Source organism: Cyrtonyx montezumae, unplaced genomic scaffold, assembly GCF_038088225.1.
Source record: "Cyrtonyx montezumae isolate F1298 unplaced genomic scaffold, pur_monq_1.0 scaffold_8, whole genome shotgun sequence".
Classification (NCBI taxonomy): domain Eukaryota; kingdom Metazoa; phylum Chordata; class Aves; order Galliformes; family Odontophoridae; genus Cyrtonyx; species Cyrtonyx montezumae.
In genome coordinates this window covers 31,841,107-32,054,066 of record NW_027072089.1, presented here as the reverse complement: position 1 = coordinate 32,054,066, position 212,960 = coordinate 31,841,107, and the positions used below count along the sequence as shown (strand labels likewise).

General features: G+C 39.8%; 6 protein-coding genes, 1 long non-coding RNA gene and 1 other non-coding gene across 11 annotated transcripts; 2 read left to right on the top strand and 6 right to left on the bottom strand.

The window, feature by feature from the left end:
• Positions 1-1,111: 1,111 nt before the first annotated feature.
• MCMDC2 (minichromosome maintenance domain containing 2) lies at positions 1,112-8,689 on the top strand. The gene is made up of 14 exons (XM_065751931.1): positions 1,112-1,579; positions 1,668-1,798; positions 1,894-1,953; positions 2,272-2,467; positions 2,981-3,103; positions 3,280-3,387; positions 3,982-4,110; positions 4,345-4,576; positions 5,640-5,845; positions 6,287-6,453; positions 6,784-6,960; positions 7,411-7,553; positions 7,962-8,071; positions 8,523-8,689. Exons 1-14 carry the CDS (start codon positions 1,480-1,482, stop codon positions 8,687-8,689), a joined length of 2,049 nt encoding a protein of 682 aa, XP_065608003.1. The 5' UTR covers positions 1,112-1,479.
• An 864-nt stretch (positions 8,690-9,553) lies between these two features.
• On the bottom strand, positions 9,554-11,494 carry LOC136058477 (uncharacterized). Its single transcript, XR_010623133.1, has 3 exons — positions 11,396-11,494; positions 10,232-10,320; positions 9,554-9,745 (listed from the first exon to the last, which is right to left on the bottom strand). It is a non-coding gene; the product is annotated as an uncharacterized LOC136058477 (long non-coding RNA).
• LOC136059544 (small nucleolar RNA SNORD87) lies at positions 10,391-10,472 on the bottom strand. Its single transcript, XR_010623241.1, has one exon. It is a non-coding gene; the product is annotated as a small nucleolar RNA SNORD87 (small nucleolar RNA).
• A 1,286-nt stretch (positions 11,495-12,780) lies between the features above and the next one.
• On the bottom strand, positions 12,781-18,825 carry TCF24 (transcription factor 24). 4 transcript variants are annotated; one of them, XM_065751843.1, is made up of 4 exons: positions 18,810-18,825; positions 18,060-18,145; positions 16,053-16,456; positions 12,781-13,283 (listed from the first exon to the last, which is right to left on the bottom strand). In XM_065751843.1, the coding sequence occupies exons 2-4, from the start codon at positions 18,070-18,072 to the stop codon at positions 13,170-13,172; spliced, it is 531 nt and encodes a 176-aa protein (XP_065607915.1). In that variant the 5' UTR covers positions 18,073-18,145; positions 18,810-18,825; the 3' UTR covers positions 12,781-13,169. The 4 variants fall into 4 exon arrangements, with proteins under 4 accessions (XP_065607915.1, XP_065607917.1, XP_065607916.1 ...); XM_065751845.1 differs by lacking the exon at positions 18,810-18,825 and adding an exon at positions 17,314-17,420 and having other exon boundaries at positions 18,060-18,226; XM_065751844.1 differs by lacking the exon at positions 18,810-18,825 and adding an exon at positions 17,314-17,399 and having other exon boundaries at positions 18,060-18,226.
• Positions 18,826-20,884: 2,059 nt separating this feature from the next.
• PPP1R42 (protein phosphatase 1 regulatory subunit 42) lies at positions 20,885-39,583 on the bottom strand. Its single transcript, XM_065752273.1, has 8 exons — positions 39,458-39,583; positions 37,172-37,338; positions 36,675-36,813; positions 35,196-35,312; positions 30,164-30,281; positions 29,334-29,462; positions 28,613-28,766; positions 20,885-21,743 (listed from the first exon to the last, which is right to left on the bottom strand). The coding sequence occupies exons 1-7, from the start codon at positions 39,581-39,583 to the stop codon at positions 28,630-28,632; spliced, it is 933 nt and encodes a 310-aa protein (XP_065608345.1). The 3' UTR covers positions 20,885-21,743; positions 28,613-28,629.
• Positions 39,584-46,113: 6,530 nt separating this feature from the next.
• COPS5 (COP9 signalosome subunit 5) lies at positions 46,114-59,079 on the bottom strand. The gene is made up of 8 exons (XM_065751921.1): positions 58,850-59,079; positions 58,511-58,745; positions 55,710-55,838; positions 54,497-54,562; positions 53,099-53,184; positions 49,531-49,642; positions 48,823-48,971; positions 46,114-46,514 (listed from the first exon to the last, which is right to left on the bottom strand). The coding sequence occupies exons 1-8, from the start codon at positions 59,002-59,004 to the stop codon at positions 46,430-46,432; spliced, it is 1,017 nt and encodes a 338-aa protein (XP_065607993.1). The 5' UTR covers positions 59,005-59,079; the 3' UTR covers positions 46,114-46,429.
• Positions 59,080-59,811: 732 nt separating this feature from the next.
• CSPP1 (centrosome and spindle pole associated protein 1) lies at positions 59,812-106,941 on the top strand. Its single transcript, XM_065751900.1, has 30 exons — positions 59,812-59,874; positions 66,877-66,980; positions 67,814-67,910; positions 69,778-69,878; positions 72,795-72,875; positions 74,708-74,809; positions 75,650-76,089; positions 77,842-77,943; positions 78,465-78,547; positions 79,999-80,092; positions 80,868-80,925; positions 83,051-83,223; positions 83,925-84,043; positions 85,075-85,153; positions 85,503-85,623; positions 86,833-86,980; positions 89,720-89,872; positions 92,940-93,052; positions 94,130-94,279; positions 95,403-95,564; positions 96,365-96,469; positions 97,056-97,122; positions 97,619-97,739; positions 98,394-98,539; positions 99,548-99,688; positions 102,007-102,047; positions 103,284-103,347; positions 104,092-104,201; positions 105,902-106,046; positions 106,707-106,941. Exons 2-30 carry the CDS (start codon positions 66,879-66,881, stop codon positions 106,931-106,933), a joined length of 3,645 nt encoding a protein of 1,214 aa, XP_065607972.1. The 5' UTR covers positions 59,812-59,874; positions 66,877-66,878; the 3' UTR covers positions 106,934-106,941.
• A 2,370-nt stretch (positions 106,942-109,311) lies between these two features.
• ARFGEF1 (ADP ribosylation factor guanine nucleotide exchange factor 1) lies at positions 109,312-194,415 on the bottom strand. Its single transcript, XM_065751899.1, has 39 exons — positions 193,710-194,415; positions 168,562-168,592; positions 162,839-162,995; positions 161,639-161,785; positions 156,261-156,440; positions 154,097-154,370; positions 153,458-153,571; positions 152,661-152,833; positions 149,098-149,231; positions 145,854-146,088; positions 143,039-143,138; positions 142,780-142,919; positions 142,559-142,667; positions 141,462-141,663; positions 140,185-140,296; positions 138,776-138,981; positions 138,592-138,676; positions 136,646-136,817; positions 135,307-135,458; positions 132,364-132,492; positions 129,172-129,330; positions 128,648-128,798; positions 125,492-125,582; positions 124,253-124,293; positions 123,976-124,145; positions 123,223-123,374; positions 122,898-123,070; positions 121,769-121,929; positions 120,987-121,117; positions 119,590-119,719; positions 118,564-118,699; positions 118,338-118,476; positions 115,567-115,636; positions 112,750-112,879; positions 111,924-112,063; positions 111,467-111,635; positions 110,743-110,881; positions 110,279-110,396; positions 109,312-109,544 (listed from the first exon to the last, which is right to left on the bottom strand). The coding sequence occupies exons 1-39, from the start codon at positions 193,831-193,833 to the stop codon at positions 109,380-109,382; spliced, it is 5,541 nt and encodes a 1,846-aa protein (XP_065607971.1). The 5' UTR covers positions 193,834-194,415; the 3' UTR covers positions 109,312-109,379.
• Between the last annotated feature and the right edge of the window lie 18,545 nt (positions 194,416-212,960).

Genomic DNA, 212,960 nt, shown 5'->3' with positions numbered 1-212,960 from the left:
TACTGTACCCCTTCATTTTTTGCCCTCTCTTTTGGAAATGTCTGTAACTGGCTTTCTGACTAGGTACGGGCTCTCCTATCTGTCCTTTCTCATCATTGTTGGGGTTTCTTTCTTTTGGCTTTTTGGTGTGAGTGTTGTTACTCTTTCACTTGAAGTACTCTGTTCTCTTTATTCCTTCTCTTCCATGAAGGATCTGGCAAAGTAACAGACTTCACACAACAAAGCCTCCCATACTTCAGCTCAGAGCACGCACACAGATCGGTGCTCTCGTTCAGAATCTCTTTGCGTTTCATGACAATCCTTCTCAGTGTAAAATGGTGAGGGAGTAACTGGGGCAGCCCCTTCACAAAACCCCGAGCTGAGAAGCAGAATCTCAAATGAAGGTCAATCCGAGGCAGGAGAGCCTCAGAGAGCCCGCACAGCGGTGGCATTCCCTCCCTGTGGCGGAGGTCACACCTGTGGCTGATGTAGAGGGACTGACGGCGAGGGGCCGCTTTCCCCTCACGGAGCGGCGGGAGCGGCGGACAGCGAAGGCGGCAAAGCTCTGTCGTGAGGCGAGGGGAAGCCATGGGGAGCGTTTTGGGCTGAGAGGAGGGGCAGTCGCCATGAAGAGGCATCTGGGAGCTGGGGAGCTGGTGCTGGGCGCGGTCGGGGGGGGGGCTGCGCCCGGCTCTGCGAAGCTCAGCGAGCGGCAGCGTGTGGGGAATGCCCGCGCTGCTGTGTGCTGTCCTGGACCACGTAGTGCCGTTTCATATTGGTTACCTACAGGAAAGGCAGACGGCAAGTTGTAAAAGGAAGTCTGCATGACAGTTAAAAGATCACAGAATCCTTGAGAGTTGGAAGGGACCTTTAAAGGTCACCTAGTCCAACTCCCCCCGCAATGAACAGAGGCATCGGATATATCTGTGCAAAATGCCACATTCTGGGCTTAGTGGTTCTCCCTATGGAGTCATCTCTTATGAGTGACGTTCTGAGATTCTACTCTGAAAATGCAGATATGCAATAAAAACAACACTGAAGAGTGTGGTCACCTTGCAGACCTACTCCATGGTCTTGAAAGTTTTATCTACAGGAATAAGAACTGATCATCTGCATCAATTGATGCAGCAAATATAGTTTGCAAGATCTTTGCCTTAAAATGGACGCTACAGGAGGTGACAGCAAGCTAGGAAAGTGTAATTTAAGAAAGAAATGATTCCTCAGTTTCGTGCTCTCAGCAGCTCTGTCAGCCTTCACAGCTACGCGTATATAGTCTTTAGCTCCAATGATTGGTACTGGGAGGGGGGGGGAAAGAGTGGGGGAGACTTTATGGTGCCTTTATTTTGATGGGTCACGTTTTGGGCATTGAAATAATTCAATAACAAGAATATTAGACCATTTTAGGAATGTATTATTATTGTAGAGTGGCCAATTCTGTCCTAATTCTTCACAGCTTATTCCAGAATTGTCATTCAGAGTTCAAAGGTCTTTTTTTGGAAGATGGCCAAGGAAATACAGAAAATGAAGGAAATTATCCTCGTTTACCTCGACAGAAGTGGTGGCCTTGAGAAATTTGTGCACGATTGCAAAAAGTACAATGGTATTACTCACTCAGTAGATATTTTGTTAACACTGGTAAGTACTGTTAGGTAAATATGTTATTTTTAAGACAATATTTGCTCCTGCAGACTCAAAACAAAGTTACGCCGTGTACCGTTTCATTATTTCAATAAACCCTTCTGATGTTGGTGAACTGGATGCAACCCTTGGAAACTACATTCTTCATAAACCCATGAAAGCTGCAGGGATTTTTCAGTCAGTAAGTTTATAGTTGTGATCAGGGCTGACAGAAACAAATCTTCCCTATTTTAACCTGATTTTCCTTTCTAAAATGAAGTTACTTTTCAATTACAGGTATGTTTCATAGCTATTAAGACATTATCATTAATTGAACAATTGCAGACGGAGGCCCAAGTGAGTCCACACTGTTTCCCCCAATTAGATCTTATAAGTCTGGTGAAGTATTAGCAAAGATGATTTTTGTATTACTTTTTCAGCCTTTATTACCCCTTTGGTTGTAGCATACTTCATACTTAAAAGACCTGCAATCCTCACCCCAACATATTGCAGGAATTCTGACATAACTGATTGAATTACTTTTACACTTGATATGTTTCTGATTTTTTTTTCCCTAAGAGCAATTTGTACATCATGTAAGAATGAATTTATAAAGAGCATTTTGAAATACAAATGTGTATTTTACAGTATTAATGTCATCGTGTCTCTTGTTAGATAAGCATACTGCTGAAGCCAACACATTTGCCGCCGTTACCGAGTTATGTTCTCAGCCTTTCTGCATTTCCATTTGATTACACATCTAAGAGATTTTATATGTCTGAAGGAATAGCGATTGTGATGGGAACTGTCACGAAATACACCCAAGGAGCAAGATTTCTTTGCACTGAGGAAACCTGTCCATTCTCTGAAGGTAGAAGAAATTAATGAATCACTAAGGTTGGAAAAGACCTCCAAGACCCAACCCTCCACCTAGCACCGTTATTTCCCCATTAAAACACGCTGCTCAGTGCCACATCTAAACACTTCCTGAATGCCTCCAGGGACGCTGACTTCACTGCCTTCTCGGGCAGCCCGTGCAGTGCTTCAAGTGCTCCTTAATGATGTAGTTAATTAACTACAAAAACTAGCTACGTAGCCCTTATGAGTGCACGTATGGTGTCTCCATGAGGGCGTGTGTAACGAATAAGTGTCTGGCGTCGTTTCCACGCCGCCCTGCGGTCGCGGTGGGGACTGTGCCATAGGACGTAGCGCCACCTGGCGGCCAACCTGTGCCACTGGCAGCGTGCTCATCTGGAGAGGCGCTCTTGTCAATCCGGAATTTCTCTTTCCAGTTTTGAATTACTTCTGTGAAACGTAGAATGAGGACCTTGTTCTCATTATAAATGCTTCCTAGCATCTTTTTTCTTTTTTCTTTTTTTTTCAGGATTTAGGTACATAAGAGTGCACGTGCCCGGAGCTACGGAATCTGCCACAGTGAGGAATGACTTTGTGTGCAGTTTGTGTTCTTCACCACTGCAGGAAGATATGAAATTCAGAGTACTTGGTGGTAGGAACTGCGTTGTTTTATTTCTAGGTCTGTTATTCCCCTACTTCTGTAAACAAAATGTCTGTGGGGCAAACAGCCCCGAAAGACAGCAGTCATCTTAGAGGGAAGCAAAAAGCAAAAAGCTTTGTACTTGGTTTTCAGGAGAACTAACCTTTTCCTTGCCTTTATTTTGAAAGATAAACAGATAGTTGAAATGATTGATGCGAGAGTTCTTAATGCTTTAAAAGGACGTTCCGACCATAAATCACACCTTAGGATTCAGACTTTTACAGTTTTCTTGAGAGGTACGCTGAGTTTCAATTCTAAGATTTGTTAACAATGATTTAGATGTGAATTGTAACAATCACTTGCATTTTCCTTACAGGTCCATTTCTTTGGATAACCTGATGAAAGTCATGATGATTTATATTGAGGTTATTTCTCTAATATAATTAGAGGGGGCATTAGGCAGGCACAAATGATTACAGAGAATTTAGAGCCAGACTGTGGTGTTTGCTTCTATGTCTTCATTTAAGCAGTTCCCCTAGCCAGCTCTGCTGCATTATATTCTACCCGAATAGGTTTTTCCTCCTTTCTGCTTCCTTTGGTCATAACTGTTCTGCACTCATTTCTGTGTTTTTGACATCTTTCCTCAATCCAGCTGTTTTCCAGATTCAGTCAGGATTTTTGCCTTCCTTACCTTTTGCACTAATTAATTTGAATTGTGTGCTTCATTTGATTCTACTCCACAATGGTAAAAATGGAATCCAACTGTTGTGTTCTGCAACTTAGTGTTAAAAATGAAACAGTTTGGAAAAGTTTTCTGACCGAGCTTTTAACATTTTTTATCAGCTTCAACATTTTCAGGTCTCCCCCCCCGTTTTGTTCTTCATTTCCAGATGAACTGGCCAATAGAATGACGATAGGAAACCAATACAGGATTATAGGAATCCCAGCTTGTGTACAAAATGGCCCACAAGCTACAGCGTGTATGGAAGCCAGTAGTGTACAGCTCTGTAAAACAAATGGTAAGGAAGTTCCAGTAAGAACTGACTTCAAATTCTGAAAAACCTTTGGGTTTTTTTTTTCCTTTTTTTTGGAGCAAAATCTATAGAACACGTGGCTCACATTCTGAATTTGTGTTTAATGCCTAGACATCTTAGTTCTTTGTAAGCTTTTGTATAGACCGGAGTGGCAATTTATTCTTGCATATCTGCACTGCTCTATGAAGTGCTTGCTGATCTCTCTTTTGCTTTAATTAGGTCCTTCTTTTATCGGTGAAAATTTTAAGTATCTACTTTCACTGACTTCAAGTTCATGCTGGAGGTTTACAGCCACGCTTGCCCATGTCTTTGCTTCTCAAGTTGTTCCACCAGGCACTTACAGTACTCTTAAACTGGCAGTACTACTGAGCCTAGTACAGACGTGTGAAATGGAAAGTGCAGATTACCTTGATCTATTGATTGTGACAAGTGATACTCTAATAATCGATAGGTAAAGAGATTCCTTTGTTCTTACATACATTATTATTATGTTTTTAAAGATAATAGGATAGAAAATAGAAAAGCAAGAGAGGAGGCTTAAAAGGAATTGACGGAGTTCTGACTTGGTTAAAAATGACAATGAAACATCTGTTTCAAATGATTTATATAGGATTACTGCTAGCAAATATCCCTAACAGTCTCACAATGATCTCAGTAAACTTTTAAGGCTAGCAGTTTAGCAGAGGTCAAACTAAACCTTTTTCTGAAACCAAAACTAAAGATAGCCCCGAAGGCTGGTGATGGTAAGAGCGAAGTTCTCTGCTTTTCAAATCTCGTGTCACTTTAAGCCTTTTCATCACTAGCTTCTTATCATTTTCAGTTATGCCCTGGTTTGCCTGGCCCACAGTTACTCCAGAGAAGCTTACACGGTGCTGTGCTATGCACGTGGTGCTCTATTACCTGTAACCTGTCGGAGCAGATGTTGCCTGCATATTATAGCCCCTTTACCAATTCTTGCTGTTTTAATCTACAATTATATCCCATTTCTTAATATGAGAAGAAGTTGTGCTTTAACATCTTAAAATCATAAGGAGCCTTTGACTGTGGAACCAGGGAATTTGTAACTTTGTGTGCCAGGGAATATGACGCACTCTCCTTTCCAAAAACAACTGGGGATGTAACTGAGGCAGCCAGAGCCTAGAAGTTACCAGCCTCTTCTTCTTTCCCCAGATGGACAGAAGTTACGAATCCTCTGCCTTCCTCTAGAACAGGAATAGCTGTTAATGATATGCAGTTAAATTAGGAGACTTCTTTGATTTCCTAGGTGTTACTTCTGTTACAAGCTATGATTTGCCTCACGTTAAAACCATCAGAAATACAGTCCTTCTGGAGAGAAAGCTTAGACTTCTGCATTTGTATTTAAGTGTACTTGAAACATTTAGTTTTAGTTAGTTGTTTCTAAGTAGATCTCAATATATCGAAATACCACTACAAAGCATTAAGAACAGTATTATGTTTAGAAAAGCTGAATGATGACTTGGCAATTTACAGCTGATGATTATTTAATCCTCTAGGCTTCTCACTTACAGCATCTGTCTCCTGCCTCGTGGCATCCGACACCCGGCTGCTAGTGAAATCTTTCCTTCTGTGTCCAAAGATATACATGGAACTGGAAGCGCGAGTATTCAGGCTTGCAGCGCTCTGCTGGCTCAGGGTGGTATCTGTTACATAGGAGACTTATCTTCGTATAAAAAGGATAAACTTGAACTTCTACAATCTGGTAATTTCACATCTGCTGACAAATGAGGGGACAGGATGCAATAATGTGTAAAACAAACCGTAGCTAGTTCTATTCCTCAGCTCGTGGCCCTCAGATGGTTGGAAAATACGAGCTACTTTTAACAAGTCCGAAAGAAACAAGGTCAAGAATGGCAAACTGCTGTGAGCTTGCATTTGCTACACAGGCTCCCACAGGGATCCATTTATTGGCAAAGGAAGAATTTCTAGATGGAGAGAGAACTGTATTCATCATTGTAGGATTTGTGATCCAGCCTCTGAAGGGTTCAGGCACTCAGTCCTCAAAACTGGTGTGGAAATGTCAAAATGTTAAGAGAAATTCAGTGCAATACAGTAAGGCCTGTTTTCAGCTAGCGTGTTCAGAACTGGAATTTGTAGTTGACCTGGATCAGTTTCCTAACTGACATCTTTTGTCCTGTCCTAGTGGTAGAGAGCAGGACAACAACGCTGTTCATTCCTGGGAAGAAGTATGGAGAAGAGGCTGACCAACAAGTGACCATTTCAGTTCAGACCAATTTTTGGTCTTACGTAGATGTGGGCTCTTCCCCAAAGAAGCATATAGCAAGGGACAGCTTTTTAATTGGGCAGATGGTAAAGCAATTGGCAGTTATTTCTGGTTATTGTTAGTTCAGCTTGTGAAATAACGCGAACAAGCCTGTGTTTCTCAGAAAGCTGCAACTTCAGTGACTTTAAATCAGGTATCTTCTAAAATGAGCTAGCTTCCCCAAAAGTAAATGCCATTTATTTTATTCACAATAGCTTCTGACAGCTCCAAGCTATGTTGTGGACAGTAGAGATAAATGCTTAGCTACTCTCACACCATTTAGCGCACAGATACTGAATATTACAAAAAATTGCCATGTTCATAATGGCCAAAATTCTAAAATAACTTATTTTCTTTCTCTGGGACCTTCTCTTTAGGACTTGAGCTTGATCCCACCAAATCTTTTGGACGTTTTTGGGCTGTTGATACACAATGAATCTCCTTCCTGTCAGCTGTCTTTTCCTGTGGTGCATCACGTCTTGCAGAAGGCCGTCCATCCCGAGGCCGTGCTGTACAGGGTCTCGCAGCAGTTCAGAACACAGGATTATGAAGAGGTAGTACATATGATGTTATCATTTAGCCATGCATTACGCTTGGAAATATACTGTTCCCAGAATCAGAGGGCTCTGTGCTGATGCTCCGACAGCTTGTTTTAAAACCTGTCAGCACTCACAACTCTGCCCCTCTCACTCTGGAGAAGCTGTCAGTATTTGTAGTGGGATTAACGTACTGTAGGGAACCTGCTTTAGTGGGGAGTGGGACTAGGTGACCTTCAGCCATCCCTTCTGATCCCTACTGCCCTGTGATGCTCCAGCAGGCAATTCAGCCCAGTATCTAAAAGCCCATCCTTGTGCACAGCTGAATGACAAGCTTTTGTATAAAAGCTGGTGGTGAAATACACTGCCCTACCTCTATTACTATGCTACTATGTTAAAACGTATGAAAAAAATGGAAATGACCTATTTTCCACAGTTAAATATTTGAAATGTGTACCTTCCCTCCAGTTCATTTTGTTTGCTAGGAATCTTCACGTGGAAGTGAGTTCCGAAGCAGAAAACCTCATTCAGGGTTACTACCTTGCAAGTCGCAGAGTGAGAAGAGATTCTGTGCGCGGATCAAAATTATCAGCATCTGCACTAAAAATTCTGTACGTCCCATGCTCACACATACAAACACATCTCAGTTCCAGTGCTCAGTGCCAACCCGCTCAGCTCGTGAGGGGAAAATCTAGACACCGTTTAAGTTTTGAAAAGTACAAGCACAAAGAATACCTTAACACCTACGAGTCCCATGTATATTACAGGATTGGAAAGAACTACATAAAGAACTTCTTTAGACGCAATAATTGCTTCTTCAGTCTTTAATTAAAGCAGTCTTAGGACAATAAAAATGGGGATTAAATTACTGTAGCTTTCTCTTAAATAAGTTTCTTTTAAAGCAAAAAACGCAGCATGAACTCCTGAATTACAGAAGTTCTTGCAACACAGCAATATGCAGTGCCTTCACTGCTGCAACTTTTTCATGCATTTCTGATGTGCTTACATTCATCCCCTAGGATCTCACTGTCTAAGGCTCATACTAAACTAAGTTTAAGAAAGGAAGTGCTTGAGGAAGATGCATTAATAGCCATCCTGTTGTTTGAATCATCTCTCACCCTAAAACACGGTAAGTCAGCCTTCAGTTTGGGGTATATTGGTTTCATGCTTTGTTGGTTTGACAGTCAGTGGCAGTAATAGAGGCATTTCAGTTCAAGCTGAGATCAGAGGAAAGTCTTCCAGTTGATTTCTAGTGGTGAGCCTCAGTGCTGTACATTAGGCCCCTGACAGCATCAAACCTCTGTCCTTAGGATATCACACTGGAGGCACTGCTCCTCTGCAGCTTTAACATCAGTCCAGCTTACACCATAGCCAGTGTTATTTCCCTGAAGAAAGAGATGGTGTTTTCTTTCTGTATTATGTCACGTTTGTTCACTCTAATTTGGCAGTGACAGAATCACAATGTGATACAGAAGTGCTAACTTCCACAACTGAATTACTAAATCTACACAACAGCTTTTTTTCCTCTCCCCCCTCCTTAAAAGTACTTCTAGGGTCTGAACTGATTCCTTCTTGCTTAGGTAAGTCTGCATTGTGCATAGAACCAAATGCAGTATTTCCATTTGACCTCAGTGATGAAAACACCCTGCACCAGAGAGACATTTACCTAATGCAGTGCCACCATCAACTGCTTCAGTTTATTGGTGCATACGGCCCAGGGACTTGTGTTAACACTAATGAAGAATGATATCTCCACTAAGTGAGTGTGAACTTCTACTTTAGCTCTCTGGGACTGCAGTTACAGAGAAGTAAACGAGTGTTTCCAGTGCTATTTTGCTAACCAAGATGCTGTATTTCATCTATGATCTGTGCTTTTTCCTGTTGCTTCTTTTTAAATGTGTTATCCAGCAAGGGATAGTTTAAATAACTACAAAAACTGTATTGATGTAAGACAAATTATTCCTGTACTATAAATTTTAAAATACAAGTATAATCACACTGCTTCATGCTTTATGCCTGTCCTTACATTACAGCACCATCTCATTAGCACAGGATGCAGGCATGCTCCTCCAATCTGAAATAAAACTAAGGACAGTGGAGACAGGAGAGCAAAACCATTATTAGTAGGCTGAACTGGGAGGCAGCTCAAGGAGTTCCAGTCCCAACTACCTCACTGCAAAAATGAGTGTAAAGACCAATACAGTAGATATGCTCCTCCAGCTAGAGGGACTTTCCTTTGTCTTCCTAACAATGATGTAGCTGTAAGGCATAACACTGGGCAACTTTTAAATCAGAGATCCACGCTAAACTCAGCAGAAAAGGGGGTAGACTTCTACTCAAATATGGACAAAATGAACAAATACTGAAGGCTTGCTGTGACTTCTGCACAAGCCATGCAGCAAGATCATGGTGCTACCATTCACACAGCCTTAACACAGCTCTACAGCCACTGGAAATACAAATCCAGGATTTTATTAAAAACACTGATTGAGGCAAGAAAACTGTGTTTTACTTCTTGAATCCAATTTTATTCAGCTGCATTTAAATATTCATACTAAGTTCTAGCAGTGTCTGAAAGGCTACTTCTCAGTCACACTCTCACCTGAGCTTCATTCAGGCATTATTCACAGATTTTCATTTAAACCCCCAACTCCATCTTACTCATTCTTTCTTCCAGCACAGCCTTAAGTCACAGAACTTCACCTGGAGCACATCTGAATCGAGCAGTACTCCTGGAAAGCAGGAAGGGCCACAAAAGCATTTCCAGGTGCATTAGAAATCCACATTTCACACTGTTCCCTATCTGGAAAAAAAAAAGCATTTCAAATTTAGCCAGTTTTCTGTACGTTTAATCTCATACAAAGTTACTACTGTACTGGCATTTCAGATTCAAAGATACACATCAACAACCAGTCAGATGGGTAAACGGCAAAGATATCATCATTATGCCAGGAAAATTAAGTAACAGACTTAGCAGAAATAATTCTGAAAACTATTTGAGACACAGTAAAAATAGATATTCTTAGGATAGCAACATCTTGCAGAAAGAGCACAACTTTTTATTCTTGCTTCTCTTCAGCTTCACCTATGTGGTGCTTTAAGGAAAAATGAATTCTTTTAACAGTATCACAAGAACATCGAAGTCAGGCAGCAGCCTAAAAGTGGCCTGTTACTCCAGGATGCATCCATGTGCTGGAAGCCAGCACAGCTGCATGCAGCAGCAAACACAGCCAGCACACAGCTTGCTGCAACCTCAGTACTGTAGCATCACAGCAGAAAAACAACTTACCTTCTTAAACACCCATACTTCTGGAAATGAGCAGTCTGCTGTTGACTATACACAGTTTGAAGTCAGCAGAGAAGGTCACCTGATAACACCTTTGAACGAATAGAATAAGTCAAATCAGGAACGAAGGGTTTTTCCACCTTGATTTGCCACTAACGATGAGCTGGCACATCAGATACAGTGTTACTCATCAAAAAAATCAGTTGGGTAAACGGCAAAGAGTCATCATCATCATCATGCCAGCAGACAGATTCCCACCCTCCCTAAGCCTTGCTACTTCTCCCAGCTATCAAATACAAGGGAATTTATTAAGTTGTCCCCCAGAGATGTGCTTCCTAGAAATCAAAGCAGAATGTATGTTTTCAACCATTAAGTACACAATGTATTTGGTAAAGCCAGAAACAAGAGAAAAGCTCTTTTAGAGGACAAAAACATGGGGCTTTGTTGATGCATTCAAGCCTTCTGTGCCAAGTGCTTTTCAGAGGTGAAGTTCACTGCCATAATTGTCTGTCTATTTTGACTGCATTCTGACAGGTTAAGTGCCAGCAGGGAGAGCTCTCTGAGTACACATTCTGTACTTCAGCCTTTCACTTCCAGCTAACATCTGTTAATCCTTCACAAAACTATCTATGCAGTTCAAACTAGATTATCCAGTGTTCTTACAAGTCTCTCATTTCTGATTCCTTCATGATTCTTAAAATAATACCATCACTTCACAGCAAAACAGTCATAAAGGCTTTATAACTGGCCTAACACCTTTCAGAATTTCAGCCTCAAAGCTCCCTTAGTTCTCTATTGTCACAGGGTTCAAGTTCAAAGGGAAAAAAGCTAGATTTTAAGGGTTATGGTTGTTAACTTAAAAATGGATGAAAACCTCACCTTACAGTATTCATGGCAGTGGTATGCAGTAATGCAAACTGGAGTCATTATACAAGTAACCAGAAGTTTAGTAGTCAGTCTGTAGTTCAAAATGTATTAACCACTGTGTGCTAACTGAGGAATACTGTCTAGGACCGCTTAAGACTTAACCCTTCAAGCAAATGCTCACATGCCCTGTCCCATCAGTAAGACAGTTCACAATTACCCAGCTCCTGAAATCTAGACCTAGATTTCTGGAGACAGCTTCAGATGCTTTCCTCAGCAGTAAGAAAAGTGAGAGACACTTACTTATGTTGGAATTCACGTGACATTTTTCTGCTTGCAAGATACAAACGGCATATAGCCCAGGCTGAAGACTCCTAAAGCCAAAAACCAACTCATCTCCTAATTGCTTTTGTTGCCTAAAACAGGAAGAAAAAAAGAGGTTTTATTCTCCAGCATGTTCTTTAGCACAATGCATCCCCCTGGGGACAGCAAGCCAGTCACACAATTATCATGAGTACTGCTGGCTTCACCATCACTCAGGGAGCAAAGGAGGGAGCACCAGCTGGAATTACGGTTAAGAACATCGCATTCCACCAACAGAAAAGATGCAGAACGAAGAATGACTGACTGTAGGGTTAGGCTGCTCCTAGTCAGCATTCACCACGGACGACACGAGCAGCCCGCAGGGATGCGGCTGGGCCCGCCCCGGCCCTCCCGACCCGTGCCCGCTGCACAAAGAGGGCACGCTCAGGGCCACAGCGTGGCACCAGCCAAACCCCTCTAAGAAAAACGCTAATGGGAAAAACACTCAGGCCTCACGGAACTGAGAGCAGCTCCTACCAGCGCAGCCGCTGAAGCACGACCGACCACAGCCCGTCTGTAGCACCCACCACGGCAAACACGCGCGGCGCCGCCTCAGGAAAGAACAAGATGGCGGCGCGCTACTCTTACATAGGGCGCGCGCCGCGGGGCGGGGCGGGAAATTCGCGCGGGCCCGGGGCGCTCCTGGCGGAGTCGCGCATGCGCAAAATGTGGCATCGCTGTGGGTGAGTTGGTCCCGAGGGGTGGGGCGGCCATGCGCAATGAGGAACTGAGGGAATGCGGCTCGACAAACGGCTATCGTCCGGTGAGTGATATTTAATGTTTACCTTGACAATAACAACATGTGAAACGTACAGTGTTTTACAGAACACACATATCAGGTGGTGGGGGTGCGTTGAGTTTCAATTTTTCTTGCCTCAATATAGGAAATGGTGTGGTGGATCATGTGCTACGGACAAGCCAGCTCTCAGGGCTCATTCATCTGTGAACCCATGGATGAGAGGAATGTATCTTGATGTCTTGAACAGGCAAGTAATAGTTCTGAGGTAACACTTAACAGACATGTCGCATGCAACACAAGTCTGTGGATCAATACGAGCAATACTTAATTAATGGAACTACATTTAATCTGTAAGAGCAGCCTGTGTTTGTTGTGGGTGTGTAGGATGGATTTCAGCGTGTTTTTACTTAAAGTGAACGGGCACTCCCACCTTCAAAGAGCTCCACGCATTTATGACTATCTGAAGGATGAAGGCATGACCTGACTGCTGTCTGTGGGGGGTTCTGCCATTGGCACCATGCGATGAGGACACTGCACACGCTATTTTGATAGCTGTTTTCAGAATTGTTTGCCATTTGCTTTTCTCCAGAGCTTGTATTGCACTGCACTTAGCCAATATGCATTTTCCTGTCTCCTTCTACTGTTGTGTACCTATCAGCTTCCTCTGCAGAGGTGGATGAGAACAGCTGTTGTTAGCAGTCTTGCTCCTGTTGCTGTGCTTATGTTGGTGCTGTTAGCAGCTGCCTTCTGTTCCTCCCCTGGTTCAGATACCAGCAGTATCCTCAGAGGTGGAAGCCAATGATAAGTTGCATTAAGTCAACGAAGCATTAGAGATTTTTAAGAACCAATTCCTTCTGATCCACAAACAGTATTTAAGGAATTAAGGCTTGTTGATGTTGTTGTTTGTTTGTTTGTTTTAATTTAAATATATATGTGGTGCAATAAATAACTTTTTTTTTTTAATGCAAAGGGAGACTAGTGTTGTGAATTTGTTGATGTTTCTCCTTGGCTTGTGCTTTCTCCTTGTGCTGAGTGATTCAAAAACTGTCCTGTAGCTCCAATGTATAACCTGGATCGCATCGGCCATTTCTGCAAGACAAGAACAAGCACAGTGCTGAAACACCTGGTGTCTGAATACAGCTCTGAGTGACAAAAGCAAAGCTTTATGTGCTGACAGAATTGTGATACAGGAAAACAGGAAACTTAGTAACACCAAAAAGGTTATACATTGTCACTTAGTGGAAAATTAGGATCTGTGCAGAGGAACTGCAGCGTGGATAGCTTCCTTGGAATGAATTGTGATGTATAGTTCCTAAAAATTCTCAAGACCCAACAAACAATTGTAAGTCACGCTGCTGAGGTGTCACACCAGAATTTGCACTGCAGCTGCTCTGCCACTAGAACAAAGCAGAGCATCCCCTTGTGGATGGGATGCTGCCACGGTGCCCCAGCATTGGCGCTGCTTGCAGCCCCTGGGTGCACACCCAGCCATGCCAGCCTGCCTGCTCTGCACAGGAGGGCTTGTTCTTGCAGCCATGCTGCGGGCATTACTTCAGCTGCATGTCTTGCTGTGGAAAGGGATGAGCTCAGCTTGAGATTGGGAAGCTGTGTTGTTTGTTAGAATCGGGTGCAACCTGCTGTCTTTTTCAGGCATCCCTGTGATGCAGAAATACCTGAAAAAGCCAGCCTGGTCTTTCAAGTAATAATCTTTTAAAATGAAGACGCTTGGGGGAGCAGGGTGACACCTGTCCTCTGAATGACAAAGGTAGCTCTAAAACTGGACGGGACTTGTCGAAGCATTAGCACTACAGTTAAATCTTAACCCTTCTACATAAAGACATAAAGAAGCTGAATGTTCTCTCTTGGAAAGACTCAAAGATCTCGTTCGGTATTTTCATTGTGAGCCTGATGTTATGAACTCATCTCTATTAAGGCATCTGAGACATTACCTAACTTGAAGTAATTAACCCTGCTTCCCATTCCGTGTACACACAACAGCACGTAAATGTTTTCGTTTCCATGTTATTTGTATTTACTGTGCTCGATACAGGAGTGTGGTGACAGCCCTGACCTCTGCTGCTTATATTTTTGAAGCATTTAACTGTGATTTCTCTGGGACACTTCTAGTTCAAACTAAAACATTAATTTACTACTCAAAATACCAGAAAGTTTGGTTAGACCGATAGGATCTTTGGCAAAACTGCAGGTAAATGGCACATAAATAGGATTATAAAAAATAATCGCTGAATGAATCAACTGTTGCTGTATTCCAGTAGCCTGGGAAATGTGCAGCTGGATATTTTAACTGCTTTAAAGGCAATTTTTTCTGCCAGCGGTAGTTGGCAGCTGTTGAAAAGTGCTGTGAGACCTGTGTCCCCTCACTCTGGCCAGGCGAGCTAACTGGAACTAGTGAGAGTTTATTTTGAAACACATGACAGTGTTTATTTTTTTTTCTTCAGTTATAGCCATTTTCTGATTTATGTGAAGGTTTCACTGCCCTAATGAGCCTGCTAATCATCTGAATGGGCTGGGAAGCCTACGTTCACATCACAGCTTTTACCACGACCAAGAGTGTGAACAAGGAGCCCTCTGTGACTTAGTCACTTCAGAGGAATTAGAGATTACTTCACGAATTAATCATAATTAAATCATTCTGAATTCATCAGCCTCTTACTAAAAGACCAGCAGTGCGCTAACTCACTCTGTTAGGCTGGAGCCAAAGAAAACACCTTGCAGCATTTCAGCATCACGTCAGTCACTGCATGGTGTATTTGGAAACAGCTCCCATCCCCAGGTACTCCCTAATAGTAGTTCCCCTTTCATGTCCTCTGCATTTCCAGGACTGTTTTGGATGAAGGCAAGAGAAATAGTGGCATATACCAACTACATGAAAGAAATGCATCAGAAAAGCACTTTCACAGGAGAAATTAACACATGGCCAGTAATTAATGTCTTATTTCATATCTTGGCTGCCTCATCAGGAGAAACACTGCAGGCCTGCACACACTGCTGCACTTTGCCATGGCTATGATGGCTGCTATGGAGCATCTCACATCTTAGTGGTCCCACAGGTTCTGTGGGTTTGGTGTGGCTCTGCCAGGCTTCCCATGGACACTGAGCAGATAGTGCCATTTCCCTTCCAAGGATCAAATCCCTAACGACATCTGATAGTTCTGTGAACAAAGTCCCTGAAGAAGGGGAAATGCCAGCAAGCTCCAGGCTACCTGGTATGAAAAAAGACTGTCTCTTCTGGAAAGAGTCCAGTGGAGGGCTACAAAGATTATAAAGGACATGGAACAGCTTCCTTATGAGGAAGGGCTGAGAGATCTGGGTGTGTTTGTTTAGCCTTGAGAAAAGAAGACTCAGAGGGGACCTGATCCATGTCTACAAATATCTAAGGAGCGGGAGGCAAAGGGACAAGGCTGGACTCTTCTCAGCAGTGTGTGGTGATAGGATGAGGGGAAATGTCCACAAACTGATGCACAGGAAGTTCCGCACAAATGTGTGTGGGAACTTCTTCCCAGTGCAGTGACGGAGCAGTGGCACAGCTGCACAGAGAGGTGGTGGAGTCTCCTTCTCTGGAGACGTTGCAGACCCGCCTGGACGCCTACCTGTGCAACCTGGGCTAGGGAGCTGCTTTGCAGGGGGTTGGACTCGATGATCTCTAGAGGTCCCTTCCAACCCCTACAGTTCTGTGATGCTGTGATTTCCACCAGGCCCAGAGCATGCAGGTGCATGGTTATATGCCTCTGGGGTACTCAGCTAAAGCAATCTTTCTGTGCATGCATTCTAGTGAGGTAAATCAGCCTGAAATCACTAGTTTCCTCTGAATATTGTAGCACCAGTTTGCTGTCCTACCTTGACGGGATGGAGGTACCCATCTCCTCGGAGGGCTCCCAGGGCCTCTCCTGGAGACTCCTCCTCATCCTGGAGGCTGCGCGTGAGGTGTGCGATGTAGGTGGTGGCCAGGAGGAGCACGTCCAGCTTGGAGAGCTTGGTGTCGGGTGGCACGGAGGGCAGTGTCTTCTGCAGCTCCAGGAAGGCATGGCGCAGGGTCTGTACCCGGCTGCGCTCCCGTGCAGCATTGGCGGCCGCGGGTCGCCCTGGGCCTGTTCCGGCCCGCTGCCCCACTGTGGAGGGTAGGCAGGGTGTGCTGCCAGCAGCTGGAGGTGGCGGCGACTTGGGTGCCGGGCTTAGGGTCTCCTTGCAGCCCTCAGGTAAATGCCTACAGTCCATGGGGGGCTTCTCCAGCAGGGAGGGGCCTGTAAAAGACAAGAGTGTCTGTGAAGCCAGCGGCAGTGGCTGTAGGCTCATGGTGGTGCATGAATCTCGGCGACAGGCCAGAGCTGCACAAGCTCCTCACCACCTCTCACCTCAGGCCCACTGCTCTCCCACTGCACTCACACTGCAGCGCTGGCAGCTCAGCTCCTGGGCCCGGTGCACTGCTAGGAGGAGACTGGAAGCCCCACAGCTAGGAGTCATTGTGGGACCAGGAGCATTGTGGGGTGCAAGCAGCACATGAGCTTTCAGCACAGCCCCTGCTGGGTACAAAGTTCCTGTCTGTAACCTCAGCTTGCAAATAAACACAGCTTGTGGGCATGCACCAAAAAAAAACTTACGAAGTGAACATAGTATTTTCCCCACCGAGAGAAAGAGATAAAGCACAGAGTCACATTATCTCCTGAGTGCTGAAACAGATGCCTTCCAGAAGCAACACCTACGGAACATTTGAGTGCTGCCAACTTTGAGCAAACCAAGGCTGCTACATGGAGGTGTGAGTGACCATGTTTTGAAAGGGGAAGTCTGGTTGCTCAAGAGATTGGGAACAGCGTCCGCCTGTCCTCGTACACCCGGCACCACTCAGCACTTTGGGAGCTTGTCCTATTTGTTTTCAAATTGGAGTCCTGTAAGCTGTATTTCAGCCATCGGGGGGCAAAAGAATCACGTGAAAACATTGGCAAAAACCTTCCTTGAGCAAAGCTGCAATAACTGCTGAACAGTCCTTCCCAGCTTCCAGAAAGCACTATGGCAAATTCCCATTCTTTCTGCTCATTCAGTTCCCCAGCAATCACTACTCTGTCGCTGTTCCCCAGAGTGCACTCCGCAGCGAGAGCAATACCTGAGGCAGTCGCTCTTACCCGAGCAAAGCTTCCCAACTTCCTGGGCAGCTCCCAGCTCCACTGCCTTGGAGAGCTTTGTGCTGTCCTGGGCCAGCAGCAAAGACACCTTGTTAAAGCAGTCAGACAGTGCCATTTTAAGCATCTCAATAAAAATCAGTACATGTGAATGAGTGAAGCACTACATTTACACAGGTCAGACCTTGGTGCTGCAAAGCGTTTCAGCCCCATGCTGACGTCCCCACAAGTGCCAGTGTATCCACAGCTGATGACAGCAGAAGAGCCTCAGCAATGAACCAAGCCAATGACTGTGACAATTATCATCTATGTAAAGTAAAACTCGTGGAAATCTACTTGAGTTTGTCCCGAACGACAGCAAAAACCAGTCCTTGAACTGTTCCCTTCCATTTAAGATGTGACTGAGTAATAGTGTATTCTTTCCTGGTGTTTTGGCTCTGCATGCCTGACAGTGACACTGCTGAGTCAGTATGATCACCAACAAAAGCAGAGCATGGTATTGCTCCCAGTTTCATCAGTGAGATTTCTTGTTTGCTGAAAGCCCGCTGAAATGAAAAAGTCTGACCCGATGCTGGAAAAGCCTGAGTGGCACAAGGATACAGACAAACTGGGTTAGCAGTACAGGTCCATGTGCTAAAATGTGCCTAGGGCAGGTTTACATGCGGCTCTGCAGTGTGTAAGCAAACAGTTACAGTGGTGTATATGAGAAACAGTATAGAAATGCAGGTACCTGAACACCTCATCTCCTCATGCGTCCCTCGGAAACTGGAGCGTACCTTGCAGGAGCTTCACATCCACAGGGATGAAATCGCGAGCCTGAGGAAAATAAGCAACAATTCACCTATGGAAATGAGAGGTTTCATTCACTCCCAACGTCAGCTCTGCGCTGTTGGCTTTCTATAGTGTGCGTGCATACAGCAGCAGCCCGGGGCAATCTGATGCCCCAAAAAGCCAGGATATCTGTGGGGATGCGTGTGTGCTCACATCCCAGCCGCCGTGGTTTGGTACCCCGGCTCCCGTGGTCCCCAACAGCTCATGATCCAAAGGCTGCCAAAAACTGAAGCTAACTAGTTCCCATGTCACCTGCTATCAGATTTTGCAAGCAAGAAGTTTGGGTTTTAAGACAATAAAGCATTCCCCTGAGCAGTGTGGCAGCACACACGGGCACAGGGCAGGCAGAGGGACCCAGAGCCGGCGGCGTGGCATCCCGGCTCTGCGGCACTTCCATCGCACTCCTGCCGGGTGCGGCACTTCGGAAGCAGGCAAGATGCACGCGTGCCTCGCATGAGATTACACAGGCAGCGTCGGATCGAAGTTCTGTTAGTTCACAAAAGAAAACAGCACAGTGCTTTTTTTCATTCCTACATGCTGCGTGAAAGAAGTGACAATGAAGGGAAGGAAAAAAGAAGAAGAAAAGAGAGAGATAGAGAGAGAGAGAGAGAGGGAGAGAAGCCCCGACGGCACTCCGACTCGCACTTACCGTCCCGGCTGCAGCAGCCGCCCGGCCCGGCCCGCCCCTTTATAAGCCGGCGGCGGCCGCAGTGCGGGGCTGGGCGCACCTGGCCCCGCCACCGCCCGCGGGCAGCGACCGCCCCTCGCCGGGGGGGACGGTCCATCACCGCGCTGCGGGCGGCCCGTGGGGGACGGGCAGCTGCGGTTGGGCTGCCCCGCGGCGGTCAAGCGGTCTTTGCGGTGAGCTTTCCCTCCCGTCCGTCGCCGGTTCTTTCTCCGGTTGTCCCGCGGCCGTGTGTCCGCCCGTCCGTCTGTCCCCGCCGCCTCGGACAGAGCGCCGTCCCTCGGCCCCGTGGGATCCGGGCTCCTCCGAGCCCCGGGTGGGCCGAGGTGCTTAGAGGGACGGTTTGGAACCGAGTGGGGTTGCTGCGGATCAGTGACGCTAATGAGGAGGGACGGGGCAAATAAACAGCGAGGGGATTGAGTTCTCCCAGAAAAACATTTTGAATGGAACCTGATTTCACGATAACGCAGGCACAATAAATCAAGTCATGGGTGCAGTAGGGAAACAGAGTCTGAGCAATTTGTCACTGCTTTTGCAGCCAAAAAAATTAAGAAGTTAATCGCTAGCCGTAAGCAGGAGCCCAGGAAGGGCGGTTTGGGGCAGGAGAGAGGGAGCCGGGTGTGTGCCTCCGGCCCCATCCTGGGGCTGCACGGCTCCTGCACTGCCCGGCTCCGCACGGTGCTGTGGGACAGGCAGGGCCACCCCACGGACGGCTCCTCCTGGGGGGTGACAGCTGTCCTCATCTGCTCCTCACACACCTTGTCCTCCAGACCATTCACCATATCTGTATCCCTCCTTTGGATGCTCTCTAATATTTGCGTCCTTCTTATGTTGTGTCACCCAAACCTGCACCCAGTGCTGGAGGTGAGGCCGCACTGCACAGAGCAGAGTGGGACAGTCCTTTCCCTCACACATCCAGCAGCTGGGCGCATCCATCAGCGTGCTGGTGCTTGGAAGAATGATGGCTGTGGCTCCTTGGAGGCTGATGGAGCACCCCCAGGAGCTTCTCTTTCCTTCCCTGATGATTACAAGTGTGCCAGATCATGCACACATGTCAGGGGATTGGTTCTGCCATACCCCAAGGTGGTGCCCTTGCCTGCCCAAGACATGTCCACTCAGAATGGACTGTTTGCATTGCAACAAGGAAAGCAGATCCAGTGATTTTTCCTTGCAACAGCTATTCGAGTGTAAAGATGTAACAGGCTGCTGCAGCTGCTGCTTCTCTCCCAGAGAAATGCCTGAGTTGCTCCCTTGTCTTACCTTCTGCAGTATATTTCAGATCTGAGAAATGCCCTGGTCACAGAAGAGCCAGATTTCAAGTGTGATTTAGGTAAGGAACAGCTCTGCTGGAAACTGAGATATTTTTCCAGGTATGCTTTGCTCCCTTCATGTCACATTACTCTCTGCTTTTTCAGCTCCAGTTCACCGTGAGCTTAAAGTGAAAGCCGAAAATACTCCGAGCCTATGAAAATTGTTGCACTCTGACTGCCTCACGCAGCAAAACCCACACTGAGAAGTACTACAAATCCATTACATGTTTTTAGATGGAGATGTGCAAGGGCAGAAAGACATCCCCACGTAACACCGCACTACAGACGCCAGAGAGTGGTTTTCAATGCCATGCATTGAATCCAGCAGCTGTCAGCGTTCAACATTCATCAAAATATTAACAGTCATCTCTGGGAATTGTCTTAATGAGAAGCAACTTCCACAGTTCTGTCTTCCTTGACCTGAATGTCATAGATGATGGCAGCAAAAAACCACAAGTACCATGCCAGGTCAGTACTAATTTCAGTAGTGGACTAATAGCAACGGTTACACATCAGAACTTTTTTCACTGTTTCATCATCTTCTGGTTGTTGACACCTCCAGGTTGAAACACCACCACCTTGGTTTTGGAAATCTATTTCTTTGCTACCAAAGAAAAGTACCTTGTAACTCAGGGAGAACACATACAAGAGTTGAATTTGTTTGAATTACATTTCTCTAAAGACAACAAAATACACGGACACTGCATGTAAAAGACAGATCCTGATCTTTGAATTCAGGGAGGATTCCTTCCTTGTTGCAGAGAGGGTCTCGAGGATGAGGCATTGCACTGACATTCATACAGAGAAACTCCAGGGAAAGGCTTCATTCCAGGGGCAATTTGCAGTCCATACTTTCCTTATCAGTACGCTTGGAGTTTTCCTGTATCTGAAGACTTGAGCACTCATCCAATTAGTCAAACCAGTGCGAAGCAGCCAAACTCAAGTCCCAGCTAGGTAAAGCAGGAGCTGAATTCAAATTAATGTGCAATATCCCCAATCCAAAAATTCATCAGTACAGATACCATCAATGTTGTTGAGCTTTCTTCTAAATATTCCACATCATTTACCAGAAACTAGAATAATCCAAATTGTGGAAATAACTTTTTAGGATTATGAATCATCTCGCCCATCATGTGCTGATAGCTCTCTTCTTCTTGCAGCACAGGACTATTAGCATGCCTCTGTGTTATTGTTAAGAGTGTCACACATGGAAGTAACCCAAGGCACTGGTTAAAGGCAGCTTGTTTTCCTGAGGAGGGTTAAGAAAAAGACAACTGGCTTGGTCCACTAAGTGCTAATATTTTTACGAGCTTACAATACAGAACATTGCTTCTAAATAAATTGGCAGTCACCTCACATTTCCAAGTGTTCTTGAAAGGCAGTGTTAAGTTCAACGTACTGAATTTTCTCTGGTTTTCAGATTATAAAGACACAGATAACGTATTCAAATAGATGTCAATAACTTTTTTTTTTTTTTTAGTTTTGAGAAAGAACGAAAAATACCCTATAATGGTCAACTGTGCATCCTCTAACTTCTGACTTTTAGCATTCGGTTTGGTTCTGCCATTACTTCAGACTCCTCCTCAGCCTGCATCAGAGAGATCAGAGAAGAGAGATCAGACCATTATGCCCATAACCACTCCAAAGCCATTACTGCTTCATCAACGCAGCTTGATAGTGATAGGACAAGGGGGAATGGGTTTAAACCAAGATGGGAGATTTAAGTTAGATGTTAGGAGGAAGTTTTTCACTCAGAGGGTGGTGACACACTGGAACAGGTTGCCCAGAGGTGGTGGATGCCCCATCCCTGGAGGCATTCCAGGCAAGGCTGGGTGTGGCACTGGGCAGCCTGGTCTGGTGATTGGTGACCCTGCCCACAGCAGGGGGGTTGAAACAGATCATCTCTGAGGTCCTTTTCAACCCAGGCCATTCTATGATTGTATGATTTATCAATGTGTCTCAGGACCACACATTTCTACAAAGTTTGTAATCAATGTCACCAGAAGCTGGAGGTGAAAAAAGAACCAAGTATGCTTGTTCTTTCCCCACTGTGAGGATATCCAGCTAGTTTGATGATATGGGATACGAAGGGGCCCTCAACACAGAACCGACCAGCTTTTTCCGTATATGCACAAAAATGGTGACAGCTGACAGTTTGGTCAGCCGTCAAGCTTGTATCAAATACTGTTAATTTTCAAGTTCCACAAGAAATAAAACCTTACTAATAGCCAAAGCAAATTCTCATATAAATGAAATCAGATAAGACTAAGTCATTTATTACAAAATATTTTACTACAAATGATGTGTAACTGATTACATCCAGCTTTACTGGACACACTATCAGTGATTAATATGACACTCTATTGTATTAACTCTTTAAGAAAGGAAGATCTTATTGTTCCAAATCTCTTTTTGGATTAAAATACTCGTCTGCTATGTGGGTCATGTCACAGCTGGCTCTGACCTCTATTGGTTTCGATGAAGCAATTAATTTTGCTCAGAATTAACAGAATAGAAATATGTCATTATTTCTGCAGTCTCTGGTTACAGTGTTACTTGAGATTGAGAGAGATTCAAATACGTCTTGTTTTAGCAGTGAGCTTTTACAATCCTTCAAGGTCAGGTGACTAACAAAATAAAAACACTTTCTAGCAAAGTATAATTATTGATTACAATCACTACCTATTACATTTGTTATTAGGGACTGTAAGGTATCTTTGAAATCTCATCAGTTTTTTATCTGAATTCACTATTCATATGTATGCAGTGATGACAAAGCAAAGTGTCCCTACGTATTCAAGAGAGCAGGAAGAGGTGTTCAAGCAGTTATGCCTTACTTTGTTTTCCTTCTAGCAGAACAACGCCCTCCAAAAGCACTGTGAGCTGCTCGGAAAGCATCGAGATCTTTATGGAAAGGCCTGGTCTCAGAACTCCCAGGTCTGTGGTCCCTGTGATGGTTTTTAGTGGGAACAAGCACCAAGAACAGTAGATGATAATTGAGCTGAAACCACTCAGGCAGATCTGACACATCCAACTCTTTGCGCCTGGATGGGATACAACTTGGGAGTGCTGAGGGAGCCAGCCAATGTTGCACAGACGTGGCTCTCGTGATAATTTAATGGTGGTGGCCAGCCAGAAGGCAGCAAAAGCAAATGTCAGCACATTTTGGTGTTGTATACCTCTGCCCATGGGAAGGCTATGGGACAGATCTTCCTGATAGGCAGTTTCAGGCACCTGGGGGGTAAAGAAGTGATTGAGAATAGACAAATAGCAAGGGAGGCTCCAGGGAAAGGCAAAAAGAGCTGTGAGGGCATTTGTGCAGTGCAATGGGCTGCCCACCCTCTGTGATATTGCTGTCTTTGAAAACTTTTAGAACTCCACAGCAATCCAATCTGACCTCAAAGGCTTTAAGTAGACAGTTATACCGAGAACAAAGGTAATATTTTACTGAAAGCTTGCAGTCATTTGTAATATATATGAATTCAATGGCCACTGCAACATATGTTCATAAAACCATGCAACTTCGAGTTGGCAAGGTTGGCATTTTTAGGAAGAAGTTGTGGAACCCAGTGACAAGTGCACACACTGAAATGCCCCAATCCCACTGTGCTCAGTGCTGACCTACGAAGTATCTGACAGGAGCTGTATCTGCTCAGCTCTGATTTTTTTGTTAGCTCACAATGGCCCTTAGAGCCTGGTTTAGCAGGAGGCGTCCCTGCCTACAGCAGGAGGTTGGAACTAGATGATCTTAAAGGTCCCTTCCAACACAAACCTTTGTTCAATTCTGTGAAGCCAAATGGTGAAGCAGTGTTTATATCACTGCAATAAATGAGTGTACGGAAACTAGCTTCAGCTGAACAGCTTCTGGAGTAATACTGCAGCTTTACAGGAGTTATTAAGACACAGCACTAGTTGTTTACATTGTTAATTGGATGCATGCTTTGTGCATAGAAGTGACTTCTATAATTTTGTAAATTACACAATAAAAACGTGCAGTGCTAAGGCAGCAGACTAAAATGCTACAGAGCTTTGAATGTTTATCACAGCAGGAGGCTGTTCAAGGACTGAAAACAGAGACCTAACAGTAGGAAGAGTACGATCTGAAAAAATATATATGTAAAGATCAGAATTTAATTTTTGTTTATTTTCCTATCCTATAGTACTTTATTCCACTTTAAAATCACTGAACAGTCCTCTGTATGAATCTCTGTTAAAAATGTTACTAGTACAATACTCATGTACATTATGCGGAAGGTTTCAAACAATCTGGGTTTCAGTGTTGGTGCGAGCATACAGCAAGTCTGCACATAACAGCCTCTGGACCCAGATGTGCCCTGCTAATTTTCTGACCTCCTGTTGTGTGCCAAGTTGCACGTGCCATTTGGTCTTCGAAGGTCAGGGAGATAACACGCATCTCCTGGAAGTGGAGGCACACTAATGCAGGCAGATGTGCCCCTGCCCCCCTGCCAACCAGCAGGCATACACCTCCTGATGAGAACGTGCCTGTAAGGAATATGCTCATCAGGATGTCAAGGGGGGGAAGTGTGGTCTGGCTGACAAAGCTCATCAGGAGATATGCACCCTCATTCAGCTCTTCGAAAAAGGATTTATTCTTTTCAAGGGTACAGCATGTCTTTCAGCCTGTGTTCTCTTACTGCATGCAGTGTTCCATACTGTATCTAAAGATCATTTCTCTTTCCCAGTTTTGGGCACAGACAGCAGCACTGAGAACTGGAACGAGGAGGAAAGAAAGAGTAATTTCCAAATCAGCAACTTCCAGGTAAATGGTGGAATTCATGGCTAAAAAGGGATGCCTTCTGTCACTGTCTTTGTGATGCTATTAGATACTTAGATAGTTGCAGTGTTAGATACTGCAAATTGGGCGTGATGGTATGAAAAGTACTTTTTTGGAATAACTACTACTGAAATTTAGTTTAGACAGAAGATAATTACAATATCTTACATGTTTTTATTGATACAGCCATCTTCTGCCTTCTAAAGATATTATGAATTATCACGTGGAGAATCATTCAGCACCATATTTAACAAAACTGTAAACATGGAGAAAGAAACTCTATTTTCTGAATTGCCCATTGTAACCTTACAGGGACCATGGTAACCAGAAACTGCTTATTCGTGATGCCCACCCCAATAGCTCTGCTTCAGTGATGCTATTTCAGAATTGCATCTCTTCATCCTTGTAAAGCATTCCACTGTCTCCTCCCATATCCCACATCATGGCTTTCGCATCCCATCAATGGCAAGAAAATTCCTCACGTGTCTCTTCCACAGCCTTCATAATTAATTGCCAATCGATTCTTTCTATCCTTCACTGAGAAGATGTTTACATTTTTCTTTCTACACCCACACCGAGTGTTGCAAAAGGCACTGCAGGCCCATTGAAGAAGTGATCTCAGCTCTGCCCAAGTATCTTAACTCTGTAGTTCCCCTTTCTTTCTGAAGACAATGCCGAGAACGCTCTTTATTTTTGAATGTGCAGAGGTGTGCTGAAATTGGTATTCAGTAAGAGAACGATATTTAAGGTTGCGTGGAGGTAATGCTCCTCTCCCTCCCCCAAATAAGAAAACTATATTCTCTAACATGACATAAGCATATGATTCCAAGCCATGTTTTGGGTACACAACTAATCCTCATGCGTACAAGTTCCTTCCTCCACAGCTAGACCTTGAACTACACAGGACCTATGTGACGGCTTGGAGATGGCTTATGATTAGTTGACACAATCCAGAGTAGGAACTATAAGTTGGGTGTATAATTTAAATGCATTACCATATTTCCAAACACGTAACATGCACTGGAGAGACGAAAGGTGACTTTCCCACCAAATTCTGAACTGCAAAACTACAACAATATTTACCTTAACGAGTAAGGAGACGTGGGCAGGAACGGCTGGTTACAGTTTAAGTTTACATCATCAAAATTTCAACAACTTCCCTGTTCAGGGAAAATTAATAACAGTGTTTCCCATTGGAAGGTATTGGGTATCTTTGAAATAATTATTTGTTTTCTTTTAATTAATTCCTGCCAATATCTCTAAATGTTCAAAACTAAGTTTAAAAATCCAATATGAAGTTGCTATTGTTTTTGTATTATCAGAAAAGAAAGATTAATGACACATTTCAGTAATTGAGTAATAAGTGGCTTTCTTCATTGTTCAGGCTATATGTAATCCTCAGTGGATCTTAGATGTAGGTTAAGAAGGTATTTAATGCCTGTTTTTCAGTTGCCAAGGGTCAAAAATCACCTAGCTTGTATAAAGAAAGAGGAAACATCTGTTGGAATAATTTATTTGGCTAACACAGAGGGTAGGATTAAAATTCACTGATTTCTTTGCTCTGATACTGAATTTCAATTAAACAATGGAAGTAATTGTTCAGTTTGACAAAATTTCCTTTGCTTCACACTTGGGCACACTTGTGCATATCACTAATTACCGAACCTGACTAGGGAATACTCTGATTTGTGACTACTTCACGTCTGCCTGCACTCCAAGAAAGAATACTATTTTGACTTGTTTTTCATCTTCCTAAACATTTTAAAGAATTCACAAACCATTTACTAATTCTCAAGACTCTTTGGTTGACATTCCACTAGAAACAAGAATACATTGTTAAGACATATAGATCCACCATTACACATGGAATCGTGATGTACAACAACCTCTGGCATCCAAGAGAAGTGTCCTACTTACAAAGCTTGTTTGAAAATGCTAAATGCAATTTATCTTTCTGTTGTTCACTATGACCTTTATGTGAATCAAATTAAAAACTTGTGTACATATATACACACATATATATTAAATACGTGTATATTGAATTAACATAAATCACATAATACATATATATACATATATGCGTGTGTGTGTATATATAAATAAAATATGGATTTATATAATACGGAGATAAATATATATTTTATATGGATTGTACTCCTTCATAATGCTGGGAAAACTTTTTCAAGTTTTAAAGAAGAACCTAACTAAGAACCTCAACAGCTGTAGAGCTTTTTGACATAATCAAGTAGAATCAGAATGTTTTGTTTAAAGGGAAATAGCAGAAGTTCTTTCACTGAAGAAAGTGACTTGGAGGTACTGCACACCCACGTTCCATTCTCTGTTAGCACTGAAGGGCATGGTAAATGAAAGCTTGAGTTTTATTCAGCACAGCTCAAAAGATGAAATGCTAATAAAGATGAATTGTAGGCCAACAGATTGCTGAGTATTAAGCTTGTTTCACAAATGAATGCCTGCAGTTCTTGTTTTTGGACTTCTCCATTGCTATGTGCCTTCTGCATCAGGAAAAAATATCAAGAATAGGCACATTTGTGAGTTAAGTTTCTTTTTAGGACAGAATATATCCAATGCCATATGGAGAGCAAAATTATACTTCAAAATTGATTTGTAATCCCTCTTCCCTTCTTAAGGGAAAGGTAGATACTTTTAGTGAGAACAAATAATTTGGAGGAACAAAAGCAAAGGAATGGGAAGTGATAAATAGTCAAGAATAAAACAGTGTTAAATGTCGCTCAATCAAAACTTCAAACACTAATAAATTCTGATTTGAATGTAAACTAAAATGCTACATTTAGTACTTTGGTTACAAAAGAATAGCTACGTCAGATGAATTTGTTTATCTTACATAGAAGATTGCTTAAACATTGTTTTTGTTGCTGTTGTCCAGTAGAGCTGATAAATAACAGAAGAGTTAAGTCACAGGTAATATTAAAAGACTGAAAGGAGTGGTGTTAGGCTCCAAATACAGAACTAAACAGAAACACTATTAACAGGTAACACTGAAAAAACTAAGGTCCCGAACTGCAAATTCCTATTAGATTTTATTCCCACAGTCATTTTAGAGTTGGCAAGGATGCCTTCGTGAACAAGGAAAACATGTGCTGAACTCCCAATTGTTTAAGCTCATCTAATGTCTGAATGTCTGTAAGGCACAGACATCAGATTTCCTTTCTTGATTATCTTGTTGGTCTTCAGCTGATGTTACAGGAAAACACTAGTTGTGTATATAGCACACTGAACATAATCCACTAGAAGTAAGCTATAATAATGAAAAGTTTCTCCTTCATGTAATACTGCATGCAAAGTATCGGTGTTCACCAGCACTGTTGACAGTAACTGCATTTCCAAGAATTAACATCTGTATTATTTTACCTTTGTTTAAGACAACAATCAAATTCTTATGACAAACCAGTAACACCGGAGAACAGCTCTTACTGTTACCTACTCTGCTGATTTGTAATCAGAAACCAGAATCTATTATCCTGTCTTGCAACAAAATAAAGACAACAAACATGACACCATTTAAAAAACTGAAACTGATCTGAGATGAAATTCTACTTCATGTACTTGTTTTGCACTGGCTCAGCCAGAACTGTAAAAGCAGTCCCCAAAAGCATTAAGAGGAACATGTCTGAGGAACATACCTGAATTTTCCTCTGATTTATTCTTTTTCCATGGCTCTTGGCAGAGGATTTCTTCTGTCTTTGTGCATCTCAGACAGAGCTAAAATATTTGTTTTTTCTTTCAGAGACGGACTATAGTTAAAAGGAAGAATAGGATGAGGTGTTCCAAAGCTGGCTGCAGAAAACAAAGAAAAAAAATTAATTCAATATTCCAAGTCAAATTGTATCCATTTTAATATTTAATATAGTTAATAATGAGTTGTGCGTTTCAAAATTAATCTGTTTTCCCACTTCAAGAACCCACTGCCTTTTCTTTTAAGTTTTTTTTTCTTCAAGACTAATTTTTTTCTATGTTTCAAACCTTACCTCTGCTGGTCATGTATTTTTTACAGGCCCTTCACAGGGCTGGCAGTATAAACAGTTCAGGTATAAAAGTCTTAATGTATGTCAGACATATTTATTGCAAAACACCCAACACTTTATTTTTATGACATGGAAAGCAATCATGGGTATTTACAAACATTCAAAACATACAAGCTACCGCATCCCACGATTCTGGGAGGCTGTGGTGGGGAAATCAGAAAAACCTGTGAGCTAGCTCTAAAATTAAATTTCATGTTGGAAAAGCTCCATTTCAACTCCTGTTTTGTTTTTTGTCTTACCACCGCTAAAAGTCTCATTTCTAATATATTCACTGTTAGCTGCTATTACAGCGCAGTCACAAAGTGATTTGTTTCCTTACAAAAATGTAGATAGTCTGCATGTTCATTTGTCATTCTTCCTTTGCTTTTTTTCCTGGCAGCTTTGGAGGCTTTCCAATTCATTAGGAACAGCCTTTCCATTTCTTTAATTTCTTTCCCATCGAGGTATTCTGTCAAAGAAAAGGAACATTTTCTGTGATATCAGAAGTGTACTTGGTCTCTTCAAATCTTTTTTGCTCTTTTTAGTATTTTGGTTAAAAAAAAAGCAGCTAAAATTAAAAATGCAACGATACATTCCAGCTTGATATTAATCTTTTAATTAGATGCAGTTATGAGTTGACGTATCTTAACTAAAAAAGAAAGCACCAACTATTTTATAATCTTCAAGATAAATATATGTATTTATATTCAGTTAAAATTCTGATTTCATGATTGAGGACAAGTGCTATACACCAGAAATTCAAACTAGTAAGGTAGGAATAACTGTCATCAAAGCATCCCAGCAACACCCCCACGCTGACAGAGGAACAGCCTGAACTTATCTTTTAAAACCAGTTTCACACAGGGAATGTGAACACAAAAAAGTCTTACTGTCTTATAACTATCTCACTAATCATCTATCACTAAAACTAATGGCTGCTACTACTAGTAGAGACTGCTAGGTAAAGAACTGTGCAGTTGATCAGCGGCGCAGTTTTAGCTATGTTGCTTGTACATAAAGTAAAAATATATCATTTGACATAACTATATAGGACAGTAAGTGGGTTTATATGCACTGTGTGATTCAAGAATGGTTAATGTGGCAGCTACTTTCTAAAACAGTAAGAGTTATGAGCAGGCTCTTCGGTTGGCTATTGGTTTTACTGCTTACCTAAGGTTTGTGACTGTACCACAACCCTGTCCCTGTACTTCGGTTTGTGGCAGATGGGGTTTCCTGTAAGATCCATGCTGCATAGCTTTGTCCATTTGTTTAGCACAACCTCCAAATCCTGCATTTAACACAAGAACAGAATACCGTGGTCATTTTCCCTTCCCATTGTAGAATACAATAACAATGAGTTTTGTTCAGCCAGGCCCTTATCCTGCACACAGAAATCACTTCAGTGAGATTCTTCATGTACTCTGAGAATGCGTATTCTCATAAAGTGGTGTATAGCATTCTGTCAGTGTATCACAGTTACGCAGCAGAAATAGTGAAGCAGTTGAAAAACTGTTTTTAAGGACACAGTAATGCCAACTATGGAAAATTACCACTACAATCCCTGCTATGGTCCCACCTATAAACTCCTACAGCAGAAGAATCGACAGATAAAAATATATATGCATCAAGTAAACTGTGCGTCCCCACACTCTCACAGAGCCCTTGGAGTACCACAATGTCTGAAGAGATTTCACAAAGACCCTAAAGAAAGCTACAAGGCCTGCAAAACACAGTAGATTGCTTCTCTATTTATAGGTACGTAAAACTCTTTTAAAGGAGGAACAGTAATCCCTACCCTTCAATAAGTGTGGGTGGTCAGTTATAGTATTGGCCCCAATAGCAAAATCTTTGAAATACACCTTTCTCCATCTGCATTTCTGTCTGGTTACCCAAGGGCAGTATGACCCAGAAAAAAAAAAACGAAAAAAAAAAAAACCTGCTGCTGCTGTCTTTTAAACACAATAAATTCAATTTAAAAGGATGCGAAGCTTAGCAGCCTGCTCCGTCCTCCTCAGATACTCTAACTTTCTGAAATCCCTTTCAAAATTCCACCAAACCATCATTATTGATATGCTTCCTTGTATGTCTGCAAAGCTTAAGCAAGCATTAAGAACAATGTATATGAATACAAAAGATTTGTTTAATGTTATACAGTTGTAGCAATTTAAAAAAACCCACAACAATTATGATCTGATAGATTCTAAATCACAAAGTCCACAGAATTGTGTACTGTGATGCCAACAATGAAATATCTAGCAATTAGACATCTCTTGCCTCCTTCAAATTTAGAAAATCACTCTGGGAATTCTGGATTTAGGTTAAGGTGATTAAAAATGAAATAGGATTTAGCAAGTTTATTTAGTTCTTTATTCTTTCCTGGGCATTCAAGCACTGCTATTGAAATTTGTAACGTGTTCTGGATTTCACTAGAGAAATTTTTTTCAGGTCATGGTTTTGGAACACTACATTGTCTACTACTGAAATAAAATGTATACAGTTTAACTTTGATGAATGCATACTAAGAGTCCTGTAGATTTTTGTTAGCTGTTACTTACTTGATAAATGACCCAGAACATGCTTACTCCAGTGTGTGTTTATCTAAGAGCACACTAATCCTGTGCTGAAATATGATTACCCTTTCGATACGCTCTAGTTGTTCATTGCCTTCCTGTCTCTAATAAAGTGCTTTCACTTCCCAGCCTTTCAATAAGCTGTACTAAAGGGACCAGACACTCTTTTGGGCAGTCTCCATTTGATAAATGATCATGTCATGCTATCACTTTGAGGTCTGCTACAAAATAGTGACGAGCAAATTATATTCCATCTATGGGGGAGAGGGGGAAGGGCAAGTGCCTTTGTAGGCAGCTGGAGTACTGGCAGTGACGTTCTTACCAATTAAAGATGGCCATTTAAGAGTCGGTATTTGACCAGTTTGCTCCAGTTTTTATTGGGAATGTCTAGTACAACTGCCCTAACTGCATCTACAGACAGCCATTTGTCACCGTTTTGACTACCTGTCATAATCAGTTCGAGAAAATCTATAATTTTTCTCTCTCTCCTGACTCAATTCTGAAGTGAATGAATTCATCTTTTGTGATATCCTCTTGTCATAATCAATACTGGGCAGAGGTTGAATAAATTAAAGACTTGGAAAATACTGACTTGTATATGTATTTCTAGCTGTACTTTTGCTATCTAGCCAAACACGTAAGTCATAATCTTCCCAAATCTAAAGTCTATTTTTTATTCACGTATATACATATATCTGTCTTGGTGTAATCAGGACTTCTAAAACTACAAGTAGCTTTGAAAAAAAATCCCCTTAGTATTCCTACCAAAATATACAGTAACCTAGAAGACCTTGTGAGCTTAACTGAAGAAGAAACTCAGTAGAATGAAATAGTAATGAGCAGTAGAAAGCAAAGAAAAGCCAAGTCCATTAAAATCGGTGATACTGTTGATAACTTGCATAACGTGCATTTTACATGTGGTAGCTAGTCTCACTAAATCATTTTGCATGTGTTGCGAATTACTTACTTTCTGTTTCATCTACTGTTCTGACCTCACCACATAAAATTCAGTCATGTGAAGCAAGGTCATACGCCTTATGTCTGTTAATGATGCTAACAATTCCCTGATTTAGCCAGAACATTATGTGCATTAATTCACTAGCCCTAATTTTCTACTATACTAAAATCAGCATGGCAGCTTTGAAAATTGAGGGGATACGGGTTTATATAAAAAATGTGAAAAAAGCTGAGATAAATCTCTAAACATAAAGTGATTATACTAATTGTAAAAAGTAAGGAAAGTTTACGTGAGAAGGCTGTCTTTCACGTATTTGTTATGTTTTCACATTTCCCTTTTTTTCAAGGTCCCATTTTATTCCCGCTGTCATCTACCTCTGCTACACAGCTTACAGCTATTGAGCAGGGCTGCTAAGATCTGGATGGTTCCTCCACAGCTTCTCTTCCCATTGGGTGAAGCAGAGATCCATTGCTCCTCACTCACTGAGGCACCACCATGATCTCTGATCAATCCAAAGAATTCCTGGGATGTTCTTGCTGGCGACAATGGGGTGGTAGGAATGAGAAAATGGGATTTAGAGCTGGATATCCAGCTGTGTTACCCCGTGTAATTTTACAGGTTTGAAAGAACAAGAACAGAAACACTCAACCTGCTCTATTCAAAACTTGGACGGTGCTTATTCAACACGCAGGACACCCACCTTCAAAAATGACCAGAGCTTGATCCGAGTTTAAATGACAGTGGGAGCAGCAGGTAAGTCAAATGGTAACAACGTATTTTTTCAACAGCTGTGATTATATCACATGGAAATCTGTATGCCTGATTTACTGGGATAAATACTAGTCCTTGTCTGCCTGATGATAAAATAATAAATTATAATAATGAACTAAAAAATATACACATAGTCACTGAATAATGTATTGTTTTCATTCATTCATTCTGTTTCAAAAGACACTGTTTTTTTCCTCTGAGTCACTGAAGATACTGCTTCTAAACTGGCATCCTCATTCTCACTATCTGGTTCACACAATCTTCCATTAAGATCATCACAACCGAAGGATTTTGTACTTACAAGAAGGAAAGAAACAATTAAAAAAATCATGCACTAAGCTTTCTTTTGAAATGGATTTTTTTCTGAGAGGAATCCTTTTAGAAAGACAGACCTATTGAAAAAACCTCAGTGTTATTTTGATCCAGCCAACACATTCAATATGGTTTTCATTAGCCAGCCTAAGCTTCAAGTATGTACTTCTATATGAATTCAATTAAAATTACCAGCTAGAAGCTGGTTTGAAATACAAGCCATTAATAATACTCTAGCTAAAAAATAATAAAATAAAATAAAAAATTATTCAACATTTTTAATATTAAATTATATTTAAAAAAGAAGAGTCTAAATAAAGTATATTGGCCTAGGTATTTCCTAGATTGTGCACACAATGTACAGGAATCTCCCTGTTAATAAACAGAACTGACAAATTAAACATAAAAGGCATTATGTATCCTAAGAATTAGTAGCCATATTTGTTTTAGTAATTACTAACTTGTAATAGCTAGCTTTTTGTAAGAAAATGGAATGTATATACATTTTCTAAGCAAACAGAATGTATATGCAAACCAGTAATAAGACAGTTTAATTTCATCAAGGTATTTTCTTGGTGAATTGGTTTATGACTGAAGCCAGTTCGTTTAAATATTTATTAATTAACAAAAGTCAAAAGAAAGCAAAACACTAATGCCTAAATTTTTTATGAAATCAGGAAGTGTTTATAAAGTTTGTTCTTTCATGCCTGTACCATCCAATGATAATGTTAACATGCTGCTCATTGTAAATTTAATACTCAGTAGCTTGTAACATCAAACTCAAATTATTTTTTTAAGTTCTATTTATGTCAAGAAATAGAAAATATCTTAACTTCTAAAATCATGAGATGACAAGGCCTATTCTTTTTTGAGAAGCTGGAAATTTTAAGTCCAGAGCATTCTGCTTAAATCATATCCACTAGTGCAAAAGGAAGAATAAAAATACTTCTATTGCACATGTTTTAGTTGTTACTGTAGGAGTTAGAGCTCTTGCTTATGAAGATATAACTTTCCTTAACAGAAACTTATGAAAGATTTAACATATTTTTCCATGACAAATACTTCTTATTCTATGCCAGCAACGATGGTCAAAAAGACATTTTAATATTAGAATGGCAAAAAGAACAGCTCCATGATCTGATATCCAAGAATTCCCTTTTATTTACATTTAAACTGAGAGTTAAAGACTACAGTATGGTAAAAAGCTGCAAGTTCATTACAAAACACTGGCCGTGGACTCTTTGCAAATTTACCAACTAACTGTCACTCAGATGGCCAACACATACATGCTTTCTCCATGTTTTACATGTTATACTATAGTTTTAACTTCGTGCATGTAGTATTCATTTTGTTGATAGATGCATGCACAGTTGCATCTTTGCATAGGATTAAAGGACATTTGGACATCCTAAATAAATGGTTCCCCAGTTTTAACTTCAACAAGATATCTGCCTGAGAAAACCATGCTTGGAAAGTCAGAGGTTCTGAAACTGTAGAAGGCTTTTTTTTTTTTTTAATTCATTTATTTTGTGATAAAGACGAATGTCACTTTTTTTTTAAATTGACATAGAAAAAATTCTGATTTTAATACCTTCATATGTTGAAGTTGATTGTCAGCTGCTCTAAGATGAGAAAGATTTTCCAGAACTGCCAGTTCTTCCAATTCATCGATGTTGTTATTGCTAATATTCAACACAGACAAAGATTTCTGGAGGAAAAAGGTAGAAAAAAAAAGTGATATTTTTCATGCTATGCATGACTCAGTTGGAAATTCTTGAAGAAAAGTATCTTAAGGAACAAGTGCGTGAAGCACAAATGTAAAAAATGCAAGCACTTCACACATGGTTTTTTGTTGGCTTTGCTCCCTGTCTTAAAGTGGTGTTTATTCTGGCTTTCCAGCATCAGTCTGATACACAGTGTAACAAGCTCCTCATGCGAATCATACAGGATACTGTCATCAGCAAAACGTGCTCATAGTACACCGAGAGCTACCCGGCCCCAGGTTTTGGCTCTTTCAGCTGACATCACTGAGAGCCAAAAATGGGAGCAAATGAGATAAGAAGAAAGCTTGTAAAAAGGGACAAAATGCTTGCTGTTTGAGGAGTAAAAATACAATGTTTTTACAGGTAGCTTCCAAAAAGGTCAAAGATGAAAAGTCTTTCTGGAAAGAAAACCAAACCAAAGCAACCTCCAGAAAACCTAAATAAAAGCTAGGAAGAACAATTTACTTGTGAATCTTTGCAGGGTGCTGCAAAACACTGAAATATATGAGCTATCATGCTGGGAAAATTGAAGCTGTATAATCCTCCTCTACTTTCATCATCTCTCCAGTACAGAGGGAAGAAAACAAAAGTGCTGTCACAGTAACGGCCCATTTATTCTAAAGAAAAATAGTAATGCATGTCTTGGATTACGACATCTCAAACCAGCAAGAATTAGAGCTAGGTGAAATGTTTATGATACACACATGAAAAGAAGTCACTTTTCAGAGAATGTTCTTTGTTCATCTTCACAGAAGAGATCATAAAGCCCTGACTTCATCAGGAGATACAGCAAGTGAATTCTACTGCAGTACAAAACTACAAACACTAGTAATTGAAGTTTTTATTAAAAACAAAACAAAACAAAAACAAAAACCAAAACTACTTCAACAATACATTTGATGTTTACTTGAGCAACTAACACCTCAAACAAAAATTTCCAAAGCTGAAATTTTTATATACTACAACATAGAAGAATGACACTAGTAGAACTGAATACTTCAGACCGCCTTCCTCTCAGTATTCCCACCAAAGTGTTGTTTGCCCCTTCTATTGGCCATTGCATTGTCTGGAGAAGTACAAGAGGCAGTAAATAAATTAATGTGATAATCAAATCAGGGAAATATCAACAAACTAGCCGTTTACGCCTTGCTTATGCAACAGTAGGGATAGGAATCCCTTGGCAGAAATCATCAATCTGCCACCAGTACTCAGAAAAAACGCACACAGTGATCGAGTCCTTCTAATCATTCATACTAAAACTACTGACCTATTGATTAACAGCCCGTTGACAATCTCAGTGTACTTACTGCCAAGGACCTAAGGGATCCTGGATCAAAGAGAAGCTTTTCGCCAAGAGGGAGGTGTTGACTTTCAATATGCAGCTCCCTTATTTCTTTTAATTGATCCAAACCCTCTACTACAGCAATAGAGTTGCCCCCCAGGTACCTGAAGAATAAAATACAAAGTTGGTTTAACATCCTATGAAAGTGTAAACAAAGTCTTCAAAATACTTAAAAAATAAAGTAATGTTGTGCAATGGTTGGAAATAGTTATAAAAATAGTAAGCCAGCTAACAGATCCAAGCCTTTTTTAGGAAATCTAAATGAGAAAAAAGGAATACACATTCAGATGTCACCACTTTACTCATCATAGAACACTTCATTGAAAAATCATAAGCAACTATTTATATCTGAAAAGCAAAACTTAACTGTTGAAGAGGCCTTAATGGCAACATCATTTTTTCATTTCTTAGTGTAACAATTATTCTTCTACTCATAACATAAATTCATGATTTTCAACTTACAGTTTTTCAAGGTTTTTCAGTGATGAGAGATTTTCAATGCACGAAATACGGTTGTTCTGTAGGTAAAGGTGTGTTAGATGTGAAGCAAAGCCCAAGTTCTGGATTCGACTGATTTGGTTATCATATAAATACAAAACTCTAAGGCTTCTGCACAAAGAGATGTCACCCTGAAAGAAACAACAACAAATTAATGCATTATTATTTTTACTTACTATCTGTTTTCGGAAGCTGTTGATTGTTTTAAATTTAAATTGATTAATTAAGTGCACTATTATTTACACATTTTTGTTTTTATTAAATACTTCTAACAATTCTTTTTCCTAGAAAAAAAAAATAAGTTGGAGTCAGTAATAATCTCCAACATAGATTTATGACAGAAATAGATGATTACTGTTCTTATGCCTGGAAGCTGAGGATTGCAGCCATCAGCAGCAGGCAGATCGCATCCTGTGTGACTTCATTCCCTCCCCTGCCTTCATCAGAAAGATTTCAGAGAAGCACAGTTGTTACTGAGTTGTCTCCATCAAATCTCAGTGATGTAATACAAAACAGTTCTTGGCAAAGGAATACCGATTTCTACAAAAACTTGCACGTCAACGTATTTTAATCTACTTCTGATACTACGATCCCACTCAAGTGTCAAGTTTCTTTCTAATCCTCTCAAAAATTAAATGGTAGCACTTTTATTTTTTAATTAGGGTTTCTCTAAACCTTCTCTATGGCATGTGAGGAACCAGTCCTAAGCAAATTAACAATTCACTGTGGCTGATCCAAGGAGTGTGACAACTGAAAAAACTTATTTGCTTTCATGGATCTACAAGGTACTTAAGACTTTTTGGCTGAAATTACGCTTTTGTTTTTAAAACAGAAATCCATTACGCACAACAATTCGGTTATTCAGGGTTCAGCCATTTTGAAATGCACTCAGTATCTTCAGGGGATTCAAATTAACTTGGGACTTACGAAACTGGTGTAAATTTCATACCACTGAGCTCAAAAGGAGGAGGGACTGGGTTAAGTGTGTAGGTTTAGTTTCTGAAAATTGAAAGGTCATGGATTATTTTTTAAATGAATAAGCTCCAGGGAGCAATTAAAAAAAATATATGTAGATTTTAACCTGTTTAATTTGAAAAAGCCACTACAGCAGTCCAATTCTGTTAACCTCACTTGGATCACATCCTGTTCCCAAACTCTCCTTTCCTTTCTCAGACTTCCTCTGAAATCTAAGGACTAAACCACAGATAGACTGCAAATATTTTGCTGTGAGTTAACAACCCTTCATGAAATTCCCAAAAATGGAAAAAAAATATGGCATTAGAAGGAATGAAATGAACATTGCACTTAACTGTTTGTAATATCATTACAATCTCCTTATAGAAAAGAATAAATCTGATTTGATTTCCTTATCTCTCCCTCTGTTCCACACTTCAGATTTTTTTACAAAGGTAACCATCAATACATACAATTTTTTAAATCAAAACCCGAGCTAGCTTGGACCTAAAATCTCCAGAACTGATATAGCTGGATGTCAGTATCTGAGCCCTGCACCTACTGGTTACATGGCAATGACCTGCCTGCAGTCTATAAGAAAAACATCATGTCTAAATGATTGATTTTAAATAATAATTTTATAGAAGTAAGTGGAGTTATAATTTTTATTCTGGTGACTTCCTAAAGGGTCATTTACAATATAGCAACTGTATGAAATAATACAAGCAGCAAATTGTGGTTTATTTTTGTTGATTTGTGTAACACTGCAGCACTGAAAGTGCTGAAATACTGCGAAAATATTCTGCTATTACACTTGAGTTCAATTACACGGATTCTTCTTAATGGCAAGAATTGGTTGATGTACTGATAATGCCTTTCTTGTCTGCCACAGTGATGTATATATTTCTACAGTTTCCCATGGGTGAGATACTTGAACAGGACTTCTGGTCCAGAAAGAGAAGCGCGTCAGGTCGATAGTAAGGGACCTGGCAGGCTGCTGGAGGCACTTGCTTTGCTGCTGCCTACAGAAAGTTCACTTACATATTTCAAATGCATTTGAAAACCTTTTGTATGGCAGCAGGTAAAAGCGATTTTCCACAGAGCAGCAGCACATTAAGCGGTGGATGTTGAAGCACGTTTCCTAACAGTTGTAGCTGCAGATGTAAACATCGAGGAGTAAGGCAGCTGCTACGTAACATAACCTTGAATATAACCTTTGCTTTGCCTGCTGGGCTCTCCCCTCAGAACAGTAACAACAGAACGCTTAAAAAAGGAAAGAAGAGGATCCGATCTTACGATTGCATCTAGATTTTTATCGGATAGATTCAGATGAGTCATTTTTCGCAGCTGCTGTCCCAAGTCCTCCGCGCGGTCCCTGCGGCCGAGGCACCTGGCGATGAGCTCGGGGGTCAGCCGCACCATGCCTTCAAAGGGAACAGCAAAGCGTCAGGCCGCTCGCTCCCCGAGCCGATTCCTTCCCAGAGCGAGCGGTAACAGCCGCCGCGACTCGCGGGCCCTGCCCGTTCCCAGCTGGAACGCCGTCCCGCCGCCGGGAGCCCCCGGCCCCGCTCACCTCCCCACCCCGCGGGCACTGAGGCCACCGCCGGCGGTTGCCGCGGCGACCGAACGCCAACAGCCCCGGGACAGGCGGGGCTGAGCTCTTCCGTGCTGAGCGGGTGATGGAGCGCTCACATCCCTGCCAGCCTCAATCAGCCTGTGATTCTGGGAATTAAGCGTATGAGTGGAACCGTAGAATCCTGAGAGTAGGAAGGGACCCTTGAAGGCCATCGAGTCCAACTGCCCTGCTGTCAACGAGGACACCACGGCGAGGTCAGGTTGCCCGGGGGCTGATCCACCCTCACCTTGGAAGTCTTAATATTCGGGGCATCAGCTACAGCACTAGGTAATCTGTTCCACTGCTTCACCACCCTCAATGTAAAAGATCTTTTCCTTCTATCTAACCTAAATCTGCCCTCTTTGAACTTGAAGCCATTTCCTTTGTTCTATCGCCACAGACCCTGCTAAAGAGTCTGTCTCCTCTCCCGAAGGACCCATTTAGACACTTGAAAAGCCACTATCAGCTCACCTCGCAGCCCTCTCCTCTCCAGGCTGAATGGCTCCCAGCTCCCTCAGCCCATCCTCACAGGAGAGGTGTCCCATCCCTTGGATCATTTTTGTGGACACACTCCAACAGCTCCGTGTCCCCCCTGTACTGAGGGCTCCACATCTGAACATCTGAGTAACACCACCTCTGAGTAACTCAGTTTAAGCCAATAAAATGCGTAAGTGCTACGTGCTTTTTCTGTTGGAATACAGAAGGGCATCAGTTGAAGTCAGTGACAAAACACACTACTTCCAGTGAAACCAAGATCAGGATTTTATTTCTTTGACAGGAAAAAATGACAGAATGTTGTAAAGAGCAAGTGGGTTCTACTTTGACCTTTGTTAGAAATGCAGACAAGGTATAAAGAGTCTCATACTTCCAACCTGGAATTTCCTATACCCTTCTCTCTGAGGATATAGATCATAAGATGTCTTTATTTCGGCCAAACCGAGCATGCCCTCGAACTGCTTGTTCTGAGAACTGTTTCTGTTAAAAAGTACTTTAATGTTAAGAAAGTTAATTTTGGATTTAGTCTGTTCTCCCTCATGGTTGTAGATTCTGCAGGTGTCCAGGGCTGTCTGTTGGTAATTTGATTTAAAAGCAGAAAAAATCTAGGAGAAGTTTCAGAGAGAATATTTATTCATTAAGATTTGAAGTAGGATTCTCATCTAGTGGCACAGAACATTAAACAATCATCTGTGTACTCTCCAGTGTGGCAGTAATTTGGCTGAGTACAAATAGCCTTTGTCTTCAAACCAGCTTTTGGAAATACCTGTACAAAAACATTGGTGGCTATATTTCTTACAGTTCTAGATTGGAACACTGAACGGACATATATTTCTAAGGACATGAAACACCTTAAGAGTCTCCTTTGCATAAATGCTAACTTGTATTCTGCATAGTGCTCTTTCTGTGTACATTAATTATGTGTGGGGGTGTGTCACACAATTATGGAGACTAACGATCTTAGAAAATATTTAATACTTCTAACTGTAAAAATTTACATTCAAGCCTAACTATTTCTGATAATTTTTCTTTTCCAGGGTCAGGTTTCAAACTTTTATTCAGTAACAGCTAAACCTTCTCCTGAGCATCTTACCATCCTCCTTTTGGAGTTAGCGCTTCATGAAATGCAATCAACACAGCTGCTTCAGTATAGCTGTTTTAACACATAGAATGTCTGAAACAATTCACTTTTTCCACTGAATTTAAATGTAAATTTTGTATTTTATATTTTCAGGGGTAACGAATATAAGGTCCTCAAAAACATAGGCTTTAATTTCAATAGACTTGTAGAGACCACTGTAATGAAATGTCTTTGAAAATAAAAGCCACCATCTGTTCAGTCTGACATTTTTTCAGCCTAGTTTCTTCAGGAAATGGTACTTACAGTCCTTGTTGTGTCTGCCTGTATACACTTACCTGTGACCTGGTAGCCAGAGGGACAGCAGGAGCAGTGCAGAGGGCGTTAGAGACGTGGAGAAAGACCTCCAGGAATGACCAACTACTTAGTTACAGTCAACAGGGAATAAGGTACTACAGATAAGGCATTTTTGCTGCTCACAAATAATAATTCTGGTAAATACATCATTTTCTCAGTAAAATAGCTCTGTCTGAAATAGGTGTACTCGGGTATAACGCGACATGCTCTTTTTTCTGTTCTGGAAGTGATTCAGTTCCGAAAGCTACCTGGAATTAATTACTTAGACAAAGCCATAACCCTGTGTATGGTGTTTCAAGTTCTTGGATTTGTTCTGTTGCACAATAACTGCTTGACAACACCTCCTGATTCCTGAATTCAGCAGGATCTCCTGCATGCATGAGTAAGAGATCACTCATTCAAAGCTAAGCTCATTTTTCTTCCCTGCACTGGCCACATTTGAGCAGCACTGGATTGGAGTTCGTTCCCTGCAGTGCCTTCTGCTAAGCATTCTTCCAGCAAGGCTTACATGATCTTCACAAGACAGTTTTCAGTGCTTGGCTTATTCCTTTTCATATATAATTTCTGTTTGCAATTTCATTAACTCTTTTGCTGATATTGACTGCTGATATCAATAGAACCGTGTGAGCCTAAGCAAAACCTAAGCTCACACAGGACATCACTAAATGAACTAGGTAACAGGCTTGATGTTACAGAAGTTTCCAAAATGATTTCTGCAATTAAAACAGACACAACACCAGACAAAGACTTGAGACCAATATGGATAATTATTACTACACAACTTTAAGGTCTGCTGCTGCTACAAAACTATTACCATTGATGGCTTTTCTGACCTTGACCTATGCAGTTCTGGTGTTATATGCTACTAATACTCAGCAGCCAGAAGGTGTACTGGTCTCAGCATTATTTTGTCAAACACTGTGTAGAGAGTGAACGTTGAGTATTCACGCAGTCAATCTTTGTTCTTAAATAGATGTAAGTATTATTTACCCATTGCTTGTCCCTGGCTTTTAGACAGGTACTTGTTAAACCATCTCCACCGCTTCAGAATTTTACCTAGTTGTCAAAAGATTTTTTTTAAAGGAAAGGTAAACATTCCACAGAAATAATTGGTTTAATGAGAAGCTAATTTTCAATTTGTAACACCACACAGAATACCTAAACCTTACTGAAGTTGGAACAATAGCTATGATTTCAGTACCTCCACGCTTCTCCAGTTATATCTCCAGTTTTGTGGAACTCAGACTGAAAATGTCTTTCTTAGGGACAGCTTAAAAGCACAAGCTTAACTCTAACCTCAAGTGATTGGGTAAGTGAATGCAACTTGTCTTCAGCTGGAGGAAAGAGTTCAGATGGTTGCCATTACTACAGACTGCTTGCCATTAGATGCAGGAACATAAATTAATTTCCGTTTTTAATAAAGTAATGCCACTGCAATTATACACGAGCCCTGAGGTAACTGTGTCTAAAAGAAACAGCAACATTCACACAGGAAATGATGGACAAATTACATAGGAGCTGAATGCATGTTTCAGATGGAAATTAAGAGTTCCGAAAACAATATCTTTATAATCCTCTCAAAGGGCTTAAGCACTTCCTATCCGAGATGACATAAGAGCTAAACTACACAAAAGAATAAACAATCATTGCTAACAGCATTGCTGAGAATTGCTAGTAGAGGTGGTTAATGTCTGACAAATTGAAGATGTAGCAATTGGTTTATAAAATGATAATGCTTATGTATCCTTTTCCATTTGTACTTTTTAAAAGCGAATGATCAATCTCACTATTTCAGAGAGGAAAAACGACACTTGCTCTGGCAAAAATGCTTTGCTCAAGTTTACATGCTCCTGGTTTATGAAAAGCCAGGAAGAAAACCCAATTCTCCTGAGATGGAGTCCTGTGACCTATCCACTGGACCATGCTACTTCCAGAACATTGTCGTTTTCAGAATGTCCTGGATGAAGCAATTTTTCATAATTAAAAACAAACCAAACGTCACAGCAAATATTTCCTGTGTTAGAAGTTTCATCTAAAGGTCAGAATTAATGTTCCTAAATTACATATTTCCTCATGGATGTTATTCCTACAGCTCATAAAAAAATACACCCTGAGGAACAATTTACTTCATTAATTCCTTAAAGGTTTAGGATAATTGTTTTTTAACTCTAGAAAAATTCTTCAACTAACTGGGGGTCCTGTGACATCTGTTCTTCGAGGCTTGACACCATCTGAAAAAAAATCCTCCATGCAAGCAATTAATCTTATATATTAGCACCCCATCTTTTAGTCATTTTCACCTCTTAAGTACTCGCCCTCTTAAAACAACGATAACTCAAACTCTACTGTTGGTATGAAAATCATGGCTGGCTTTGGATTTGGCCTGATATTTGCTTTTATCATTTTATCTTAACCTCATTTACGGTATGATACTAAAAAATCTCCTATCTGAGCATTTCAGTACTTCAAGTACTGTATATTAACATACTACATTCGTAGCATAATGAGCCCAGTTCTGACTTGGACTGTTGGGAGCACAGCAGTAAAAGAAATCACATAATACACTTAGCAAAAAGAGGGAAACAAACCAATATTATTTTGAACCTCTGACCCCCAAAAACCACTACCCTCATCCCATCACTAACATTTACCAAAGGGGAGAAAACAATCAGGTTAATTATGCCTAATTGTATTTAGGACACAAGGCAGGGTGATGTAAAAACAGACTGTCCAAAACCAAATGCGGCCCAAGTTTTATCAAGACACCAAGTGATAGAACTGTGGGATTATGCCTCATCTATCAAAGAGGGCATTAAAAAGGCTCGTTCTGTTTGATCTGAAATGGTGCATGCAAACTGCTACTGAAGGGCAAGAAAATGAGTGCTCCTTGTAAAAAGAGGGGAGTCACTGGAGTAAGGGGAGTTTCCCAGAACGCACTGCAGGCTGACACTGAGCAGAGGTGTTGTAGTTAGCATGCAACTGAGTGCTCCCACTTAAGTCTGATCCTTCAGGAAGGCTCAGCCTCCAGAAGCCATCTAAGAGATGTAGGGACAGCTATTATTTCGTATTTCAGGTAGATAGTGGATACTTCCAAAGCTTTTAGGCAAAGAGAATTCTACCAGGTGGGAACATAAGTAACTATAGAGAAATATAACCCATCTCACCAAAGCTGCATACATAGATGTGTATTGAATGTGAACATGGCTGTATGCTGTAATTTACCAACATCTGTGCAAGAGAGTAAGTAGGAAAAAATTTACTGAGTAGGTACATTGCTGCATCTTCCTTAAACTTAACAACTGCTATTGTGTGCTTTTGTATTATGCTTCCTCATACAGAAGGCTGCTCTTGCCATTTTCAGGAAAATGAACAGCGTTGAATGATAAAATGACACATTTTTTCCTGCCTCCCACCACCACTGCCATGCTAGAAGAAACATGGATTTTCCTCCCATCTAATCTTGACTAACTCTGATTAAACGTATTTTTCCCGAACTGTTGGATGCTGCTGCTTTAAAACTCTTGATGAATTTGTGCTTCAGGGTATCTGCGTTTCCTTGCTGAATGACGTTTCCATTGTGTACTTGCATCTTAGCTTCAAACACACTGGAATCCATGTGAATGAAAAGCCCCAAATGAGTAATAGCTATTACAATTTCCAGACCAAAACAAAAACAAAACCCACATCAAGGCACAGTTAAGCTTGAAAAGGAATATTAGTTACTTAAGGTATAAAGCACAATGGCATATTGTATGAAGCATGTAATAAATTATCCCAAAAGTAAACATTCCATAAAACCCAGGAAACTCGGGATTAAGGATAAAAACTTAAAAGAAATCCAAACATCTTGAATTATTGAAATGCAGTATGAAAGCCTCCAAAACAAACTTACATCAGCCACGCAGTGACACCATGTTATAAGGCAACAATTATGATTAATGCATTTCAGTATCTGTGGCCCTAAATGAGGCTAACTCATATTTCAGAGATATTGGATTTTTTTCATGAGGGTCCTTTGGAGGCAAGGAGTGACTGTGACAAGAGGGAGAAAAGTAGTACTGTATAAGCTTCATGTTAATTTCACAGTTTCACTGCTTTGACTACCTGGAAACATAAAAGGTTCATCTTAACTGTGAAGCTACCAGTGGAATACTGTCATCAGAGTGAGAAGAAACCATTTCAGATTGGACCAATACAACTAAACCAGGAATAGTCCCATTACATTTAATAACTTGTTGAAAGAGAAACAACTGGCATTAAAATGTTAAACACAGCAATGAAAATCTGAGATCCCAACTTCTTATATTGCACAGATCACCTATCTAAGTGGACTGAACATTTCTTTGGAATGATATGAAAAACAGGTAATAAACGTTTGCCAAAAAATTCAACCCCCAAAACACTTGCTCATTTTTAAAACTGTTTTATTACAATTAGATACTAGAGATAAATACTTCAGACCAAAATCCAGTAAGTCACATTTATTTTTCTTTTGGAGCAATTCTCAAAACTGGTTGTGTTTTATGGTAAAGAACAAAAAGTTACACTGCATTTCAGAACGTTTTGTTCTTTAAAGCTGGTCAGACAGGTGGGAAATATTAAAGTACTACAAATTAAATGAACAATTTTCCACTCCAGATCCCTTTCCCAAATTGAACAAGTCCAAGTGAAAGAAACCATAACTTTTTTTGCTTTGGAGATGCATATCAGCTAGCGACGCACTTCAAGCTATATTAATTTGATTAAAAAGTTTATCCTTAATAACCTGAGACATCAATCCATGAATAGCTTCTATGGTGGTCTTGCAGCTGAAAAACAAGCATAAATTCAATGTTGGCTACAGTATGAACTGAACTGTCATTTTATTTGAAGGTATTCAGCTGTTTTGGAAGTTCAGGGTGCCCATAACCCCATGAATCTTCACAACTGTCCAGAAAGGAAAAGTCAAACACAGCAATTTAGCCATTGTTGCCAATAGCTTTGAGTGCAAACTGATGAGCTCTGGACACAAAGACCGATCCCAGAGAACAGCAATTCAGGGCATCTTATGTTAACAACAGAAACTGTGGTCTTCTGAAAAACAACAAAAAATCCCCAAAAATCTCGGGGAAAGAGAGCTACCACCTTTTTTATCAGTGCTTGAAGGTTCTCACCCTACTCCAGCTTATCCCAACCTCAGGTCAGCGGTACGTGGTAACTGCAGCTCCTCTGAGAAACTTCACAGAAAAAGCTCAGGTGTTTTATACAGATACTCAGTTATCAGTCAAAACATGTAATGTGCATGTGCAAAAAGCCTCTAACCCCAAATAAAACCACAGCTGAGAGGATTCCTGCTGACCCAAGTTTCATTCAGCACCTGGCTTAGGAAAATGTACTGCCAAACTAACCTAAGTATCTCAAACCAGAATGTGTGAATGCAAAAGATCTAGGGACAAACAACTCCTACAGATCAAGCAATTCTAAGCAAAGAAGGCCAGCTTGGAGAACAGCTTGGCCACTTGGAAATCTCACTGATGTGTATGTACAGTAACAGAAGATTTTATGTAGCCAAGTGGAAGTATTTCTGTGGTAATGTCTTACAGTATTTTCTCCTTAAAACACGTACACCCAATCAGTGTAGTTATTCAACCTTCAGCAAACTTTACGGAGGGTAATGTGGAAATTTAGGTGTCACTGAACCAACTGCTCTAGTGTGTGCTCCAGTCTACTGCTGGCTTTTCTCTTTTCTTACTAAAGACTACTTTCTCTTTCCAGATGAAAAAATGTGCATCTGTAGAAGTACTATAATGAATCCTGGGAACTACAGTGTCCTCCTTACACTCCAAAGCAGTACTGATGACAACAACAATCTCTTCCAGACTTACAGTTTATAAACTAGCCACTAATGATAACAAAAAAAGAAAAGAAAAATGTCTACAAATGCTGCAAGAAATACTGCGATAGGATGATCAAGAAAGGAAAAAGACTTTCATTTTTCAGAATAAATGTAACTGGAAGAAAAAAATGCTGCTGACATTTGAGACAACAAACAGATCAAAATCAAAGAGAAAAAAAAACATCAGCAACTCTTTCCTTGTACTGTCTTTGTAGAGTTGCTATTGTAACTGTTTGACAGCAGGAACTGGAAAGTATGACTTAACATGAATTACCAACAGCCTTACCTCCACCACATGTGTATCCTACAGGTGAAGCTGTCTAGATGTTATTAACACAGACTTAAAACAAACCAAACCCACCTAACCCAATCATGTTTGTTTTGAAAACTTGTCAGAGCTGTTAACTTTCCTAACAAGGAAACCAAAACACACAATGCACCAGCATCTCTGATTCTGCTTAGTGATGAACATGTCACATTTGCAGTTACTCCCACACTGCTAATTGTGAAACAAAGGCTTGTTTTGACAGGTGTTTCCAACTTCTGCTCTTCCAGGCAAAGCCTGTGTTCAGCTGAGCTGTACTGCATGGCTTCTGTTGGATACTACTACCCTTTATTAATAAGATATAACTCAGAAAAAATGCTAACTAGGACTAAGTAGATATTTGAAGCACACATATCATTGAAATACTTATGTGGGGAGAAATGCACTTGTGAAAAGTGTTCTCTATTTCAAAACAAAAGCAAACAAAAGAGAGATAATTACCAACAAGTGTATAAGGAGGAATGCTGAGGGAAAACACTTCGACTTCTTTGAAATAATGCTCTGCACTCAATGACTTTCAGTTTGTTAACTGACAATAACAAGCTGATAATAGTACTTGCCATCAAGCAAGGTGGCAAAATATAAAGGCTACAACATCTGTAACTGGTTTATTAAAAAAACAAACAAACAAAACAAAAACCCACCCCCATATCTAAGGAAAAAAGCAATCTAGTAAGAAATATCAAAAAAAGGAGTTCTTAATTTTTAAATGAAAGCATTATACAAAGTTTAGGAAACTTCAAAAAATAACTGGTCATATCTGGAGCCTCTCATTCCTATCCATAGCCTTCCAGGATATGATTTTATTGGTTGGTTGCTACTAAGGACTTGATAATTAAAGTTTAAAACTGACAATTTTTTTTTCAGGGAAGTACACATGTACATCTTACACATGTAAGACAGTACACTGTCTTACCTGTCTCTTGTTGCTTTAGCAAGTTTGTCCTCTGATTTCTTGTCGTGAGTCTCTAAACCCAGCATAAAACTGCCCCGTCCAAGCTGAGCTTCTGACTGCTCTAATTTTTCAGACAAATCGAAGACTTGGCCAGTGGTGTAGTCAGCATTCTTAGGAGAAAGAAAGCAATTACCTTGTTGAATTCTAAGCTATACATTAAAATGTTTACACAGAAAAATAAATGAACAACATCTAAAAGAGTCCGTAGCACTGCACATTTTAACCTCTAACTGCAATTTATGTACTACAGAACATGATGGCTACATGAGTGGTGGCTGACAAAACAATCTCAACATCTGAGAAACACTCAATACTTAAAAACAGAAATGGGTGCTCATTTCTTATTTTCCAACCTCTCCTAAGTCACAAAACCAAGAAAGTACAAGTAAAACTGCTCGTTTTGGCTAAGGGAGAAGGTTTCAAAGTGGCTTCTACAGAAGGAAGGCTTTGATGCTGCTGCTGCTGTCCCCCTGAAGGCCTACTTTCAGTATATATTGCAACCTCATTTTAACAGCTCCGTCTGTTAGATATTCACAAATGAAAACAGCAGAAGAAATGTTTACTTATTCAATGCATTACTTTAAGGCATCCTATTCATTGCAGTGTTGTAAAGGGATATATGGGTAAAAGATGTGTAAGACAGATGTATGCACACATTATAGTACTTACAGTAAGCAAACTAGAAGAACTGAGAGTGTTCACCCAGTACTTGTTCCACAAAAGCTCAAGCAATTTACGATCCAAAGATGACTTGAAGTAAGAGACTTCTAATGCATAATACCTTTAAAAACAAATGTGCACACAATAAAATTCCATATAGATATATCTTGTTTGGCTCTAACACCCAAATGACATCCAAAAGTCTTCATTAGTGGCAAATGCCTTCAGCAACTAAAGGCACTAAACAATATAAAAGTTATTCCTACTTCCAATTCTAACTCTACAAGATCTTTCACAAGTATCTCATATATACCCTTAATATAGGTTTACACAATCCCTATGCATACTGCTATTTTATTAAGAGACCGCAAGTGTTTTCATTAATTTTGTAAAAGCTTCCTGTACAGTGCAACGATACACTGTACATTAAGGAGGACTGAGGGAACTACAGGCCTGTCAGCCTGACTTCAATGCTTGGAAAGGGTATGGAGCAGATCATCTTGAGGTAGATCACATGGCATGTGCAGGACAGCTGGGGGATCAGGCCTAGCCAGTATGGGTTCATGAAGTGCAGGTCTTGCTTTACTAACCTGATCTCCTATGATTGAGGACCCACCTGGTGGACGAGGGAAAGGCTGCTGGCGTAGTCTACCTAGACTTCAGCAAAGCCTTCTACACTGTTTCCCATAGTATTCTTGTGTAGAAGCTGGCAGCCCATGGCTTAGATACACTCTGCTGTGTACAGAACTGGCTGGAAGGCCAGGCCCAGAGAATGGTAGTGAATGGAGCTAAATCCAGCTGGCAACTGGTGGTGCACCCTAGGAGTTGGTCTTGGGGCTGCTCAATATCTTTACCGATGACCTGAATGAGGGCACTGACTGCACCCTCAGTAAGACTGCAGATGACACCAAGTTGGCAGGAAGTGTGAATCTGCCTGGGAGTAGGAAAGCCCTACAGAGGGATCTGGACAGGCTGAATTACTGGGCTGAGGCCAATGACTGTAAGACTGTGAGAGGAAACAGACCTGGGGCTATTGGTCAACACTTGGCTGAACATGAGCCAGCAGAGTGCCCAGGTGGCCAAGGTGGCCAATGGCATCCTGGCTTGTACCAGAAACAGTGTTGCCAGCAGGAGCAGGGAAGTTATCAACCCTCTGTACTCAGAACTGGTGAGGTCACATGTTGAGTACTGTATTCAGTTTCAGGCCCCACACTACAAGAAAGACACTGAAGCACTGGAGCGTGTTCAGAGAAGGGCAAAGCAGCTGGTGAGTGGTCTGGAGAATGAAACTTACGCAGAGTGGCTGTAGAAACTGGGATTGTTTAGTTTGGAGAAGAGGTGGCTAAGAGGAGTCCTTATCACTCTGTACAACTATCTGAAAGGAGGTTGTGGTCAGGTGTTGGTCAGCCTCTCCTACATAACTAGTGTCAGGACTAGAGGGAATGGCCTCAAGTTGTGCCAGGGAAGATTCAGGTTGGACATTAGGAAATATTTCTCCAGAAGAGTGGTCAGGCACTAGAACGGGCTGCCCAGGGAGGGGGTGGAGTCACTGAGCCTGGAGGTGTTCAAGAAATGTGAAGATGTTGTACTGAGTGACATGGTTCAGTGGGAGCTATGGGTGATAGGTGGATGATTGGACTAGATGATCTTGGAAGTCTTTTCCAACCTTGGTGTTTCTATGCCACTTCAATACTGCAATTTTTAAATATAGTTTTGCATATCTTGCACCTAATTCAATTAGGAACATTTGATAGCAGTAAATGTTACTAATGGACAGATGATTTTGTTATACCATACTTATTCTGAAAGTCAAACTTTACTGGTGCTATGCAATTCATAAAAGATGACAAAGTAGACAAATATGAGCTATGTGTAGATGAATTACAGCACTATTAAAGTCATGCTAGATGTTATTTTGATCTGTAAATTCTACAGCAGACACTCAATAAACCTATTCTTGCTTCAATTCTATGGAAAGTTACTGTTACTATAAAACAGCTAGTAGCAACTGGACTTCCAAACAGAGACGATCATAGTTCAAGTTGGTTACACTTTAAATTTGTAGTGAAACTACCCCTAGTATTAGAGGAAGCCATCACTCTAATCTTCTGTAATCAGTAGTTCAATAATGTGCCAAAATTCCAGTTTTAATTCCATCTTTTTCCCTAACTGCTATTTCTTTCTAGGGAAGACTGGAAAATATTTTCTTTGGATGGATAGCTTGTAAGATAAGCCAGCTTCCTGAGATGGATATTATGATGGTAACTATTAAGCAATGCCAACTTAAAAACAAAACAAAACAGCAAAACCCCACAGCAAAAATCCCAAATAAACAAATGAACTCTCCCAAACAGACCACTTCAAATAAAGGAAGGATTAAACACAGCTTCCTCTCATATGTAAATATGTTGGCTTATGGGCAATGCCCATACAAGGACTATTCTGAAATGACAAAGATTTCTGTGTAGGTACTGTTCAGGATTTTTCTCAGTTTGGATAGGAAAATCAATTCTTAATTGTATTAATTTCTCCATCTCTTCAGGGTCTGACTTTGCATGCAGCTATAAATGCACTAAGAATAGATAGATATCCATGCACCAAAATCATGGAAAAAAAAGAGGCAACAGCCTACAATGTATCCATGAGACTAGGTGGTGTCAATGAGATCTCAGAATCTGCATGCAGCTCCTGTAGGGCTTGTTAAACATCTGAAGGTGGAATCGAAACCAGCATGCAAGAAACAGTCCCATCGTTCTCTCACTGGTCCCTGGAGGTGTTCAAGGCCAGGCTGGATGGGGCCCCAGGGAGCCCGATCTAGTGGGTGGTAACCCTGCCTACTGCAGAGTGTTGGAACTGGATCATCCCTTCCAGCCCAAGCTATTCTGTGATTCTTCCTAAATGTTGCAACTCCATCATCTGCCTCTACTTCCCACTCCACCTTAGCTTAACCAGCAGGAACATAAGTACTGCTGCAAACTGGATCAGATCAGGGGACTGACCTGGCAAAACAAACATGTTTCCAAGTAAGTACATGTGTATACGAAGTGAGAAACATGTGAATGGGCAACAGGAGAATGGTTAAAATCAAACTGCCTTTAAAATCCATGGAAACTATACTAGCAGGAGAGAAAAAGCAATAATTCTTCCTGTTGCTGATGTTATCCTTAAAGCAGCTCCACTTCACCAAAGACAGAAAAAAAAACACCTCAGCATGATTGAAAACCTGCAGCCACATTTACAGTGACACAGGACAAAGGTATGCACCACAGCTGCCTTTACTCTGATGAGCAGCCCTGCTGCTAAATCTACATCTGACTGTCCTCCTTGCCCTAAAAAAGCACCACTCCTTATAAGTAAACCAACTGCTAGCTCTTTTAACCAGGTTAAAAGAAACTTCATCTTTAAAACAGTTCCCCTGTAGATCTTCTGATAAATGACACAGTTTTTCACAAAATTAACAATGCTAATGCAACAAAAGTCATGATTTGAAACACATAACGAAATGCAGTTTTTGGTGAATCACTAAATACTAAAACTGAGAACTCGTGCTGCAGTTAGTAATTTTTATGTTACTTACTGTTTACAGTGTACACCAAAGTCTTCTATTTTATTAAGTGGAATAGTTTGGTATTCGGAGGGGCCTTCATCCGGAGGTTTGTACCCCTAAAATTAAACAAGCAAAGGGCAAAGATGACACAGTACATTTGTGACTTTCCAAGACTGACTCAGCTCTTGGAAAGCACTTCACAAATACTTGAACTTATACAAAGAGAAACACTGCCTTAAGGAAGATGACATTTGCCCCAGTGGCCTGAAATTTGGAATCTTCTTGCACCTCAGGTTTATGCTTTGACAAGTCTGTCAAAAAGTGTTGGGAGCAAACAGGGCGGTGAGTCATGATTCGATCTTCTAATAGATCAAAGTAGTAAAGAGCTTCTAATGCAAGACTTTTCCTATTCTGGGAGGTGATTTTGGTCCTTTTTGGAGGAAAGACAGAAGGTAAGAGAAGTGGGAAGAAACATACTTGGCTGGCATATGCCTTAGGGATGCAGAAAACTTATTTAGCCAAAATGCTGCCCCTCATAGCTACTGACTAGGTAAGAGCTGCTTGTAAAACAAACCAAACACTCCCTAAAAAAACCCATCTAAAGTGCATTTTCTACACAGGATTTGCCTTCCAGGTGCAGAGTTCTTCTCCCTGCTCAAAATATGCCATTTATGAAGTGTTTTCACTGACAGAAGTGAACACTGTTCTGGAACACAAATTGTTCAAAGTTGAGCTTTTGTATATTTTTCAACATTATTTTAATGTTGAATGCAATTGGGATGTCTCATTAACATTCTTGGTAATTAGTTTTACTGAATGACAAGTCAATGATAATGGTAAATTAAACTTCCAATTATACTTTATTAGATTGAAATAAAATAGCATGACTGTATATGTCAGAAGTATAACTGTAAGACTGCATGTGGAGATGCAGCTCTTCAATATTTTGGTCACTTCTTAGTTTTTAGCCTAACCCTTCCATGTTAATTCACCTCTTCTATACTTTCATTATTATTATTATTATTTTAAGATTCATAATGTTTAGCTGAAAGAAGAAATTTCAAATGTTTTTCTGAAGTGAAAAGCAGATTACAACACATGGGATCAAATCTTACTAGTATGTTAGGTCTAAAAGAAGATAGAAAAAAATTAATGTAAATACATTAATGAATGACAGGAAAGCTTCCTTATCTACAGAGTCTCTTTGGTTTAAGACTGATGAAAATCTATGAAAAACATACCAGAAGTCAGCTTTTCTAAATGAAATCAATGTTCACACAATAACCAGCATATCATCACGTCTTTACGAATGCAAAGTGATACACTGAAGCAGTTTCAACTGTCAGATGATCAAACTGCACTAATCTTTAGAATCAATTACTTACAAAGAGGCTACTGATCACACTGCAGGCACTTTTATGTATTTACCTTAGGATATGTCCTAAATGCACCGAGATTTACTTTTCCTGCAGATATTGTTCTTGTTGGATCGATCTGAAAAAAGCACAGGTAATCCTTCTTATGTAACATTTAATGAATTATTACAATTAATAGTGATTATTTCAGAAACATAAATTCTCTTAGTTTAGTTTTAAGCAATATCTTTTCAGTTGCCACCCAGTGGCATGAGACTCAATACGTTAAAGATGGGAGTACCAATGGCTTTCTAAGGACTACTTTTTAAACACCTTTCACCATTTTCCTAAATACTTACAATGAAATTGCACTTAGAGCCAGCAACAAGCCATGATTTTAATCTTACAACACGTTACAATCTTCCAGACTTACTAGAGCTAAGAAAGAATACTGAGACTTTGGTGGAAGAGTTAAAAGACTTGCAAAGGAATCTCCTTGAGAACCAGCTTAGTAATGCTCTGCCTCATTTTAAAAGAAAAAAAAAAGGAATAAATGAAAACAGAAGGAAGTCCCAAAGGAAATGTTCTGAATCTATAAAATCGTCATAACACAGGGAAACTTGTGTGGTAGAAATAATTCTTCTTGGGGTGATTTATCCTTCTCTGACGGAATTCTAACATGAGCTATATTCCTTCTTTCTGACTAATTTCAGTCTTTTTTCCTTTATTTCCTTCAGCAATATTGCACAAGTCATACTTTTAATCAGGTTTATTTTGATTCAAAATGTGATCTGCAGCCTGAAAGGGCCCAAACGGTTTCTTCAGATTTTTTCTTCAAAGACTGCCTAGAATCTTAGACTACACCACTCACTTCAGCTAAAAGGCATTTTAGATTCAAAGCAACAAAACTGTGTGAACATACTTCACTCACTCCTTCAGAACAAGCAACAAAGAGAACAAAAACAGACTTCTGTTATATTGCAAGAGGTTGCATATGGATTGCTAATGCTTTTTTTTTTTGCAGAAGTATTAACTTCAAACCAAGAGCAGCACATAGATTTGTGCAATACTACATCCTCCTGAGCAGTGAAGCAAAAATGGCCTCAAAGAACAAGCCCACCAGTTGGACCAGCATGTGGCCAACGGCTCAAAAGGAGTGATAACAACCTAATGCTTCCATCCTGCAAAATACGCATTACTAGACTGCTAACAGACAAAATCTAGAAGTTGCTCCCCTCTCAACACAATTTGTTATGCAGTTCTATAAGCTATGAGGCACTACTTACCACCACTGCTACAAAGGGTTCTTGAAATTGCTGATTAAGCATCTGAGTGCTGACATCGATCCCAGAGAGCCAGCAGCCGTAGCCAGGGTGACTGTGGTACCAGCCGATTGCATTTTCTAGACGGCCAACCTAACAGCAGTTAAGGAAAACAAATCGAGTGATGATCCTCGTTCGTCAAGCACGGGCTGCCCTCTATTGGGCCTTCCAGCACACTACAACACAGCAAGAGGATAAAAGGAATATACGCACAGACTATACGCCAACTTTACATATTCAACATATGCCTTATTTTGCTTAACTGCCTTCCAGAAAGTTCAGTATGAGCTATCATAGCCACTACCTCAAAACAACTCCAAGGACCTAGTGACAACAACTTAAATGACAGCCGAAGTACAGAAGAGGTTTCACACGGAGAGATTAAGCCAGGACTCTTCAGCGTGGGATTTTTTTGGAGTGGAATTGATGCCAGTATGTACAAACTCATACAATGGATAGTGAGCCAGTAGAGAACAAACACTACTTAGCCAAGTAACACACTTCAGAGGCATACAGTGAGATCATTGGTAGGTTTAAAAGAATAGAATCTTAGACATTTTTGAAAACCAGAAGCATCAGAATTCATTGCCACAGTACACTGTGAAAGCCTAAAGATTAGTTTTTGAGATTTTTTTGCCTCAGAGAAACTCATAATAGAAGTTTTCAAATAATACTCTCTCTACAAGTACCCCAAACAAACAAAATGAATAAAAACCTCATGGTTCATCAAGGAGAATCAAGACCCACTGCACCTATTTTATTCTAACTGGTCAAGAACTGTGTACAGTCTGTTCAGTATTGAGTGAAACGATGTTAATACAGCTCCACATGGCAGTGTGTTCAGTGCATTTAGCTGCTTGGTTTTGCCAAATACTGAGCATGCCATGAAGGTTAAATCTGGGAACTATTATGATGAGACAGAACACACTGTCTACCGAACTGAATATCTACTTCATTTCTGAGTCAGTGAAAAATATTTATATCTTCTTTACCTCCTATTTAATAGAGAAAAAGAGAACAACAGAACACTAAAGAAGGTATGTTATTTTTCAAGGCCAAATAACTTCTTTTTAGCCATCAGATCCTGCCTAAGGAGGCGCAAGTAACTGCAGCATTAGCTTCTGCAAAGCACTTAGGCAGAGAGATATTATCAACATGTAATCTAATATTAAAAAGAGCTATTCCAGGACAAAGTGCTTGCCAACCTCAGCCAGCATGTGCACTGTCAGAGCTCTGGCAAAGCTGAATTCTTGTTTTGGTTTCTTTTCTGTATTATGACTACTCCCATATAAACCTGGGCTGTTTTAAATGTCAAATGAACAAACTGTTTGCATAAATACCAATTCTATGCTCTATATTTATATACATTATTTTTCTACCTAAGAACCGATTAATACAAACATATCTTTAGATAAAAACAGCCTTTCATATTCTACAATTTTCAGCAACAGTATTATTAATAATAAACTACATTAAATTGATCACTTTGATATTTTCTCATAGTGTGATACAATTATTAAAAAACAAACAAAAAACCAAATCACAGGCCTATGAACATACTTACCTGTATTTACTGACTTTCAATGTTATAATCCAGCCCAATTTATTTAAATATCTTTAAATGCTCAGAATGCTGTGACTACAAGCACCTGTTCAAAATAACCCAAATAGTTGTACCTTTATCTATGCTATTTAAGGATCCTCTAATTTCAGCTGATTTAAAATACTTCAAGGTTTAAAGGCAAATCAAAGGGTAAGCTGGGCCTCAAACTATTTGAGCTTGGACAGTTTGAGGTGCTTCAGTGCTTGTTTGCAGTGTAACATCACTCTGATTTGGCAGCAGCAGGCCAGAAAGTGCTCGTATGCCATGCTGACTTCTGCATCAGCCACACAGTAGATTAATATTACACAGCATCACGTGGTTGTAGGGATTGAAAGAAACTTCTGGGGATGGTCATTTAGCCAAATCCCTCTGCTATAAGCAGGTTCCCTACAGTAGGTCACACAGAAAAGCATCCAGAAGGGTTTTGAATATCTTCAGAGCAGATTCCACAACCCCTCTAGGCAACTCGTTCCAGGGCACCATCACCTTTACAGTGAAGTTCTTCCCCATGTTTGTATGGAACTTCCTGTGTTGCAGACTTTTTCTGTTGCTACATACCACTGAAAAGAGCCTGGCTTCAATCCACTTGACTTCTACACTTCAGATATTTATAAACAGTAATGAGATCCCTCAGTCTTGTCCAAGCTGAACAGTCTCTCAGCCTTTCCTAATACAGGAGACGCTTCAGGACCCTAATATCTTTGTGTCTCTCTGCAGGAGAGAAGACTCTATAGAAGCCTCCTGTCTTACTTGAACTGCGGAGCCCAGAACTGGACACAGTACTCCAGTTGTGGCCTCACTGGGGCAGAGTTGGGGGGGAGGATCAGCTCCCTCGACCTGCAGGCCGTGTTTTTTAATGCACCTCAGGACGCCATTGGCCTTTGTGGCCACCAGGGCACACTGCTGTCTCATGGCCAACCTGCTATTCAAGAGGACACCCAGGTCTTTCTCTGCGGAGCTCCTCTGCAGCAGGTCAGCCTCTAACCTGTACTGATGTGCGTGGTTATTCTTCGCCAGGTGCAGGACCCTACACTTGCCCTTGTTGAAGCTCGACAGTTACACTTCTGTAACCTTTCTGCAAGTGAGAAGTTTAATTTCACACTTAAGACTTCGGAAGGCAAAAAGGTAAGAGCAATGCCCACCCCCCCCCACCGCTGGGTACCTGCTTGGCGTTCTCGATGTAGGCGGCCATGTACTCGTAGGCGGCCGCTTGCGCGTTGACGCGGGTCTCGGTGCCCTCCACCGGCAGCGCGAAGCTGTCCATGATGATCATGGTCTCCCCGTCCACCTTGCCCAGCATCAGCCCCATTACCTCCAGGTTTCCCCCCGAGCGGGCGTGCATCACCATCTTCAGCAGGGCCAGCGCCGAGATCTTGCAGTACTTGAAGTAATGGTGGCTGCAGCGGGACAGAAGCCGCGGAAGCGCTCAGGGCCGAGCCGGGCCGGGCCGGGCCGGGCCTGGCCTCACCCCCCGCCCCCATCCCCCCGGCCCCGCTCTCACTCCTTGGTCCAGGGCTTGGCCGCCAGGATCTCCTGCTGCTGCTTGCGGTCGTACTTGTAGATCTCATCGATGCTCTGCGCCTCCTGCATGTTGTTGGCCAGCTCCCACGTCTTCTGCGCCATCCCGCTCCCAGACGCTCCGCTCGCCGCCGCCATCGCGCCCCGCGCCCGGCCCGGCCCGGCCCGCCTCACCGCTCCCGCAGCCGCTCCGGCTCGAGCCAGGCCGCGACCCTCCCGGCGGAACGGGAGGCGGAACGGTCCGCGCAGGCCCGGGGAGGGCGGCCCCGGCGAAGCAGCGGACCGAGTCCTCCGGAGCGGCGGGGGGCGCTAGAGGGTAAGCGCTCCGGGGCAACGCAGCGTCGGCAGCCGACTTCCGGGGAGGCGGCAACGCGCGCGGAAGGTGGACGGGGTTGTGGGTGCCGGCGCCGGTGAGCAGCGGTGTGCTTGAAACAGCGCTCGGTGACAGGATTTCGCCCTGTCCTGCCCCGTTCCCAGCCCCGCGGAGCAGAGGCCGAGTGCCGAGACAGCGCTCGGTGACAGGATTTCGCCCTGTCCTGCCCCGTTCCCAGCCCCGCGGAGCAGAGGCCGAGTGCCGAGACAGCGCTCGGTGACAGGATTTCGCCCTGTCCTGCCCCATTCCCTGCCCCGCGGAGCAGAGGCCGAGTGCCGGCTCCGGGCTTCGAGCGGAGCAGGCGACCCCGCTCTCCTCAGCGGGACGAGCGGGGGGAGCGGGATGGGCTCGGGAGAGGCGGCGCGGGGAGTGCGGAACGGGAGCGCGGGGTCTGGCCGGGGCTCGGCCTTCCCTGTAGGGGCGGTGGGATCCGCTTGTTGCGCGGCCGTTGCCTGACAACGGAACGGCGCTGCTATGAGGGGGCCGGGCCTGCCGCTCCGCCCCGCCCCGCCCCGCCATAGGAGGCAGAGGGGAGCTAGAGCCGCGAGAGGGCTTCAGTGTTGGAAAAATTAATCTGACCCTGAAGGCTTCCTGAAATCGACTTGTTTTTGGGCCGGAGAACGCGGTTTGGAAACGTAGGTGAACTCTTTGGGTGAGAGGAAATGAGTTACAGAGCTTGCTGGCTTGGTGCTTTGATGGATGGTTGCCTTCGCAGTTAGGAAAAATCATGTTTTAGTTAAGGTTTCTTAATTGTGAGTAGTGCCTGTAAGTGCAATTGCTGAATGTGACACGTAGGAGCTTCTCGAAGCACTTCATTCCTCTGCCACCCTTGCTGCTGTTTGTATGGAAGGGAACTGCCATCTGTCAGCTTTTCTGGATATTAAGAATTATGATAGCTCTGAATACAACGTCTGATTACACGTGCTGATTTTAGATCCTGTGTCCTGCTTCTTAGAAGAAATACAAGGGGAAGGGAAAGGGTAAAAGGGAATGCACCGAATGTTCCCTTAGGTAGCAGTGCTCAGATCAGTACACTGCTTCCAATATACCACATGTACAAACAGGTGGCTCAAGTGTCTTGGAAACAGAGGCATGCATTATTAACTGTGTTAGGGTGTAGACTCAGTGTCTGTATCTCTGGTGTTCAGGTGTGGCTTTTTCTCTTGAATGTATGCTTTCCATTGACTGCTATATATGTGACTAAGGGAAGTCTATCTGGCTTTGCAATTTTTCAGAGTTGCTTTTATGAAAAATTCCATGTTAAAAGTGATAGGTTATGAAAAAAAAAAAGCATTCTTGAAAGTTAAAATATATGAAATGTGCTTTTTTCCGACAGTGGCTGAACAAATAGTTTGGTTTCCATCTGAATGATACAGTGCCTTGGGCATGTAAATACAAGTTTTAAGATAGGGCTAAAGGAAGAACTGACAGGGATTTGCTGTCAAAGATATATGTGCTTCTAATAGTATTTACAAAATACTGTTTTCTGAATACGTGGCAGATCTGCTGTTTGCACCTTGTTATTTTGGAGACCTGTGACTTACTGTTAGATTTTCTAGCATTTACCACATGGTCTTCTTCTGCTCTGTGCATAGCTGCTTGCTGAGCAATGTCTCTAAGCTTGGTTTGGAACCTGCTGCTATCACTAGAGATGATTGCAAGGGTCTGGTAATTCACACCGTTCATTCTGACACATTGCTAAACCAACAGCGCTGTGTTTTGTTTAGGATTGAGATGTTTTATGGTGGCAGGTAAACTTGTGCAGATGTATATTATGCCATTTTCACTTGTCTCATAAGGCTTGCACCCCTCCATGCAGGAATTTTCCCTGCAGGTGGTGCCACACTGTACTGATGACACCAATTTTTAAGTTGTTTACTGTGACAGATTGTTTTATCCACTCAGAAAAGGCTTTTTGTTATTCTTACATAACTTAATAGGCTCAGTGAAACTCGTAGGTGCCTGGAACCTTGCTCTCTTATCTTTGATCTGTTATCACTGTGCAAAAGTAATGAGATTAAAGATTTAGGGCTGATCAGCTGGGGAATTTATTTTTGGAATTGACTGTCCTGTGCTATCACTAGGAGTTGCAAAGAGGACGTCCCAGTTCTGTCTCCTTTGTAACAATGCAGAGTTCATGTTTTGAATGCAAGAGGGCAGTAGTGTGAGACACGAAGGTTCCAGTAGAGATGTATTTTAAGTTCAAGTAATTGCACATTAACTTATTTACCTGCTGCAATTTTGACATTACTCCTCTTGATCTTAATTTTCATAGTAAGCATTAATCATATTCTCCCTGAACACTGTGTTACATTTTCCTATTCAATACCTTATTCTGCTGGGCTTTGTATATGTATGCATTATTCATGGTTCTTTTTTCTTTTATCTTTTGTTCTTCCTGAAATTACTTAATATATAACATATAATATTATATAATATAGTGGATTTATTGTTTACTTAATATAATCTGTAAAAAGATATTGAATTAGCCTTAATAAAACTGCTGTACAGTCTGTGCTTAGAATCTGGATATGATGGGATTGCTGAAAGCCTTCACAAGCAATCTCATTGCTGAAGTTACAGGGTTAGAATCTGAGAGGCTTAAGAATCTTGATTTCCTTCTTGCTTATAAGTTCATAAGTTCATAAGGTTGGAAAGGACCTATAAGATCATCTAGTCCAACCATCCTCCTATCACTATCTCTACCCAACTACTAAATCAAATCCCTTAGCACCTCATCTAAACGCTTCTTGAACAGCGCTAGGGACGGTGCCTCAACCACCTCCCTAGGCAGGCCATTACAGTGCCTCACCACTCTTTCAGAAAAAAAATGTTTCCTCAGGTCTAATCTAAATCTTCCCCGGCGCAACTTGTGGCCATTCCCTCTCGTCCTGTCGTAATTTATCAGGGAGAAGAGGCCCACCCCCTCCTCACCACAACCCCCCTTCAGGAAGTGGTAGAGTGCAATAAGGTCTCCTCTGAGCCTCCTCTTCTCCAGACTAAACAATCCCAGCTCCCTCAGCCGCTCCTCATAAGACTTGTGCTCCAGACCCCTCACCAGTTTTGTTGCCCTTCTCTGAACACGCTCCAGGGCCTCAATGTCCTTCTTGTAGTGAGGGGCCCAAAACTGAACACGGTACTCGAGGTGCGGCCGTACCAGAGCCGAGTACAGGGGGATGATCACCTCCCTGCTCCTGCTGGCTACACTATTTCTAATACAGGCCAGGATGCTGTTGGCCTTCTTGGCCACCTGGGCACACTGCTGGCTCATGTTGAGCCGAGCATCAACCAACACCCCCAGGTCCTTTTCCTCTCTACATTCTTCAAGCCATTCTGCCCCAAGCCTATAGCATTGCATGGGGTTATTGTGGCCAAAGTGCAGGACCCGGCACTTGGTCTTATTGAACCTCATCCCAATTGAGCTCAGCCCAGCTGTTCAGCCTATCCAAATCCCTCTGAAGGGCCTCCCTATCCTCAGGCAGTTTGACACATCCTCCCAACTTGGTGTCATCTGCAAACTTACTGAGGGTACACTCAATTCCCTCGTCTAGGTCATCCATAAAGATATTAAACAAGATGGGCCCCAAAACTGACACTTGAGGGACACCACTCGTAACAGGACGCCAGCTGGACTTAACTCCATTAACCACTACCCTCTGGGCACGGCCCTCCAGCCAGTTCTCCACCCAGAGAAGAGTGAACCTGTCCACACCACGGGCTGCCAGTTTCCTTAGGAGAATACTGTGGGAGACCGTGTCGAAGGCCTTGCTGAAGTCCAGGTAGACTACATCAACAGCCTTTCCCTCATCTACCTGTCTGGTCACCCAGTCATAGAAGGAGATGAGGTTGGACAAGCACGACCTGCCCCTGGTGAACCCGTGCTGGCTGGGTCTGATCCCTTTATTGCCATGCATGTGTCGTGTGATTTCCCTCAAGATCATCTGTTCCATAACTTTCTCTGATACCGAGGTCAGGCTGACAGGCCTGTAGTTCCCCGGGTCTTCCTTATGGCCTTTCTTGTAGATGGGAGTCACATCGGCAAGCCTCCAATCTTGTGGGACCTCTCCAGATAACCAGGAATTCTGATAGATGGCAGAAAGTGGCTCAGCAGTCACCTCTGCTAGCTCCCTCAGCACCCTTGGGTGGATCCCATCTGGCCCCATGGACTTGTGGCAGTTCAGATGGAGGAGTAGATCTCTGACCGTCTCTGCTTGGATCACGGGGGGTGCATTATGCGCTCCGTCCAGGACTTCCAGGTCAGGGCAAGTACCGTGTGGACAACTGTTCTGTCTATTAAAGACAGATGTGAAGAAGGCATTGAGAACCTCAGCCTTTTCCTTATAATCTGTGGTTACATTCCCTGCCTCGTTGAGTAAAGGAGGGAAATTTTCCTTAGTTTTTCCTCTTGCTGTTAATATATTTGTAAAAGGGTTTCCTGTTCTCCTTTACAGCAGTAGCCAGTCTAAGTTCAAGCTGGGCTTTAGCATTTCTAATTTTCTGCCTGCAGATCTTGGCCAGTTCTCTGTAGTCACCCCAAGTAGCCTGACCCATCTTCCAGAGGACATAGACTCTCTTTTTCTCTCGGAGTCTCAACAAAAGATCCCGGTTCATCCACACTGGTCTTTTTCTCCTTCGGCTTGACTTACGGGACTCCGGGACTGCCTGCTCCTGTGCCTTTAAGATTTCCATCTTGAGGAGCATCCAGGCTTCCTAGACCCCTTTACCCCTCAGGAGCAAGTCCCAAGGGACCCTTGCAACAAGTGTCCTGAACAGGTCAAAGTCTGCCCTCCGGAAGTCCAAGGTAATAGTTTTGCTAGTCACCCTCTTGACGTCACCCAGAATAGCAAACTCCACCATTTCATGGTCACTCTGGCCAAGACAATCTCCTACCTTCACATCCCCTACTAGTCCTTCCCTGTTAGTGAAAAGTAGGTCAAGCAAGGCATCTCCCCTGGTAGGCTCTTGCACCAGCTGTGTCAGGAAGCAATCATCCACACATTCTAGAAATCTCAAGGACTGCTTCCTCTGCGCAGTATTGTATTTCCAACATATATCAGGGAAGTTGAAGTCCCCCATGAGAACGAGTGCTGGCCATCGTGCAACATCTACGAGTTGTTTATAGAACACCTCGTCTATTTCTTCATCCTGACTAGGTGGTCTATAACAGACCCCCACCACGATGTCACTCCTAAAGACTATCCCCCTGATCCTTATCCATAGACACTCTACTTTGTCATTTCCAACCACTAGCTCTTCAACATCAAAACACTCTCTGATATAGAGAGCTATGCCACCACCCTTTCTTCCCTGTCTATCCCTTCTGAAGAGCTTGTAGCCATCAATCCCAGTATTCCAGTCATGGGAGAGGTCCCACCATGTTTCTGTAATAGCCACAAGGTCATAGTTAGCCTGCCTCACAATGGCTTCAAGCTCTTCTTGTTTATTGCCCATGCTGCGTGCATTGGTATAGATGCACTTCAGCTGAGATATCTGCCTCGTCCCTTTCTCCAGCACAGCCTCCTTAGGCTCTTTACTGGTGAGCCCTGTTTTATCCCCTTCCCCCGTCACAGCTAGTTTAAAGCTCTCTCAGTGAGTCCAGCTAGCTCCTGTGCTAGGATTCGTTTCCCCCTTTGGGATAGGTGCGTCCCATCAACAGATAACAGGCCAGGAGCCGAGTAAACTGTCCCATGGTCAAAAAACCCAAAGTGTCTATCCCTACACCAACCTCTCAGCCAGTTATTCATCACTTGTGTTTTCCTAGCCCATTCTGTGTCCTTCACCGCCCTAGAAGGTATGGAAGCAAACACCACTTGTGCTCCCACCCCTTGAACTAATTGCCCTAATCCCCTGAAATCTCTTTTCATAGTTCGCAGACTTCTCTGAGATATTTCATTGCAGTCTGCCTGAACTACGAGTAATGGGTAGTAGTCGGTGGGGCGTATCAAGTCCGGGAGTCTTCTAGTAATGTCCCTGATCCGAGCCCCAGGGAGACAGCACACTTCCCTGCGGTTTGGGTCTGGTCTGCAAATGGGGCCCTCAGTTCCCTTTAGAAGGGAGCCACCCACTACGATCACCTTCCTTTCTTTCTTAGTAGCAGCAGTCTCAATGCACGGAGGTGACTGCCTTGGCATTGGTGACCTCCTGCGGGAATCTTCCTGCACTTCACCCCTTATCACCTCTTCAACATCCAATGCTGCATATCTATTGCTTAGGGGTATCTGGGGACACTGGGGAGGCAGAGGGGGAGATTGCCCACGGTACCGAGCAGGGACTCTCTGCCAGCTCTCCCTATCCCTCAGATATCCCCCTTCTGCCCTACGGGGACAGGTCAGGGAGTCCACCACCAACTGCAGGGGAACTCCCTGGTGCCTTTCACTCTGGCACTCTAGGGAGTTACTCCACCAGTCAATCTCCCGCTCGCAGTCCCTGATGGCCCTCAGTCTCTCAACCTCCTCCTTCAATTCAACCACCATGTTAAGCAGATCTTCCACCTGCTCACACCTTGCACAGGAGAACTGCTTAGCACCCTCATCTAGTAGTAGCAGGCTCTGGCACTCCTTGCAACCAGAGACCTGTGTAGCCACGCTTCTAGGCAGACCTTCTGTCTGGGTCACCACAGCCTTCTTAAGGCAAGCCCTCTGTCTTGTAGAGACCATGGCACAAAAAAAAATAAAAACAAAGAAATGAAAAAAATTGAAAGTAAATAAATAAATAATAGTTTATAATAATATATATAGATAGATATGAATTGTAATGTGATACTTCGCTGCCCTCCCTGAGCCCTTCAGGGATATACCCCTTCAGCCCTATTCAGCTGAGGGGTGTGGGCGAGGGCGCTGAAACCCTGGCAACGCCTGTGCCTCGTTAACGCCTGTGCCTCGTTAACGCTTCGTTAACCTCTCGCGAGAACAGCCGTTGGGACTGCCTGCTCTCACTCGGTTCCCGAGAGACTGGAACCTCCCGAAAACCCGCCCTGTACCTCAATCAGCCACTGCAGCTCCGGCTGTGCCGACTTCAAAGCAGTTGATCACGAGGACTTGCTTCATTCTTCCTGTAGGAGTAGAATATAATATAGGGATTTTTTTAATCTGTAGGCATGGTTTCATGTGACTTTCTCCAGTGGAGTTGGTGGAAATGCTGAGATTAGAATGAGTGGGCTTGTATGCACTGACTTTTCCTTTCTTCCCTCCATGGTTATGCAGTATGCAGCTTTTCAGCATTTCTAGTTCTGGTAAGATTACTCAAACCAATTATGTGAAACCTGAGGATGTGCCCAACTTCTGTACCATTCCTTTGTCACTAATTTAATTCACCTTAATTTGTATTATGAAGTTATCTAGCAGGTGTACAATAAGTCACATCATTGTGGTGCTAACGTTCCAGCTCTGAAGGGCTCTCAGCTGCTTAGACAAGATGCACAGCTAATGGAGGAGGCAGCCTCCTGTTCCTGCATGTCTGGTTAAAAGGCAGTGCTGCTTGGTGTCCATGGTGGTTGACGTTCCTGTTCCTTCTGCCAATTTATTGATACAAAATGTAACAGGACACTGTCCAACTTGTATCGGTTTTATGGCACTTTGTTTTCTTTTTCTCTCTATTCTGACACAAATGTTTTTTTGGTTTTTTTTCCTACAACTTAGAAATGATGGCAGAAGATTTAGAAAAATTTATTGAAGATCAGAAGGCCAAGTTGGCACAAGATAAGGCAGAGCTTGAGAAAGATCCACCTTACATGGAGATAAGGGTAAGCTTAAAATAGCTTCTCTGAATTTAAACACGTTTCTGGGATCTCTCTTAACGCTTGCTTTTACTGTGCTCTTAACTGTGTATGTTGTTAAAGCACGTATATATATTAATGATTTATCTAGTCAAATCCATTTCTCTATAAATACTGTATGTAGGTAGATCTTTTTATAAATCTGGTTGCCACTAGGCATACACAGTAACATTTGTATTTTCCAATTAAGGAATGGCTCTCTGCCCACTCCAAGGCAGTGGGTGGTAGGATGAGGATGGAAGGGAAAAAAAAAACAACAACAACAAAAAAAAGTAGCCTCAACATTTCTGATAAGGAAACTACAAAATAGAAAAGGTCAATTACTCAGTCCCAAAGTTAGCTCTTATGGAGTTGTTGAGCTGTCTGCGTTTTTGCATCCTCTGCAACAAAACTAAGTTAAAGAGGAGGAGAGTGTTTCCAGCCTATAATAAAGTCTGTAGGTGTAAGGTGAAAGTGTAGTTACAGGGGTCAGGTATTTTCATCTTGCCCTGTAATACCTTGAAGTTCTTTTATGGTTTCAGGCAGAGCGCTGTGCATCAGTTCAGCTCCCACAGAAAACAGAGCTGATAGACATAAGCTATGAAACCATGTGGAAGTATAATTGGACTGGCTTATGACATGAAACTTACTGAACTAATTCCTGTGTTGTAGAGGAGAAGCTGTTTTTCTGATAATATCAGTGAAATTTGGAAGCTGTTTTCTGTTCTAAAACTTTACTTTCAGTGACATTAATGATGTTGTTGGGGTATTTCTTTCTGATGATGCAAAGTAATATTTTTTTTTGTTGTTTTTTTTTTCAGAATAAGGAATTGGAGAATATTTCTGAGACTAGCAAAAAGTTAATCTCCATGTCTAAAGAAAATATACCTCCAAACAGCCAACAGAACTGTCCCTTAGGTATAGTATATATTTTTGCATCTTCTGTGTTTAAGTAGTACTTGATTACCTTTGAGAATTTCTGGAAAGCAATTACCTTTTGGATTTTTAATTGAAAGATGACCATTATAATTGTTGTGCATCCCAATTCTTTATTCTTTCAAATATCTTGGTGCTGTGTGGATGTTTTTTGTAATTTTTTTTTTCTTCTGGGATTTGAGTAAGGAATATATGAAAGCCCCCCCTTTTTTTTTCCCAGAAGTAGCATTACTTAAAAAAAAAAAAAAAAAAGCAAGATGAATAATTGCTCCTTAGTCTTCAGTAAATGATCAATGTTTTCCTGTTATTTGAGGTGCATGGAGCAAAAGCTTTGGAGGTTCATCTTTTATCTGAACTGCCAGCTTGCTGCTGAAGGGCGTTTTCTCTGTGCTTTGTGCCAGGGAAGTAAGAATGCCTTTTCTTTTGGCCTCACAGCTTAAGTCGCTCACTCTGACCTGACTGAAACAAACACAATTAAAGTCATTCTTCTTGCAAATGCCAAGCATCTATTAAACTTCTAGGCATAAAGTACTAAATGGACTTTGCTGCTTTTATGATAAAAGATGTTATAATGCAGTCATACATTATACAGGAGAGAACAAGTACTTAGTTAAGAGTTCTTCCAAGACCAGAGAAATGGGTAGATTTGTGAATGTATTGTGACTGGCTTTTTTAATCACAGTTGTGTTATTTATTTTTTTCTTCCTATATATATCATTCCATTTTCTTTCTTTTTTCTCTGTGTCTTTTGTGATTTTGGATGTGTGATAGTGTTCTTTTCTCTGTTTTATTCTGTGCTGCACCACCCTTCTCTCCTTGTCATACCTTCTCCTTTCTGTAGGCACTGCTGCTTAGTTACAATTGTAGCTCAGATATGTCCTGACAACTTCAGAACTTTTTTCTGCCCCCTACTGGTTGGTAGGCAATCCTTTTCTTCCATGTGTAGACTCCTAGGTTTTGTACCTCATTTATTTCCATATTCTGGTTTAATTCTGCAGCATTCAGCTGTCCTTTTTATTTTAAAGAAGTGGAAACGCTTTCAGGGAAACAACAGGCAATTAAAAAAAAAGTTGCTATCTTTTTTGTGTGTGTTTTCAGGAATTCAATAGGTGTCTGTGGGAAGTGATGGAAATCTCAGTAGAGGTAGTCTCCTGGGGCAGAGCATATTTCTTACGAAATAGATAAAATGTATTCTGGGAACAACAACCAACTTGCACAGTGTTGTATTTTAAGAATGCAGTTGTTACAAGACTAGATAGTTATTCTAGAAATGAACTAAATATATGTTTTGAGTCTGTTAAATAAAAAAGTAGTATAGCACACTGAAGTGGAAAGAAAAAGGGAGTACGGATATCATAAGGTCTGACTCCTTCCAGATATATGTAAACCAACATGGACTTCATGTGTTTCGTGCTAAATGAGCAGTTTCCTGCTTTCTAGTTATTAAATATGTTTTATCTTATGTGGTTAGCAGTTCTTAAAATATCACTCATTTGTAGAGTAAGATGAAAGAAGAGAAATGTTTGTTAAAAGAAACAGTTCAAAACCTAGGTATTGTAGGTAGTTGGTACTCTCTTTTAATTAATTTGCTCTTTTATTCTGATGGGGAGAGAAAAACACCAGGACTAGAGGAAAACTGATATCCCCCAAACAATTTCTCTAGCATGCTTTCCATCCAACTAGTCACACAGAGAAAATGGTTTTTAATTTCAGTTCCTTTGTGCTTGCTGGTTGCATTGCCCGTTTTGTTTTGCCATCTGATTCAAATGGAGATGTATATTTTGCAGTATGTCCTTTGTGTTGATTCCAAATGGTAGAATAATAATATTTATCAGAGTTAAACTTTCAGGTGACTATGGCTGGAGTTTACCTCTTGGAGAAGAATATGAACGAAAAAAGCATAAATTAAAAGAGGAACTTCGACAAGATTATAGGCGGTATCTTTCTCAGGTAATTGTTCTTGTCTGCTTCTCTGAGTTTAATGAGTCTTTTACAGTGAGACAGTCTTTCTAATTCAATAAAATAGAATAAGATTTGTGGAAAGTTTGTGATAAGAAAGCATTTGTTATGAATGATGGCTGGTTTCAAAGACCTTTAAAATGAAAGTAATTTCAGAAAGTTGCCACTAGGAAGAGTTGTGTGTTTTAGAAGCCTGAAAAGCAATTTAGATGTTAGGTCTCGTTGCCATGAGACTCCGTGTCACATACTGTGTTTTGTTCTCAATTCCATTATTTGTCTCTTCTTTCTTATTACTTAAGAATTTAAAATATCACATGCTACTAAAATATCCTTAAGTACTTACGTATTCTACTCTCTGTAATTCCACTAACTAGTGTGACTCCATTTCCTGGTCTCTTTTTAGTTCAGAGAGAAAAGAAGTTCCATGGACTGCTTGGCAGGATTTATTATCTGCAACAGTAATAATTTTTAATAGAAACAGGATGTGTGAAATGTCATGATCTTGGTTATGTTCTGTATCCCTTCTTAACGTATCAGAACACTCTCTAACAAAAAAATCAGGAAGCAATTAATCTCCATTTGAAATGCCAATCAGTGCCTTTAGTTCTTAAAATGGAATAAAGGATTGGCTTTGAGAAAATAATCAGTTCTTGCAAAGTCAAATATTTTTGAATAAAAGGCATTTTTTGAATAGTATTTTTTCCCTGATTTTAGGGTATTTCGCAGGCAAAAAGAAAGGTAGGGTGCCTGCAATATCTTTATTTTTTTCCTTCTTCAATTAGTAGCTTTTTGCTTTGGTTGAAAGCTTCATGCTCTTTGGATTAGAAAAGAAATCATTACTTTTTTTGTGCTTTGTGTATTTGTTTGTGCTGTAGTGATTAGTTGTGATTAACTGCATTGCTTGTATTGTGCAGAATGATTGCTTAGTTATCCTTTTCCATTATTATGATTTATAAACATCTGCTGATTTCTCTTTTCCTTTGCATTTGCTATTGTTGCTGCCTAATGCTGACTGTACAGAAGTTTGGTTACTTTAGTAGACATTTGCTTCAAGGCACACATGAGATTGATGTTAAGCATGTATATCTGAACTCATAATAGAGATGGAATAAAATAGTGAGCTCTTAAATATTGTAAATGCTACAGGATTACAGTGAAATCTCATCAGTGGTACTTTAGAAAGCACTGGAGCCAGTTAGCAGCATGTGGTTCAGAATGCAAGAGTGAAGTATCTTGAGAAGCACATCTTTACAAGCTGCCTTCAGTTGGAGTAACTCTGTTATATATCATTATGCCACCATGCATATTAATTATTAACTTTCACATCTTTAATGTTGTGTATTCAGGTTTTTCAGATTAAGCAACTTCAGTAAAGGACCAGAAGGTAGCATGGTAGAAAATCAATGGCTGTTCTTTCCTGGATTATGGATAACTTGCATGTGAAACAAAGTAACTGTGTTAAGCATGCACAGGGTTTCCTGAATAACAACAGCAATAGCAGGATTAACATGCTTCTTAACCTCTACTTTGAAATGATGTGTATATAATTGCTTCTTGTTTAATCTGAAACTTCAGAAATGAGAATATTGTGTAAAAACTTAATCAGTTTTATAATTCCCACATAAGCACCTGAATAATAATACTAAAACTCAAATGTTCCCAACTGAATTACATTTTTTACAAAGTTAGATGTACAAGTTTTTTGAGCATGATATCTCTTCCTCTGGCTTTATGAATTTAATATAAAAAACTTTTTTTTTTCCTAGGAAAAATAGCTTCGTTCTCCATATTAATATAGTTGGCGTTTGAATATTTGCCTGCTGCTTAAATCTCTTAAATCTTTTATTGCGTAGTTGTGGAATGTAAGTCATAATGACATGGTTTTGTACTGGAGCTGACAGAGCTCTTATCTATTTACACTAAGCTTTTAAGCTAAATTATAAGACAGATAGTAGAAGGAAGCTTCCATTCTAATAAAATACTTTTATTTATAATAATAGTATTTTATATAATAGTATTTATAATAATAGTATTAATTCCCCTCATGAGCCCAAACCATGGAAATAGATGAACTTTTATAATAAGTGCATTCAGATTTGTAGCACATCATTTGATTGAGAATGGTCTGAAGATGCTTTTGGTAAAAAAAAAAAAAAAAAAAGTGATGTGTGAAGAGACTACTAGACCTTGAGACTCAAACTGTGTTCCAGTATTGCTTGGTGTTTGGCTGGAAGGGCTGATGTTTTGGCTAGCTCTACAGCCCAGTTCCCACACTATGACCCTGGAAGCTGGGCTCTAAACAATGCCATGGTGTTTTCAGCTGGAAGCTCATGGAGAAAGTGAGCGACTTTCCATAAGAAGTGACAAGACTTGGCAGTGGGCTGTTATCAGGAAATGTTGGTGATTGCTGTTGCAGGAAATAGTACTGATATGAAGAGTGGTGACTAGCATTAGCATGGATTTCATCTGTTAAAATAAGAGAGACCAACGTTTTCTCTAGTTGGAAAAATTAATTTTTAATTTGAAGTAGAGCAATGGCTTGGAAAAATTCTCTAGTGCTTATAATTTTGCAGATGTATTCAGTATTTTTTTATTTTTTCATGTCTATTTTACAATGTGCAGGGATTAAATAGTCCTTGAAATAGTGTAAGGAAAAGTGCAATGAGCACTTTCAAACATAAGCTTAAAGCTTGGAATTAACAAAGCCCTTCACTTTCCATACTCCTTGACTTCACCTCATCTGTTCTGAGAAAATCCTACATCTTCAGTGCGTGATGGCTATCATCAGTTTTTGTTTCATTAAACTGCTCAGATACATTTCAGTAACTACCAATTCCTAGCAGCTGTTTAGCAAGTAAGATTGGGTACTTAAATTATAGTGAATTGTTTTCTTTTTTGTTATTGTAGAAAAATTACCTGACTACAGGTGAAGTAGATCCATATACTCAGGGATTATCTCTTCCTATTGATGAGAGAAGGTCTGCCAAGGTGGGTGCCTGGAGGAAATGAAATGGTTATAACTTGAAAATGAACCCAGGTGTCTTAACTGTTATGCAGAAATTGTTTCTGTATACATCTGTAGAGCACTTGAGGTGTATAAAAGCTCTCCTGCTTGTGCTTTTTCTTGTCCAGCAGTGCGTACTGATCAAATAAAAGGCATTGTTTTTTCTTCTACTTGTGTGTGTTTTTCAATGTTTTTACTCTTCTTATTCCAGTCTGGGGATAAGATATTTTAAAATATTTGTTTGAAGTGGTTTCTATGGTGATATCACTTCTTATCTGAACAAAAAGTGTACTTTCTGCTGTACATGACTTGTTTTGATTTCTTTTGCTATACACTTTCCTCTCTGTACGCTGCCTGCTTCTTGTCATGATTATTATTACTATTTTAAACAGATAAATCCAAGAATCTAAAATAAAAGCTGATCTGATACTTCACTGATTGCCCACTGTCAGTACAGGAGTTTTCCCACTTTCTTTTTTTTTTTCTTTGAGGGAACATATAGAAGGTATTTGATGAAATACATTCTCCCTCTACATTTAACCCTTTTCAATCTCTGAGACTTCTTGTTTTGTTTTCATACGTTGGAGAAATGTATCAGGTCAGTCTCTGTTGTTGGATGTTGGTGGAGGTTGGACAGGGAGATGCAACACCTACATATGGATTTTATTAACCTCTGAGCCATTGTTCTGAGGCATGGTATCATTCTGTGAAAGCCTAAATCTCTCTTATAGGGGTCACTTGTCTCTTTCTGTCCTTGCTCAGTTTTATGCTTTATATTACCCCTTGCTTTCTTGTGCTTTCTTATAAATTGATCCATGACACTGAATTGGCAGAAATATTGCCATTTATTAAATATTTTTTGCTGACTCGGTGATCACTACTTATTTGTAAGGATCAGTGAAACCCTGCTCCACATGCAAGGGAAGAAGTTGGAGGATGACTAGGGTTGTGGCATTTTTAGCTCTGTAGATGCATAGTATTTAAACCTGTGTTGTTTTAGAATTGCATTCTTGCTCTGTGTTTGTTGCTATGCAGTCACTGTAATCTGGCACATGACTTCTATGGAATGTGTTGCTCCTCTCCTTGCTACGCTTATTCAGTCTTTCTGCCTTCTTTTGTCCTGACAGTAGTGTTTGGGCATATGAGGAGCCACATGAGACCTCAAACAAATGAAAACCATTATGAAAAAGCCCAAAATATCAAAATATATTAGTGGAAAAACAAAGGGAGGCAGTGAGAGTGAAATGCCTGGGGAAGGGGAAGTGTGTAATTGTGCCAGATTAAGTTAGCTTCAAGTTCTTGGGAACAGTGAAAGATATTTTTGATTAATTCTGTCAAAAATAAAGATATCTGAACTTGGGGCTTGTTTGTTTTTTGTTACAGCTGTTTGACATTCAGTTGAGATTTTGTATAGAAATGTGTTGTATTCTCTTTATCTGTTATGTACTGCTACTGTAGAAACTAAAAGCTACCATAAGGTGTCCTGCTGTGCCCTGCTAAATAGTCAGCCTCCAGGCAGATAATGCTTCGAGAGTAACTTTAACATTTTTGTTTTCTGTACTACAAAAAATGTGCAGTCACCCAGCATACTGATGTTTCTGCTGGGTGTTTTAGTAGCTTTTAACCTGTTAAGGATGATGTTAGTTTCTCAGCTGAGGAGAATACCCCTCTGGCCGCTTTCATAGCTGTCTGTAGTTTTTGTAGGCATTATGGTGCCTGCAAAAGCATCTACTATTTCTTGGATAAGGTGAAGAGATTAAGTTAAAAGCTACTGCTCAAAATGCAAAATTGATTCATTTCTCAATGTCTGTTTCAGGAGAAACTACGTCTTGAAAGAAACAGAGACTACAATCAGTATCTCAGGGATAAAGAAGAATGGAATGAAAAGCTAAGGAAATTAGCAAAGAAAAGCACAGAGGTAATTCACTTTTACCAAAGCTGATAGAAAAGAGAACATAAATGATCTCGTTTGTTATTCATCCTTGACTAAAGCATGTGAAGTAAGTCAAAAGAAGCAAAGAATGTTTTCTAATTAGGCCACATTTTCATGGATGTGTCTATTGACTCCTAATTTTGAGCCATTTGTCACAGTATACTTCTTGATTGTTACTTCTGTCATGTCTGTCTGGTAGGAGCATGCTTTCATTCTTCTGTGTCTCTGAAACGGGTCTCCACATCATTCTTGGTGGTAGAAGTGATGGCTAAAGAAGCTGTCTCATTGGACAAAATATTGAGCACCATGCAGTGCTCCTCTTCTTTTCCTCAGTCCATGTTCAGTCTAGGAGAAAGCAAGACAGGTGCTAGCTGTCCAGTATATGATGCTGTGCAATTGTGATCCAAATAATATCTTTACTCTCGAATATGGACTAAGCATGAATGTGATAGATCTTGGATTCTGAGCTGAAGCCTTTTTTTAATGTGTTGTTGTGTTTCAGTGCCAGTCTCGCTTTTAGAGGTTCTTAGGTAATGAATTTGCCACCTATTTAGCTATGAATTTGCCACCATTGCCTTATCCACCTGGCAATTTCAAACAGCTACCCAAATTTTCTTTGTGTGAACCCTGGAGAGAAAGGAATCAGACTTAATACATTTGTGTTCCCTGTTTCCCTCTTAATTACTCAAAAATCTCAGATGAAAGGCCTGTGAAGATATAGCTGTTCTTTTTCTCAGTCAGTGTTTGAATGAAATCTTGCTTTTGTATTCCTTGAATATGATTTGCTTATATTCAAATTTTTTAACATATTTTCCCATTAAACAGCATCAGATGGACAGGAATAAAAAACCTGTTAGCAGGCTGCAGCCTGAATTACATACAGAAGTAGTGTCGTACAGTACAGCTGCAGAACCTCCCAGGAAAGATGCCTTTACTTCCACAGAAGATTATGAAGAGCTGCTAAATAAGCGACGGCTGGAGGAAGACAGGTACCACAGGCTGGATGATGAAACTGATTTAAAAAGTCGACAATTAAATAAAAGACTTGGTGAAGATTTGGATGTTCCCAATAGAAGACATCGGGGATTTGCAAGCCAATCTCTAATTCCTGCTAGGAGGTATCACAGACTTGATGAGGATCGTGGCTTTAATCGAAGATACTACAGAACAGACTATGATCCTGAGATAAGTGAAGAATTAGACCCTAGATTTAGATGTGAAAGTGCTTATGAGAGAAGACTTCCCCGGGTTTATTATTCTGAAAGGTATCTCTAACTCTATTTTTCTACTTTATTTCTGTAGTGCTTGTTGACAGCTATGGTTTCCTCTCAATGGAAGCTATAAAAGATTCACATGTGAAAACAGAGTTGTTTTGGACTTATTTTAGAAAATAATTTTGTCATTGTTTTTCAAAAATGTTTCAAAATTGAATGGATACCTAATAAATTCATGTATTAGGTGGCATTTTATATACAAACCAAGGGTACTGGTGAAGTTAGACAAGAAGTAGTAGACAAGAACTTTGGTACATACCACTGCATATTAGAAATGATGAAAATATATTTGAAACAGTCCTTATTTTTATAGTATGTCCTGCTGAATCGTTAAGTCTTTAAACATACATATAGTTGAGTTAAATCCCAATTATAGTAGCAGGTGCAAATCTCAGTACAACCTGCACAATCTGAAAAACATAAGGCATTTAAGGACTGCCCAAGTCAAACAAAAAAGAGGATTTTAGGTAAATCTTACAGGAGGGGAGTGAACATTATATACTATTTATTAGTAAATAATCCTTCCCGTGTTAACTGATAAATTCGGTTCAGTTACTTCTGATATAAATTATTAATCTTTCTTCTCTAGCTCATTCATTTAAAAGATGAAAAAAAAAAAAGCAAGTAAGCCTTACCAGTCATACAGGGTCAACAGTCTGGCAGCATTCAATTACTCCATTGCAAGAAGAAGTTACTTTCAAAAGCAAGATTGTGGTTTGAAAAAGTGCAAAACTTGAAACAGGCAATTGTCAATTCCTCTTTTTTCCTCTCCTTTATGTGAAGCCTGTGGCCAGAATCATTTCACTGCTGTTTCTTCAGTAAAGAAAACATAACTGTTTCATTTATTGAGGGAAATAATCACTTTTCTCTCTTTTTCCTGGAATTAACACTTTTAGAAATAACAGAAGGCAAATTCTAGCACTCTCAGTGCTGTTAAGTACTGCAGTTGTGTTTTGTTTTTAGTTGCTCGTGCTCTGATTTAATAATCTTTAGAGACATTGTTTACAGGGATAATATTGTAGATAGTACTGCAAATGAGTCACGGGGACAAAACAGTCCCTAAGATGGTTTGTCATCAGGTGCAATAGTGAAGAATAGGTTGTAAAAGGCTATAGGCTGTAGCTACAGCTAAGGTTGTATAAAGCTGAAATGACTGTTTCACTAGATTTGCCCAACAGCAGTGGTCCAAGCTCTGTTCTAAGCTTAATCCCTTGGGGTTAAGGGCAAGATGAGTTTTGGTCAGTGCAGTCCAAATGCCCAAGTGTGTGATCTTGCATCGCACTTGGGATCTTGTCTACAGTTGACACCAATGGTAAGAATGTGGCCGTGTCAGTATAAACAACAAAAAGTAATAAAACTTGTCAGAGAAGCTGGCTCTGCAGTGAAGAATTGTTTTTGCAAGGAAAATTGAATTCTACGTGGGAAAGTCTAGCTAGCATACAGTCAACCAGATGTTCAAGTAAGAAGAGATTCTGTGGGAGATGTGGTATCCCTTCAACTTGAAGGTTGCATGAAAGCAGACGTGGGAATTTGAATTCCAGACAAAGAGTTGCTCTGACAATGCTAGCAAAGTGAATTGTTCCTAAAAAAAAAAAAAAATAAATAAAAAATTGAAAAACAGTATTTTGAGAACCAGTTCTGTTATCCCACATGCAGTCAGGCTGAGGATCCATCTGCTGGACCTTCCATTTCAGACTGAATGTTTTTAGGCCCGCATGGCTGAGTATTTTCTATTTCTTTAAGGCCTGATCTGGATGGAATAGCAAGAGATCTACCTGCAGATTATGAAGATGAATTAAAGGAGAGATCTCATATGCAGCGGATCTCAAGAACTGGAAATTTTAGGTCTGGTATAAAATGTGTTTTGTGCTACAAAATCATGGTGAAAGGATATGCTTGTTTAAAATCCCTAATATGCTATCCAAAATGAGTGATACTTTTCTTGTCACTGACATATAGTAGGACAAGAACAATGCATTTTCTTTGAAAATAGCTTGCATGCCAGTTTTCTTTTTGAAACAACAGGTCACCTGCTCTCCAACTGAGGCTGAAGTTTTAATTTAATGATTAGAAAAATGCAGAATTGTTTTTTGATACTAGTTTAAAATTTTTGTTTTAGTTTTCTGGACTTGCAAAAGCAAGATGTGATCCAGGTGGATGAAGCAAAAGGAAAACTTGTAAAGACCTTCTTTAAACTCTTGACTGGCACCACTTTGTCAGTGCTGCTGAAGTGCTCAACTGAGTCAGTGTTTCTGTGATATTTGAAATTTGAATTCACCTAATGATGTAAATGCATCTGTCTTGTTTTACACAGACTGTAACTAAATTCTCAAGTCTGATCTTTCTGTCTTGTTTTTTTTTGCCAGAAATCAGGCACAGGTTAGTTCTTTAGCTAATGAACCTGCCAAGTCTGCTCCTGAAATGACATATGCTACAGGCCTTGTTCTTGGTATGTATAGAAACTTTAATGACATTATTAGCTTTTCTGTGCTTATCTCACTTCATAATTATTTTCCCTCGTACTGGTGTTTTTTTACATAGAGAAAACAAGAGTAGTAAAAAATAGTCCTTTTCTCACTTAACCTTGTAGAGCTTTCTAATTAATTTTGAGGGGGCCAGGTTTCTTCTTAGTTGTTATTGGGGTAAAGCCCAGATACATTCTTACATTTTTTTTCTTTAATGATATAGAGTACTGGAGAAACATTAACCTGTACATTTTCAAAGACACTTACAACCTGATACTCCAAAATGAATCCCAGAATTATGGGATCAGTGGTGTTCACAACTGCTGGCAAGAGCAGATGATTCTGATTATCTCTTGCTGCTGAAATGTAGGCATTATATTTATCAATTAACATTTTTATTGAGCTTTTTGGAGAGAAGTACTGCTGAAGAAATAGAAAATAAGGCAGGAGCCAGGAAATTGGTTCTTCAGATGCAAGCCTTTAAAGGCAGGCTATATTTGAGTTGGTGGCAAGATTGGATAATTTGTTGTTGCATATTTTGTCAGTGTTATTTTCTGTTTATTTTTATGTTTGAACATACCTGATCTTCAGTGCTGTGTGTGGCTGGGTAATTTTCTCAATGGTTTGAAAGCAGAGTTAAAATCATGCTGTCACTGTCAGCCTCTTCAGTCTGTTGGCAAGCAGTACTCACTGTACTCACCTGAGTGCATAAACATATGAGTTTATCTTCCTTGCAGAAGATTGTAACTAGATTGTATAAAAGTTGAAATGTTTGGAAATGGGAAGTGATTTCAGTCAGAAGTCACAAGCCATGAGGTTCTCCTTCATACTTTGGCCACTTTGCACTGGCAGCATGGTAATTGGAAGAAACTTCAGGCAGTCATGAATCATGTGGATATTTGTTTTCCTTCTTTCTTTCTCCTTTGCAGAACACTTCACTGGTCAGGTCTAGATCAGTGGTGATCTGGAGTTATGTTTTTTATTGTCATTTGTTTTGTATTTTATCATTAGTAGAAAGCTTCACACATGCATTGGAGAAATTAAATTTTTGAGATTCTTAAAATCCACGTGAGGTGTAATCACTGTTTTCCTTTTACATGCCTGCCAAGACTTCTCTAATTCCTAGTGGTCATAGAAACCATCTTATAAGTAAACCAGTATGGTTTTTTTTTCCCTGTGGGTTTGACTGTTTTTCATTTTAACTTTTGTTTTTATCTGGAGTGATGCTTCATAATTTAGGCCTGCCATAATGCATCTTCCTTAGTGGAGGAGTGTAAGAGGAAAAGAATAAAAAAGAATGTAAAATTGAAGTGACACTTCCTCAGTCGCTGTGCCACTGTTTCATGTTTTTGACTTGACTGGAATGCAGTGCATTTGCTCCATATGTCTGTGTATTTTGTGAAGGATTTACATACTGTGTGACCATTGCCATTAGGTGATCGGGACCTAGAACTTCTCCAAAGGAAAAAAGAGAAATACAGGCAAGAATTGATTGAGCAGATGGCTGAACAACAGCGAAACAAGAGACGGTAATGGGAAGTTACTTTCTTTTTAAAAGAGAACATCTGAATCTTAAAGGAATTTCATTAATTGAATTTGATAATTTTCTAGCTAGCTAAGTTAATTACATCTAATTAAGCTAGTGGGCATGAGAACTTTAGTTTTTAATAAATTCACCAACTTTCAGTGAAACTATAGAAAATTATTATTTAAAGAAAAAGATTTTTAGTTTCTTCAGGATAAGGAAGGTCTTGTTGGGGATTTATTTTTTGGTGGTAGAAGAGTGAGTTATTAACTTTGAAAAGTTGAAAATGAATATTAATTTCCCTCCAGTTTGGGAAAGTAACCTTTTACTTTCAAAGTTCTTGACTGTATGACATATGCAGGGGAATATAATACCAATTTCTTGCTTATGCATTAGTAGCTGCTTGCTGAGTAATAATAGAGATACACACAAACACACCATTAGGTCAAGGAAAGGATAATGAATTAAAAAGTTTCCTTTGACAGCTACACTGTGATTGAAAGTTACATATGCTGAACAAACGTGAGACTTGAAATTGCAATATCTTATTTATTAGTGTACTTCTGAATAACTTATTTGAATATGTTTATTAAGAACTTTTCCTGACTCCAGAAGAAATCAGGTAGAAGGATGTTACGGTGTAACAACTCTGTATTTTCAGAGCTATAGCAATTACAGAGTTGTGATGTCTGTGCTTTGAAAAAATTGAGTGTATTTGTTACTGCTTTCTGACTTGATTTTTTTCTTTCTTCTTTTTCTTTGTGTTAAAACAAAAACAGTGAGAAGGAACTTGAGCTCTCAGTTGCTGCTTCTGGAGCTCTAGACCCAGAAAAGAAGGTGAGGAATTTTTTTTTCTTCCCTACTTATGTGAACATTTTCCCCTTCTAATGTTATGTTTGGGAGCAAAAGCATTTTTATGTGGTTTCATAAAAACCAAGGTGTTTAATGTTGCTTTACTTGTAAGGCTTAATGCAGAGATGCTACTGCCTCTGGTTCCTTATTGAGGTAATTCTAGTAAGAATTTTGATTTTGTATTTGAGGCAGGAGACTGAAAATGCAACTGCATAAACAGCTAAGCAGAACCAAAATTCTTGCTTCTAAATGGGGGAGGTAAGGCACAGTCAAGTGTTCCAGCTGCATGTTCCTGGCCTCTGCTGAAAGCATCTGTGGCGTCAGTTACAGCTCTTCCCATGAACTGATTCAGTTTGCTTAGCTGGCAAAAAGTGGCTTTAGTTGGCTTAGAGCTAACCAGGGATTCAGGTAATGAAAAGGAGAGGGGTGGAGAATGTGGCTGGGAACAGTACAGGAAAAGAGGACAAACTGAGCAGAGGATGCTGCTGCTTTTGGCTGCAGCAAGCATTTCTGATCAAACCTGAGCAGCACACCATGGGAAGCACTCTGTATTCTGTGTGCATCTCAGTTAGAGACTGAGAAGTACTTGTATGAGCAAAATTACATCCAGAGTAAGTTCTGAACTTGTATAATGTTTTAAGACCATTAGTTTGGCTGAAAGCCTTCAGTTAAGTAGAGCTGCTGTATTCATTAAGCAACGCTCACTGTTAACTTAGAATTGCATCTTCAGAGATTCTAATGAGGTGGTTTTCATGATTATTTCCAGGTTGGTTAAATAGCAATGCCTGATAAGAGTAGTCTGTTGTGTTTACTGCTTGTTTAAAAAGAAAACAATCCTCAGGATAAACTGACTCTTTAATTAGCCCCAGAGCTGAAATCTGGGGGATGCTGGGAACGCTTGATGCTGTGCTTGTTAGTGAGAAAGTATGTTTCAAATCTGGTTCTCATGATCCAGATACCAGATTTGAAAAAAAATAAGTTAAAAGAAATGTGTCTTTAGATGGCTTTATAATTTTAAATCGCTGTTATCTGTATTCACAACTTGAAATTTGAAGTTAAATGTTAAATAAAAAAAAAATTAATGTATAGGAGATTTTGTGAATTCTAATCTTAATGCTGTAGTCCATGATTGGTGAGTACTAACTGCTTTGTGTATACTGTCTTGCAGCTAAGTGATGAGGAGGTAAACATTTAATATTTTGCTGAAATACCTTCCTGTTGTAGGACATTGTTTGCTGTTAGATACTTAATCTTTAGCTGGTGCTAATATTACTGTCTCTGCATGCATGGTAGCTGAAGCACCACAATGTTAGGACTGGTAAATTCAGAAACAATCTGCTTTTAGTTGTTCAGTGTATGGTGGGTTATTTGGTCTTCTATTATACTGATTTATTTAAACAAACGCTAAAATATTTATGCATAGCAGCTGGTGTAGGGGCTCTGTGGGTACAGTAGGATAGTTCTGAGACTAATCAACTTGCATGCCTTTGTTCTATTTGCACGTTGCCTTTGACTATTTTCTGAGGCTGCCAGTTGTCAATAAACATTTGATACTTTTGTTTTAAGAAGTAATATTTTGAAAAAATGTAGTTGTCCTGCTTGAAAAAAAATTGAATCTAAGGAACCTCAAAAACAATGACATTGCAAAGAAATGTTTATTGGAAAAAGTCTCTGTGTGTGTTTGGTTTGTCTTTATTCTTATAGATTATGAACTCTTAATTTTAGGGGGGGGGTTGGATTTTGTGAACTTTTCCCTTGGGTAATGTGAGAGTGCTGTCAGTGTAGGAATCTGGCAGCTGTAGTTAAGCTGTCCAACAGATTAGTAAGTAAATACTTTTTCCTGCATAATGACCAGGGTGATATAATTCCTGAAACCTGCTGTGGAGATTATTTCTTGAGTCTTTGATAAACATGTTAGATCTCCTTGTAGTGGTGGTAGATTTCCAGTAGCTCCCCAAGAAGGTTAAAAAAAATACAGTTACAGGAAATCTAAACTGGTAATTAGGAACTGGTGGAGTATTTAACACAACCTAAATGGAGGTTCAGAATATTCCATGTTGATAACATGTTAAATACCTTTCTTCTTCTACATTTTTTTTGTCTCCGTTAGCCAAATAGATTGAAGCAGTTTGGTTTGACAGCAAGAGCTTCTGAAGAGAAAGTACCACCTGAAAAGCCCAGGGTTGCTTTCCAAACTCCTGTGTCCATGCCTTCTGTCTCTCCAGGGAATGAAGACTGTCACAAAGGGCTAGCCAGTACTCTTGGGGAAATGGCAGCTCCCAGGTGCTTGCTTGTCATCTAGATTTTGCATGTTAAATAAGCTCAGTGTTCAGCATGTTACTGCTGCTTAGAAAGGCAGAGCTCAGCGGTGTTGTCAGTCCTTCTCCAAAGAACTAATGAAGATAGAAGTAATATTTTACAATTAACAAAAAAAAAGCTTAAAAGTAACTTTGTACTGGCATAACATTGTCATACGTAAGTTTTTCTTACAGTGGGTTATCCTAGAGTCACAGAATGGCTTGGATTGGAAGGGACCTCAAAGTCCATGTAGTTCCAGCCCCCAGGCTGTGGGCAGGATTGTAGTGCATCCAGGGGCCCATCCAATCTGGCCTTGAACACCTCTGGGGATGAGACATCCACAGCTGTGCTGTGCTGCTTGCTTTTTGGTCAGAGACCATTGCATGGCTTGTTTTATTTACTGTTGCTGAAATAACCTGCAAATTTCAGCAACTGAACCAGTTACAGAAGGTGAGCTTCCTTTAGGTTCCTTAGATTTCTGGAATAGTGTGGTTCACATACTACTCCCTAAAGGAAGGTTGACTCCTTATTTAGATTTATTGTATCTTGTCGTGGCACTAATGAGAGTTCTTGGACTGAGCTAAGTTTTCCCACAGTGAATTTCCTCTCTTTTTTTAAATTTTTTCTTTTAAGTGATCTCTTTTCAGTTGTGAAACAAAACAGAAATGGTTCCTGTTTTCTTTAAGGCTTGCCCCTATGCCACCACCTCCACCACCAGTTTTGACAGACAACTATAAAACACCTCATGATGATGCATATTACTTTTATGGAGTTAGGAATCCTTTGGATCCCAATCTTGCATACCGTAAGTTGGTGATTTCAGATGTGTTGGATGTAAGTGATTCGGATAACTGTCTTTAATCTAGTTAACTGATGCATAATTTAACTAGTAACAATTGCTTATACCCAGTTCTTAGTTGTGTGCTGAATGTGAGAATGAAAAGTAGATTTTTTTTTTACAGTATTGGTTTTGAATGATGCAAAAGAAACTGTGGCTTCCAGAAATTTCAGTGCTTCAACAGGATCAGTTGCTTAGCCATTACTCCACCCGTATAATTTTCTTTATAGCTTGACAATTACCAAAATGATTTTATAGTTAATTAGATGTCCTGGTTATGTTTTGGTTTCAGATATAAGTATTTTTGAAGGAAGTGCATTAGATAAATCGATGTTCTATTTTTATTTTTAATTTACCCTTTGCTTATGATGGTCTAGTGAGTGAAATAAGTGTAATGTAGGGAAGGTTTGGTATGGTTTTTGAGGGCGGGAGGGAGGGGATAAGGATAGGAACCTGAAATACTTCTAAAAAATTGTTGTGGTACCTCAAGAGAAAATTTAAAATACGGAACAAAGAAAACTTTCAATGATATTTTTTTATGGAATTGGTGTCAGTTGGGAGTTTTGTATGTGTTAGATATTTAAAAGCAGAAGTTCTTAGTCTTCCCCCCCAGTGCACATTTCTCCTGTCTAGAACAGTAGTAGCTTATGGCTTGATAGATCTTTGAAGTTACAAGGAAAAAGTAAGATAGGAATCTGTAATCTTGATCTCTCAGGAGTTTGCTTTTAGCTTTGTTATCAATGGTATACTGTTTAGAGTATAAAACAAATGAATACCTAACATTCACCTGCAGGGTTAAGATTGTTGTCACAAAGTAGAATATAGCGGATGAAATCTGAAAGCATGGTGTTGTTTTGGAGTTGCATCTCTTCCTGACTCAAACTTAAGCAATAGTATGTGTAGAGATTTCAAGCCTTGCTGTGGCACAGTACTGCCTTTCCTGTTTCAGTATGAATACTGATGTCAAATACAGTGTTTTTGGTTGTTTTACTGTGCAGATGGTACAGGTGTGATGGGAATGCAACCCACACCTTGTCTGGATCCTCCTTTAGCCCAAGCCCCAGTAGAGCAATCTGTGTAAGTATTATGTTTAGTCTTTGTTGTAGAATTTATAGTATTTATATATGTATAGTATTTATTCTTTGCAAGTATTATATCTTTGTACGTATTTATCTGTATTGATGTGCTTTTCATGTTGGGAGTAGTTTGCTAACAAGATACATTGAATTAAAGCGTGTTAAAAACAGCTCTTCAAAATTCCATTTAACAGTATCTAAACAATAATTCAGTGAACTTCTCTGTTTTGTATAGATAAATGAACTAGGCTGTAATGTATTTTGGACAGGGCTTTTTTTGTTGTAATTTTTTCCCCTCCCTTTTGAACCTGTGATGTTTTCCATTTTATATGTGTGGATTTCTGATTCAGAAGTAACGTTGGACAGAGGAATACGGGTGACAGACAAAGAAGCATAGGAATATTTTCTGAAGAAAAGTCAAAGCCTTCCAAGGAGGCAGCATTAACTTATCAACAAGAGTTGCAGCAGCAGGTACTGAGTTACAAAGCTTCTGGCATTTTCTTCTTTTTCTTGTTAACATATAATGGTTATAACTGTAGTATTCTTTCAGAAATATTTATTCCATTTGCAGGTAAAAACGCTTTCTTAGCCCTCCCCTCCCTTCACCATTTCCTTTCTTTTGGTCCTCTCACCTTTCTTTGGCTTGTTTTATCTCTTTAGGTGATCAGCAAGCTCTTCAAGGTTACTGCCATGTGACAGACTGCACCATTTGCCATAAAGATTTAATAATCCTGACAAGACAATTTTTCAAAGCTATTATTCTGCTTATCACTAAAAGAGAGCAGAATATAATGTTACATTCTTTTTTTTTTCCTCACTGTAAGAAAACTTATTTTTTGAAGCAGTCCATGGATGGGTTATGTCTTTGTTTTTACTCATTATATCTCATAAAAAATTGTCTGATTACCTGAGCTAGTGGGTCACAGCCCTGTCTGTGGCAGGGATCTGGAAGGAGATAATCTTTAAGGTCCTTTCTAATTCAAGCCATTCTCTGATAAAGGGAAACATTTATTTGATGGACAAAATGAACAAACAACATATTAACATAATGTAGCAACAGAAATAGCGTGTGTTTCAGGAGTTTTGAATAGAAGTTAGATTGTTTTTTAACTGCTGTTCTCTTTATAAAAGCTACATGAGGAGATTGTTGCATGTATTTAATATAATCTCAAAGAAAAAACACTTGAGCAGTTATGCATTATTTGCATATATCGTTGTCTTACTGCAGAAAGCTATTCTGTGACTAGTTTCACAATTGCTCCACGTTCTCTTAGTGTTTATGGGTAAAAGTCTTTATCTCATCTCTGAGTTTAGGCTAAACAAAATATATCAGGTTGAGAGAAGCAAATGCTGTAACACTGCAGAACTTTGCCTGTTTAAATTTCAGGCAGTACAACCTTCTGTATCACAAGATCCAAGGATAAGGGGCTTTTGATCTTCTGTAGGTGTCAGACATGAATATTAGGAAGACTTCCAAAGTGTTCCTCTGTAATTATACACAACTGTACACACGTGCTGTGACTGTAGCATGTGGTGCTGCATTATAGGCAGTGAAATGCAGTGTACTAGAACTAGATACAGTAGGCTAATGATAGCACTCAGCTTTCTCCTTTACCTTTTTAGTCAAATTCTACTTCGTGTGGTATTTTTAAGCAACTAACTTTGGATTGTTTCTTTTAGATAAAGGAGAGAGAGGAAAGACGCAGACAAGAGAGGGAAGAGAGAGAACGCTACGAAGCCAAGATAGAAGCAGAAATGAGGAATTATAATCCCTGGGGAAAAGGTGGTGGTGGAGCTCCTCTCAGAGATGCAAAAGGAAATCTGATAAGTACGTTTGCCACAATTATGGGCTGTCTTTTGAAGGTTCTCTTGCTCCTGTAAGGGCTCTATTCAGATACGTTATTCCATGTTTTGTAGCACTGATAATGCTGTATTGACAAACAGAAGTACTTGTTTCAAGCAGATGTACTCTGGGAATATTTAAGTAATTGCTTTTATTTTAGTAGAATGATTCAAAGGGTACAGTTTAAAAGAAAAAAGAGAGAGGAATATAGGAGATGTCAGCTTTAAATGAGGAACAAATGCAACAGTAAAGGGCGAGGGAGAAAAAAAAAGCTGCAGTAGTAATAGGCTGAAGTCTGTTCTGGGGATTTTTATGTTGACAATTTCCAGGAATAGGTTTTTAGAAAGCCTTACTTGTGATGTGGAAAAATGTTAGAATAAATATCTAAGCCTGAAATGTTTAAATCTCCCCAAGTAGCACTGCTGGCAAATAGCTATATAAATGGCAATTTGTCAGCAGTAATGTTTTAAAATTTTATTTCTTTTTAAATGCTGCTTTATACGAGATGGGAGCAGCAGGCTAGGAGATAGCTATAATCTGGGCAAGTTTATCTGCCTGTCCTGCTAAACAGAGGTAGATGTAAAACTCCAATTTGTGATTCTGGATCCTGGATGTAGTCCCTGCATTAAGCAAAACATTCTCTATTGGAAGGAGTGCAGTTTCTTAGCTATAGTGGACTGTACAGCAAAATTTTCTGCAGAAATAAAATAGTTCTCAATAAGCACAGATTTTTCAGAAGTTAATAAGCACAGATTTTTCAGAAGTTAAGAGTTTCAAAATAAATCCATTAACATTAAATTAAGTGCCACAGAGGCTGCCTCTTTTGTTAGATGTTATTGTAACAGTTTTGGAGATCCCCTGAATCATTTCAGCTGTGAGGGATGTTTGCATGCTCACATTTGATCCTGTGACTTGACTAATGTCACATATCAGTAGCCAAGCATTTATCTCTTGTTGGCCTGTTTTAGTTTGTTTCTTGCCTTCAGCAGCTTGACTTGAAGACTGCTCTACTGGCTCTTTAGCAGCGACTGGGAGATGGATTTGTTTGAGACTTGTGATATATGGAACCTAGAGTGGGTTTTCCATGAGTGCATTTTAGTGCCATGTTCATTCTATATCAGATCCAACCTGATTTCAGTGTTACAGGTTCAGCTTCCTTTTTGATTCCAATGTTTATTCGAGAGGTAGTAATTGTTAGAACACACTGAAACTGTAAGTCAGATGGACTTGACATTTTTATTCCTCCTCCCGCCTGCAAGTATTTAAATGCTTGCAGTTATTGTGGAAAAGAAAAAGAATACCTAACAAATTACCCAGAGGAAGTCAAATGCAGTCTCTGAGACAAGCATTTCTCATCCCCATTCAGAGATATGATACCAGTTGTTTTTGATTTGTGGAAAGCTGAATACACTAGTGGAAGCAGTAGTGATAATGGTCCAAAACAAATAAAAGCAATAAGTCTCAGGATGGATGAGACTTAAAGCTGTATAACTGTTGATTTTTGGTGTGAAGCAAATTGATTTTCATGCCATTGGAATGTGATGCTGCCTTCCCATTAGGTTTTCAAATTATGTCCTCTGGTAATAAAATATGAGAATTTTGAAAGCTTACTAACTCTAAGAGCAGCATTTGAGTGCTTGGTTTCTTGCTCCAGGCTGTATGATAGTGTGAGTAACCTATGCTAGAGGAAAAGATGAATTGCTTATATTAGCCTGAAGTGTGTATATAACTCCTGAGAAATGTATCTTTGTGAGTAAGGAACCAAGAGAAAGAAGTTTGTTAGGCAGTTTTCCTGATTTACATGTGTAAAGTTACTTTTCCTGCTGTACTTTAGCAACTTGAAGGATAAGGTTGGAATCAAACATCATCCAACATAATATGCTGTTTCTGCGTATTCTGTCCCTCTTTTGTGCAGTGTGAGTTTTGTCTTCTTGAAGATGCCTTTAAACAGGTTTTGAAACTCTGATGCAAAAGGTGCTTTACAGAGAGGGGTGTAATTTCAAGTCTTCAAAGTCTCTGTGTTTAAATACAGTAATTCCCATTTATCAGAATCACTATTTAAAAAGATAATTTGAAAACTGTAGTAGGATTGGTTTTCTTTGGTGTTTATTATGATAATGAGCCTTTTAAGAGTAGTATAGCGAATGCTTCAAGATGAGCTGAAATTAACATCTTTGATAAGAATTTTTATGGTAACAAATAGGCAGCATGTAAATTTTGATGGAAATATGCTTTAAAAAATGTTGGATGACACTATTTTGCACAAACATCTACAGTTGGACTATTATGAAGACATGAAGACCAAAATATACCTTAATAGCTTATTGTGGTTATTATCTGTAAGAGAAATCAAATACACTATGGATTTAGTACTTAAAATAGCAATGCTAAATTGAAGAGTATTGTACAGCTTTAAGGAAACAGGAGTTTGTCATCACAGGTGTCAGTGTGTTTTGTCTTGGAGCTCTTTGTCTTTCCATTTCACAGTTTTTGTTGGTGCAGATGTTTGCTGTGAGGAATCATTCCTGGCAAAAGAATCCCTTATAACTAATATTTCACCATAGCATATATATTCTTATATTTGCTTAATTTTTTTGTTCCTGTAGTGTCTGTATCCAGAAACGATGAAGTCTGCTAAAAAGCCCTGTGTATTTGAGAATCTATGGTAAACATGCCTTTTGTGAGAACAAAACACTGTAAACAGTTATTTCCCCTTTCCTTCAGCTGACTTGAATAAGATGCACAAGCAAAATGAAGATGCGTATCATAATCCAGAGGCGAGATTGCATGAAGATAAAAGGGCTGTTGTATCTGTTGACCTAAGTTTGGCATCACCAAGACCTGAGAACGCAGGAGCATCTACAAATAAAATAGCAGGTTTTTAAGAACACTATTATAGCTCTAATTATAGGTCTTAGTGATGAAAATCTTCCAGTGTCTTTACTTCCTTTCTTATAGTCCTTTGTAAGTAGTAGTGCCTTCCACCACTGAAGTCAGTATAAAATGATTCTTTTGCAAACTTCTCCATTGCTGTGTTTTGTGCACAATGAAAATATGTCCTTACCATCAATAGTGGTAAATAATAACTGTTGATAGTCAGGATCAGTTCATAAATTTTCCAGGTTCAAAGTTACGTAATCAAATCTTGATGCGTATTGATTTTACTTCTAAATGGTGCAGTGAAATAGCACTGGAGAAAAATGCCATAAAAGTGGGGAAGAAGAGCTGCAGGTAGATGATGGGTTAAGATGAAACAGGCACAGTTAATAAGTTCCAAGAGGTTATGGTTAAACCAGGTACATGTGTAGCCCTGCACACTGCCTCCGAGTTTTAGGGATGTTACTGTTTTCTTATTTAAAGAATGAGTGCATCTTTCTTTCATGTTTCCTGAGACATCTAAATTCAAGCATTGTGGTACTCCATATCTGTCCCCATGATCCATTCTGGTCTCCTCAGGTCGGCTTATGCTGCCTTTCCCATTCACACTGTTGCATTTATGTGTAAAGAATTAGATGTTAATTGGAACGTGGATCTGTTTCCCAAGATTAATGTTCAGTGTCATGACCATTGACTGTTGAATGTTATTTTTCTTTCTCTCTGTGCTCTGTCTTACTATTCCTACCTGATACACTGTGTATTTAACCATTTAGTAAGAAGTGAAACAGGCAAGGCCATTAAAGCAAAGTGTCACCTGGTTAGATCACTGACACTGAGAACAGGAGGTGATGTGGACAAGAGTTGTGACCATGTGACCATGATAGCCTTGTGCCTCCCATTTAAATAGTCAGACATTCAAGTGACCTTGTTTATTTCTGTTTTATTTCATTTTCCACCCCACTGTTAAACAGGAACTTGCAGGGCAGTAGCTTTACACAGTAAGTTAATTCCTGAATGCATTCCATAGTAACTCATCTGTCTTGTGTCCATGCATCTTAAGTGAAGTGTAAACCTTCTTGTGAATTTCTGCCTGGAATGGATTCTATGCGAAGTAAATCCATCCTGAAAGAACCACATATAAATTTTTTGGAAGGATTCAAACAGTGATTCAATGTAAGGAAAATTAGTATTAACCTAGGAAAATTAGATTCTGTAATTAGGTCTATGTTGTAGAAGTAAGCCTGTCTGTTTCTAGGGGAATAAATGTATATATTATTTCTGCTTTCATCTGGCTTGGGTGTTAAGCCATTCCACAGGGGAAAGTGAGGGGGAGGTGGTATGAAGACAGCCTATAGCTTGTTCATCTCAGCTTAGCAGAACTGTGGTGTTTGCACACCCCTGAGGCACCATATTCTTTGGAGTAGACATGGTAAGAATGAGGACCATGCTGTATCAGTTGAAAAGTGAACAGAATATATGCTTCTTTACTTTCTTTCTCTTCTACTTCCTGTAGAGATCCTCTGATCAGAATCATAGAATGGCCTGAGTTGAAAAAGACCTCAAAGATTTTTCGACCCCTCTGCCACGGGCAGGGTCACCAACCACACTAGACCGGGCTGCCCAGAGCCACATCCAGTCTTGCATTGAATGCCTTCAGGGATGGGGCATCCACCACCTCTGGGTAACCTGTTCTAGTGTGTCACCACGCTCTGAGTGAAAAACTTCCTCCTAACGTCTAACCTAAATCTCCTGTCTTAGTTTAAACCCATTCCCCCTTGTCCTATCACTGTCAACCTGTGTAAACAATCATTCCCCCTCCTGTTTCAAGTACCTTCACATCTTCAAGACCCTTCAAGTACTGGAAGGCCACAATGAGGTCTCCTCAGAGTCTTCTCTTCTCCAAGCTAAACAAGCCCAGTTTCATCAACCTTTGCTCCAGCCCTCTGATCATTTTAGTGGCCCTCCTCTGGACCCATACTGAGACCTCTCTTTCTTGTGCTGGGGGCCCCAAGCCTGGATTCAGTACTCCAGATGAGGCCTCACAAGAGCTGAATAGAGGGGGACAATCACCTCCCTCTCACTGCTGGCCACCCCTTTTTTTTAAAGCAGCCCAGGATACAGTTGGCCCTCTGGGCTGCCAGCACACACTGTTGGCTTTTGTCCAGCTTCTTTTTTGTCCACCAGGACCCCCAAGTCCTTCTTCGCAGGGCTGCTCTCCAGGAGTTCTTCCCCCATCTGTATAAATACTTGGGATTGCCCCAGCCCAAGTGCAGCACTGCTCAGTTTCACGTCATCTGCAAACTCGCTGAGGGTGCACTTGATTTGACCCTGTTCTGCAGAGGCTGTTCTGCTATCTGAGTTGATCCTCTTTTCCAGAGCTATTGGGACTGTATGGTTATGACACATTCTTAACTCAGGGAGAGTAATTTGTCGACCTGTCCCCAGTCATGTTGTTTCCAGTACAAAGGAAGATGCTGAGCCTGAAGAGACCTGCCACTTCAACCTTCATAGAATAGAAGATGCCTTACAGTGGCAGAATTCAGTTTTCTGAGGTCTTAGAATTTTATCTGCCAGTTTTTAGCTTTGTTGTTTGTAGTATCCATATCCATTACTATTTTAACTAATTCTCTGTTTTTAAATATTGAGTGAACTTGAGGAACAGAGCTATGTGTGTTAAGTCAGAGTAAATGGCAAGCAATACAGTTATGAAATGTAAGATCTTTGCTGTTCTAAGTAATTTAAAGGTGATATTTTTAGAGCTTAAACTGTAGTTTGCAAGTTAAAGTATGTGACTTGTTTCATGATATCCTAATATCTTCTGTAGGTGTCATTTTGTAACAAGACATCTAACTCAGACCTTGTTAATTGAGCAGTAAAAAAATTCCAGACAGGTGATGTGCAAACTTTTAGTTGCAGCTGTTGGTTTCAGCTGTAGCCTTGAGTTAGGGCTGTCTTAACTTACCTTGTGGAAGGTGTTTCTCAGATTCCCGCTTCTTCACTCTGGCTTGCTCCCTTAAATTTGCTTTGATTTTTATCTGTTGTTTTTTTTTTTTTGTCTCCCCCTTAGATTTTGCATGTGCACAGACTTCTCCTTTTGCTCGGGGCAATGTGTTTGGTGAGCCACCATCTCCACAACAACTTAAGCAACAAGAGTCATACAAGAACTTCCTTCGTCTACAGGTGAATGCTTGCCCCAGCTGTCATGTTAAATAATGATTTTGTTTTTTAAAGAGTGGTTACAGGCAAAGTAAATCATCAGATACCGTTGACCAAAGGCTTTATTGTGTCACAGCCAATTCTGCAAGCGGGGTGTGTGCCGAGAGCTGTATGCTCTTGAATCTCTTTGATTTTTGCCCTTTATGACAAATAGCTATGAGAACAGTGCTATTAATCGTTGGCTTCATTCACTTAGAGTATGTCTTTTTTCCTAAATGTGACTCCATAAAAGCAGTTTGGAGTTCTCAGACAGTACATACATTACAAGTTTAAATACATAAAGAAAGGCAAAAAAATTGCCATTGGAAATCAACATGTTACAAAAGCAGGTTCATCAGAATGAAATGATCATTGAGGCAGTAATAATGTGGTGATTTGTTGATGGCTATACGAAGTGTGTCTGCTGTTCTATCAGTTACTGTCTTCTGTCCATAAAACTTTGTGTATAATTTCACTCTATGTGAATTAAATACCAATGTAATTACAGCATCAAGGAAATAGTGAATAATTCAGGAGTAGAAATGTCTTACAGTACTTTGATGTGCATCTCTTAATAAATGAAAAGCTTGAGTCCTCTATGTACAGTGCTGCCAAAAGGAGTGAAGAATGGGCTTCAGTAAGTCAACACTGAGACTATAAATATAATTGTGGAAAGGAAGAAGATAATCACTGTGTCTTTCTTCTTTGCTTTCCCATCTTCCATTATTTATTTGGTGAATTAAAGTGTTATTCCTAATGACTAAGGACTAATGTAAGTGTAAGGGAATATTCAGATTTTATTACTAGCATGTATAAATAGTGCTTATACTGAGAGATGGTTCAGTAAATAGCAACCAAAAAGAAACAGTAAAGTACTGGCTCATTTTAAAGGAATCCTGAAGCTGAAACGTAAGGCTGGCCTTTGTGGGCTTTTAGTTGTTGTGTACAATCTTTGGTTGCACGGGCAGAGATTCAAAATTCTGTAGAAGCTTGTGATGGTAAATGTTTATCACATTACTGCTGTCTGTTGGCAGCTGAATACTTCTTTGCCTTCTTTTCTAGATTGATGAAAAGAGGCGTAGGGAAGAAGCAGAACGAGCAAAACTTAGACTGGAAGAAGAAAAAGAAGAGAAACGACTAGCAGAACAGAGGAGGAAAATTCAAAAAGCATATGAAGATGAACAAGAAGAGAAAAGAAGGAAAGAGGAGGAGGTGTAATATTTTGATCCCTTGGCTTTTTTCACCCTTTGAAATATTTGTCCTCTGGATCGAGAGAGTAAACTTAGAAGTGTATTGGGAAATTGCCTTTGTCATTAAACTGGCTTACATTACAGAGGAGAGAAAAAATTGTAGGAAATGATCATTTTTAATTAGCACATTCTGCTTGCTTTTGTAGTGTGCTGCCAACTTGAAATACCATTAATTCTTTTCAGAAAAATAGTTTTATATTTGTCAGAGGCTCTCTCATTTTTAAAGAAAATTGTTAGTGAGGCCACTACAAGAAGCTTTATCAAATCAGTCAATTAAAAAAACCCACACATTTATTTTCATTAGTCTCTTACGTCTAGCTCTCATGCAATTTTCTGTTCAAAATTCTGAGTGCAACCCATTTCAGAAAGCATGTCTTACTGCTTGGCCTGAATATATCTTAGAGATAACAATACTACTTGTTTTGAAAGAATCCCAAGTAAGTCTAATAAGTATTTGTTGTGGAGGTGAGCTTGTGATTTAATTCAAACTCCAGCTTTATTGATCAGGTTTGGAAAATTAAACCAGTTTGCATGATTCAGGATCTCATAAATAGCTCTGAAACAAGAGCTGGAAAAATCCTTCAGTACCCGTTGTGCTTAGGAAGCATTACATGGGAGGATGTAGTTTGGGATCTCTAAAGCTTTGTTTATATTCTAGATTCTCTTCTATGCACAATTTAGTTGGATAGATTTTCTGGATAAGAGAGTAGGGCCTGGGTAGCGTAGGAAGCTAACTGGTGTCATGGATTTTCAAGGGAAGATTAAAACTGTAACCTTTCTCTGAGGCACCACTACTGTGTAGTGTTTCTCCTAGAAACGATGGCCTGCAATTTCACTGATTGACATGAATCTGGGGACAAAAACTGGTGTTTATTGAAGTTACTAGAAATTCTGCTGTGAATGTTCATAGAGCCAGGACTGCAGGCCATTAATATTTTCATGGCACTGTTTTTAGTTTGAATATTTTGGAATGTGCTTTTATATTTCATACTAACAACTTAATTTAGTTCTGACTTCTCAAAAAAAATGTTGAACTTTAAAACTGTTAAATCTTTTTTAATGTACTAGCAATGTTTTTCTTACAGAGGAGGTTGAAAAATAAAGAAATCATTCGATTAGGTGAAGAAAGACAAAAAGAGGCAGAAAAAAGAAGGAAAGAAAAGGAGGAAAAGCAAGATGAACAGCTTAGACAGTATTCTGAGAAGGAAAAAGTTGAGAAGGAAAAAGTGGAAGAGGAAAAGAAAACGGTATGCTTCAGTTACTTTCTAAGATAGCAAATACTTCTAATTTATAAAAACAATTGCTTTGAAGAGGGAGTATGATTTCTTAGACCTCTACCAGTATTGTTCCCTTCTTGGGCTCCTCAGCTACAGTGTACTTAACAGCTGTACTGTGGGTCTGCTTGGAAAATGTCAGACATAGTGTGGTGGGAATTAAAAATGAATTAAATAATGAATTGAAAATACAGTGAAGCAATCTCCATATGAGTAAGCTGCACTCTTTTTTTTATTTTTAAATATGCTCTGCAGATCTTTAGCCTGCTTTTGCAGAGGACCAAGAAGAAGTTAGATATTTTAGGGACTGAAGGACAGCTTATCCTCAGCAATAAGGCTATTTATAATTTGTTTTCCTTTGACCTGCACGAGAAGTCCATTATAGAATTCTAATAAGACAGTATAAATAACAGAACTGTTTCTCTTCTGTATTTCTACAAAGCATTTCCCTATAAACAAATACAGCGGAGGTGGCTAAAGTTTAAAAAAAAGTTAAAAACCATAACTAAACAAGATATGCATCGCAGAAACACATTCAAGTTCTTATAAGTAGTAAATAAAATCACATGTAGTTATTTTTGCTATCATTTTATGGGGTTAAGAGTTAAAGGAAATATAAAAATGTTTCAATTTGCAGATAAGTGAAGCATTTTACTGTCAAGTGAAGCATATTAACAAAATTCTTCACGTATATTTTATAAATATATGTGTATATATATATATTTTTTGGAACCTTTAGGAATGTAGTTTTGATCTTACTTTACTCCTTGCAGTTCTCGAGGAAACCTTCTCCTGTCATTCCTGCTCTTCAGAACAAAACAATAAGAAAAGAAGAGAGGCTTCCATCTGCTGAGAGCCATATCTCTTGCTATTCACAAGTAGGATTTTTCTAGTCATCTTGGGCTCGATGATTCTTGGGGGTTCCTTCCAACTCAGGATTTTTTTTTTGTCATACTACTTACCTATTTAAGTCAGTCCTACTAGGATTTCCCTCTTAGCCAGTTTGTTCACTGGAACACTATGAATAACTAGAGGCAGTCTTAAATTAAATTGTTATTTAATTTTACAGCTGTAAAGTGCAATGTCAAAGTTCATTTGCCAGAAAATGATAACTTGGCAAAATATAGTGCAGCTCCAGAAAACGTTTGAAGACTTTAAACCTTGTCTAAAACTTCAAGTTGGTTTATCATTATTTGTCCTTCCAGCACTTAGCCTAACTGTCTGGATCTCTGATTGAGTGTGTTGTAGTTATCATTATAACTTGCATTATAACTAATTCATGCACTTAGAGATCAGATTTAAAACAACAACAACCCTACACATTAATGGCTTGTAAGGTTACTGTTCTTTTTTCTTGTAATAGTGGTAGTTAATATGTTAGAAATGAGTAAGGAAATAAAATGCAGTTATATCTGCTGTAGTTGCTCTGACATGTTAACGTGTCATGTTCATTTTGATGATTAGGATCCTCCACAACCCAGGGCTCCTTCTCCACCTGTCCCAGCTAGAAGAAATCAATTGCGTGCACTTGGTATGTATTGCCTTTACTGCAAGCTCAACTTCTATTCATTTTGTATCAGTTTTGCTACTGTTTTACAACTATAACAGAAAAAAACACATGAAACAAATTTATATCCTTCTTTGGAACTGTCCAGAGGGATTCAGGAAACAGAAATGGGTTTTATGTGCTGATACCACCTCAGTTCCTGTCTTCTACCTCTCAGGACTGTGTGGATTTGCTAATTGCAAAACAAGGCTGTTTACTGTCAGCTCCAGTTGCTTCATAGCTTTTCCTTTTTCTAAAAACACATCAAAACATTTCTATTGAAGTTTGAAAGCGTTTTGCTGTTCTGGTGAGCTCATCCTTCTGCTGCCTCTAAATACGAGTTCTGCCCTGGTTTCTAAAGTATGAAATGCTTGTGTATATCTGATCACTTTAATTAATGAGGCATTGTCGTCTTTGTCACCTTGCGTTTATGAGGCAGGAAAAAAAGTGTCTCTAACACTTTGTTGGTGTTAAATTACAGAAGACAGAAAGAATGTGATAAATGAATTATCAGAGATGAGGAAACAGCTTCATAGTGAAGAGAGACGACTGCAGGAACAGCTGCTAAATGTGGCTAGTGATGATGATGGTCTGATGACACGGTACGAATTTCATCTTCTGTTTTAAGAAGTTAGCTTTTGTACAGGCACTTGAAGCAACCTGAAGATTCAACTTGTGTATTTATATATTTTTTCATTTTTCTAATGCATGTAGTTGACTGGTTGTTTTCTCTAGGAATCTTCTAAATTTTAGTGTAAGAATGGGTGTGTTGATAATGTTGGAAGTTAGAATATTTGGTCTATTGGTCCAAAACTGATATAAGTTTTATCTCAGTACCTCTCTCCCAAGGCTGTGAGTTGTGCTGGGACACTGCAGTATCTCATAAACAGCATAGTGCTTTGGGAGTGCTTTCTTCCTTACAGACAGTCGTGCCCTGTTTATTTAAAACTTTATGGTTGGCTTCCAAAATGCAGTAGGTAACTGTACCAACTATTGGCAAAGAATCATCTGATCAAGAGTCTTAGTTCTGTTCCTTAAAGTAACAGGTTTTTGTTTTTTTGATTTTTAATTCAAGTAGATTCTCTTCTCAATGCATAATATGCAGTGTCATTATTTTCAAGATTATTAATAGCTTTAAATAAACAATTGCTCAGTGTATGAGATGTGAGCTTTGCTAGTATTAAAATATGCTTTCATGTAACTTGTGAATATTGCAGTTTAAAATGATATTTTGTTTGTTTTACACTCTTCTCAAGTGGGAGGAGAGAGAAGAATCCAAAGGACATATTTGAGATGGCCAGGCATCGTCTGCAGGCTCCGGTGAGGCGACCTTCCTCAAGGGATGTGCAAGATCCTGTCAATATACAAAACATCTGGGATTTTAATGAACTTAAATACAAAGGTAGATCTTGTTACAGACTTTCTTCCTCAGCAACATCTGTTCTTCTCCTCCATCATCCATTTACTCAGGATTTAAAGACAAAAAAAAAACATTGGCCTCTTCACAGCTACTGCTTATACACAACACTGTCCGTGGACAGCATTTCCCACGCATGTATGTCACTTAGTGTGAGTGTTTCTACACGTGTCTGCAGTTTGCTGCTATGTAGATACTGCACCACTGTCACAATCAGTGTGTGACTTCCTGGCACGTACCTTGTTGGGAACCTTGCCAAATCTTATTGCTAGCATTTGCAGGCATGCATTATGTGGGTCTTTTAAAGGATGCATGTAATTTTGATGGAGAAATGTATTTTCCAAATAATTACCAACTGTTGAATATGGATTCAAAGAATACCTTGAAAGATTTTAATTTGATAAATTGTCTGAAATTTCTAATTAGATTTATAGACATCTCCTAAATGCCTTCTAGATTTTGGAGGAGGAAAGCATTGCTCTTCTCTGTAATGGCCTTCTAGCTAGAGATCTCATCCGGAAGCTGAACAGGAGTGCAAGCCCTTTAAAGTGAAGTCTGCATCTCTTACACCTGTCATAGAAGAATGTTCTACATAAGAACCTGGGAAAGAGCATGCTGTCCTTCATTAGTTCTGCTGCTGGAGTTGGGCCACTTTCCTGCAGCATTCTTGGTCAAAAAAGAGATGTCATGCAGATTTGTCAGTCAGAATATGCATATAACCTCCTTCCTTCTTCAATTTCTTATGTATTTGATACTATAATGTCACTGAAAGCAGAAAGAATGTGAATTGTACTCCAACATCCTGCCTCCTATTTCCCAAAAGAAACAGATATTTGTTGTTTTACTACAATAGAATGTCGCTGCCAAGGTGCCTCGTCTCATTGGTCATTGTCACCGTTATTTTTAATGTTTCTTATGACTGTGAATGTGTAGTTGCTTTAGAATTTCTTTTTCAGAAACATTAAAGTAAAATTTTAATTTCCTTTGTTCTAGATTCTGAAACACGGGCAGGCTTAAGACAAATGTATCCCGATCCTCCAAAGGATGACCAGACTCTAGAGATCCAACAGCAGGCTCTGTTGAGAGAGCAGCAGAAGAAACTTGACAAAATGAGGATGAGGAGAGAAACAGAAGGTAAGGAATGAGTGGACAGAGATAATTTCAATTATTTTGTTTATTGCTTGTGTTGTTGATGAAGGTTTTTAAAAATGGCAGCTCTGACTTTACCTTGAAGTTCTCTGTCAGCACTGCAGTACAGAAGCATAAAGCACCCGAATGCTGAAATTCTATCACAGTATAAAGCATAGAAGTATTGACTAACTTTTTTTTTAATTAACATGACTGTTTTTCCTTGTTTCCCTGAAAGTAATTTAATTGCTGCTTCGTGCTTGCTTCAGAACAACACAAGAGGAAGTTGAGTTGGTCACTATTTGTTAATTACAGAGCAGTAAAAATCTTCAGGTGATACATGGTGGAGGTGTTAGGTTGTGTTCCTGCTTTTGGTTTTCTTGCCATTGGTGTATTACTAAACAGGCAGGCTGAGGCGGCTCTGATTTCATGTTGTCTCAAGAGAAACCTCCAGTAGCTAGAAAGCAAACTCACCTTTTTTCATTAGTCTTGAGGCTGAGCAGTCATTTTAGATGTAAGCTAACGCTAAATGGATGATGCAAGCTTGTGTGGGGGCACACTGAGCAACAGGCATTTCCTGCTGGAACACAAGGAGCTGATTTCTAAACTAGCTTTCCACTGATGCTTACGGAGGATCCTCAAGCAGCCTTCCCTCTCTCTCAATCCCTCTTACTGCTTTACAACATCATTTATAGCCTGTCACTGTGTACTGAGCTGGATAATTAGTTACCACGGTATCTCTGTATTTCCAGTTCATTTTCCTCAGAGACAAGTTCATCATCTTCCCCTCAGTGAAAATAGATGAGCAGTTTTATTGTCTGATGTGAGGCAGAAAGGAAGATTAAAGAAACATGTATTTTTGTACTGTGGATAGGAGGCCATGTTATAGGCTCTTGTGGCAAAAGCCTGTTCTCCCATACCATATGGAAGTGTGCATTAACTTACCTGCTTTATATGCACTTTATATTTATCTCTTTTCTTTTCCTCTTGACCTGAAAGAAATATATGGAGAGAAGGCTGTGAGGAGACCTCACTGCAACCTTCCAGTATTTAAAAGGGGATTATAAACAGGAGGGGAATCAACTTTTTACAAGGCTAGACTGCAGTAGGTTGAGGTGGAATGGTTTTAAGCTCAAAGAGATGAGGTTTAGATCGGATGTCAGGGGAAGTTCTGTTCTTCTGACCCCTGTTCTTCCATGTTGGTGGCCCTGCTGTGACAGGGATGTTGGAGCTTGAGGATCCCTGGGCCCCCTTCCTACACAAGCCATTCTGTGCTTCTGTGACTGTCAGTGGCACTGCTAGCAGCTACTGCTGGGGTGATAAGTAATGTCACTTACACTCCATCTTTTTTAAAATTTACAAATGTATTCAATAAAAGAAAAATGAATGAAAAGTACAAAATATAATCTGTAGAGGTGAGGTTGAGAAAAGCAAAATACTTCTGCTAGGACAGACAGTATAATGTTATAGTGGGATGACCATACATTTTTGAGTTCTTGTGTATAACTTGGAAAAGTTAGCTTCTTTTTAAATGCTGTCTCATCTGCAGTTATTAAAGCCGGTGTGTTTTCTCATTACCATGATCTCATTTCACTAAGATTCAGCAGTGTGCAGAACACGTCACAAAACAAAAATGTCTTCCCAGTTGTACACCTAGATATCTTTTCAGATGCAGTAATTCAGATAATATATAATGATCTTAAGGTCTCAAAGGGTGAAAAAGGAGAGGGTAAAAGAGAAAAAAGAGAAACCCAGATATTCAAGCAGCAGCCTTTGGTGCCCTCATGGGTTGCTTTGATGCTTTAATCTACATGTATCCAACCTGCTAGTTTTGTTGCCCTCTTTTTTAAAAAATCTTTAAATAAAATAATACGTTTTAAAAATATTTGTTCCTTACATACCTTAACTATATTATATATTTTAAACGTGGCCCATGGCAGTTCCTCTATACTCAGTGCAGCTCAGGCAGGCCAAGAAGCTGGACACCCGTGGTAAACCATACTGTCATCTCACAAACTGATGCCTTTCTGATATATCTAGCCCTTAAGAAGGATGTGCTCTTACCCAGTGTTCTCAGAAACAGTGTGCTACTGAATTCTGTTGCATGTTTCTGATAATATCTAAATCAGCACCGACATCGCATTCAGATGTGTTGATGAAGCTCAGTAAAATGTATGTAATTCTAAAGAAAGTTATACTACTTGGTGGTGGTTTTCCTTTTCCATGTAGTAGCAGGAGTTTTGTCAGCACATGGTGTGTTGGTGGTATCTCTCATGACAATGTTATTATTTTGTCCCTTCTCTATGTGGCTCTCACTGATGAAGATGATTCTACTTCTGACTACAGCCCGCGTACCACGGGACTGGTAAGAACAAAAGAGATTAAAAAGAAGTATTACTTTGCCTTTTTCAAGTATTACTTGCTAAATTTTGTGGCTTGTACAGAATTTGGAGGAAAGAATTACACTCAAGTGGCCAGACAGCAAGCTTCTCTAATGCTCTTGCTTGTTAATAGAATGATTAACAGGTTCTTAAACTTGACATGAAAGTTGTTTATCTTTGCATACAGGGATGGTTTGATCCTTAGCTTCCTTTCTTAATATTCATGCATACTGACTTTACATTCACACGATGTTAGATCGCTGCTGGGAGTGTGAATTAGAAGAAGCAGCCGAGCCAGCAGCAGGAGCTCTGCATTCACATGACTTGAGTGATGCTCACTTTCCCAAAGGAGAGGTTTATTCTCTGATGTGGTGAAAAGAACAAAATGAGATGCTATCCAGAAGGAATTGTGGGCTTTTTTCACTAGCCCAAGTGCAGAACAGCAGGCTTCAGTGATGTTCTATGGGAGCGGGGGCCCATATAAGGTGGCAGACTGCAGGGAACAGCCATTAGCCTCAAGGTTAACACTACATGCAGAAATGAAACATTACTGAACAAATGGATAACATAAATCACCTCAATACATGTTAGAGTTATAAATTAATACCTGAAATTCTACTCCAGAGCAATGGTTTGCAGTACAAATTTTGTTTTCTCCTGTTTGTTTCTTCAGAGAGTTTCCATTACTTTGATTTTTGTAGTGACTTTCAAGTTGAATTTCTGCAGCAAATGTTTGCAGCTCTGCAGTGAAATGCAAACAATAATCTTAATGCTTTTTATTATTTGGTGCTTTAATACCAAAGATTGCACGTGGTTGGGTAAGCGAAACACGAGAAGTCTTCCTTCGTTTAATCAGAGCTTTGGAAAAGCCCTGGGGGCAGTCCTGGTGCTGGGTTTGTCCTCTGTTGTAAAGCTCAGGCAGTGACTGGGATGCACCCCTAGATGGCTTACACAGATCCCCACAACCATTGCCACGTGCAGACTGTTTCAGCAAATGGTGTTGCAACAGAAAAGTCCAAAAACTGATGCTTAAGGAGAACGTGAGCTATTTGAAAATACATACTTTTATTTAGAGCTATAAAGTATAGAACAGCAGACAACACTGCACAGCTGCTATTTCCTTTGCACAACTTCAAATGTCAAATTGCCATGATTTGTAGTTAGGTAATAGATATGGAGGGGGTCTAACTTTGCATGTTTCTTCTGTTTCTCCCTTGCAGTTCAGGAATGACTCTCATGAATTCTTCAAAAATTCACTGTTGGAATCCGATAGTGCCTTTATTGGTGGGTTTCTCATTATCCATGTGATGAGTGCACAAGTATACCATTTCTGTCCTATACAAATATACCATAGCTATGTTTTTCTGAAAAGATTATTACTGTTTGTTATTAAAAGTTGCCATGGGTATAGCAATTATGATTTCTTTTGTTTCACATGATAAAGAAAATTATGCCATCAGTACAGATGCAGATGTTTGTGGGATTGTACTGCAGTAAACACGTGTGGGTCACACCTAAGAGTGTGAGATGAGGAGGCATCTTTCTGTGCAGTGCTTTCTCTGGGACGTTGCCTTCTTGGGGAACTTTATTCATTTATTTCTATGTCAGATAACACCAAGAAGTGTTATTAACATGCAGGGCCTGGAGAAGCTGACTCATAAGAGGGGCAAGGCTTTCAGCCTTTTTCATTGCATCTGGTGTTCTCTGTAGTCAGAATCTTCAGATTAGGAAATCCTATTTATTATTTACTGCTCAGATGATGAAAAGAAAGATGCTCAGACGATGTGAGTGCATCAGTCTAGAATTTGGCCAAATAGCCTGCTTGTAATATTGGCTGGGATGGGTGTCTGTGGAGACCTGTGAAGAGGAAGGCAGCTGTGCTGCAGCCCTGCAGGTGCTTTTCAGCCCCCAGTGACACAGAGCTGTGAGGCTACCTGAGCCAGATGCTGATTGTTGAACTTAATAAACCTTGATAAGCGGAGGCTTCAGCAGGCTGTCCTCTGTGAACTGGTATCCCCTCTTTTGCAGGTGCTAATGGAGAAATGTTTTCTGCCTTAGAAGAAGTTGACCTGTCATCACAGCTTCCACCTTCTGCAAGGGAGAGGAGACGAATAAAGAAGAAAGCACTGGAGTGCACTGTAAGTATGGTAACCACATTGACTTAAACGCAAAGGTAGGCCACAAACCTACCATTGCTGGACAGTTCTTGTGGTTCCTTAGTGGCTGGATGGTATGGATACCAAGGGTGTACATGTATGGCTAGTTGCCCTTTCTAAAAGTAATGCTGTTGTGGTTTAACCTGGCAAGCAGCTGAGCCTGATAGAGCAGTTTGCTCACTCCCACCAGGTGGGTTAGGGGTGAGAACTGAAAAAGTGCAAGAACTCCTGGGTTGAGATAAGGGCAGCTTAGTAAGAAACAGTGAAGAAAAGTACAAAAAAACCACCCCACAAACTCAAACCAACAGAAGAACAGTGATGCACTACAGAATTGTTTACTGCTGGCCAACTGAAGCCCAGCCACTCCCTGAGGAATGGCAGCCCTCTGGCCAACTCCCCCAGTTTTATTGTTCAGCATGACACCACACGGTATGGGATTCCTGGTTGGTTTGTCTGGGTCAGTTGTGGTGTTTCTCTCCCCTCCCAGCTCCCTGCCTAATCCCAGCTGGGGTGGGCAGCATGAAAAGCAGAGGAGTGTTTGATCAGTGCAAGCACTGCTCAGTAATAACTATCACCTCAGTGTGCTGTCAGCGTTTTCCTTCTAAATCCAAAGCATAGCCCCATAATAGCTAAAATGAAAATTAATTCTATTCCAGCTAAAACCTGCACTATATCAATCCCTTGTTCCATGCCATCTCTACTGTGCTCAGGTCTTACTCTTTCCAGTGCATCCTCATCCATTGCCACTCTTTGTTACATGCGTACAGATACCACTGCTCTTTGTTTGTGAATTATCTCTTTAAAATGTCCATTGAGCTCATTTAGTCCATGACTTTGGGCTCCATCTGTAGTAACAGTCCTTGAGGCTGTAAGAGATGGTGTGTGGTATTGAACTGTTGCATGCTGAAGGCAGTCCAGGTTCCATCATCCTATCTCTATGCACCACTGAGAAGAGCCTGGCCTCATCCATTTGCCTCCCACCTCCCTTTAGATATTTAAAGGCATTTACCAGATCCCCCTTCAGTCTTCTTTTCCCCAGGCTGAGCAGTCCCAGGTTACTCAGCGTTTCCCCATATGGGAGATGCTCCCAGCCCTGTATCTTTTCTTGTGGCCTTCTGCTGGACTCTTCCTAGGAGATCCTTGTCTTCTTTGAGCCGTGGAGCTCAGAACTGGACACAGATTATTGGCTGATCTCACCGGACATCAGATCACCTTGAGCTACACAACGGACTTACCCATCTCTCTGCATTACCTCCCAAGTGCACCCAGGTCCTTGAGTAAAAGCAGCCCCACGGATGTTTGCCTTTGAAGGAGGCGGGAATAACCCAGACTGTGTTGCCCTGTGCAGGGCACTGCAAGGACTGCAGTGCTTTGCACCTCTTTGGAACTGCCACGGTGATGGTGTAGCTTTTCCAATCATCGCATCACTTTTTCAGTGCTCTGCACTTGCTCGGGGTGAAGTTCCAATGCTCTGTGGGTGCTCCCTGCTCTGGGTGCCTGCCCGTGCCCTCCCCGCCGTCCCTCTGTGGGGCAGAGCTCTGGGTGGTGCTCTGCAACAACTAAAACATCGGTGTGCTATCAGCATTATTTCCCTCCTGAATCTGAAACATCAGCAGCTGTGAAGGAAAGGAGCTGTGCCAGCCAAACCGGGACAGCTGTGTAAGTGTTGGTGTTCCCTGCAGGAGGACGCGCCCCCGGCACAGCCGCTGCAGCCTGACGGCGTTTCTTCGCACTCCGACTCCAGCCTGGGTGTTGATCACGTGAAAGGCAAAAACGAAGAGCGCGTGCGCAGGCTGACCCCGCTCCAGCACGGATGCGCTGGCTCAGGTACGCCCGTGTCTCATCGGTACGGCGTCACCTCTCCGCAGCGCGGTAGTTAAAGGAGCAAGTGCCACTGCAGCGCCTGTAGCCGAACGGAGAGCGGCTGCGCCCCAACCGGAGTTACTGACTGAGGTTGGCAGCTGTTGCAAGGGGCTTCCAGCGAGCTTCAGCAGGGCAGATGAAGCTGAGAAGAGTGCAGTGGGATTAATTTGGCCTTTAATTGTTCAGGTGTTGCGTTTTGTGCCTATGTGTTCTCTCATATAAGACAGGAATCTCTTTTGCAGTCAGGCTGTGCAAGAGGTAAATAAGAACAGGGGCTGCATCTGCCCACATTTAAGTACTACTATCTTCCAGATAGAAACAATAAAAGCAAGGTGATTTATCTGCTTAGAAACAAAGGAATCGTGGGCTTAAATGCTCACGCTGAGTGAGAAAGGAGCACAGAGAGAACTCAGTGTCTTTAGGTTGTTTTCTCTGCTGCACGCTGCTGTTAACTGTACTACGGCTGAAACTGCTGCAAATCCAAAGAGGACAGCGTTGAGGAGTGCTAGGTGTCTTTTTCGTGCTCGTGTCTCTTTCCACTTGCTGCAGACAAAGCAAGGTTTTCTGCGTAGGGATGATGTTACGGTCTCCTTCAGCACCCCCGTGTTGCTCCTGTCCCCCCAGGTGAGGACGCAGCCCTAGGAGAAAAAGACGACCCGCTGAAGCCCCCCCCCTCCAAAGACAGCCGCCCGCCCAGCTCCGTCGACTCCATCGCTACGGAGCCCTGGCTGCGCCCGGGATCGGCAGCCAGGCCGCGCAGGCTGCTGGCGGAGCAGCCCAGCCGTGCAAAGCCGCGCCCCGAGGGCGTGCTGCCGCTGGGCTGGCACGGCCTCTCCACCGCTCACGGCTGAGCGCGGCCCCTGCGAGCACAGCAGCAAGGGAAGGGGCCGTCCTGTTCGGCACCGCTGTCGATGGTGAATAGCGTGGAGCTCCTGCGTATTTCAAGTAGCAATAATGAAGAAACAAGCTGCCGCGCGATGGGGACCTTCAGTGCAGTGGGACAGTAAGTGCTCGGGCAGCTTTTGCACTTTTTGTACTCGTTACTCTCAGCCTCGGCGGTGGATTTAGCGGGAACACAGCGTGTGCGCGCATTTGATATTAAATCAGAGTTCAGTCTGAGCTTTCCTTACAGCAAAACTCGGAGTGTGTTTGTTTGGAAACACGGATGCAACAGTCTGAGCTTTTACCCAAAGAGGGAGTAAGGAGGGGGCACGTCCCTTTCTCCGTGCTGAATGAGTGCTGTGGTGCCTGCAGCAGGCACACGGAGCGGCTGCCGTTAGCACCGTGTCTTACCTTCCTAACTTGTTTGTGGTGGAGATAAAGTGTGGTATAGATTTAATTTATGTTTCTGATTTAAGAGGTAATAATAAATTATTTTGTTACTGAAACTCTGACAGAAGACTGAAGTTGCTTTAATTTCGCAGTTGCTGTAGCTCCCCTTCTCAGGAAGGAAGCGGTGCTGAGGCTCTCTGCAAAGCAGGAAAACCCACGGAGCCGTGGCTGAGCAGCAGCTCTGCTCTTCAGCTCTGCCCCATGCTCCCAGCCCTTCAAAAAAGATCCTCCACGTCTTTCCTTCAGCCTTTTCTGCATACCCAACGTTCCACTTTGTTTTTTAAATGAATTATTATTTTTTATTTTAAAATCCTGCCTGCCTGCTCTGCCAAGTAAATGCAGATGTAACCCTGAGCTCCAGCTCTGCTCCAGTGAAGCAGCTTTCCCTCCCTGCAGCTGCTGCTAACAGCCACAGCACGGCACGAGCTGGAGGGCAGCGGAAGGGAAACAGCAGTGCAGGAGGGCTGCTTCCTGCGAACCAACGCTGAACCGGGACTTGGCCTTTTCCACTCGAGCAGCAAAGTGAGGAAGGGAGCACAGGTGTGGGGACAGAGCGCAGGCAGATACCTGTGCTAACAGGGAAGTAGGCAGCCCCTCCGTGGCTTTTCCCTACCTCCTGCATTGAATGCTTTTGCAGTGACTGCCAGGGCCTGCTCTGCCACCCGCTCTGCTGCTCTCCCTCAGTTCCAAGCAGCCAAGGAAGGTACAAAACAAGGGCTGTGCCTTAGGCTGGTTTTGATTGCACTGATGAAAGAGTTCAAAAACTTTATTGACCTATAACCCGATTAGAGTATGCCAGATGAGAACCAAATATTGTACAGAAAGTTGTACAGAATTTTTTTTACATAGAAAACTTTACATATCTGTACCATATACATTTTGTCCATCTGAAAAAAAATTTCTACATCCATTGTAATAGAGAATGCTTGACAATCTTGTCTTTAACCATCAGAGCACAATTCACAGTATGAATACATTTCCAATAAATTTAACCGTCCCCAAACCATGCCTGATTCGTAACTCGAATATATTCAACATGAAATTCTGTACAGCAGAGTGAAATCTACATCAAACAAAAAAAAAACATGTGACAGCAGACACAACCTAGACGTGTTTGCAGTGATTCGAGTTCCAGTCCTGGAAGGATCATTGTTTGGATGGCTCGTTATGCTGAAAGCCCTCAGACGTGGGCGGCAGCTCCGCCACGCGTGACTCCTGTACCTCTGCTCTCCACCCAAGGCAGCAGCGCTACCGGCCGCGCTGCCATGGACGCAGAAGGGCGAACCACCACCCCCAGAAAGAAACCCCAACTTCGAGTGCATTTGGTAAAGTGTTATGGGTTCTCAACAAATTGAAACGTACAGAAATCAAACAATGGGGGAAGAACTGTATAGTGTTAAAGAGTTTATATTACAGACCTGCATCTCTGTACATTTTCACAGAAGGATGATTACCGATGTCTCAGTCAGCCTGAGTGTGCAAATAATCTTAGAATATCAGACATAGTTGCTAAATAACTCTTACCACGAACAATAATCTCCTTTTTCTTTTCACTATAAACATTAGATCCTTCAAAATACAGCTCTCCTGAGTTGTACTTCTTGCAGAAGCTCAAACCTTTTACATACAGAGTTCTTTGGGTACGCTTTCCTTTCTCACCCGCCGCAAACACGTGCTGCTGTACCGCTGTCCAGGGCAGTAAGGGATGTGGCGGCCCAGGCTGCTGAGAGGGCTGTGCTAAGAAGCAGCCCTGTGCTCAGCACCGGCCGGCGCAGAGAAACCGACAGACAATCCATCAGGAAATGAAGGGACTGGAGTGCTGCAAGCCTTAATTACAGGTGTAAGCATCCGTACCGCTCAGCCTTACATCTGCTGCCATACAAAGAAACCGCGGCCCAGCTAACCTGCTCCTTTTCTTTAGCTGAGGGCTTCCAACTTAACGGAGCGACCCCGGCTCACCGCCTGCTACTGCTTGCTCACTGCACCCTCTTGCTCTGTTGGTTGGGATATCTGAAAGACCACGCCGATCCGCAGGAAAAACCTTCGCAGAACCGCTCGAAGTTCAGGGATAAGGTCAAACTGCATGATCTCACACAGGAGAGGGTAGTAGAAAGAGGCGTGAGCCTTGAACTGGGGAGAAAACAGACACAGCAGGTTATTCCACAGCACACCCGTACAGCTCGGAACGTCTGCCAGTGAAGAGCTTTAAACACTCTCTTGAGTCGAGGTGAAGACTCCACAAAGTGACAACCCAAAGCAGCACTGGAACGGAAGCTTGCAGTGCTGGGGTAAGGCTAAGGCAGCTGTCCAACCTTTTGACAGATGCTCACCAGCTACACACCCATCTCTGCTATGTTTTATTCCTCAGCTGGAAGAATTTTGCCCTTATCTGTTACATGTGTGGTTGCAGTTGGCCTCCTTCACTTAATACTTCAGCCAAGTTCTGCTAGAAATGGAAGGAGATCTAAATACAGATTTATTTAATCGAGAACCGCTTTGGAAAAGGCCAAAGTAATTCACATGCAACCCTGGAAGCAAAACCAGGAGTTATTTCCAGGTACTCAGAAAGCAGTACCAGCCACTAACCCTTCTCTTCAGCAGGAGAGCCATAAAAGCAACTTAAAAACGCATTTCTGAACGATTTTACCAGCTTTAAAACACTCTCAGATGGTTCAGCAGTCACTGCATCCCCATTCTGCACTGCAGTCATCAGTCACCATCAAGACAGCCGCAACACAGACTGCCACAACACACACCCCTACATGGCAGAGGAACCTCTGAAGCAAAATGTGTGGCTGTGTGCAAAGAACTGATGGTTTGGAATGGTATTTAATGCAGCATCTCAAGTAGTTTGGTTTACCTACCCTTTCATCACTTATCTTCAGGACTTTAGTCAAAAATAAGAGCAGGAGATTAGTCCAGGCCTCCCGATGACTTTCCGATGTGAGAGTAAGAAAGTAGCTCAGAGCCTCACTGCAGACACTGGAGAGAAAAGACACAAGCCAGTAACTCACAGTGTAGTTTGAGCTCTACTGCCAGGTGAGCTATGGCTTTGTAACCAGCCGCAGCAGCCCAGGGACCTGGCACAGAACCACGTCACTTTGGGAAAGCTTCTGTAAGTCCCACTAATAAAAAGCAGTGGCTTTGCTCAAATGAAAACTAAAGTCCTAGGACCTCAGTGTTGAGCAGGATGATGAACTGCAATAGCAGTGTTCCCTCAAGTAAGTTTACTGTAAAAAAAAACCAAAACCAACAAAACAAACGAATACCACAACCAGCCTGTTGTTGAACAGAGGTAACACGAACAGGTCCTGCTCACAGCCCTTACTTCAGTAGCCTTTGCTGGACTTCCTCCCACGCACTGGTCCGGCTTTCATCCATGTACATGCGGAACAGAATGCGTAACCCACAGGCGAGACTGCTCGTCTCCTGTTTCAGAAGATTTGGCTTGGATTTGCCTTTAAAACCTAGAGAAATTCCAAGCATCCATTTCAGGTTTTGTTTGCTTCACTTACATTTCTCATACCTCTCCCGAGCGGGTCCTGCATACGGACAGTTAGAAGAACCGGACAATATGCAAGACATACAAGCAGAAATAACAGATACATCTGTATAAACATATAAGTATTTTATTGAATATCTATTATGTATTTAATGATGAAACTTGCTGATTTTACTGCTGTGGTAAAGAGATTCCATTTGCAACCCGTTCTGGAAAACAGCACACATTTCAAGAGCAAACTCGTGAGCCCACAACCCTCCAAACGCTGCTTCCAAACACAGGTCTCACACCTACAGCCAGTGACCCACTTGGCCGCCGTGCACACCCACAGGCAGCAGCCCATTACATCTTTGGAAATTCAAAAGGCATTTGCATCCATATAGATGGGCTGTCTTCCACTTCCAGGTGTCTAAGGTTATCAAATTACGGCCTCATGTTAAAAATGAAATTTTAGCAGCACCGCATTATTAGATGTTTTTTCTTCCCATCAGTTCAAAGCACAGTAGCATGTTCCTCAACTGTGTTTCTCCACAGGAACGGAGTGACTCACCTGCTTTCCACAGAGCAGTTCTTTGTTCATTGTTGGAATTGAAGGCCTTAGCAAACCTGTGAGATTCCAGCAGACAATCGAGGAGTTTGAAAAGCTGCTGTGATGTTAGAAAACGATACATCCCTTGATCTTGTGTATCCACGTGGACGTCAAAATCTACTGCATCTCTCTATTTGGGGATAAAAAAAGAAAGGATTTCAGGTCAGAATTGTCAGCTGCCTTCAGGTAGCTCCCGTGATACCTCAAATCCTACTCTGTTTTCAACTGTGCCTGTACTAAAAGCAGTATGAAAAGTTGCATTCACATCCCACGTTGGAGGGAGAAGCGTTCTCATCTCCACTGTACCTCAGAAGCACAGCAAACCCAATTTTACACAACAGATCCCCAAACTCAGTGTTGCAGGAGTTTATGGAAAAAGCTGTTAAAAAGAGATACAGCTGTTACATTTTTTACTTACTTGTGCTGCTGCTAGATTCTCTGCATCCTCCTTTTTGCTAGTTGCAGGGAAGAACACGATGTTGTCAATAGTCTGAATGAGTTCCAGTTGTACAACGCACTTGATCAGAAGAGCAGCAAATAACTTCTGTTCTGGAAATTCTTTGAAAAGAAAAGGAATTGTTTCTTAGCTTAAAACACTACAGTGTTACCTTACTACTTTAAAGCTGTTCTTCCATTTACTCATAAAAGAGCTCAACTTCAAGAGCGTAACCAACTCTGGAATCCCCTCCATCTAAATTATTCCTCTAAAAAGTGATGACCGTGTTAACAAGGAAGGCTTTTAAAAATTATTTCTTAACCCTTCCTACATCACCTGCCACATAGTGGATGAATATTCAGCATTACAGAAAAATGACCAAGATTAGCAACCTTGTTTCTAGCAACAGTGCAATGGCCAGAAGCAGCAGCTGTGAGACTGCCCACAGGCAGGGGAGGCAAAAGGTAAGAGCAGTAACCCAGCCACAGCTTGTACTTGGGGCAGTCATACCACCAGGCAAGAGCATTTTGGGCAACATCACAAAACTTTATCTGAAGGGTTTGACACACTCCCTTCAAATCTGTCTACAGAAGCCAGCAGCTTCTCTCTCTACTTCTAATGCACAGCTCAAGAATGCGGATCCCACAATATTCCAGAGGAATTCTGTCTTAAGGCATGGAGACAAAAACATAATCCATGCAATATTTTTCCATGTGATGCTTCTTAAATTACAGTTGGAGCTACAGCTAAAGACATTGGACGCCTGCTATGTACTGCACAGGACACCAAACCACTGAGAAGCACGCACTTGCTGTTGATCTGGCTTTGCTCACTTCTTCACCTCCTGTAGGCACCGCACTGGGTTGATGTGGACGTCCATCTGAAGACCTTGGCTGAACAGTATCATGAATATCTACAGACTTCTGTGAGATTGTATCCTATAAAGAAACACCAAAAAATTATTTACAGAGAACTCCTTTGGGCTAATCATTGATAGTGGCGTGCTTCTTACACAGCAACGTACAGTCAGTAGGATTCTAGGTATTTCTTTTTGTATGTCAGTCAAAGGTGGTAATCACAGAACCGTGGACTGGCTTGGGTTGGAAGGGACCCCAGGGATCCTCAAGTTCTAATATCCCTGCCACAGCAGGGCCACCAACCTCCAGATCTGGTACTAGACCAGGTTGCCCAGGGCCCCATCCAACCCGGACTTGAACACCTCCAGGGATGGAGCATCCACAGCCTCTCTGGGCAGCCTGTTCCAGTACTTCACCACTCTGTGAAGAACTTCCCCTGACATCCAATCTAAACCTTCTCTCCTTAAGCTTGAAACCATTCCCCCTTGTCCTAAAATTATCTACCTGAGTACCAGACAAAGCACATCAGGTTTGATGTAAGGTTCTGACACTTGGAAATGCCCTATCTTTACTGAGAACAAAAATTTCTCATGCCTTCTGTGAGAGCTATATTCCTTTCTAAGAGGTGAAAACAAACACTCATGACACCCCCAAACAACACAAGGTATCATCAATTTTGCCTTTATTCCTTTCAACATTCTTAATTACAAGCTCCTAATAATCTTGCATTCAAGGAATTTGCCATAGTAAAATGTAGAGGGAGGAGGATGCTGAGTGACTCTGAAAGATAACTATCAGTTTCTTTTTGCTTTTGTTTCAATAAATGCCTTTATTCTAGCCTAACTGAATAGGAAGTATTAAAATCAACTACAATATTCATTGCTTTCAGGTAAGAAAGCATTTATTGAAAGAGAAGAAACGGCATAACTAATTAATCAAGTATGTTCATTAACTGTGATTTGTTACTGATCCTTTCGATAACTCGGCATTTCTACTGGCATTTGTTCCCTTGATTTCACTGTTGTGTTGTTAGCAAGATTTACATCCAGTCTCGCACACTTCCTATGAAGCACATACCACATCCCAATAAATAACCAAGGCTTTTACCTTCATTAAGTATAAATATACTTTCAAGAGATATTATAGATAGATAGTTCAAATATACAAAAAGTGCTGTTGGAATCAGAAGAAAAATTAAATGGAAACATTTGACGTCTTCAAAAATTGTCTTACCAAAAGAAAGCATCCAACATCTATATCTTCTAACACTATTATACGAGTTTTGGTACTTTTGAAGTAAAGTGCCTTTTTACACTGAAGACAGAGGATGTTTTAAAAGTATTTTTAAAAAAGTATTAATGTTAAACTATTTAAAAGAGAGAAGATCTTTCAGTTTATTACAATTAAGAATGGCTGCAAGTTACTGTATTTGATATAAAGGGATCAAAAACGTAGTCAGTACTTAGAGCAAATGTTATATATGTGAAACCACCAAAAATAAGTGAGTTGCAACAGCAGTGACTGACAGAAAACACACATGCAATGAAGGATTAAGCCATCACTAACATGTCCTGAAGATAAATGGAGGGAGTCAGACTCTTCTAGCAGAACTTGTGGCGACCTTATCCCTGAACAACTTATTAGCGAGCGTTCTATTTATCTGTCCAGAACATTCAGGCAGCAATGGTGGGAGAATACCCCAAAGCTCTGCAATTTCTCACCAGCAGTAGCTGATGCAGCTACAGGGCTACACCTCACAGGCAAATCCAACCTTTCTATCTGTTTATTCAGTCAGTCCCAAGAAATCGGATGGTTCTGTATGTCTGCTGTTTTAAACACTCATGGTCTGAGTTCTTACTATCAGATAAAATTTGAAGAAAAAAGATCCATCTGGTTTTGGGAATCTATCCACTTCTGGCATTCTATCACCATGACAATATATCAAAGGGAATTATTTAATACAACAAATCAGAAACAGTCCCCACACTGGAAAACAATCCACACCCTAAACATGGTATCACCTCTGATAAAGCTGCACCAGACAAAGGACATCACCCCAAACATATACAGCTGATGACCTGCAGCCAACCTTTTGGACCCTCTTTGAACACTGTAACAAACACAGACTTTTCTTTCTCAACTCCTTGCTGATTTTAATTATCAAGCAGTACTTTACCTGGAAAAACCTTTCCATTTAACTGAAAACTAAAAGTTGAGTTTAAACAAAGTATGTTTTCTGCTTCTCTACATCACATAGAATGACGGAATGGTTTGTGTTGGAAGGCACCTTTACAATCATCCAGTTCTAACCTCCTGCTATATGCCCTATATAACTTCCCACTAGACCAGGTTGCTCACAGCCCCCTCCAGCCTGGCCTTGAGTGCTTCCAGGGAAGGGGCATCCACAACCTCACTGGGCAACCTGTGCCAGTGTCTCCACCCTCACAGTAAAGATTTTCTTCCTAATATCAAGACTAAACCTACACTCTCCCAGTTACAAACCTTTTCCCCTTGTCCTGTTGCCACCTGCCCTTCTGAAAAGTCCCTCCCCAGCTTTCCTGTAGGCCCCTTTCAGGTATTAGAAGGCCCCTAAGAGGTCCCCCCCTGGACCTTTTTCCCTTCTGCAGGCCAAAGAGCCCCAGTTCTCTCAGCCCGTCCTCAGAAGGGAGGTGCTCCAGCCCTGCAATCATCTTTGTGGCCCTGCTCTGGACCTGATCTATTTGTACCAAACTCTCTCAAGCTTTTCAAGTATTTATTTCACAGCTTACCAGTTTCTCTTTTGCATCAGAGGGCGATACAGAGCCAAAACCCCCACTGACTGGCTTCCAAGTCAGCAGCCTTGAAAACACAAAACCAGTAACAAATACATACATTAGTAAGCATAAAATAATACTCAGAACCAATACTCTTAGCAGGCAGACCACTCTAATACGGTGGCTGGTTTGTTTCTAAAGTTAAGTTGAAGGAAGCAAAACGTAAGAAGCGGCCATAGACAACTCCGTAAATTAATAAACTAATTTCACTTTTAAGGAGTAAAACATATACTTTTTCTTCTTTCGTATGTATTCAGTGTTGGTTCTAGGCAGAATATCAGTACTGTAGTGTCATTAGCCAGCCTCGTTCTCTCATACTGCCTTAAGCTTTCCTCAGAACATGGACTGAATTTACCTACCCCGGGCCAAGTCAGCATGCTGTGGAGACCCTCTGCCATTCTCTAGCTGGGGTACATCCAGCATTATGGTTCTATTTAATCTTAAAAGTAATTCAGCATGTCCACTTTAGCTCATTGCTGTTAGGAGGCAACAGGACACTGACAGTATTTCTGATCTCCCTGCTGCTGTTCTCCTATAGCATGCTGCTGTCTCAAGGCTCTGTGCCCTAAGCACTTAAAGTTTCATTAACTGTAGTTTATGGAGGCTGTCTGTGCCTGACAAGAACTGAAGGAGATCAGGTCAAATAACCTAAGTGGGCACATCGTTGCTTGCTCTGCTGCATGTATTGCTAGAAAGTAAATTCAAGCTACTGGTCGCTGTTAGCATCTCAAACTATTTAGCAGGCATCTGTGGAATAAGGCCTCCATCTGCATAAGGCAATCCTTGATGAACATTCTGACCACATTTCATTAGTGAGATCTTTCCAAAAGTGTTAAGGATCCCAACTTGACACATCACTAATCTCCATACAGCTAAAATATGACACAAAACAGAAAATGAAAAGATAAAACCTAAAGGCATCTAAGTGAGGCAACAAAGCAGAGCAAATAATGGGTTCTTGAAAGCTACCAGGACACAAGCTGCAGATTATTCTGGATCACAGGCTAAATCTTGACAGCCAAAAATAAATCAGACTAGACTCAAAATTCCATCTGCTAAGGGGGGCACAGCCAGGTCATCACGAATTGTGCTAGGAATCTGTTCACCAGAACAAGAGGGCATTCAGTCTGGCTTTCTTACTCCCAGCAAGCCAAGACTTGCCTCAGACAGAAAAAGAAAAGAAGCTAGTACAAAGTTTCCATTAAAAGTATGAATAAATACTGGTATATAATTATCTTCTTTCTTTCTTTCTTCCCCCCTCCTTCCTCCCCCCATGTGAAAACTTTAGTTTTATAATGGCTTCAGCTGTAATAAAACACGTAAAGGCAAGGGACTATTTTTAAGTAGCTCTGTGCCACCCAGGAAGTGCTCAGAAAGAAACAAGCCATGGCAAAGAAGACTGATTACATCTGCTCAAGGGAATACGTGCGTGTGAAACCCAAGTGTGATTGACTTAACCCTACAGTAGTTAGGAAGCTCCCAGCAACAGAAGAAGGGATAACAAAATGGAAGTTCCCAAAGAAGGCTCAGAAAGACTTTAAGAGATGGGAAATAAAAGAATGGAAATTTGTGGAAAGAAATAACACGTATTTTTCATCATACAGCTATAGGCAATAGGAGCATTTTGGGTATGTCTAAACATTAGGATATCCCATATGCCACTCTGAAACAGTTTCTAGTATACAACTGCAACACTACCCAGAAGCGTAAGCTTTCATCTTATGTGGAAACCAAAGCTAATGCTCTGCTAGAACATGGCCTGCTTTCCGACTGTGGGACATAGCAAGTTAGGGCTAATTAAATCAGACTTTTATTTCCAGAGATATTGTTTCCATTTTTCATTTTGGCAGTTACCAAAACGCACACAAACTGCTGGCTCCCTGATGTTACAGCTTGATTTCAGTAATTTCTTAAATCATTCATACTGACTCATGTAGAAAAGTAGGTGGGCTAGTTATATGCAGATTAAGTTAGGTTTCTTCAGATCAGAACTTGGCAAATGCTAAGAACTAGCTCACAGACATAGAACAAGCACTAGCAGCAATCCAACATCATCAGGCCAAAATAAGTAGTGCTGCATCTCAGCGATGGTGGAGCAAGAAGCAAAAAAGAAACCCTAATCTCTGGTAATGCTGGAAGTGGTTTTCTGTTGCTCTGCTCTATTCTGTGTACGTGTAACATGTTAACTCAGAACATCCTCATTCTTAAAAAAAATTCCCACAGAGCAATAACACCAAGGGAAAGGGCATTATGAAGCATGCATGTTCATCTTCTCAAGAAGATTAGGGTTCACATAAACAAAAAAAACCCAATAGGATTGGTAGTTAGCTTCCACCATAGAGATCTAAATCTGCAAGGTAATAGCAGCATTGTAATGAGTATTTTTTGAAGAAAAATAGACTGTGTGAAAAAAATATACACGTAGTGACAAATGGCAAAACCTGCCCATCGGCTGCACTCTGCTATTACAACAAAAAAAAGACCAAAAAAGCAGACAGCACTTCTCAAAAGAACTGCTCTTCTGAGATTGAATAAAGCCCAAGATACAGATACTGTATCTCCTATATGGTATTTCTAGTTTTTAACAGTTTATTTACAGTGCAGAAAAAGTAAATCCAGCACATAACAGCTTTCTGTTCACCTCGCCCATTAGACATCTAACGGTCTGAAACCACTGCCATCCAGCTGAACTACTTTACAAAGTGAAGTATTAACAGTGCTCTTACGCGTGAGGAATTGTAGTTTTGAAGATGTCCAGCATGCAAGTGCAAGTTTTATCCCAGATTTCTAGGGTAAACTTCTCGCCATTTAGGATGACAACATTCTCCAAACAGTTCGTACCAGACCGTGCTAGTTGTTCATTGTCTGGAAAAGAAAAACGGGGCATTTGTTTAATTGCTTTCAACGCAGAAAGATGTCAGCATTGTTTAACACAATTTGGTACAGTCCTACCTTGCTGCACACACCAATAGAGCTGTGCAAATATGTCATCCAAGAGAACATCGCTCAGTACTTCCAGGTACTGTGTAAATACATCACATATTGCATAAAGTGCATGGTTGCAAGTAGTTGTCATCCATTCGGCTTTCTAGGAAGGTTAAAAGGAAAAAGAAGCTACAGCTCGGTTTAAGATGAAGCTTTTAGGATACATCTCCCACCAGGTATATAAGCATATATTTATGCAATTTAATTGCTTTACAGTGGCATGCCATTCTTTTCTACCTCAGACTCCTCAAACTTAAAGCCCTCAACTTCTGCTTTGCTAATTAGCAGGTTTAAAACAAACTAGGGGAACTGACAGCTACTCTTAGAGACCAAAGTGCAGGACTTACAAATGTATCCTCACTGAGACTGAAAGCAAACTTAGTGTGTACCCTAGCTCAATAGTTTAACATCAAGCTAAGCTTTCTGTGTCTCAAATATTCTCTAGACAATAAAAAAAACAGAGAGTTTGCTTCTATAAACTGTCAGATGAAGCTTCCTGAACAGTTGTCACTGCTAAGACAAGTAATTTAATTGTAATTTACCCATGTCAGTTTCACTTGTCTGGATAGTATCTGCCTGTAGGGTCAAAAAGTTACAGTGAAAGCGGTGCTGTCTTTTATTTTCCAGTCATCAGAAAGTTTGGAACAAGCAGAACTATTTCTCCTAATTGTAACTTATCGTGATCACAGGCTTGCTGCCATGAAACGACGTGCATCAGATCTGCCATCATGCATAAGGTTCTTACAAACACTAAATATATTGCATTTTATACTATTCTCCCACTGCCTGTAACGTAAACTACTACTCCTTTTAAATGTATTGGTTAAAAACATGGGAAGGATGACAGTAAATCCAACAGCACGCCAATAAAACAAAGTAAAGACCCTAGCAACACAGGCCACCAGTGCAATTTTGAAGGGATGCCTCCCATGACGTGGTAAGCTATGCTACCGAACATGTTTTCTATGTAAGTCCTCCCATTTCCTTTTTCACCTCAGTCTGCTGTTCTGGCAGTTTCATGTTGTCAAATATCCTGAAGACAATACGAAACAAATCTTGCCACCAGTGTTTTTCGTATGTATGGCCATAAGTCTTCATTATCTCAAACATTACTGTTAAGCCCCTAAAATGACAAGAACAACAATATTAAGAGCTATAAAAAGACAAGCAATAGCCAAGCACGACTGGACAGCACCAGCTAACTCAAATATTATGAAGAACATTGCATGTTGACCTGGTAAATGTGTACATCAGTCTCATCAATACACTACAATTAACTTTAAAAGCAGTTTGAAATGTACTTTACGGTCAAAGGTAATAGCAAAACAGTAGCGGCCATTTCAAATAGGATTACAACTTATACAGAAGGCCAGAAAACAAAAGGAACAAACATTTATAGGTAAGGAACTCTACCAGAACGTAAGGGGAAAAAAACATATTCAAGGAAAAGAAGAAGGCATTACATGAGATCAGAGTCCAACTTTGCTTTTTTAACTGTTTCTGCAACCCTCAACCAATTAATACATCTTTGTGTGAGAAGAGTTTATGATACACAAGACACGTGAGGGCAGGCACAATTGGAGTCACAATATCAAAAACAAAGAAAGATTCCAGCAGAATTTAGCTGTTGAGTTCCACTACCACAAAATCTAGTCACTGTGTGGAACATTTTACATTTCTTTAATCAAAGTAACACTGGAAACATGATACAAGATTGACCCAGCTCAACTATGACAAATAATAAAGCAGAATGTGTAACGAGTATGTATCACAGAATCTAACATCCTACCTTCACATTTATTAAAGAAAAAAAACCAGAGGATCAGTACTGCTGTTAGAGAAACATAGATTTGGGTATTAATCCAACCTAATACCCCATGTTAAAGAAAAAAGAGGTCTACTGATAATTTACAGTTGACCTTCCCCATCAAAATAATGCTTGACTGTGATATATTAGCAAAGTTAAATTTGAGTCTTACATACTACTATGTTCTATGCATAAACTGTCTCCATATCATCTAACGGTAAATGTTGAGCTGGGCTGTTTTAAATAATTTACGAGTTCAGTGATAAATCAACTGTTATGTATATATATATATATAATTATGTATGTATGTATATAAAATCTTCAAGATTTCATGGTAACTCATCCTTAACAAGCACTGAAGATGTGCTTGAATATTTAGAAGGTAAACATTTCACACACGAAGACAGAATTTCTACATTTCAGCATCTACTTAAAAGGTGTTCTTAACAAGTCTACTCTTCCCATAGTGATATCACATACAAGAGTCATTTTACTCTGGTTACATTTATTAAAGAGAGCTGTTTCTATTTTTAAAGTGTAAAGTAAGCCTTCTAGAATGTGAATTACAAATACTGATTGTTACCTGGTTCTTACATCTAATTTGCATCTATTGATGATACAGGATAACTCAAACAGAATCGGGAACCATCCTCTCACCCACACTCTGTCTTCGGGAGCTACATTCATATCATCACTTGTATACTCCTTGAATGCCTTCAGAAGCAAACACAGCGTTATATGGAACCATAGCAATTCTTCACAAACAAAACACAAGTTGGACTAGAAATAACAACTTCTACTGTACTAATGCCATACTTATACTGCTGTCCTAGTATTACAGCCGGATACCTCACGTGAGCCACCAATCCCTATAATAATTCTGAGAAGGTGAACTGTTTTTTGAAGTAATGCTTAGTATATTAAGAAAACTCAAAAATAAAGTCAACGATGGATTCAAATGTTAGGCTTTGCTTGCTGTTTGCTATGAGTCTCTTACTTTCTTCTGAATAGACAGCACTGAAAGAAAGGATCTACCATAACGTAAGGAGATCAAGCATTTTTGCTTATGTCATTATACAGTAACACTTCTTAGTATAAAACAGATCCTGAAATACGTTCACCTCCAGCAGTGCTCAGAAAACCCAACAGATGAACTATGAAGATGGGAGGCAAGATGGAGAGAAAAGAAATTTGCTGATAACTTCAAAACAAATAGCATTTTATAATCCCGTTCCTTCTGAATCAGGTATTTTTTTATCACTAATCTCTTAAACGTGAAGCGAAGCCACTAAGATTAGCACAAGAGAATTTTTCCTTTATTACAACCATTGTTCATTAAGAAAGTCAATTTAATACAGACTGTACCTGAGGTCTATCTGATACGTATTTTGCACAGTGGCGAATGAGGCGGATGGCTTCCATACTGGTATCTGGAAATGCTGCATTGCAGGCAAATTCAGACAAGCACTTTACTGCATCCTGGAAAGAGTCTATGGTTGCTGGGAAGTGTTTTTCAAACACAATTGCTGGGGGGAAAAAAAAATGTGTGAACAGAAGAAAAAAAAATAATGCTTCCAAAATCTACTAATTCTAATATAAACTAATAATAAAAACTTGTAATAGAAGTCATGAGATGATAGTTCATTGACTGGTGTCGTGAACAGCTTGGTTACTGATCAAAACTAAAACACCAATGCTCAACAAAAATAAGCACTTTGAAAGCATTACATTTTGATAGTAAATGTCCAAAATAAATCAAGGTAGCACCCAGCCTACAGGAGTTTACAAGTGGACAAGAGCACAATAGGTGTATTGTTTAACACTAGGTCTGTGATTGGAGCTTCAGAGGGCCATGTACAACAATGGGATTCATTTTCCCTCAGCAGTACAGTCCTCTGGCCTTGATTTTTAAATAGAAGGAATTCTGAAGGAACAGAACATTCAGAATAAAATTCTAAAAATGTTTCAGGAACTTGCAAAAGAGAGCACAATTGGTGACAGGGGGACGGTTGGACTGGATCGACTTGTAGGTCTTCTCCAACCTTGGAGATTCTATGAAAAGCTGAGACAGAAGAAGAGATCCCTTTTTCATTTCAAGTCTGAGCTCTAGACTGAATGAAAAAAAGAACTGTACTTCCACCTATCTCAGCAGAGCTGTACTCAAACACAATTCAGAAACGAAGGGACAGATAAGCAAACGTGACAGTAAAACGGCTACGCAGTTTGCTGTTGTGTCTTTTTTCTTCTGGAAAAAAATACAGAATTGCTACAGAAGACTGTAAGCAGTCAAATGTTTCAAAAGACATAATAGAAGACAGATGACAACGACCTTCCTGAATTACACCAGTGTTTTACCTGAGGACTGTTTGTAAAATATACAGCGTTGTTGCCTAAGCATTTACTATGCAGGCTGTAGAGCCAATGGAGAAACAAAGCTCCTCAGCCTCCAGAGTCACCAACACCTTCACCATGTTTGATCATCAGCAGTACTCACTGACAATGTGTCCTGTAGTCTGGAATGCAAGTTCCACTATACTTTCATCCTGATCTGAGGCAGCCAAATGAAAAACTGAAAAAATATTCTTCCAACCAGAACGGATGTTAGCAGCTTGGGAATTCACCATCTGCGCAATGCACCGTACCACCATGTCTCGAATGGTAGGAGACCTGAATGAAGATGATAAATGATAATTGTTTAAACTAAATTAATCCAATAGCATATTATCAGGTCTTCAGCAAACTGATTTTTACAGGAGAAACTGATTTTACTGCAAAAGTTGGTGCTTACGATCCCAAGTGAGTTAACTGTACGTTATTACCTGTTTCTCTTCATTATATGTTCGAACGGTCTTAAGAAGTCCTTCTGAAATCGGAAATTAGCAAGTTCTCCTTTTTCTAAGAACTTCATCGATAGCTGTCTTAACGAGTCTACTGCAAAAATAGCTACATCTTCATTGGGATTGCAGCCAACCTGACAACATAGGATAGTAATTAAAGTAAGTTGGGATTCCTATGAATTCCTATGATTCAGCCCAAGTTCCCTTTACATCTAATCATGGTAAAACTGAGCAGTACTGGTAAACAAACAAAATTAAATAGCAGCCAACTCCGTAAACTATAACTGTTACTGTATTTGTTCATTCAATTCCAACCATCTTCTACATTATACATCCTAGCACTTAAAACTTTCTCAAGACAAACAAGCTGAGTGTGAAGACTTCTACAAGCTGTATTCCAAACGTGTAAATCTTAAAAACAGATTTGAGCAGAAAACAGCCTCTAACCTGTCCCAAGCTTCATAAAACACCCACGCACATAGAACACATAACTAAAAGCAGCTAGTTCAAGACTCACATCACAATAAATAACTTAATGTGTGATCCTACTTTTGCATTTATTATCCTGAGCACCTCTGCCTTACAAATTTTTCAAGCTTTTCATTTTTTTGTTGTTTTAAACTACTTACAGAGAAAGACAGAAAATCAGTGCAATTCAGATGAGAATATGTTTCCAGCAAATCTCTAAATAAAATTTGTATCAATAAATCAAGTGGCATAATGATTAATAGATACCTTATTAAAATGATCTCCAATAACTTCCCAGATTCTAGACCACTGTAGCCTTATCCGACCCATGTTGTAGTAAGAGATCTCTACTATCTTTTGCAGGCTGAACATTCGAGGGTGAGTAGCGGACAGCAGTTCATCCATAGATACAGCACAAAGCCAGCGAACGAAATCCACTGTTAAATGACCACAAGTATTAAAATATAGCATTGTTCCAAGGTTTATCACACAGATGGTTTGTAGTTGGCAGGGAAATAAATAAAAAAATAAATATATAACCTACCAATAGCATTTCCATCCAGTCTTGTAGATCCTGTAAATATTCTGTAAAGTAAAGTTTAAGATGTTATTACAGTGTCTTAAAAAATATCTATTAACCATGTGTTCAAGCCTTTATAACCCGCCTCATGTCATTTCTTCAATATTAAAAACTGTGCAAAAAGACTGAGCTGGGAAAATAAAAGCAGAAATATTTCAATTACTTCTAATGCTTAAAAATGACTCCACACAACACACAGAGACAGGGGAGCGACTGTTTCTAATTCTATCTGCTCGTTGACAGTGACAGATGAATAACATCAATAGCTTTATAAACTATGCAGGCCTGCTTCAAATGGAGAAGGCAGCCTTCTCCAGAGTGCATGATTCCTACTTGCTATGACAAATAGATACTTGAAACACTTTTCATTATGAAGTGTAGAGAAACACTGCAAACCTAAAGAGCTATTATGTGTTTGACATTAAGCCCCTCTGGGTTGTTCAATGTGGTTTTACTGCAAGGCAACTTTCACTGAACTGACATCGATCTTGTTGCTATACAGAATCAATCACAGAAAGCCTGTAAGCCTTCAGAACAGTGCTTTGTTCTGGGATTGTCAATTTTGACAACCACTTAGAAAATGATACTTTCTGATTTCTTACACACTGAGATGGATAGATCCATTAAGACCTCAGTCAGATCGGTACTGTCAGATATAAACAGTACACATCATCAATGTTCCTTAAGTTTTATCAAAACAGTTAATATGATTCACAGAAAGGAACACTAAAAAAAACAGTGTTAATAATAACAGACAACACCTACATATCCTGGAAAAGAGCAAGAAATTGGTAACCACTTTTAAGAGGGAAGGGAGGTTTTGGAGTCTATCAATAATGCTCCCTGTACTAAGGCAAAACAAGATCTGCTATTTGTTACTATATATAGCAAATCAAAGTTCACCAGACAGTACAGCTGTCTCCACTCTGCAAATCCCCTGTAATAATTTTACATCAGTAAAAAAGACTTTTTACCTGATCTTTATTCCTTCTTGCAAAAAAAAAAAAAAAAACCCTAAAAAACCTAAAAAACCCTCTTCTAAAGAAAAATCCACAAAATCCCGAAGTGCCTTTATATGCTAGTATCTATGTAGTGCCTTTCATGGTAAATTAACTGCCTCCTAATACTGGACTATTGAATTCAAATATTATTAAAAAAAAAAAAAGGAACCCTGAGATGGGAAGAAAAAATTTCATACAGTACCTGTCAACAGCAACGACAACACTCTGGGAGCTGGTTTCACCAATGGACTCCTGAATACTTGCTATCTGCTTCCAATCCACGTTTCCACCCACTACAGTAAACAGAATGTGGAAGTGAATGACAGACAACACAGAAAGGGCAGGGAAGGAAGAGGAAGAGAAGTGGTGTCACTACAGTGTTGTTATTTTTAATTCACAACCAGTATATTATTACTTTCCCCACGCAAGAGTGGGCATCGCAGTGCACTGCTGTGTAATGTTCCTAAGGTTCTCTACCCACATGTAAGCTCACATCAAATAGTCCACATTTTGAATTTTTAGATGAACAAAAAGAAAAAACATCAAAAGCACAAGAACCACCTTTTTCTTTCCATCTTTAAATGGACCCTTGGTTAGTTTGCTACTGAAAAGATACAACATAGGACAGAATAGTGTGCAAAGGTGAACTTTTCACACTCTATTAGCAAGTAAGTAAATCCATCCCAACAGGTTTCTTATTAATCATTCATAGAGAACTCCTCCCATTAAAACTTCATCTCACAGGTATATCTCAAGTACAGCAAAATTATCACCTAACAACAGTGAGGAAAAAAGAAACAACTCTGAAAGCCAGAAACAGTAAACAACACCAGGAAAAGCTCACATTAAAATGCTAACCTCAGCCCTAAGTTTCTGAAGTTTCCTGTGACTTCTAAGATCCCCAACATCAGGAAAAATAACACAATCTTGCAATCAAGCTGAGTAATTCTACCTACTCTATACACACACTTTTTCTCTTAAGTAACCTATCAGAAAGATAAGGGAGAACAGATCTGAGGAGCAGCGATTCTATTTTCACCTTTGCAGGAACAGGAAAGTTTTACACTTCAGACTGCCTCCCGAAAGCCTGCCATTGAGCCTTGCTGTGCTCCACAGCTGGAGAAGGCTTCTGGTGGTGGTCATCAGATCCAGCTACATAGGGCCACGTGAAGAATTTTGCTACGACTTTTTTGGAGTAACTTTTATAGGCACACACCTTATGCTAGTATTTCAGCAACTTGTAATACCGTTGGATTTGATCTGAACTTTTATTTTAATCATACAGACCTATTGCCAAGATCAGTCGGCTTGAATATAGGCAACATGTCAGCTAAGAAACACATTGCTCTGTGTGAGGTGAACTGGGAGAGGTATTTTGAATTCAAACACTCCTAAGCAACTCTGGCAGTTTACATGAAAACTTGTTATTACTGAAGGATTTATGATCAATGCTGTAAAGCCTCCACAGGCAGCTGAATTTTTTTTTTTAATATGTATTTCTATTCCAACGTTTATGAGATCTTTTACAAGGAAACATACAGTCACTTATATGATTTTGCTTTATGAAAAATTAATTCCTTAGATTCACATTGGCCAAGGAGGATTTTCAGTTACCTAAAAGCCACACTTGGGCTACAACTCAATCACTTCAGTCTTACAACTTTGCAAATAGAAATTAGAGATGAAGAAAGCTGAACTTTCCAGTTAAATCTCCAAGTTTTAACTCCATTCCTTTCAAGGAAACAAAACAATAAATGACTTTTCCTTTACTTTTAAGCGCTAATGCTTGTGATGCCATTTTTCAAGTAAAACAGAGAAGGTTCATAACAGAAAGAGTGATGAAGGCACTGACAAGTAGGTGCTGCAAGATTACACAGCTGAATGGCTCTTCACGTGGTAAATGTGCCTTTTGTTTTGCTTTTAATTACACACCTCTACTTCAGCACTAAGAGTGAAAGCTGATGCATATGTACACCAGATTTTGCAACTAGGCTTGAAAGATCAGGCTTACATGACATCAGGCTGCAGCTTCACTAATTAGGTAATTACTTGCCTATAAAATGTACAGCTACATACATGAGCATATACACTATGGGTTCCTCACAAGAATACAGTTTTATGGATAGATGGCTGGAAAGCTGTATTTCCAAGTCACCACAGAAAGAAAAGTATCTCCTAAAGAGTTTGTGAAGAAGAGTGAAAAAAAATTGAGAGCATTCAAGAGAGGGGCCCTGTCAAGAACACAGTCACTTAGCATATGAAAACTAAATTCCAATGAGTTGAACATCTTCCAATGAGAGTAAAATTAAAGATTAAAATTATATTATTAAGAGAAAATAGTTCAACTTCCTTATGTGCATAGTAGCAAGCATTTCAGAAATTCAATTTGTTTTTATGCATTTGGGCACAGGTTATGTTCCTTAGAAATCTAGTTGACAGAAGGCAAAAAAATATTTACGAGCTGGAACTACACCAATGACTGGCAAGTATGATTTAGACACATGAGTACAGTTTACATTCTTCAGCTATTAGGACTTAAAATTTTTAAGGGCCTGTCACTTGAATGTAGAAGTACTCTCAGTACTTGGAAAAAGTAAAGCTGGATATGTCATTGGGGAACACTGAAGTGCAGGATGCATATGATGAGGGCAAAGAGAAGCACAGTACATGAGATGTTGGCAAAGGCAGTGATTTCCAGGGATAAGGTTTCCCTTCAGAAAATCTTGGCAAGGTGAGGCAGGCCAAGGCAGAGCATGATGGAAAGAAAAGTACTGACTGCAGAGTAAGAACTGCAGGAGGAAAACACAAAGCCTGATAATGAAGTGAGCTGAGGGCTAAAGTCAGGGTAACTAGTAAAACAATCACTACTACTCCGAAAGAGCACTGCATAAACGATAAAGCCTGAGGGAGTGCAAAGATTTTGCAGGACTGCAGATAAAATCACTCACAAAGCAGGAGATACATAGCAGTCTTGTGAAACTGAAAATTTATAACAGTCTAATGGGAGTTATACTGTCTCAGTGTTTCCATACCCTACATCTTTACCCACACGTGGTACAATATTTAGACCACTAATTATTATTAAATCTGCTCATACTATCAGCAATACATTCTTACTTGATCAGCTGTATTTTAAAAGAAATAAAGTATAATTTCCTTACGCTTCCCACTTTCTCATCCCAGTGATAATAGTTCACACAGCAAAATGAACATTCCAGAGATGCCTACTCAAATCACAAGATATACATGTAGATGCCATTTCAGAAGGATCTCTGAACTTGACATTCACCAACAAAGCAAGCAAGGTGCAAACTAATAAGTGCCTGCACACAAAATATTTAGTATCTATATTACTTACCCAGCCCTAGCCCCGCAAATTCGTCAGGTGCCTGATCTTTTGTCCCTGTAAAAGAACCTTCCCTGCCACGTACTGTCCCTGAGATGTAACGAGGTTTTACTCCAGTTCCTATTAGCTGTGCCAGCTCAAGTTGACTGATGCATTTCAGAATCTAGTACAGAGAGTAAAGAACTTGTTTAGCAACAAAATTACTTTAAAACAGTAAAAACATAAACCTGAAGGCAGATGTTTATAAATTAACCTTTCCACCCCCCCCAAGTGTTCAAGGTCAGGCAAGTATTCTTGCTCTTCAGTGTAAAATGAGAAGTAATTGGAATATTACAGCATTAGTCTCTTTTTTCTGAGTTTGACACATTTTGCTAATTTCAGTTGGCTGCAGAATAAGCAATTCTATGTAATGTATGTGTGAAAGTATATATGTGACACTTTCCTATAGAACACTGTATTCATGCACAATTGAGCACACAGGTACATTCAAATTCAGTAAGCATTCTTACAGCTCAAGAACAAATTAACTTCGGTACCTCATGCCAGGAATTTCCTAAATAGTTTCCATCTGTATGAGCCACTGTGATGAGAGTTTTAATTGTGTCAATATTCTTCTGCTTCATTTCAGTAATACCAGAACTCACTGTAAGTAAAGTAAATCTTGCTAGTGCTTGGACGTAGGCATCTCTTTCAAGCTACAAAGGAGAAAAAAAAGACTGGTTTTGTATTTTCTGTTTCCTGATTTTAGTACAATGTGTAAATTTAGCAACTATACCGTTTACCTTTCTCTTCTTCAAACTGAATTTCTGATGCATTTTACAGAACAAAAATCTCTCAAATTCTTCTGTAGCAAGCTATTGGATAAAGTCTTTACTCGGGAGCATGAAGTATAATGTGTGACAGCACAGAACGCATAGGGCACAAAGGTCACTAGATTTTTAAGTTTGTTTGTTACAGGGACTATTTTTTCCCCCAGAAACAGGATGCTGTTTCAGAAGAAACACAGCTTCTTAGCTAAGCTTTTAGTATTCTTTTGCTGCACCTGGACTTTCTCTCTTTTCTGCTGCCTTAGCAGATTCTCCCAACTTTCACAATTTTTTTTTTTTTTTTTGCAACAGAGTCTAAATAACATATCTATAAAGCATCTTTTTGCCAATTCCACAGAATTGCTTAAAAAATATTTCATTTAACCTGCACACTTCAGACACTTCAAAAGCTGAGACTATAGTCTATGCAGATGAAATCCTTCAACAAGGCACAGAAGTGAGCATTCTACGCACAGGTATCTCATTTTTAAGACTAGGGTGCTATGAACACCAAAGGAAAGACCTCACGTCTTGTATGAACTTATCACAAACCTAGAAAGGGGATTATAGCTGAGCTCACAAGCAGATTTAGCTCTCCTGTCATGCAAGATTCCAAAGCTGACAAAGTGAAACGGCTGCAAATCAATGAAACAAATGACAGCTATGAAAGATATTTAACTGTTTGAATGCTTAAGAGTGCTTTGAAATATAAAAACAACATTCAGCACAAAATAATATCAAACAAAATATAAACAAAAATCAATCCCAGAGCATGTTTTATAGAGGGAACAGGAATATCACAACAGAAGGACATAATACAAGAGCTTAATTCTCAGAGTCATACAGCTGTTCTGTACAGCCCCAACTACTCTAACAGAGCATGCTGGTGAAGGCACAGCAAATGACACACCAGCATGAAAGTGGAAGCTGTGTAGTAGCAAGTGAGCAAGTTTTGGAGTCTACAAACTATATATCTTCTGAAAAACGAATGCGTTTTTATTTCTACCTTCCCTCTCTGTTCCATACATGTATCCCTTCCCTTCCCAATCCTTCTTCTAAGCTATCAAATTAAAGGAGAAAAACTAAGCCATGCATCTACCAAACAGAAATTAAAAAAGATGAGGTAAGCAAACAGCATGTATCCTTTATATGCACGTCTTGTCCCAGCTGCTTGAGGAAAAAACCCAGAATGTGACAGGTTGAGGTTAGCAGCATAAGTAATGAAAACAGAACCTCTAGAGAGGCTTTACCGTGGTCAGAGGTGAGAAAGCACAGCTTAAACTCTATCATACACTTACACAATTAAAACTAAGCCTCTGGCTCCCTTCACTGACTCTCTGGGCATCTAAAGTAATGGCTAACTGTTGTGGGACTCTGATCTAAGCTTCCACATGTTTATTCACCAGCAGCAATCAAGGGCACAAGAAAAATCTGCTTCCAACATTAAGGATTAAGTTAGCAGAAGCACAGATCTGCCAGACTCCTTCAAACCACCACAGCTTTCTTGCACCTGAAGTCAGACAATGCTTTCACCTCATCAGGACCCTGTGTAATGGAATCACGTCCTGTACTGTACTGAAGCCAACAACAAACCAGCACTTACAACAGTAACGACAAAACAGAATTCCCACAGAAAAATAAAACACTTCCAGTTCACTGAAGTTTGTACCAAACCAATGGAAAGTTGCAACTGATTCTGCTGCGTTCTTGGAACATTGGGAACTTAAAGCAAACGTGGCCTCACCCTCCCCAATAAGGACAGACCATTGCAGGACATGGAGTGAACCTTCTCAGCTGCTGAAACCGGAATCTGCACCAGTTCCACATTTGCAATTTAGAAACAATAAGAACAGGAAAGTCAATTTCACTGCACAGCTGTAAACTCCGAGGAAGGCTTTGTTAATGAAATGTATGTCTGTTCAGTTCAGGATGAAAAAGAAAAAAATGAAGTGAAAAGACAGGAAACCTTGTATCATCTCAAACTGTTTTTTTAATTAGCTGTATGAAAACTCCCAATGTGCCTTACCACATTAGTTCTCAAATTTGCTGAAAGAACAGAGGTAAGAGAAGTGTTCATTACCTTACTGCATTCCAGCAGTTTGTATTTAAGTTAGTCTTACACATTCCTTTTTTTCTTTTTGGAGGCAGTGTTGAAGGGGGCTTTTGTTTTAGTTATTTATTATAAACAAGAAATAATACATGAATTTAGATTACTCCTGTCTTCATTTATCCCTACAGAGGGCTTATGGCACACTAGTCCTTCATTTATTATGTTTACTATCTATGATTTCAAAATGAAAAGCAAAAACCATAACCAACCCAACAAAAACAAACCTTGCATTTAATCAGAATTATTATCCTCTAGAGACAAAAATTCTGGAACTCCTGGCACTGCACTTAATGCAAAATACATTTTAATGCATTATGTCAGGAAAAACACTACTATTGTCATTAGGGTTAAAATAACATCCAATTATAAAAGTTTCAATTTAATATTATGTCTCTGTGTTTGAAATTCTGCTCTCAAACACAGCTCACAGAAATATTATTTTACTTATGAAACAGTCTAGAAAGCTGTACTTTACATAATATCACTTACACTAAAAAAAACTGAAAAAGAAGTACTTTGATGGAAAAAGTGCTTCTGGAGAAACAAAAACTCAGTATATCAGCATGACAGCATTTACCACAAAACAACAGGAAATATGTTATTTAAAACACTCTCGGTCAAATATAGTAAAGATTTCTGTTGGAAGGAACCCTTACAGATCAGCTGGTATAAGACTGTAGTAAATGCAGAAGCAAGCAGCCTCTAGGAACTAGAGTAATGGCTTCAGCAGCAAAAGCTTTTAGGACAATACTAACACTGTGCTGGCACTTGAAGTATCATCTCAACCTTAACTTTAATGTTTATTATTTTACCTGTATGTTGAAAATGCAAGCAATCCTGATAGCACATCGTATACCCTCCAAACAAAGAGATGCAACTTCTGTATCATCACAGTCCTGTAGACCCACGCTGAATGCAGCTAGGAAAGGCGTCCATGCCAACTGGAACATGCACAATAAAAATTACATTAACAACTGCTTGTAGAAAATAAACGTTACATTTTCAACACTTTGCTGAAGCTTAAATTCAGTCAACTCATAATTAACACTGAAGTTGCCTTCTGCAAAAAAGGAAGAAGTTACAAGAGCCAACAGACTGAAAATAGAAGTGACAGAGACAAGCATTCCCACTCCGATACAGCAAAAAGTCAGCTTCAGATAGCTAAAAAAATCCTGTTCTCAAAGTTACACCATTTAAATGTCTATTGCAGTTTTGGGATTCCCCAGATAACCTATCAGTTCCACATGAATACTTCACTAAACAGGGAATAAAAGTAGAGCCAGTAATTATGGAAAGAGCAGATACATTCAATTCTGCAGCAATACAATGTGTTTCAATGCAAAGAAAGCTATGTACCTCAGTAAGTCATGTTTGTCCTGGTTTAAAAAAAAAAAGATTAATAAAAAGTTGCACATAAGGCAAGGTATTTTATTTATTCAGCTAAAATTACTTTAAGACAGTAAAAGGCTGTATAAAATCCCACTGTTTCCTCATGCCTCCTGTGGAACTGCAACTATGCTCAGCTAGAAGTTATGGCAGGAGAATCTACATGGTCTTGTCCTTGTGGCTAAAGATCCCTCTCCAACATGCAGAAAAAGGAATCAGAAGTCGCAAAAAATTTTGCTATGCCATCATATGGTTAAGAAAAGGAAACCACAGGGTATCAAGGATAATTTTAGCAATAATTACCTCAAGACACCTCAGATCCAAGACAGAATCAATGGCCACAGCAGGCAGCAACAGACTTCACAGAATTTCAAGTGGAAACGATTCATCACAGAGTTTTGGATTCATTTAGACTAGTAATTTCAAAAGCACTACCTTGGTAAACTGCTTAAAACCTGCACACATCAAAACACACCCCTGGGAGACTGTTAAAAAATTCAGATGAACTCCTTGATCCAGGACTTAATTGCCTACTGCACGCTGCAGAAGTGCAGTATTACTTTTTATTTTATTTTTTTCTTCACTTCCTTCTATTTGAATTTTCATTCTTAATGCAACCAAAACCAATGTGAAATACTGCAAAACTGAAATACTTTCCTCCATTAAGAACAGTCTAGAGGTCATTATGTTACACTTTATAACTAAATTTATGCTGTTACTCAAGAGACTTTTGTCATAATGGGAAAATCCATCACTTAAAATATACACCAAATTAGGAGTGCTTGAGTGGTTGCATAAAGTGTACTTTTGTTTTGGTTTAACCATTTGGCAAATCTACCTATACAGTAAAGCTTATCACATCTGCATTATCAATAAGTGAAGGAGATGCCTAGAAATCTATAGCATCTGATGAAATCTAAATTATAAAGTCTAAATAAACCACAGGAGATTAAGCATTCACAACTTCAAAATCTCTGATGTTTGGCAAGACAGTTCTCTCTCCAACATACATGCAGCACTGTCAACAGTTCTTTAATTAGCTTACAACAACAAGAAAATCTCTCTTATTAACTTCACAGGAGATGTTCAGGGTGTTTCCCAGATTGTTTACATTTTGCTCTTGGAAAAGAACAGGGATTTTACAAATGAACTCCTCAGATACTAGGGCTATCAAGGCTAGGGATGTCAGATCACTAGGGTTGATAATACAAATGAGAAACAAAATTTATGATTTTTTACATGCCTGTATGCAAGTTATTTCATTTCAGCCTTTAAGAAGAGAGTAGAGAAAAATGATGTACAGTACACCCCTACTAAGTGATCTCTGAAACTATATCTTAAGCAAGGGCTTCTCTCTGCATTATTCTGTATGGAATAATGACCTGCTTACCAATTATTAATACTGGTGATAAACAGCTTAGAATTTTGCCCCACAGACAGCAATTTCACAGCTACATCCTCATTCCCTCTCTAGCTAGGGCCGAAAGCTCAATTTGACCTCATAGCACACTGCATCAGGCAACTGCTTCTTTTCAGGGTAGTCTTCTGAGAATTTAACACCCTGGGGCAGTTCACAAAGGAGTCATATGAGCACCTGGCTCAAGGGCAGCAAATGAGAGTGCATGGAAGAAGCACAACAATCTCTTTCAGTGTCAGTTTACCAAAATGAATTAATGGCCAAAGATTATATCCACTAGCACTCTCAGACACAGTAAGCTATTGAGCATATTTTATAGCTACAAAACTGGGTCACTGGTATGGGAAAAGGCATTTGGGTTGCAGATAAGTCTGCACCTACACAATGGTAAGGACAGCTGTTTAGAATAATATTAAGTTTTAAAAGCAAACAAATAAAAACCATTCAAGTTTAACGCAGGTCTAGCTACCTGCCCCCAAACTAGACAACCACCCAAGTCTCCCTGGAATATTCATTTGAAACAGAGAACATCAGGCAGAAGTTCACTCTGATAACCACTCCCCCAAAACATGAAATAATCACCCTTCAGAGCAGCAGGAGGGACTCAAACAATGGACTGAAATTAGCCTGAGATTGGACTACATCTCCAAACATGAAATAAAAATTCAATTATTTCAAGTTTTTAACTACTCCTCACACTTCTGTTTCTCTCATACTTCTAATTTCTCCATTGTATTGAGGCATACAAACGCCTCAAATCTGCAGTGAAACTTCAGTAGAAGAGAGCTCAAAGCCATTCTTCCCTGTTACATGTTAAATAACTTACAAAATAATCAAAACAGAGCAGATACAAACGTTTAGCAATTTCAGAAAATCCCGTCTGTCAGCTTTTAGTGTAAAGAAGATACACGTGATGTGATATTTGCAGTATGTATCTATAAACGTAGCTCACCTTAAACATGGGTCTCACATGCTCCAGGTGTGTTGCACTGGTAAATGGTGCCTGAACATGGCTCACTGCCTCCATTAGAGCTTTAGCTGTCTTAGCCATTTGTTCCATCTCCAGATTATACAGTAGCCTTCTCTGCTTTTCACTGGCAACACCTGTAACACATTTTTTTCCGTTTTTTTTTACATCCATCCATCTACAGCAGAGGCATCTTCAGGAGTAACAGAACTTCAGAAAATTTCCATCAAGTTCCATACTTGAATTAGGGTGTGGTTGGTTTTTTTTTGTATTCTCATTATTTTCTGAGGTTAATGTATCAGCAAGGAAGAATGTTGAATTAATTTAACTTAAGACAAGTTTATGTGTGAAATGTAACCTCATTTTAATCCAATAAGAAAGCTTAGAGATTTGCACAAAAAATTACTTCAACTGACAACATAAAAATTGTATCCACTAAGCTAACTTCAAATCAAATGGAAGCTGCATAGCAAGCCATCACCACAGCAAACAACAGAAGTACAGGGACATCCATTTTCTCAGAGATCTACTTTTTCATCTTTTCATTTCAGTAGTGGAATGTCCATCTTATCAAGAAAAACAAACTGGAGCCTAATATAAGAAGCCTTTTAAAGATTACAATAGAAAAAAATAACTGAGTGATTATTGAAAATAGAATGGGTGATTTTTCCAGATACAATTTCCAGCAAGCAATCTTTTCAAAAGACTAACCTAGGACTTCTGCTTTAAAGTATACAAATTTGGCTACACTAGGAATAAACAAGAGTCTCTCCTAACAGTCTTTGTCTAACAACCAGAATGAGTAATTTCTCAATTTTCTCACTGTGCAAAAGTCTATCTGTTAACAGGGAGAGGAAAAGAAAACCAGAAAAGCATACTCACTGGGGCCCTGTAAATGTAAAACAATGAAAGATTTTTGAAAAAGTCTGCTTATTTGCAGAAAAAAGAAACAATCACACACCACAATGCTTATCCCAAAAGCAGAAGGTAGTACTACTGTGTTTGTTCTGCACCATGCCTATTGACAATACTCCTACTTTATGAAGTCCTCATATGCATCTCCCTCTGTTGCTGGTCAGCAGCAAAACCCATACCCAGCACACTCAGTGGACTAAAAACAAGAAATTCAGTAAGTAAAAATAAACAGTTGAATTTAACACACATTTGAGGGTAGCAACATGCATTTATGTGAAGTAAAATGACATGAGTTATCTAAGTCTATTCCCAAGTTATGTAGATCATGCTGGTTTCATTTATCCCTCATTTTAAATAGGGGATGTAGTTACATGACACCGAAGAGCCAGTGCTAACTGCAATTACTTACTTTGCTTACTGGATTTTGTAGGTATTGTTAATTCTTTTGTTTCTTTCATTGAAATCTTCTTTCCAGCTATTTCATTATAGATAGCAGACAAATATTCCTCAGGAAGGTCTTTACTGTCATTGATACCTCTATTCATTTTAATATATTGTTCTTTTGTCATTTTATTCTTTACCTGAAAACCAGAAACAACCTTTTAATATGAACAAGAAGCACGTTAATATTAGTCAAAATGCTGTCTAAAAGCAGCTGGGCAGATAAGAAGTTACCATGAATCTGCTGATTCAAAAGAAATTGTTAAGTATCCAACATATGCAAGACTTTATCAAATCTACATCATCATCCACAGACAAGTGGGCATTAACTGATAAACACTCAAGTAGATATATTAGATATATATGCAGATATATTAGCCATATGTTACAAAAAAATACACTTAAAAAATATAAACCAGACTATTTGTTCTAAATGTAATCCCAAAATTCAATACTTTTTGCTGATTTTTTTTTTTTTAATAATGATGGTCAATTACTAAAGTTTTTAGTATCACGCACTGGAGAAGTGAGCTGTACTTACTGAAATGTAACATAGGCTCTATCATAATTGATATATAAGGCTGTATCATGTGGTAGGTTACTACTTTCAGCATTATACCCAACACAAGGTAAGGAAACGACACCTCAAAGGAAGGGCTAACCAAAACAACTTCATCTTATCATGGAAAAGATTAGTGTTAATTAAAAAGTGCACAAACTTTAGCTACCGTATGTTTTACATCCATTCTAGCATCTTTATCTCAAAATAGGAGAGATATGAAGGGTAGACTTCGGTGGATAAGGAATTGGATGGAAGGTTGTAATCAGAAGGTTAATGGTCAATGGCCCAGTGTCCAAGAAGAGGCTGGTAATGAGTAGTGTCCCCAAGAGGTCCATCTTAGCTGCTGTACATTTTAACATCGTTAGCAAAGACACAGATGATGGGATTGAGTGCAACCTCAGCAAGTGTGCTGATGACACTAAGCTGAGTGGGGTAGTTGATACATCAGAAGAAACTGATGCCATCCAAAGGAACCTTGATAAATTAAAAAGGTGGGCCCTTGTGAACCTCATGAGCTTCAACGACACAAAGTGCAAGCTTTTGCACTTGGGTCAAGGTAGTCCCAGGTAAGTATACAAGCTGCAAGAAGAACTCCTTGAGAGAAGCCCTGCTGAGAAAGTTTTAGGGGCCCTGGCTGATGAAAAACTTAACGTGAGCAAGCAGCATGTACTTGTAGCCTGGAAGGCCAATGATATCCGTGAGTGACCAGCAGGACAAGGGTTGGAGTGTTCCCCTCTATTTTGTCCTTGTGAGACTCCAGCTGGAATACTGCATTCAATTCTGAGCCCCCAACACAGGAAAGATGGAGGAGGGTCCAGAGGAAGGCCATGAAGAGCTGAAGCACCTCTCCTATAAAGACAAGCTGGAGGACCTGGGTTTGTTCAGTCTGGAAAAGAGAAGGCTGTGGGGAAACCTCATTATGGTCTTCCCATATTTAAAGGGAGATTATGAACAGGAGGGAAATTAACACGGGTAGATAGTGATAGGACAAGGGGGGATATTTTTAAACTAAAAGGAGGGAGATTAAATTATATGTCAGGGAAGTTTTTCATTGAGAGTGGAGAGGTGCTGGAACAGGTTTCCCAGAGAGGTCATGGATGCCCCGTGCCTGGAGGTGTTTAAGGCCAGGTTAGATGGGGCCCTGGGCAATCTGATCTAGTATTTGATCTAGTGGCTGGCAACCTTGCTTGTGGCAGGGGGGTCAGAACTTGACCATCTTTGAGGTTCCTTCCAACCCAAGCCTTTCTATGACTCTGTGATTAAACTAAACATTAAGCTTTTATAGCTACACTGTCAAAAAAGCTGAAAGTTAGATATCTACAGATGATAGAAATATTTCCCTAGCAACATACCTGTGGACTATGAAGATCTGTTGTCAACATGATAATCGAGTAAGCTAAGACATATGCGGTGTCTGCACTAGCAAAAAGAGTTTGCCTGCATTGAGAAAGAAGAAAAATACATAAAGTTTAACATATCAGAAACTTTTACTTATTATTCAGTATTCCAAAGTGCAGGAGATAAAGAATGACTTACCCTTGGTTACATTCTAAGTATCTAGCAGCAAATTTCTCCATTAGCCGATCAATTTTTTGAGCCTCTCCAGGAAGACGAAATCCCTCCAGAAACAGACGCAGAGCTGAAACAAAATCCTTTCCTGAGAAGTCGTGTTGGTCTACGTATGCATACATGACTTCTTTGTTGAATTTATCATTATCTCCCAGGAACTCCCCAACCTGAGTCTAAAATAGGAACAGAAAAATACAAACTAGCACATTTACATTGTGGTTGAGGGGAGAGAATTAAGCAGAATAAGAAGATTCATAGTGCCTATTTGTTACACAAAAAGAAAAGCTTGAATGTAGCTCAAACACATACTGCTGCTTCTCCTTTACTCTCTAAAGCAAAGCATTTTCCCTAGATATTCCAGTGCTCTCTTACATGCTCTATACGCCTGATTTTCTGCTTCTCTGATTTAACTCATGTACCATTTTGTTCTACTAGACAAAGACCACATGTCCAAAAGACAGTATCTGTTCCTTTTTCTGTTCTTTATAGCTAGGGAACTTATAGGAATGAAAAGTTTACTAACATAAACTTGATTCCCACTACAGTATAGACCTCAAATGCCTGAGAGCCGTGCCCAAATATACTTTGGCCATGCTCAAATACATCCCCCTGATTACTGTCAGTATCACTATCAGTGCAACTTTTGATTCAGAGAAACCTGTCTTTTAAAAATGCTTTGCATTCAGATAATGATGTCTGTGTATGTAAACAGAGATTAATGATTTTTTATGGCTGATTCTAAATTCCAGTACTGAAATTTGTCACTGAAGTCAGAGCTACAATTATAGGTATATCCACACCTTTCCTTAGGAAACAACTGAGCGGCTACTAAGCACAATGGTGCTGAACTGCAGTTTAAGAAAACTGTGTCTTTCATGACAATACCAATGTAAGATATTCCCATCCTCTTCTGCCAGATACTGCAGGACAATCCCAAATTCAGCAACAGCTCCTAGCAGTAAATCAAATCAAACACAGTATCTCAATTAAATAACTTTCCACTGGGAGGCAGCAAATGTGTTTTTCACGTTGGCAGTGCCACACTATTTTTAAGCTGTCTATAAAGAGCAGTTAATTTTGGCAGTCCCCTTCTGGACTCAATAAATACAGTTAACTAAAATACAGTTCAAGGAACACTAGCAAGTCATGAGTCAGCTCAAGCAGGTCAGCCTTTTTCCACCCCGCTGAACTGCAGGATGCTTATAGGGTACAACTCTCCTCCACAGTGCATTACTAATTCCATGACTTCCCAAATTTTTTAAGACAGAAGTTTCCTCTTCCATTCCACAGTCACGTTATATACTTTAAAACACTCATGGGACTGGCAATTAATATCAAAACATCAGTATAAGAAAGAAGGAAAACAGTTCTCTTACTGAATCTAATCTCTCCTCTTGATGCAAGAACTGAGCAATATCTTCTGGGGTAGTGCCAAGCATTCCTTGCTCTTGCAGATACTGAATCCCCCTCTTTGGCTTCTTATTGAACCTGTACAATCAAGATCAGGATGGAATGATGGTTAACTCTCCTAACTATGCACCGAACCATACCTGCTTCAACAAAGAAGATCAAATCATTGTGGATGAGACATCAAAAATCTGTATGTAAGTATTTTCCCTTTATCAAACTATGTATCAGAAAGGAATAAGTTACTCCTGATTATTCCCTTCATCACCTGTTAATCCTGTGAATGGCCACCTCTTCCTCCTTCTTAAGAAAATGCCCTCATGGCATCCAAGCAGGTCCCAATAAACTAAGAACTATTCTTTATTCTGATTTTCTGTTCTGCTGTTCACTGATCTAACAAAAAACAAACTAGAATTCCATGTCTGTTGCACATTCCAGAACTGTATGTGTGTATACATACAAATACATACATACATATAAATGTAAATAAAATGCACATTTTGAAGTGTTATCTCCAGGAACAAAAACATACACTCCACAAAATCAACAAATTCTTGATCTGGAAAGGAATAATTATTCTTTGTTGCTCTTCCTTTTTGTCTCTGTGAACCACTCTAGATATCCATGAGTTGCCTAGAAGAAATGCACTAGACAAGGAACCAAGCGACAGAAACTGAAACACTGAAGGACTACGGCATGTTTTTTCAGGTTCTGAATACTAGGCTACAGAAAACTTGGAGGTTTGTTTAAAGTGACCTCAACGAGGAGGTGAGGTGACAAGTCTGAAATCACTTGGAAGATTCATGTCAGAATCCACTGAGCAACATTACTATCCTGCAGTTCAAATTATGAAAAAAAAAATTAATGAATTAGGAGGAAACTAATTGCACTTCCGCCAGTAATGTGTACAGCAAATTAGGTACTATTTAACTGATCACATGAGTTCAAAGTTATTTAAATCCAAATTCAAAATCTTATTTTTAGACAAGCAGGTCTGGAAAAAAAAAAAAAGAAACATTCAGAGTACTCATCTTCTAGCTGTGAGGAATTAGGTTAACACAAAACACTGTTGACAGGCTCCAAAGGGGACACCATTCAGCACTCTTTCACCAGAGGAAGTGCTGTTACATCCAGAGTTTTTTTCCTAACACAAGATGAATATCTATGAGGAGAAGGAAGAAAAACCCAGGAATCTTCATAGTTCCAAAAGAATCCACCCTCCCACGGGTGATAAAAGGGCACTCACAAGTCAATTCCTTGTTCTATTATTTCCTTTTGTTGCTTTAGGACCTCAAACTGCTCAGGGTTGTCAGTGCCAGACATCTGTGTGCTGTAGCTGCCAATTCCTGATGAAGCAGTAGAATCCAAGGAATTTAAGCTTCCATATCTGTTAATTGTCTCAGGGTGTTTGGTTTCATTGCTGTCCTGCTCTGTAGGTTTTTCTTGGCCTATAAATTGAAAGGATAAGATATATAGAAAATACAGACAATACATTCAAGTGAATAGAAACTGAAATCAAGTCAAAATTATTCTCTCAAATCCTCTCTAAAGGCTTCTAAAAGAGTTATCATCAATGATCTATTTATTTTTCTTAAAATATTCCGATTTTATTTTCATTGGGAAATAACCTAAACATCACTACAGTCCATCAAGTAGGATTCTTTCAGTGTATCATGTATTTAAGAACAACATAGGAACCTAAGTACAGATCCTTTTATTCTCGTGGTGGAAGTTACCCTCTGACACGAAGCAACTCACACTAAAAGTCTCTGAAACAGAGAGCCTAAAAATGTTTATGATCACACATGCCAAGTAGCTGCTGCTCTCACTCAGAACAACAACAGTAGTACTAACCACCTCTACGTTTCAGCTTCTACTTTATTACTTCAACTACCAAATTTAAGCCCTTAAAAATTCTGGTACAATCTTAACAGGCTTCATTTCAGATCTGATTGAAACAAGAATAAAGCAAGTAATAATTTAGTTACTTCACTATTTACAACAACGGAAAATCAATAGCTATATATTAAAAAATGAAAAATTGCTCCCATGCAGGTTTCTTGAATGGTAATTTAATCAATATGCAACTAAAGACATTTCAAACTACATTTTATAGTCTCTTTTAAAGTTAAAAATATGTGAAATAACAGGATTTAGTAATTTTCAGTGTGGCAGCATTATAGAATTAATACAATTATGACAGGCAAATCATACAAATGACACCAATCCATACATGAAGTTGTACCAATCTGGAAACTAGAAATATCAAAATACTGGAGAAATGTGCTAAATTCCAGTGTTACCTTTTTACTAAAGCCAAAAGAAAGACGTCTCATGTCTTACCGAGTGTTGTCTGAGAATTGGGATTTACATACTGATCCTTACTCCACTCCACCATACATTTCAAGATTGATACTAAGCACTCCAATCCTTTCTTTCTCAAACTTAATTCCTAGAAAAAAAATCAAAATAAATATGTTAGTGGAAGAAAAAGCTTAGTCTTAACTTATCATTTCAAGAAACATGAAATTTCATAAGGGTTGGCAGATTTACTTATTTATTACCTGAACATTGGACATGCCAAGTTCTTGGCTACCTCTTCCTTGAGCAATCTTTGATAAGTCATTAACCAGCCTTTCGAATATATTTGCTGCATTTAAATCACAATCATAGTTCACGTAGATGTCCACTACGCTCTGGGCATCTATAAAGAAAGCAACATTGTCAAAACTGGAACAAAGAGTACATCCTTCAATGAAAGGCAAGTACAGTTATGGCTTCATGCATAAAAGGTATAAAGTAGAACCAAGTAGACCTCAGTACCTGCACATATCCGTGTCAGCGTTTGTATAACCATCCACTTATGATCAAACGAGCTAGTAGAAGTTTCCAAGATATACAGGAAAATTTCTTTGAAGAAGACCTAACATTTCAGGAAGAGGAAAAAAATCCATTACATGCACTGTAATTAAATTTGATGGCCAATATTCCAATACATAACCAAAAGAATGTAGATATTAGGAAAGAAGCATTCTAGAAAAATAGGAGAAAGTAAAATAAAGAGAAGAGGAAAGGTAGAAATACAACTTTTGTTTCTTACATTCAAATCAGGACTTCAAATTAGTACTTACACAGTTCTGGACAGCAAAAAACTTGTTTTATATTCTAATCACTCAAAATCAGAAGAACCAAGAATGTTGTGAAATACCTCAGTCAATTTAGCCTAAATCTAAGACACTTCTGAGTTCAAAATCATTTAAGATTTGGAAGAGATATTACCCACCACAAACGATTTTCTCTACAAGATGATGATATGGCATAAAGACTGGCAAACTATGTAAATTTAAAATATCAGTATCTTTAGTAGGGAAATATCATGATACAGAAGGATCACCCTACAGCAACATCAAAGTAGGACTGGTCAGATGGCAAAAAAAAAAAAAAAAAAATGCAGCATGTCCATTAACAGGAAGTTCATCTTCTTAAACCAGTATTAATTTCCCCTGAAATTACTTCAGCGCCGATGCTTTTGTTCACAACTGTGACTATTTATTCCCCTCTCAATTGGGTTCTTATCACATGCATTAGTATTGTAACCTGAATATTTCAATTGCATATGCTTAGAAGGTACAGCAGGCTTTTCTCACTTCTTTTTTTTTTTTTTTTTTTTTTTTTAAACAGAGATTCCATGCTAGTCATCAGCTAGAGACAAGTACAAAGCTAACTTCACTTTAACTCACATGCTTCAGGAAACACAACAACAACAAAACTAAACACTGAATTCCAAGTAACTCTGATGGTATTTCCACAAGCAAAACGCACACACAAAAAATCCATTTTGTTGGCCTCTTTAGATTAAAACATACACACAGCACAACCTCAGTTACACCCTTGCTAAGGGTTTCTATGAAATATAAGAGGTTCAACATGTAACAGACCAAAGACTAAGTGGAACATAATTTTAAGCATTAAAAAACACTCAGAGTAATGTGGTTTTATTAACAACTTTATGGAATTCAAACAGATGAAGACAGTTTTAACATTCATCCTGCTATGAGCAATTCTTAGTTCCAGGGAGGAGGGGAGGTTTTTAACAACAACAAAAAAATCACTGATGATAAACATCTCAAGTATAAAAACATTTCAAGCTATAAGAGAAATTAGCTGCACAGTCTGCATACTCTGAAGACACACTTCAGATCTCTGTGCTTTTTATGTGGACTTTTTGCTTCTAATATCAGCTTTGGCTAAGTATATTGCATGTTCAAGTTCTCAAAGTTGTACTAATTACATAGCTGTGAATAGTTAAAAATAGTACCAAATACTATGTCACTTACAGTAAATCATGTTATAGAGCTGAGTCTTTACCTCTAGCATATCAAAAAATTAAACTGGAAAAGAGCAATTTGTTTTCATTTGGTCAACTGATAATAAAAACGTGCTAGCTTACTCACAGTTGCCAAAAGACAGTGATAATTAAGCATAGCCAAGTGACAATTGAAAACTAAGACTGGATTTCAATGAAAACTGCAAAGCAAAAAGAATAGGGGGAAGGGAAAGTATGCCAGAATTAGCCATACATTACTGCAAATACATCCAGTGATCCATTTAGAAATACAGTTAAAACAGAATTCAGATAAGACCTAGCATTTAACTGTCAGAGGACAGAGTTAGTGGAAAATTTAAGACCAAAGGAGGGTCACTTTCAAGAGAATCTGAAATCACTTTCTAAAATAGGCCAAAAATATCTTGAACAGATGATGAACATTGCCTCAATTCCAAAATCTATAGATTTTACATACTGTAAATCAGAGCATATGGCTCTTCTTACAGCTCCAAGACAAAAATTGAATGTGAAGATATCTACTTGTCTACCCACATCTTTTGAATAACCTTTAGGATCAGTAGCTGCACGAAAATTCTTTACTCATAACCAGGGAAAAGAATGCACTTCTTGAAACTGTACTTTATAATAGATAAGTATTTAGCAGTATCAAGCGTAGGAAAACTAGGTTCTTCCTCCAAAGCTATCATGAGACATGAACTCAAACAATGACATTCACAGGTGAAGAAAATCCTGAATTCAAGATCTTTGTAACTTATCTACATTTCTCAGCATCTTTTCACAAACTTGACTTCCACACCTATGAGGCAATCTGTAAATTTTACTGTGCAAAACATGCCTGGATTTATTAGTTTATGTAAATGTCTACTTTTAAGTGATGAAACAGCCTACTTCTTTTTTTAGATTTCATTTTACGTTCAAGTTAAATTACGATGGTGATTTTTTTAAATCGCCCTCCTTAGAAAAGCATTCCCATCATTTTATACTTGATCCATCACCTAGATGCCACCTTAAGTGTCACTTTTGATGTTATAAAGCAAATCTTACAGAATCTTTAAGTATTTCAAAGTAAATGCTGCTATTTTACTCAAATGGAGTTTCAAAGATATTTCACCAATTGCCATGGGCTGAGAAAGAGCTTCTGTGCATGGACAGATCTGAAAAGTGTTGCACAAAAGCTGGAATTCAGGAAGAAAGACGGATTTCTCTATGCAACACCAAGCTACTTATAAATATAGACAGCAGCGAACTTAGCCCACCACACCTTTTGAATTAGGAAATCACGTAGCATACCTCTATTTGCATTTTCAGATGAGTCTTGAAGTTTGAGAGAAGGGTAAGAAATATGGAAAGTGAAAGTTCAAAAACTTCTGGAACTGATGAGACACCATTTTTTGACAGTGCAACACAAAGGTACTGCTTAATAGCATTAATGAACATCTCATTTGTCCTGAAGACAGGTCCTGCATTTTGTAGAATGGACAGAAGCAACTGCAATGAAAGAATCTTTGATCGCAGTTCATGAGATCTGGAAAACGACAAAACAGTAGATCAGCTCAGTAACATACGTGAAACAAACACAAATTTGAAACCATTTGTTTCCTTCCACTACTACTGAGCCACTCTCTCTTCTGTAGTACTGCACATCTACTAACAGTGACAACAGCAGGCAATGCTCTATCCTTTCTTACTCAAGAGGATGAAGTACTTCTTTTTCTGCTTTTAATGGTGCTTCAAAGATCTCATCTAAAAAGATCCATTCCATCTACAGAATCCTGACTACCACAAGTGACTTCAGGAATTTGTTCTCCTTCTCTACTTCCACCAGCATGGAAAGAAAGGTAAAGACCATAAAGAAAACTGCTTAACCTACTGTTTCCCAGTGCATCTGTCTCCACTGAATATGTTATTTCACACTATTTATCAGTCACTAACCCCATCCCACTCCAAGTGCAGCTCAAATACATAATTTGCCTATTTTAAGTGTGGCATTAGCAAAATCGAGCAACTGTAGCATTGTCAAGAGTTCCACAGTAACAACTTGCTTCATATAGACTGAAATAAGCTAGAGTTCATGTCGGAAGAGAGATACTACTAATGCTGAACTAAAAAAAAAAAAAAAAAGTGGAAAGGAAGGAAACCTGCATGTACAAAAATATAACGCAATTTAAAGGGCATTCAGGCTGAAAATGTTATTTTGTCAGACTCCTTCCCACTTCTGACAAACTCAAAAAGACTACAGTTCTTCTGAAGAATGAGTACAGGCAAATGGTTTTCCCCAGAAGATAAATCCAAATCCACAGCCCTTGTTGAATGACTACCCACCAATAGTTATGAAACATGAGGCATAATAATTTTTTCTTACAATACAACCCAGATAGAGTGAAGACCTCTTTCAGCCAACATGTCACATACTTGCTGTGTTATGCAGAAATACCAGCTTTAATGAGATTTGTCTAGCTCAAACTGTTAACAAAAATGTTACAAGTAAACTCAACTGGCAAACAAAGGGTGCTTGAAAAACAATCCCTTTGTTAACACTCAAAATTTCTAAGATACAATCCCAGTAAGCTCAGTCTTCTTGGATGATGACACTTTTGAGAAGCAGAACAGAGTCTGTTAAAATAAACGAGGAACCTGGTTCTCTTGTTCCTTCTAACAGCCTTAGAGTCAAAGTAAAAGCCCCAGAAGAGTTCAAGAAACTGCCTCGCTCCTGGCACTGCACAACTGCATAGAACCTAATATAACACTCTTCTGTAATGCATAGAGCTTTCTTTTTACATGACATCAAGAGTACAGTTGGCACATGACCACACTGCACTTCGCAGTGAATCGTAAAAATTTAACTATAAAGGGAATTCCAGATGTAAATTAAGTACTACGTATTGCCTACTTCCAGGAAGCGTGAACTCGTAATCCAAGTCCTCATCTGTGAGCCTTCCTAATTCTGTGAGAATGTGTAAGCTCACTTAATTTAAAATAAGTTTAAGGACTGAAATCTAATAAATAAGCCCGCTGGACATTTATCTCCCATCTTATTTTACTCTAGGGGAAAAGGAGACAGTAAATTACAAAGAACACAATCTTGCTATCAACTTGTGACTTCAAGCTAGAACTCCATGCCCCGTTAGCCAAAATTCTAAAATATTTTCATTAACACTTCACAGTTAATTTCCCTGGAAAGTAATTTTTAGAGAGGAGGATATATTTATTTATTAAATGCCACATATATTTCCTCTTACAGTTACAGCATGTCTGTACTAATTCAAAAAGCCATCAATGCCTCAGAACCACAGATAAATTCTAGGTGCTTTTCCGAAGTCAGAACATCTCTGACTGTCTTTGCAGATCACTGCTGTTTTTCTAAATGCCAGTTTGTTCCAGACAAAGAGCCTATTCAGTTGTACACTGAACAATAAGAATTTCATTCTGATAAGATGTGCTAAGTACCTTAATAGCTACTGCTGCCCTTCTAGAGTGAGTTAATCCTTAAAACCTTTGGTTACTTGAGATCTGGAGTACCAGCTAGAACAAGAAGACATTCATGGCATTTCCTGGAAGACCAATTCTCACAAAAAGTGAGAAAAAAATCTGACCATCCACTCTTCACCATGAACATCCTGACTTTCAATAGTGCTACAGAAGGCAACAGTTTGAAAAAGGTTCTAGACTAACCCTTCAAAATCCTTTGCACTACATGGTAATTTTCAGGTTATTAAACCCACCACACTACTATAAGTGATTTAACTACACTGTCTTAAATTCAACTAATTCAAATGTTAGATCTTGGAACAGTAAAGCTGATTTTAAAGAATACTGAACCTGTGACTTTCAACAGTGCTCATTCTATAGCTTTAGTATTTTGGAAGTAAAAACTGATCCTTAAAATTATCACAAGCTGTTCCTAACACACCAAGACAGAGGCACACAGATTCCATAAGAGATCAGAAAAGCCAACTTCTTTGCCAGCCAACACAATGATACTGTCACTCAGCCACGAAAGGGAATATTTTTTATTTGTTTTGCAACAATTTGCTAAGCCAAACTGAAAACAGGATATCTTCCGTCAAAGGGTAAGATTTTCAAAATATTTGTGTTTTAGTGCAGAAAAAGCTGTCAGAAGTGATCAACCTCAGCAAGAAAACAAAATTTGTGACACTCGGTACTGGTTCAGCACAAAGCATTCAGTACACATATGGGCTATCCAACGTGTATAGAGAAGTACAGTGGGGCACAAGCTTCAGGCCTTTACAAACCCTGCTGAAAAGCATTATACAGAGGAGCTAGGAAGAACATGAAGTACTTACAGGAAATGAGGCACAGTATTTCAAGAACAAACATTATTAAGAAACTTCTACAGAGCAGATGAGTAATAGCAGATGCCTTCATTCAACATATAAAATGCACTGAAAACAAAATGTACCTTCTCAAAAGTACAAAAACCCTTTTAGTAACTGAGATTTGTCAAAAATATTTAAATAACTTTTTTTTAAAATAAAAAAATAGATTCAATATGAGATTTCTCAATTACACTTACTTTGGATCTGGTGGTCCATCTGATAGGGGCTTCATGGAGAGTTTACACAGTGACCTGAATACAAGGAAGGCATCCTTTTGTAAAATGTGGGAAAACTTAGCACCAGGTGTAGGTCCTGAAGAATTTCCAGATTCCTAAAGAAGTTAACATATTTCAGTATTCCATTTTGCATTAGCAGGTTGTGTAGGGAAATCCCCACCTCCTAGCAACAAGAAGATATTATACCAATATAACCAGTTCACTACAGCTTTATGGTGTCAAAACTAAATTAAAATAAACAAAAAAGGATTCTGTAGTACAGTTAAAATGAACAAACTGTAATAAAATATGCTATCTCAACAAAATACCAGAATTACATTAAAGGTTGTTCCTGACATTATAGGACTAGTGGGAGATGTGGATGTCAGGAGCTGTCTTGGGCAGAGCGACCACAAAAGAGTTCGCTACTCTTGGTAAAGCCAGGAGAACTTCCAGAGGGACCTATTCAGGACACCAGTATGGAAGGTCTGTCCTGAAGGGTAAAGAGAGCCAGAAAGGCTGGTTACTCCTCAAGAAGGAAGTTTGAAAGGCACAAGAAAAGGCTGTCTCCCTGCACTGTTGAAAAGTGATAGTGAAGATGTATGGGAACTGCTGAATCACGGCCTGAACCACTGATTGATCACCTGAGGCAAGCACTGAGTCAGCCACAGAAGCACAGGTGAAGGCAATTCATCTGTGTGACCAGAAGGGGTGTAGTCTGGCTCCACTTCTCCCAGACCCCATTTCAGGGCTAACCACCACTAGGGAAGGATCTCTTGTCGGAGATTCCTCTTGTTTGGAGTTCCACGTGAGTCTCAACCTTTGGTGACAGGTGAGCCCTTCCTGATTTATTTGGTGTCATTATATCATCTAGATAATCCATCCAAAAATATACTGTCTATCTTTGTCATATTATGTGGATACTATTCATTCAGGGTATTCACCCTACAGAGGAGAAGACTACTGTAGATAAACAGATTTTATTTATTTTTTTTCCTGAGGCTCCATGAGAAAAAGAGAGTCTACATCCTGTAAAAGAAGGGACAGGCAACTGGGGGAGTGCACACAAGTTCTTAGGCTACGTAGGGAAAAAATTAAAAAAGCAAAAGCCCAGCTTGAACTCAACTTGGCCACTGGAGTAAAAGAGAACAAAAAACTTTTTACAAATATATTAATAGTAAGAAAGGGCTAAGGAGTATTTCCATCCTTTACTGGGTGTGATGCAGAATGTGACTACTGAGGTTAAGGCAAAGGCTGAGGTTCTCAATGTCTTCTTTTTATGTGTCTTTAAAAGTCAGACCAGTTACCATCAGGGTATTCTATTGCCTGATCTGGAACTCTGGGATGTGGAGAATAAACTTGCACAAAGCAGGTGGAAACAGTTAACTACGCAAGTCCATGAAGCCAAATGGGGCCTATTCAAAAGTGCTGAGGAATCTGGCAGTGGGGACTGACAAACCACTTTCCATCATCTTATCAGAATTCCTGGTAAACTGGGGAGGTCAAAATCAATTGGAGGCTCACCAACATGGATCCTATCTACAAGAAGGATTGTAAGGAGGATCTAGGGAACTAGAGGCCTGTCAGTCTGACCTCAGAGCCAGGGAAAGTAAAGGAGCAGATCATCTTGAATGAGAACATACGGCATATGTGGGATGACAACGGGGCAAGAAAGGCTGGTTCTGCTTGACCAACCCAACCTCCTTTTATGATTGAGGGACCCACCTGGTGGATGAGGGATAAGCTGCTGATGTAGTCTATCTAGACTCCAGCAAAGCAACCTACACTGTCTCCCCAGTGTTCTCCTAAAGAAGCTGGTAGCCTATGGCTAGGACAGGTATACTCCTTGTTGTGTTAAGACCTGGCTGGAGGACCAGGCCCAGGGAATGGTGTCAAACTGACTTAAATCCAACCGGTGATCAGTCACAAATGGTGTTCCCCAGGGATTGGTACTGTTCTGTTTAATATCTATGCTGATGACCTGGATGAGGGGGTTGAATGCACTCTCAATAAGTTTGCAGGTGACAACAAGACCAAGTGCCAAGTCCTGCACTTTGGCCACAACAACCCCAGGCAATGCTACAGGCTTGGGGCAGGGTGCCTGCAATGCTGCAAAAGTGACCTGGGGGTGTTGGCTGATGCTCGGCTGAACATGAACCAGTAGTGTGGCCAAGTAACCAAGAAGGCTAACGGCATCCTGACTTGTATTGAAAATACTGCTGCCAGCGGTAGCAGGGAAGTGATCGTCCCATTGTTTTCATCTTTGGTGAGGTCACACCTCCAGTACTGTGCTTAGTTTTGGGCCACTCATTAGAAGAAAGACACTGAGGCCCTGTAGTGTGTTCAGAAAAGGGTAACAAGTCTCATGAGGAGTGGCTGAGAGAACTGGGACTGTTTAGCCTGGAGGAGACTAGGGACACATTATAGCTCTCTACAACTGCCTGAAAGGAGCTTGTGGGGAGCTGGAGGCTGACCTCTCCTCCCATATAACTAGTGATAGGATGTGAGGGAATGGCTTTAAGATGCACCAAGGGTGGTTCAGGTTGGAGATTAGGAAAAGTATCTTCTCCAAAAGAGCTAGAATGGGCTGCCCAGGAGGGTGATTGAATCACCATCCCTGAAGAAGAAACATTTACAGGACATGGTTTTGTGGAGGATTATTGGTGGTAGGTAGACAGCTGGACTGGATGATCTTGGAGGTCTTCACCAACCTTGGTGATTCTATGATTCTCTAAGGGTTGGGTTTAAACATGACACCTTGCAAATAAACTCTTTAATTAGTTTCCATAGATAACTCCAGTCAAAGTAAAAATGTTTGACATCTTGAAAGAATGCAAGTGTGAGGCAAGATACACTAGTAAAAATCCTGTTCTATGCTATCCAGTCCCAAATTCTTGCAGTTCTCTATTTTCCCTGGTATAGACAAAATGATAATATTCCACTTGTATGGCATATGTGACTGTAGCATTTTTAGCTTACAATCTATTCTCCTCAGATATGATTATTCAGTACACTTTAGAACCAGAAACCCTCTATCAATAGGTACCGCACGCACGGTAGCATGATACAAAACTGGGAATGCATTTTCTGATCATTTTTGTTAATGAAAATCAAATCCCAAAGCTTTTGTAGCCTAAATCCACGCAGAAATGGCATGCTATGAACTTTGAGTTCATACTTATTATGTGAAAAAAAAAACCCATGAAAATTACATAATTATGTCTGTAATGGGTATATGTGTATTTGAGTGCTAGTTTTGTTTCTCAGGTGCACTGTGGAGAAAAAAGGGAAGAGTTCTCTCATCTTGAAATGCTGTGTTCCATACTGCAGCTAAAAATATGGTAGTTACCAGATAAAAATAGGCATAGAGTATAAATATTTCAAAAAAAGTGCATTAAAATAACATTTAGAACATGAGTTAGTACTTAAAATATCTTACTCAGATAAGTTTTATGGAATTATATCAAATATTTTCTGCATAAGCACTAGGCAATACTTAGTGTTCTCCTTATTTTCAGTATTTCCTAATTTATACCTGCCTGTACCTGAGTATCATTGGAAGAGACGGATAATCTGTCATCCGGTAAAGATGGTGTGTAAGCAACAGAAATTGGGGTCCCTGGAATTCCATTTGCCTGGATGTTTTCACTGTCACTGCCATCCTCTAATGTTACAATTGTGCCATCACCACTTGCACTTTCAGCAGACCCTTCTATATCTAGCAGAAAAGAAAAGATGTAAAAACTAAAACAAATGTTAAGTCAGAATGCTAAACAGAAACAGCATAAATCAAGTGCTTAAACACTAAAAGCACAAGAAGCAAAAGTATTTTAAGAAAAATATTACAGTAGAATTCATATGACACCATATAAGTAAGAAACATCCAAATATTTTTTTCTAATGAAAATTACAGTCAATAACAACTTAAAATTTGCCACTGCAGGTTTACCATTCTGCTAATTTTCCAGCAAGTACTGGGGAAAAAAAGTCACAGACTTTATACATGCTTTTCCACAAACTGCAAAACTTAGTGTTTCACTGCTATTTCAGAGATGGCCCACTTATGAAGAGATTATTTGGGAACAAAACTAAAATAAAATAAGTTTTTTTTTCCTTGAATATCATTAGTATTCAACAGAAAAAGCATAAATTTATGCATGGAAAGTTGCCCATTTTATAGCTAAATAACACAGCTAACTCAAATGACTGGAATGGCTTTTCTTCAGCTTATATTATTAAACAGTAATGAATTTTATTTAAATATTTAGGAGGGTTAAAATAATTCTTGAATTCAGTCTGAGTCTTGACATTACTAGTAACTAGACAGAAATTAATATAGTACCTCCAACTACTATGTTCACCATTTCCCGCACAATACTTTCTACTATTTCTTGTGCCTTCTCTTCACATTCATTGCTTTCATCATCATATGTTTCTCCATCAGCTTTAGAAAGATCTTAAAAAAAAAATCATAAGAATATTACTGACAAATTTGTAAATTAAGGAAATACTTGTAATTCAATTACAAAGCTATTAATAGGAGAGTATACACTGGAAAAGTGAAACCTTGTTTGAATGTTTTGAAAACAGTATTTGCACAGCATAAACATTCCAGTGTTTAACTAATAAACATTTAATATACAGGCTTTATGCTAGCAGAAGACAAACACATCAATCCTGCATTTCCATGCATGTTAAACACTGAGCTGGTTTTGAGATGTTGTTCTCAAAACCTTTTGTAACATCACACAGGTGCAAAGAGTATCTTTGCAAAAGAAACTATGAGAGTGTGTAAGAAAAAAGGATATTTGTGATAAAATTTAGCAGCGATAACAAGGACTACAGTCAATTATTACAAAGTATCTATAAGCCTGACTCCAAGTCTGGGAGACAAAGAGGAGAAAAAAAAAAGACAGTTCTCATCCTTTATTTTTACAGACCTTATCCCTCCCTCCATGAAACAGAAATACACACTGATTACTTTCTGCTGCTGTGGCTTGGTCAGCTTCTGTCTGCTCATTTTCAGCACTAGAAATATCTGATCCATTTTCTGTCTCCAGATCTTCTTGAAGGTTCTTGTCCACATCATTTGTGCTGTGGTCAAGCTCTCTCTCATGTTCTTTGGACAGCTGATCAGTCTGTGTTGGAATATGTCTCAACCGAGGTGACTCAGGCTCATGCTGGCTTACTGGAGACTGCTGTAAATGGTGTTGCTGTCTGTGTCTTTCTTTTTCCATCTGTTTGGCTTCCTGAAGCTAGAAGTACATTGTAATTTTATCATCAAAACAATGGACTGTAGACACACTGAGTATGTTATTGTAGAAAAATAAAATTTCTATAGGCTCTGCTTACACATTGCTGTCATGAACTTGTAATAGTTTAAGAAAACGTACTACTTCCATTATTACAAAAATATCACAGAATAAACATCTGCAAGTGCTGCTTCCCAAATATGTAGATTACGCTTACTGTATCTTCACTATGAAAGAAGGATGAGTAAAGTACACTCAGTACATGAGCAAGACTTGTCTGCCTTCCCAAGAAGGAAGTTCAGTCAGGAGGCATGACAATATACAAGGACTGCATGAAGAAACATTAATACTAATTAAAAAAAAAAGCCTTAAGTTCTCATTAAGGGAGACACAGAGAAGAATTTCAGATTAATTAAAGAAGAGATTAAAAAAACCTAAAACCAGCAAATTGACTGAATATCCATGAAAAAACAAAAAACTAATAACAAAACAAACAAAAAAAAACAGCATACGACTAAGAAGTGAAAAGAACTGCATTTCCACAACAGTGCAGAAGACAGATCCTCAGGAAGAAGTTATCATGCCAAATTAAAACTGAAAGACAAAGACTCTTCTAAGTTTCAAAGCTCCTCAGACTGGCACCCCCTGGAAAGAGAAGAGTATCTGTAATTTGTCCAGCAAACTAGGACAACGTTCACTGAAGTTAAGACCAAAGCAGAGTGTCCTCTGAGGTGATGCTCTTAAGGACTGGCTTTCTATCTCCTCTGAAGTTTATGTTCACTAAGAGTTTTACGCTGTTATTTTAGCTAGTAGGATCATAGTCCTTTACTCTTTATGCTTAAGGCTTTCTATGCTGCATCTTTTGCCAGAAATCCCTGAGTATTCCCCTTAGAACTTCCAGCTTAAGTAACTCCTCCCTTAAAAAAGTTGCACCAAGTGCTCCAGACAGGCAAAATTGCTTATCAGTTTGGAAAACATGAGACTTATGGTTTGACAAACCCAGTGACTTCCCATTTAGCATAATACCAATCCCCTTTTTAAATAAGTTGCTTAAAAACTGAGTAACAGTACAGATTTCTCAAAGCATCCCATGTACTGGATGACTCTTGCTCTTTCTTGTAAATACAATATACCAAATCTCTGACTGCATTGGTATCATGTACCAACATGCAGCTGCTTCTGAGGGAAGTACAAAATCCAATCCAGTACATATTTTCCAAGAAAAATGTGTTTTTACAGCAGAACTCCTTGTAAAATTAGCTAGGAATTCAAGCAGTTCCTAGGTATGAGCATCTACTTGTTTGTTACTGTTTTCCATGTGAATCAGGACAATTACTCTGCCTTATTAACCATTATTTCAGCAAGAGAAGCCACACGGTATATGCCAGTGTCCTAGTTGAGCACTTACAGTAATTACAGTGACATAAAAGTATCTGTTAGTGATCATTTCAAGTTAAAAAGTAAAAATAAATAAAATGTAATTACATTATTGGAAGGACATTCTGGGTTTTGTTTGTTTGTTTTTTGTTTTAATTCATGGATTATTTCTTCAGTGCATGCCAACACAAGACATTTGAGCACTTCGCTACCACTATATTATTCTGTATGTACTCTAATGCAGGTAGAGTGCCATCCCTTGATAGTCTGAGAATAGAAACTGGAGTCAAACACATTCATTACACAAACAGGTCCACTGTAAGAATTTTAAACCCTATACAACACTCTTCCCTCCAAAATACATTTAACATCTTTTTCAGAGAACAAAATACAAAAAGAAAAATATAAGACACCAGATTCTTTATCAAACATACATAAGTTAGCAAAGTCCAAAGGCTTTAATGACAAAACAGATCTTTCAAGCTGGTTTCCACATAAAAACACTGAGATACTCACTGCTTGGTTTTCCATACGTGCAAATATGACATTCAGCATCTGTGTTAGGGTTGCCTTGGCTGTGGTTTGATTTATGAGATTTTTGCTTGCTAGGTAGATATTGTAGCATGTTCTTACAGCCTGCAGCACCGTTCCTTCGTGGATTTCTATGTGTTGAGATGTTACTGCAGTAAGTAAAGCCTGAACAAACAAACATACGTATTTTCCAGTCAGAATTTTTCAATGAAATAGTTTGCAAATTAATAAAAATCAGTTTTGGATTATTTGTTAAATAAATACATTCTTAAATTGTAGTTTATTATGTTTTCCAGAGAATTTTGTAGCTGCACCAGAATATCACACATACCAGTTATGTTGAATTTAATATTTTAATCAATTTATCTAGGAAATTTAAGCTCTTAACAGCAAGTATCCAATGGAGTTATCAAGTTGTTAATAAAAACCTAAAATTGCAACTGAGGAGTAAGTGCAAAGACACTACCAGAAATGCGTGCTGGAAAAGAGAAGGAAAGTGGAAAAGCCTTGTCCAGAATCAAATAATCACGTGTACAATGATGACTGTATTCCAATAGAAGGTGACAGAAAACAGGGAAGAGTTTTATGCATAGAAGACTTTGTCAGAATTAATGATTAAATGGAACATTTAGGGAAAGGAAGAGAGAACATGAAGCCCTGGAAAGCTCGTACAATGGAAAGCTTCTCTGCAATAGTTAAAAAAATAGGAAGTACTTCAAGTGCTGTGTAATTTGCTCAAGCTAAGCCTAATTTCTCTTACAGAATTTCTTACAGCCTTGTCAGTATCAGAAAGTGGACAAATGTGTGTTTCACACTCAAACACTAAAAACCATGGTACAGTCTAACAGGAAACAAACAAACAAACAGAAAAAAAACAAAGAGAGATGTATCTCTCTGCACCACAACTCATGAGACCTGAGTTCTACTTCTGGGTATGCAGTTGCTTGAGGTCCCTTCTTTTTCTACCTGTGGTACCTCTGTTTTCTCATAGGTAAAGGCACATGCACAGACAACAGTACTTCCAGTCTTCACTGGACAGAATACATTGCATGACCAAGAAATAGCATCTGTGTTATAATCTACAAATTAGTAGTTCCTAAATAAGAGCCTTCTAGTGGGCTTTTAAGAAGAAAGATGATTAAAAACAATCTCTATAAGGCTAGCTAAAGAAAAGAAGTGACAGAGGTAAATAAAACATAGACAACAGCTTCATTAAATACAGGTACTTCTTTTCCCACTCAAAATTCCTTCTACATTTCACTAGCCTTCTGAAAACTAGGAAGTGATAAACTTGAAACTCATACGACCACCTTTAATTTTCACCCTCTCTCTGTTTACCAATTGAGTTTCTGCACAGAAGTTACCAAAACTCAGCTCCTGCTAATAGAAAGGATCATATGGAGAAGATGACTAACGAAAGCTGCAACAAAATTAAGTTCCACCAAAATAAAGCCTGTCACCAAAACCTATTTATATATTAAACCACCTGTCACTTCCCCTCTTCCTCCTAGTTAAACATCTTCTTATACTGGCCTAATTCTATCTATTTTATTTTCCCTTGTCTTTCATAAAGCTTTGTACTGTACTCACCCTCACTTCTAGGAGTTCCTAGGGGCTTTGAGAGAATTGTGAGTATTGAGTTAAAACATACTGAATCCCATAGTAAAATCTGCACACCTCTCCTAAGTACACGTACATTCATGTAGCATACCTACACATTCTTTAGCATAGTCACACTCCAAAAGTTATCCCCAAAGCTGTTCTTAGCCACAGTTCTGCTTTCTCCAGCTCCTCCTTACACATTCGAGGAGCAAACAATCTATTTGGGAAGACAGGCCACACAAGTGGAGCCCAGCCATAAACAGAAAACTTGTTTCTTCTTTTTTCAAGCACTATTACAATATGCCACAAACAGCCCATTATAGCTATCCTTGTTAAATTCAAGTAGTTAATAATTTGATTTCTTTTTAAGTTTAATTTTCACTGCAATTCAAAGCCTTATGCTTTTTCATCTTCTAATACTAAGAGAGAATGCTTTTTAGTAGAAGTTTGACAAGGCTACAGACAGATCATGCACACTTTTGTTTTCGTTAGATTAACAGCCTCGATTTCCTAAATTCCTTCTGTCCAGGTTATGACTATTAGAGCTTGGTTCCTTTCACACCACTCCATAAGGAGATCACGAGGCAAGAAACATGTACATATACACACACTCCTCCCTACAGTCCAATGTAATACCACAAACTCACTGAACAACTCAATCTTCTGTCCAGACCGGTACGTACTACTCACAGCTACCAAACTCTTAAAGAGTTTGATACAGCTACAAAGGTTCCTCTGGGTTTCTTTCTTTCTCAGGCACTGGAGAAAATCAACTCTGACTACCATATGTATTTGTAAACTGGTATTTATTTTTAACTCGGATAATTGTTAATATGCAATTTAGACCCATCTCAGTCATGATTACACCTCAATGCTATTTCTTCTACTTCAGTATCATCACCTAGCAGAAATACTTCCAGTAAACATGAGATAACAGTATTTTGCAGTGTTTCACTGGCAACATCCTTCTCTCTTGACAGTTTTCATTAAAGGTTCAATCTGATGGTGTGACCTCTCCTCATTCTGTATCATAGGTGAGTACAGCCTTACCACAACTGATGTGACAACTAACCCTGAGAAACAAAAGGCTGAGACACTGCAGATGATCTTGTAGGTCTTTTCCAAACTTGGTGATTCTATGATTCTATAAGGAATATGGGCCTGGTAGAGAGCAGAGTTGGGACTCCTGACTTCAGGAGTGAACTTCCCCCTGTTTAAAGAATTACTTGGGGTGCCCTGGGAAACTGTCCTTAGGGACACAGGAATGGATCACACCTAGCAGCTCCTTAATGATACCTTTCTGAGAAAAAAGGGCATTTCATACCCCAGCACATGAAATCAAGCAGAAGCAGCAGCAGAAAACCAGTATGGCTGAGCAAGGACCTGCTGGTCAAACTGAGGGAAAAGAAGAAGACGTACAGACAACAGAAGTAGGGATATGAGCCCTGGGAAGAATACAGAGATGCTGTCTGGACATGCAGAGATGGGATCAGGAAAGCCAAGGCACTGGAACAGGTGGCCCAGAGAAGCTGTGGGGCACTCAGCTGCCTGATCTACAGTGTGGTAACCCTGTCTTATGGTATGGGGGCTGGAACTACATGATCAACTCTATCAACCTAAGCCACTCAGTGATTCCGTGGAAAGCCATCTAAAACTAGCAAATAGCACTGAGTGTGAACTGTCCCCCAACTCTGGCTCACAGACACTGGAAGAATAGCTGGCAGCATACTAAGGGCCATTCTTCCAGCAGGCAGAACCAAAATAACCCTTCAGGGAGGAAAGTGCTGGACTGAGCGGGATTCTTAGATTTACAATGACACTGGTTACAAAGCTCTCTCAAAGGAACACTGCTTATATTTGGGAGTGCAAGCACAAAAAGGTAGAGATCCAAGTCCTATAACTTCTGTCTCTTGTTGCTCGTCAGAGAGCATTACTAATTGCCACAGAACATTCTGAGAAGGTATGAGATCCATCCTTTCATCATACTGGAATCATACTTCATGATACTAAATCATACTGGAGAAAATATGTCCACAGACTTCAGATATGAAGCCTAATAGAATATGACTGACTATTAAGTTTTATTATTGCTCCTGGAAGAAGCCATAAGTTGTGGTCTTCGCTAACATGATTTCTAATTTTGATGTATTTTTGTAGTGTACATCCACTGGATACACACACAGTCAAAGATACCCACTGTCAGCCTGGAAGTTCATTCTGTTAGCATCTTGGCACAGGTAATGGGTGAACAGTTGAATAAGTTGAATAAGGGAAGAGTAAGAAAGCATTTGGACAGATAAAACAATTTCAGACACTGAAAATAAAAATGAAAACTTTCCTTTGCAAGATGAAAAACGTCTTGAATGAAAAACAGAAATGTAGATGTCAGAAACATAAAAACATTTTTAACGACTATCTGCTGGAGAAACTGAGTGTCAAGAAAAAGGACAATTGGAGCTATGAAAAGAAAAATGTGCCTATTTGCACTAAAACAAGGAAACACATTCTACAAGCACGACATCATCTCAGGATACCTATACTCAAGAATTCAGGCCAATGAACACTCCACTCTTTTTACCTTTTTTACTGTATTCTTCACTACCTCTCTGTCCATGGTTTATGGGCTGGTTTGGCCCAGTTCTGTGACAAATGGGGTGGGAGGACCCACACCCCAGGAAAGGGAAAAAGGGAAAAGGTAGGGAGATGGACCTAAAAACAAGACAGCAGCAATGATCTGAGGAGGAAAGCTAATTTACTAAATAAGATATCAGAATGCAAAATAACACAGTATCATATAGTACAATAGGAATTAAAGCTAACAAATCAATATGAGAGAGTATCTGAAAACCGAAGGCCTTACTCGAATGCTGAAAGCAAGGCAGCTATGGAGCACATACACAGCTGGGATGATCTGAAAGGGAAAGAGGGGATCTCCTGACTTAACAGTTTTATCTTTCCCTCTGAACGGAAAATGGAATAATGCAAAGTAATGCAAAGTCCTCTGGGGTACGTAGTTCTTCTCTTCTGAGACAGGTATATCCGGAATCATCAATGATCCATGGAACTGGAGCATTAACTCTTTAACTCCCAATGCACCACATGATGTTATGATGTGGAATACCGATGACAAAATATAAAACCACAACACTCTCACATCAAACACATTCAAAGAGTACTGATAAGTAATAGAGAATGATATTTCTATTAACAAATTGATTATTTAGCAGTTATTTCCCAAAGTAAGTTTCCATAATTTAATGGGTATAATCTGAAAACAGCTAGGGTCCACCAGAAACAACTGTACAAACTCCATGTGCATTGTTTACACAAGCTATGGAAAGAAGGACTAAACCTCTTTCAAGCATAAGCTTATGATTGATATCATGGTAACAACTGACTGCCACATCTATTTCCATTTCATAAGATAATTTCAAAGTAGATTTAAAAAGATCTTAATGTTCCTTAATTATCATCTTCCCTTCTTGGAGTACAGGATGTTTTTTTTATTGCAGTTTGTCACAATTAGGGAGGTCCACTGATGTGCCATGAATGAAACTTCACCCACTGGTCTATGCAAGAGACTTCCAGCCACAACAATGAATTCACTCAAAATGCAGTCAAAGAGAGAAGGAAAAGGAAAGTAGGATAGACAGATTCCACTACATTTACAATATAAACATTTCTACTTTTGAATTCCGAGGCCGCAAATGACTTCCTGTTGTCACCGTTACAAATAGGGAAGCAGTGGTTAATTGTAGTACCTTTATTATTTGTAGCTGAACTCCTTCATCTGTTTGAGGGCCTTGAAAACAGCCACATATTGTCTCAATAATCCTATCAATTAATTTTTTGCCTGGAGCTGTACTGTCTGGAGCATTCCCTGTCAGATGACCATATGCAATAAGTTTCTGGAGGAGAGAAAAACATACAGAAGAGCTTAAAGGATTAGTTTTCCATTAAAATAAATAAATTCACTTGATAGCCCTCCTTTGCACTCTTAAAATTATACAATTCACACCAAATCTCACTGAACAGAAAGGATCCTTTCTCATAACGTCCTCCAGGTTTATTCAATTTTCTATCAGCAACTGTAACACAAAATTTGTCAAGAAGCTTAACACTAAAGCTTTCTGTTTAGTAATAAAAGTTTTTTAGAATTCCATTAGAAAAAAAAACAATCTCATATCATGTCAGTTTTCATCTGTAGTCAGCAAACAGATGTTTTCAGTACCAGATGAACCACATACAATTGTTTTTTTTCTTATGCTACTAGCAAGCTAGTCTTCTTTTTTCAAGTGTTCTGTTATCTCTCTCCTACCTGTAGGTTTTCAACACTTTGAAAAGCAACATATTAACAAAATGAACAATATCCTGGTCCTATCAATTCGTGCATGAGAGCATCTATACATTTCCATACCTACCTACAAGCAAGGCACCACTATCAGACAGCATGCCAAGAATGCAAGTGCCTGTGAATGCAAATGAACCAAGTCCACTGATGTCAGGCCACTCAGGAGAAAAGAATGGCTAAATGCTATGTTGCAGACATAATTCTGAAAACACTGTATTTCAAGAGACTAGACACCTCATATTTAAAATATTTTACAACAATTACAAAAACCATAAAATGAATTAGATAACTATATTCCCACAGTTAGTGAAATCTCAATCTTTCATTAATGTTATTGATAGCAATTCAGTTTACGTACATGTAAGTAAAACAGATAGCTGTACATTAACATAACAAAATTGATCATAACACACAACTACTGGTGGTAAAGTATGTATAAAAATGAATATATATGCATTGTAGAGTAATTAGGATATATTCACCTATTGTCACATACACAGTCAACTTCGTTCTTTGTACACAGTTAACATATGTAACAAATAATGCTTTTATAACTGCTTCAAAACAACACAATTTGTATTTGACAGCTGAAACTCAACCTCATACAGACCTGTAAACAATCTAGAGATGTACTGACAATCCTGGGGCATTTTGACTGGCATGCCAATTCAAATGGTAGGAAGTACTTGTCTGCTTCAATAAAGCTCGTCTTTGATTTCACAGGTGGAAGAGTGCTTGAACCAGGTTTTGCTTCTCCATGAGGGGGACTAAACAGAATGATTTCATTAGAATGCTGGAAGTGATCACACAAATAGTTCTCATGACTGCCACGTTTATTAAATAAATATGAAGAAAATTAACATTGGGAAAGAATAACATCTACAAAGTTAACACAAAAGTAATATAAATATTCTTAACAGTTTTTATACTACCTTTGTGTCATCTATGAACAGTAAATTGACTTATTTGCAGAATAAGTAGGTATCCAGTATTCCCTGCTTGTTTGAAGGTATTAAAGATTATTCCTTCTGAAAACAGAAAAAGCCTTTCCTTAACAGTAGATAAAGGGTTTTTTTTTGGGGGGGAGGGGTGGGAGGTGGGGCATGAAGATAAGGGAACAAGAATTCCATTCAATATGACTTCTCAAGGAATTAACACTAAATGCAGAAGTCTAGTAAAAAGTTATACTACTGGAACAGATAAAATGCTTGTTCAGATGATGCTGGAAGCTAGAAGTTACAGCTAGTGTATTACAACACAAGTTTGGTTCAGTACTTCAGAGAGAGTACATCTATTTTTGAGATTAAATTGTAATCTTCAATTAAACCTCAATTCCGGATATGAATTGAGGGAAAATAAACCCTCAAAACTTAGTTTAAACCATACTTCAGATGACACAACAAAATTTCACGGTTCATTGTTTACCAACATATCTCATAATCTGAAACAACTGTAACTTCACAGTATCTGAGAAGGTTACCATTTAATTGCTTACAGCACCTCTAATATATAAATCCCTCTATGCATCTTTACCTACAGAGTAAACTACATTATCTTACACAGCTTCGACAAACTGTTCAAAGAAAAAAAGATCATAACCTTGTATTTTGTAGCAAAGGATTACAGAATTACTGCAGCGATATTTAAATAAATAATTTATAGAATAACTGATTTCAAATCAAGGCCCTCCACGTTTGTGTCAACTGAAAGGACTTGCTTCAAGGAAGTTCTTCATAGATAGGATGATAGAAAATAAACGTTTTTCAAGCTGCTGAAATACACAAATGAACTGCTTATTGTATCTCCAGGGAACAGATGCACTCCTAAGCCTCACAGTGAAAGCTTTAAACTAAGCAACTCAATAAAATATTAGAATTTCAGCTCTTTAAGGAACAAGTTGAAATTTTCATACCTTTGACAAAATATCTGGTGTCACATTTAAACATCAATCCTTGTTCAGGTGCTTTAAAGGGGTATCTAAATTCCAAGTCTTAATAATGAATAGTGTTAGGACTCTACTTTTCTATTACATAACTCCTCTTCTGAAGATTTAAGGATTTATCCTTATATATATATATATATGGGTTGTTTTTTTTTTTGCCTTGAAGAAAAATAGAGCTTTGTCTGTAGTCAGATATGTAACATAACTTCTACTTATTGCTCAATATTGTTTTGTTGTAGATAGAGCCTTTTTTAGACACAAATCAGGTAAGATGATGAACACTACTCTTCTATGCTCTGAAATTCCTATGAAAGCTTGTCTGTGGGGAATGGAAGGATGGCATCTCTTGTTATGGTCTTAAAACAGACTGCTTTTCATCTACTGATAACATTAAAATTAGGTTAGAATAGCACTCCGTAAATAAAACTGTAGTTTTTCAGAAATAAGGAACAAGCTATGATGAGACTCAGAAAATGAAGAGCCTGCTACAGAAAGCTACTGCAGAAATATGAAGCTTCTTAGATATGGGCTGGAAAGATAACTTAGGAAGTTCATCACCTTGCTGATGACAAAAAGGAACATACAGTAGGGAACAGAGAGAAGTGAGACCCAAACGTCAGCTTAATGTCATCCAAGAAATTACTTAGACTGGCTGTTTTTTATTGGTTTTCCCCTCTTTCAACTCCCCACCCTCAGATCATGTAACTGGAAACTGTCCCTAACAAAACCTCCTTCCACCAAGAGCTCAATCAAGTATTAGGAATATAAAAATAAGCTAATATTCACATAAGTGATTCTGTGAACCCCAAGGAGGAGATCCCACACCCCTCTGAGCCTTGTGCCAGCACTCTGGCTCCACCAAGCACAGCAATGATTGCCTGGTGGCCTGTGGGGGTTGTGCCTCTAGGCCTGGCCTTGGTCACCACTGCAAAGAGAACCACAGAACTTGTTTTCTCCTGTACGTTTGCATCTTTGTTACTTTTCTGTGCTGACAGGAGAATACTGAGAGGTCTTAAGAGAGGATGCAAGTAAAATTTGAAGGCACATGTCCTGCTCTGACAAATACTACCTATACTTTTTAGGTTATTCTATGTGGAGCTAGGAGTTGGACTCAATGATCTTTATGGGTCCCTTCCAACTTGGGATTTTCTATGATCCAAATCAGTCATATTAATAAGCTAATCTATATATCAAACAATGCATTTTTAAAATGATTTTGGCAGCATCTGCTGTATAATGATTACATAAATCAGCCTGTCCTTTTCCATTCCCCTCTGTCACACTGCCAAATGCCTGTCTTGATTAAACATAAAACAAACCAAAATAAAGAGGTTGTTTTCTATGCAAAATTCTGGGGAAATACAAATAATTTATTTTTCAACACATTCCAGGTGAGAGGTGAGAGCCTTTTGCTATAGCAGGAACTAAAAAAAAAAAAATCAACCAATTATCACTCTAAGATCTTTAATAATATACTCAAATCTCAATTACAGCAATCAGAAACTGAGTATTTTATAAACTAAGGAGTTTCCCTATTTGGAGACCTAGAAAACCTCATGCATGCAAAAACAAGCAAACAAACAAACAAACAAAAAAACTTTAGACTGTCATCAATCCAATCACAGTTCAAGTCCAGTAATGCCTTCAGAGCAAAAGGTTACTGTCAGAATAAAGAGCGCTAAAGAAATCTAAATCTATTTATCAAGCATGCACAGGCAAGATCTACACTTCATACCACAAAATCACAACCTGAAATATTCATTGGACAGAATTTAAGCACTTGAAAGTTCAGAATAGCTGCTCTGAAAGTAATGCCTCCTACGTTATGTTGGCCCACAACCTCAGAAGCAGATGATGGTGATCTGGCAGTAAAGGTTGAATCCTCCCACCTACATTCCGTACATTTTGTTGCAGTGTGACAGGTGGCAGCAGAGGAACTGTCTGATAAAATGGTGTCTGACATGGAAGTGTTGATGAAGCAAAGGTGTGTCACTGAATTCCTCCATGCAGAAAAAAGCTGCACCCACATCGATGCTTGCTGAACATTTATGGACACTGAACAGCGGATGTGAGCACAGGAAGCAGTGGGTGTGCATTACAGCTGTGGTGACAGTGGGTCACCTCCACTGGTGTGCACTGTTACAAGTGTCACATGAGGGCTCTTGTTCATCACTGGCAAAAATGCAGTGATTGCGCTGAAAAACAGTGTTTTGTAACTGGGAATTTGCTCAATCAAACAGTGCTACTGTGCTCTTTGTATCTATTGTGATCTGCATGGAAAAAAACAGAAGGCATTACTTTCAGAGCAACCTAGGTACATATAATTACAGTTCAGCTCTACCATTACTTTTTTTATGGTATTTATCTAAAGTACAAGATATTAACTTATCCTTATAATTATCTACCTGCTGGAGAGGAGCTCTGTAGAGAGGGACCTGGGTGTCCTGGTGGATGACAGGTTGACCATGAGCCAGCAGTGTGCTCTTGTGGCCAAGAGGGCCAATGGCATTCTGGGACGCATTAAAAAGAGCATGGCCAGCAGGTCAAGGGAGGTGATCCTCCCCCTCTACTCTGCCCTGGTGAGGCCTCATCTGGAGTACTGTGTCCAGTTCTGGGCTCCCCAGTATAAAAAAGTCAGGGATCTCTTGGAAAGAGTCCAGTGCAGGGCCACAAAGATGGTGAAGGGCCTGGAGGATCTCCCCTATGAAGAAAGGCTGAGTGAACTAGGTCTCTTTAGCCTTGAGAAAAGAAGACTGAGAGGGGACCTGATCCAGGTCTATAAATATCTGAGGTGTGGGGGACAAAGTGTCGAGGCCAGACTCTTTTCAGCAGTGTGTGGAGACAGGACAAGGGGGAATGGACAGAAACTGCAGCACAGGAGGTTCCGCACGAATGTGCGCAAGAACTTCTTTACGGTGGGGGTGACAGAGCACTGGCACAGGATGCACAGGGAGGCTGTGGGGTCTCCTTCTCTGGAGATATCTGGACGCCTACCTGTGCGACCTGGTGTAGGGAACCTGCTTTGGCAGGGGGGTTGGACTCGATGATCTCTTGAGGTCCCTTCCAACCCCTATGATTCTATGATTATTCAGTGCTCAGAATAAATACCACTCACTGAATACTTGATGTTATGCAATTTTATTTTTTCTTTAAATTCTTCATAATGTGGACTTCTTTCTACTGTCAACAAAGCTTTTTATAGCAACACAACATTACTATCTGACTTAGACTGTGGTGGTCAGTGCAACGTTATCTGAACACTGCACAAATATTAGATTTGTTTTTACAACGTAAGAGCTGACAGTACTGATTTTACTTTACTAGACAGAACTGAAGCACAGTGACTTAACGAGATGCATCCATTAATTTTTGTATGCCCAGTTTGAAATGTCATGAGAATAAACAGTTCAGTGTATTCAATATTAAATAATTCCTGATATCTGAAATAAAGTTTTCACTTGCTTCTATTCCAGCTAGAAGTGTTTATATCTCACAAACCAAATCTGTTGCTCTTGAGTGCCCAAAGGATAAAGCAGAAATCATTAGCAGCCAGTTCTGACAACTGTGGTCTAGATTATTTGCCTAAAAGAGAAATGAATTTCCAGCACACAGAAACAGGTCCCCAAGTAGCATTCAAATGCTTATGCCATAAGGACAATTCATCAGTTTCATCCACTAATCTGGTTCTTTAAGCAAGCAGTAAGAACACTCATAGTACTGCCCTGACTCATGGTTAATGATGTACACTGAAGGATAAAGAAGATCCTGTGGAACACATAATTAAGTACTAATAATATATTCATAGTTTATGAATACTTAACACGTTACCTACTGATAGTGGAAGGGACCTGAATACCAGTTCTGCCTTCTGCATTCACTTCCTCTCTAGAGGAACTATCTACAGAAAATCTAGACTTATTTACCAACAAGATCCTTTCCTGACACTACCTACCACTCTACTTATTCTCACTTCCCCCCTCCAGCCTCTCTCTCCTTGCGTGCTCACAGTTAAAGTCTTTTATGTGCATTCCAGGCCTTTGCCCTCCTCTGAACTCACATAAAATCCTTTTAAGCTCATGTCCCTCCACTGCTTTTTTTTTCTCTTTATTACCTAGAAAGTAATTTTCTAACCTATTCCTACCCTCACCAGCCATTTTCAATCTGCCCCCCTCTAAGCTGTCTCTTGCCTCTACTCCCAGGTCTTGTACCTTGTAACTTAAGAGCTGGTAACATAAGCAGCACTTCCAGCGCTGTTTTCTGGATACCACCAACCTTATAAAATAACCTGAGAATGCTTTTCAGAGTGAGCCCATATTCACAATTCAGAATAAGCATGGCACACGTTGTAAGAAGATAAACCACATTGGTCAATATGAGGAAATACCACATACCTTTGCTTTTCTGTTTCAGTCTTTATTTCCTCTGTAAAATGAAAGAAAGGCACCGTTATGGAAACTGAATCATAACCACAAATACAAAATCAAATGTTAAATTAAATTTCTAGAAAACAAAACTATTTAGGCAAGCATTTAAACTAGAAATTTAAAACAGCAAATAAATGGTTTTAATCAGTTTTGTTAAGTTTCTACTATTCCATTGCTTTGGTTGTGAACTATATCAAAATTACTTTACAAATCTGCGCGACAAACTTAGCACTTAAGCTTGCATCCAGTCATGCCAACTGAATACCATAAGCCCAAAACGTTTCTGCAGAAACATAGCCTTCTATAACTCACACCTCTCTTTCACAGTTTGAATATATAGAAATAATGAGGAAAACTCAAATACTAAAACTGTTCATCTATTCATAAGCAATATGCTGCTCATTAAATGTGGATTTTTACAGATAACAACAAAAAACACCACTGAGAGATTCGGGCTTGTTAAGCTTGGAGAACAGCCTCTGGAGAGAGCTCACTACAGCCTGCAAGTACTTGAAGGAAGCTTACAGACATGAAGGGGACCAATTTCTTGCACGGCCTGATAGCGATAGGGCAAAGGTGAACAGCTTTGAACTAAAAGAGGGTAGATTCAGGTTAGATGTCAGGTGGAAAATTCTTTACTCGAAGGGTTGTGAGGCACTGATATGGGCTGCCCAGAGAAGCTGTGGATGCCACAACCCTGGAGGTGCTCAAGACCAGGTTGGATGGCCCTGGGCAGCCTGAGTTGGTGGGTGGCTTCACCTGGAGTGCTGTGTCCCATACTGGGCTCACTAGTTAGAGAGATGTGACCACAGTGGGAAGAGTCTAATGAAAGGCAACAAAGACACTGAAGGAACATTGAAGACATTGAGGTTCAATAAGACCAAGTGCCGGGTCCTGCACTTTGGCCATAATAACCCCATGCAATGCTATAGGCTTGGGGCAGAATGGCTTGAAGAATGTAGAGAGGAAAAGGACCTGGGGGTGTTGGTTGATGCTCGGCTCAACATGAGCCGGCAGTGTGCCCAGGTGGCCAAGAAGGCCAACAGCATCCTGGCCTGTATTAGAAATAGTGTAGCCAGCAGGAGCAGGGAGGTGATCATCCCCCTGTACTCAGCTCTGGTACGGCTGCACCTCGAGTACTGTGTTCAGTTTTGGGCCCCTCACTACAAGAAGGACATTGAGGCCCTGGAGCGTGTTCAGAGAAGGGCAACAAAACTGGTGAGGGGCCTGGAGCACAAGTCTTATGAGGAGCGGCTGAGGGAGCTGGGATTGTTTAGTCTGGAGAAGAGGAGGCTCAGAGGAGACCTTATTGCACTCTACCACTTCCTGAAGGGGGGTTGTGGTGAGGAGGGGGTGGGCCTCTTCTCCCTGATAAATAATGACAGGACGAGAGGGAATGGCCACAAGTTGCGCCGGGGAAGATTTAGATTAGACCTGAGGAAGCATTTCTTTTCTGAAAGAATGGTCAGGCACTGGAATGGCCTGCCTAGGGAGGTGGTTGAGGCACCATCCCTAGTGCTGTTCAAGAAGCATTTAGATGAGGTGCTAAGGGATTTGATTTAGTAGTTGGGTAGGGATAGTGATAGGAGGATGGTTGGACTAGATGATCTTGTAAGTCCTTTCCAACCTTATGAACCTATGAACCTATGAACTGGAGAACATCATTTAAGAGAGCTGGGACTGCTCAACCTGACGAAAAGGAGGCTCAGGGAATATCTTATTGATGTCTGTAAAAGGGAAGGTACAAAGAGGATGGAATCAAGCTCCTTTCAGTGGTTTCCAGTGCAAGAACAAGAGGCAATGGGCACAAACTGCAACACAGGAGGTTCCCTCTGAACATCATGCAGCACTTCTGTGCTGTGTGGGTGACACAGTAATGGCCCGGGTTGTCCAGAGAAACTGGAGTCTCCTCCCCAGAGATCTTCAACAGCCACCTGGACATGGGCCTGGGCCTCCTGCTCTGGAGACCTTGCTTGAGCCAGAGCTGGGTCAGATGAGGCTGAGAGGAAGAGGACCCTGCCAACCTCAGCTGCTTTCTGACCTTATCCCAGTTTGTTCATATCCAGAAATAATATAGCAGGCATTAGGGAGATGCTGGAGTTCAATATAATACTATTTAAGCCAGAAGACATTGGTCTATTTGCTTCAGAAATCTTGAATTCTGTATCTTGAAACAGAGTCCATTAGACAAAATGGAGTAATGACTTTTCTTCAGCTGTTAGCTCTTCTCTCTCAGAAAGAGAGAAAAAAAAGCACCTGTGTCAACAGTGATAACACAAATTCATTTAACATTCAGACTACTAAAATTCAAGAAAAATGTACATATACAATAGTTAATTTAACAATTTTACTTGACATCATTCAGGTACAGGACTCAAGTACTCTATACTGATGATACAAATATTTATTTTAAGTCACTTTATACTTTGCTTATGGAAAACAACAATAAGGAGGCTGAAGATGGAAAACTATCAGAATTTGTCTTTGGGGTGTCAAATGGGAACAGTAAAATCCTTCTTAAAGAAAGAAAAAGCTCTGTGAGCTTCTCTAGAACTCTAGTTTGGGAAATCTCTTTTCAGAAGGGAAATAAAGAGGAAAAAAGAGAAAAATGGAAAAACAAAATCTGACTTGTTTTAGAAAGATAAACCAAAAAAGCATCACACAAACACAAAAAAAGTGCTCTTTCCACAAATACTGAAGTACAAAGATCCACCTCAACATCAGCTATGGTTGCCTTTCTCAATCTGCACCACACTGCTGGAATGCTAAATCCCTTAAAGCTTGCCTTGAGGGGCAGATTATAACGGAAGTTTGACGTTACTGAGAATTGAAAGAATTATGATTATTGAATAAGAGACCTACTTAAGGAAGTACAAGCCAGCTCTTCAGCTATATTTTTGTGTCTTCACCCTCTCCATTCTCCCATGCAGAACAGCATCTCTATTAGAAGCACATCCTAAACTCAAATATTCTTCCTGCACTATTAAAAGCAGATGTGACAACAGGTGAATGTTCAGCTGCTCTCAGCAGTTTTACAATACAGAAAACATGGGTTCAACCATATGCTTAAACACATTTCTTCACCTGGAAGCACTGCATGGACAGACACAGTCCCCCACAGAGAAACATAAAATAAGTCGTAAAAATGAATATTATTATTAGTGGTACCGCTGTGCTCTCTTTATTCCTGAAATAATATAGTACCAAGATTGTAGAGTTTGATACATGAGTTAATCTGAATTTATTCTCTGATTTATAAACTGTAAGAGTTCCTGAAAGAAAAAAAAAATCCAGTGTGACCCGATTAGAGCTCTCCTTATCCCGTTTAAGAGGTTGTCTTTGGAATAGGTCACAACAATTCATAAGAAAAAACAGAAATCTCTGCAACTGAAGGAAGTATACTGCAATTACAAGGGAAGATCTTTTGGAAGCATTAATCATTAAATACTGCTACTATTTCAAGCAGCAACATGCAACTCTGTTAGTGTAATGTACAGGTTTCATAACCTTAAATGAAAAAAAACAACAACCATCTTTAAAGCAGCCAATACCAGTTATTTTATGAGATTAAAACACTTTAAGTAGAAAATAAATAAGCATGTGCTGTGACACCATTGCTCTGGGTAAGACAGACATCACACTTAAACTTTACTTTTACCCTTGAGGAAAAAGAACATCTAATTTTCTGTCACTGATTGCTCCCTCTCCTCTCCACACCAAAACACAATTCAATCACAGTACAATTACATGATCACATAGTAACTACATCCAGTAGGAAGCATAAAGAAATCTGAGAAGCATTATCAGCAGGAAAATAACCAAAACAATCATAATCAAGAAAAGTGACAATTCTTACACTGGCTAAATAATCCCTTAAGGGTAGATGAACCAAAAGACTTATACATTATTTTTCAATGGGAAGTACTCCCTGATGAAAACAGTGATTGTTTAGACAAAGGAGATGAAGCCAGGCATGAAAGACCTGGGTTGCTTCCTTGTTTTGTTCTTCTCTCCAGAACACACACCCAAAACCACAAACGTAAGAGTCAAGGGCTGGAAAAGCTTATCATCCAAGCATGACCATTCATGTTGAGAAGGAAGTGTAAGGGAAGACTTAAGATGCTAGAATAGAGAAGAAAGCTCTACAAAAGGACTACAGTTTCCAAAGTCATTCTGTGTTATCAATAAATTACCAAAAAAGAACTACTGTGGTAAATAACTCCCATTAGTCTATGACATCAGAATGTCTATGCGTACAATAATGTAATTTATTGGGGATGAAGTGAAACAAATAAAAAATAAATAAATTCCCTTGAACACTCACATTCATACACAACTCCAGAAGACCTGATAATAGAGCTATATCACAGAATTAAAAGAAATGTGGCTTCAGCACTATTATTATTTACTGTAAAATAGGAAAGTACTTCACAAGTTCTTTACACAGTGTGACAGCAAGAAAATAACACTCATTTAAACAGATTCCTCACACATTTTTCCACTCTCATACAGAACTGCATTCAAAAAACAAGAGAACATACTACCATACCCTATTCCAAACAAGTGACTATGCCTACCAGAGAAGCACACATTAGGTCAATTCTACAAGGACTCACACATCAGAAGACTAATATACAGAGTAAACGGAATTGAAGCTTACAAATCTTAATGAAAGTTTACTGGAACAGAAAACATCCAGTATTTTCACTAGAGGAAAACAAGTTACCTCATAAATGTTACACCTCGGGTTTATATACCTGTATGTAAACATGATGCATCCACACAGACAGAGGTTCACAAATAGAGCTGTGTCCAGCACAAGCACAGCCCAAGAGGTCCTTAGACCTCCAGTGCATCCTCTGCTCTGTCAGGGCCTCTGCCCACCCACTGCTATTGTTCCAAGGTGCTTTCCTGTGCTGACGATCACTAGGACTCTAAACTACCATAAAAATAATTCAGCAGTTTGGCACAACACTGTTATTCTCAATGATCACACCAGGTTGACCTCCTGTAAGTCAATATTAGAGAACACAAATGCACTACAGGAAGGTTGTACTGAACCGATCAGCGTTTTAGCCTTTAGAAGAAACCATTCACTATGGAAGGTGAAGTTCTTCCTCAGGTGGAATTCACAAGATATGCATAACAATGTGTTCTCCTCTAAGCCCTATAAACAGCCTTCCCCACGACAACTTCTCAAACGCAGACATCTCCTGCCTTGCCCAAATCTGTGTGAACTGTTACTATGAGATGGCTCAAAAAAGAAAAAAAAGGAGAAAAAAAGTCCTACATGTGGGACTCCAGGAAGTCTGACAGAGCAACATAGTTCTGTTTTAATCCAGAAAGCCAACCTTAATCTAATGACAAAGGAGTATAAAGAACAGAAAAACAGATACACACAGTTGTAGTTTATCTATCCACCTGCTCTTCTGACTGTACTGTTAGTTGCTGGAGACCCTCGAGCTTTCATCTGTCTCCTCTATCTGCAAGAACACAGCTCTCACACAGCTGTGTGCAGGCTCTGTGCAGATCACTGCATCACTGCAGATCACTGTGCAATTCACTGCTGTGGTCTACATTCAGCTAAGGCCATAACAGCAAAACATTCTAATATGGATGCACAAAATAGAATTAATATAGTTAAACGCTTCTACCCGTTTTCCACTCCAACATTTATTGCACTGTTCCAACTTCACATTTACAGGCACTGAGGGAATAACTAAGCAAGCAGTAATTAATCACATAATTAAAGAAATGTTCCACGCAAACACCAATTATATTTCAAGTCTGACAACTCTTGCTGAAATCGCATGGAGCTCCTCCTTGCCCTACTCCTCAAAAACCTGAAACCTCAAACAACTGGAATACTATGGCACATTTCAATAGCTTCAAAAAACAGGGAATTACATCCTTTGAAGCATGCAGAGAACTAATTTTATGTACATACACATGCATACATATAAAAAGGAAAACTGCACAAATTAGGTGCTTCAACTTTAGAAGGCATTTATAATATTCCTTTCTTATATTCTCTCTTGCTGTAGAGGAGTATGTAATTTATTATACTTTATCCTCTGATCTGTGAGAGGTTGTGGCAAACCTGTTGAAAAAAAATGAAATATCATTATTTTTATATCTGCTACTCAAAACACAGCAAGAGTGCCTGATGGTCCATATTGTGCTTTTCATCTGTGAAATAAACTCACTTTTCTTTGTAGTCATTCATATGATCAAGAGCTACAACTCCCTTCCCTTGCTCACAGCAGAATTCATCTGGGAATACCCAACTCTGGTGTAAATTCAAAAACTTGAATGCATAACCTGACTTGACTCAGCCAACTACAACACCTACTCCTCTCTGGGTCTTTAGATATGATGTTTTCCAAGAGAGAATCATTAGCAAACCTATTCAGAAACTATTCAAACTGATGGCTGCCTTCTTAAAATTAATTCAGAATAGTTCAATGCAGGGGTGTTTTATGACTAGAATTGCTGTAATAATCTTTCTACCTGCAAAGACAAATGAAGAATACTGTCAAGTCACTTCACTCATCTTCACAGGGAAGAAGGGGGTCGGACACAGATGTAGGTCACACACTGCCAAGAATAACTGAATTGCTCTCAGTTGCATTTACATTCTAACATGTGGCTGAAAAGCTCTTTTTCTGTAGCAATAAATCCCTCTGCTTCCCTCCAGTATTTTACAAGTCTCCATCTTTCCTTAAATCTACAGATAAATCCCAGAAGCATCCAAACTTCTGTTGTCAAACCTCAAAGAAATTTCTTACTTAGATCAAAATCTAAGAATGGAGATAGACTGTTTACATCTTTAAATAGTTAAAAGGTCAGCTACATATCTTTATCAAACAGCACGCACCTTTAAACCATCTTACTCTGACATTTTTGATACCTTCTCCCACTATTCCCAGGCATTACTTTTATTCACAACTCACTGTACAAGCTGCTGAGAATATGCACTAATACGCCAGCAATTCTGTTTCTTACTAAACACAGTCACCTGCACAGGTTAAAGAAAAGATGTTGCTGAGAGGTACAATTTCCCAAAATGCTCTGCCCAATCTAATAGGGAGTGAGCACTGGGAAAGGTGGTTCCTCCTGACCTATTCTACATACTTCTTCATGCTTAACTGCACACTCCTTACATAATCAGTGCCAAGGCACAAAGTTTAAGCAGTTGGATAAATTAAGATTTCATTTGGATCACTGAGCTATTTCATCTCACTGTAAAGCTGCATGGGCAGTAGTTGTCAGACCTTGTGCACATCACACATCTCAGGAATCAAAAGCTAGAACAACTGCTCACTGCAGCCCACTGGAATAAATACACTGCAAGATCACATGAAATTCACCCACTTTCTTTCATCAGCATCAGTATTTTTTTGTAATGAATCAAGCTTAACAAGGCCAACAATGTTTCTTTATTGGAAAAGAGTAAAGAAGCCCATAGCTAGATCTTCCTCTTCATATTTCCAACATGTGGAGTGTTTTCTAACCATTCCGCCCCCCCCCCCTCTTTCCCTTGTTAAAATTCTTTGAGGTGTGTAAGTCTGATTCCAGTGGCTTCCATCCTTGGCACACTGCAACAGCTACCAAAAAAAAACAAAACAAAAAAACCCACCCCAAAACAACAAGAAGCTGGCAGCACAGTGTTTTGAAAACTGAAAAGTTTCCTCAGTATCTTGATCATTTTTGTTGTTATTTTTTACTTAAAGTAAGCAGCATATGTGTGCTATGCACACCAGTAAATCAAACGTTACTCAGGACAAAGAAGCCTTTCTCAGAAAGAGAAATTGAAGAATGTTTTTCTTCGAGTTGAAAGGCACAAACCTTCTTGCTGTTTTGAGTAACATGCAGCTTCCCTCATCCTGGCATCCTCTGTAGTATGACAGTGCAATGGCTGTGCACGCCTGCACAGGGACTTCGCCAGATGAAACGTAACACAGTTACACTGGATTTAAGAAAATAAAAATTTGGAGCTTTTAACTGAAAGTTTAATTTTTACTTGATTTTGAAATCATGAATCAATTCCTTCATCTGGATTTACCATGTGGGAGAGGGTAAAATACAGAAAAAAAAACACTTCAGTCACAGTTACTGCTGTTGCTGGGGAAATATGGGGTGTTAATTGTAACAGACTGGAATCACAGAAAGAACAGAAAATTAAATTCAGGGAGTAAACATGTTCTGAAAAAGGCCATTTATTGCTTTACTAAAGAATCAAAGAGAACAAAACTCTGCAGAGAAACAACCAAATTAAAACTGATCACCTAGAGAAGTTTGATCAAAGGATACACTACAGATATTTAGATTGGAGTAACGTAATTTACAGAAAATATCATTTTACTGAATGCAGCAGCATATGGTATCCTGATCAGTATACAAGAAATTGTTAGAGTCTCCCCTCATACCTCGTAACAGCATGCCAGACTATGAAAACCACTGCAAGTCTTACGAGACAAATTAGCAGCTTTTCTGCCTTACTACCTAATTGATTTGACTTTTCAAATACTCATCCCAAGAACTGTAAGTACCATCTAACTAACCCAAAACAAGGAAAAAGACAATAGTAATTATAAATCAGCAATTAAGACTTACAAATAAATGAAATTTATGACGGATTTTCTATTCACATTCTGTCATGCAGTGTAAAATTATAAAGGACTCTGTCTGCATGAAGTTCATAGAAATATTTGGTACTCCACAAAAAAGACTTCAGAATTTACTCACTGAATTACATTTCAAACTTAAGAAGAAGAAAAAAAAGCCTAAGGAATGGTAGATTTTAATACAGTTTAAAGTACTGCATTACCCTTCCATGTTTCTCAAGAGCTGATCATACAAGTTAATAGGAGTATTTTCCCAACAGTCCCTATTGATGTAACTGATGAGACACAGTACCTTCTCAACATCTTTATCAAAGAAAAAAACAGAAATGACTCAAAATATTCCTTCCTATTCTCTAATTTCCCAGCAATTCATCTGAGTAAATATTTTCTTTCAGACTGCAAAATTCTAGCTTGGGTCACATGTATGAGAAGGCCCACAGAGTGTAATTGGTTTATGTTTCCTCCAAACCACCAGGAAATCAGTATTTCCATTATTTTAGATTATAAAACATGTTTGTCTAGTTCTAGAGAAGGTGAATCACTGGTAACTCTTAATATGCCACAACAGCATGATACGTTACCCTCTGAAGTTAAAGGAGTTAAAAGGATGCCCATCCCTGGAGACACTCAAGGTGAGGTTGCACAAGGCTTTGAGCACGTGTTCAAAGATGTTCCTGTTCACTGCAGGGAAGCAGGACTAGATTATCTTTAAAGGCCTTTTCCAATACAAGTGATTCTATGAAAAGCCTTGTTATTTCTGATGCATTTTTAAAGAACAAATTTGGATCTAAGTCTGTATTTTTCCCTTTGTGCACTGAATATAAATATAGTTATTTTGGGTTAATAGAGAGAAGAAAATTCAGGCTACATCTCTCTCCAAAACAGTGTGTGTATACATACACACATCTACACATACACAGCTCCATATCTGTGATTTTTGCTCCTTATATCAGCTTGGGGAGGACATTTTAATTCAGGACAAACTGCAAACATTTACCTAACAGTATGAGTCAGAAGATACATCAGGAGTGAAATTATAGTTGGAAAACTTAATAATTTCTAGCCTCCCCAACTGTTTATCGGGCATGCTGATAAGCTTTTTATGAAAAATATGCCTTACCGACTCAAAAATAATGTGGAGCTTTTTTTCGTTTGAGAAGTTAAAACAAACTCATAAAAACTGTCAGGCAGATAAAAAAACTGATTATGTATATTTCCAGTGAAAGCTATAGTACAGTATCTTACACAGAATGAAAGCTTGCAGTAACAAAAATTGTTCCATTTCATGTTAAGTTTTCCCCCCTCCCCATTAATACAATAGGTTAGCTTCTCTCAGTTTTAAAATCCAAAACTCACAGAATTGTGTCAACCCAACTCTCATACTCTGCTTGGAAAAACATGAGTTCCTGCCAAAATACAAAGATGAAAGAAGCAGAAACACATTTTGCAGCAGAAGGTAAATTACATCTGAAATAGGGAAAGCATCTTTCAATCCAATCATTTCTCTCTGTCTGAAAAACACATCTAAAATTAAGTATATATAGAACAAAATCCTGTGAATCTATCCCTTGTCTGAAAGGACACAATGAGCTTCTTTCTGAAGATCATCTTTAAATATGACCTTTAAGTTCAAAGCAGGCAAAAGTGGGCAGCCCAATTAAAAAACAACAACAACAAAAAAAAAAAAACCAAAAAAAAAAAAAAGGAAGACTTGATAGTAAGAAAATTACCTCACTGCTCTGTAATATAGTGACTGGATTCTTCCACCACACACATCCTAGCGAGAGACATTTCTGCACAATCTGATGGGCCAGTGTCATCCCTTTTGCGCTAGGCTGCCCAGAGAAGTGCTGGCCTGCTGCTGGAGAGAGGCCTCCAGCTGGTCCAAGGCCCTGCCTCCAACAGCAGCCTTAGTCCCCCCTTCAATCTGTGTTTCTGACTCGACTCATTCATTTTCAAAGTATTTGTTACACAAGAACATCACCTCAATATTCGCTTGCACTCTAAGAGTGAGATAAACAAATGGCAACAGAAACAATTTTCCAGTGTGTATGATAACTTTTAAAATGCAATCAATTTTAATATTGTTGTTCATACTGAAAACTGAAAAAGCACCACAAACAGAAGCGATACACAAAATACCTGACTCCTCAAGGTAGGATTCAGTCTGTTATTTCAGCATTGCCATGCGCAGGTTTTCACGCACGCTGTCTGCTCAAGTTCTTGTACAGTGGGGCTGCCACAGCAGCTGAGATGGCTGAGCAGCAACGCGGGGTTGGCGTGCTTAGGGCTTGCTGAACCCTTCTGCAAAGCCAGCCAAGAGCCAAGCAGGACTGCCAGGGGCATACTGACCTGGTGCACGTGAAGACTCCTAGGCTAAGTATCTTACTTTTCAACTGAGACTTGTTTCAAAAGCTCATGCTCCCGAAACAAGATCAACAATATAGGAACAGCAGAGCAAATGACAGGTAATATGACATAACAAAGCCAGTGGCTCATTTTTTCCTTAGCACCAACACCAGCAGAAACTCAAAGAAAAAAATATTATGACCGCTCCACATAAGTAGCTGGCTTATTTACAAATAAGTTTTTAAGGCCTAGCAAAATACTAATTAGAAAGTTAAGCTGTATCACATTCTGCATCAGTTCAGCTTCCCTGGTGTTATACAAGCATTCTGTTCTTCCTGCGTCAGACACAGTACAGCTTTTTACACCAACATGAAAATTTTAATTCCAGAATTAGTTTACCTTCAGTTCATTATGTCATCCTCAGAAAACCAGCATTTTCATTATAATTGCATGTCCTAAGACAGCATTTGCAAGAAGTAGCTTGGGTCCATTTGAAGGAAACAGAATGTAGCTATGGACAAGCAGGCTTTTTATTGAGTAAAATTAAAGAATGGCAAAAAAAAGAATGTCAAAGACAGTTTAGCAATAATATTTTTGAACTTTTGCACTAGCCAGCTCAAAACTATTTCACCATAGACTGCGGATGTGATGGGACTAAGTGAAATTAAACTTCAAATGAGAGACACAAAAGCCAGCTATTAAACTCTCCAGCCAATGAACATCTGATGAAATACATAAGCAGACCAGTGTCCAAAACTGCAAACACAACCAGGGCAACCGTTTTTTAAAGGATGTTCATGAAAATTTTGAGAACTGGGAGAGCAAACCTAGAAGTCAGAAATAAAACTAGTAAAAAAACACACACAAAAAAAAAATCCCATCCAATTCCTAACGTCCCCAACATCTAACTTACTTTTTGCTGCCATTATTGTGCTTAAGTAAACTATAAAAGCAAGGTAAGATTGTCAACACTGTCCCCTCCTACCAGCACTTACCCATCTGCAGCTTATGTTCTCATGTACAATGACTATTCCTTCAAGTTAGGCAACTCTTGCTAAAGTTTCATGTAATTACTGAAGGTACTTAAACTTTTGGGATTCATGTAATTACAAGCTGTAGGATACAGTATTTTTCATTTCATTTGAATTAAGCTGCGTTCTTTACTGGTTTTCTATATCTGCATAATAAGAAATTACAAGTAGTGATTCTCCCTTCATGTACAACCTTATAGACTTCCTTCACATCCATTTTTCTTGCTTATCACAACCAAGGAGCAAGAGGAATAGTCAACTTGATCTTCTTTTGGAAGAATAATTCTGATCACCCTTGTTGACCTCCTGTGCATTATTTTCTCACTCCACTATCTCTGTGGGAGACAAGTGGAGAGCAAAACTCTTATGTGGAAAACATGGTATTTTTATAAAGAGATTTAACAGTTTTATTTACTTCTTTTTGTTTTCCAATTTGTCTTTCTGACAAAGAAATCAATTATTTTCATGAAATCACTCACAACAACTTCAATCCTGTTTCCACTGATGCAAAGCCTTACTGAGAGCCTATGGCTGCACACACGCATGCACACAACTGAGACCAGTTCTCTCCTCCTACACATACATATTAGTTTGCATTGAACAACCCCTCTTGCAAATTTCTCTACAACTGGACCAGTGTAACACAACTACAGGCTTCAACAGGTGGATTTTGCTCTTTTATATATTTACTTCCGTCAACCTTTGTCACCTCATAATTCACTCTGAAACAGCATACACCTTTATAAAATTGTAATACCTGCTGGGAACACAGAGCTCTCATAAACAACAACAAGGCAAACAACAGATTCTGGTCTCCCTTAAATATTGTTACATTCCTCAAATGATTCTATTACCTCATTATCACCTATAGGCCAGATAGCCACAGCTCTGTTTTCATCTTGCTATTTATTCATAGTAACATTAGCTCTACACCTTTTGTTAGCTTCAAAATGCCCTCATTTCTGTGGTTACTCTTTCTTGAAATAAGAAGACATGTTTTAAGGTGTCTTTTTCTTGACCATGAAGCTCAATATGAGCACATTTTAGCCTTTGCTTGGGCATGTCATCTTGAGACAGTTACAGCCCAAGTCTTTGGTAGTTGCAACTTGAAGCAATTCCTGCTGGAGCATTTGACAGGGATACAAGAGCTACTGGATACATCTTGCACAATGTCACCTGTAAATGCAGCTCATTTATTTACCTAGTATGATGAGGCTTTCTGAAAAGTATAGCCAATTAAATGTTGACACCTACATAATAAACTCTCTGTAATTAAGATTTTCCATAAGTTACCCTCTCCACATTCCTGTTAAGACACCACTTCATTTTAAAACATATTCAGATTTTAAGTTACCATTTTTAAAGACATCTGGTATTGATTTTGCCAGAATGCAGATTTGTTTTTGACACATATCTATTTATGAATTCTTCAAGACTTCTCTGTTATTTTCTACTATGTATTATTTGTGCATTTGCTTGGTTTGTCACAAATGAAGACTAAAATAAATGTTTTAGTAATGCTTTGTATTTATTCTGGTAAGGACTGGCTGTTGCTAAAGAATTACAAGACCACGATTACGTCTCTCAGTCTTGCTTCTGGACCACTTGGCAGTGTGCACAAAAGCTAGATGTCCACTTCTCAGAGTTCACCTCTTCATTAGTACTTTGCCAGGTAACACGATCCTCCAAATAACCTTGTTTTTGTTTGTTTTTTTTTAAGGTTTTTCAGGACTAAGTACATGTGTGAACCAATGATGATCCACTCTTACAACATAATTTTAAAAACCAGCTAGTACAAACTACTAGGACATACACTGAGGATCCTCAAGTTTCACACACTAGCCAAGATACAAAAAGCAGTGACATCTCTGCTGTTACATGCATGAACACAAGCACACTAAATAGATTTGATAAGCATTCAGTACAGATTCACGGAATGAAACAAATCCTAGCATGTAACATCTATTACTCTAAGCCAGGCATGTGAGCATAGCTGTCTCAGAAGTTGGTGTTTATCTTGACAGGTTTATTTTGAACCCTTTGATTTGTTAAAAAAAATTAAAAAATCCAGAGTTAAAACTGATGGTATTGAATATGCAGTAATCAACTACCTGATGACAAGGCAGTCCTTTACTATAAATGTTGAATGATGAATGACGTGAGGCTACACATAACTTTCTGTTAAGTAAGCAATAGTGTGAATTGTCAAAGACTGGCCACAAACTGGGACAATTCATTCTTGCACAGTGTTAAATCATAGGAACATCTAGAATCAAGTTCTCTGTAATACGAGAAGATCTACGTTTCATTTCTAATTTCCATTCCTGCGGTAGAGATTTGATTGCTATTATTTTTTTGTTCTTTTAAACTACCTTTTAACTATCAATTTCCAAAGTCACAGCATTCCTAATCTTTATTTCAAATTTACATCCAAGACCCTTACAAATTCCATGATCCCCTCAGAAACAGCCAAAATATATGTAACTCCCATTACGTGGCTCACTCACTGTAGTAAACTTCAAGAGTGATCTGCAAGTAGAGATTAAAAATCAAGACGCAAAACAAATGACACTGCAAGACTTCTTCTCATTTCAAACACTAAAACTTTAAAGGTCATACAAAAATTTGTATCAGACTTATGCTGATAAAAACCTAACTGGAAAGTATTGAGACACCTCTCCTTTGCTACAGCTCTGAATGCTACAAAAATCGTGATAGCCTATTTTCAAGATACAAGAAGACAGCAAGAGTTTAATGATTATCTGTGAGCTTTGTCAAACTACACTTAAGACAGAAAAAAAAATCTACAGAATAACAAAGAAGTGTGGACTTAAGTTTATTTTTATCTCTATGAAATGCCTCAAAAAAGGCTACAACCATGCCAGCTTTGTAATGTGCACCTTGAGAAAAAATTCCTATTCCTAATCAGAAGTTCAAGCTTTATCAAAAGCTGTAAAGTGTGGTCTTTCAAATGAAGCTTCCAAAGTGATCACACTATTGTTAACAACCTGATATCTCCATTAGTTTATAATACAGGAAGCAGCTCACACTAACATGAATGAACAAGTGGGAAGAATATGAGTATCACAGTAGGATGAAAGCCCCAGTGTCACCTGCAAATGCACATACGCATTAGGTGATTAATACAATTAAACCTTTTCACATTACTTCATATTATCTAGCTCTGAAGGTAGGTTTTCTCATATGTTATCTTTTCACTCAAGTTACAATTAGAAGACAAGTAGAAGATACTTAATGGCTGCCACCACACAGTACCATTACATCCATCCATGTTGCATGCTATGTTACACGATGATACTTCTTTTACCCCTGCTTACCAAAGCTGTGAAGAACACAACCATTAAGAAGTTCAATAAACTATTAATTGGATCCGCCAGTTTGTAACAAATTGCTATGAAAAAGTGTACTTAGATTGACTAGCACAGCTTATTTCTTTCTATGTAGAGAATTTGTTTAACAGCTATTATTTGCACTTTCGTGGAACTTTAAGAGCGCTGTTGGATGTAAGATAAAAACAATAAACCACAACAGTTAAAGAACTTCCAAAATAAAACCTTCTCTGTTGCACAAGGAAACTATCTATCTGTAGAAGTTTCTTTGCATTTCAGAAGCCAGTGCACAACTCTGGCTATTTCTAGGCCATCTATTTGCAGCCATCTTCCACCAGCAGCTAGTGCTGATAATCACAATGGCATCTACTAGGTTACATATAATCTGGGCTATTCATAGCTTTTTTCTCCCTGTCTTTAAAAATATATATGTGCATATATATATATTTATACACACACACACACACACACACTGCTAATAGCCTCATTCTTTTTTGTTTGTTTGTTTAAAGCCTTACACTTTCCTTGTTCTTCCATAAAGAAATAAAAATCCTTCATTTCATTGTGAGGATATTCCACCTTGACACAGACTTTCAGAGAGGGGTTCCGGGCAGGGGGAAGGTTTTTGCTTTGAAGGGGTTGTTATTCAAGTGGAATCCTGCATAAAAGCATAAAATACACCTAGGGGCAGAGGTAGGAAGTATTATGATGACATGTTACCTGCCTGAAATTCAATACCAAAAGGACTGCAGAGCAAACAGACAACAGCTTCTGCTTCCATGTGAAAGCTTGTGGATGAAGGACCCAATGTTCCAAATGCTGTTTCTCCTTCTTTATAGGAGAGCATTAAGAATCCAAACACAGATTTTTGTCTAGAGCTTGAAAATACAACTTAAGACTCAGGCAGGCAAGTCAAACTTAATCCTTCTTCCCTTCTGCCTCTCAGACACAAAGCTAAGGATCCTCCAAACCACTAACCATTTTCTGCCCAGTCATGGCAAAGAAGAGAGGCAATTTCAAAGAAGAAAACTATTTCTCCTTACAGTAAAATCTCTAAGTATTCTACATCTATTTTTATGCATAAGTATGAGCACACAATCACACAAAACAGTGTCATGGCTTAAATTACAAGTGGAAAATACCTAAGAGTCTCATTTCACCGCAGGTATAGAAAACATTAATCACATTTCTTAGGCACTTAAGCAGTCCTCATCCAGCTTTCAAAATGTTACGCAAATGCAGCTGCCCTACTCTGGCTGTTATAAGGCTCTGTTTCCATTTCAGAATAATGAAAACAGAGGTTAATTAATTCCTATCCACTTTCCTATACAATGTACAAGATGCAATACAGTGTTCTTGCTGATGTCATGGTCCATTAGCCAAACAAAGCAAGCCAGGGTAAGACTCTGGATTTTCTAGCTTTCCTGAGTTTCAGGTACACTAAGAATTTTTTATAAGATGCTAGTCCAAGCAACAGTACTGTCCAGACTTTTACACACAACTTATTAACTGCATTAGAAGTACTACTTTCTCATGGTATCACCTATGTTTACCTCAGCTGTACCTGTACAGCTGAGTCCTGTAAAATACTTAACATCTTAGCAGTACAGCACAACCCCTTCACTACGATTTCCAAGCAGAAATATTTGTTCTCTGCAGTAGCCCCCTCACTGCAAAGCAGCACTGCAACACAGAAGCATGCTGGTCATTCAGACATTCCTGGCAACTAAATTCCTGTGAAAACTGACACTTAGCATTCCCACATTCACATCAAATGAAAGCATAAAGCACTGGAATATCTCTGTGCCCAATGTCACTCAAAATCTCTACACATTAACTACTTATACACCTAGTCATACTTTTGTTGGTATGTGAAATGAAGGAATAACATTCCAAAAACTGCTAAAATTGTCAAAAACATAAAAGTGCTAAGGGCAATGAATGCAGTGTTTGTATGATCAGTAAAACATTTTTTGTACTCATCTCCCTCTAGGTTCGAGAACAGAAGCAAAACAGGGACCAAAAAAATATATATTTAAATTAAAATATATAGCATATTCAATTCTCTTAAGAACACCTGGGTGTTTTTCTTGATCCAAGAAATACACAAAATGAAAAAAAAAAAAGATTGAGGAGCAGTAGACTACAGATATTTGAACATTACCCAACTAAGTAACCTAACATCAGCAACCATGTAATCTCTTAACAGGTAACATACACAATGCACAGAGTACAAGACAAGTTGGGGGTAATAAAAATAATGCATTCCATACAGAATTTGTCAACTGAAGGGAAAAGAAAAGCTCACAGCAATTATAGCCAAAGGTGTCCTAGCAGGAGAATCTCTCGGTTTTGGTGAGATTGAGTTGTTTAGGTGTGTATGTAATTCCACAATCAAAAGCTACAACAGGAGACACAAATGCAATATGTAAGGCAAATATAACAAAAACAAACAAACAAACAAACAAAAAAAGCCCTATTTATATAATGCAATTAGAATGAGCTCTGTTTAGCTGAAAAATTAAATAACACAAGAACAGTATACTTGCAGAAATATGAATCTGGGCAAATGAAACAAGAGGCCACATGAAATTATCTAATTAGACAGGGGCTACTGGCCATTGCTTTGGTAAAGTGTGTATCTGCTTTACAGTTTTTTCTTAAACAGCACTACTGCAACACAAGAAATACACGTTTCTTGGTACAGTGTTTAAAAACTTAAATGCCCATGAAATCAAATGCCAATTCTTTATTAATTTCCAAAAATCTTTTTTTTTTTTTTAAACAGGAAGCACCTTGTGGGACATTTTATAAACACCTGAAAAGTAGAGCCAGAAGCAAACCATCTCTGAAACAACTTTTCCTTGAATTAAAACACATTTTTGAGAGAATAAACCAAAACACAAATGTGATACTAATAAAACCAGCCTGCTGTTCTCCTATCCACGTCTAAACAGAAACAACAGACCTAGGAATCCAAGCTTTTGTGTTTTTTTTTCATATGCTTTTTCAAGCATGTCTCAGATAATAAAATCCATCCAAAATCCAGTAACAACATTAGTCTAAAAGCTGTTTCAGGTACAGAGTTAGCAAAACCCTCACATTTCCTATGCAGGATTAGAAGCTACTCAACTATAGCATCTTGCTATGAGCCCATGTTTCTCAAGATTTCCTTTATGATCTGTTGTTTCCAACCAAAATCTCATTATCTACTAATATGCCTGCACTGACTACAAAGAATGTAAAACTTCAAACGTAAACAACAACAACAAAAGCAGCAGTATAAAGAAAACCAAACCCAGAAGCCCAAAACGAAACACAAGCAAAATCCTCAGCACCAAAAGGGGTACCTAGAAGCTTACAGAAAAGAAGTAACATGAAAGTGGGAGAACAGCATAAACAAACTAACAAACAAGTCAATATTTATATACAAACACATATATTTAAGTATCAGTTTGGCAGTTGTTACTTCCAATAGCATAAAGAACTGAACAATACAGGAGTCACCAAAACCTACATTGGTAGAGGGTGCTTTCTGGGGGGGAGGGGATGAGGTGGGGGCAGATGTTAAACCATCCTGAAATTCTTGCCAATTGACATTTTCATTCTCACTGTGTGTCAGATACTCCTCTACTTTGCTGGCACCAACATTTGGCCATTATGACACTAATTACCGAGGTCACCCTATTCATTCTTTTAACAGAGTTGGCATAATAGTAGATTTCTTCCAGTCCTTTGGAATTTTCTCAGTGTCCTAAGACTTACTGGAAATCAATAAGGGAGTTCTTCCAGGTATTTCAAAATCTAGAGAATTGACAGGCCTAATTTTAGAAAGCTCCTTCACATTTACACTCAAAATGGGAAGTACAACATAAGAAATATCATCCACCTTGTCCTCAAAACAGTTATTTCTATCTGACACGCTCCTGCATTCATTACGACATCCATAAAGCACATATGCCAGGGTTTCTGTTTGTTGGTATCAGTGAGGTTTAAGTTCGGGCACTAGGTCTTTTTCATAGAAACTAAGCACACCAGCTACCTACCATTTGTTCAAGTGTCCTTGTACAGTATCCTCTTCCTATAAAACCCTATGGAAGTGTTTTCTGTGTTCACTGGTTGTTCAGAGTGTTTCTGGATGTACTTTACATTGAGGCTTGGTTTGCCTAAAAATAGCCTAGTTTCTCCTACTATTTGCTCAAGGAAAGGGCATGGTAGCAGCTGTCAGCTATGCACAGAGCACTTTATGGTGCACACCTGCCTGACTAGCACAGTCAGACCATGTATTTTGCACTTGCAGACATGTGCGGTGCAGTTCTGTCTCCTCTAACAGATTAAAGCTTCTTCCTCAATTCTGTTTCCTTGACACCTCTCTCTTTCCACCTCTCCACCTGCAGTTGTGCTTCCCATCACTTCAGTAACAATACTCCTCTGTCCTTCCTAGATGAATGTCTTGTCACATGTCACTCTGATGCTCAGCAGTCTTTCCCAGAACAAAATACACAGACGAAATCCACGGCTTAATACTGGAAACGTGAAAGATTCTTCCCCTATTTTAAAGTCAATCACACATTTATGGCTGCCCTTCCTGGACCTGCATGAGTGCCATGCACAATCTCACTGCTCTAGCTTCCCAGGCTCCTGGCAGCCTCTGTTAACTTTAAAGCAACGGAGACTTAAAAATAATCAACACCAGTGGACAGACAGGTTGCCCCCTAAAAAGACAAGACTTCTGCACCTTGGCCTTCGTGAGCCCTTCATGACATTCAGGGGGGTCCGCGAAAACAAGAAAGGAAGCCAAAAAGAATGTGGCTGATGTCACCCATGTGACAATCTTCCACTACAGATAAACAATGTGATGCATTTAACAATGTAGCTATAAAATGCTAGTCCAACCCTCATTCCTCAATGAAAGCCTTCAGAATAGGTCTTGAAAAAAAAAAAATAGCTTCATCCATTGACATCGAATGTACATTCAATTCTGTATGACAAAGACCCACAGGAACAGATGCTGCTGTCATGCTGAAGAAAAAACGAATAAATGCAACAATGGTTAACTAGAGATGGGAAAGAAATATGGATGAAAACCAAAGGAAGAGAGAAAATGTGTTGACCGTGACCGGAATAACACACCGTAAAAGGATATGCAAACAGATCAACTAGGAAAGAAACTACAAAACAGGACAGACATCCAATTGTAGAAACGAGACACACATGTTGTTGACATAATGACAATTTCTCTTTCTAAGCTTTAACATTCCAATTGCTGCTCTAAAGTAAGCAGAACAAATACATTTTAAAAGCTGTCTTGTGTTACAAAGATGTATTAGTCTTCCAAGATCAAGATTTTAAAATAGATCAAAAATCAATATTAGAACTTTCAAAATATCAAAAGGTTTTCAATCACAATGTATTTCAGAATGAAATGAAGAGCTCTACTTGAAAAAACACCTGTATTTTTTCTAAGACAAAAAGCAATTATTTGATACTCATGTCCCACTAACAGTTTTCTGACTCAAATACAATCTACCTTGTTTTCTACAAAAATATTTTTATGTGCACCCTGCCAACCATTCCCTTTCTCAAGGGAGATTAAAGCTTGTCAGCACTGCCATTCTGCACAGCCAACAACTGATTATATTCACAATTCCCACTATACACTGCTTCACTTAAATTAGCCCCATAAATCAGACAAACAGCACTTTACACCTCAAATGCAAAAGGAAGCCTGAAAAGCAGCTCACAGGGACAACCAAACCCTACTGCTACCAAGCTACATTTGAAATCTTTGCAAAAGTATGCGAGAACTCCATCACATAGAGAAACCTGCTAAAACCCAAGCACAGCAAGCAAGAAGGGAGGATTTTTATATATTTTTAATATATCATGATTTGCAATAGCAAAAAATCTCTATTCATCCCTCTTGTTTACTCTCCAGTGTGTTTCAGAAGAACAATTGCAACCAGAAAATAAACTCTGCATGGACAATGGTGACTTGTATACTGTGAAAATAAATGCCTATAGCACATGCAAACAACAGACAATGGTACAATACCATGTCAATCTCCATCGAAAAGATTGCTGAAAATTCTGGGTTTGCTTCTAAAATGGACAACTGTTTTTGATAAATGATGAAAAGCAGTCTATCGAAAAGAGCATTATCCCAACCACGAACAGAAATTTTGCTCATCCAACACTCCTCCAGCCAAATTCAATCTGGAACACAGCAACCGTCTTCAAAAGGCATTCTGAACTGTTCATACAAGCTCAGGAAAGTCTTCCAATGCACACAGCATTTGCAACATGTAGAGCCTATCAGTATGGACTGCTAACCTTGCATATTAGGTTATGTATACATGCACAAGACATGAGAAAATGACAGCAGGAAGTGCAAAAAAGAAAAAGACAAAAATGATGCTGGTGAGGCAGCCCCAAGCCATTTAGAATTCTGTGCAGGTCAATCTTCCCACCCCTATTTCTATTCCAACCATTACTGGTCTTCAGAAAAAAAACTAAGATTCAACACTTACTTAGCTCCCACAAATGCCTGTAATGGCAGCACAAACTGAACAGAGGATTTACCTCCACACTGCACAAAGAACCTGCATCCTGCAACAGCAAGATGTTTGCCTGAAAGACTGCAATCCAGGAAGCATTTGAAGAACCTTTTAAAGCTGCATTTCAGCTCTTGTCAGTTAACACTTTCAGAATTCCAAGCAGTGCATGCACACTTCTCTCTAAAGTGCACATGAATATAAAATGTTACACGTAAGTAACTGTTTTCAGTTTGGAGATTTGAAGAGAACTGCCCGGGTCTCAGTTTGCGTATGAACAACAGCTCTTTATACACGCAGGGAATTTCTGTTTTCTCAGCTTGGTCCTGCTATTAGCTGCCCTTCGAAGCAGACAAACCCACAGTCTGGATTCTGACACAACACACTGACAACTTTTGTTCCTTCTATTAAAATTTTTATATCCAACTGAGAAGGGATTTTTTTCCCCATGACCTTTTATGGACTGCACACAATGCAGTATGTTTACTGTAAACTCTCCTAGACTGTAACATAGAAACAGAAGCACAGCCCTTGTGCAGGGACCTCTCAACCTAATCCCATCAGCTAGCTGCCTGATGCTGTGCAAATGGACAATTTTAAAGAAACTCACTTATATAGCTTGAAAGTAAGCTGCTATGCAAAAACACAACACAAAGTTCCTAATTACTTGTACTTCATTAGGTGACTAGAGAAAGAAATCTAATATTACTCACATAGAGAGAATGTTTTTCAGAAAGAACAAACTTACACGAAAAAATACACAAAACCTAGAGCTGATTATTCTGTATTAGCCCAGACAAAACCTGGTGAATAGAAAGGCACAGGATGAGAGTTACCAGGCTTAATTTCCTCCCTGTGTCACCATGTCAAAATATCCAGCATTAAAAGAAGAAAAAAACAACAAACACCTCTGGATTAGTAACAACTGATAATAGTTATCATATTTGAAATAATAAACAACGTCTTACTACTACACTCACACAGCTGGAAAAAAAATCCTAATAATGGAAGAGTTTAGTTTCAGGGAAGACCAATCAACTGAATGCTGACTGCAAAACATGACGTTGGCTTGAGAATGTGCAATTACTGCCATGATTTTTAAGAGCTACCTTTTATTCGAGGAGCATTTTGGAAAGCAAAAAAAATCAAGAAAATTCAAAGTTTGACTTTCTCACAGTTAACTCTAAATCCACCTTAACTCTGAAGTACTTTTTTATTGAATTTTTATAATTCATCTGACTGGTCTCTATAATCAAAACATTACACAGGAATAAAAAACATTTACTCCTTGCTTAAGGTGACCAGGAAGTGTCTCACCAGAGAGTACTTCTCAGGGCATCTAGTTCCTCAGAGGAAAAGTGAAACTCATGCATTCTACTTCCATTTCTGCTACAAGCAACACAGCCCAGCCTTAAACCTATCCAGACTACATGTACAATAGGGAGGATATTTACATTTTCTCTGAGAAGCTTTTCACTGTTATATGTGAGCACTACCATTTGGGAGTTACATATTGCCGGTTTGGAATTAGGTCTCCACAACACACAAAAAAAGACAGAGTATGTTCACAAACAAATCACCAACTGTACCTCACTGTGCCATAATCTGACTTCCTGATATGTCTGTATGGTAATTAACATCATTTCTGACATCTCTCAAGTCGATGATGCCTTTCCATGCACATTAGCTAATATACACAATCTTGCATTTCTTCTGCCTCTGCTTTGCTGTCCTTTATAATCGCACATCATACCACTTCCCTTATTTAAGGCCCAATTGGGGCAATCAGATCAACATGACAAGGTTTCACTGAGGCTGCAGCACGGCAATCAATGAGGAGACGTGTGCTGGGGGTCTCCTTGCACAGATCAGTGCACAAGAGGCAGGCTACACAACCCAGAGGCTTTGCTTTGTCAGGTGCTTAACAATGGACTGCGCTTGGGAGGGATCTGGTTACATTTAAGGCAGATCTCCCTGCTGAAAAAACAAAGTACAGCAGAAACTCAAGGTTAACACCAGCATGTGATTCTATAGATGACATACAGGCTGAACACAAACTCAGCTTAACAACAGAATATTATTCTGCTTTATCTCTAACTTGATCACGCAGTATAAGGTCAACGGAAAAGCCAAAGGGATCTGTCAAATCTGCAAGATTATTATTAAAAAATTATGGTGATGAATGAGTGATGTAAGAACTCTTTCCAATCTACCTGAATTATCAAGAAATAAATGGCTGAACTACTGCCATTTCTCCCCCCTGCATTTGTCAGACAAAGCCAGAAAGCAAACAACAAAAGCATTTTTCTTTTTTAAATAAAAAATACTTTAAAAGAAAAACGAAAAGAACAGAGAGCCTGCAATTACTTATACTTCATTTTTTAAAGCGAGCAAGTTTCAGTATCTTCAAGCAAGTCTATTTGATCAGACCTTTCCACAGCACAAAATCAAGAATTCATGAAATAATAATCCCCAAACCCAGAAGCCATTAAAAACGAATGGGAGGGATATAACCCATTTACGCGTTATTTCAATGAAGCAGGCACCTCTCCAGAAGTGTTACAGTAAATATGCTTTTTTTTTTTTATTATTTGCTGATTTTTTCCCTCTGCCAGGAAGCTTCGAACCCCACCTGCACTCACCACCGGCCCAAATTCCCCTATCAGGTTTCCGGTCGCTGGGTGCGCGTGTGCTTTGCACCAGCGTTTCCATCACGCTTCCGTCGGGTGCTGTCACAGCGCAGACCCCACACAAGCACCGCGCTGCGGCACGCCGACCCCTTCCCGACAGCCGCCTCTCCCCCGGCTGGGACGCGGTTAAGCTCTCCTCGCACACCTCCTCCCCGCAGGCCCGGCCGCGGCCCTGTGTCATTGTCTATCGCTCGCCACCACACGCCGGTGTCACCCGCTCTCTCCCTGTGTGCTTCCAGTTCAGCGCCCGTCTCTGCCTATTCATCCTGCGAGCGGGAGGAGGAGAAGGGCGCAACGCAGCGCTCAGCCCCGCTGACAGCCGGGCAGTGACGCGGCCAGGCCTCGGCCTCCCACCCCGAGCCAAACGCGCAGCGCAACGAAGCAGCTCCCTCCCGAGCCCCGCGCCTTCTCCCCTCAGCCTTCCCTACCCCCAAGCCCCACCGGCCCCGCTCCCCGCAGCGCCGGGCTTTGGAGGCAGGGGTCCCGGCCCCGCCCGCGCCGTGCCGCGGCTCACCGAGGGCCACCTCGCAGGCTTTGCGCAGCTGGGAGTGATGCGCCTTCTTCACCTCCTTGTCAGCCAGAATCTTCTCCAGGGCCCGGGTCAAGAACATGTTTTTCGTCTTCTTCCCTTCATACATGAGCGCGATCGAGCCGGAGGAGGGCAGGGCCGGGGAGGGCAGGGGGAACGGAGCGCCGGCCGCTCCCGCCGGCGGAGGGCCGAGAGGGGCCGAGGATGGGCTCCCCGCGGGGAGGGCCGCGGCGTCCCGACGCCCGCTCGGTGGGGAGGGAGGCTCGGCTGGGCCCGGGCAGCGGCCAACCCCCGCGGCGGAGGGAGAACGAAGCCTGCTCCTCGCCGCCCGCTCCGTCACCCCCGCCCCGTCGCGCTGCGCGCTCAATCCCCGCGCCGCCCCCGGCCCGCGCCCGCCTCCATCAGCAGCGACGGCAGCGGCGGCGGCAACGGCTGCAGCAACAACCTGCCCTCGCCATGTTGGAAGGAAGCGACGTCAGGGCCGCGGCCACACGGCTGCCGAGCGGGAGGAAGCGACGGCGCTGCCCCGGCCCCGGGGGCAGGCGGGTGTCGCGGGGGGGAGGGGGGGACGCTCCGCTTCTGCCCGCCCCGCGGGCGCGCTACAGGTGGAGAGGAGCCGGAGGAGGCAGAGAGGAACGGGCGGAGATGGCCGCTACCACCTGGGAGCCGGCTGAGGAGGAGGAGGAGGGGCAGCGCTTCCCTTCCGGGCCACCGGCGCGGGGAGGGACGAAGGCTCGCCGGGAAGTGCCACCTGCCCCGGCGGAGCAGCGGTCCCCGCCCCGCTGAGGAGAACCCCCCACCAGGGCCGTCCTTCATGGAAGAGCGGCTGTGACAGGGCTCCCGCGCACGAGGCGTCTCGCCCTTGTCCTCGCTGCGTGCTTCTTGGGTGCCTTTGCGCTGTGCCTTTCGAGCGCGGTGTCTTCTATATCTTCGTGCCTAAGCTATTACAAACGTTTGTAAAATTATTTTTGTTTGTTTGCATTTTGGCTTTTTCCCCTCTTACAGTAGTGAAGGGATAATGTCCTCCCCCTTAGTTTGGTGCCAGCTGATTCTGACTAACAGCATCGAGTTTGCACTCCTAAGTGCAAAATTTAGAATTATTTATGATAAAACAATTGTTTCTGTTAAAATTTCTAGTAAAACTAGTATTTAAAAGTAGAATATGGCACTGACAATAGTTAGGTCTTTATTTAGTATTCTTTTTTTAACCTTAAATAAAAAAGCAGTACTTAGAATCGATCTGGAAATGAAGGACGGGATCCCCAGATCTGCCTTTTGGAGATGGCAGGGGCTGGGGATGCTATCTTGAGCCTAGGAGCACTAGGTGCTCTCTGGAAGGAGCCCCGCAGCTAACTTCTGCCTGACTACGTGAACATACATCTTAGCTTTACAACAGCTCTGTGAGATGGTTAAAAATTACACCACCAAGCGCATTGATCCTTGCAACAAATGCACAGTGGTATTTATTGGCAGTTTTCGGGCTGTGTTGGTCTACAGAGAAGACTGTGTCTTCAGCAGCACAGCTACTAAGCGTTGTAGAAATTACAATTATTTATGTAGGGGAAAATGTTTGTCAACTCTCCATTTTATTCATAATTTTGTATGTCAAAATGACCTCAGTGTCTCAAAACTGATAGCTAGTGAACACATGTCGAGAGTAAGAATTTTCACAGACTTGCTGTTAGTTTTTACGCAAACCACCTGAGTCCACATTTCTATAGCAAAGTCAAAGCTTGCAAATGTTATTTAGCAAATGGAGTTTGCTATTGATTTTCACGGTCCATTTGGCAGCAATAGACTTGCAATTAGACTATCATGAAGACAATGGCTATCTGTATCTAAAGAGGGCATTGAGGACTGTGGTTTTCTGTTCTGTTCATATTAATGTCTACTTTCTTATCTTGTACACAGGATGATTTTATGTGGGTATTTCAGTTCAGCATCAGTGTTTTACTTGGGTGCTTGGAACATCAGACTAACAGAAGTAAAGGCCTGTCCAAATGACACTGTTCTATGTATTTCTTTCCTGCTGTAATATGAACAGATTGAACTTCTTGTGCTTTCTTAATGTGGTTTGAATCTTCAGTTTCTGCCCTCAAGTTCAAACAATGGCTGTTCAGTTCACTCAACTTACAGCTTGACACAGCTGATATCCTGCATCTATGTGCTAGTCACAAGGTAACCCCTGCCTAAACCCCACAACAATGTAGAGCCAGTACGTAATCAAAAGGCTGCTCCTGAAATTGTACATAAAGGTCTTACTGTAAATCATCTGTTGAGCAGGTTGACAAGCACTTTCCCTCCAAGAGCTGAGCCAATAATGGTGGAAATCACAGGGGAATAATGATATAAGCATTGGCGATAAGAAGACAGTCCAATGCCCTCATTTAGGGTCATGATAGGAACAGTTGTCAGCTTGTGCACAGGGTCCCTGAGTGCTTTAGATAAAGTAATAAGTAATGGTGGCTTTATTTACCAGGGAAGCCATGTATCAAAATAATGTTTGATCAGATTTAAAGAATTTAATGGACTTTTGAGAAAGCATTACAAGGTCAATTTTTTTTTAGTGCTGGAGACTACGGACCATAAAAAACTATATTTTGCTGATTACTTTAAAAATCTAAGTGTTTAGCTCTGTTGAAATGAAAATAAGAAAACTCATAGGAAAGAAAGCGTGAACGTTTAAAATATTTCTGTCTTACATGGGATCCTAACTAAACTAAAGATGGTATCTTACAGTCACAGGTGCCTTGCATAATGGTTGTTAGATGTGATGGTTTCACAAATGTCTGTTTTTGCTTTCAGCATGCAGATTTCTGCTTTGCTTGAAATTTGCATCAGTCAGTGGCTGGCCCAGTGGCTGGAATCATTATAGCTGCAGATCCCAGGTTGTTGGCTGGTGAAGTCTTGAAGATACTAAAAAATGAGCAATACTTGTCTTTGCTTCTCAAGCTGCTAAGTTTGTGGGCAACGTGTATGAAGTACTGCTTTTACATTTTCATTTTATTACCTTACAAGAGGCATGTTTGTGAGCATGTGCTGCAGCACAGCACCATCATTGCTTTGTTGGAGCCTGTGTGTTTAAACACACAACAGCACAAGAGAAAAAGTATTAGAGCAACATACAAAGAAATTATTACTTTTTTATTCAGAAGCTATTTGGAGTATTGAAAAAGCTATTTATAATGTTTCGTGTATTTAAAATATTTTCAGGATTAAATATTTGTTTAGTTACAAACTGCAGAGAATCTTTTGTTTGATGTGGAGCTTGTAGCAACTGCTTCTGATAACTTTATGTGCAGCAACCCCAATGTAGTGCTTGCTTGAAAATGCTGAAAAGCCAGGATTTAAGCCTTTGCTTCAGACTGGCATTGAAAAATGGTACTAAAAGTGCAGTTTCATGCTTGGAACAAGCTGATCTGTGAATGTTACAGCCTCCCAAAGGGAGCCCTTTCACCCCTTCTTGTGCTGATGCACTCGTGCAGCTCTGCAGTGAGTCAGTTCAACTCATTGCTCCAGCTGGAAATCAGCCGCACAAGATAATGCAGTTTTAAATGGGATCAGTGAAGTGTTCAGTCTTACACACACATTCAGTAACCCTTACACAACGAAGAGAGGGGGTAAGTGTGGTCAGGGATGATGAGGGGGCTGGTCTACTGCTCATGGTGGCACTGTGTTGTTAAATCATCATGATAAGCTTTGAAACAGCACATGAAAAGTGCGGCTGTATTTGCTTTAAGCCAGATAAGACAGAACTCCTGCTAAAAGATGTAATTGTTCTCCCTGCTCCTACCTGTATGTTTCTTGCTTTCTTGATCAGCACAAGCATTTGCACTGTCATGTCCTGAATTATATACTGAATTATGTTCAGAATTTAATTAGGTTGAAACTAACCAGACAAGAAACAGAGCATTTTTAATCCAGATATATTCCATACTCTGCTTCATCAAGCAACCTCTCAGAGGCTCAAGGGAGGGGGTAACACCAAGACGGGGACAAGAAGAGGAAGAGGGCTGACTTGCTTTTTGGGTAGCAATGCCAGCATAAAGCGTTGTTTAAACTGCTGCTTTATATATGAAATGTCTTCAGTGTTTGAACTGTAAAACAGATGGCTCAGCTCTGCTGTACATGAGACCTTGCTTATTGGGTCGATTGGTCAGTAGCTAGGAGGAGTGTAGAAGTGCTCCTTTAATCACAGTGGCTCATTGCTGGCACCTTCCTCAGATGAGCACAGTAATTTGTGTTTGCTCCCATTCTGCTTTCATCTACCAGATGCAGATAATCAGTGTGTGATGGATCAGGGTCCAGATGGGTCTGGCACGTAGAAACATAGAACTTCTGTTCTGTGAGAAGCTATGGATGTTCTGCAAGTATCTGGGTGAATAAGCTTTCAAGTCTCTTACTAAATGCATGGTCTATGGTGCTTGATTGTCTAGCACTGAGATACAAAGGAAACATTTATTTCTTTCCCTTAATGGAGTCCTAGGCCTGATACTCTTGTAAAAATAAGTGAATGTAGTTCAGAGTACCTAGTGTATTCATTATGCAAAGGATCCTGATTTGTCCACTAAACTGTAAGAGATAGTCACTGTAAATGTGCTTGGACAATTTTAAGAGAGTAGTTTTGTTTTGTTTTAGTATTTTTTATTCATATCTAAATCGAGGAGCTGGAGCTAAGAATTCATAATTTGCTCGTAAGGTGAATATTCTAACAGGTTAAAACAGGCTGCAGCATATCACTGCAGCTGTGAGAGAACAAATGGCAAATGTTTGTTAGTGCAGGGAATATTAATCAATAAGTAACTCCTAGGTTGCTTTAAACCATTTGTACAGGAGCGTGGGGCAACCCTGCAGTGACACATAATGAAATAAACATCCATCATTTTCAGGAGGTTCTTGCAGGTTGACAAATCTCTTCCTGAAAGCGAAAAGGCACTGACTTTTGTTATATTGAAATACGTTCTCAATGCTATAGTTATGTGAGGGTACATACTCCTAGTAAAACATGATATTTTTCAACTTGTGACAGCTGCGGGAAAAATGTCAGATAGCAGTGAAGGAATAAAAGAAGCACCTCTTGTGACTGCAGATTGTGGCTGGAAACTGCAGAAGATATCAAATGTTCCAGGCTATGGTTTGCATTAATGTGCTGGGAAGCTTGTAGTGCTGCATTCGCTGAAGTGTGATCCATTTTTGCTAGTACTTTTTCAACAGAAATACATTTTTTTTCTAGACTATCTATAGGAGTTTTCAACAACTTCTTTCTTCAGCGTTTTGCTCCTACTATCAGATGAATAATTCAGTTCCCTGCCTCCATGGCACCTCAGCAAGCCATTCTCTAACGTTGTGTGTCAAGAAGGAACAGCACTAACCATTTCAAAGACAGAAGGAAATAAAAATATTTTTAAATGCCTATGTGTGTTTTCTTTCCAGTTTCTTCAGTACTTTTTCAAACTTAAGGACATGATTATGGATGTATCGGTAATGTATTTCTGTGGGTATGGTATATATTTATTGTTGTATGTGAGGATATGATCACAGAATCATAGAATGGCTTAGTTTGGAATGGACCTCAGAGATCACCTAGTTTCAACCCCTTGCTGTGGGCAGGGTTGCCACCCACTAAATCATGCACTGGATCAGGTTGCTCAGGGCCCCATGCAATCTGGCCTTAAACACCTCTCAGGATGCAGCATCCACCATTTCTTTGAGCAACCCGTTCCAGCACCTTACCACCCTGTCAGTGAAAAATTTCCCTCTGACATCTAATCTAAACCTCCCCTCTTTCAGTTTAAAATGGTTCCCCTTTGTCCCATCACTATCTACCCGTGTAAAAAGTTGATTATTCCTCCTGCTTGTAAGCTCCCTTTAAGTACTGGAAGGTCTCCCCACAGCCCTCTCCAGACTGAACAAGCCCAGCTCCCTCAGCCTGTCTTCATGGGAGAGGTGCTCCAGCTCTCTGGTGATATTCATAGCCCTCCTCTTCACCCTCTCAAACAGCTCCACATATTTCTTGTGCTGGGGCCCCTAGGGCTGGACACAGTGCTCCAGATGGGACTTCACCAGGGCAAAATAGAGCCACTGTAGTGACCCCTTGGTAATGACAACTATTTTTGTATGTGAACAATGGGAATACAAAGTTCTGACAATGTCCAGAGAGCCTTGAACTGCAAAAGAAAATGTGGAGAATATATTGAAAAGATAACAAGATGATTTTGCTACTTTCTTATTGTTTCATCTAGCAATCTCCAGCAGGCACAGTTGCTAAGGAAGTACTACTGGATATTAAGGAGAAACTATTAAATGAAGGGAGCCACAGCATGATTGCCTTCTTTCTTGGAAAGTGGTAGCCCTGCTGTTACAGCTCTCCTAGGTTACTTTGTGGATATGAATCTGGTTAATTATGTTCCCAAACACCTGAATTAGCATGGACTACTATAGTGTATGGTCATGCCAAATTTTTAATCTCCAGTTTTGAGTTAGAAATTGGAATATTTTGACTTGTGACAAATGAGAAAAGTAACAAATTCACTGAAAATGATGACTCTCCTACCCTTCAATCCTAGCTTCAGACTCCTGCATGTCTTTGTAACTGATGTGACATGACCAGTTTAATGCATGCTGAGTTGTCTTACAAATTAGGCGTTGAATAGCCTGGCTATTGGAAGCATGCAGCATTAGCTTTAACCTCATTTTTATGTGCTGAAAGACTCTCTTCCCCTTGATCTAAGGTGAATTCAATGTATCGCTTTAGAACTTGTGCATTTTCAAAGGTTGATGCAGATCTCTTTCAATAAGCTGATAATAAGAAGAACTGAAAATGAAAAAGAAGAGAGAAAAATTGAATGAAAATCAGCTGCAGAAAATCTCCCTTAAATCTGCGAGTATGGTAAGTCAAAGGAATGATAAGGATGGCTCCCAAGCATTTTAATATCCGTGTAGAAAGGCTTAGACAGATCATAAAAGTCACGTGAATTAAGGTGACAAACAATGTGACTGGAGCAATAACAACTTCTAACTGCCACGAAGTGATCTTTGAATCTGCCTGATCATTTCCTCCAGCAGCTGCAGTGGGTTATTTCCTGTCAGAAATGCAATACAAGCTGTGGGCTTCATGACAGGGCTTCACAGGAGGCTGCAATGTGGAAACTACAGAATATTAAAAGGACTTTGCATACCTTGGAAAGATGCTATTGGGATCAGGAGTGCAAGTAGTATTCTCCTCTGTCTTGGAAAGGAGGAATATAGATCAGGTAAATTACTGGCCGAAGGAATGGTGTTGGATCAAGGTTTTGGGTACTATGATATTGGGCTTGCCTATGAGACACCAGATGTGTGGACATCAGGTGGAATGAGACTGACCAGGCAGAGCAAAAGTGTTCTGGGGAGCAAGCTGGCTGGATTATCAGAGTTTTGAAGTAGATTCGATGGGGAAAGTGGATGGAGTTCCCTGTGACAGAGAGGGGCCTGGTAATGCTCCCTATTAGTAAACTGTGGAGAAAAGCCTCTCAGTTGTCCAATTGGATCATGTGAGGACTCCTCAAAGAAGATAACATTGCCCATAGCCTGACTTAAAACTTCTTTCATCCTTCTATTTCATCCATCCTTTCATCCTGCCCCCTTGGCTTTCTGAAAGTGCCTGTATACCAGTGCATGCAGCATGGGAAATAAACAGGAAGAAGTAGAGATCTGTATGCAATCATAGGGCCATGATCTCATTGCTATCACAGACACATGGTGGGACAGCTCACGTGACTGGATTTCTATCATGAATAGCTGAGTCTTTAGGAATGACAAGCTGGTGCAGCAAGGTAGTGGAGTTGCTCTTTATGCAAGAGAGCAATTAGGATGTATTATTGAGCTCCATTTTGGGGGGAACAATGAACAAGTGCAGGGCTTGTGGGTAAGAATAAAGGAGTGGGCTAACATAAGTGACATTGTTCTGGGTGTGTATTACAGGCCACCTGATCAAGAGGAGGAAATGAATGAGGCCTTCTACAAACAGCTGGAAATAGCCTTACGATCCCTGACACTGGTTCTCACTGGGGACTTCATTCTGATATTTGGAACATGGACAGGCACACAAGGTCCAGGTGGTAAAGGGAGGTTATCCTCCCGCTCTATTCTGCCCTGGCGAGGCCACATTTAGATACTGTGTCCAGTTCAAAAAAAGATGGGGATCACGTAGAAGGAGTCCAGTGGAGATCCAGGCCTTTGGGTGGTTAAAGGCCTGGAGCATCTCCCATATGGGGAAAGGCTGAGTAACTTGGGCCTGTTCAGCCTGGGGAAAAGAAGAATGAGATTTGATAAATGTTTATAAATATCTTAAGGGAGATGGGAAGCAAATGGATGAGGCCAGGCTTTTCTTGGTGTTGTGTAGCAATAGGACAAGTAGTAATGCCCTAAAACTTGAACATACAAAACTCTGTATTAACATTGGTGGTCTCTTGAAATCTCTTCCAACCCCTAGAATTCTATGGAAGATTTTGAATATGAATAAATGGAAAGTTAAAACTGACTGGGAGTTAATGTCTTCTCTTGCCTAGAAGAATGATATTAAAGAAGCACAGTTGTAGTAAATCATTCTGGGACTCTAGTTAATTTGCTAAATATTTGCTAGATGTGTAATCACTCAAATATCTATACAATACATTTTAAAATGAGGCCAAGTGTCTGAGGTGACGTGAGACCAAATCGTTGAAAACTGGACAAACTGGTTGTCAGCACATAGGATGGATGGTTCCTCATGACATTCAGTGTCTATGCTGCCCGGGGTCACATCCAGGCATGCATGGAGTGTTTACTTTTGTATCTGAATGTGCTTATTGTGTGCTGCTTCTTGCTAAAAGCTTTATGGCATTGGTTCTCTTCCTGCAGTAGTAAAGATGGCAGTTATGAGGAAATGTCCCTGTGCTGTTGATGGGGCTGTGAAGGTGGTATTTATAATTACTCACAGCTGAGAAGGTCAAACAGAACAAATGCTGTTGGGCTGGTAAAAGTCTAATTTTTCATCATTTGTATGACAACCAATGAATAATTGTTCACAACCTGTTTTCTCTATATCCCTAGAACTGTTGCTGTTTTTGTGACTGCTGCCGTTCTGCAATCCTGATAAGTGTTACTTGAAGTAAGTGGCGCTTGCCAGTGCTGCCATCCTTGAGTGGAAAGAGGAGGCTTATGTGCAGAGTTCATATAATTGATTTTGTGGGTTATGGTCAATACTGATGATAATGTTGATGGTGTTTTATATGAGCTTAGACCAAACTTGCTTCCTTAGCTAGCACTGAGACTAGATACATTTTGTAATAAAAGCTTGCTTACATGAATTCAATAGCATGTTATGGCAGTGGAGCTGTAATTGGTCTATTTGTATGTGCTTCTTAACTTTTCCTGGATTATATTCATTGCTTTTGGCATGTTGCTTTTTCTTTGCTCACCATGCTAGAACAGAAATAATACATGGGATATTGCTGCACACAAATGGCATGGACACATGTAACAGGGCAACAATATGGTATATGTTTTCAGAACTGTGATGGATGAGATCAGACCAAATGTAGATTCTCTGCTCTACTCAGAAGCCAAAACACTCAGCACAGGGAACTGGAATTTTTGCCTTTTTTTTGAGCAACCTACAAGATAGCTTCCTTAACCTTAAGGTGTACTAGTCCACAAAGAAATAGGTAAAGCAGGGCAGACAATTGTGCATAATTTTAAAATGGTAATTTAAGACATTCTATCACAAAATGCATGATCCCATCAGAATTTTCCCCAAGTTTGTGGACATTTAATTTCATGGTTTCATTTCTTTTCATCATAGTGCTGGAGCAAAGGTAGAAGATTAAAATCCAAATTGACTTTAAATTCACAGTGTACTGTATAAGAATGAGGCTGTGCCATTTGAAATTGGTGTGAGCTCTGTATGGAAACTGACTGTGCTCTGATGTAAAAATCAGACAGGCAACAGCAGTGTCTTGTGACCAGGATTTGTGTATATGTGCACATTTGGCAAATGTGATCAATGTGTGAAATAAAATATTAAAGATTTCAAGTAGATTTGCAAACCTAAATGTTACTGCAATAATATAGGAAGCGTTAATCTGTTTTTAAAAAAACATAGAAAGCAGGAATCTATAGTCACCATTTCTGTATGTAATGCCTAATTTTGAGGTTATTTTTAGTATATCATTTACTAAAAAGCGTTCAGCTCACTCATACAACTCTAATAAATGTTCTACTTTGAAATGATGGCTGCCTTTTGTTTTTCTTGCTCACAGTAAGCTCCAAGAGCGCTTTATTTCTAATGAAGGTATTGGCTTTTAGAAGAACAAGATTGGATTCTGCAGAGGCAGGCTGAACAGGCTATGGCTGACTTAAATCAGTTGTTTACTAGTCTTGATTACTGATCATTTTCACTCCTTATAAATATAAGGGATCTTTCTCACTGTAAGTTGAGAGATCATTTAAAACTCAGTAGCCTTTAAATATCATGTAATGCCTGCTAGGGGTAGGGAAAAGATAAAATTAACAGAGGAGAGTGCTTAAAGGGGTATCTCTCATGGATTCAGCAGGCAGCTGGCAGCCAGCCACTGGGTAAAATCCGCAGGGCCTCGCCAGCCCTGGAATCTGCTGCTTTCAGTGACAGATTTGGAACTGCCTTGTGATGGATTTTGAAAACTCTACTTTGCTTGATTATTTATGTACTGGCATGTTGTGTATCTTTGGTATTGTCTGTGTGTTGCATAGTGGCATTTATCAAACTTGTAAAAAAAATCTGTCCAGAATAAAAAAAGTCTGCATCAAGCTAGATAATTCATAGAGCTAACTGATATTAATAGGGAATGCCAAAATTATTCGCTTTTACAATTCTGGTTCCAGCAGTCTGCAGGGACAGGAAATCTGCATATAGAGTGACCAAAATTACTGGCAGGATAAGGGAAACCTGAGGAAGAGGGACAGAAGGGAAGATACTTTCATGGTCCACAGCACCAGCCTTCACTTGTGGCAGCTGAAGAAATTAGCTCTGCTTGAATTACAGTTGAAGTTAAAAGTCAGAAATGTATGTAGACAGTTTGCCAAGTACATGTGCATGAGTTTCTTTATGACAGTTTTTTACAGCTGCAATACATTTAAGAAAGCAGTTTGTTCCTTAGATGTCCCACAAGCCATGGGTAACCCTGAAGGAGAAGAATATCAGGTATCTGAATTCACCCAGAGCTGGATTTACTGGAAAATTAAGATTAAGTCTCATTAAAGGTGGAATTTGTCTCAACTAATTTTAATATTTATGAAATCTCACCTAGCCTCAGCTGTCATCTGGGTTCTTGCTGTGTGAAAAGAGTAGCATCTAATGAGGACCTTAAACAGGAGCAATAGTACTGAGCTGAAGATGCCTACACCCTTTACTTTTCCCTACCAATCATAGAAGGCAACAAGTCAGTTTAGTTTAGATGAATAGCTTTCATATAACTGAAGTCAGGTGAGTTAAATCCCACCTGCAGAGCAAGAGGACTGAGAATTTGTCTTCCCAGCCAGGTGAAACTTGAGTCCTATCACCCCAGGGGACAAATTCGGGAAAAACAGAACATAGCAACAGCAGTAAGCCTGTAACTAACACCTCCAGCATCCTTTATTAGCATTATCATCCCACAGGAGCAGGCACAAGGGCTGCCTGTTTCATCCAGCCACAAAAGAATGGGAGGCTTTCGTGGGGTATCTCAGAAATCTCAAGTGTGCTTTTGGCAGGAGGATTATTGCCCGTTGTCAAAATGCTGAATAATAGTGAATGGGCTGTTAAGGTTTTGGTCCTTTTCATGGCAGCCTATATAATTGTCAGGGAACACCTAAGGCAAAGCATGAATATATTTACAATTGATGTGTGTGAGCCTTCATGAGTGATACTCTTTTGTATGACAAAGAATTTTGCAGAATGTTATGGCAGTTATTTATTGTTCCTTTCTTAAAATATGTGTACTAGGGAAATAAACTGGCTCTTGATGTGGTAAAATAATTTCCCACTCTGAATGTCAAGTAAACTGATATGTATCCAATAGTTTTCCCTTTCATGGCAGCTTTTGCTTCTATAGTCTAATGGATTTCTGCATAAAGTGTGGTTTAAGTAGATACACGTCAAGATTTAGTGAAGCCTAGGAAAGTTTGCCTTGGAAACATTCTGATGTAAGTCTCATCTTCTGGGTTCCAGTGATCTTTTTTGCTTGGAATTTATTGCATGTCTTTAACTTTGTGCTGTATATTGGTGGTGCTGCAACTTTATCCTTTTCAGCTATGGTATCAATCTATTCTTGAATAGCTGTGTACTTAGGAAAGTGCATTGCAATGCAGAGGAATAGAGAAAAATGATCATAATGGATTTCTAATGAAAAGTGGAGAAGAAATGCACTTCTACCATGCAGTGAGGTCAATGTTTTGATGAATTTTATGTCAAGTTATGTTTTCTATAAGGGAAGCTAATCCTAACTCTCTTAAGTTTTGGTCTCCAGTGTCTTGCAGTGGGTATGTGGTGCTTTTTACACTTATTCGCATTCCCTTGTTGAAATACATCCCAAATGTAATTCAGATTACTTCTGTTGCCTCTGTAAGTAACCTGCTGCTCTGTTTCTTCACAAATGAGATATGCATCCATTTCTGCTGTGCTAGGTTTTATACACGTACAGCTAGAAGGGGGAAAGTAAGGGACAGATGTGCAGAGTGAGAAATCCTGGGATTGACAGGGAAGACATTACTGTGTACCTTCACCTCTTTGCTAAATATCCATAAACATTAAAAATTAATGATGTCAGACAATTCCTGAATATTAATATTATCCACATTAATGTACTCCAATGGCAAGTTTTTTACTTAAGAGAAGCTTGACTGAGGGCTCTGACACCATCAGATGAATGCAGAAGTGATTTTCTAGATTTCAGTGTCCTTTCAATCTTCTGTGCTTGTTACTTTAGAAATACTCAGCAGTATCCATTTGCTTACATTTCTTCAGGATGAAGATATTTTTATGTTTCTCACAGAGAGTCATTCAAGCTAAACTGATTAGTCTTTAATGTTTTTTTTTTTTTTTTTTTTTTTTGTTGTTGTTTCTTTTGTCTAATTTTTCTTCTCTCAATGGTTTGTTTAGTCACAGAGAGCCATTTGCTCTCACAGTAAGGCATCTGACCCAGCAGTCCTCTAATTACCCACTGTTGTCGGTTTCCTTTCATCTTTCTCAAGTATCAGTTCTTCAGTGTTTTTATTCCTGGTCTAAAATAAAAATGCATTTTTATACTCATTTAGACAACCTCTGCTGCTCTTGGAGCCTAGAGTCTTGCTGTTTAATTTGTACTTTTTTTCCTAATCCATGTTAGACTTCTGTTCTTCCCTTTATTATTTGTCTACCTGATACTGAATGAAAATGGAAAAACATGCTCCAATCAGTCTGCCTTTATTCTGCACATTCAAAATTGGAGTAGGAAGATATGTACCGTACTTAGTATGTTTTTGGATAACTTGCCTTTCAAGATTTGTTTTTCTGTACGTGCAGACTTAAGTTTTCAGTGAAATGGAAATCATAGAATCCAAAAAGAAATTTTTAAGAAAGTAGCTTTTTGTGTGCCCTTTGACAGATGCCTAAAACGGGATAGTTATTCTTGTGCGTAGTCAGGCTTTGGCAGTGATGGATTGTTTAGGACTCTCACAGAAGCCAAAGAAAAACAAGACAGTAATTCTGCCAGTTTTCAATACTGGCTATTTCTGATGGGCCGGGTGTCAGTGCAAGAGCAGCCAGGCGCACCACCCAAGGAGCCCTTCCTTTCTGATGAAGTGCAGAGAAGTGTGAAATGAATGGGGACTTTCCTTGCTCTGTTAAAATTCAGAGGCAGATTTTAACACCTTTTTTTGAAAAATTCCATCCTGACAGCTGTGGAAACATGATGCTCCTACTCTCCACTCAAGAGGGGAGATTTATAGAAGAGCTCCCTGCATTCATCAGCATCAGCTCTGAAGGGTAGCTCATATCTCCGACAGTGTTTGCAGTAAGGTCTCTGCTGAGACATCTCCTGAATGTTCCCATTCCTGTTCACAATGCTGGAAGGTGTACATTTGACAGGAAGTGGACTGGATCCGCTGACATCCTAACCAGCCTTCAGGATGATAGCAACTTCGTGTTAGTTCTACCTTGTTAAAACCAGCTCAATACTTTTAGTAAAAAATCTTCCAAATGTGGATGAATTTTATTTTATTTTTGTCTAAACTTACTATTCTGAAAATTTACACATCCCAGTGGATAGAATATAGAATGGTTGCTCATAGTCTGAAGCAGTCCTCAAATCCTGGTGGTCTGTAGGTTTTTCAGGGGTCTTCTGGAGCTGACAGGACCAGCTCAGTCACCTCTTCAGTCATTCTAGAGAGTGATACGTGGCCTTTGCCATAACCCATGGGATAACAAAGGCTTTCTGGGATGCAGCTAGGGTTGGGGCTTGAGGACATAACACCTCACAGTGGCCCACAGTGGGGCAGGCATTCGTGACAGCAAAACCCTACCCATTGTCTCTGTCCAGCACACAAAATGGTATGAACCAAGCTTGGAGCTTCTATGTGGTATGCCACAGAAACACCCTGAAGCAATCCCAGGAGAAGATCTTTGAGTCTGACATGGTTATAATAGTGTTGGTGACCGAACCAGGGTACATGTGGTGTGCACAGGAAAGATGTGGCCTGCTGCCTGCAGCCCTGTGGCTCCCAAGGAGGGCAGTGCCGCCATTACGTAAGGCTTCACGCACTAAGTACACACTGTGCAGACAGGCATCTTGTTTGTGTGTGAATGGGGCTGCGTAGGTATGTGGGGAAGCTGGCACATTTTAACAGGTTCACTGCTTAAATTTAGCACCGAAAATTAGAATCTGTTAGAGCCCGAAGTTGTCACTGACAGACAGGATTTGCTTTGGTTTAGGAATGGAGGGAGAGAAACGGAGACGCGTGCAGCGTGATGTAGCAAATTTACCCTGTGAGATAAGGCTCAGTACATTTTGCCTTTTTGACAGATTCTGTGCTAACAAGGCCAAACAGCAGCCCTGCTTCTCCTGCCACAGAGGCAAGCACTGCTTGCTTAACCCTTAGAAAGCTGACTGACTCCCAGGAAAATAACAGTGCCCCTTTCCAAACCTCATTCAGCTTTGTGAATGCGATAATTTAATTCAGAGCAAAGTAATTAGTCTGCATAAAGAGCTTAAAATATGCCAGATTAGGTTTTTTTTTTTTTCCCTAAAAAACACAACCAACAGCTATTTCTGTCTAATTAAGCACAGGAGAAAATTTCATGCTGCCCAGTCAACCCAAATTTTTGCAATCTGGAAACAAAGTAAAACAAAGCAGTAAGTAGATCAGTCATCTTGGCTAAGATTTCAGACTGCTGTACTGTTTTTCTTTTTGCTATTCCAACAAATGCATTATTTTCAAGAAAACTGAAAATTCTATCTCAGACCTAATTTGATATTCCACTCAGAATTGGTTAATGAAAAAGATTAATTATTTGGTTAAAAAGCAAGAGATTGTCGCCACCAGCATCAAGCTGTACTGGTAGGCAGAGAAACAGCCTGGCACTTAGTATTCGGCACAAAAGACTAAAACATCTGCTCACAGCTCTACCACAGTATTTATTTCAGAAATGGTTATCTATTATTTCAGTAAAAGTGTGCACTCCTACAGACCTGAGGATAGATTAAGATATTTCCCTGTTATGACTATTCATCCCACATGTATTCCAATAGTGCCAAATAGTTGTAGGGTAGCAGGAACCTTGGAGCAGCCAGGACAGATGATAATATTATCCATTGTCTTTGTTGCAAAGGATGGATTTTCTTGGTCACAGACAATGCATTTTCTGCATGACTGGGGACAGTGGCAAAATTTTTTAATTAACACTTGAATCTATTATTTATGAGTGCATTCCCTGATGTACAAGTTCAAGGGCAAGCCCTGCCATACTTGACAGCCTCTTCGGAGACCATTTGAAAGGATCTGCACATGCAAAGAGACGCAACTTTCTGATTGGGCACTTCTGACTGTCAGACGGAGAAACATTTAGGGGCTTGTGGGTTCCATCATACACCTATTTTAAATATTCTTTAAATGCTCCAGATGGGAATGGTTTTAAAACTAAGACAGAGAATGTTTAGGTTAGATGTTAGGAGGAAGTTTTTCACTCAGAGGGTGGTGACACACTGGAACAGGTTGCCCAGCGGTGGTGGGTGCCCCATCCCTGGTGACATTCCAGGCAAGGCTGGATGTGACTCTGGGAGGCCTGGTCTGGTGATTGGTGACCCTGCCCACAGCAAGGGGGTTGAAACTAGATGATCTTTGAGGTCCTTTTCAACCCAGACCATTCTGTGATTCTATGATTCTATAATTCTATGATTCTATAATTCTATAATTCTATCATTCTACTATACAATCCACCAGAACACAAATGAGTTCACACACAGATTTTCTCCTTTATGGATAGGAGGAAACAATTACATATCTTTGAACCTTGAACTTTTATCCTGAAGGAGTCTGAAAATTGGACATTAAGCATTCCAGGTGGCCTACATTTTCAGTGGACAGAAGGTTTTGTGTGATGAAATGTAATTAATGCCACAGGATTCATATTTAAAAACTCTGTAATTTGCTTGGATTTCTGTTCTCATTTTTGTTTTCTGCATCAGGTGGAAAGTCGATCTCTATATATTTGAGATATTATTCTGGTATTTTATTATCACTTAAGAGCTGAATGAAATTGGTAACATTCTGGCTTTTAGTCATAAGAGTCAAAACCATTAAATCGTTATGTGTGAGATGAGCATTTTTAGTAATGAATGTGACTGTTACATAGCACTGAATTATAGAAGTTATTGAATTTATAGAAATTATGAAAAAAGTAGTTTCTCACAGCCAAAGGGAAGGTCAAAGGGCTTACAAAAGCATTGCTCAACTCATGCTTCTGAATATCTTACTCTTTGAGTAGAGCCATTAAATTGAATGCAAACATAAAAAGGGAGGGTGTCGTTTAACATGAATAAACTAGGATAGTTAAATATTAATCCAGTTTTGGTAGGAAGTATGATGCTTTCTTCTCAGCTTTAAGGAATTGGAGCAGTGTCTTCACTAAGCAGTTATTTTGTGCAGTTCTCAAGCAGATAGTGCAATCAGCACACAGCAGTTTGTTTTGTAGACAAACTGACTGGTACTGATTGTTTCCAAGTAAATGAATGTTGGCATTCAAGGTCACTTGGAATACTTCTGCCTGAATTTTGGACATTTGGGCTTTATGTGTTACATGGGTGACCAAATACAGTGGTCTTTTTGAAGCAACTTCTGAAAAAGATGGTCGAACTTCACCCTTGAGCTTTGTTCTTTCTTCAAGATTTGCAACTAAACTCAGTACCGTTTTCAACCTCTACAGGTAATTTTTGAAAATCAATTTATGAATGACAGTTCAAAGTCCTCTGGAATCTTTCTAAGCTCTCATTTGGGATAATTTTTATGGTTGGGCATGGTGACTTGCAGAGCCATGGGCTTGTTTCTTTCATACAAATTAACCTCACAGTTCTTAAAACATAAAAACTATCAAAGGAAAGAACAGATGTTCACAAAACCTTGCCTGGACATTTTTTCCAAGTTATAGAAGCAGGTATCCTTTATCTATCAATAACCAATAGAATTTAACTCCTGAATTCACATCATGATAATATATATATATATATGATTTTGTCTGCTAGATTAATAAGCACTGTTTTGCTGTTCATGTGCTTTCTATTGTTGAATGGTAAACTATATCCATCATATTATGATAAACTCACATTTTTCAAAAGCAGTTACAAATTTTGTTGTCCTACAGACAATAAGGACTGCTGAAGGAAAGTACAGAGGAAAGAGATGTAAGTAATTATAGAGACAATAAAGAAATGTTCGAACAAGTAATGTCTTTAAGTCAAAAAGGCTGTTGTATCCAGATAGCTGATATAGAGCTCTATCAGGGTAAATTGCTCTATTTGGAGTCACTCTTGCTGATCAATCGTCTTACAAATTCCTAATTCAGGACATAGGGTTTATTCTTTTCCAGTGACTGTCTTTCTGATCAGCTTTAGTGACCCTGAACTTAAAGGAGTCAAAGACTGTTTACAATTGCATTCAGCTAGGAGTCATTGATTTATACTGTATGAAAAGATCTTCAAAACTCAACTCAGCTCTGAGGTTTCAGCAGCATGCAAAACATAGTATTCAGGCTTAGTCCACCTGGTGACCAGGATGTATTCATCCTGTGTTTTTGAAATCAATTAATTCTAAATGTCAAAACTTCTTAGGTGACTGTGAAAATACTTGTTAAGAACTTTTTTAACTGAAAAAATTGTGGGTTTTTTTTTCTGTTCTTTATTTTTTTTTTAATTTTCATTTCAGGAGTTCAAATACTTTTCAGTACCAGTGGAGATGTGATGTATGGAGATAAAGCTGAAATATTTCTTGTGCTGAACCATTAAACTATGGACAGGAATCAGCTCATCACATATGTATCTATTTTTTCCTGGCTCATGTGGAAAAGTTTGTATTGCAGCACTACAGCAGTAAACTACCTTATTCTGATCAGGCATCTTTCACACCTTCTGTCCTTCACTTCAGTACCACACGTCCTTGTAATAGTTCAATCATATTACCTAAATCCAGAATAACTCTTGACAATCGGTACTACTTAACTTACACACAATCAAGACTGATTGTCAAATTTTTACTTAGCATGAGATTTCTGTTGCTGCCTTCAAAATATTTAGTAATTATGGTCATAAGTAAATGGGAGATGACCAGTGGGTAGATATTTTTAGAGTTCAGTCCCCTAAGTATTAATTAAAGCAGATTAGAATCTCACATTACTCAGACAAGTCTGAACTAATCAAATCTGAACAAGCTTTCAGAAAACTTGTTTTAAATAAATACATTTTAATAAGAAAATATTAAATTTTCAGAGAATGAGATTCTGTCATCTTTGCTCAACTGATTGCCTTTTGCAGTTCAGAAGACATATTAAAATATAGTGCTCCCCAGTCTCACACATGTTGTCTGTTTGCTAAGTTCATGTATCTAGAGAGGTTGTAGATTTTTTCAAGTGTTTCATCTTTGGTGTCAGAAATGTTTTACAAATGAGGAAAATTATTAAACCCATGAACCAAGGCCTAAACAATGAAATAAAATACGAAGAACACTTCAAAAGCCTCA

Excerpts from the sequence above, each read along its gene's own strand:
- ARFGEF1 (XM_065751899.1), bottom strand. The coding sequence starts at position 193,833 with ATGTATGAAGGGAAGAAGACGAAAAACATGTTCTTGACCCGGGCCCTG. Across the intron at positions 162,996-168,561 it reads ACTGAAACAGAAAAGCAAAG|TCCCCCTCATGGAGAAGCAA; the intron begins GTATGTGGTATT and ends CATTCTGTTTAG. Across the intron at positions 118,700-119,589 it reads TGCCAGAACAGCAGACTGAG|AAAGCCGAATGGATGACAAC; the intron begins GTGAAAAAGGAA and ends TAACCTTCCTAG.
- MCMDC2 (XM_065751931.1), top strand. The coding sequence starts at position 1,480 with ATGGCCAAGGAAATACAGAAAATGAAGGAAATTATCCTCGTTTACCTC. Across the intron at positions 3,388-3,981 it reads TTTTACAGTTTTCTTGAGAG|ATGAACTGGCCAATAGAATG; the intron begins GTACGCTGAGTT and ends CTTCATTTCCAG. Across the intron at positions 6,454-6,783 it reads GCTTTTTAATTGGGCAGATG|GACTTGAGCTTGATCCCACC; the intron begins GTAAAGCAATTG and ends CCTTCTCTTTAG.
- TCF24 (XM_065751842.1), bottom strand. The coding sequence starts at position 16,508 with ATGAGCCTACAGCCACTGCCGCTGGCTTCACAGACACTCTTGTCTTTT. Across the intron at positions 13,284-16,052 it reads GGTACCTCCATCCCGTCAAG|AAATGGCCGATGCGATCCAG; the intron begins GTAGGACAGCAA and ends CTTGTCTTGCAG.
- PPP1R42 (XM_065752273.1), bottom strand. The coding sequence starts at position 39,583 with ATGGTGCGGCTGACCCCCGAGCTCATCGCCAGGTGCCTCGGCCGCAGG. Across the intron at positions 35,313-36,674 it reads GATCCCTTAGGTCCTTGGCA|AAATCTTTGTCTGTGTTGAA; the intron begins GTAAGTACACTG and ends TTTTTCCTCCAG. Across the intron at positions 30,282-35,195 it reads ATCAACTTCAACATATGAAG|GATTTGGAGGTTGTGCTAAA; the intron begins GTATTAAAATCA and ends TGTTAAATGCAG.
- COPS5 (XM_065751921.1), bottom strand. The coding sequence starts at position 59,004 with ATGGCGGCGGCGAGCGGAGCGTCTGGGAGCGGGATGGCGCAGAAGACG. Across the intron at positions 48,972-49,530 it reads GTTCTTCTAGTTTGCTTACT|AATGCTGACTACACCACTGG; the intron begins GTAAGTACTATA and ends CTTTCTCCTAAG. Across the intron at positions 46,515-48,822 it reads GCTAAAGCAACAAGAGACAG|CTGCAAGACCACCATAGAAG; the intron begins GTAAGACAGTGT and ends CTTGTTTTTCAG.
- CSPP1 (XM_065751900.1), top strand. The coding sequence starts at position 66,879 with ATGATGGCAGAAGATTTAGAAAAATTTATTGAAGATCAGAAGGCCAAG. Across the intron at positions 80,093-80,867 it reads CAACAGCGAAACAAGAGACG|TGAGAAGGAACTTGAGCTCT; the intron begins GTAATGGGAAGT and ends AAACAAAAACAG. Across the intron at positions 99,689-102,006 it reads GATGAGGAGAGAAACAGAAG|ATGATTCTACTTCTGACTAC; the intron begins GTAAGGAATGAG and ends TCACTGATGAAG.